We start from the raw sequence: 288,358 nt of genomic DNA, 5'->3' as shown, positions 1-288,358 counted from the left end.
TTCAAATCATTCAAATGCAGCAAGGTACTCCCTCTCTGGGCACCATGCTTGAAGAGGAGTTTTGAGAAGGAAACTGCTAACTGGAAAAGCAAAGAAGATTTTTAAACCCTGTCATGCAAGGAATGACAGAAACTAGGAACACTGAATCTAGACAACACTCAGAAGGCTGATAAAAGCTATCTTCAAGCAACTGAAAGGGATTCATAGGAAAGAGAAGGCATTTGTTCTGTACGGCTACATAGGAATTGTAATAAGGCAAATTTCAACTTGGTATGAGAAAATCAGTACTGCACAATGGTCAAGGGCTCTAAAATCAAACTGCCTAGGTTCAAAACCCAGCTTCACAACTTCCACATGATTTGGGTCAAATTTGTAATTTCTACTCTGCAGTCTACTTACATGTACAAAAGAAATATTGATGACTATATTGTAGGATTGTTGGTACCATCAAATAAACTAATGCAAACAAAGCCATCAACACTTAGTAAATATTCAACAGATAACAGTTATGGTTATATCTTTGTTTTGTACACTAACAAAAGAGCTCTACACTCATTTAACCCAGAAAATCTAATAAGTAGATTTTGGTCCTCCATATATAGTTGAAGAATTGTTGCAAAATAGAGTAAGGGAAGAGTAAGCAATGAATAATTCTGCCTAGCCATAAGGAACCCTTGCTAACAGTTACCAGCCCATTGATTCCTTTCGCTAAGGTGGTTTCTGGAGACCAGATGAATGAAATAAGTCATGTTGGTTTGAGTGACACATGGCCCAATCTGGGGAGAAACTGGCTGCACACTTTGACTGCTTTTATACAATACTGTTTTGGTCCTAGCTACTGTAATAAAACAAGGGAAGAAAATGCAGAATAACAGTAAAAATACATGTATAAAATCCAAAAAAAACTACAGATGTACTACTTCAATTAATAAGTAAATCAAGGGTGGGATAGGGAGGGTCCGAGGGAGGGAGACTCAAGAGGGAAGAGATGTGGGAACATATGTATATGTATAACTGATTCACTTTGTTATAAAGCAGAAACTGACACACCATTGTAAAGCAATTATACTCCAATAAAGATGTTAAAAAAATAAATAAGTAAATCAAGCGAGATCACTATATACAAGGTCAATCTACAAAAATCAGTTGAGTTTTTATTTATTTGTAACATAGGAACTTACGAAAATAAAATTCAAAAGAGTATATCACTTGCAATATCATCAAGAACCACCAAATTCCTAGGAATAAATTTTATAAAAGATGTATAAACCTCTACACTAAAAATTACAAAACATTATTAAGAAAAACGGAAGAAGACCTTAGTAAATGGAGGAATATGTTCATGGATTGACACATTAGCGTATTGTAAATATATCAATTCTCCCCAATTTGACCTACAAATTCAAAATTTCATCAGATTTTATAATGCCAATATGCTGCCTAATCCTAAAATTTACATGGGAATTTAAAATGCCAAGAACAGCCAAGGAAATCATGAAGAAGAAAAACAAAGCTCCAGACATATGCTACCATATTTCAAGACCTATTATAAAGCTGAACACACATACATACATACATACACACACACACACACACGTGTATGTACACATATATATAATTTTGTTTTCTTTTATCTCTTGATTTTAGTGTAGAGGGTTATGCATCTTTTGTTACATTTATGCCTAAAAATTTGATGGGTTTTGATGCTATCATAAATGATATACTCTTTTAATGTATACATAGTGATTTCCTTGTACAGTATTTATGCATGAAAATAGCAAACTAATACATGGCAATGGTGATACAGCAATTCAGTGGGTAGAGAATTTTTTAATCTAAAAGAAAGTAGATCAATTGGATATCCACATGGGGAAAATAAATCTTGATCCTTACTGATACATACCGTACACATACACACATACACACACACACACACACACACACACACACACACACACACACACACGTATAATCATTGCCAGGTAGATTTAAAATCTAAAGGTAGAAAAAAGAAACAATAAGGCTTACAGAAGAAAGTTTATAAGAACATCTTTATAATTTTGAAAATGGCAAAAATTTCTTAAACAGGATTTGTAAAGTGCTAATCATAAAGGAAAAATAATGAATTAGAATGTATTAAGTTTAGAAATCTCTGTTCAGCAAAAAAAAACTTTAAGTGAAAAGCCAATACCCAGAGGAAGAAACAAAATTCACCAGGCACATACCTGACAAAAGACTCACACCCAGAACATATAAAGAACTTCTACAAATAAATAAGACCAATAATCCAACAAAAAATAAAAGACAAAAGACAAAAAAGCACGTCACAAGAGGATACCTAAATAACCAATAAATTTATGAAATGATGCTCCACCTCTTCATCATTAATACAGATTTAAATCACAATGAGATTTTATCATATACCCACCAGAATTTCTAAAAAGGGGGGGGAAAAAACCCCAGAATCAACAAAAATCCAAATGTTGAAAAGGATACTTGGCATCAATTGGAATTCTCAAACACTCCTGATAGGACTATCTATTAATATGAATACACTGTGAAATGATTAGGTAACATGTAATCTATGAATCAACAATGACACACTTAGGCATTAACTCAACAGAAATGCATACATGTGTTAACCAAAAAACATGTAAAAGGATGTTCATAGCAGCACTATTCATAATAGCTCCAAGTGGAAACCCCAAATGCCTTTCAACAGTAGAATTAATAAATCATGGTATAATACACAAAATGGAATTCAGCAATGAGAACAAACAAACTACAACTACATGCAATGACGTGGCTGAATTTCACAAATGTAATTTGAGGGAAAGTAGCCAAAGGGAATACTTACTTTTGTAGTTACATTAAACTCAAAAAGAGCTTAAACTGACCTATAATGTTAGAAATCAGGATAGAAAAGAGCATGAGAAGGGCTTCTGGAGCACTGGTAATTAATGTTCTGTATCTTGATCTGGTGTCAGTTATAAGGGTATGTTGATATTGTAAAAATTCATCAAGCTATACACTTAGAATATTGGTACTTTGCTATATGCATGTAATATTTTCAATAAAAAGTTCAAAAACAACTAAAAAAGCATGAAGTAGGGGATGCCTTTTTGACTGGGACATGAGGTACTTGAAGGGGACTAGAGATAAATAAAACAAGAATTAATTGGGTCCAAATTGACATAGACCTCAATTGCCTGGTATAGATGTCCGGGCACCTTTCTCTAGACCAGGATGCGGGAAACTCCTTTGGTAAAGGACCAGATGGTAAATATTTTAGGTTTTGTAGGTCATAAGCTCTCTGTCAAAACCGCCCGCTCTGACACTGTAGCATGAAAGCAGCTGTCGATGCTACGTAAATAGATGTGCATAACATTTCCAATAAAATTTTAGTTACAGAAACAGAAGGAGGGTCAGGTTGCCCATGGCTGCTCTGGACAGTGAGAGCCATGAAATATTTTTGAGCATTTAGTGATGTGATGAGGGTTGTGCTTCAGGAAAAATCATTCTGAGAGCAAATATAGAGTAGAGTGATCAGGGAAAGCACAGCTTTCATCCAGAAAGACATAACTGGGGCAGAAGACCATGAACACAGGGAATATCAATAACATTTTTTTTTTCCGCTTGATCTTCTGGGTGCCTCCACAGCTGCTGTCTCATTCCCAAGGAGGAAATGGGGTGGAAGGCATGAACCCCACCTCCGCCCCTCCCCCCTCCCCCGGACATACACAAATAAGAGTCATGATTATTTGGGCAGTCAGAGTCTCGCAAACGAATTGGGCTGTGTTTCCTAAGGGTGGTGCTCTCGGAGAGAGACACACAGGATTGTTAACACTTCCTGGGGGATCTCACATCTCAGGATGTTTTCTCCTCCTCTGGCATAGCAGCCAGGCCTTAGCTTTATCACACCTGAAATAGCTCAAGGGGGACTGCCCTGGCGGTCCGGTGGTTAGGACTTTGTGCTTCCAATGCAGGGGGCACAGGTTCAATTCCTGGTCGGGGAACTAAGATCCCACATGCCACGTGGCGTGGCCAAAAAACATAATTAATTAATTAATTTTTTAAAAACTAAAAAGAAATAGCTGAAGAGGACAATGGAAGAGGATGCCATCTTTCCACCTCCTCTCTCTCTCTGCTCCTTTCTCTTTGCTATCAGCAGATGTATAATACATTTCCATACTGCCGTACTGGCAGGTATCTGAATCTGGGAGAAAGGTAGATCATTTGGACTTTACTTGCCCCTTGGACTGCCTCTAGCCTTAACAAGAGAAAGCTAACACCGGATCCAGGCCATCCTTACTGTGGGGTTTAAGATTAAAGTCCAGCTAAAAAGTCCAGACATTTTTTCATATGTCTCTTTGAGGAATCTCATGGGAAGAGGGATAGCTGGACCAAAGCAGGATTTGTGTACTTCTGGGTCCTCTGGCCATATATAGTCACAGTCACTGCCCTTCACGGCACTGCAGTATCCCCTAACAGCTATCATTCCACTCGCCAGGCAAGCAGAATTACATGACCGAAACTTCTAGACGATGGAGAAAATGGATTAAGAAAATGCATTCCTCTGTTTCTTCTTGCCTCTCCTCCTGAGTCCTTCCAGCCCCCTTTCCTCTACCTCTGTCCCTCCCCTTTTCACCACTGAGTGAATGAGACTGAGAGAGAAAGACAGAGCAGAGAGAACCAGCGGAGTCTGAGCTTACTTAAAATTCTCACAGCTCCCGAAAATGAAGAAGGAAAGGACTGTGACTTCCTGTCCTGAGCCATTTTCCCGCCGGCACTTCCTCTTCACCCCTCCTTCCTCCAGGCAGAGATATTCACCTTGTTAATCATTCTACCTGCATCGGAAAACATTACCTCCATGACTGCAAAACAGCAGGCTCATTACTGGAACCACAGCCCGCAGTCAGATGGATTTCCCCAAAGGCCCCCAAACCTTTCCCATTTTATTACCATGTCACTCCTCATTTTAACACATATTAATCACAAAGATACATTTTTCCTGGGCTATGGATTTAAGTAGCCCTTTCTAAGCACTTGGTAAAAGTTGGTTCAGGGGAGGAGGAAAAAGAACGATTAAATTTGCAAGGTCGAGTTGCTGTCCCAATCTGTAGATGCATAAAGCAGGAATGTCTGGCTTGTTGCAGACTTCAAAAAAGTGTTAGGGACTCATTATTCCTTTTTGTGGGTGGGAGGCTGTAAAGCATACTGAGTAAGGGTCTGGGGTTTAAATCATCCTGGCTTAAACCACGGCTCCACTACATACTAGCTGTGTGATCTTGGACAAATGATCTCACTTTTCTGACCCTCAATTTCCTCATCTATGTAATGGGAATACTTCCTTCCAAAGTGACTGTAGGCTAAATAACACAGACCCAGGGCCTGGAGCACAGGAAGTGCTCACTATACTTTAGCCAGTGTTTTTCTTCTTTTCTCTTGGTTAGAGGAGTCACACGGAGAACCTCATCTCACTTCGTAAGAATAAGGACCACCCTGGCTGCTGTTTTCCTCCCCCTTTCCTGCTACTCAGAGAGGGATTGCAGTATGTTTGTCCTTATACTGTTGTTTAGTTTCAGGATTCTCTGAAATCTGTAAAGGGAAAAGCAAGCTGTCTCCTCTCTTTCTTTTAGTGTTTAATGAACTTCTCTCCCAGCTTTTGCTATTTCAAAAATGGAACCCTTCCACCTTTCTAGGGTAGAGAAGATAAGTGATTGATTAGGGTCCGAATATCCATGTCAAAGAAGAAAATCAAGGTGTGTACCTCTCTCGTGCAAGGACAGTGCCTTGATGGGGTTTAGGGTCTGTTTTTTTGTGTAGTGGATCTGGGCTGCCTGGATCCAACCTCACTCTCTCATACCAGCCCCCATCCCTCCTCTGAACCAAGAGCCTGCAATGCCAGAGACCAGGTCAGCAGTACAGGTGTGACCTATATCCCAAGGGAAAGCCCATTAGCTTTTATGAGGATGAAAACTGTCATTGTGGCCTTGTAGGAGCTGAACTTAATGCATTACGTCCACAAGCATAAGTTCAGGCTGGTAAGACGCAGAATAACACTAGGCTCAGTGTCAGGGGATCAGAATTTTAAACTGAGGTCTGCCATAAAATGACTATGGGACAACGACCAAGTTACACTTCACCTCCTGGCCTCAGGTTTCTTGGGTTTTGAATGAGGACATTAGACTGGATGCCTTCTGAAGCCCTCTTTGGACCAAAGATTGTCTGTCTACACTAGTGGATCCAACAGCTGCATGAAAATTGTTATCCTTTGCTCTTCAAGGTAAGTTAATTAGTAAGTGTAGTCATATTATATTAAAAGTGGAGACCCCAATCCACATCGGGACAGTTCTGTCATATATCATATTCTTGGCCAGGGACAGACACTGCTCTAACTGTTGCATAGAAAAGGCAAGTTAAATAGATCAGCACTGGGTAGTGCTTAGAATTGAAGGACAAGTGAATATCATAAGTGGCATGGCTTTGTGAAGCCAGGAAAGAAGGAGGGTCTAGAGTCTTCCATGGAAGGAATTTGTGTTCTTTTTTCCCATGCAGGCTTAGGATGGCTCTGCCCCAGGTTCTTGCCTTTCTTACAGGTTTCCATCAAGATTCAAGCTCTAAGGAAGGAGAACGGGATTGGTCAGTCTCGGGCACCTGTCGTCTCTGTGGCAGGGAAGCAGAGGGCCCTGTGATTGGCAACCCACCGAAACCACACAGTAGGAAAGGAGGGTAGTTCTCCTGAGGTGGACAAAAGGCAGTCCCTATGTATCAGGCTGGAGAAATTCACCTTCCACCAAGAAGGCATGGCCACTGTGGGGTTTTGTCCTCCAGTTAATGGAAAAGGAAAATGATTAGTGTTCGTCCTCTCAAGTCTGAAATAGCTAAGTCATCACTATCATGGTTTGAGCAGATTTGCCTGGGTGGTTTCTCCAAGTAGGGCATCTACTTTGAGCCAGGCCCCCTGTTTGGCCCTTGACTTCTGAACTTCTGAAAGGCAGGCATTATTATGCCCTTCTGTACCGGTGGAAACCAAGGCTCAAAAAGGCTAGGTGAGCTATCCAAGGCCACAGAGCAAGTAAGAAGCAAAGCTGGGATTTGAACCCAGTTTTTTGTCTCCAAAGTCTGAACCTATTCATGGCGCTCTGTACTAACAGAGTAAGGGGCAGGGATGTTTTCTAGGCTCTGATGTGGCAAGGCCTGGAAGCCTGAAGGCTTGGATGAGAACTTTTGCCTTGGTTTTTCCCAAGCAGCAGCATCCCCTCCACAGAGGAAAGTCTGGAGACCAAGATGGAACCGCAAGGAGGTGTGGAGGTGTTGAGACCTCACCCCTTACTAAACACAATTTATACTTCTGGTTACTTTTACTAAGCTTTGCAAGTGTACAGCCCTTGATAAATAAAAAGAAGGAATCAAATACAATTTTTAAACTTCAAAGTTGGGGAGGGAGAGAAAATGCAATCATTTTTCAATCTTCTCCAATGCTTCTTTCTACTCCATAGGCTATATTTATGCTCCATAAAGGAACTGGGTTAAATAAGAAAGAAAAATCTAAAACCCATCTCAAAAAGTAGGAAGTTATATCTCTTCTTTTGAGAAGTGGTTTCTAGATCTGCTTCATTTGTATGAACTGAGGATGAATGGCCTCAAGGTTCCCTTTTCTCAAATAATAAGTCTTCCACATGGGACTTCCAATTGAAGCTGTGATTTGTCTCTCATTGATTTGAGCCCCAGAAAACACCACTGCAGTGACAGGCCTCTTGTGCTTTTGCAACTAGTAGACTAAAGAATCCAAATTTCCTATTTCAGATAAGAAAACTTAAGACCAGAGCGTGAAGGTGATTTCTCAAAGTTACCATCAGGAGGACAGGGCCATGTAATACGAAAACACATCCTTTCTCTCTCCTCCAAAACAATGCGTGCCTTTGTGTACCTGTGTATTCCTTAGAGTCAAGATGATAAATAGATACCTTCCTGCCAACCCTGACCCACTGGTGCAGGGACTACCAGAATCACCGAGTAGTGAGAGCTTGGGAGGACACATTCAGGATTTAGTCCAGTAGGAATAACTCCTGTGATTGATTGCCAATGTCTGCTCTGGTCACGGGACCGATAGCATATGTTTTGAGTACGAGTTAAGTAATATAGCACACTTCTGATTCAAAATAGATAAGATCAGAGTCTCGAATCTGTTAAGGGGATTAGGAGAGAAAATGACAGAAAAATACACTTGCTGTGTAGTTGACTGTCATCGGACAAGGTACAGAGCTGGTCCCCTTCCCTATATTAATAACTTACCCTACCACACCATCATTCCTGTCCTTTTCCTTTGAACTATTAGGACTTTGAGGTAACTTCTAAAGTCCTAAAAGAGAAGTGACTGTTTTGATTCTCTCCCTGTTAGCTTGCCATTTATTAGCTCATACCTTGACTATCAAGCAGTATCTTAAGTATCAGGAACACAGTGGTTCTCAATCTTTGTTGCACATTACAATTACTTGGGGAGCTTTTAGAACCCTCAATGCCCAGCTCACATCCCAATTAAATCAGAATAGCTGTGGGTAAGAACCAGGCATCAGTAGCTTTAAAGGATCCTCAGGTGATTCCAATGTGCGTCAAAGTTTGGGAACCAGTGAGCTAACATCTAAGCAATCAAGAATAGAGAAGGTGCCAGAAACGCAGAAGTAACGAATGGGTGGGGATACCAGAACCAATGTTCTGGCTTATAACTCTGTGGAGGATTCACCCCAGTCTGACAAAGTCATATGAAGGGCTCCCACGTGAAGACCTCAAAAAAATCTCTTAGGACAAATGAAAGGAAGTGGAACTTACAGCAGGAATTCACTGACTTATAAGAGGTAAAAGAAACTTCAAATATAAACAGATTTACACAACTTTAGATAGACCCATGAGTGACAAGTAAACGTGTTATTAGAATCACAGAATGTTCAAGCCAGGACAAGCACAAGATATTATCTAATCTAACTCATACATATTATGGATGGAGAAACTGGGACTCAGGGAGAAAAAAGAACTTACAGCCACTCAGTGAATTAAAGGCTGTTCCAGGCCTTCTACAAGGTCCTCCAACCCAGGGCCCTCTATTGGTTTCTCTGTCCCTCATCGTGTCTCTGCCACCTTCAAAATGGAACTAGTTGTTCCTCTATTCCTAACCCAGTCTTCCCCAGCTCCCAGTGGCCTTACACAAAATTATAGTGCCCATCCGTCTCTACAGCCAACCCATCAGCAAGTCCTTTAGATTCTATCTCCAAAACAGATCATCAGTCTCTCTGCATCTTGCTGTCTTCGTTGTCATCACTCCTATTCAAAGCCACTCAATTCTTCCTTGAATCATGGTTACAGGGTCTTAACTGGGCTCCTGGCTTTTCTCTCTGGTCCATTCTCCACACAGCAGCTTGATTTATATTCTTAAAATCAGATCACACAGCTTCCTTGCTTAGAAAAGATTTCAAAGAATTCCTGTTGCACTTAAAAGTCTTTACTGTGGTGTGTAGGCTCTGAATGGCCTGGACTTTATCCCTTTCCAACCTCAGCTCAGGCCACTCTTCCTTTCCTCATTAAGCTCCAGCCACACTGTTTTGTTTAGGTTCCTAGAACCCTCTGAATCCTGTCCAGCCTCAGCACTCTGCCAGAAATGCAGTCCCTCGCCACCCCTGCTCCTCTCATTGGACTGGCCCCTCTGGGTTTCCAGTTCTTACCTTCAAGGTCTGTTCTCTCTCTTCCCTCTAATCGCCCTAAATTAGGGCTTTCTCTGTTACATCCAATCTTGGCCCCTTTTTATTTCCTTTCTAACATTTGACACAACTTGTAATTATTTCATTTATGTATTGGTTTGTTTTTTTAAATTGTTTTTCTCCTCCACTAAAATATGAGTTCCACAGGGGAAGAAAAAAAAACACACACACCTAGCTTGTCATTGTTCTATTTATTCCTGACACCTAGAAGAATACCTGTTCATTAAAGACCTACTGAATGAATGAATGAATAAAAGCAAACAATATAACCATGACTTAAGCTGTCTTCTTGGAGGCTTTAATGGCCAAGCAGGACTAGAACTCAGGACTCCTGATGTCAACACTAATGATCTCTACTCAGATTATGCCACCCCACCGGTAAGGGGAATCAGGACAGTGTAGGATAGTCACAATATCTTGGTGCCCCGTGAAGACAGACTCCTTACATGACAAAACTCAGTAACTCTCTTTTATGAAAGATGTTAGGAACACATTCAGCAGCTCTGACTACAGCTGTAGCTACAGAAAGCAGCAAGCCAGACATGGACAGGTGCTTGCTCTTGTTTCAATTCTGGCTCTGCGATTTCCAGTGTGATTTGGAGCCACTGATTTGACCTGCCTGAGTCTCAGTGTCCCCATCCCTCAAATGGGGATAGTAAGTCTATTCTGAATGTTACTAGAATAAAAGTGAGGAACAACGAAGATAGAGAGTGGGAGGATCTGAAGATGTCACAGCCCTGTCAATATACATCAGAATAATTAATATTGTTGCTGTTACTGCCAGCTTTATCTTTTACAAAATATTCTGCTTTTCCAAGCCCTTTCCTTTGTCCTCTCTCTTCTGATAGCCCTAGCATTTCTTTTTTTTTTTTTTTTTTTTGCGGTATGCGGGCCTCTCCCTGTTGTGGCCTCTCCCTTACGGAGCACATCGGACGCAGGCTCAGCGGCCATGGCTCACGGGCCCAGCTGCTCTGCGGCATGTGGGATCCTCCCAGACCGGGGCACGAACCCGTGTCCCCTGCATCGGCAGGCGGACTCTCAACCACTGCGCCACCAGGGAAGCCCACAGCATTTCTTTTTTGTTTAATAATAATGAGGAGGAGGAAGAGTAGAATTAGGAGAAAAAAAAAAAGGAGAAAGAGGAAAAGGAGGAGGAGAACAAGAAGGGGAGAAGCATCATTTACTGATCACCTTCTAGATGCCAGACTCTATGGATAGTAATTCTAATCTTCACCAACTTCTAAGAGGAAAGTGCTATTGATATTATCATTTCAGTTTTACAGATTCCCAAGGCTCAGAGGCAAGTCAAGTAACTCTCAAGTGCAGTAAGTAAATAGCAAGCGGGGATTGAAACTCGGGTCTACGTGACTCCAAAGCCCAGGCGTATTCTACCACACCATGCCGTCTCCCTGGATTCAGGGAAGAAGTTTCTGGTCAGGAGTGAAGAGAAAAAGCAAGCCACACCAACACGAAGGCTGTGGACATGTTTATAGCTGCCGGCTGTTCATTTCTGTATTTCACTACCAAAATAGCTGTGAGAAATCATCTTAAACACAGAGATGGGTAGGAGGACCACACCTGTTTGCAAATGGTCCACAGATCTGGCCCATATGTTTATGGAAACATTTTTTTAAATTGTGCTAAAATGCACGACACAAAATTTATCATTTTAAAAGGCACAACTGTGGTGCATTTTGTACACTCACAAAGTTGCACAACCAACACCACCACCTAGTTCTAGAACATTTTCATCACCCCCAAAGGAGACCCCATAGTACTCATTAAGCAGTTACTCCCCACAACCTCCCCTCTCCTCAGCCTCTGGTAACCACTAATCTACTTTCTCTGTGGGTTTAGGTAAACTCTCTTAGTTTTCCTCTTAAATAATGTACTTGGACAAGACTCTTGAAAGACTGCAGTTCCAGAAAACAGCAGCTCCCTTTCTGTTCAAGGCTCTGCTCCAGCATTTCCAGCTGGCTCCCCAAGGAGCTACCTGCTCATTATCTAATTGAAGAGCACAGGACCCGGTGAACACGCAGCTCCTTCCCCGGGGAAACCATTGCACCAGCAATTGAAGATGCCTGAGAATGTCAATGATCATTAAAAGCTGCAGATCTCTGGGGGCAAGCCAGGTTTTCCAGAAGCAGGGGTGGGCAGGACTGCAGGGTGATTCAGGAACAAGCAAAGAGTTTGGAGTTGGACCAACCTGAATTTGAACCCCAGCTCCTCCACATATTAGCTATGTGACATTGATCAAGTCACTCTACCTTCTGGAGCCCCTCTTTCCAAAAATGTAAAACTGAGATGGTAAAACCTACCTTGCTGGGGTACTGGGGAGGTTAAAGGGGGATTGAAAGGGACACAATACACATTTGCTATTTATTTACTTCTAGGACCCCTAACAACTCAGGAAGAAGTTATATCTACTGTACATGATCTGAAAATTAACTGAAATGATAAGAACCTATCTTTACCATATGGAAACAGAAACAGGCATCATGTTACCTTTACTGAGATGAAAAACAAATTTTGTAAATTTTAGGTCATATCTTGGTTTCATTCCTTTCTATGGTCACTGGTCCAGGATCAGAAGCCAGAGGTCTCTGGGTCAGGGCGTTTTTTTCTAAAAACGAAGTTCTTCATTTACTTTCCTTTATACTGGTGAAAATTACATCAAACACTAGTACTGCTATTATAACTTTCAACCTATTTCAACATATTTGATACACAGGGGAAATCAATTATTAAAAACAAACCATGATTTAGTCAGTGTGCCAGGTTTAGTTCAAAAGATGACACGCTAGACACCATTCTGAGTTCCGAGGTTAAAAGACTAATAAAACAAATAGAGTGTCATCAGACAGCCTTGATTTCAAATCCTAACTACTAGCTTCATGGCTTTGAACGAATTACTTCGAGGCTTAACTTGCTTGTCTACATAGTAGAGACGATAATAGTACTAAATTCATAAGGTTATTTTGCGGATTAAATGAGATAATCCATATAAAGCATTTAGCATGGTATACCAAGTCAGCAGTTAAAAGATGTTACATATTAGAATTTTTAATAAGCAAATGCAATAACATACAAAGGTGAGTTCTATTGGACAAAAGCACTGGGAGCCCAAGAGTCCAGGATTGTTTCTGGAGGAAGTGATGTCTTAAAGGATGAATATGAATTAGCCAGATGGAGAGGGCAAGGTCATTCCAAGAGGAGGGAACAGCATATGCAAAGGCAAGAAGGCAGAGCAGTGCACTATATGATAGAAGCTGTAAGCAGCTTGGTGGGAGGAGAGGGAGAGGTCAGAGAAGCAGAACCAGATGAAGATGGACTCCCTGGGCCATCCTACAATTTGGTCTATATCCTGAGGGCAGTAGGAAAACAGTGAAAGGTTTTAAGCAGGGTAGTCACAGGCTCGGCTCTGCATTTTAGAAAGATCCCTCTAGAGGGCAGTTAGTGGTGTGCAGGATGAATTACAGGAAAAGAATTCAGGGGCTTCCCTGGTGGCGCAGTGGTTGAGCGTCCGCCTGCCGACGCAGGGGACACGGGTCCGTGCCCCGGTCCAGGAAAATCCCACATGCCGCGGAGCGGCTGGGCCCGTGAGCCATGGCCGCTGGGCCTGCGCATCCGGAGCCTGTGCTCCGCAACGGGAGAGGCCACAGCAGTGAGAGGCCCGCGTACCACAAAAAAAAAAAAAAAGAATTCAGGAAGCAGGGAGAGCAATAATTCAAATGAGAAGATGGCAAACTGAACTAAGACAACAGTAGCAAAAAACAAAGAGAAAAAAAAGGATAATCAAGTAAATCCAAAAGATTGATTGGACTGAAGCTGAAGGGGGTGTTGATTGGAGTTTTCTAGCTGGGTGTCTACATTTACGGGGGGCCCTATATTCTAACAGGACACACTAGAGGTGGAAAAGGTCTCAGGCGGAGGGTGAGGCGTTCTCTTTATTCATCAAACAAAGAGTATTACAAATAGGAATTGACTAACCTGAGATTTGCCGTTTAGATCCCCCTCCAGGAATGAAGGCCTGGGCGACCACTCCTTTTAGAGGATTGCCTCAGCCGGAGAAATGTATCTGCCTACATCCAGTGACCGACGGGCAGAAAGGCTGTCTCAGGCCAACTCAGAGCAGCTCTGAAGGGTCTCGGTGCAGAGCTACCCGCGGGGCCTCTGTCCTGCCCAACCTGCTGCGCGGCCTTTCCTCTCACAGCTGTGGCTCCTGAGAGCAGCTCTAGTGAACGTCCTGCCAGCCAGTCTCCACCTGAGTGCACTTCCCGAGAATCTCAACCCGCCACACGTGTGTTTCCTTTACTTGGCACAACAGCTCTGGAAGAGTATAAGATGAGAATAACTATCTCCGTTTAACAGGTGAGGAGACTTTGGACCAGGTTAAAAAATTGAGCTCAAGAGCTCAATGTAGCTCAATGTCAAAAAGAAAACCAATTCAGGGCTTCCCTGGTGGCGCAGTGGTTGAGCGTCCGCCTGCCGACGCAGGGGACACAGGTCCGTGCCCCGGTCCAGGAAAATGCCGCGGAGCGGCTGGGCCCGTGAGCCATGGCCGCTGGGCCTGCGCGTCCGGAGCCTGTGCTCTGCAACGGGAGAGGCCACAACAGTGAGAGGCCCGCGTACTAAAAAAAAAAAAAAAAAAACTGGGCAGAAGACCTAAATAGACATTTCTCCGAAGAACACGTACATACGGCCAAGAGGCCATCTGAGGCCATGAGAGGATGCTCAACATCACTAATTATTAGAGAAGTGCAAATCAAAACTACAATGAGGTACCACCTCACACCGGTCAGAATGGCCATCATCAAAAAATCTAGAAACAATAAATGCTGGAGAGGGTGTGGAGAAAAGGGAACCCTCCTACACTGTTCGTGGGAATGTAAATTGGTACAGCCACTATGGAGAACAGTATGGAGGTTCCTTAAGAAACTAAAAATAGAGCTACCCTATTATCCAGCAGTGTCCTCCCTGGTGGTACAGTGGTTAAGAATCTGCCTGCCAAGGCAGGGGACACGGGTTTGAGCCATGGTCCAGGAAGATCCCACATGCTGCAGAGCAACTAAGCCCGTTGCCCACAACTACTGAGCCTGCTCTCTAGAGCCTGCAAGCCACAACTACTGAGCCCGCACACCACAACTACTGAAGCCCACACACCGAGAGCCCATGCTCTGCAATGAGAGAAGCCACTGCAGTGAAAAGCCCACGCACCTCAACAAAGAGTAGCCCCTGCTCGCCACAGCTAGAGAAAGCCCGTGCACAGCAACGAAGACCCAACACAGCCAAAAATAAATAAATTTTAAAAAAAAGAGGCATCATGTGTTAAAAAAAAAAAAAGAAAGAAAGAAATGAACTAAAAATAGAACTACCATATGACCCAGCAATCCCACTACTGGGCATATACCCTTAGAAAACCATAATTCAAAAAGAGTCACGTACCACAATGTTCATTGCAGCTCTATTTACAATAGCCAGGACACGGAAGCAACCTAAGTGTCCATCGACAGATGAATGGATAAAGAAGATGTGGCACATATATACAATGGAATATTACTCAGCCATAAAAAGAAATGAAATTGAGTTATTTGTAGTGAGGCGGATGGACCTAGAATCTGTCATACAGAGTGAAGTAAGTCAGAAAGAGAAAAACAAATACCGTATGCTAACACATATATATGGAACCTAAAAAAAAAAGGTTCTGAAGAACCTAGGGGCAGGACAGGAATAAAGACGCAGACGTAGAGAATGGACTTTGGGACACGGGGAGGGGGAAGGGTAAGCTGGGACAAAGTGAGACAGTGGCATTGACATTTATACACGACCAAATGTAAAATAGCTAGCTAGTGGGAAGCAACCGCATAGCACAGGGAGATCAGCTCGGTGCTTTGTGACCACCTAGAGGTGTAGGATAGGGAGGGAGGGGATATGGGGATATATGTATACATATAGTTGGTTCACTTTGTTATACAGCAGAAACTAACACAACATTGTAAAGCAATCATACTCCAATAAAGATGTTTAAAAAATTTTTTTAAAAAAGAGTCTTGACTCCTGCTAAACCTATGGCAAATATCCCAGATTGGTCTGGAACTGCAAAAATGACCACAGAACTAGAATCCCAGCACCAGCCTCCAGTTGCAGCTTGGGGACGGGAGAGCTCGCATCTGTCTGATGGGCAATAGAGCCATCATCTCCTTTCCCCAGGCAGTGGCAGGTGGACACTGCAGCTCCCAGCCTAGTCTCTGGCCCTGGCCACAGGCCTGGTCAGACATCTCAGCCCTGAACTGTCTCCAGACTTGGCAGAGGCTGAGAATGGACTTAATGTAGACTCCAGTGGTAGAATCACAGGCTAGGAGAGCTCACATTATTCAGCCAGAAGGAAATGAGAGCAGGAGAAAGAGTGAGCTTTGTGGACCCCAGGTCGCAGGGAAGTTAGTGCCCAAGGTGGACTGGAGACCTCCATGCCCCTGTCACTGACGCTTTCTCACCTTCCTTTGTGCCTAAAAGCCCCTTCGGATGAATTAAATGGTGAGTGTTTGCACTTTCTGCAAAGAGAGAATCTAATTATGCTGCTCCATTTTCTATACTGTCTGAACAGAAGCCCTATAAAGTCAGTACAATAACAATGAAAAAAGATTTATTAAGTATTTACCACGTTAAATCCTTTACTTGCATTATCTCACTTAAACCTCACAGCAACCCTCGGATGTAGGTAATAATATTATCCCTAATTCACAGATGAGGAAAGAGGCTTGTAGAGGATTCATAAGGCCATATGCTTAGCAATCATTAGGATCTAATTGAGCAGCTCCCATTCTTTACCACAGAGCACAGAAAAGATATCTCAAAAGTAGGGGTTTCAGAGGGGGAATTTTTATATGAACCAGAAAGTAGTTGAGCGGGAATCGGTAAAAAGTACAGAGTCCAGGCTTCTGAGATGCAAGAATGTTTGTTCCAGGCCCTGGGACCATTGGGCTAAAGAAAAGGGTGGTATGAGAACAAACCTTCACAGCAGCAAGGGCCATTCCCAAGGTGGAGAGGTGGTGGGAGCTGGCACTTAAAGCCAGATGGATGGAGACGACTGGATATGCAGGGGAGCTATGCTGGGGGCTGACAGCACATGAGGTATGGTCCTGAGAAGGCAACAGCCCAATAAGCAGAAGCAGGGCACAATACCAGAGGAAGGACGCATAGCCTGGAAGACTTTGCCACCTGCGTTGGCCAACCCTGGTTTCTCTGACGAGGGGCTGGTGGGTTCCAGGAGGCTGAGAAAGGCTTAGTCTAGTGATGAGGGCTGAACAAGTGGCCCTAGCTGTGAAGAGGTGAAGTTGGGGTACCAGAGTGTTGTACCAGAAAATCAAAGATCTGAGTTCTAATCTGGGTGAAACTAGGTATGCATCCCCTTACCTAAAACCCTTCAATGCCCCTGCCCCTACCTTTACCCCCAATGACCATAGGATAAACTCAAGGTCCCTAGCTGGGCATTCAGGGCAATTCAAGATCCAACTTCCATAATTTCTTTGATTTCCCATTCTTCGTTTTTTGTTTGTTTGTTTGTTTTTATTCTCAGGCCATTTCTCCAGGCCATGCCTTTGCTTGTGCCATCTCCCCAACCCCTTCACCTGGATTACACCTCTTCAGCCTTAAATCTCAGGCAACACCTCCACCAGGAAGCCTTCCCTGATTACCACACCTCCTCAGGCTAAACTGGGTATTCCTCTTCCCTTTCCTTTAATTTCCTGGCATACATACGTCACTGTGCTAACCAAATATTGTAATTTCTTATTTATGTCCCCGTGCTGATCTTCCCCACTACTGGGTGTTCCTTGAGGCCAGGTTAATGTCTGATATAACTCTCCACGCCTAAGGTAGGCTCAGCACATAGTAGCTGCTCAATGAAGATTTGCTGAATGAATGAATGCAGAAATAGCTTTGTCCTTATATGACCTACCTAATTCCCCCCATGACTCAGTTTACCTAGCTAAGGATAAGACTCTCCCTATCCTGCCTGCCTCACAGGTCTGCTGAGACGATCAAATCAGGTGATATAAGTGAAACGCTTTGAGAGCTTTAAAGCCAGCAGGAGCGTAAGGGATTCTTATTATCTCATAGCTCCCTTGGGCTGCCTGAGTGGCTATACCATCTTCTGCTGCCTTGTCAATCTTCAGAGGAAGTTTCCTTCTCAAAGAAATCAATTCAAGTTTGCACCAGATAAATGATGATAAAGATCATACCGATACTTCTCCTCCTCCCCATCCTATTATTATGAAGACGGGCTGCCCCAGAGGAGAGGAGAAAGTGGAAACGTGACCAGCATTTTCTCCCTAATAATACCTCTGTACGCCGCAGTGGCCAGAGGACTTCCGGTGCAAAAGAGAGGGGCTGGGGGGAGGCAGGAATGCCGGTCTGAGATCCCAGGAATTCAAGTCACAAGTAGGCAATGGGATGAGTGCTGTTTCCCATTGATATCTGATATTTGTTTTTTGCCTAAAGAATAAGCGGTTGAGTGGACATACAGGGTGCAGGGATATGGGCTTTGGCCCAGACTCAGGATCTAACTAGCTGTGTGGTTCCAGGCAAGTCCCCTTTGGTCTCTGGGCCCTACATTTCTTCATCTGTGAAAGGGAACATTTATGATATGACAACCAAAGTTGAGTGAGGACCAACCGTGTTCCAGGCTGGCCTCAGCTCTATGCTTTGCACTGGTTTTTCCGTGGATGCCATCCCATTCTCCCCCACCATTCATTTCAGCTTCACAGATGAGAGGAAAGAAGCTCAGAGTGGCTCAGTAACTGGCCTGCAGTCACAGAGCTGGTGAGTTACGAGTGGGGGGCCTGACTTCAAAGCCCTCGCTCCTATTGCTTGTCCCAGCCGGAATACGCGTCCTCATAAAAACCCATATAAGAGGGGCTTCCCTGGTGGCACAGCGGTTAAGAATCCGCCTGCCAATACAGGGGACATGGGTTCGAGCCCTGGTCCGGGAAGATCCCACATGCCGTGGAGCAACTAAGCCCGCGTGCCACAGCTACTGAGCCCGCATTCCACAACTACTGAAGCCATGAGCCTAGAGCCCGTGCTCCGCAACAAGAGGAGCCACTGCAATGAGAAGCCTGTGCACCACAATGAAGAAAGAGTAGCCCCTACTCGCTGCAGCTAGAGAAAGCCCACATGCAACAACGAAGACCCAATGCAGCCAAAATAAATAAATAAATAAATAATTTTAAAAAAGAGACACCCACATAAGGGATGTTTAGAGAAAAATCAAAATTCCACGTGATCAGGAGGTATTATTATAAAAATGCAGTTTCTCCCCAGTGGTATATTAGCCTTAAGGACATAACGATGCTTTTTACAAAGCTGATAGGGAGAGTGAGAGCAAGGAAGAGAAGGAACTAGATAAGATACTTGTGTTTAATCTGGGCTTTCTCTTGCCCAAGACAGTTATTATAACTTTATGGAAATGGAGTCAGGCATACGAAGCAGGCCTCCAGTTTTTGGTCCAAGTAGTTTAGACACAAGAAGAGGTGAAAGAAGTGTTCTTTTAAGGAGCCCAGAGTCTCAAATGTGCCACTGCTTGCTTGACCTTGGACATGACACTGTATAGTAGTGATTAGATGCAGAGACTTGAAAAATGAACAGGCAGGGGCTAGACCCCCAGCTCCTTGGCTTACATGACTACCACTATTCATCTTTCTTCATTTGGAGAAAAGGTAATGGGACCTGGAGGTGACATTCCTAACCGTGACTCAGTACATGTTCCATGTGCCTGGAACTGGCCTGGTGACAATTAAGGAGACAGTCAGGCATCAGATACTTTAACTGTAGCCAGAATACTATGGCCCAGGAGGTCGTGGAAAGTGCTAAAGAGACGTTCAGGCTATATGTCGAGGCTCAAGTCCCAATTTTGTCCTGCTTCAAAGGGACTGCATGACTCACTAACCTTCCTCAAGCCACAGTTCTTTCTCATGTATAAAATATATCTCTGTAATAGAGTCATCCCTTCCCACTCTTGGAATTAACATGAAGGTCACTGATTTCCCAACCATGACGTCAGGGCCTACCTATAAATGACTGCAGTGCTCTCCACCCTCCCCTGATGGTGCCTAGTGATGTCCAACCCCCTTTCAGATCCCTGTCTACGTTGCCTCGATGGGGAGACCCTTCTGGAAGCCCTACACCAGATCAAGCCTCCATGTTAAACACACTCACTCACTGAGGCATGGAATCTGCCTTCACAGCACCTTCCATTATCCATAATAAGACATTCTGGGATTATTTGACTAATGAGCCTCTACTTCGGAGACCATAAGCTTCTCAAAGGTGGGGACGTTGTCAACTTTGCTCACTGGTATATTCCCAGCACCTGCACAGAGCGTGGAAAGTTGTAGGTGCCGAACAGATGTTAGTTGATGGAATAAATGAACGAATAGAAGGAATGAAAGAAGAAATGGAAGGAGGGAGAGAATAAGCCAATCAGCCAAGTGTAGCCAATCTGGGAGGGTCACTGAATCTCTCAACACCTTTCAGGTGTACCTTCTCAGTTCCAGCGCTGGGGACAACACAGGAGAGAGGGAAGATGGTACGGGATATAAATTTCAGATTAGCGAAACTCCAGAGATCCCCAGATATCTTCTCTGACCCCCATCGCAATCAAGTTAGAGCCACGGTTATTCTCTCTCTCAGAACTGCTCTTTTCCTTCCTGGCTCTGGTCACACTTTATTTGGTAGGTTTTCCATGTGTATCTATTATCCACTTTGGCTCGCCACTGCCCGACAGAGTACCTGGCACCTGGTGGGTTCTGAATGAATGTCAATCACCAGTCTAGGGCCATCAGGGATCAGGGCTGCAGAGAGGAGATGGACAAGACACCTGATCTTAAGAAGCCATCAATCCAGTGGGGAGCACAGGCAGGCTAATGAGTGTGAAATACCTTGTTAAATACTGTGTGAATATAAATGATTACTGAGTTCCTTCTTGTGAACATAATAAAATGCTGAAGTTTCTGATGCTAGAAACTTGTGGGGTGAAAAGCCTGAAAGTGGGGTGCTTTTCGAGACTGATTCTCTTCTAACGAATCATTTGTTCATTAAACAAATTCTTACCGGGTACCTACTATGTGCCGTGTAGTGTACTAGTGAGATGAGGTCAGTAAGCACGGCTGGTTGGACCCCAGCTCTCAGGGAGCTGGAACCTCGCAGAAATAGCAACGCTTTCCTCCTTTTTTCTCATCTTCAGTATCTTACTTGCCTGCAAACAAAGGGCCTGCTCTCATATACTGCAGGATCGCTATTCCAGGCTCATTTAAAAAGAAAAAAAGAAAAAAAAAAAAGCATTAACACTGAAGAAGCTAGTCTGCCAGGCATCTAGAAGCTGTGTATGGATTTACAAGAGTCATAACTGTCTCGACTTGAATTATCCAGCTTCCCCCCACCATTCTCCCTATGGTCCTCACCCCACACCCCTTTCATCTCTCCTACACAGGCCCCCACCCCCAGCTTCCCGGTGGTCTAACTGCATCTTCCTTTTCCATTTCCAAGAGAAACAGCCACCCCAGCCACAAGACAAGAAGGTTCCAGGGAGACCCAGGGAGAGAACAGGAGCATAAACGAACCATCTGTCCCCGAGTCATTTGGGGAGCAATTCAGACAGCAGCTTGGAGGGAGGAAAAGGATGCTTTGGCTTCTGGGGGAGCATAAAATAGTCATTCAAGTTGCAAGGACAGCGATAACCCCTTCCTGTCAAACTTGGCTTGAGGAAGACTTGTCCAGTGATGGGGACTTCAAAGAGAGCCCAACAATGTCCGCACCCAAAGGGCCACCATTCTCTGTACGCATAATGTTAGCTGTTAAGATGGCATGATTCCTCAGGGAGGCGAACGTTTTAAGCTTCTATCCAGCATTCAATCTGGCCTTCTCCGGGGAGCAAGGCAAGAGGAGGGGAGTGCTGGGGAAGAGGGCATGACGATGGTAAATGAGAGCAACTCCCCGGGAGCCAGAGACAAGCACAAGCTGAGGCAGCAAAAGGCTTGCAACCTCAAAGAAAGGGAGCAAGGGAGCCGAGTCACTAATTTGCTGTGTCAGCCATGTAGGTGATGGCTGTCTCAGAGCCTCAGTTTCTCCATCTCCTGAGTGAGGGGCATGGGCCCCATGGGGTGCCCATCTGGCTCTGGTGTTTTCTGCAGACCTGCCATTCGTTTCCTGGATCTGTTGTCGTTGCTGCCCCAGAGAGAACGCGCCAAGCCAGCCGGCAATGTGCTGTGAGGCCTGGTGCAGCATGATGTACTGCCAGGCGGCCTGCCCACCCGACAGTACCCTTGGAACAAGCTCGCCATCCACAATTTTGAGTGTCATCATTATTGGCCCCGTGGGAGGAGTTTGTTTCTTCCCTGCCCTTCGATTCTCAGCCCAAGGTGAAAGGCTCCTGCTACTTTCCCTGGGCTATGCCAGATCTACATCTTAGAACGCAGGGGCAAATCCATTTCAAGGGCTGGCTTTGGGCGGAGGAGAAATGGCCAGCCCAGACACAGGATCAGTAGGATACTGTTCATTCATTACACAAATCTGTTTTGAGTGTCTGGTATGTGATCCCTACTATGTGGCCTCTTTTTGCCTCACCCCAATCCATTCTCAGCCTGGTCTCCCTCTGCCTGGAATGCTTTTACCACCCCCCTGTTTTTTAATCGCTAAAATGTTTTTTATCATCCAGGTTCCCCTACAGATAGCATCTCCCCTGCACAGGCCTCCCTGATATGTCCACCAAACTAACTGTTCCTTCTATGCTCTGACCTAGGACTTGCTGACACCTGCACTTTTTACCCAGGTCGACCTTCTTGGTCTGTAATTAGTGACTTGTGCGTCTCTTTTTCAACTGATGATTCCAAGTTTACTGAGCAGAAGGAAGACATCATCTCTGTAATTGATCCCAACCAGCATCTTGTATCGTCATGGCCCTCCAGGTATGTTTTCTCAATTAGAGGAAGACAGAGTAAGAGAACCTGAATGGCACAAACTTGTTAAGCCAGTGGCTGCTGTCAGCTAACATTTTTGAATGGATTTTGCTACAGCACACTGACAGCACTCTCTCTAGCCCTGCGTCTTTAAATACCATCCCAGGCCGATAACTCGCTCAGTGTGTTCTTTCACCTCTGACTTGCATGCTGAGCTACAGCATCCTCTCTCCTCTGAGATGTCCAACACCCATCTCAAATGCAATCCATATGTCCATAACAGAACTCTAGATCTTCACCTCCAAATGTGTTTATCCCCAATCTTCCCCAGCTCAGTAAATGGTACCACCAGACATCCAGTTGCTCAAACCCAGCACCTAGAGGCTTCCTTGACTTCTTAATTGGCCTCACCCCCTGCAACTTCTCTCAGCTCTTTATCTTCAAAGTATCCCCTGGATCTGTCCTCTTCTCTCCATCTCCACTGCTAAGAACCCAATCCAAGCCACCACTGTCTCTAATCTGGACAACTGCAACAGTCTCATGACCTCCTGCTTCCACTCTGGCCCCTTTACAATCTATCTACCAGTGAAAGTGACCTTTAAATATGTGAACCATACAGTATCACTCCAGTTCTCAAAGCTCTCCCATGGATTCCCAACACAATTAGAACAGAATCGCCTTCGGGCCTGCTTACCTGTTCAGCCTCCTGCCCTAAAATCTCCCTCTAGTCAAGCCACTCTGCTCATCAAGATGACCAAGCTCATTCCTGCACGATGCTCCCTCTGCCCGGAACAACGCGCTCCTAGGTCTTCTCATGGCTGTCTCTCCTCTTTATTATGAAGACCTCCGCCTAACTGTCACCTCCTTCCCTGACTGTTCAATCTAAAATGTCTGCCCGCACGCCCCCCACCAACGTGCTGTCATATTGCCCGGTTTTAATTTTGTATAGCACTTATTGCTCACTGAAATGATCACCTTTCTTCACTTACTTGCTGCAGTTCCCCTGTAAGATTGTAAATTTTATGAGACCATATGACTTGTCTGTCTATCTTGTTCGTCTTCACATCCTTAGGATGAAAAGCAGTATCTGGCAGATGTTGGGTACCACAAATACCCATATGGACAATCAACCAGATGAGGTAAGAGGCGTGACTGGCTAAGAGGAGGAGTAGCTGGCAGCACAGTGCGGGCTCCTCAGCCCAGGATGACAACTGGTGACAAAGCCCAGGCTGGAAACGAAGACTGATGGGGCTTCCTGCCTCCTTCTCCAGTCAGCCAGTTTCCACGTTTTGTTCTGGAATCTTCATGCTTAGACAAGGAAGACACAAGAACTTAATTGTTCTATAATATTTATGAGAAAACAGTAAAAACAAATCCCTTACATAATTGGTAGATAAATCATTTCAGATGTGAATAATGATTCCAGGACTGGCCATTTATTTTAAATATTCGAGACTTTTAAAGCCTAGTTTAGTTGTATTTAAAATCCTTTCTAGGGCTTCCCTGGTGGCGCAGTGGTTGAGAGTCCACCTGCCGATGCAGGGGACACGGGTTCGTGCCCCGGTCCGGGAAGATCCCACATGCCGCGGAGCGGCTGGGCCCGTGAGCCATGGCCGCTGAGCCTGCGCGTCCGGAGCCTGTGCTCCGCAACGGGAGAGGCCACAGCAGTGACAGGCCCGCGTACCGTGAAAAAAAAAAATCCTTTCTAGAAATAGAATGGGCTACCCTGGGAAGAAATGAGTTCCCTGGCACTGGAGGTATTCACGCCAAGACTACCTGGCCACATGGCATGGATGCGAGAGAATACTAAGTCGTCAGACCAAGGTTGGACTGGATGCGCTCAAAGGACGGTTCAGTGGTTTGATTTCAATTCCAGTAACACTAACAAAAGGTGCTGATGAAGATGCTAATGATACTGAGGAGGAGGAGGCTGAGGCCACTGTAGCTCGTGGTAATGATGACCACACGACAGCTAACATCATTGAGCTCCATCTATGCTTGATTATAAGCGGTTTCAAGTACTTAAGTGCTTTATATTAATTATCTCAGTTAATCCTCAAAATACACCTGAGAAGGAAGGATCATTACCTTTATTTAGCAAATGAGGAAACTGAGGCAGAGAGAACTTTAAACATTCACCCAAAGTCACACAGCTCATTAAGAAGTGGCAGGGCAGGTATTTCAGTACAGCTCTTAATGACATACTCACCTCCATAACCCTGCTGCTCAATTTTATGGGTGCAACTGCAGAATATGGTATGTTCTCCTTTGGGTACTGGCATGTAGTAAAGAAAAAGATAGTTCTGGCAGATATCTTAAACATAGGATATGCTGGCTACTCATGCATAAATGCATATAGGAATGACATTCATACTGAGGTGAACTAGAGCACCCAACCATAATTCAGAAAATACTGCTTCCAGTATGAGATCTGTCACTGCCTTGCTGTGTGACCCAGGTGCATTGCTTTCCCTTTCTGTACAACCTCAGTGTAAAATGAAAAAGGAAAAAGAGATGATTCCTAAAGTCAGTTTCAGAAATGTTTAGGTACTCACAGAAACTAAGTCCTATCTATTCACCTATCAATCTACATTTAGAAGTGAATAGCAGGTAAATTACCTCCTTATGTGGATTTAAGCAAAATGCAAATTCAAAAATCCCCAAGTACTCCTCAAAACAACATGGATGTCAAGCTATAGGTCAAATGAGGAAATGCAAGGTATTTCTAAAGTAAACAGTCTAGAAACTCCAGAAAGCATCTATTTCTTCTCTAAGAGTCCCAAGAGTAAAGGGAAAAAGATGACTCCTAAAATTGCTGGTCCATTACTTAATGCAGTATATACTCTATATCCTAATCAAAATGAGCGGTCATGTACTATACGCTACGGGGAGAAGACATTCAGAGCATCACTACACATTCTGCAGATAAATAAGCACATTTTATCCTCTTCCGCAGGTCTTGTAAAAGAGGACTGCTTCCTTGAAGACTGCCAGAAGCTATGAGGAATGTCTCCTAAAGCAGAGTCATGTCCTCTTATAAAAAGAGAAAAAAAAAGCTATCTTTCAGAAAAAAAAAAGTCACTATGCTGGTTTTCTGATTAACTGTCAGCAAGCCCTGATTTCCCATGTGGATTCAAACCATGATTCTGCTAGAGTTTTCTTTCAACCTGACTCTGATCTCCTTTGGGAAGCACAGAAAAAGCATTTCCTAGTCTCTGCCACCTTCTAGCCATCTGACCTTGAGTGAGTTCCTTCATCCCTCCAAACTTAACGTGCCTCTTCAGGGGAATTTTACTGGTAATGGAAATCAGCCAGTTTAAAGCAAAGCCACTTAAAACAAGTTCTAAAACATTACACTAAACAGTAGAAGAGATACCATTGGGACCTGAGTTTAAAAATAAAACCAAAATCTTTAAAATAAGTTATTTCTAACGTATATTCAGCGAATTGTAACTCCATGCTAATTCTCAGAAGCAAGAAAGAATAAATCAAGTATGGAGGGTTTGGGGCACACTTTTCCCAAAAAAGGCACAAAGCAAGATACAACTTTTCTTTAGATTTGATACTCATAGATGGTCATTAACAGGTTCATGTTTTCAGAAATGTTTGAGTAAAAAAAAATTTTCCCAAAGGCTTTTCATAGTCCTTCGATTAAACATTTTCTTTGAAAAAGTCTATTGCGTTTAATCCTCAGTGATTCTCTCTTCCGCACTTGTTAGCTCTGAACACTCCGATCCTCATTTGCTTACAACCCAAGCACTTTTCCCACATAACTTTCAACAGCTTCATGAAATCATTATCTTTCCTATAATCGGTAATTTTACTTTACAACTACATTGAATTACTCTTGCTTGTATTATTTGATGTTTGTAATGTCTGTTAATTATCAGCAGGCTTGCCAACAAAAATATTGATATGACGGGTGGAGAAAAAAATGTTAAGCAGAGAGGAGTGTTTCGGTGGGGCTAATTTTATAAGCGGTCAATTCATCAGTGAATATTTTCATGTGAAGACGATTTTTGCTCCTCTGTGCATGATTACGTGGCCTTGGATGACCATTCCCCCATTCTCACCTGACCTCTCTCACCTCCATTAGGTCTTTCCTCAAACGCCACCCCAGTAAAGCCCTTCGTGAAATCTTACTTAAAATGGCAGTCCAATTCCAAGCTCATACAAATCCACTCCATTTACCCTTTCTTCTGTTTTGGTTTCTTTATAGCACGTACCAACACCTAACACACTGTATATTTACTTGTTAATTTGTTTATTGTCTATCCTTCCCCTGCTCCCACTAGAATGAAGGCTCCATGGGAGCAGGGAATTTTGTCTGCTTTATTCCATTGCTTATCACTATTACCAAGAACTGTGCTTGGAATGCAGTAGGAGCTTAAAAATATCTATTCAATGAATGAATATTCAAATGAGAAGAATCTCCAGGAACTCAAATGTTAGAGAATATTGCTGATAGTAGCAGTGTTGTGGGTTTTATGCCTTGTACTAAGGGAGACAAACAGCTTCCATCACAGCTTTGCAAGTGGCTCTCTGGAGCCCTGTGTAGAAATGAAGGATAAGATCGACAGTGATGTCTGCCCTTGAGCATCAGAAGTGCCCAGAGGAATAACGGCATCATGGTAGGTATTCTTCCCTCCTACCTTACATTGTTGGTTAATCATCCCCCAACTCCATGTAGACTTTTCAGTAATGTCTACAATTACAAACACACACACGACCAAGACAAAAGTGCAGCCTGGCTCATATTGTTTTGAAAGGTAACAGGTATTTTTCAGATCTCAGCTATTTTCAACTTCACACTCTATTTTAGCTGCCAGCTAATTGCTAATTGCCAACCTGTTGCAAGTAGTCATCACATAATGTGGCATCCTTGGGAATCAGACTCTTAGGTCGGAAGAAGCTTTAGACATAATCCGATGCAAACTAACCATTTTACAGATGGAGAAACCAAGGCTTTTAAAAGATTAAGCATTTGTTCTCAAATCTCACAACTAAAATCATACAAATGAGAACTTCACATCTTTAGCAGTTATAAACAAAAGATGAACCAGAGATTCCAAGGAAATTTTTTAAAAAATTAAAAGGGAAGAAGAGGAGAAAAGAAACACATTTGGGCAGATGCTGGCAAGGCACTCACATACTTTGTGTTTCCTGTTTCAATGAAGTGAACAATGATTGCCTTCCCATTTCTCTCTCTTTTTTTTTTTAACATCTTCATTGGAGTATAGTTGCTTTACAATGGTGTGTTAGTTTCTGCTTTATAACAAAGTGAATCAGCTATACGTATACATATATCCCCATATCTCCTCCCTCTTGCGTCTCCCTCCCACCCTCCCTATCCCACCCTTCTAGGTGGTCACAAAGCACCGAGCTGATCTCCCTGTGCTATGTGGCTGCTTCCAACTTGCTATTTTATATTTGGCAGTATATATAGAGGCCACAACGTCTCAGGTCTCAGCTCAGCCTCCGAGTCCAATCCTCACTGCTTTTTGTTTTATCAGAATAAGAATATATTGCTCTTGTTAATCAATCATAAGTCCTCTACATGATTTCCTCAGAGAGATCATTCAAGAGATGGCTTCATTTAGAGGTGGTACATGTATACAATGGAATATTACTCCATTTCTAATCAGCCATTAGAAAGAATGAAATACTGCCATTTGCAGCAACATGGATGGACCTAGAGATTATCATACTAAGTGAAGTAAGTCAGAAAGAGAAAGACAAATATTATATGATATCACTTAACATGTGGAATCTAAAAAACAGTAGAAATGAATCTATATACAAAACAGAAACAGAGCCACAAACACAGAAAACAAACTTATGGCTACCAAAGAAGAAAGGGACAGGGGCGGGATGGATAAATTAGGAATATGGGATTAATAGATACAAACTTCTATACATAAAATAGATAAGCAAAAACAATTTACTGTATAACACAGGGAACTATATTCACTATCTTATAATAACCAATAATGGAAAGTGATATGAAAAAAAATATATATATATATAATTGAATCACTTTGCTGTACACCTGAAATGAACACAGTATTGTAAATCAACTATACTTCAGTAAAAGATACATGCACCTCAGTGTTCATTGCAGCACTACTTACAATAGCCAGGACATGGAAGCAACGTACATGCCCATCCACAGATGAATAGATAAAGAAGATGTGGTATACTTATACAATGGAATACTACACAGCCATAAAAAAGAATGAAATCATACCATTTGTAGCAACATGGATGGACCTACAGGTTATCATACTAAGTGAAGTTAGTCATAAGTAGAAAGACAAATATATGATAATTCTTATATGTGGAATCTTAAAAAAATGACACAAATGAACTTATATACAAAACAAAAATAGGCTCACAGGCATAGAAAACAAATGTATGGTTACCAAAGGGGACGGTGGGGGGGAAGGACAAATTTGGAGTTTGGGATTAACATAGGCACACTACTATATATAAAATAGCTAACCAAGAAAAACCTACTTAGAGCACAGTGAACTATACTCAATATTTTGTAATAACCTATAAGGGAAACGAATCTGAAATATACATATATATATATATATATATATATGTATAACTGAATCACTTTGCTGTACGCCTGAAACTAACACAACATTGTAAATCAACTATACTTCAATTTTAAAAAATGAAAGAAAGAAATAAAAATGGAGCCCAGAAAAAAGAAAATTAAATTTAAAAAAACATGGGGACATCCTGAAACGAGAGAGAGAGAGAGAGAGAGAGAGAGTTGGCTTCATTTAAAACAGAATTCCATTCCTCTGGCCTGGGGTAGCCCTTCTCTCAGACACATGGTTGTATTCCTCCAGGCTCCCTCACAAAGCTGTTTCTCACCACCACCAGAGTCCCAGGGCACCCAAGACAGCATCTTCAACTGACGAGTCCCTATTCTCCTGAAAGCGTTAGCTGGAAAATTCCAGCAAAGCTTTCCTATATAAATACGACTGCTTAAAGTGCATCCAAATTATAGAAATCAGCCAGCAGTTTCTTTTTATCTTCCTCATGCCAATATTACTTTTTATCGTATCAAAACTCACGGAACTTTCACCAATTCATGGGAAAATTTAGAGGGCAGCCGGGGGTAGGGGAGAAACGGCAATGAGATCATTCCTACATTTGCCTCACTCCCCCCCTTATCTTCAAGCCTTACCCACGGAGGACTCCCATCTCTGCCAAGCTAGGAAAGAGAGATGTCTTTATTAGAAAAATCATCCTGGAGGCTGCCAAGCCCTGTGTACACAGGAAAGCTTGCTCGGCAAATGAAGGGGTCACCCAAGAGTCTGAGACGAATAGACACGTGCTGAGGTTTCAGTGACCCAGAAAGCCCTGGGAAAAAAACATGGTTTCACGTAGGAATAAGAAGAAAGATATTTTCCACCTAAAACAGCTGATGGGTATTTTTCCCCTTCCAAATGGACAAAATAATACCTTGAGGGAGAGGGCAAAATGAGACTCTTTTTAATTGCCCAAGGAGAAATTCTTCGGAGAATCAAGAGCCAGCTAGAAGGATCAGCTGGAATCACAACCCTGCCGCAGCGAGATCTGTGCCAAGCAAGGACAGAGTGTGGCCAAGTCTATTTTCAGTGTCACTCATGCTCCCTGCCGATTGATGTCTCTGACATAACAGGCTGTGTGCTTCATGAGGGCAAGGACGGTGCCCTGCTCACCACAGTAACCCTAGCTCCTTCCAGAGGCCTGGCTCAATGTAGGTGCTCAGTAACTCCTTGGAGAATGAGTCCATAAAGCTTACCCCTTTTTCATACCCTTGTCTCACCTCTACCTTGTTCTAACCTTTAGACCATGATGCCACATGGTGGAGGGCCTCTATGAGCTTATCAGTTTCCCAATATATTAATCTAACTTGTATTAAGGTTTGTATGTCAACACAGTGACAAAGGCTGTCTCTAATATTACATCATTTAATCCTTTAATTAAAGGATCATTTAATCATTTAATTAAATGATTATAATCATTTAATGTATTTGTGAGCTAGGTAGTAGTTTGAGTTTTTTTAATCTCCCATTCTACAGATGAGAAAACTGAGCCTCAGACATGCTAAAGAACTTGCCCAAGGTCATGACAAAGTTTGGACTCAAAGCCAGGCCTGACTCCAAAGGCTGTGCCTTTGTCCCTACCCTCAAGGACTTGTACGATGACTTGGATTATCTCTAAGACAGTGCCTCTCGAGTTGTCCCGTTCACACAAATCATCTTGTTAAAATGCAAATTCTGATTCAGAAGGGCTGAGCTGGGCCTGAGCCCCAGCATTTCTACTAAGTTCCAACGTGGTCTGCATATTCCTCTTTGGGTATTCAGGCTGTCTTAGGAATCTTTTCTTTCTGATGTCCTCCATTTCTGTTAAACAATAAGGTGTTTTTCTTTTTAAACCTCAAAAATGTTTGATTTCACTGGGTATTGGTAGCTAGTGAGATATTTAGCAAAGGCTTTCTGGTATAATGCAAAGTCTCAGGGGTCTGCCTCAGAGCCTGGAGGGAAACTCAAAGGTTTGGGGCAAAGATGTGACACATAATCTTATTTGCATTTTAGAAGGTGTCTCTGGCTGCAGTAGAGGGGATAGTTTGGGGAGAGACAAGATTGAAAGTGGCAGAGCAGAGAGGAAGGTATGGCAGTGATCCAGGAAAGAGACGATGATTGCTTAGAGAAGCTCACCTGCCTCCTTGCTTCTAGTTTTAATCCTACCACTAATATGCAATAATTAGAATCAAAGGAGCTCAGAGGGAATTAGAGAAAGTATTTAACCTAATTATGTAGATGCAAACTATTATATATAGGATGGATAAACAACAAGGTCCTACTATATACCACAGGGAACCATATTCAATGTCATGCAATAAACCATAATGGAAAAGAATATGAAAATGATTGTGTGTGTGTATATATATATATATATATATGTATGTATAACTGAATCACTTTGCTGTACAGTAGAAATTAATGCAACATTGTAAATCAACTATACTTCAATAAAATAAATTTAACCTAATTATCTAATTTTATAGAGAAATACTGAGGTTAAGAGAGAAATTCCTAAAGTCATACAATTTATCTGCCATCGCATCTTTCAAAGCACTTTCTATAGGATGTTGACCGGGGTTATGAATAAAAAACAAAAAATGAAAAGGAATTCAAAGGTGTTTAAGAAGCATTTGATTAAATAGTTAAGCAGTTTTCTTTCCTGCAGAACTTCTCAGAGCTTTTAATAAGCTAATGTTCCCTGTGAATCTTCTAGAGTGAGACAAATGTATTTCCCAAATGACTAGAGAATTTTTTTAGGACTTGGGTTTCATAAAAATACTCTGGGAAACTGGTGTGTGGTGATCTTTCCAGAATCACATCATACTGCTTCTCATCACTTGGGTGAATTAGCTGCATCTTTCAGGTACAGACATGCCCCACCTTCCACCTCTCTTAGAAAACTGCCTTATAGCCCATATACTTGCCCAGCTAACTCTTCTCCCCTGAATTTCTCTTCTATAACTTTCTGTTTTTTGTCAAGTATGTTCGTTTGTTCAGGAAGTATGAATTAACTTGGTTGATCTGTACCATCTGATCCCCTAATGGGAAAAGTTATTTTCGAATCAAGGAAGGCAAAGTTATAAGACTGAGTACAAACCCAGACACAGAGAACAGACCTGTGGTTGCCAATGGGGGGTGGCGGTGGAGGAGGGATGGATTGGGAGTTTGGGGTTAGCAGATGTAAGCTATTGTATATGGAATGGATAAACTGTACAGCACAGGGAACTCTATTCAATATCCTGTGATAAACCATAATGGAAAAGAATAAGAAAAAGAATGTACACATACGTATAACTGAGCCACTGCTGTACAGCAGAAATTAACACAACATTGTAAATCAACTATACTTCGATAAAAGAAAGATTGAATGCAAACCATAGCTTTGTTAATATCTTTTTATGTAATCATAAAAAATATAACCTACTGAGGCTTAATTTTTTTCTCATTCTTCAGATGACATGGCATAACCACATTATCTCTGTAAAGATAAATGCTTTCATTCTGTAAAGTCAGTGTTCCGGTTAAAGTCTCTTAGTAAGGCCATGATCTCTCTTAGTAAGGTCAGACATTATCTGACTTTATTGAACTCAAACTTCCATGTTGTATGCCCACCTACTCCCCTTGGAGCCTCCGTTCACTGCCCCTGAGAGGCATGCCACCCCCATACTTATCAAAACACACCTTCTATGCATCCTCATATCCAGACACAGAGTTAGGAATGGTCCTTCTGAGAATGCATTGCTGTCTTTTCATGGGTACCTGACCCGCATCGCTACAACATGCTAGCAGCCCAGGAAAGGTGTCCCAATTCCTTGCCCAGCTCTCTCCCAGGCACCACGACCTTTTGATTATACCAAACAACTCCTCACTCCCAGCTGCCCTGGTAATCACCAAAACTGCCACCCTTCAGAGAGAGACACAAATTCCTATCAGGTCCACACTCTGTCATCATGTGCCTCAGAGCTGGCGGCCCAGGCTGCTGCAGCCAATCCAGGCCACTTTGGTCATGATGGAACAGCCTCAGGGAAAATTGGTGGCTCATTCAGCTTCGCTCCAGCTGACAGCAAAACCTGCCAGACCTCATTCTTCTTCTCTCTTCCTTCCCTCTTCCTTCTCTCAGCCCATCATTTTTCAGACAGGCTTCCCAAAGGAGTACAGTGTCTCTTGTGATTGGACTCTCTGCATATGGAAATATGACCTGAATAATTTATCACTCCCAATGTATTCTTTTTCCCTTGACTAAAGGGGTATGGGTCTATATCTGTATCAGGGGAGACAGAGAGGTTTTTATATATCAAATGTGTTTATGTATAAATATATGCTATTTGCCAGTCACTGAACAAGCCATATGCTTTAACACTCCCATGTCATTGTTCAAGCTAATTCCTTGACTGAGAAGGACCTTCTCTCTTTTTACTTCCTATTGACATTCCACCTACCTATGGAAGACTTCTATTTGTCAGCCTTGGGTAACAAAACTCCAATTTTCCCTTTGAGAATCCAGTCTTTCTTGGGATTAAGTTCACGTGGTTTGTGTGGGAATGACCCCACTCTGGCTCTGGGATGGATACATGATCCAGCCTTGGTCAGTCAAAACCCACAGTCACCTAGCCACCAGATGGGTTCAGGGATATGCTGGTGACTCAGGGGGGCCAGTCACAGCCCAGAATTTTTGCTAGAAGTTATAAGAAAGATAGCACTTTCCACTGAGATGCTAGGAGAGCAGATGTAAGCCTAGACCTACAGCAGCTTTCTCTGCCACAACTTGGGAGTGTGAATGAAGCCAAAAGAAAGGAAAACAGAGACCAGAAAAGAAGACATATTATGGAAAATACTGTTTGAGATTCTGAATCCACCGTGCATGAAACGAGCCCTATCCACTGGCTTTTATCTGGGAGCCAATAAATAATGACAATGATGATAGTAATGATGATTGGGATGATAATCGCCTAAGTCAGTGTAAGCTGGTAGAATGGATGCTGTGGGGTGCCACCCTCATTCCCCTTTAGGCTTGAGGCACTCATTCCATCAGTGGACAAATGCTGCCTACTGATGGTCCAGCAATTGCCCTTAACTGAATGAAAGTGTCTCACCCAAGGTTATATTGCCTCCCAAGAAGCAGTTTACTTCTGATGACAGATCACTGCAAGGGTACATAAACCACTTGTCTCAATTCCAGACAATTCTGAAAGGCTATCCCAAATCCAATCTCCCACGGAGCTGAATGAAGCTTCTGTTGCAACTTAACTGCAGTGTTAACACCTCCTTCTGTCTAATCCTGCTTCCCTTTCTGCCTCACAGGCTCTACCCTCAACAAGAGTCTCCAGGAAACTCCCTACGTGCACTTTGTCATCTGATTCTGTTTCCTAGGGAACTTTATGTAAGACAGGGCGGTTGTGTGTTTGTAACCAAAGGAGTCCTAACTAATATACAATTCTGCAAGACCCAACCCAAGAGTCACCTCTTCCATAAAATCTTCAATATTAAGGGCTTCGTCCTGAGCTCCCAGAGCTTGTTAACTTGTATAGTTTCATTTAGACGTATCCATTCCTCCTCACATTACACTTGATGATATGTACGTCTGTATCCTCCTACAAAATTGTAAGCTCTCAGAGTCTTTTCTATGTCTGCCTGACCCCTGACTGCTTTGCACACAACTTGCACTCATCATAAACTGTGGGTCACCACAAGAAACAACTACTTGAAATTCCTCACTGTGATCACTGTGAAGAGGTATTGAGAATTGTATTAGTTATCTATTGCTGTGTCACAAAACATCCCAAAATTTAGCAGCCTGAAACAACAAATATGTAGTCTCTCACCAGTTTCAGAGGGTAGGGAATCTGGAAGCAGCTTAGCTGTGTGGCTCTGGCTCAGGGCCTCTCATAGGATTGTAGTTATCAGGCAGAGCTGTAGACACATGAAGGCCTAACTGAAGCTGAAGCATCTGCTTCCAAGACAGCTCACTAACATGGCAGTTGGCAGGAGGCCTCAGTCACTCATCACAAGGACCCCTCCACAGGGCTGCATGAGCATCCTCACCACATGGCAGCTGGCTTCCCCTAGAGTGAGGGATCCTGGTTGGTGGGGGGAGAGAAGGAGAAAGTCACAATGCCTTTTTTGTCCTAATGTCAGAAGGCTCACAATTAATAAGGGGAGGACTAGAACCCCCCTCTATGGAAGAGAGGAATCTCAAAAAGCTTGTGGGCATATTTTAAAATCACCACAGGATGTCGCACATTACGTTGCCCAGCTCTCTTGGAACCACGAAAGAATCTTCTCCAATCCCACAAGGAAAAATCTAACACTTTTCATAAGCAGTTTGACTGTTTTTAACTTCTGTGCACTGTAAACTGGGTAACTAACTCATCTCATTTTACTCTTTGCTTCTCAGAAACTTAAGAGCAGGTTTATAGCTCACCTCCATCAGGGGTAAAATATTTCATGGCATATATTTTATATGCTATCCTCATTTCCAAGTTTTGCTTTTCTCTTCCCTGGTTTTCCTTTTGCATTGTTTTTCTTATTTTAAATCTTACTTTACTTTGCTATATTCTATGCATGTGGATAAGCTGCCTTATGCCCTTTTGTAGGACAAGGCTAGGTGTAAATAAATAAGTACAAGCATACAAATGTACACATACCTAAAACAGGGCTCTTGATTTACTAGTTATATATCCCTAGAGTCTGCACACCAGATCATTTAAACAAATCCAGGTCATTTTATTTGACAAATCCTGTGGTAAGAATAATAACACTTACAATAACTGCTAACATTCATTGTACATTAACAATGTGCCAGGCACCATGTGCAAAAATTGCACTCATTTCTTGATGTAACCTTCGTGATGTCCTCTGAAGGTAGGTACTGTCATGATTCCCACTTTACAGGTAAGGCTTGCAGCGGTGAAGAACATTCCCCAAGGTCATATTTCTAGAAAGAGGCAGAGCCAAGTTTCTAAGATCTTTGCGTCCCAGAGCCAAAGCTTCCTCTGCTCCCTCTGCTTTCTTAAGGGTAAATGGAAAATATGTTTTAACATATCATCAATGAGAAGACTGAAGCCCATAGAGGTGAATTCAAAGTCATCAGATGTTGTGGTGCCCAACATTGTGGCAAGAGATTTGCGGTATACAAAGGAAGGGGAAAATGTACAATTGAGGATTTCATAGTCTAAGCAGGAACAGGTAAGTTACCAATGTTAGGCAATTTTAAAAGAGAAATTATATAAGACAAAATGAATGGAATATATATTAAATGCTACCAGTGGTCAAATAAGGCAGAAAACTTCATGATCTGAGGTTATAGCAGGCTTCTAGGAAAGGGTGAGATTTAGGCTGGACCTTGAAGGATGAATTGGAATTGAATAGATAAAGAAGGTACAGCTTAGAAAAAAACCACAAAGAGGAAATTCTCCAGGCATCACATGTAAATAATTCCATAACCTTTAGCCTCTTAGGAACTACCTCTGAGATCAACCAGCTCACGTGCCTCGTAACTTGTAGAGGGGAAACATGCACACACATACACATATACATATGCATATACATATATGTTCAAATGTGGAAAGGAAAAGTCAAAAGCAGCAAGAAACATATAGGTACTGAAATAGAAAATCAGAGATGACGCAACAGTGGCTCTCTCAAAAAAGAAAATCAGGGATATACAGGGAACAAAGTAGCTATAAACCACTATCCTGTCATTTCCGATTTGTAAGATGAATCAACAAGCATGGTTAAACTCTGGAGGAAGAGAACTATTTGTGGGGTCAAAAGCCATATACCATAGTTTCTCAGCTTGGCCAGGGATGACGAGACTCCTGAGGTCTGTTTGCCCATCAGTAAAATGGGGATGGTGCAGATCTTTTCTTTGTGAAGATCTCAATTTAGAGTACTAACCATTATACTAGCACAGTCCTTTGTGAAGGTCAAATCGATACTTTACATGAAAATTCTTTCTAGCCCATAAAACAGAATAGTGGTCCCTATAACAACTCACTATTAGATATAAAGTTAACACAGCTATCGGAGATAGCCTAGTACAAACATCTTCTTAATGTTTGAATGCCCCCCCATAAACTCTATGACTTCTGCTTGAACTTCTCCAGGGTCAGGGAGCTTCCTTCTACACAAGACTGGAGTTGTATGTGTAACCCATTTGGGAACAACTTAAATTGAACCTAGAACTGCCTCCTGGTATTTTCATTGGTACTGGTTTTATCCTCTGAGCCACACAGAAAAAAAAATTTATTCATGTTCATATTCAAATTTGGCATATATTAGCTCTTCAAGGGTTTACAACAAATAATTAACCACCATTGCCCACCTTCCAACCAAAATCCTAGACTATTCTCCAAAACAGTTCCACTTCCTTCAAAGGTTTTCTAGGTAACACGATGCCAAGACCTCATACCAACCTAGTTTCCCTCTGTCAGACCCTCTGTAGACTGCCAATGTGGTGTCCAGCATGGAGAAGAGTACTCTAAATGTAGCTGTAGTTAGAAATATAGGACTGACTCTAGGCTACATAATTCTACATTCCATGCTTCTGGACCATCTTGGTTGACTGCAATTAAAAAGATACTTGGGCTTCCCCGGTGGCGCAGTGGTTGAGAGTCCGCCTGCCGATGCAGGGGATATGGGTTTGTGCCCCGGTCCGGGAAGATCCCACATGCCGCGGAGCGGCTGGGCCCGTGAGCCAGGGCTACTGAGCCTGCGCGTCCGGAGCCTGTGCTCCGCAATGGGAGAGGCCACAACAGTGACAGGACCGCGTACCACCAAAAAAAAAAGATACTTGACTATGTCAACATTCAACCAATATACTTGAATAAATGAGCACACACCAAGAAGACACAAATCTAAATAAGTAAGCCAAAGTAACTAGGGTTTATTGAGTACATATTATGCTCCCCTAGAATGTGCTAGACAAGAAAGGCATTATTTATGTATTACTTGTGTCTTGTCTGTCTCCCCTATCTGAATATAAGCTCCATGAGATGAGGGACTTTGTCTTATTTTTGTATTCCCAAATCCTGCCCCCCAAAACAGTGCCTGACAAATAGAAGGTGCTTGATAAATAATTAATTAATTAACTAATTAATGAGATACTGCCCTACAAATAGGCTGAAAAAAAAGAACATGGGGGAAAAAAAAGAGACAACATGTACTAAATGAAGGCCTCTAGGGAACAGTGGACCCCTGCTGACTAATTACTCCCTTCTCACTCCACCTCAAGCCAGTAGGACTTTCATCAGATTGGTCCAACCCTGGGACCCAAGCTGGGCTGTTGCTTGCAGATGGAAAGGGTTAACATAAATTAAAAGGTCAGCCCTTAGGTGGAGCTTGCCCTTTTCTTGTGCTCCAGGGCAGTTAGGATCTAGAGCAATATGGTCCAGATGTCATTTTTCAACCATTAAAAGCTCTAGAACTCCAATAAGTGATGTGGCTTGAACCATAAATGTTAGAGTTGTTCAGGGGAACAAGATCAATAGGATTAAAATCGGCTGGTTTCAGAAAAGCTGAAAGACTTGACCCAAAGTTGGAGGATACAGGTAGACGAACTGATGGGCAAGTATGAACGGTGGGGCAGGAATCCATTACAACTAAAGGTGGGCTCAGGACATGGAAAACTTGGAATGCTTTGCTAAGTTGTTTATACCTTATTCTATAGGCAATGGGGAGCTACTGAAGGATGCTGAGCAGGAGAACAGCATGATAATGGCATCTTTTTGGAAAGAAGAATTGTTAACTGGCCTTTGTGATGCTTTTTAAAGAGAGCAAGTTCTTTAGGGGGTTTGGGTCAGGAGCACAAGACTGTAACCTAATCTCTGCCATTAATGTGCAGATTTATCTTGGATAAAATGCTTTATTTGATGGGTTTGACTTTTCCCGCAAGTCAAAAGAGAAGCAAAAGCTCAGTTAACATGTTTCATTACAAGTGCCAACTCCACACACTCAACAGTGGATCTCTAAGGCACACGTTTAGGAGGATTCTGAGGCCCTATCTGGGCTTAAAAGAAAAGTGCTGCCTTCTGCTAGTAACGTCTGCCATGGGTGCATAAAGGAGGAGTAGAGGGAGACATGCCACTTGAGCGACACTGATAGCAGATCAGAGAGGCAAATTTTAACGGCTTTGCAAATACTCTCCCACTGTCAACATCACTATCATTCTCTTCTTACCAGTTGCACCCATTCCCTACACCCTACCATTCCTGGAACCTAGGTTTGGAATTTTCACAGTTTTCTGTGTCACAGGAAAGTAGAAATGAGGCACAAGAGCCTCCCAGCCTCACTTTCTGTGTTTCTACCAGGGGCCCATTGGAAGCACCTCTCAGTGGCCTCTTGCTCACTCTCCTAACCTACTCTCTGCAGGACAGATCTGCCTGGGAAACAAGGTGAAGAGAATCATTTCTTTCCATGCAAATGTCCCCTTAATGGGTAATGAGCAAACCGCAGCAGCTGGATCTGCTGTGTAAGGCTGAATGTCTTGAAATAGAATATGGCTCCAAGTTTTCCATGGGGTACCTGCATCAGCGATTCTGTAAGTAAGTCACCAAGGAGAAGCAACTTTCTCTCGGGCATCTTTTGCCCCTAGCAAATCACAGCTGTGCAAAGAGGAAAAGTAGGGTAAAGAGATGAGGCCATCGCCTGGGAAGGGGCAGGAGGAAGAACAGAGTCAAGCTAAAGAAAGTAAGCAGGGCACCACCCTCATCTCTCCCCACTCATTCTCAAAATCTTTCTCTCTCCATACTAAGCTACCTGAGGTTGTGTGCTGTTTCTCTCTTCCAGGCTTTTTGCACGTGAAGTTTCTTCCCCCTGGAGTGCTCCATATTTGCTTAAGCTCACTATTCATGCTCTCTCTTAAGGTATTAATTGGGTGTCACCTTCTCTAGAAAGCCTTTTGAAACCTTGATACGGGTCTCCTATGCTTTCCCTGTCACAGCATTGATCACACCATATTCTAATCATCTTTTACTTATCTGTCCCTCACTAATAAAAACAATAGCTAATGTTGATTGAGCACTGAATATGTGTTAGGCACTGGAATAAGCATCTGACACAGATTATTTCACTTAATAGCACGATAATTCTACAAGGTGATATCCCCATTCACAAATGGAGAAACAGGCTCAGAGAGGTTAAGTACCTTGACAAAGATAACAAAAGTTACACGTCTAGCAAGTAGCAGAGCCATGTTTAGAACCCAGATCTGCCCACATTCTCTTAACCACCATGCTACACCACATCCCCTTCTAGGTGCTAGGCTCCATGGGGCAAGGACTGTGTCCAAGCCACATGGTACTCCAGCATTGGTGTGCCTTGCAAGTAGGTGATACTTAACATATATTGGTCGATTAAATGAAGGTCCCATAGACTGAACGTCTGTGTCCTCCCAAAATTTATACGTTGAAATCCTAACCCCGAAGGTGATGGTATTAGGAGTGTGGAGCCTTTGGGGTGGGATTAGTGGCCTTATAAAGGAGGCCAAAGAAATCTCCCTTGCCCACTTTCATCATGTGAGGTTACAGCGAGAAGACAGTAGTCTGCCACCCAAAAAAGTATCCTCACCAGAACGTGACCCTGGGGGCACTCTGATCTCAGGTGTCAAACTTCTAGAACTGTGAGAAATAAATTTCCATTGTTTATTAACCACCCAGTCTATGGTGCTTTATTATAGCAGCCCAACCAGACTAAGATGAAATGAATAAATACAGGAATGAATGAACAGTATCATTACACATTAGAAATAAAAGATTCCATAGGGTCAATTCCAATTTGAAGAAATGAGACTAACTGAAGGGAATCACTCTCGTGAGAGTGTATGTTTCTCAGGGCAGTTGGAAAGAAAACAAAACAAAACAAAACAGACAAGCAAACAAAAAAACCCAGAATTCATCCTAATTGACCAGGGAAGCCAGAAGTCAAAACCAGAGAAGCAGTGCCAAGGGCCAGGCCCAAGGAGGAGGCCATGAATGGGAGATGAGGCAAGAGGTCAGGAGCTGTGGCAGCTCGGAACAGGTAAGGAGGCAAAGTGCTAGAAATGTAAAAAGAGATAAGTCAGGAAAGATAATAAACAAAGGGGGTGATTGGAAGTCTGTTGTTACTAGTGCTAGTCATGCAGGGTAAGGGGTAGGCTGGTTGCCTTGGAGTCATGGGTAGACGCATAAAGGTATAGAATCCATAAAGATCCACGTGGCTTGAACCAGAAACTGATCCCCACACCTACGCCTTTGCCAGTACTACATGCTGCTCCCCTAAGCATTTCTCTTTTTTCAGTTATAAAAACACAGGTTCTTTGGACTAGCTACTTTTCCCCCACAATTGTTCTCATGGTAAAAGTCTCCAATGTTCCAGTCCAAGACACAAATAAGCTAAGAAATGGGGTTATGAATAATCTTTGCAAGTTCTGGGGTGTGTGCGTAGGGCCTCATTTGTAAGTTGTCTTATTTAATACACTGGGCTCATTAAACCCCATTCCTGCAAAATTTATTATCCTCAGTTGCTTAAAACTTTAAAAATTCTATAAATGTCTGTTTGGTGCCTTTCTGTGCGCCAGGCACTAACATGGAAGATACAGAGATAGGTAATACAAGGTTGATTTCTACAAGTCCAGCAAAGGACTCTCAGTTCAATGAAGGAAAGCCAGAACAGAGTTTAAAGTCAGAAGACCTAAGTTCAAGGCACGGTCCCGGTCCAGTTCTTCTGGGCTCAAATAGTGACCACTCACTCAATAACTGTGATTTGGGGCAAGTTAAAGAGCCTCTCTGTGTCCTAGTTTCCTCATCTATAAAATGTAAAATTGGCATCCTTACCTCATAGGGTTGTCATATGAATTAGCATATGGTGAAGCATTTTGCAAAACTGTAAAGCACTAGGCATATTCAACTGTCATTACTAAAAATTTTTCTACCTCTCTAAAGTACCATCTTATTTCACAGGTGGGTTTAGCCAGATGCCTGGGATAGAGATTTACATCCCACAAACACAGACTTTTAACAAACAAAAGAAACCTTAGTTGAGTCCAACTGATCTGAATTAATGCACTGGAGGACCCGTGTCACACAAAAGAGAAAAGCATAATTAAACCTCATGCCAGCTGTGTCAGCTAAGCATTGCTCCTCTATTTTAAAGAGGCTCAGAGAGGTAAAGTAACTTTCCTGAATCATACAACAAATAAGTAAAACCGGTATTTGTTCACAGGTCAGCTAGTCTTACCTCTAACTGATGTGGCCTTCTTTGGGCAAATGTTTTATTCTGTCTGCAAACGCTGCCCACCTCCAGCCCCTGAATCAGTAACCCCCACACAGTCCCTCACAATGCTGCTCCATACTCCCTAACCCAATGATAACTTTTCTCCTCTCTTCACAATTCCATTATTCTGCAAAAAACCGGCAAGGGACAAGCATATCAGCCGTGAAAGGAAAGGCATATATAAGCCAGTTTCTTTATCAGCCTCTCCCACACTAGTGATTTCAGTCTGTGAAGGAGGAACAAACGGGAGCTGTAATGCTAATAACATCATCCAAGGAGTAGCAGATAACAGCTCCCACAGTCCTGGAGAGGAACTGCCTTTGTGCCATCCTGGCTGTGAGACAAGATTCAGAGAAATCAGATGTGATGGGTTTAGAAACTCCACTAACTCATGGCTGGTCCAGAGCGTCCCAAAAGAGGTACAGGAACAAAGAAGGGGTTCACCTGTATATAGCCTGGACAGATATTTGCACTTCCTTGCAAGGTAAGGAAGATAAACCATGTCCATGGTGACGCTGGCACTATTCACCTGGTAGGAGAGGAGTGTCAAGAGGAAGACCTTGTCACTGGTGATGGGCTTCCCTAGGGCACGGAGGGCGGAGAAGGTAGAATTTGAACTTTGGGGGAGAAGTGATAGGGAGGCAGATATATCTCAATATGAAGGGGAAATTAACATTCCATAATGAACTGGGTTCTCTGCCCCAGAATGCTCAAGAAAAGTTAGGAAACCTCAGAAGGAATGTCATGGAGCATATCTATGCATTTGATGGTGGTGAAGTGATCCGATGACACCAAATTCTGTTCCAAAACTAGGATTCTGAGTGGGGGTGATACAATACAGTGGTCAAGGTCATAGAATCAGAATTCCAGCTTTTTAATTTATTACTTGTGTGACCCTAGACAAGTTACTTAACCTCTCTGGGTTTCAGTTTCTTCTATGAAATAGGGATTGTAATAGTAGGGACTTTATGGAGTTGTCGTGAGAATTAAATGTTATGCAGTGGTTCAAGGAGTGTTTGCCACAGGGTAAGTACTCAGTACTCAGTCCTAAGCACTTACCAGGTGCCAGATACTCTTCTGAACTACAGAAATGGACAATCACATACAACAGAGACCCTTACTCTCATGAATAAACAGATACATGTAATTTTCAGAGGCTGATAAGAGCTATGAAGAAAATAATGAATGCAATAAAATAGAGTATCTTTGAGGAAGGGGTACGGGGCGTTAATTAGGGCAGGTAGAGAGGGCCTCTCTGAGCTGAGTTCTGCTGAGTTCTACTAAATCAAGGGGAGAAGGCAGCCATGCTGAGTTGGGGCATTCAGGCAGAGAGGATAACAAACTCAGAGAACTTGAGACAGATCAAAGCTTGGTATGTTAAGATACAAGAAAAAAAGGCTGTGTGTCTTGGAGCAGAGTGAGTGAGGAGGGAAAAACAAAGGGAAAATGAGATCAAAGATGTAAGGCCTTGTGGGCCATAGTGAGAAGTCTGGAATTTATGCTATGGCAAGTGGGAAGACACTGAAGGTTGTAGGCAGGGTAAGATCCCGGACAACTTGTATTTTAAAGAGATCGTGCACTTGCCTCACAAAAGCTTCCCATGCACGATCCTCCCCATTCTTTCCCCCTTTGCAGAAGTCCCCGAGGCCCTAAAAGAGGTCAGAGTTACAGGACGGAAGGTGTCTGGGTCTCTAGATAATCTCAAAGGCGTCCTCGTGCTGGCCAGGAACACTAATGTTGGGTTGTTATGGAGTAAAAATAAACTTTACGTATTAAGCCAGTGAGGGAGGGAGAGACGGAGAGAGGGAGAGGGTAAGAGCATTCTGACTCCTACTTGAAGAATGCAAAGGTGGGGTCAGGGCTTGAACTACAGTGGAAGCAGGAGACCTTCCATCTGTCTCCCCACAGCACCTTGAATAGAGCAGCTCATTTTTTTAGGTAAATAAGTGGACTCAGTCAAGGACCAGCTAAACTGTGGCATGAACCAGTAACAAACCATCTTCCTTGCAGGTGTTGGCTGTAATAGAAAGTAGCAGAAAATAAAAGCAGCAGACAGGGTTAGCCTGAGACTGTGTCTTCCAGGTGTCCTACCTCCCTTTCAGAAACCAGGTTTAAAATAAGGGGTTTTTTTTCTCCATTAGACCAGCCTGCCTTTTTGAGTCCTTTGTCAGATCAGTAACATTTGCTTCCATAGTTATAAACCACTGAAATGACCAGACACAGGTAGTTGAGTTTTAGGCAATAACTAGGCAGTTGCTAACCCTACTCATCCTCTACTAGATACCACCACCCCCAAGAACTACCGGCCCATCAGATGCACATATATGTGCATGTTCACTCATTCAACAAGCATGGACCAAGCACCTGCTTGGTACTGGGCACTGGTCTAAGACTGGAGACACAGTAGTGAACCAAACAGATGAAGTTCTTTTTTGTAACCGAGCAGGATCCTATGGGGCCTTCCCAGAACAGAGACCACACCCCTACCGCCCACACAATGTACTCTGCCTGCCTCCTGCCTGTACAAAATCTTGAGCCTCCTAGGCCTTCCCCGAGTTCCAAAAGCAAACTTAATCAGAGAAGTGAGAGAATACAGAAAGAAAGGAAAACAGTCAAGCAAGACAAAATAATAATAGTTTAACCATTAAACAAAGTCAAGGACCTTCAGTTCCTCCTCAAGGGCTACAGCTAATATATGGGAAAAGAATCTAAAAAAGAGTGGATATATGTATATGGATAACTGATTCACTTTGCTGTACAGCAGAAAGTAGCACAACATTGTACTGAATAAATCAACTATACTCCAATAAAATTTTTTTTTAATTGTGTCCCTCAAAAAAAAAAGAGGAATGAAATCCAATTTAGTCTTCATGTGTCATGTCTAATAAAACCATTTACATTAGCTAAAAATAAAATAACTAAGAGCCATAGAAATGTATCATTTAATGTGCATTATCCACTTAATATACAGTATGTTTTTGATGTTAAAATGAAGGTTTTAGAGATTATCCTACTAAAGGAAGTCAGAAAGAGAAAGACAAATACCACATGATATCACTTATATGTGGAATCCAAAATATGACACAAATTAACTTATCTACGAAACAGAAATGGACTCACAGACGTAGAGAACAGATTTGCAGTTGTGGTGGGTGGGGAGGGATGGAGTGGGAGTTTGGGGTTAGTAGATGCAAACTATTACATATAGGATGGATAAACAACAAGGTCCTACTGTATAGCACAGGGAACTCTATTCAATATCCTGAGATAAACCATAATGGAAAAGAATATAAAAAAGAATGCATATATATGTATAACTGAGTGACTTTGCTGTACAGCAGAAATTAACATAACAGTGTAAATCAACTATACTTCAATGAAAAAAAAAAGTTTAACGAATATTCTGAGCCATGTCCTTCGAGCTGTTTTGCAGATACTGAAACCTCTACCAGGTGGAAGAAGTTAACTGTCTGCTGTCTGTAAGCATGTAGACCCCAGACCAGTTAGAACCAGAAGGTTGATGGTGTTAACTCCTGATTAACTCACCACCAACCAATCAGAAGAATATTCACAAGCTGATCAAGCACCCTGCAAACCTCTCCCTCACCCTGTCTTTAAAAACCTTTCCCTGGGGCTTCCCTGGTGGCGCAGTGGTTGAGAATCTGCCTGCTAATGCAGGGGACACGGGTTCGAGCCCTGGTCTGGGAGGATCCCACATGCCACGGAGCAACTAGGCCCGTGAGCCACAACTGCTGAGCCTGCGCGTCTGGAGCCTGTGCTCTGCAACAAGAGAGGCCGCGATAGTGAGAGGCCCGCGCACCGCGATGAAGAGTGGCCCCCGCTTGCCGCAACTAGAGAAAGCCCTCGCACAGAAACTCAGACCCAACACAGCCATAAACAAATAAATAAATTTAAAAACAAACAAACAAACAAAAAACAAAAAAAACCTTTCCCTGAAAGCCTTTGGGAGTCTGGGCCTTTTAAGCACTAGCTCCCTAGACTCCTTGCTTGGTGCCCTGCAATAAACATTGTACTTTCCTTCACCACAAGCCAGTGTCAGTAGACTGGCTTTGCTCCATGCAGGCAAGCAGACCCAAGTTTTGTTCTTTTGACTCAGTAACATTTTCTTGCTAAAATAGTCAACAACCAAGTACAAGATAAATGAGGTTCCTAGTCTCATAATTAAACAAATAAATATAATTTCAGATGCTGATAAGAGCTAAGAATAGGGTATAATATAATAGAGTATATTTGAGGATGGGGCAGGAGGACATAAACCAGGGCAGACATGGAAGCTGACATTCTGGTAGGGAGGCGAGAGACAATAAACAAACAAGTAAAACGTGTCAGATGGTGATAAGTGCTATAGTGAAAAAAAAGCAGGAAGGGGGAAGAGCAAGGGTGCGGAGGACATTAAGAAGTAGATTAATATAAAGGATATCTGGGAAGTGATATATTCAAGCCTGATGCTTGAATTAGAGGAATAAGGAAAAAGGAGTCAAGGATAACTCCCCTGTTTCTGGTTTGTGCAGTAGATGGTAGTGTCATTTACTAAGATAGCAGACACTATAGGAAAACCAAATTTATGGGTAGAAGATCTTGAGTTTGGCTTTGAACATTCCTCTGGGATGTTCAAATAGTGATATCAAGTAGATGACGGGCATCAACAACATACAGACGGTAACAAGTTTTGGCCTTTGCTGTGGACTGAACATCCTGCAAAAAAAATTCATTTGTTGAAATCCTAACCCTCTATGTGATGGTCTTAGGAGGTGGAGCCTTTGGGGGTGATTACGTCATGAGGGTGGAGACCTCACGAATGGGATTGTCATCCTTATAAAAGAAACCCCAAAGAGCTCCCTCACCCCTTTCCACCATGTAAGGACACAGTGAGAAGAGGGCCACCTAATGAACCAGGAAGTAAACCTTCCCCAGACACTGCCAGCACCATGATCTTGGATACTCCAGCCACCAGAACTATAATAAATATTTGCTGTATAACCCATGCAGTCTGCCATTAGTTTGCTCTGAGACATTGGGAAACTCACATCCCCTCCCTGGACCTGTTTTACCACCTGATCTGTCAAGTTTCTTGTGGCTCTAACACATTCTGACTCTGTTGGAATAGGGGTTGAGTGGCTTCTATCCAAAGCAAGGAGTCTGGAATACAGCCATGCAAACAGAGTGTTGATTTGACTGTAAAACTGACCTTTAAATATTCCATTTTCTTATTGGTGCTTTGGATAGGCGCTCTCCTGGGAACCCTGAGGGTAATTGCTTTGCCCCTGCTTTAGAAGGGGCTGACTTTGATACGATGCTGTTCTCATCGGCAGGTTGAATTTAGCTCTTTTGTCTGCATTAAACTCACAAGGAACTGTCCTTGTGTGGTGCCAAACATATCACATGGCCAGCCGTTTCTAGCTGAATTTAGACTTGCCCTTTCAGCGAAGGATTCTGGGATGCTCTGAGGGCCAGGTCAGGCAAGCTGACGTCTATCTCTGTCCCTTGGGATCCTCTCTCTGGGAGCTGCAGGCAATCTGAACCAGCCACTGGGTGTCAGCATTGCTTTGTCCAATTATAAGAAAAAATAGGTATTTATGTGGTTTGGGAGTTGTTTATGCAATAAGTTTGGGCTCTAAAGCAATCACAACCACAATTCACATTTTTACAGCAGTTAGCATTAACCCAAGAGTTCTCTTCTCTCTTTACATCTGGACTCTCCCTACTCATTTCAGCCCCTTTGTGTCCCTCACCTGGATTACTGCATGGTCCTGATTTCCGATTTTGTGTCCCAAAGTCTATCTTTTTTATCTGGTTATAATCAGGACTATAGCAGGCTCAACTGTAGGATAATGAGGACTTGGTCACTGGAGGTTTACAAAACAAAAGTGGCAAAACCACCTGGCAGGAATTTTTGTAAAAAAGAAAAAAATGTGTTTTGTGTATTATAAATCTATATTATATATGTATAATGTGATTTAATATATTTATTTATAAAATATATTATAATACATATATTATAAATATAAATACATGCATCTATATATGTCTTTTCCCTGCTTGAGAACCATCACTGACTCCCTGTTGTCCATAACAGAGTAAATTCTAAGCTGTCTAGGGTAGCAAACAGAGCTGTCTACTAGCTGGCTGCCCTCAATTCCTCAGTCTCTTCTCCTGCCCCAAACATCAGACTTCAATAAGAATGAACTTTCCCAAAGAATATTTCACATTCTTCACGCCTTTGCTCATTCATCTTACCAAGAAACCTGTATTCATTCTTCCAGAGCCTTCTCCAGGGAACTTGCTGGTCACCCTTCCCCAATGCCCACTCCCCAGCCTAAGCTTAGTGCCCTTTCTGTAGGTACCCAGGGCACGTCCACTAAATATAGAATTTACCATGGTAGATCCAAGTTATCTGCTATGCGTCTCTCACCCACTTGGTTATAAACTGCTTTAGGACAAGGCCTTCTAGTTTTTCACATCTTTGTATCTCTGGCTCCTTCCACTGTGTCAGGCAGGCTGTTGACACTTAATATATGTTCATTTAACCGAACACAACTGAACCTACATGGTTATTAAGCTTATTTTGCCGAGTCTGCAACACGTCTTCCATACATTCCTTGTTCAGAGTCCCAGTTGCGATCATCCTGGTTCAGAGTTTTCCAAACCTGTCATTTTCTTTGTCTGATCATTTTTGCCATACCTGTGTACCACATGGGCTACTTTTTAAAAATACTTTTTCTTTACACCCGCTTACATTTGTCTCAAATAAATTTGTTTTAAAAGAAAACTTTTTATTACTACCATAAGTGAAAACTTATAACACTCCCCACAAAAAGATAGTTTAAAAAAATAATAATGAGGGCTTCCCTGGTGGCGCAGTGGTTGAGAGTCTGCCTGCCGATGCAGGGGATGCGGGTTCGTGCCCCGGTCCGGGAAGATCCCACATGCCGCGGAGCGGCTGGGCCCGTGAGCCATGGCCGCTGAGCCTGTGCGTCCAGAGCCTGTGCTCCGCAACGGGAGAGGCCACAACAGTGAGAGGCCCGCGTACCACAAAAATAATAATAATAATGATATCTTTCCATTTCTTTTATTTTTTATTTTATTATTCAAATTCTTTCATCAATGTTTTATAGTTTTCAGAGCATAGGTCTTTCACCTCCTTGATTAAGTTTATTCCCAGGTATTTTATTATTTTTGATACAATTGTAAACAGGATTGTTTTCATGCTTTCTCTTTCTGATAGTTCATTATCAGTGTATAGGAAAGCAACAGATTTCTATATATTAAGAGTGTGTCCTGCAAATTTCCTGAGTTCATTTGTTCGTTCCAATAGTTTTCTGGTGGAGACTTTAGGGATTTCTATATATATAGTATTATGTCATCTGCAAATATTGACATTTTTAATTCCTCCCTTCTAATTTGGATGTCTTTTATGTATTTATCTTGTCTGACTGCTGTAGCTACGACTTTCAATACTATGTTAAGTAGAAGTGGTGAGAGTGCGCATCCTTGTCTTGTTCCTGATTTTAGAGGAAAAGCTTTCAGCTTTTCACTGTTGAGTAATGATGTTAGCTGTGGGTTTGGAATAGGAGAATTAATAATCATTAAAATGTCCATACAACCGGGCTTCCCTGGTGGCGCAGTGGTTGAGAGTCCGCCTGCCGATGCAGGGGATGTGGGTTTGTGTCCCGGTCCGGGAGGATCCCACGTGCCGCGGAACGGCTGGGCCCGTGACCCGTGGCCGCTGGGCCTGCGCGTCTGGAGCCTGTGCTCCGCAAGGGGAGAGGCCACAACAGTGAGAGGCCCGCGTACTGCAAAAAACCACAAACAAACAGACAAAATGTCCATACTACCTAAAGCAATCTACAGATTTAATGTAATCCCTATCAAAATACCCAGGACAATTTTCATAGAACTAGAACAAATAATCCTAGAATTTATATGGAACTACAAAAGACCCTGAACTGCCAAAACTATCTTGAGAAAAAGCAAGTAAAAGTGGAGATATCACACTGCCTGACTTCAGACAATACCACAAAGCCATAGTAATAGAAACAGCACGGTACTGGCACAAAAACAGGCACATAGATCAAGGGAACAGAATACAGAGCCCAGAAAAAAACCTATGCACTTATGGTCAATTAATCTACAATAAAGGAGGCAAGAATATACAGTAGAGAAAAGACAGTCCCTTCAACAAGTAGTGCTGTGAAAACTGGACAGCTACACATAAAAGAATGAAATTTGAACATTTTCTCATACCATATTCAAAAATAAATTCAAAATGGATTAAAGACTTAAATGTAAGGTCTGAAACTTAAAACTCTTAGAAAAGACATAGGCAGAACACTGACATAAGTCATAGCAGTATTTTTTGGATCTGTCTCCTAAGACAAAAGAAATAAAAGCAAAAATAAACAAATGGCTGGGATGGGGGGGGTGGGAGGGAGGTCCAAGAGGGAGGGGATATATGTATGCATATAGCTGATTCACTTCATTGTACAGCAGAAATTAACACAACATTGTAAAGTAACTATACCCCAGTAATAAACAAACAAACAAATGGGACCTAATCCAACTAAGCTTTTGCACAGTAAGGGAAACCATCAACAAAATGAAAAAACAACATACTGAATAGGAGAAAATATTTGCACATAATATGACCAATAGGGGTTAATGTCCAAAATATATAAATAGCTCATACAACTCAATACCAAAATTAAAAAAAAAACAATTAAAACATGGGCAGAAGACCTGAATAGACATTTTTCAAAAATGACATACAGATGGCCAATAGGCACATGAAAAGATGCTCAATATGGCTAGCCATCAGAGAAATGCAAATCAAAACCACAAACCTCACATATTTAAGAATGGCTATCATCAAAGAGACCATAAATAACAAATACCGGAGAGAATGTGGAGCAAAGGGAACCCTGGTGCACTGTTGGTAGTAATGTACATTGGTGCAGCCACTGTGGAAATTAGTATGGAGGTTCCTCAAAAAACTAAAAATAGAACTACCTTATGATCCAGCAATTCCACTCCTGGGTATATATCCAAAGAAAATGAAAACACAAATTCAAATATATACATGCACCCCAATGTTCATAGTAGCATTATTTATAATAGCTAAGATATAGAAGCAACCTAGGTGCCCATCAACAGATGAATGGATAAAGAATTTGTAGTATATACACAATGGAATATTACTCATCCATAAAAAAGAATGAAATTCTGACATTTGCAACAATGTGGATGAGTATTAAGCTTAGTGAAATAAGGTCAGACACAGGAAGAAGAATACTCTATGTTATCACTTATATATGGAATCTAAAAAATAAAACAAATAAATATTTATAACAAAACAGAAACAGACTCACAGATATAGAAAACAAACTAGTGGTTACCAGTGGGGAGGGGAAAGGTAGGAGTATGTGATTAAGAGATACAGACTACTATGTATAAAATAGGTAAGCAACAAGGATATATTGTACAGCGTAGGGAAATATGGCCATTATTTTGTAGTAACTTTAAATGGAGTATAATCTATAAAAATACTGAATCACTATGTTGCACACCTGAAACTAATACAATACTGTAAATCAGCTATACTTCAATTGTTTTTAAAAAGATGATTAAATTCTGAGGATCTAATGTATACCCTGGTGAATATAACCCTATATTATATAATTAAAGTTTGCTAAGAGAATAGAACTTAATGTTCTCACAAGAAATAGAAAAAAAAAGACAAATATGTAAAATGATGGATGTGATAGTTAACTAGATAAACTGAATCCTTTCACAATGTATATATATATCAAATCACTACAATGGGCCCTTTAAATATCTCAGAATTTTATTTGTCAATTATACCTCAATAAAGCTGAAAAAAATGACAATGAAAAACATGCTACAAAATTCTAGCAAGACAATCTTGCCTGTTATGCTAGATATACTGAGACCATTAATGATTCTTTCACCCCTTCCCGTATCCATGCCTCTTTACCATTTGACTTTCAGTTTTCTCACTAAATAGGCGAGTCCATTTCTCCATTCCTTGATTCTACATTCAGCCATAGAACTTGCTCTGGCCAAGAGTGTGTTAGCAGATTTGACACATACAGAGGCATGAAAGCTCTTGTGTGACTGGGATCACTCCTCTGCAGTGAGAATGTGGCCAGGCTAGCCTAATTTCAGTGAGAAATGCATGAAGTACAGCCCAGTTGCCCCAGGCGAGAGTCAGCTGAGATTCTAGATGCAAAACTTGAGAGCAAATCCAGTCCAAGACCAAAGGAACCACTGGCCTTAATGGCTGACTCTCAAGTTAAATAAAGGTTTATTGTTGAAAGACACAGAGGGATTTTTTGTTTTTTGAATGTTTGCTGCATACATATTAAATAACAATAGATAACTAATATACTTGCCAAGGCTCTGAGCCGAAGTATGTTTTCTCTTTGTTCAAAGGGTAGATTAGAAAGTTTTAGAGAGGTGTTAAAATACTAGCACCCAATTGAGAATGTCTCCTTGAAGTAATCAGATGAGTCGAAATGGAACTGAAAAGGGAAGAGCCTCACTACATAATTCAATGTAATTCATCACAGTTTATATCTAAAATCATCTGTGTACTTTGCCACACTTTGAGATACACTGCCTTAGTTCTTGCCCTTTCTGCCTTTCTTATAGGCAATGGATGTAACTTCCAAAATGGTCTTGCCTTAAAAACTAAACCCCAAACCTGACTCAAATTCCAGGTGCTCCATGATCTGGCCCCAGGCCTGACTCTTCAGGCATGCTCCTATTGCTTCCTCTCTTTGCATATGCATTACAACAACCCAGCTTCTTCAATATTTACTGTGCACTTCCTGCAGGTATTCAACCAGAGCCAGGCACCTAGCTAGGAGGTTGGGGGAAAAGATGGTGATAAAGATGCAGCCTTCACTTTGGGCCTCAGCACATAAATAAAGCATGTAAGCAACCATGTAACTCTAATCTCATATGTGAAGAGTAAGTCAGAAAGCTATAGAAACCATAGTCTTGCAAACAGATAGGAGCAGGGGAAGCTTGAATCCAAGAAGGAACCCCAGGGGAGAGGACTCCCTTGAATACAATGAAAGCTCTCCTGATTCTTCCACCACAACCTGGAGTAAGTGTTCATTTTGTGAACTCCTATAGCACTTTATAGCTCATCATATATTATTTATACTTAATTTATCTAATCTCTTAGACTATCAACTCTTTAAGAGCATTGATCATTAATCTTTGCATCAACAACAGCAGTAGCAGGTCATAAGGCAAACCCTGGGCACTAACACATGTTTGGCTGATGGATAGGTGAACAAGTGGAGGGATGGATGTATAAATGGAAGCTCATGAGAGAAACAAATCATAATATAAGACAATCTTTTGGCTTGCTGTAAGTCACTCCGTGTACGTGGCAGCCTAGTCATATGGTTACCAAATCTGGCAGTCCATAAAGTATACCTAAGGAGCTTTAAAACATACATATTCCTGGGACCTACTTCCTGAAGGATATTCTGATTCAATAAATATGGGATGGGACCCCAGTAATCCATATTTTAACATCCTCAGAAAATTCTGAATCATCTAGTCCAAGGTCTGATACTTGAGGCTTTTAAGTTTAACTCACCCAAGTGTCATATTGGCTCCATTCTCTCAGGTGTCCTATTTTTGAGCTGTTCATTCTCTCTTTTCACTGATGATTCAGCCCATTCAGATAATCTGCATGAGGAAAATACTCCTATGACTTGGAAATACTCCTATGATTTGTTCCACAAGGAGCTGTAACAATAGTAATAATAATGTACTGCCATGTATTAAGCACTTAACAAGCATCAGGCTTCTGCTAAGTGCTTTTATGAATAATTGCTCAGTTAATCCTATCAGCAAGCCTAATAAGAGTTTTCTTTTAACCACTTTATTGAGATATGATTGACATACAAAAAGCTGTACATATTTAATGTATATAACTTGACGTATTTGGAGATAAGTACAACACCTGTGAAATCATCACCACAATCTATGCCTTAAATATTTCAACTCCAAAAGTTTCCTCCTGCCCTCTTAATCATAAGTCATTATTTTTTGTGATAAAAATGCTTAACATATGATCTACCCTCTTAGCAAAATATTAAGTGTACAATACAGTATCATTAGCTATAGGAACAGTGATGACCTGAATGTGTCCCCCCAAAAATTCATATGGTGAACTCCTAACTCCCAAAAGTGATGGTATTAGTAGGTGGGACCTTTGGGAGGTAATTAGGTCATAAGGGTACAGCTCTCATGAATGGGATTAGTGCTCTTGTAAAAATAGATACCACAGAGATCCCTAGTCACTTCTGCCATGTGAGGATACAATGAGAAGTCTGCAACCTGGAAAAAGCCCCTTACTTGACCATGCTGGCACCCTGATCTCAGACTTCTCGCTCCCAGAACTATAAGCAACAAACTTCTGTTGCTTATAAGCTAACCAGTCTGTGGTATTTTGTTATAGAATCCCGAACAGACTAAGGCAGGTACTATGCTGTAGAGTAGGTCTCCAGTACTTATACATCAACTGAAACTTTGTACCCTATAACTAAGACATCCCCATTTCCATCTCCCCCAGCCCCTGGCAACCACCATTCTACTCCCTGCTTCTATGAGTTTGACTATTTTACATTCATCACGTAAGTGGCATCCTGTAGTATTAGTACTTCTGTGACTGGCTTATTTCACGTAACGTGATGTCCTCAAGGTTCATCCATATTGTCGCAAAAGGCAAGATTTCCATTTTTTTAAGGCTAAACAATATTCCATTTTATGTATATACTACATTTAAGAAATCCATTCATCTGTATATGGACATTTACATTGCTTTCACATCCTGACTATTATGACTAATGCTGTGATGGACATGCAAACACAGATAGCTCCTCAAGGGATATCATTTCCTTTGGGGATATACCCAGAAAAGGAATTGCTGGATCATATAGTACTTCTTTTTTTAATTTTTTGAGGAACCTCCATCATGTTTTCCAAATTTGTCGTAAATTGTGTCTATACTAATTTACATTTCCACCAACAGTGTACAAGTGTCCCCTTTTCTCTATATCCTTGCCAACATATCTACATATAGGTATATATGTGTGTGTATGTGTATATATATATATATATGTATATATATGTATATATGTATATATATATATGTATAATAGCCATCCTAACAGGTGTGAGGTGAGATTTCATTGTTGTTTTGATTTGCATTTCCCTTATGATTACTGATTTTGAGCATCTGTTCAGGTTCCTGTTGGCCATGTGTATGTCTTCTTTGGAGAAATGTCTATTCAGTTCCTTTGCTCATTTTAAAATTCGATTCTTTGTGCATGTGTGTGTGTGTGTGTGTGTGTGTGTGTGTGTTTGCTATTGAGTTGTAGGAGTTTCTTACATATTTTAGATAATATCCAATACATGGTTTGCAAACATCTTCTCCCCTTCTGTAGGTTGCCTTTTCATTTTATAGTTTCCTTTGTCGTGCAGAAGCTTTGGTAGGTACTGTTCTTTAACCCCAGTCTACGAATGAAAAATAAGAGGTACAGGAGGCTAACTATATGTGGTAAAGTTGGAATTCAGTCCTAGGTCTATATGACCTCAGAGTCCCATGATCTAATTTGTGAAGGTAGTATCCATAAGGACTAAAAATATATCCAGACTAAGAACAGAACAGTGGGCAGGGGTCAAACTAAAGTAAGGTGAACCTCAGCTAGATGCAAAGAAGATCATGACAGAGAAAGTTTAAGAAAATAAAAAGTGCACTAAGCAGGGAGTTAAGCAATGTGGACCCAAATCCTAGTTCTGTCAACAACAAGAATAGTAAATACTTATGTATAGTTTATTGCCAGCCAGCCTCTGTTCCAAGAGCTTGACATATAGTAACTCACTTAATCTCACAACAACCTTTTGAAGTATGTACTATTATTACCACCATTTTACAAAGAGGTTTCACAGCTAGGAGGCAGTAGAGTTGGAAGTCAAACCCAGGCCATCTGGCTCCAGAGTCCACACGCTCAGCCACCATGCTGTACAGTAGTTAAACTTGGGCAATTCCCGTTCCTTCCCTGGGTCTCCACCTCAAATACAAATTGGAGGAGGTGGTTTAAATGATCTTTACAGTTTCTTCCAACTCTGATTTTTTTTTAGTCCAAGTTTATTTAAAGTTCATAAACGGAGAGTATAGATTCCCCTTGTCAGCAAGAATTTTTTAAAATTAGATGTTTTCTTGAGGAAGGATCAGACACAGTCTTGCCTGAAGTCTGGAAGTGAGGTAGATAACTCTCAAGGTCATGTAATAATGAGTGAGAGCTCAAACCATAGGGAATCCCTAGGGACCAAATGTTGTGGTCCCCTTCCCTACAAAGATCTGTGTCTCAGTCTGTTCAAGCTGCTATAACAAAAATCCATAAACTGGGTTGCTTAAGCAACAAACATTTAACTCTCACAGTTCTGGAGGCTGGGAAGGCCAGAATCAAGGCACCACCAAATTCAGTCTCTGATGAAAATAACATCCTGGTTCAGAGATGGCTGTCTTCTCACTGTAACCTCACATAGCAGAAGGGGAAAGGGAGTGCTCTGGGGTCTCTTTCATAAGGGCACAAACTTCATTCATTAGGGCTCCACCATCATGACTTAATCATGAGGCTCTACACCTCCAAACACCATCACATTAAAGGTTAAGAATGCAACATATGAACTTGAGGGGGATACAAATATTCAGTCCACTGAAACTTGTTAGAGCCAAGGACCTTCAAAAGCTCACTATGCATCACTAAGTATTTGACAGTTCTCCCCATAAAAGAAGAGAATGATTTAGAATGTACAAGTCAAAAGATGGAAAACAGACTTTTTAAACCTCTGCAATTGCTTTGAGAGACACAGGTTATGACAAATAAGCAAACAAGAATTCCAAAAGAGCCAATGTAGCCGGTTTAAATTGTTGTTCTGTCACATAAAGGCTATGTGACATTAAGTTACTTAACCTATCTAAGCCTTGATTTCCTCATCAGTAACATACTGTAATCATAGTACCTTGTGAGACAACCTCTCACAAGGTTGTCATAAAGTTTGAACGAGATACTACAAGTAAGTACAGATGGAAATTACATTAATATAACAACAATAATATAAATAAAACTATTACAGGCTTAGTATATGGTATCAGGTATTGTTCTAAGCAATTTATAACCTCCCAATCAATAAAAACAACTTTATAACATTCTTGCGAAATGATCTTCCACCCTCTTCTTGAACCTGCAGTGATTCGTAACTTAACTTCCAGGCTGTCTCTCTGGAATATAATCTTTGCAGAGGGAGAAACCATCCCTTCTCATTTACTGTTGTAGTCTCAGCACCTGGATATCTTTTCTCAAATAGGTCTTTAAGAATTATATCAGGGCTTCCCTGGTGGCGCAGTGGTTGAGAGTCCGCCTGCCGATGCAAGGGACACGGGTTTGTGCCCCGGTCCGGGAGGATCTCACATGCCGCATAGCGGCTGAGCCCGTGAGCCATGGCTGCTGAGGTGAGCCTGCGCGTCCAGAGCTTGTGCTCCGCAACAGGAGAGGCCACAACAATGAGAGGCCCGTGTACCGCAAAAAAAAAAAAAAAAAAAATTTTATCAGTGAGACACATGAGGGATTAACCGTTCTGTACGTGTGTTATAGTTACTAATAAAAGTCGTGACCCCCTCGGCACCCAGGGCCGACCTCCTTGACCTTCCTACAGCCGCCTTCCCTACTGCCCCAAGCCTCAAGGGGGAAACGTGGCTACAGGACTTGGGAGAAAGGACTGGGCAGCTGGGGGCCACATCGTCCCAGCCTCATGCCACTTCACATCAGCATCACCGTAGGGGGCAAGGAGTACCTCCTGGGACTCTATGACACAGCCGGACAGCCGTGTGGCTGACAGGGTCTTGGTGCTCCGGCCGGGTGTGAGGCCTGTGCCGAGGTGGGAGAGCTGAGTTCAGGACACTGGTCCACCAGAGGCCTCAAGGCTACATGTAATATCAAATGGCGAAAGCTCTCCCAGAGATCTCCATCTCAACGCTAAGACCCAGCTCTACTCGATGACTGGCAAGCTACAGTGCTGGACATCCTATGCCAAACAACTAGCAAGACAGGAACAAAAACCCACCCATTAGCAGAGAGGCTGCCTAAAATCATAATAAGGTCACAGACACCCCAAAACACACCACCGGACACTGTCCTGCCCACCAGAAAGACAAGATCCAGCCTCATCCACCAGAACACAGGCACTATTCCCCTCCACCAGGAAGCCTACACAACCCACTGAACCAACCTTAGCCACTGGGGGCAGACACCCAATAATACAAACCTGCAGCCTGCGAAAAGGAGACCCCAAACACAGTAAGTTAAGCAAAATGAGAAGACAGAAAAACACACAGCAGATGAAGGAGCAAGATAAAAACCCACCAGACCTAACAAATGAAGAGGAAACAGGCAGTCTATCTGAAAAAGAATTCAGAGTAATGACAGTAAAGATGATCCAAAATCTTGAAAATAGAATGGACAAAATACAAAAAGTGTTTAACAAGGACCTAGAAGAACTAAAGAGCAAACAAACAGTGATGAACAACACAATAAATGAAATTAAAAATTCTCTAGAAGGAATCAATAGCAGAATAACTGAGGCAGAAGAACGAATAAGTGACCTGGAAGATAAAATAGGGGAAGTAACTACTGCAGAGAAAAATAAAGAAAAAAGAATGGAAAGAACTGAAGACAGTTTTAAGGAATTCTGGGACAACACTAAATGCACGAACATTCGAATTATAGGGGTCCCAGAAAAAGAAGAGAAAAATAAAGGGACTGAGAAAATACTTGAAGAGGTTATAGTTCCAAACTTCCCTAATACAGAAAAGGAAAGAGTCAATCAAGTCCAGGAAGCAAAGAGAGTTCCATAAAGGATAGATCCAAGGAGAAACATGCCAAGACATATTAATCAAACTATCAAAAACTAAATACAAAGAAAAAATATTAAAAGCAGCAAGGGAAAAACAACAACTAACATACAAGGGAATCCCCATAAGGTTAACAGCTGATCTTTCAGCAGAAATTCTGCAAGCCAGAGGGACTGGCAGGACATATTTAAAGTGATGAAAGGGAAAAAAACTACAACCAAGGTTACTCTACCCAGAAAGAATCTCATTCAGATTCGATGGAGAAATTAAAACCTTCACAAACAAGCAAAAGCTAAGAGAATTCAGCACCACCAAATGAGCTTTACAACAAGTGCTAAAGGAACCTCTCTAGGAAGGAAACACAATAGAAGGAAAAGACCTACAACACTAAGCCCAAAACAATGAAGAAAATGGTAATAGGAACATACATATGGATAATTACCTTAATGTAAATGAATTAAATGCCCCAACCAAAAGACACAGACTGGATGAATGGATACAAAAACAAGACCCATATATATGCTGTCTACAAGAGACCCACTTCAGACTGAGGGACACATACAGACTGAAAGTGAGAGGATGGAGAAAGATATTGCATGCAAATGGAAGTCAAAACAAAGCTGGAGTAGCAATTCTCATATCAGACAAAATAGGCTTTAAAATAAAGACTATTACAAGAGAAAAAGAAGGACACTACATAATGATCAAGGGATCAATCGGAGAAGAAGATATAACAATTGTAAATATTTATGCACCCAACATAGGAGCACCTCAATACATAAGGCAAATGCTAACAGCCATAAAAGAGGAAATCGACAGTAACACAATCATACTAGGGGACTTCAACACCCCACTTTCACCAATGGACAGGTCATCCAAAATGAAAATACATTAAGTAAACACAAGTTTAAATGACACATTACACAAGATGGACTTAATTGATATTTATAGGACATTCCATCCAAATACAACAGAATACACTTTCTTCTCAAGTGCTCATGGAACATTCTCCAGGATAGATCATAATTTGGGTCACAAATCAAGCCTTAGTAAATTTAAGAAAATTGAAATCATATCAAGTATCTTTTCCGATCACAACGTTGTGAGACTAGATATCAATTACAGGAAACAGTCTGTAAAAAATACAAGCACATGGAGAATAAACAATATGCTACTAAATAACCAAGAGATCACCGAAGAAATCAAAGTGGAAATCAAAACATACCTAGAAGCAAATGACAATGGAGACACGATGACCCAAAACCTATGGGATGAAGCAAAAGCAGTTCTAATAGGGAAGTTTATAGCAATACAATCCTACCTCAAGAAACAACAAACATCTCAAATAAACAACCTAAACTTACAACTAAAACAATTAGGGAAAGAAGAAAAAAAAAACCCAAAGTAAGCAGAAGGAAAGAGATCATAAAGATCAGATCAGAAATAAATGAAGAACCTAACTCAACATAATAAAGGACATATATGACAAACCCGCAGCAAATATCTCAATGGTGAAAAACTGAAATCATTTCCTCTAAGACCAGGAACAAGACAATGTTGTCCACTCTCGCCACTATTATTCAACATAGTTTTGGAAGTCCTCGCCATGGCAATTAGAGAAGAAAAAGAAATAAAAGGATTACAAATTGGAAAAGAAGAAATAAAACTGTCACTGTTTGCAGCTGACATTATACTATACACAGAGAATCCTAAAGATGCCAACAGAAAACTAGTAGAGCTAATCAATGAATTTGGTAAAGTTGCAGGATACAAAATTAATGCACAGAAATCTCTTGCATTCCTATATACTAGTGATGAAAAATCTGAAAGAGAAATTAAGGAAACACCCCCATTTACCATTGCAAAAACAGAATAAAATACCTAGGAATAAACCTACCTAGGGAGACAAAAGACCTGCATGCAGAAAACTATAAGACACTGATGAAAGAAATTAAAGATGATACAAACAGATGGAGAGATATACCATGTTCTTGGATTGGAAGAATCAGTATTGTGAAAATGACTATACTGCCCAAAGCAATCTACAGATTCAATGCAATCCCTATCAAATTACCAATGGCATTTTTTACAGAACTAGAACAAAAAATCTTAAAATCTGTATGAAGACAGAAAATACCCCGAATAACCAAAGCAGTCCTGAGGGGAAAGAAAATGGAGCTGGAGGAATCAGACTTCCCGACTTCAGAGTATACTACAAAGTTACAATATGGTACTGGCACAAAAACAGGAATATAGATCAATGGAACAGGATAGAAAGCCCAGAGATAAACCCACGCACCTATTGTCAACTAATTTATGACAAAGGAGGCAAGGATATACAATAGAGAAAAGACAGTCTCTTCAGTAAGTGGTGCTGGGAAAACTGGACAGGTACATGTAAAAGAAAGAAATTAGAACACTCCCTAACACCATACAGAAAAATAAGCTCAAAATAAATTAGAGACCTAAATGTAAGACTGGACACTATAAAACTCTTAGAGAAAAACATAGGCAGAACACTCTTTGACATAAATCACAGCAAGATCTTTTTTAATCCACCTCCTAGAGTAATGGAAATAAAAACAAAAATAAACAAATGTGACCTAATGAAACTCAGAAGCTTTGCAAAGCAAAGGAAACCATAAACAAGATGAAAGACAACCCTCAGAATGGGAGAAAATATTTGCAAATGAAGCAAATGGCAAAGGATTAATCTCCAAAATATATAAAGAGCTCATTCAGCTCAATATTAAAAAAACAAACAACCCAATCAAAAAATGGGCAGAAGACCTAAATAGTCATTTCTCCAAAGTAGATATACAGATTGTCAACAAACACATGGAAGAATGCTCAACACCACTAATAACTAGAGAAATGCAAATCAAAACTAGAATGAGGTATCACCTCACACCAGTTAGAATGGGCATCATCAGAAAATCTACAAACAACAAGTGTTGCAGATGGTGTGGAGAAAAGGGAGCCGTCTTGCACTGTTGGAAGGAATGTAAATTGTTACAGCCACTATGGAGAACAGTATGGAGGTTCTTTAAAAAACTAAAAATAGAATTACCTTATGACCCAGCAATCTCACTACTGGGTATATACCCAGAGCAGACCATAATCCAAAAAGACCCATGCACCCAATGTTCACTGCAGCACTATTTACAATAGCCAGGTCATGGAAGCAACCTAAATGCCCATCGACAGACGAATGGATAAAGAAGATGTGGTACATATATACAATGGAATATTACTCAGCCATGAAAAGGAATGAAACTGGGTCATTTGTAGAGACATGGATGGATCTAGAGACTGTCAGAGTGAAGTAAGTCAGAAAGAGAAAAACAAATATCGTGTATTAACACATATATGTGGAACCTAGAAAATTGGTACAGATGAACTGGTTTGCAGGGCACAAATGAGAAACAGATGTAGAGAACAAACGTAGGGACACCAAGGGGGGAAAGTGGCGAGGGGGAGGGTGATAACTAGGAGATTAGGATTGACATATATACACTACTATGTGTAAAATGGATAATTAATCAGAACCTGCTGTATAAAAAAATAAACAAAATAAAATTCAAAACCTCAAAAAAAAGAGAAAGAAATGGAGGAAACAATAGCAAAGATCAATAAAACTAAAAGCTGGTTCTTTGAAAAGATAAACAAAATTGATAAACCATTAGCAAGACTCTTCAAGAAAAAAAGGGAGAAGATTCAGATGAATAGAATTAGAAATGAAAAAGCAGAAGTACCAACTGACACTGCAGAAATACAATGGATCATGAGAGATTACTACAAGCAACTATATGCCAATGAAATGGACAACCTGGAAGGAATGGACAAATTCTTAGAAGAGCACAACCTTCTGAGACTGAACCAGGAAGACATAGAAAATATAAACAGACCAATCATAAACATTGAAATTGAGACTGTGATTAAAAATCTTACAACAAACAAAAGCCCAGGACCAGATGGCTTCACAGGCGAATGCTATCAAACATTTAGAGAAGATCCAACTCCTATCCTTCTCAAAACTCTTCCAAAATATAGCAGAGGGAGGAACACTCCCAAACTCATTCTATGCGGCCACCATAACCCTGACACCAAAACCAGACAAAGATGGCACAAAAAAAGAAAACTACAGACCAATATCACTGATGAACTTAGATGCAAAATTCCTCAACAAAAATACTAGTAAAGAGAATCCAACAGCACATTAAAAGGATCATACACCGTGATCAAGTAGGGTTTATCCCAGGAAGGATTCTTCAATATATGCAAATCAATCAATGTGATACACCATATTAACAAATTGAAGGAGAGAAACCATATGATCATCTCAATAGATGCAGAAAAAGCTTTTGACAAAATTCAACATCCATTTATGATAAAAACTCTCCAGAAAGTAGGCATAGAGGCAACTTACCTCAACATAATAAAGCCCAGGCCATATATGACAAACCCATAGCCAACATCATTCTTTTTTTTTTTTTTTTTAATGTGGTACACGGGCCTCTCACTGTTGTGGCCTCTCCTATTGCGGAGCACAGGCTCCAGACACTCAGGCTCAGCGGCCATGGCTCATGGGGCCAGCTGCTCCGCGGCATGTGGGATCCTCCCAGGCCGGGGCACGATTCCCATGTCCCCTGCATCGGCAGGAAGGCCCCCAACCACTGCGCCACCAGGGAAGTCCCAACATCATTCTTAATAGTGAAAAACTTAAATCATTTCCTCTAAGACCAGGAACAAGCAATGTTGTCCACTCTTATTATTCCACAAAGTTTTGGAAGTTTTAGCCACAGTAATCAGAGAAGAAAAAGAAATAAAAGGAATCCAAATCAGAAAAGAAGAAGTAAAACTGTCACTGTTTGCAGATGACATGATACTATACATAGAGAATCCTAAAGACTCTACCAGAAAACTACTAGAGCTAATCAATGAATTTGGTAAAGTAGCAGGATACAAAATTAATGCACAGAAATCTCTTGCATTCCTATACACTAATGATGAAAAATCTGAAATAGAAATTAAGGAAACACTCCCATTTACCATTGCAACAAAAATAAAATACCTAGGAATACACCTACCTAAGGAGACAAAAGACCTGTATGCAGAAATCTATAAGACACTGATGAAAGAAATTAAAGATAATACAAATGGATGGAGAGATATACCATGTTCTTGGATTGGAAGTATCAACGTTTTGAAAAAGACTATACTACCCAAAGCAATCTACAGATTCAATGCCATCCCTATCAAACTATCAATGGCATTTTTCACAGAAGTAGAACAAAACGTTTCACAATTTGTATGGAAACACAAAAGACCCCAAATAGCCAAAGCAATCTTGAGAAAGAAAAATGGAGCTGGAGGAATCAGCCTCCCTGACTTCAGATCATACTACATAGCTACAGTAATCAAGAGAGTATGGTACTGGCACAAAAACAGAAATATAGATCAATGGAACAGGATAGAAAGCCCAGAGGTAAACCCATGCACATATGGTCACCTTATTTTTGATAAAGGAGGCAAGAATATACAATGGAGAAAAGACAGCCTCTTCAATTAGTGTTGCTGGGAAAACTGGACAGCTACATGTAAAAGAATGAAATTAGAACACTCCCTAACACCATACACAAAAATAAGCTCAAAATGCATCAAAGACCCAAATGTAAGGCCAGACACTATAAAAGTCTTAGAGGAAAACATAGGCAGAACACTCTATGACATAAATCACAGCAAGATCCTTTTTGACCCACCTCCTAGAGAAATGAAAATAAAAGCAAAAACAAATGAGACCTAATGAAACTTAAAATCTTTTGCACATCAAAGGAAACCATAAGCAAGATGAAAAGACAACCCTCAGAATGGGAAAAAATAATTTGCAAATAAAGCAAATGACAAAGGATTAACCCCCCAAATTTACAAACAGCTCATGCAACTCAGTATCAAAAAAACAAACAACCCAATCCAAAAATGGGCAGAAGACCTAAACAGCCACTTCTCCAAAGAAGATATACAGATTGCCAACAAACACATGAAAGAATACCCAACATCACTAATCATTAGAGAAATGCAAATCAAACTATAATGAGGTATCTCACCTCACACCAGTCGGAATGGCCATCACCAAAATATCTACAAGCAATAAATGCTAGAGAGGGTGTGGAGAAAAGGGAACCCTCTTGCACTGTTGGTGCGAATGTAAATAGATACAGCCACTATGGAGAACAGTATGGAGGTTCCTTAAGAAACTAAAAATAGAACTACCTTACGACCCAGCAATCCCACTACTGGGCATATATCCTGAGAAAACCATAATTCAAAAAGAGTCATGTACCACAATGTTCATTGCAGCTCTATTTACAATAGCCAGGACATGGAAGCAACCTAACTGTCTATCGACAGATGAATGGGTAAAGAAGATGTGGCACATGCATACAATGGAATACTACTCAGCCATAAAAAGAAACGAAATTGAGTTATCTGTAGTCAGGCGGATGGACCTAGAGACTGTCATACAGAGTGAAGTAAGTCAGAAAGAGAAATACAAATATCATATGCTATGGAATCTTATAGAAAAAAAAAAAGGTTCTGAAGAACCTAGGGGCAGGACAGGAATAAAGACACAGATGTAGAGAATGGACTTGAAGACACGGGGAGGGGGAAGGGTAAGCTGGGACGAAGTGAGAGAGTGGCATGGGCATATATACACTACCAAATGTAAAATAGATAGCTAGTGGGAAGCAGCCACATAGCACAGGGAGATCAGCTCGGTGTTTTGTGACCGAGCTGAGGGGTGGGATAGGGGTGGGACAGGGAGGGTGATAGGAGTATGCAAGAGGGAGGAGATATGGGGATATATGTATATGTATAGGCGATTCTCTTTGTTATAAAGCAGAAACTAAGACACCATTTTAAAGCAATTACACTCCAATAAAGATGTTAAAATAAATAAATAAGTCGCTAACATCGACTGAGCATACGTAATACTAATAGTAAAATAATAATAATAGCTAACATCGATTGAGCATATGTAACATATCACTCTACAGCAATGATCTCATTTAAGCCTCATGGTAACCCAGTGAGATATGTACTATTTTATTAACACTCCTGTTTTATAGAAATATACACTGTGGCACAAAAAAGCTAAGTAACCTGCCCAAATCCCCAAACTTTGTTCGTAGTAGAACAGGAATCTCAACCAGGAAGTCTGACTCTGACATTCATGCTCTCACAATACCATATCATCTCTACAGGAGGCGACAGTGGAAGGACCCAAGCAGTTAGCATCCTTTACTATGCAGTAATCTTCTTTACATCAAAATCTTTCTACTTTATCCAGAGTGAAGTGCACAGAGCTAGAACTTTAAGGGCTTTCATGTCTTGCTGCCCATCATATATTTTCGCTGAGCTACCCCGATTCCAGCTTAAATAACGGATGGTGCCCTGCAGTTCAGATTTTGCGAGAAGTTGCAGATGACGAGTCGCTGGTTAGCATGTCAGCTGAAGGAAAACACATTTTCATGCAAATGCAATGAGCTGGAACGACAGTATTTTCTCCTAGAGCCTTAACTAGGTTAGCGTGACCTCTGAGAGGGGCCAGAATTCTAACAGCAAAATTAGAATAGAAAGGCGTATGGAGATTTATTTGCTAATCAGCCATGTTTTACTGGAACGATTATGTTCAGCACAATGGCCATTTGCCAGCTTCAGCCAGGGCACCAGTTTTGGTCACGTGGCCAACCGAAAATAATGACTCAGAAAGTGCTGGGGAGGCCACAGTAAGGCAATGGCACCCTAAAACTGGTGGCAGAAGCGGGAGAAAGTGCTAGGACTCTAAAGAAAGAAGACTTTCTTATAGGAATTCTAGCATGCACCTTGCTTGCTAAGCAATTTGGGCTGCAATAAAAATCCTCTTTGAGAGTTGATAGGAACAATGGACCTCTGGGACATGAAAACAGGGAGGAAAAAAGGAGAGAACAACAAGAAAATGGTTCTTTCCAGTTAAGGATTTCCCCTCACACCTAATCTTTGCTCTTGGCATGGAGACTGTGTTCTGAAGTAAAGGGGAGATGCCATTTTCTCTGACCTGGCCAACAAAAAAATCTCATCATTCCTTACGTTTATTTTGTTCTGGAATTTAGGGAATTGACAGAAGCTGAGCTGGTTAGACACAGACAAAACTAAAAAAACAAACCAGACGTTCTCTAGTCTACCCATACGTGAGTCTGTGAGAGTCAACAACAATCAAAGAAGGAAAAAAATAACTGAAGATGTACCACAGTGCCCCTTGGTACTTACAATGCCATCCGAACAGATTTCTAATGGTGTTTAAAAGATGCCTTGGCACCTCCCCAGAAATACTGAATCATAATCACAAGGGGAACCAGAGGAGAAATTATCTATATTTTTAAATAAGCAGCTCAGATGATTCTAATGCAGGACCAGGTTTGGGAATCTCTCCTCTGGACCACACTTCCTCACATCATCACACAAAGGAAAACCAGTGATGCTATTCTGGGTCCATCTTGCCCAGCGTTCAGGCTCTAAAAGAGCTGTGATACAAAGAACACAGTGGTTCTATTTCCTGACCTTGACCCCAAACAACATGAAAACAATTAATATTCACCTAGCACTTAATATGTGCCAGGAAATTTTACAAATATTATCTTGTTTCAGCCAAAGGTTAACGTTGCTTAATATTTAAAAATTCAATATTTAGATGGGTTACTTTCAGTCAGAAATGTTTAAAAACAATACCATTATACATAATTGAATCACACAATTTTGTTCCCACTTCAACTTGGATATCTTGCTTGTAAGTGAACTTTCATTTGTCTATAACCCTCACCTGACAGTTAGCAGAAAAATGAACTAAATGATCAATCTAGTTTAAAACCTGTCTGCTCTTATTGTCTAAATGGTCACTTTAGGTAGTATCAGTCTCCTTAGAATAAAAATGTTTTAATCTTTCAAACAGCCTCTCCCTGCTTCTCCAGCAAGAGGAATTCTGTGTATAAGGAAAACACGGAGAGAGGGAGAAGTCTACAGTTGTGGTTAACAATTGTTCATGGTGATATATAGGTAGAAGGATGGTCTCCTGCCCACTGTGGTCCAGAAATCACATCTCTTGTCCAACTGATATCCACTTGCCCCTCTGCCCCACATGGCAGAAAGGGAAGCTGGCAGGACACTGCTTCTTGTTTTCTCTTTTTCTTCAATCAGAAAACAGACTGGGGGCCCCTGGCCACCTGGGCTTCACCCCACCTACTGCTAGAAGCAGAGACTTTGAGGTTTGGCTGTAAGTCCACTCTCCCCACCTAGCGGGTCTACCCTCAGTCTTCACTGCAGGACCAGCTTGCCCCTACCACCATAACTCACACTGGCAAGATCCCCAAACACACTGTCAAGTATTCTTGGGACCAACCTACACCACACAGGACTGGCAGGTCCATCTTGTGCCCTAGGCTGGTGAAGAAGCAAATCTCAGTCAATGTCGCCCCAATTTCTCTAATGAACCTCTGGCTTCCTGTGCCAAAGCCAACACAGGGATGAGAAAATTAGGACCATGTCTCTTTGCTCTGCTCTTCCACTCCCTTCTCTCTCCTTCTGTTTCCTACTAGCTTTGAAGCCAGAAAGGGGCAGGCTCTTCTACCTGGCCTTCAGGGGCAGACATCCCTTAGATAAAGCCTGGTCTTGATATATGCCAAACAGGCAGCTACAAGAATTTAGGCAACCCCCTCTCAAGTAAACTACAGCCTGGTTTTATGGATGTTCATTTTGGTGTGTATCCCTCCTCTGGCATTCCTAATCTTGCCCTTCCTTTTTCTAGGCAAAAGACTCCTCAGTCAACTAGGGTAAAGCCCCTGTAATTGGGAAGAAAAAAGATAAAAATTTAAATTATCTAAAAATATAGATTATTTTAAAAATATTACTTCACTGCATATGTATACAGTACTTTGTTATTTTCAAAATGAGTCTGACTGTGGAAGGAAGGCGAAGTTGGAACTGCTATCTGCATTTTACGGACAAAGACACTGAAGCACAAATTGTCATACGATTAGTAAGTGGTCTGGAATATTGTCCTCTGTTGATTCCTAGAGCCGTCTTCTTTGTATGATACATTTCCTTAGTGGTATTTTTTCAGCCAATGCTTTCTCAATTAAGAGGTCCATTAGGCTGGGCCAAGTACCACATGGATGGTCTTATTGTTTTACCTACCTATTCAAATCCTACTGCCCTAAAAGGCCCAGGTCAGGTACCACTTCTCCCGTATCACTTCCGTGACCTTGCTCTACTCTGAATCTTTTAATCCTGTAGTTCAGACAGCATCATTTGGCACGTAGTTCAACACAGCGGTGCCTTGTATGGCTTTCTAATTTATTTATTACCTATGTAATTCTTGCCTCTCAACTGGTTCGTAAACTGTTCTGTAAGCTGTTTGAAGGCAGGGGCTAACTATGCTTCTCAAGTCCTGCTCTAATGGTTAAGACAATAGATTCTGAAGCTGCGCTGCTTGGGTTCAAACCCTGAATCTGCTGCTTATGCTCTGTGAGATTCTGGGCATGTCACTTAACCTCTCTGAGCCTCTGTTTCCCCTACTCCCCACCTACAAAACGGCGATAATAATATGCCTGTTCACTGGGTTATTGTGGACATTAAATAAGTGAATATATTTAAAGTACCTAGAATCATAATAGACACACAGTAGGCACTAGATGCATGTTTGGATCTTTATTTTATGCCCCGTGGCCCCTTAGCACATAAGGCTGACGACAAAGCTAATGCTTGCTTATGTTTCTGAGTTGAATCATTTGAATTAGATAAAGATTTTTCTTTTAGCATTTTATTTTGTATAATAACATTGCTGAGACGCAAAGCTAAATTTACCAACCTTTAAATTCTTCAGATAAGTGAGTCTATGAAAGTATAAAAAAATCATTTTATCACCAAAAATAGTCACTGTCCTCAACACACCTCACAGAAGATAATAGTCCTCATCATATTCCTGAATATCAATAGTGCACTAAGAAAGCACTGTCTTAGCCTTACCCCCTTTGAGTTATCGCAACACCTCTGAGAGGTTAGTTAAGTCAAGGACTAGTGTGCTCATTTTACACGTGGCGACACTGAGGTATTGCAAATCCAGAGGCTGGACCACATCATTGGGAAAGTTCTTAGGGGAGGCAGGGATGGAACTCAGAGCTCTCCCACTCCCAGATGCACATGTGTGCCTGGGGCCTGCCAGTTACCAAACACTTTAATACCCATGATCTCACTTGACCCTCATAGAGACTTCCTGAGCTTCTCAGAAAAGGCATCGCAATCCCTATTTTGCAGGTGAGGACACCACAGCTGTGAGGCTAAGACACGGCCGAACTTGGGTCAGAGCCCAAGTCTCCCGATCATGAACCCTGTGTTCCCCCATCTCCTCATGGTACCCCAACCAGAGTGCGCAGTCATGACAAGGAGGTGCGGCATGGTGCCTGCACGGTGGGTTCTGGCCTCATACACGGCTCCATCCTGATCCCCTCTCACCACATACTGGGTGTGCCACCTCAGCAAAGGTCTTGATCTTTCTGGGCCTCAGTTTCTCGGTTTCTCCATTTGTGGGATGAAGATAATACTAGCACTTTCCTCAGAAGGTTAAAAAGAGAATTAAACTGTATAGTCTATGCAGGTACCTGGCACAGTGTCTAGCAAATATTGAGGACTCAGCCAGTATGGTTGGGAAAACACTTATTTCTCACTCATCATATTTCCATGTGCAGGGACTTCAGCTACACCAACATTCCTGGACTCTCTTCCCACTTTTACTCACACTTCCCAAGAGAGAGGAGATTTATCCGAGTGTGCATTTGGAAGGGTACTTTGGGGTCTGCTCTCAGCCATGCATTAGGTTCATCAAAGGAGATTCCCACTCTCTAAGGGGATGCCTGTGATTGGACATGCTCTCCTGGTCTGAGAATGTTCTTTTCTGAGATGCAGTATTAGGACATCCATTGTTTCCTCATCCCTCAGCCAAATGCTCCAACCTAACTTTCATCAGTAACAGAGCTGACACTTTGATAACCATGTTCCTGATTCTTACATCCATTGCTGAACTGGCTTAGATTTAGGGAAAAAGATAGATATTTTCTGCTGATCCCCTAAAATCCCAACAAACATTATCTGCTGCTATGATAATCGATATTATGTAAAAATTGTTTCTAAGCAGAAGTGCCAGAGGTCTCTGGCTTCCCCATCAGGTGGCTGGTATGGCTGTAAAGGGTTTGGCTGCTACATTCAGCAGCAACCAGCAGCCTGCAGCACCAGGACATAAGAGATGAAGCACACCGTAGTCTCCAACATTTCCCAACCTTAGATCTCAAGAATGCATTGAGGACAAAGCTGACTCTAGAGGTTTTCTCAGTGCCTTCTTTTCTGAGGGGCCCACCGTGATGGGGAACCAAAGCCCAGCTAAATCTCTGTCACTGTCTCAATGTTCTGCTTGGCGAGTTTCACCTTGGCTGTCCCCAGAACTTTGTCAGAGCAGATGGGGAATTCTAGGAGAGTGACTAGACATCCTGTCTATTTTGGTTCACCATTTCTCCAGAAGCCTGACTTCTGAGCTAAATGTGACTTGTGTCAGAGTACGAGAGAGCGCCGGTGGCAAGGGCTTCCACATGTCTATTTCTGGCTGTCCCCTGATGCTGTGTCACTGGAGGAACTGTGACATCACAGCCTCTGCCTTTTTACAAGGGCCTGACACTACAAGTGACTCATAGAGAATGTCAACCGTGGCTGCCAGCCTGACTCAATACACACAGACATAGGGAGTCACACAGAGTGACTGCGCCAGGGTTGTATAGGGGCATGAAGACAATCACAGACTATTGGGACTAGAAGTGACCTTAATTATTCTCCAGTAAAACCCTATCTAAAGCCTGAGCCCCTGCTATTACATTCCTGGTAAGTGGGCCTCCAGGTTCTGCTTATATACCTCCAAGGATTGAATTCATTATCTTCTAAGGCAGCTGTATCAGGATGATTCGAGCCACAGTAACAGCATATTTAACCATACAAAGTTTTGACATCTCACTTAACAAGAAGTCCGAAGGGAAGTGGCACCAGGGTTGCTTGGTTGCTCAAAAGAGTCACCAAGTTCCAAGGCTCTTTCCATTTCATAGGAAATCAGCGATGGTTTTCTTCACTGGCTCAATTTTCTTTCTCTCATCTGATACTATTAAAACAAGAAGAAAAGTGGTACACACCAAACGCTTTCTCCTCATATATCTCTCCCTTTTAATAACTATTGTAGAAAACCTTTCCAAGTCTCCTAAGAGCTCCCTAGCATCTCATTGGTCAGAACATGATCACATGCCCATCCCTAAACCAGTCATTGGCAAAGGGGTAGAGGATTGACACAGTTGGCCTGGACCAATTGTGAATAATGCAGTTGGAGTTGGACCCACTGCCCTCTGGAACAAAGAATAGTTTTAGAAGCAAAGAAAAAGGGAAAATGTCTATTAGGTATAGGCCATCAACTCTATCTGCTACAGCAGCCCAATCCTTATTGAACTATTTCAAATTTCTTTATACACTTGAGTTAGAAACTGCTTGACAATGTATCTCCCCAGCCACTGATTCTAGATCTGCCCTGATGCTTCATACAGAATAAACACGTTTCCTTACGGTAATTTAAAGTACATCTGAAAACCGATTGTTCTAGAAAAATCTCCAATTTTCTGCACTCTTCATTGAGAGACAGCATAGTACAGAACTCTAGAGTCAGACTGCCTGAGTTCAACTTCCAGCTCTGTGACTCACAGGGTGATTCTGGGAAAATTACTCTTTGTACCAACTTTTCTTATCTGGACAATGAAAATAATAGCAATGCTTATCTCATAAAGTTGCTGTAAAGATTAGTTAATATATGTAAAGCTCTTAAAACGGTGCCTGGTATATAGTTGGTACATTAGAGCATCTGTTATCGCATTATCAGTTTTAAACTTTTGGTTGTTTTCTACTGTCAGTATTCTATTTATCTGCGTCTCCATCAAAAAGTGGAAGCAGGAACTTAAATCTAGATTTCTCAGTGTACACCCTTATATTCTATTCATGGCTGCCTCAGAGAAAGTTAAGTAACAGTCATGATCTTTCATTCACTATGCTAAATCATGTCTTCAACATGTATCTGCACGGTTGATATTTTTGAACTTGGATGAAGCCTTACAACTTAACTCTATCTCATCTCATGGAAACACAGCAAGACTGAAAGTATGCCTATAACCCCCAGGAAGGGGAAATGAAGAGTATAAAAACATTAGGTTTTTCCAGGCTAAATTATTCTCTTATCCCCAGGACCACTTACCTCATCCTCTCCACTTAGACCACTTGGATTTACCCATTACTAAGCCTGGTCTCTCAGCACCCTATCAACTCTGTGAGCCTAGGACAGTGTTATGGGCTGAATTATGTCCCCTCAAAATTCACATGTTGGAGCTCTAACCCCAGTACTTCAGAATGTAACTGTATTTGGAGATAAGGACTTTAAAGAGGCAATTAAATGAAGCCATTGGAGGGACCCTAATCCAATCTGACTGGTGTCCTTTTAACAAGAGGAAATTTAGATATACAAAGAGACACAAGGGATGTGTGCACACAGAGGAAGGACCATGGAGAACAAAGCGAGAAGGCAGCCATCTGCAAGCCAAGGAGGGAGGTCTTAGAATGAAATCAACTGTGCTGACACCTTGGACTTGGACTTCCAGACACCAGAACTATGAAAAATAAATTTCCATTGATTAAGCCCCCACTCTGTGGTATTTTATTATGGCAGCTCTAGAAAAATTATATAGGCTGCTTGAGCTGATTTCTGTTGCTTGCTATCAAAAGACCCTGTTTAAGATGTACCACTAATTCATCCTCCTCCACCTCTATCGCCACTACCATCACCTTCTCCAACCTCTTTTTGTCTATCTCTGTTTAATCATCTTGGGCCATCTCAATAGTCATTTTTCTGCCTGGCTGCACCTACTTTACCACTCAGGGTGTCCTCAGGGTCCACACCAGGGCAAGTGTAGTCCTCAGACAACAGAACATGGGAAAGGAGTTTGAAGTGTATATTCCTGGGCCCTACTACAGACCAACTGAAAGAGAACATGTTTAGCAAGCTTCCTAGGTGATTCTTATCCACCTTCTCAAATGTCTATTTGTGACTAACAATGGCTAGCTTTAAAAATCACAAACTGGAATAACTGGAGAGGAACTTGCTGTGGGGACTTGGAAAAGTCATTTTTCTCTTCTGGAACTCAGTTTGCTCTTCAATATCCCAAGGAAGGTGAAGCCTAAATTCCCTTCTTGATCGGCTACTTCTCTAACTGGAAGCACACTTAAATCAGAAATAGGACATCATGTCAGACTGATATTAACTAATTTTCAAACCTCAGTGTTTAAGACAATACCCTCTGAGGTAAGGGCTAGTGCTGTCACATGGTTCAGAGAAGCAAGAATCAAAACCAGACACAGGAATTTATTGGCCCATGATTCAGGCAAGAAGATGAAAAGATAAACTTTGGCCAACGGACAGACAATCCTTCACAAGCTATCCAAACACCTTGAAGGCCTTCTGCTCCAGGAAGCCTACCTAGACTAAATAATGCAGCAGGATGATCCTCCAGCACTCAACCTGGTGACCCAGGAGTGACCAAAACAGGAGAATAGTGTCACCAGTACACGTGGCTGCCTTTGATCACAAACGTCTGGGGGTGAGGGCGGAAGGAAGGGGAGAGACTTGAGTGTATGCCCTAAAAAGGATCCATCTGACTCGAGCATCTGGGCAAACATTAGCTCTTACACCCAGGCAACCCCCAGTGACAAAGTATAGCCAAGCTCTGGGAATCAGCTTTCCCTGTCCTTTACGTGGAAAACTGGGCAAGGGTCTGTAATGGGTGGGTGAGGAGTGAGATGAAGAGGTCAGTAAGGGATGGAAGGTGAAGACAGGATGGGGTGGGATGCAATATAGGAAACAAAATCCTTGGAACAACTAGGCTCCCTGGGTCAGTCAGCTGTGCCATCAGATCCTGTCACCAGCTTTGAACCAATCCTTGGTCCTGTTCCAGTCCTCAATATACTATATAATTTTAAATCACTTTGTATTTGTCATCCTAAAAGCAAGGGGACATTTTGCCTTTGTACACAAAATGAATGAAAAATGCATTCATGCCGTCATTAAATATAAAATATGTTACAAGATATAAAATATGGAGGAACAGTTTGCTCCACAGGACTACTACTCCGGAATCTTAAAACTCAGCCTCTATTCCTAGCTTGTTTATTAATTTATCATTAATATATTCATCTATTTGTTCACTCACTCAACAAATATTTATTAAGAACTCTCTGTGTGCTAGGCATCCTGCGAGACACTGAGGATAGGATAGCGATCAAGACAAACCCAGTTCCTCCCCCGAGGAGCTCCCATCCTAGTGGAGGAGAAAGACAGTAAACAGAATAAATAAATAATTATGTAGTTTTAATTTTTACAAGTGCTATAAAGGAGACATATGAGTTGATTTGGAAATGTTTGGTGGCTGTACTTTTTCTATGCAGAGTCAGGCAAGGCTTCCCTGAGTTCTGAGCTGGCTCTGCCACTGTATCATGTGCATGACAATTTTACTGGGCAAGATCCTTCAGACTCATTAGGCCTCAGTTTGCCCGTCTGTAAAATGGTAAGGCTGTACTCATGAATTCCAATGTCTCCTCATTACACTATGGTTCTTGCACCTGGGAGTAGATATAAATAATATGTTTATATATATCGCATTACAAAATAAATTTAGGAAAACTGATACAGGAAACAGAGTGACCTTTCTCAGTACAGAGACCACAGAGGAGACAGCCGTCTCCAAAGACCAGCTTCTCCCCCTGGAACTTGGTCACTGCATCACTCCAACCCCCCAACAGGACCTTCTCTGAGTTGGCGATTTGCAAATCTTCTTCCCCAAGCCAAAAGTATATTTCACCAGCATACAGGCAGGAGTGACAGAATGGGGTTAGGACATGGAGAAGAGTGACATGTTTTTTTTTTTTCATCTGAGGCACTGCAGAGAAGGAGGTGGCATGGAGCCAATGATGGTAGCTCCCTGGGATGAGGCAAACGGGGATGCTGTTGTGATGAGAATACTGGGGTTCATCAGGTATACAGGCGTTCAGAGTCTGGACCGAATCAGGAAACGCAGACTAGAGAGCTTCCCTTGTGGTTAAATTTCTATTTAATTTTAGTCAAGTCATGGACTTTCTCTGGGCCTTGGGTACCTGCTAAGTAATAAGCCACTTCCTCTAACTAGCTTGATGATATTAACATGAGGATACAAGTTATGTGAACAATGTTAAAGGGATAAACAATTATTTAAGACAGCCATCTCTGTTTCTCATTAGCAAGAATACAGCTAAAATTTTGCTTAAATGGACCACCTTCAGTAGAGAGCCATGTAACAGGGAAAAACAATTGCCTCTCAGGACTGCTCTGGTGTGCATAGCAAAGTGCTTTGTAAACTGTAGAGCACCATGTACAGGTAAGGTATTACAATATTATAGTAATTATTTTAAATATCATTATAATTATTATGAATGAAATAATTATGAGAAGATAAATACTCTTAACTGGAGTTGGATACATAGATGAATAGCTGGAGAGATGGATGACCAGGCATTTCAAAAGTCACATACAACCACATTCCTTACCACCTAATAGAGACTGCAAAAAGATCTCTATGACTCTTGTTATGGACAAATCTAAGAGAAACTAGCTTTCTATAAACACATACTACATGTGAGTTGTATTTTGATAATGTTATGTAAAATGACAATAATTTAAGTGTATGATGCAAAGCATCTTAATAAACATTAAGTCATCTGGTGCTCACAAGATAAAGAATTAATTTAAGAATGGTGTTATTATCCCTTTTGGCAGATATGGAAACTGAGTGAAGAGAAGTTAAGGGCTTGACTACTACCCATTAGGTTTTAAAGAAAGAGTGAAGAAAAAAATCTAAGTTTTCTTGCATTGAAATCATGGATCCCTCAAAGGCAGCCAATGGAATGGGAGAAAATATGTGCAAATCATATCCCAAAAAGGGATTAATATCTGAAATACAGGAGGAACTCCTACAACTTACTAGTGAAAAACCCAATTAAAAATAATTACCCAAAATAACCCAATTAAAAATTTGCAAAGGAAATTAATAGGTATTTCTCTAAGGAAAATATACAAATGGCCACCAGGCACATGAAAAAGTGCTCAACATCACTCATCATCAGGGAAATGCAAGTCAAAACCACAATAAGGTATCACTGCATACCTGTTAGAATGGCTATTACAAAAAGAAAATAAATAAATAACCATTGTTGGTAAGGATATGGAGAAATTGGAACCCTGGTACACTGTTGGTGGGAATGTAAAATAGTACAGCCACTATGGAAAACAGTGTGGATCTTCCTCAAAAAATGAAAAACAGAGCTACCATATGATCCAGCAATACCACTTGTGAATATTTATCCAAAAGAATTGAAATCAGGATTTTGTTTGATCTCCTGTGTTTACTGCAGCATTATTCACAATAGCCAAGATGTGAAAACAACGTAAATATCCATCAACAGATGAGTGGATAGAGAAAATGTGGTACATACATATGACGGTATACTATTCAGCCATAAGAAGGGAGGAAATCCTTCTACGTGCTACAACATGGATGGCCCCTGAGGATGTTATGCTGAGGGAAATAATCCAGTCAGAAGAACATATACTGCGTGATTTCATTTATATGAGGTGTGTAAAGCAGACATACTCATCAGAGCAGAACGTAGAATGGTGGTTCCCAGGGGCTGGGAGCAGGGGGAGATGGGGACTTGCTGTTCCGTGGGTATATAGTTTCAGTCGTGCAGGAAAAAGTTCAGACATCTGCTGTAGCATTCAGTCTAAAACTTGTTAAGAGGGTGGATCTCACGTTACGTGTTTTTACCACAATATGTCTATATATTTTTTTGGCCGTGCCACGCGGATTGTGGGATCTTAGTTCCCTGACCAGGGATTGAACCCGAGCCCCCTGGTAAGGGAAGCACGGAGTCCGAACCACTGGACCGCCAGGGAATTTCCCCACAATTTATCATTAAAAGGTTCTCTGGACTGCTGTTCTGTTGGTATCAATACCCACAGTTTGTTATGTCTTGTGTTACAGAACAATGCCTATCTTGGCAAACGATATCAACAATAACAACAACAAACTATCGTTCTAAGCTGTCTAGAGCCGTATATTGCAATTACTATACTCTCAGAAATAAAGTCGTAAAACATCGGCACCAGAAACAACTTAGAGATAAGTTAGCTAACCTCCCATTTCACAAATGAGAAACCTGGGAATTAGTGCTGGCAAAAGACTTGAATGAGTCCCTATAACAAATTAATAAGCTAAATAATAACTGAGCTTCCATTCCTAAACCAGTGTTTTGCTTAGAGAAGTCGTTTGGGAACCTGATTACATATCAAAACCACTTGGGAACTGGGACTTCCCTAGGGATGCAGTGGCTAAGAATCTGCCTGCCAATGCAGGGGACATGGGTTCAAGCCCTGGTCTGGGCAGATCTCACATGCCGTGGAGCAACTAAGCCTGTGCACCACAACTACTGAGCCTGCACTCTAGAACCCGTGAGCCACAACTACTGATCCCACGTGCCACAACTACTGAAGCCCGCGCATCTAGAGCTCATGCTCTGCAACGAGAAGCCCCCGCAATGAGAAGCCTGTGCACTGCAACGAAGAGTAGCCCCCGCTCACCACAAATAGAGAGAAAGCCCTCACTCAGTGCAGCCAAAAAAAAACCCACTTGGGAACATAAAATATAAATGCCTAGGTCCTAGTAGAACTACTGAATACAGAATCTCTGGGGGAGTGACGAAGAATCTATAGTTTAAAAAGCTTCCATGGTGATTCTACTGCAGACAGTCTTCTAGCTGATGTTCACCATTTTGGTTAAGCCAAATCCTTGGTTTATACCTAGTCTATTTTATCTAATGGAAAACAAAAGACCAGCTGACGTTCAGTGTAAATCACTCTTGATATGGCCTACTTAAAAAGTTGGGGGAGGATTAGCACATGTGAATATCATTCCTTTTTTGAAAATAACTGGATGGTGACAGAGTTCATCAATGCCTGAATATTCATTCTCTATAAAATAACTATGAATGCTTTTTCTGTGAAGATTTTTCTCAATTTATACAGCTCAAAAATTATGTTTCTCAAGTCAGGTTCCAAACGTCATGCTTTTGAGAATGGAAGATAAATCATTTTCACTTCCACGTTTGCCTCACTGAATTAGGGTCATGAGTGGCTGGCTGGCAACAAAACAAGGAGTTCTCAGAAGGACTTGTCCTTCCTACTGTATGATAAAGGTGAGGCCCAGAGGCTGTAGCACAGAGGTTGTTTCTAACACTGTGACAGACAAGCAAAGGGGATACCAAAGCCTATTAGGTTAAACTCAATCATCAAAAATCCATTAAGAAGAAAATTTTCCAGTTGTCTAACCTTTGTTCTGTACCAGATTCTATATCCATCATTCCCTTTCATCCCCTTAGTGTTGTCTTCATTTTCTTTTTGCTTACAGAGATGACCCATAGCTACGTATTGACCATTAGGAGATGGAGGTACAATTTAGACACAGGTCCCTGTGACCACAAATCTTGGGTTCTCTTAACCACTGTGCCATGGTGGGCCCAGGAGGGAAATGCCTGAATCTCAGGTACTGCCTCTCTCCTCAAAGAGCTAAGAGTTTAGTTAAGGGTCAATATGAAAAGTGTCCTGTTTGAAAGGTTGCTAATATATGAAAAACATGTATTTTACCATTTGTACAACATTGGTCAAGTCATTGTTCTTCCCTGACTTTTGGTTTTCTTATATTTTGCATGGAAGTATTAGAAAAGTTGGCATTCATCATCAAAAAGTCTACAAATAATAAATGCTGGAGAGGGTGTAGAGGAAAAGGAACCCTCCTACACTGTTGGTGGGAATGTAAACTGGTGCAGGCACTATGGAGAACAGTATGGAGGTTCCTTAAAAAACTAAAAATAGAACTACCATATGATCCAGCAATCCCACTCCTGGGCATATATCCGGAGAAAACCATAATTCGAAAAGATACATGCACCCCAATTTTAACAGCAGCACTATTTACAATAGCCAAGACATGGAAGCAACCTAAATGTTCATCAACAGACGAATGGATAAAGAATATGTGGTACATATATACATTGGAATATTACTCAGCCATAAAAAAGAATGAAATAATGCCATTTGCAGCAACATGGACGCTTACTTCACTTATCATACTGTGAAGTAAGTCAGCCAGAGAAAGATGAATATCATATGATATCACTTATATGTGGAATCTAAAAAATGATACATATAAATTTATTTACAAAACAGAAAAGGACTCACAGACATAGAAGACAAACTTATGGTTACCAAAGAGGAAAGGGGTGGGGTGGGGAGAGGGGTATATTAGGAGACTGAGATTAACATACACACACTACAATATATAAAATAGATAACCAACAAGGACCTACTGTATAGCACAGGGAACTATACCTAATATTATGTAATAACCTCTAAGGGAAAAGAATCTGAAAAGGTTATACATATATGTATATAACTGAATCACTTAGCTGTATACCTGAAACTTACACAATATTGTAAATCAACTAGAGTTCAATAAAAAAAAATTTTTTTAAAAGCTGGAATCATTATTATGGATCCAGGCTCTGGTATCTAATAGCCTGACTTAAAACATGGTTCTTTTACCACTCAGTACAGATCTAAATCCTTTCTGCAAAAGCCTTTAGGGCCACGTGTGTTTCCAAATATGGTGGCTGAGAAGACAGAGTTAGGAAAGTCAAATAAAATATTACACAACATACCGCTATACCAAGAAGGTCTGGAGTAGTACTCAATAATTAAACACATAAATATTTCTGCAGCAAAACATATGAATATTAACATTAAGTGACATAAATAACTAATGAGTAGTCCGATGTCAGATCATGTCAGGTTTTACCACAAAATCAGTTCAAATCACATCAGGTTTTGTTGACACATAAGCTTTTTAGAAAAATAACTTTCCGTTTCAAAGTTAACTGACTGAACCTGTAGATATTAAGCATGGGAAAATTAACAAATTTCTTGGCATTTCCATTTCTTCATTTATAAAATGGAAATAATATATGTACATACTTCACAAGGTTTAAATGAATTAATGCAAGTAAATCACTTAGAGTAATGCATGGTTCCTAGTAAATACTCATAAAACTGGAAACTGTTGTCATTTTTATTACCCCTTATGTAACTTTCACTTCTGGTACTCCATGATTCTAAAGAATCAAACAATATTTAAATAAAGTTTAAGTTCACAGCAGAAGAGATTTCATGATGCATGATCTAATGGAGTAACTGCTATAAGAATTCTATAGAATTAAATTGCTATAATGGCTCATAAGAGAAAATTGAACACCTCAGGATGTATTCAAAAACAGCTTTCATAGAAGAACTGGGATCTAAGGTAACCTTATAAGCAAGTAAGGTTTGATAGCAGAAAGGGAAGGAAATGCAATCAGTTAAGAAGTGGAAGGAGAATAGGTTACAGAATCAAATAAACTTGGCTTTGAATATGGCTCTAGCACTTACATGCTATGCGAGCTTAGACAAGCCATTTACTCCCCTGAGTCTTAGTTTCTCCTATTTAAAGAAGTGAGGACAGTAATATCTATCGTTCAAAATTATTGGGAGGCTCGGAAATTATGTTTATAAAGCACACAGAACAATGGCTGTCAAGTCTTGCATATTACTAGCCATTAGTGGAAAACAAACAAACTTCAAGTCAACCTAAGAAAGACCTTTCTTAACATCCAGAGTTTCTGAACCCTGGGATGGTTTATCCCGTGAGATATGGAGCTTTTCATAACAAAGGCAGTCTGACAACCAACTATCTCATTTACTTGAGAAGGGATTACTGTTTGAGGAGGTGACAAAACTGGTGCCACCCACTTTCATCCCTTCTAATACTGAGACTTTGTCATCAGAGATTATGATGGGTTATTTTGGAATGTATTTTAATTCATGTTTTCCTTGTAAGATGAGGAATTCTAAGCCCTGAGAGTCTAATTCAGGAAAGAATGAGGACAAAAGAGAGAAAGTTATATAGGCTGGGTGAACTCAACTATGGCTGTCTTTGAGTGCCAGGGTGAGGATCTGACTCCCAAAGGAAATAAGGGTGACTTTTTTTTTTTTTTTTTTTTTGCGGTACGCGGGCCTCTCACCGTTGTGGCCTCTCCCGTTGCGGAGCACAGGCTCCGGATGCGCAGGCTCAGCGGCCATGGCTCATGGGCCCAGCCGCTCCGCGGCATGTGGGATCCTCCTGGACCGGGGGATGAACCCGCGTACCCTGCATCGGCAGGCAGACTCCCAACCACTGCACCAGCAGGGAAGCCTGGGTGGCATAGTTTTGAGGGATCTCTTACTCTGCAGGTTCCCTGTAACATTTACTCAAAGATGTTTCTTGCTCCCTACAGCAATGAAATTAGAACTCTTTCATTTTGTCTTTTCTCTGCTCCTCTTCTCAGTTTTTTCCTTCCTTCCTCCTCCTCTATTCCTCTTCATCTCCATTACCACTGTCCTTTTCTCCAACATACATCTCAACATTATCATCATCCCAAAGTGGTTTGTAAGAGGCCCAGGGCTATAAGTTAGGAGGAGCAATATGGGGAAGCTTACCCGTCCCTGTGTATCTGAAAGTCCTCTCAATTCCTTGGGGGAAAGATACCAAATAAACCAAAGCAATTACTATCACCAAGTGCCATACAGTACAGAGCATATTATTGGTGCCAAATAAATAATTCCCCTTGGCAAGTCAATAGAGCCAAAGTATGACTAGCCTGCAGCCTGGCTGGGACACAGATTATACTGAGGTAGAGCTTTGAAAGAAACTATATATCAAAATAATGGCCTAAGATGTCAGGGCAGGATTCGTGTCCTTTCAAGTGGATGGTTTTAAATAATTCAATGTTGGGACCTCCTTGGTGGTGCGGTGGTTAAGAATCCACCTGCCAATGCAGGGGACACGGGTTCGAGCCCTGGCCTGGGAATATCCCACATGGCCATGGAAAAACTAAGCCCGTGTACCACAACTACTGAGCCTGCTCTCTTGAGCCTGCGAGCCACAATGACTGAGCCCGCGTGCCGCAACTACTGAAGCCCACGGACCTAGAGCCTGTGTTCTGCAACAAGAGAAGCCACCAAAATGAGAAGCCCATGCACTGCACCAAAGAGTAGCCCCTACTTGCCACAACGAGAGAAAGCCCATGCGCAGCAGTGAAGATCCAACGCAGCCAAAAAAAAAAAAAGTTTAAATAATTCAAAGTTCATGGAGGCTTTGTTAGGAATGAGTATCCAGTCCTTCCCTTAAAGAGTCAGATTTGGGTCTGCTAAGGTCAACAGGCTCACCAGTATCAATATTTACAGTGATAGTATTCTTATTTCGTTTTTATTATCTTCTGCTAATATAAAATTTGTGATAGTTTAAAAGTGGGAAGCCAATATTTGAAATGTCTAACATTCATATTAATAAATAAATACAATAGTAATACTAGTATTCGCTGAGCACTATTTCACACCTATGTTAGTGGCATTGCACTAAACACTGAACATGTTTTGCCAGACTAAAATCTTACAACAATCCTAGAAAACTGATATTATTGTGCTCATTTTACTATTGAGAAAACCAAGCCTCTAAAATATTGATAAAATTTCCTAGGGGTACATAGTGGTAAGTGTTAGAACAGAATCATTCTGACTTCAATTTAACTTAAGCTAAAATGCCTCCTTTATCAAACAAATATGTATTTTAACATATTCAGAGGAAATGTTTAGGAAACCTTAGAGAAAATAATTTTTCAAACATTGTCACACAAATTAGAACCATGCACTTATATTTTTAATTATTTGTTAATTCTATATCATTCCCATCTGTTGCTTCAATGAAATTAACTGAGGGTATGCACCTGGCAACACTTACTTAGACTTGTTTTAGTAAGTAACAGAAAACTGCAAGTCTCTGAGTTTCCTAATTTGGGCTACTCTTCTCATTTAGTTTGAAATTGCTCTAAAAGTCTTTAGAGAAGGGACAGTCGTGAAATTAGATATACGATGGTGACTGCCTTAGCAAACTCTTTCTTTACAGTTCATGGAACGCATCTCAATTTGTATTAGCCAACTCCAGATTCATGAGTCTCAACTGCTTCTTACTCAGATGTTTCTGAACCCACCAAATGTAAATAAAGGTGATTCATTTCCAATTCTCCAAGCTCCCATGCAGCCAGTGATTGGGGACTAGAAAATGGCTACTTTTTCATTAATGTAGTGTTGACAACAACTTGTTCTGTAATTACGAAGGTGGTTACATCATGATGAAGTTGTAAATTAAACAAGAGGGCATTTTTTGTTTAGTGTAAGTGTTAGGAAAGGGAGGAAGAATAAGATATCTAGTTTCTAACTCATCTCAGACCTGCCACCAAATGGGTAAGTTCAGTCAAGTCTTTTTTCTTTCTTTAGACCTAAATTTTCCCATATGAAGAGTTGAGGTGTTTGATAGATGCTTTGTGAATGAATACTGGAATGAATGGACACATAAAGAATCAACTTTTTTGTGATATATCTGTCTGGTTTTGGTATCAGGGTGATCCTGGCCTCATAGAATGAGTTCGAAAGTGTTCCTTCCTCTGCAATTTGTTGGAATAGTTTCAGAAGGACAGATGTTAATGCTTGTCTGAATGTTTGGTAGAATTCACCTGTGAAGCCATCTGGCCCTGGACTTTTGTTTGCTGGGCGTTTTAAAATTACTGATTCAATTTCATTACTGGTAATTTTCTGCTCATAGCAGCATTATTTACAATTGAAGGAAGCAACCTAAGTGTCCATCAACAGATGAATGGATAAAGAAGATGTGGTACATATATATACAATGGAATACTAAGAGTGAAATTTTGCCATTTACAACAACATGAACAGATGTGGAGGGCATTATGCGAAGTAAAATAAGTCAGACAGAGAAAGACAAATACTGTATGATAGCACTTATATGTGGAATCTAAAAAGTACAACAAACTAGTAAATATAAAAAAAAGAAGCAGACTCACAGATGTAGAGAACAAACTAGTGGTTACCAGTAGGGAGAGGGGGAGGGGAAAGATAGGGGTGGGAGGTGGGGAAGTGGGAGGCACAAACTACTGGGGGAAGATAGGCTCATGGATGTACTGTACAACATGGGGAATATAGCCAATATTTTGTAATAGCTGTAAATGGAAAGTAGCCTTTAAAAATCATATAAAAAGTTTTTTAATAAAATAAAATTCTAAAAAAAAGGAAAGAATAAGGGCTTCCCTGGTGGCACAGTGGTTGAGAGTCCGCCTGTCGATGCAGGGGACATGGGTTCGTGCCCCGGTCTGGGAAGATCCCACATGCCGCGGAGCGGCTGGACCCGTGAGCCATGGCCGCTGAGCCTGCGCATCCGGAGCCTGTGCTCCGCAACGGGAGAGGCCACAACGGTGAGAGGCCCGCGTACCACAAAAAAAAAAAAAAAAAAAAAAAGGAAAGAATAAACTTAGCTGATCTCCAATGTGCTATCAGTTCTAACATCTCAGGACGACCAGGTTTCTTCCTCTGGCTGGAGCCATTGTTTCAGGACCATGATAGTGGAAGAACCATGGCTGGGATTGAAAGAACTTGGAATGGATTTATTAGCCTGTGCCTGGCTTTAACTTGGAGAAATGTCTACAATTCCATGAACTTCTACTCAAAGATCAAGAATTGTAATATCCTAAAATACCGGCTTTGACATGGACAATAGATCATCCAGTCCAACTTTATCATAACATTAGCATCTGCAAGGGAACCTCTGGTGCTTTAAATCAAGGAAGAAATAGGCATTTCGAACTTCCCGGCAGGGCCACAGCAGTCAGTAGGGTCTCTGTAGTCCCCATGAGATGATAGAACCTACAATCCACTTTATTTCTATGTGGAAGGCCAAACTCTCATTCCTCTCCTAGAGCAAATGCCTGAGAAAGTTTTTCTTCGTCTTTGCCTTTGATCTGGCCTGGCTTAGAAGATGAATCAGCAGCTTTCCAAAGGCTATGGAAAAGCAGCTCCAATTTAAATCTTCCTCCATCCATACCAGTCCCTGTTCAATGAGCCTAGCTCCTTAGGCTGAGAAGTCCTTGCAGAAAGTCTGACAGCACTTGCAGCTCGAATTTCCAGTCTTAATTACCTAGCCCTCATTTCTCAATGAGCAGTCAATTTTAGTCTACAACTGACCTGTGCCCAGAAGCAGAGCTGCTGGGAGAAAAGAGGCTTTAACCAGGTAAAAGATGGAAGATGAAGTCCACGGAATCTCTACCTTGGTTAAGTAAGGTTGCCACTGTTTGAGGTGTTTAATCACTACTGGACAGTCATGAGATAGCTGGCTTTAATATAAATATCATCTTGCTGCTCTGGTGTTATTAAAACTCAGTTATGAAGAGGAAAAGTAAACAAAAAATACATATCAAATACAAATATAGGACTTTTAAATTTTAAATAGGAAAAGAATAACTTAAGGTAATTTTTTTCTACTTGTATTCTTGTATACATGTATGCATGCATTTACTCATTCATTCAGCATATACCCATTATACAAAACACTGTGCTACGTGCAAGGGATATTGAAAGAACCAGGTTCTGACCTCAAGGAGCTGACAGTGTATAAAAGAGATACACGAGTAGACATATTAAAATATGGTGATGACAATTCCTCTTTTTTTCCCTTACTTCCAACATGCAATTTTCCTCTACATCTGACACATACCTTGAATTCTTCCTCTTCTCTCCATCTGCACTATTAATACCCCAGTCCAAATCTCTATTGCCCCTTGTCTGGACTACTGAAATACCTCCTAGTATGTCTCCCCGAGTTTGCTATCATTTCAGTCCTAGAATCCATTGTCCACAAATAGCCAGAATAAGCTACTGATCTTTTTAAAACATATTAAACATATCACTTTACTGCTTAAAGTGAGTGGATTTCTGATGCACTAAGAATAGACAACACACAATGTCCTAGACAATTTTCACCATCAATCTCATCTTCTCCTAACCCTTCCATTTGCCCATAAGGCACCAGCTACATCGACCTTCTTTTGTTTTTTCATTGCCCTAAATCTATGCATGGCATACTCGTTCTTGTCATTTAAGCTTCAGCTTAAAGGTCATACCCTCAAAGGTGGCCTTTCTTGACCAAACCATCTACAGTCTCCCACTAGGCACTCTCTGCTTAATCACCCGGTCTCATTCTCTTTATGGAACGTAACCTAATACATTTTTATTTGTGTCTTGTCTGTCTCCATGAGAACAGGGGCCCTGTATATCTTGTTTACCGTTCCATTCATAGAGCTTAGAACAGAACCTAGCAAATAAAATGGCAGACTTAAGCTTCATGAGGACAGAGTACCTGTCTATCTTGTTCTAGCTGATCCCCAATGGCAATATTGCAGGTGCTCCAAAACCATTAGCTGAATGAGGTTTCTAAGAAAGATCCCTCAACCAAGATGATGGATGACAAACATGAAAGACTTCATAAGTGTCATGGGCCTCTCCTCCAAGATGGTGAAACCATAAACATGAGCAAAACCTCTTTCTCATCTTAGATCCAAAGAGAATAATGACAGAGCAGAATAAAATGTTATCTGTATTTCCTTCCATTAATTAATAATGACACATGTTACTAATGATAATAACATATAAGTTCTAGTAAATAAAATGTGACTCATTGAGAATCATGGTAATTCACAAGAAAAGGTAAAATGTTCTATCCTCAAATTACTCCCTCTGTCATGTATAAGTTTACATTTTATTTGTGTGTGAATAACTGTGTACTTCAATCAGAAGAGTGAATATCTACACAAAATCAGTTTCCAATAAAGATCCCTGAAAAATGCCCGTCATTCCAACCACGTATGTATGTCCCTGACCTGTCCTAATAACTGCAATATCTATATTATTCATGATTCCAAGTTATCACATTGAAACCCCTCTTCTAAGATGAAAAAAAATTATATAGGAAGACCCATAAAACTGATCCTTACTTTTGCACAAAACTTTTCAACTTACAAAGAACTGACAAATTTATTACCTCCTTTTATCCTCATAGAGACTATTCTTTCCATTTTACAGATGAGTAAACTGAGGCCTAAAAATTAAATGGCTTGTGCAAAGTATAACAGCTGATATATGACAAATCCAAAATCAAAATCTGAGTCTTTTAGCTCAAAGGAGATAACAGAGTGTAGGACCCTAAAATGGTAAGTTTTCATAATGAAATAGTAACAGGACATCGGAAACTGAGGTGCTATAAGAAGCTCTGGCAGTGAAACAGGAGGTTCTGTATATCCAAGTCGTGGCCTAGGTGGGGGAAAAACTTTGCCCAGATCTAGATAAAGAGCTTCCAGTAGTCATTTCCTTTCCAAGCCATCTGGCCTCCAAGTAATTCTTTCTCCACTGGGATTAATCCATCACCATATTCAGAGCCATCTTCCAAGTTATTAATCACCTGGGAGCAGTGCTGCTTCAGCAAGAGCCAGCAAGGTGACTGCTAAAAACCAGGAGAGGACAAAAGAAACCTGGAGATGGGCAGCAAGACAGCCAGCCAGAGGAACTCAAAACAGACACAGCAGCAAAGTCAGAGAGACACCCTAACAGAGGTGTCAGGGATTGACACTTAACTAGGACAGACAGCAAGTGAGCATGTGGGACCACTGAACAGTTTAAAATCATAATACAACAACTCCACCGCTGCCCAAACTTCACTGTAGGGCAATCCTGAATCTAGAACTTGAAATTAGACTATTCATTTCCAAACTATGAAGGGAAGCCTTCAATAAATGAAGGCAAAAGATACCCTTACTCAAAATTCGGTTGAAAACAATCTTTGAAGTCCAGCCAGTAGGGGATATAAATGTCATAGAGTCCGTCTACCGCTCTCGGTTGAAATCAGGTAGTGAGTTCTGGGAGATCTGCTTCCCACTCCCAGTGGATAGTTAACGCTGGGGTTCACACTCAGTGACAGTAAGCTTGAGATCAAAAACTGGATCCCATTTGGACCGGTTTACCTACTGTCTCCCTTGACTGGACACTGACTCCCAACCCTGACCTCCCACTCAGCCCTGAGCATGACCACAAACGGAGCCCTGCTCCCACTCAAAGAGTAAAACCTGACCTCACCTACAAACAGCCAGACTTTGTCCTGAAACTAGTCACAGGCTGCCAGCTAAACTTGGGCACAGAATTAGCCTTAACCCCAACCAATACTGGGCTCTGATCCTGACCACAGAGTGAAGCAATTCATTAATTCTTTCTTCAACAACTATTAAAGTGCCTAATACATGTCAGGCTCTCTGCTGGGCAATAGGGCTATGGTAATAACAAAATATCCATGTCGCACAGATGAAAAGTCAATTAATTCCAATTTTATAGGTATTTACTGTGATGATATAACTCCAAACATAAAATGACTCTAGACCTTAGTCACAGATCGAGTCATAACCCTCAGGCACAGACAGAGCCAGAGCTGAGACTGAGTATCTACGCCAAGAGAGAATTTGGAGGAATTATAGGAAGAGCTTCTGAAAACCACTCCAGGCAATACTGGGATTAGGTGCCCAATAAAGACCTGACAAGCTGCAAAAGCAATCATTCGGTGTGTGGTGATTTGGAGAAAAGCCAATAAAGTTTCCCAATGATATTGAAACAGATAGAAACAAATGCACGTGAAGACACTCTCTAGTTTAGTAGCATCTGCCAGGAGTTGGTGATAAAGTCTGCTGTGTACACGTTAATTATTAGTGGAGCACAGAGAACAAGATGGAGGCAGAGGATGGAGAGAACTATAGGATCTAGAGTAATGTGTGAAAAACTATCTAGGAAGGCAATGGGATTTGAAGGGTCAAGACGTAGGGATAGAGAAAAGGGATTCCTTGTAGAGAAATCAGCACATCAAGCTTGGAATGCACACACTGTGTTTAAAAGGTGAGATGGACATCTCTGGAGGAGAGGATCCTTCAGAGGCATGTAAGAGTGAGTGGAGCCACTTTATGGTCAGACCTGAATGCCAGGCAGAGGCCCCCAACAGCAAGGGAACACGTTTATATATTCAGTTCAGTGTGGAAAACATTTATTAAGGATCAATTATGAGCTTTTTATTCATTTTTGCATACCCAGAACTTAGTTTTCTTTTAGCAATACTCAATTAACATGGAAGGAACAAGAACAAGAGGAATAAAGAGAAAAAGGCAAGAGAAGAAGATGAGGTTTTCCGGACAATTCTTCATCAATGAAGTCATGATAGTACCATCAAGAACTTGGAAAACTCTCTAGAAAAGGAGCTCCATGATTAAACCACCTTGAACTAGTCTCACAAACACCAATTCTCCAGCTTCCACACTGGGATAATCTGGAGTTGTCTTTTTGGCCTCAGGCCTCCCCACATTTTCAGAAATCCTAAAGCAGCAGTTGAGCCTACGAGGTTGAAAGATAGAGAAACTTGTGATGAGAGGCTGAGAGGTAAGATTTCCTCACCTCTGAACTGAATCCCCCAGGGTATAAAAAACAGGCAAAGGTCACTTTAAAAATTCCTTCACCAGATTTCTTTAACTCCAGAAAATTAAACCTGGGCATTTTACCCACTGTCCTACCTGGCTCTGCCAGACAGCCAAGTTACAAGAAAAGGAAAGAAAAGGATAAAAAAGAGAAACTAATTCACTGCAGTTGGGGTTAATCCCACTGAAAGCCTCAATCCATGTTAGCAGCTAATCCAGTTAGTACAGGCTTTCATGGCAAGCTTTGTTAATGCTTTAGCCTCTGTTGGAACATCAGGCCCCTGAAACGCTCAGCATTCATGAGGAGATCCATCAATAATGCAGCAGATCTGGCACATGTCCGGCTCATCAACACATTAACCCAAACTGAGACCCCGCTCAAGGTCAGAGCCTTCCCAGACACCACTAGCCCTTTTGCTAAATCTCCCCTACTCTAGTACTTCACAGTTTTAAATCACCCAACCCAATCTTGCATTTCTCATCAGTTGTCTTATGTGTGATTAAGCTGCTGTTCCCAACCAGATTATAAATCCTTGAGATTAGGAATTATGCTGTAGATTTCTACAGACAACCCCCAGAAATGCCTAGAACAGAGTTTAGAATAGAGTAGGAGCTCAAAAAGTATCTCCTTTATTGGTTTATTGATAATGTCACCCTCTTAGATACCAAGGCTCAATGCATATACCAATGACATGGAGTTTGACTACTGGTCTCCCCCTCTCTGCTAGGTTACCCTGATATGCTGTGTTGCTTTCTTGGGCCTCTTATAATTTCACCTTGTAACTGGGAATCCAAAGTTTTAATATACCACTCCTAGACAAAGTTTTAATATACCACTCCTAGATAAAGTACAGATCAAATATCAACGTAACATATCCAATCCATTTAAAAATATTTTTATTGTGGTAAAATGTATATAAACTAAAAATTACCATTTTAACCACCTTTAAGCATACAATTCAGTGACATTGCACGCATTCACAATTGTTGTGCAACCATCACCACTATCCATTTACAAAACTTTTTCATCATCCAGAAACTCTGTACCCAACAAACAATAACTCCCCCTTCTTCTCTCCCCCAGCCCTGGTAATCTCTAATCTGTTTTCTGTCTTTATGAATTTGCCTATTCTAGGTGCTTCATAGGAATAGAATCTTACAATATCTATCCGATTTCACTTAGCATAATGTGTTTAATGTTTATAAGGCTGGAGGATAGAAAGCTCATGTTGTAGTATGTATCAGAATTTCATTCCTTTTATGGCCTAATATTCCACTGTATGCACATTTTGTATATCCATTTATCTGTTGATGGAGACTTGGGTTTTTTCTACCTTTTGGCTATTGTGAATCATGTTGCTACGAACATTGGTGTACCAGTATCTGTTTTTAATCCTTTTGGGTATTCACCTAGAAGTGAAATTACTGGATCACATGGTAATTCTATGTAATTTTTTCAGGAGCCACTAAACTGTTTCCTGAGCAGCTGAACCATTTTACATTCTTCACCAGCAACGCAGGAGGGTTCCAATTTCTCCACACCCTCACCAACACATGTGAGTTTCTAGTCTTTTGTTTTGTTTTGTTTCATAATAGCCATCCTAATGGGTATGATGTGCTCTCTCATCGTGGTTTTGGTTTTCATTTCCCTAATGATGTTGAGCGTCTTTTCCTGTGTTTACGGACCGTTTATATATCTTCTTCAAAGAAATATCTATTCAAATCCTTTGCCCATTTTTTAATTGGGTTATTTTTTTGTTGTTGAGCTGTAGAAGTCCTTTATATATTCTGGACGTTAACCATTTATCAGATATACGATTTGAAAATATTTTCTCCCATTTTATAGGTCTTTCTAATCTATTTTTAATGCCCCTATCCATGCTATCATTATCCCCATTTGACAGATGAGGAAACTGAAATTCAAACTGATGACAGAATGAACCGAAAGGTTTTCCTATTAGCATTTATCCATAGAAGCTCTCTTATCAGAAAAGATTATATCAACTAATTCACACTAAAATGTTAAATGACTTACGTCTAACCAGGCTTTCTACACTATTAAAGGCTGTGCATTTATCCAGTGGAATTTCTTTCATGGTAGAAGTTTCAGGTGACAAAGTCAAGGATAGTTTAGGATTGGTTGGGACAAGCCAAATTATTCTAGGTAGGTAATTGTTTATTTTGCTCATAAGGAAGCACAATTCTTACAGAAGCCTCCTGACTACCAAATAGGTAAAGAAAAAAAGAGCCCTTCTTGACAAACTCAGCCAAATGACTACCCACCAGTGGGAAAGCACAAAACAAGGTAGGATGAATGAGCAGCTCTCTCAGATCTTATTCTAACTATGTGACCTTGGTCATTTCAGATGTTACTTGGAGACCAGTGTTTAGCTGTTATGGACTGAATTGGGTCTTCCTCCAAATTTATATGTTAAAAGTCTTAATCCCTAACGTGATGGTACTTGGAGATGGGGCCTTTGAAAGTAAATTAGGATTAGATGGGGTCATGAGGATGGGACCCTGGTCCAGTGGGATTGGTGTCCTTATAAAAGAAGGAGGGACACCAGAGCTCTCCCTCGACATGCACGCATCAGGGGAAGGCCATATAAGGATGTATCAAGAAGGCAAACATCTGCAAGCCAGGAAAAGAGACCTCATCAGAAACCAAATTGGCTAAAATATTGATCTTAAACTTCTAGTCTCCAGAACTGTGAGAAAATAAATTTCTGTAGGATAAACCAACCACTCCATGGTATTTTGTTATGGTAGCCCACACTGACTACATTAGCTAAACAATCTTCAAGGTCTTTTCCTTTCTTCCAGGACTTATTTTTCTGTTAGATGACTATATAATGGCATTCCAACTACGGGTCACCTAATGCTACCTCATCTGCCTAGTAAGCAGTTCTACCTCTGATAGAAGGATCAATGACTTAACACAGCCCAATGGGTGAAGTCAGGAAGACACCTGGTCTGCAAGCTGTGCACATGTTTTGTCAACACTGACACAAGTAAAATACCTGGGTCACTGCAGTGACTTCCCTCTTTGGCTGCTGTATAGACTGAAAAAACACAGGATGGGCCTACCACCAACATGCTGAGTTTTGCCCTGAGGTCACATGATTTTTTCATTCTTTACCTTGAATTACTATGATGCCAAGGACTTTAGATTTACAAGTAAAATTACAGGTTTTAAAGTCAGACCCCGGGGCTTCCCTGGTGGCGCAGTGGCTGAGAGTCCACCTGCCGATGCAGGGGACACGGGTTCGTGCCGCTGGGCCCGTGAGCCATGGCCGCTGAGTCTGTGCGTCCGGAGCCTGTGCTCCGCAACAGGAGAGGCCACAACAGTGAGAGGGCCGCATACCGCAAAAAAAAAAAAAAACAACAAAAAAAAGTCATACCCTGTACCACTAGCAGGCTGGATAACTTCAAGAAAGTAAATTAATCTCTCTTAGCCTTATTTTGCTCATCAGGAAAACCCTGGTTACAATAACTGGAATATATTAATATAACAAAATATGTAATGTAATAATAGTAGAATATTATTCTATTATAAGAAAAAATATAATAACTCATAGAGTCAAAAGAAGTTCTAATTCCAATAATAACAGAGTAGCTTGTATTGCACTAACCCAGTTACAGTTGATGATAACTGTAAATGAAATGTTTTAAGGTACTGAGAGTGATCAAAAGCAGGCAGAAATTGGAGTGTACTCTATCCATGAAAGAAGAAAACAACATGGGACAAGTTCCATATTCATTTAGCTTTTTTCCTGAGGGCATTCTCTGGTCTACACGGTCCAGACTGGTTAATAGTCAAGCAGAACACTGCAGTCTCATTGGCTAAAGGTGTCTGAAGATTTCAGTGATACCAGAATGGCTACAAATTGATGGAGAAAATCCAGGAAAGCAAGAACTTATGTAAGAGGAAGCACCAAAACCTGAATATAAACACCTCTCAAATCTTTGGCCAGCTCCAGAATAGGACTTGTGAGGAACTCAAGCAGAAATCAACAGTGGAAGGCAATATGCCTAAAGTGATATTTCAGCTTCTGCTCACTTCAGAGGAGACAGAACTTGCAGGTTTAACCATGCCATGTTAGAAATGCTTGATAAATGACTTGGGCTTTCCATTAATGCTCCAGAAAACCTGTAACACAGGGTAAAGGTAATTTCTCAGGATTAAGGGATTCTCTCCAGGATTAGGAGCAAACCAGAAACATACATACCCTACAAATGTATAAAATCAACCCCTCACATCCGAAAAAGAATATATATGTGTGTGTGTGTGTGTGTGTGTGTGTGTGTGTGTGTGTGTGTGTATGAACAGAATCACTGTGCTGTACACCTGAAACTAACACAACATTGTAAAACAACTATACTTCAATAAAAAAAAATTTTTTAATCGCTCACAAGTTTAACATGATCATTCAGTAACTTAACTGCCTGGTAAAACAAATCCTGATAAAGGAAAATATTTTAAATATAGAATATACAATGTATCATCCACAATATCCAACTTTATTATATGTGAGAAGAAAGAGGAAAATGTGACCCATAGTCAAGGGAAAAGGCAAGCAATAGAAATAGACCCCCAGCATATCCCTGATGCAATTATCAGACCAGGACTTTAATGTAAATATTAGAAATAGGTTACAAAACTTAAAGGGAAAAAATGGTGTTAATGAACAATGAGAGGGGATTCTCAAAAGAAAAATTTAAATTACAAAAAAGAACCAAGTGATAATTCTAGCACTGACAATATTAGATATGAAATATTCATTTAATGGAATTAACAGCAGAATGGAAACCAAAGGCAAAGGGGTTAGTGAAGTTGAAAGGAGATCAATAGAAATTATCCAACTTTAAGAACAGAGAGAAAACGACTGGGAAAAATAAGAACAGAGTCTCAATGACCTGTGGGAAAACATCTAGCAGCCTAACATGTATAATTAGAGACTCATAAGGAGATAAAAGAAAAATGAAGAAAACATATTTGAAGAGATACTGGCTGAAAACTTCTCGAATACTATGAAAAAAGATCAAATCAGAGATGAAAAAAATTACTACAAGTCCCAAGCAGGATCAATATAAAGAAAACCACATGTCAGAATCAAACTGATAAAAGTGAAAGATAAAAAGAAAAATCTTAAAAGTAACCAGACACAAAAGGCACATTACATAAAGGAGATAAAAATATCATGATGGCTAATTTTTCATCAGAGGTTAGATACACCAGAAGCCAATGGAATGACATCTTTAAAGTTCTGAGGAAAGTAAAATTGTCAATCTATAAATCCATATCCAGTGAAAATATCCTTTAAAACTAAAGATAAATTTTTTTAAATTTCAGATAAATAAATGTTTGGGGAATTAATTGTTAGTAGATCTGTGCACAGAAGTGGCAAAGGAAGTTTTTCAGGGTGAAGATAGATAACACTGAATGAAACCTTAGATTTCTAGAAATACAGAATCCCCAAAATGGTAAATACATGGATAAAAAATGAATCTAGATGTTTATCTTCTAATTTATTTAAAAGATAATTGATGAATCATGGATTAAAATTTTAAACTATAATATAGAAAAAAATTCTTTGCAACTTGAGCTAGGAAAAGATTTCTTAGATACAACATGAAAAGCATGGTTTATACAAGAAAAAAAATATAAATTAGATTTCATCAAAATTCAAAACTTCTGCCCTGCAAAGGACACTGTTAAGAGAATGAAAAGACAACCCACAGGCTAGAGGAAATATTTGCAAAACACATATCTGACAGAGGACTTGTATCCAGAATACATAAAGAGCCTTCAAGCCTCAATAAAAGTGAACGAGCCATTTTTTTTTAATTGGACAAATGATTTAAATAGGTGTTTTGACAAAGACATATGGATGGCAACTAAGCACATGAAAAGAGACTCAACATCATTAGCCATTAGAAAAAATGCAAATTAAAACTACAATACAATTCTACTACACATCTATTAGCATGACATTCCTACCCCCGCCCCCATAAAAAGGAAAAAAGAAAAAGAGTACCCACAACAGAGAACAACTACAATTCTCAAAGGTTTCTGGTAGGAGTGCAAAATGGTACAACCATTATGCAGCAGAATTTGTCAGTGTTTTATAAAGCTAAGCATACACATCATACACATATACTTACTATATGACTCCAGTAATTCACTTAGACATTCACCCCAGAGAAATGAAAATTTATGTAGACACAAAACCTCTACAAGAATCTTTATAGCAGCTCTTCATTCATAATAAGAAAAACTCCTGATAGATGCAACAATATGGATGACTCTCAAAGGTATTTTGCTAAGTGAGAAAAGTGGTCTCAAAAATTAAATATGTTACTCCATTTATACGACGTTCTGGAAAAGGCAAAACTATAAGGAGAGAGAATACATCAGTGATTGCCAGGGCTGGAGTAAGAAGAAGGTTTGGCTGTAATAGGGCAGCACAAGGAAAGTTTCTCAGGTGGTGGAACTATTTGATATCCTGATAGTGGGGTAGTTACACAAATCTACACACAGTTAAAACTCACAGAGTTAGGGGCTTCCCTGGTGGCGCAGTGGTTAAGAATCCGCCTGCCAGTGCAGAGGACCCGGGTTCGTGCCCCTGTGCGGGAAGATCCCACATGCCGCGGAGCGGCTAGGCCCGTGAGCCACAACTACTGAGCTTGCGCGTCTGGAGCCTGTGCTCCGCAACGTTAGAGGCTGTGACAGTGAGAGGCCCGCGCACTGCGATGAAGAGTGGTCCCCGCTCACAGCAACTGGAGAAAGCCCACGCACAGAAACGAAGACCCAACGCAGCCAAAAATAAATAAATAAATAAATAAATAAGTTTATAAAAAAACTCAAAGTTATACACCAGTAAAAAGTCAATTTTACTATATGTAAAGTTAAAACATAATTTTTTTTAAAAAAGGAAAAACACACTTATATACCACTGCATACCTACTAGAATGGCTAAAATTAAAAATATCAACAACACCAAATATTGGCAAAGATGTGGACCAGCCGGAACTCTCATGTATTGTTGGGTGGGAATATAAAATGGTCCAACCACTTTGGAAAACTGTTTGGCAATTTCTTAGAAAGTTAAATATATCCCTACCTCATGACCCAGCAGAAAAGAAAACCCATATCAATCAAAAGACTTATACAAAAAAATGTTCAACTTTATTTGTAACACCCCCAAACTGGAAACAACTATCAACAGGTGAATAGTTTTTAAAAAATACGGTTACATTCATACAGTAGAATATACTACTTGGAAATAAGAAACAAGCTAGTAAAACCTACAATAATATGGATGAATCTCAAAAACATGCTGATTTAAGGAAGGCAGTCTCAAATTCTAACACACTGTACAATTTCACATATGTTTAGTCTTTGAATAGGCAAAACGAATATATGATATTAGAGAGCAAAGCAGAGATTTCCGCTGAGGGGAATGGAGATCGACTAGCGTGGGGCACACAGGAACTTACTGGGGTGATGCAAATGTCCTCTCTCTGTATCTTGATTGGGATCATGGTTAACTGGAGATTAGCTAGCTAGCTAGATAGATAGATAGATAGACAGACAAAAACTTATCAAATTGTACACATAAGACTTGGGGATTTCACTATATGTACCTTTTATTTACATAAAAATACAAAATAATACACGTAGAGCACCCAGCCCCAGTGCCTTGGACATTCAGTGAATGCTAACTACTTTGTTGGCGTTCTTTCTCTATTCCTGCCACATTCACAGCTGAGAACTGGGAACTCCTGAGGATGGCCACATGATCTCTTGATATTTGCATTCACATTCAGTGTCTAGCATAGCGCTGACACTCCAAATGATATTTGCTGAATGAAAGAATGGATTCAATTCAGGCAATTATAAGCGAAGGTTTTCCATCCAAACCTCCCACTCAGTGCATAAACACTCACCCCTCTTAGCCTTCTTGCATGAAGTCATGTAATCTGGGTTTTACTTTTACCATGGCAGGGCAAGCATCATTTCATAAAGCAAACTAGTATTTCATTGTTGTCCAGCTTATGTTGAGCAAAAAAAAAAAAAAAAATCCCTTTCGCTAATATTGACCTGTAGGCCTACCAGGGACCTGGCCGTGCAATTATAGCCTCTCTTCCTTACGGCAGGGGTGCCATTGGTCCCTGTGGACCAGGGAACAGGGCTAGGACTAGTGTGAGGTACGGTATGTGCCTCAGGTGCAACATTTAAGGAGGAGCCCAAAACTCAGTAATCAAGATAAATAATATTTGAACACAATATTTTAAGAAATCAAACAAGCAAACGACAGCGCACAGAACAAACCACAGCCCATCAGGGCAAACCTCGAAAAGCTTAATGAAGATTTTCTCTTAGGGCTAAACCAAAGGATTACATTTCAAGCTTCACCAAACCATAGCCTATTTTTTAAGGGATATTTTTGTTTGTTCTTTAACAACCCAGAAGCTAAGGCCTCCCACGCAGGAATAACAAACGAATCCACCTCCCAGTGTGCCCTGAAGGCTGCTTTGCCATCAAGCAAACTTGTAGTCAGTCTCTGAGCAATAAAGTAGCCTCAGGAACTATAGTTTACTGTTTTTGGAAAGTGACAAACAGACCTCCTGGAGCAAAGACGTACTTAACCGGCTGTGATCTTACCTGGCCATTTCAGGAGAAGCAAGGTGAAGAGAGGTTAATGTCAAGCTGCACTTGATGCTTCACTGCTCTCCCTGTCCTTTCATTTTTCTCTTCTCTCATTTGTAAGCATCAAAAACTCAGCTCTCCTCAGAGCTACCATTTCCTCAGTACCTGCCAAGCGCTGGGGACGGCGCTTGGTCCTTGTTATAGGTATTTCTTAATCATCACAACGGCCTCACAAAGGAAGTATTATTAGTTATTTCTATCTCTCTGAGACTCAGAGATATGGAGTATCTAGCCCAAGGTTACAGAGCTAACTTTGGTGGCAGGACTAGTTGTCGAATCTGCATTTCTCTGAGGTCTTTTCAGCATGCTCCACACAATGGCCTTGGACCTAGTTCCTGCGGCAGTGTTTCTCCAACTTCATCTAATCGTTGTCGCCTTGATTTTTGTCCTATCTGTGTCCTATTACCATCATGTGCACTATGACGTGCATAAGATTTTTTAATAAATCAACTCATGTTTATTTAAATAAATTTTGAAAAGAACTTATTTTTAAAAGTGTTAGATCATTAGGTGAATTGAAAATGAATATGATTTGTCATGTGTGCAAATACACACAATGAAAACAAAACAGTGTTAACAAATTCTGGCCAGGCACTCTTGCCTACCACAAAGCACTCTTGCCTTGTTCACATGCTGTGAGCCTGAGGCCTGCACCCTCTCCTAAATAAGGGAAATTGGCAAGTGCTAGACAGGCGGTAACGTCAGATTCGAATCCAACAGAGACTTTCCCTTGAATGCAATCAGAAGAGTTTTAAGGGAATTAAAGAGAATTACCTTCTCAGAGTTTGAATCAATGTTACTTAATTTCGTGTCTCGAAGACACCAAAGTTCACTTTGAGTACCACCCATGGCTGCTGTGCCTCACACTCTCAAAAGTACTACAGAATTACTTAGAAGGTCATCTCAGTCACCATGATGAAAGGCCTTAGGGTGACAGGAAGTTGGGAGACCTATATTCTTGCCCAGTCTCTACCATAGGCCAGAAATGGGATCTGAGGCAAATTATGTCAACTTTCTGAACCTCAGTTCCCCTACCCAAAAGGAAGAGAGCTATTCGTTCTTTTATTTTACAATCCCTTCCAGAACTAAAATTCTCTAACTTTAGTTTCATCTTCCCTGTTTATATTGTTTTCCCAAAATCCTGTTACTTAAATTTTACTTTTGTGAATTAAAGCTCTATTGTCCCTGTGTTTAACTGTGGTATAAGACAAATCTAATACATAACTTAACAATGGGAAGATTTGAAAACCTTAATGGTTATCAGTCTGTCACAATGCTTTAGATTTTTACTTAGGTAGAAGGTCCATCAGTTTAAATTCACTATTTGATTCAAGTGTGACACCAAAAAACTATCCAGAGCCAGACAGATGAATTCTAGAACTGGTTCTGTGCCTTACACGCTGTGGGTCCTTAGGCAAGTATCTTAACCTCTCTGACCCTGTGCCTGTATTCATAAACCTGGTTAAACAATTCTTATCCTCTCCCATTTTATAGAGCTGTTGTGGGAACAAAGTGATCTCACTGATGAGAAAACACCTGGAAGAAACCACCCAAGTTTCATGTGTCACAGGATCGTTCTTACTGTCAAATGAAATGAGAGATGCGAGGGCACTTTGATAGTCTTATATAAATTGTCAGTTGACCTTGTACAAGTCAGTTAGTCTCTCCTGGCCTATTTTCTCATTTAAATGATAAGCCCACTTAGGCCCCTTTTACCACTGAAATGTGATGATTCAAGGATTGATTTATTGTCATGTATGATTACTGTTCCCTCACAACCTATCTGCCAGGATCACAGAAAAATAGATGATAAAGAAGGTCCAGAGCCCAAAACAAAAGGAGCACAGGATTAGAGGCAAAAGTTCGGGGTTTATGCTTCAGCTTTGCCATGCCCCAGGTCTGTGGCCTTAGGCAAGTTCCTTCCCCTTATAGAGTCTCCACATCCTCATGAGTGAAAAGAAAAGTTGGGTTAAATTAATGTAAAGCAGTCCTTTGTTACTTATGCCTCTCTAGTGTCTATGCCTCCCTTTTTGGTAATGACTCCCCAGTATTCCTCTGGGGAGCCAGCCCTACCTAGTCCTCATCCAGGAGGTTTAGGTGGCACTGACCTTATTCTCTGGAGCTCCATGATCCCTGGAACAAATGATCAAGGCCTGGTCAAGGCTGGTTCCATTTTCCTGGCCATGGTGATTGACTCAGGGATGAGCACTGACCCGAAATGGTCCAAGGAAACCATATCCCTGGCTCTGCTGGAACTATTAGGAAGGAGAAGATTTTCTCCTAACAGGATTACTGGCTATAGAGATGATACAGTCTTCCTGGTGGGCATCTGTCTCCCACGTGGGAAGAGGCTTCCTGAGAATAAAACCAACTCAGAGAAAAGCAAAGAGTGATGGAGATCCCTGATGACAACATCTGGGCTCCTGGATCCAGCCCTGTCTGAGGTCATATACCCAGAGTTACCTAAACCCACAAATTGTCTTTTCAGCTAAAGCGAGCTCAAGCTGGGTTTCTGTCACATGCAACTGAAGCGTTCTGATGGATACAAAGAAGTTTTCAAATTTGCCATGTAGCGTCCCTAGGGGTGCCGTGATGGCCACTGAAGCAAGGCTAGGGCAGCCCAAACTAACTGGCAGGGATATTAGGCCCATGGGCCCCATTTAAACAGAGAAACTTCTCCTTTATTAGTTTTATGTACTGGGATGCATGTGGCATTTGCTTTGAGGACAGGCTCCAAGGATACTAGACCTCATGGTTTCCTTGAGATCTCTCTTCCTAGAACCCAAACTAAGAAACTTTGAGGGGCAGGGGTTCTTGATCTTAACCCCTCTGAGGGTAAGAGACAAAATTCAAAGGCCTAAAAATGGGGGGTGCAGTGTCGACAACTGAGGAGCCTTTTCCATGTTAAAAAAAAAAAAAAAAGCACAGCTCAACCCAGATGATGGCTGCCATGTGAGCCCAAGAGTGCCAAACATTTTAATTTTTTAAAAGAAGCCAGATCCCCGGATTTTTAGGCGGAAACTTCTGATTTTGTCTTTGAGAAACTAACTTAATAAAATTTTAAATTGCCTTTAAGCCAAGCAAGATACATCTGCAAATTAAATTCAAAACATAAATGACTGTATCTCTTCCTTACTACAAGCAGGGACACTTTTCAGTGGGTCTCTGAGTTCCATGACATCATGTGACAAACTTAATGTGAATGTGTATATATGTGTTTTCCTGGGAAAAGGTCCAGAGTTTTTTAATTAGATCCTTCTAAGGATTTCCATAACCCAGAAAAGCTGAAAAATATTTGACCAGGAGAAGATTATCCCAGAAATGTTACCAACTGCATGAACATGTCTATGCACGTGAGTGTAGGCCTGTACGCGTGTGTATTTTGATGGGACATTGTCTCTCCAATATTCTTTTCTTTCAGAGCTAAAAGGTCAATTCCTCCTCTCTTGTTTCCCTCACTCTCCCCCCATCGAGAAAGAACATTATATTACCATCGATGTTTACTGTGCTCAGCCAGGAGAGAAAGCAACCGTTCACGGGCCATTAATCCAGCTTTAACCCTCGGCAGAATTTACTTCTGCCCACCCTGGGACAAGGCAGGTCACGGAGAAGCATACTTGTTCTTGTCTGAGGTAGGGGCAGGGCCGTTACAGGACTGGTACACAGCATTTGGCTTGAGGGAGTTGGTCCTATTTGCTCTTTTTCACCACGAGCAACTGATACCAGAAGAGACCCATTTGTTGGCTCACTCTTTTGCTCATTCATTCATTCATTTATCAAATAAGCACACTGCGGACCTCCTATAGACAGAACTGTGTTGGGGCCCAGAGATTCTGTCCCTACCCTAGAATTCACAGGTAAGTTTAGAATGGATGGATGGATGGATAAATGGAAGGGAGGGAGGGAGGGAGGAAGGAAGGAAGGAAGGAAGGAAAGAAGGAAGGAAGGAAGTTAAGAAGGAAGGAAGGAAGGGGGGGGAGGGAGGGAGGGAAAAAGAAAGAAGACAGACCTCTAGATACATGTTTTTTTTCCTTTATCTTTACAGGGGGAATTGTCAGATTCAAATAAAATCATGCCTGAGATGTTTTTCATGCAAATAGTATAATAATAAGTTTCATACATGTGAAGAGATGCCTAATATGAGACCCTAAGTAACTAAAATCAAAGCATCCTGCAGTTCATGAAGCAGAGAGGAGAAATCTCTATTAGCACAGGTAACCCAGGGGCAAAGAAAAGACCTATACTTTACAGATGAATAAACCCAAACTCCATGTCAAGCTCTTCTTTTTGCTAAAAGGCTGAGGCTAGAGTAGGGCTGTTAACCAGTCTCCTGAAGGTCATTCTCATTAAATACTCATTGTGTCTCTTAAGGGGTCTTGGGGGTGCTATTGTTACTTTGGGTGAGACCTTTTTTGGTGTGTAGGGCAGGACTGTTCTGTTTAATATAGGAGAAATGGCATCCCTGTCTACTAGATGTCAGCAGTGGTGGCAGGGTGGCAGGGGAGGGGTAGACTGGGAGTTTGGGATTGCCATGTACACACTGTTATATTGAGAATAGATAACCAACAAGCACCTACTGTATAGCACAGGGAACTCTGCTCAGTGTTCCGTAATAACCTAAATGCAAAAAGAATTTGAAAAAGAATATATATATATACACACACACACACACACACACACACATATGTATAACCGAATCACTTTGCTGTACACCTGAAACTAACACAACATTGTTAATCAACTATATTCTAGTATAAAATAAAAATTAGAAAGAAAAGAACCCCTGTTAGAAAAAGGGTTATAAGAAGGGCCTATGGTCATTTCAAGGTTTTCATTACAAGGCCCCTACGCACAGGAACAACCTTATCCCAACACACCCTATTTCCCACCCTACCCTTACTCACTCTACAAATACTCCCTGGTGAGCCCCGCGTGCCAGACACTACTCTAAGAGCTGAAGACATAGCAGTGAACAAGACAGACAAGATCCCAGCCCTGTGGATACTATAATCAAGTCAGGAAAGGCAGCCTAAAGCAAAGTGAACTAATAAGTATATTCTTTCAGGTAGTGCCACGCATAAAGAGAAAAAATAAGAGAAGTAAAAGAGTGAGTTACCAGCTGAGGAAGGGGAGACAATTGTCATCGACGTGGGTGTCAGAGGAGGCCTCTCTAAGGAGGTGGCATCTGAGCCAGGGAAGCGGCCATGCAAAGAACTGAGGAAGAGGGTCCTAAGAGAGGGAAGCGCTAACACAAAAGACCTGAAGCAGGAGCGGCGTGGTACGTCTGGGGACTGGCAGGAAGGACAGTGTGTCTAGAACAGGGTAATAAACAAGGCAGAAGCAAAGGAGAGGAGGTCATAAATGTTGGCAGGGGCCCAATCATGGAGGGCCTCATGGTTTCCCAGGCACTAGCTCTTCCAATCTCCCTGGAATGCCCTTCCCAGTTTCTATCATTTCCTCCAGAAAGCTTCCCTTGGTCTCCCTAGGTTACAACCAACTATAGCCTTCTTTCTCGCTTCTACTATACTTTATATATATTGTGCTTGATGGCTAAGGGAATTGGCTGTCACTAGCTCTGTATCCTTGGGCAAGTTACCTAACTTCTCTAGGCTTCGGTTTCCTCCTCTCCAGAGCTGGGGAAAATACTAGTACCCTTGGGTACTACTGGGCTAGGATGAGGATTAGGTGAGTTGGTGTGAGCGCTTAGAATAGGGCCTTACACATAGTAAGTGTTCTTATTTCATCTTCATAGCAACTCAGTGAGCTGGCAGAGAAAGAGTTGCTTGTCCCACTTCATGGATAGGAAAGTTGAGTCCCAGAGATGTGAATGACCCACTCTTCACAGTGAATGACTGAGCCCAGAGGGCTCTCACCGTACATTGACTACATCTATGCCTGGATATCCTCACTGGCAACAAAATCAATAATGGGACTTCTTCTGTTTGTAAAGGGCTTTATGTTTATGAAATACTTTTAAATCAATATTTATTGGAGCTTTACCACATTCCACTGAGGTGGTCAAAGTTGGCTCTTTCCATTTTCCAGAAGAGGGGATCGGCATCCAGAAAGCTTACACCTTCCACATAGTTGGCATTAGTGCTACAACTGAAGCCCAGGCTTCCTGGCTCCCAGTCCAGGGCTCTCTCCATTCCAGCACGATCCCCCAGGCCGAGGGACAAGCGACCCAGGCATGTGTTCCTAGGGCAGGGTCTCAATTTGTTTGGACTCCTCTTCCCTAACTGTTTGGGCCTGTTTCCTCAGTACTCATAATCCATATTCATTAAAACAGAGAAAAAGTATTCATCGTCTAACAAATATCTGGGTGATGTTCAAAAACGGTCGGAACCCTGCTCCTGTGCCAATTTCTATTCTAGGCAGAGTCAGTGACTCACTGGTGACCCTGGATGAAAAATAGGTAACCTTTATTCCTCTGACGAGTTTCTGTTTCTCAGAACCCAGAGTCACAAGCAACACAGTTTCTGACAAGATTTCCCCATTGCCCAAAGTCTGAACGAGCCCTCCAGAGATCACAGATCCAGCCCTCTACCATTTGACAGATTTTGACAAACCAATTTCAGGCTGAAGCCACCAGCTGGAAGGATCACCTGAGACTGATTGAGTTAACATTTCAGTGGCTTTCCCAAGATCTCTTAGCCAATGAGGAGCTGGGGTGTGACCAGGACACACCTCGTGATTCTCAATGCAATGCTGATGGCAAACTCAGTGTCTTTGCTAGGTATGCCTAGAAGGAAGTATACAGAATCTTCTGGATCTTCCATATACCAAGGGATCACATGCCACAGAACCCTGTACTGGTCCAGTGGGAAAAAGGGTCAAATGGGCTTGACTTGTCTCTTTCTCAGTACGTGAAGAAACTACTCCAGAATGAAATACTGTAGGCAGGCAGAACATTCAACCAACATTGACTGAGTGTCTATTGAATCAAGTATGGTGTTAGGTGACAGGCAAATGGCTTTGAACAAGTGAGTGCCTGCCCTCTTGGAGCTTACAGTCTAGTGGAAGAGGCAGATATCAACCAGACAATCACACAAATGAGAACTGAAATATAATTGGGCTAGATGCTGTGAAGCACAGGAGTGAAGAGAGCCTCTAACAGGGGACCTAAGTCTGGAGGGTCAAGGATGGCTTCCTTGAGGAAGTAATGTTTAAGCTGAGCCCTGAAAGGTAAGATGGAAGGAAAGAGCTTTCTAGGCAGAGGGAGAAACACATCCAAGGACTCTGAAGCATGAAAAAGCGTGGAACACCTGAGAAACTGAAAACAGATCATCTCTATGGATGGAGAAGAGTGGAGGTGTAAGGAGGGATGATTGACAGGCAGAGCACAGAGTTTGCAAGACTCAGTAGGTAACAGTAAAAAAAAAATTGGCCCTACTCTTGACTATGTCTTCCCATCAGGTTGCCCACCCCATGTGGAAACATCTGGAGGAAACAGGGCCTGAGCCCACCTCAAATGCACTCCATGGAGAGTGATTCAGAAGGCACTAGAACTCATGTGCTTGAGGAATACAGAAGAAGAAATCTCTAAGTACCCCTTCGTTATCTTTCCTAAAGCCAGAGAAAACAAAGTATTCAGTGCAATGGCTTGACCTATTAAGAGCCTTCATTCACAACCAACTCGGTGATGCAAAGCCCAAATGCTCCACCATCCACAAAGCCAAAGAGACAAGTGGCTCTTTGTTGGTACTTTTTGCTATCATTTCCCGATCCCTAAGACACAGAGACATTTTACTTCTATTTGACTTTTAATGATAATTACAGAAGATCAGATTAGGAAACACTCTTAGAAGACTGAGGATAATTTCACAGACCAGCGTTTTATAGATACACATATAGATATACACGTATATATACACATCTATACACACACACTCACATATACATATATGCTTTCTCTTAGTGAGGGTCTGATCTAGTGTTCCCAGTAATTTCTTTTGTTAAATAAGGACATTTTCAAAACAAAACCAAACATGTTCCACCTATGTGTTACTATCATTTAATTTAAAGGGAGGTGCATTCTGACCAAAAATGTTAGGAGAGAAAGGAGATAAACTCGAATTAAGGGTAGTCTTTCCTCAGAAAGAAGAAATGATAAATTTATACCAACAGTTTCACCACGAGCAGGCAGGCAGCCCAATGCTGGAAACCACTGCCCTCGAGCTCTACTGTCCAATACTGTAGTCACTGACTACTCGCGGCCGATGAGTACTTGACATATGGTGAGTTGAAATTAAGACACGAGGTCTCAAAGATTCACTAAGAAAACTGTAAAATATCTCATTAACATTCCTACAGTGATTGCATGTTGAAGCCATATTTTGGATATACGGGTGACACAAAATTATTAAAAATTATTTTCACTTGTTGATTTTTACTTTTTTTAATGTAGCCATTAGGAAATTTACAATTATCTATGAGGCGTATGGTGTATTTCTATCAGACAGTGCTGGCCTAGAGCAACTCTTCCTTTATACAGGTGGAGAAATTCAAAGAGAGCGTCTTTGTACAAAGTAAACAGCAAAACAACAACAACAATGCGGACAGTGGGATAGGGATATGGTTGAAAGGGCATCACGTGGAAATTAGGAGACCAGGGCTCTGGTTGTGCCCTGCCCCCCACATCTACTGCGTGAGCTGAGGGAAGTGGCTCTCCCTCTCTGGGCTTCAGTCTCTTCACCTCTAAGATGAGGGAAGTGGGTGGGGTAGAATCTGAGGTCTCTGCCACTCTGACCCTCTCCCCCTTCCGCCTCTGGGCAGGCCATCATTCAGACTGCCCAGGATTGGAGGCTAATTTTCCAGCTTCACAAGAATCCCCAGAGAAGAAGCCCTGGAGAACCCTGTGGCTGACACATGTCAGAGTGTCACAATATCGATGATGTTCTCTGAGAACACAGAGGCCACCTGCCTCCAGAGCTGAATGTGTATACGTGTAATATGAGCTATCGCCGAGGCAAAGCTATCAGTCTTCTTCCTCAGCACCGAGCTCTCCTTTGACAGCAGAGGCTAAGGAGTTGAGGAAGAAGGAAGAAGGAAAATATTTAGTGAGCGTTTACTCTGTACCCAAGACTGAGCAAAGTTCTTTGTTATTGGTTGAATTATGCACCCATCAAAAAAGATATACTGAAGCCCTAACTCTCAGTACCTCAGAACGTGAGCTTATTTGGAAATAGGGTCTTTACAGAGATAATCCAGTTAAAAATGAGTAGTTAGAATGATCCATAATCCAGTATCACTGGTGTCCTTATAAAAGGGGGAATTCAGACACAGAGACAGACACACACATGGAGGGAAGATGATGTAAAGACACCCAGGGAGAAGACAGCTTTGTGACTAGAGTAATGCGTCAACAAGCCAAGGAACATCAAAGATCGCTGGCAACACTGGGAGTTAGAAGAGGCAAGAAAAGATTCTCCCCTAGAGCCATCAGAAAGAGCATGGCTCTGCCGACACTTTGATTTTGGACTTCTAGCCTCCGGAATTGTGAGACAATAAATTTCCCTTGTTTCAAGCTACTCAGTTTGTGGTCCTTTGTTAAAACAACCCTAGGCAATTGATACATACTTTAAATCCATTACCACATTAAATCCTCCCAACAACCCTATGTGGTGGGTACTACTGTTATTGTGTACTTTGCTGGTAGGTAAAAGAGGGTAAATAATTTGCCCAGATAATAGAGTTAGTGGGGGAGGGAAGCCACAATTGAACCTAGTCATCCTGACTTTTAGCTACTCTACTCTACTGTCTCCAGTAGATTGGAAAGAACATGGAATAAGAGGACCTAGACCAGCACTAGATCTTCACTGTGTGGTCCTGAGAAAGTCAAGTCACTTCTTGGGCTAAAAGAAATGATACCATGGGTTCTAACTAGGATCATCATTATAAGACCTAACATGAATTAATGAAATAAAAATCTATAGATGTTGATGGATTAAATGTGATAAGTGACAAGGAGGATGAAAAGTCAGACAGTTCTCTATTCTGACTAACCAGTAGATGATCACCGACCACCACAAAAACCACCACTGTCACCACTTCAGCCACTTAGGTCTCCTCTACCAGCACCGTGACCATGACTGCAGCTGCCACTCTTGCTACCAGTGCCTCAACCTTCTCATTACCCCCACATCATACATCACATTTACTGATGGCTTATTATGTGCCAGGTAGAGTTGTTATCCCCATGTTACAGACAAAGAAACTGAGGCTCAGGGAGGCTGAAAAAAACAGGTCACACAGCTAATAAAGGGAGGACTTTGAAAAGAAGGAATTCAAAGTTTCTTGCTATTCTTTACATCAGCTCCCTCATTACTCCTCTCTAGGGCTGAGGTCAAGGATAGGATATTACATCCACAGAAAGGAGGAACGCTGATCTGCTCAATTCCAGGACACTGTATGGTGCTCCAGTCTCAGGGAGCAAGCTTTCAAAAAGATATTATGCTTCAATTTAGACCAGCGGGCTCTTTCCCTTTCAATCTCATTCCATACAGCTAGAGTCTGGCTAAACCTCTTTTCCCAAGAGCCTGGAGAAAGACACGTCTACTGGAGACTGCTCTTCTACGAGAAAGTCCAGCCGTGTTTTTTTTTTCAGTCTCTGTCTCTAGAGCATCTAGGACCTAGCTTGTAAAAGCTTAGGGCGAGTGAGTTCAAATTTCTACACACCTGTATATAGCTTGTCGTATGAGACGAGGGATTCAGCTTGGGCACTGGGGTATAAATAGAATAGATCTTTCAACCTACCTTGTTTCAAGGCCACTCAAATTCATCAAATGGAGACATGAATCCTCCATAAGGCAAACTTGATTCACTTTCAGTTCTATATCAGGTGTGGGGTCCAAAACCATAGCTAATAATCAGATTATTCCCGTTGTTTTGCGTAAGTCTCCTCTGAGGATCTTGTGGGGACTAGTGGCTGATTGAAGACAGGTTTCTCCTTCTCCCACATAAGCAAGCATCATCATATTATTATCTTAGTCTCACTATAACCTCTAATAGTTGTATTATGCATGGACACAGGAAATGTAGTAAAACAAGCAATTCTGGTGATGGGTTATGATGGGAGTGGAGGCCAAGTTTAGTTCTGAGATGCCAGTGGACATCTATTGGGCAACTGAATAAAGAGAAGCTCAAAAAGAATTCTAGGCTGGAAATATAGATTTGGCCATGATAGATAGTGACTGATGTCATATAAGATGATGCAGTTTCTTAGGGACAACATATATCATGAGAAGGCAAAAGCTATAAGAACATAATCCTGGGGAACAGCTTCCTACCTTTCTAAGACTCACTTTTCTTGTCCATAAAATGAGGATTAAAAATAGTTCCCCTCACATAAGGTGTCTGGGAGGATTGAATAAGCTAATACATGTAGACAATCTGTAGTGTCTGATTTATAAAATGGGCTAAATAAATGACAATTGTTAATTTTGTCATTATTCTACTGAGATGGCAGGGAATGGGCTAGGGGTAGAAGTTAACAAGAAGTGCAGATAGCCAGAGAAGTCACCATTTGATGACCTCTATTTTCCCTGGGAAGGAGATGGATAAGCTACCTTTCAACAGTGAAGGCAGGGTGGTAGGACTGGAGGCTTGGAGATAGTGACGATGATTGGTAAAAACTTATCTGTGCAATGAGGCCCTAGGGACAGGGAGAAGCGTGTGGGCAGCATGAGACAGGAATCTGAAATGGGGCCTGAATTTGCAGAACAAGAAAAATCACAATTGTGCTGTGGGATTTTTCTCCTACATCCTCCACAGCCCTAATGCGATGAGCCAGGCATATGGATTAGCACAGTTGATTAGTTAAATAACAAGAAGATTTGGGAGTTGAGGGCACAGGTGGGTAAACAGATGTGGTGGGTTGCTTTGCAGTCCACATTTCTGGAATAGATTATAAATACCCAAGTACACTCTACCAATGTTTTGACTTGGAACCCTGGGGGTCACTTCTTCCATTCCCAACCTATACTTAGCACTTCCTTGTCTCCACACATCCTGATTAATTTCCTTATTTCTTCCACATCTCACTGTGAAGGCCCTGAAGGTAGAATAGCACCCACTTCACACTCTGCACATTGTCAGTGTGTGGTACTTCTAGTAACGCACACTGGGTCAGAACACGTGCTCTGGTGCCAGGCTGCCTATGTTCAAATCCCAGCTCCATCACTTACCGTCTGTGGGACCTTGGCTGAATGATTTAAGATTGCTAAGCCTCAATTTCCTCATCTATAAAATGGGGAATCCTACTTACTTAACAGAGAAGTTTTAGGGTTTAGATAAAATGCCACGCAAAATGCTTAGCCCAGCATTTGGCCATAACAAAGATTTCAACAAATGTTAGTGGTTGAAATAAATATGACGATTTTAAACCAGGGTGGAGCATGTTGTTTGAGGTGTTGGATCCAATTAGTTCTAACCCAAAAGGGAATGTAGTAATGCAAAGTGAGTGGTGGAGTTGAGAGAGGACATGAAAAAAACATGAGGGCTACTACATGAGGGCTGGAGGCAGGTCTCCCCACTGAGCACTGCCTGAGGAAAGGCTGTTGGCCAGGGCCTCTGAGCTCAGACATTTTCTCCAACATAATTGAGAAATATGTTCTTCATGCATTCCTAATTGGAGTAGAGTAGATGGCAGAGGCATTTGTTTAATGAAATATGTCCATTCGATTAAGCTGGGCCATTGGGGATTTAGGACTTCAATACAGTCTCATTGCTATCCTTCCTCTTTGGAGACCAGGGAAGTTTCAGAGATGGATTAAAGACTGGAGAGGGAACAGTGCTAGTGGAGGAGTCTAGAAACCCAGAGCTAATCTTCTGAGTTTCTGGCTTTATCTACATTTTCATCTGTGGCAAAGAATCATTGCATGGAGTGTCTTGCGTGAGACCTGGGTGTGGGTGGAGCACAGAATCAATCAACCAACCTATTTGTGAGCCAAGCAGAATCAAATGATTGGGGTTCTCCACACAGAGGCTACAAGTTTCCTCCTCTGTGCCCTGCTTATGTTAGTCCTTCTGGTTGAGATAACTTTCTTGCCTATTTCCATCTGTTCAAGACTCTGCTTGTGTGTGTGTGTGTGTGTGTGTGTGTGTGTGTGTGTGTATGTGCACATGAGCATAACCTCCACCACTGAAGGCTTCCCTACTTTCCCATCAGAAACAAAACACAAAAACCCTCAAGACATTTATCTGAAGCTCTTTAATGACACATTACTTTCTACTTTGAATTATTTCTGTTCATGTCTATACAAGACTTTCTTGAGAAATGCTGTTCTCCTTCCTCAAAGGTGAAGGTCACAGAGGGGGCTTACCCTTAACAGCTTTGGCTCAACAGGTTCACAGAGAACCTGTTAAGCTCAACAGGTTCACAGAGAATGAAAAGACAAAGGATATAAGGGGAGAAAGCCCCAAATCCCCTCTCCTTGACTTTCTGTGCAACCTGTACCTCTACTTCCAACCAGGGAGGAGCAACAGTCCATCTGATTTGAAACAATTTCTTCCCTGGGCTTCTGGGATACCACACGCTCATCCTTTTCTTCCAGATGCACTTGCTGCTCTTTCTGAGTCTCCTTTGGTCAATCTTCCTTCTCTTCCATGTTTCTAAATGTTGCAGTACTCCAAGATTCTGTTATCAGACCTCTTTTTATCTCTCCCTACTCTCACTCCTTATGTGATCTCTTCCAGTACCACGACTTTAAATACTACCTAATGTTCTGAGACACCCAAATCTATAATTCCAGTCCTGACTACTCCCTTGTAATCCAGGCTTAAATATCTAACAACCTACTCTACATTCACATGAAGAAGCTGTAGACAAATAATAAATGCTGGAGAGGGTGTGAAGAAAAGGGAACCGTCTTACACTGTTGGTGGGAATGTAAATGGGTGCAACCACTATGGAAAACAGTATGGAGCTTCAAAAAACTAAAAATAGAATTACCATATCATCCAGCAATCCCACTCCTAGGCATATGTTCAGAGAAAACGCTAATTAAAAAAGATACATGTACTGCAATGTTCATAGCAGCACTATTTACAATAGCCAAGACATAGAAACAACCTATATGTCCATCAACAGATGAATGACTAAAGAAGATGTGATATATATAGATATATATATATATAATGGAATACTACTCAGCCATAAAAAAAGAATGAAATCATGCCATTTGCAGCAACACGGATGGACCTAGAAATTATCATACTAAGCAAAGTAAGTCAGAAAGAGAAAGACAAATACCATATGGTATCACTTATATGCAGAATCTAAAATATGATGCAAATGAACATATCTATGAAACGGAAACAGACTCACAGACATAGAGAACAGATTCACAGACATAGAGAACACACTTGTGGTTGCCAAGGGGGAGGAGGGGGTTGGGAAGGGAAGTATTGGGAGTTTGGGGTTAGCAGATGCAAACTATTATATATAGGATGGATAAACAACAAAGTCCTACTGTATAGCACAGGGAACTATATTCAATATCCTGTGATAAACCAGAATGGAAAAGAAAATGGAAAACAACATATATATGTATAACTGAGTCACTTAGCTATACAGCAGAAATTAAACACAACATTGTGTATCAACTATACTTTAATAAAAGTTTTTTACAAAGAAGTTGCAGACATCTCGAATTTAACATGGCTAAAACAGAACTATAGATTTTGCTCCCCACCACATATAACTGTCCATCCATTTCTCAGGTCAATAATCTAGGAGTCATCCTTTGTTCTTCTCTTATCTTCATTCCCCTAAACCTATCCATTAGCAAGCTACATCAATTATACCTCCAAAATGCATCCTGAATCCCACCATTTCTCATCATCTCCACTGCTAACAACCTGGCACAAATCACCATCATCTCTCGCCTTGGAAAACATCTCTCCACCCTTGCCCCCCTAGACTTTATCCTTCATATAGCAGCATAAATTAGTTCACATATACCCCCCATTGGAATCTGTCTGAGCTTTCTATCACACTTAGAACAAAATTTTAAATCCCTTGAATGGCCATTTAAAGCCCTAAAAATCTTTAAAATATCCAAGAGGCCAGGAAAGTCAGCACTGTTCATTTACAGGTGATTCAAGGCATGTCTAGAAACTCGTATTTGCCCAAAATGAAGTTAGGTTTGCTCCCCAAACACTTAAGATTTCTTCCAGTAAAATGGGTTAATGGTAAAACTCCTGCTTCTTGAGTTCTGTTCTCTTTTTTTTCTGCCCTTCTAAAATCTTCAGGCTGAGAGTACAGTGATCTATGTTCTAGCCATAATTGTGTCAACAATTTACCAAGTGACTTGAGATAAATCATTTCGAATCTCTGCACATGAGTTTCCTTATAATATCCGTCTTATCTCTCCTTACTCTGGTTTAGTGAAGATGAAGTACGCTAGAAGGTAAAACAGCACTTTCAAAGGTGAAAAGCACCATGTAAATATAGTATATTTGAACTGGCTACCATTCTCTCTGATTTATATCAATCACTTCATCTATTGAAAGACACCTTTGTGATGACTGAAACTATTACTACTAACCAAAACTCATGTTCAAAAATACAAAATTTTTCATGCATAAAGCTGATATACTCTGTTAAAGGAAGAGGGTTTCTGATCTGCCTCAGAGACTGTTCTCCATTCACAAACAATTCTAATGAATGTGATTATACTGTTTCCCAAACCACAGCAGATTAGAAATAGAAATGAAAAGGGCTAGAGGAGCAGGAATACCCTGGTGGCACAGTGGTTAAGAATCCGTCTGCCAATGCAAGGGACACGGGTTCGAGCTCTGGTCCGGGAAGATCCCACATGCTGCGGAGCAACTAAGCCCGTGTGCCACAGCTACTGAGCCTGCATGCCACGACTAATGAAGCCTGCACACCTAGAGCCCGTGCTCAGAAACAAGAGAAGCCACTGCAATGAGAAGTCCGTGCACCGCAACGAAGAGTAGCTCCTGCTCACTGCAACTAGAGAAAGCCTGTGTGCAGCAAAGAAGACCCAATGAAGCCAAAAAAAAAAAAGAAAAAGAAAAAAAAAGGGCTAGAGGAGCAAACACACTGAGGATAGGAAGGATGACAGCTGACTAAAAGAGAACAAAATAGCAACATTATACAAGTAGATATAAGGACTCAAAAAAGTAAAGTCAGGGTACATTCAGAGTACAGGCATATAGTCCGTCCTACCCAATGAATCCTACAGAGCAAAAGATCAGTGTTCACGAGAGGGCAGACAGCAGAAGCAAGAAGAACTACAATCCTGCAGCCTGTGGAACAAAAACCACATTCACAGAAAGATACACAAGATGAAAAGGCAGAGAGCTATGTACCAGATGAAGGAACAAGATAAAACCCCAGAAAAACAACTAAATGAAGTGGAGATAGGCAACCTTCCAGAAAAAGAATTCAGAATAATGATAGGGAAGATGATCCAGGACCTCAGAAAAAGAATGGAGACAAAGACTGAGAAGATGCAAGAAATGTTTAACAAAGACCTAGAAGAATTAAAGAACAAACAAACAGAGATGAACAATACAATAACTGAAATGAAAACTACACTAGAAGGAATCAATAGCAGAATAACCGAGGCAGAAGAACGGATAAGTGACCTGGAAGACAAAATGGTGGAATTCACTATTGTGGAACAGAATAAAGAAAAAAGAATGAAAAGAAATGAAGACAGCCTAAGAGACCTCTGGGACAATATTAAACGCAACAACATTCGCATTATAGGGGTCCCAGAAGGAGAAGAGAGAGAGAGAAAGGACCAGAGGAAATATTTGAAGAGATTATAGTCGAAAACTTCCCTAACATGGGAAAGGAAATAGCCATCCAAGTCCAGGAAGCGCAGAGAGCTCCATACAGGATAAACCCAAGGAGAAACACACCAGACACACAGTAATCAAATTGGCAAAAATTAAAGATAAAGAAGAATTATTCAAAGCAGCAAGGGAAAAACAAAAATAACATACAAGGGAACTCCCATAAGGTTAACAGCTGATTTCTCAGCAGAAACTCTACAGGCCAGAAGGGAGTGCCATGATATATTTAAAGTGATGAAAGGGAAGAGCCTAAAACCAAGATTACTCTATCCAGCAAGGATCTCATTCAGATTCGATGGAGAAATCAGAAGCTTTACAGACAAGCAAAAGCTAAGAGAATTCAGCACCATCAAACCGGCTCTACAACAAATGCTAAAGGAACTCCTCTAAGTGGGAAACACAAGAGAAGAAAAGGACCTACAAAACCAAACCCAAAACAATTAAGAAAATGGTCATAGGAACATACAGACTGATAATTACCTTAAAGGTGAATGCATTAAATGCTCCAACCAAAAGACACAGGCTTGCTGAATGGATACAAAAACAAGACCCATATATATGCTGTCTACAAGAGACCCACTCCAGACCCAGGGACACATACAGACTGAAAGTGAGGGGATGCAAAAAGATATTCCATGCAAATGGAAAATAAAATAAAGCTGGAGTAGCAATACTCGTATCAGATAAAATAGACTTTAAAATAAAGAATGTTACAAGAGACAAGGAAGGACACTACATAATGATCAAGGGATCAATCCAAGAAGAAGATATAACAATTGTAAATATTTATGCACCCAACATAGGAGCACCTCGATACTTAAGGCAACTGCTAACAGCTATAAAAGAGGAAACCGACAGTAACACAATAATAGTGAGGGACTTTAACACCTCACTTCCACCAATGGACAGATCATCCAAAATGAAAATAAATAAGGAAACAGAAGCTTTAAATGACACACTAGACCAGATAGATTTAATTGATATTTATAGGACATTCCATCCAAAAACAGCAGATTACACTTTCTTCTCAAGTGCACATGGAACATTCTCCAGGATAGATCACATCTTGGGTCACAAATGAAGCCTCAGTAAATTTAAGAAAATTGAAATCATATCAATCATCTTTTCTGATCACAACGCTATGAGATTAGAAATAAATTACAGGGAAAAAAACGTTATGAAAAACAAACACATGGAGGCTAAACAATATGCTACTAAATAACCAAGAGATCACTGAAGAAATCAGAGGAAATCAAAAACTACCTACAGACAAATGACAATGAAAACACGACAATCCAAAACCTATGGGATGCAGCGACTACTACAAGCAACTCTACGCCAATAAAATGGACAACCTGGAAGAAATGGACAAATTCTTAGAAAGGTATAACCTTCCAACACTGAACCAGTATGAAATAGAAAATATGAACAGACAAATCTCAGCTAATGAAACTGAAACTGTGACTAAAAATCTTCCAACAAACAGAAGTCCAGGACCAGGTGGCTTCATAGGTGAATTCTATCAAACATTTAGAGAAGAGCTAACACACATCATTCTGAAACTCTTCCAAAAAAATTGCAGAGGAAGGAACACTCCCATACTCATTCTATGAGGCCACCATCACCCTGATACCAAAACCAGACAGAGATACTATAAAAAAAGAAAATTACAGGCCAATATCACTGATGAACATAGATGCAAAAATCCTCAAAAAATACTAGCAAACAGAATCCAACAACACATTAAAAGGATCATACACCATGATCAAGTGGGATTTATGCCAGGGATGCAAGTATTCTTCAATATATGCAAATCAATCAATGTGATACACCATATTAACAAACTGAAGGAGAAAAACCATATGACCATCTCAATAGATGCAGAAAAAGCTTTTGACAAAATTCAAAACCCAGTTATGATAAAAAACTCTCCAGAAAGTGGGCATAGAGGGAACCTAACTCAACATAATAAAGGCCATATATGACAAACCCACAGCAAACATCATTCTCAATGGTGAAAAACTGAAACCATTTCCTCTAAGATCAGGAACAAGAAAAGGATGTCCACTCTTGCCACTATTATTCAACATAGTTTTGGAAGTCCTAGCCACGGCAATCAGAAGGACAAAAGATAAAAGGAATACAAATTGGAAAAGAAGAAGTAAAACTGTCACTGTGTGCAGATGACATGATACTATACATAGAGAATCCTAAAGATGCTACCAGAAAACTACTAGAGCTAATCAATGAATTTGGTAAAGTTGCAGGATACAAAAGTAATGCACAGAAATCTCTTGCATTCCTATACACTAATGATGAAAAATCTGAAAGAGAAATTAAGGAAACACTCCCATTTACCACTGCAACAAAAAGAATAAAATACCTAGGAATAAACCTACATAGGGAGACAAAAGACCTGTATGCAGAAAACTATAAGACACTGATGAAAGAAATTAAAAATGATACAAATAGATGGAGAGATATACCATATTCTTGGATTGGAAGAATCAATATTGTGAAAATGACTATACTACCCAAAGCAATCTACAGATTCAATGCAATCCCTATCAAATTACCAATGGCATTTTTTATAGAACTAGAATAAAAAATCTTAAAATCTGTATGGAGACACAAAAGACCACAAATAGCCAAAGCAGTCTTGAGGGAAAAAAGCGGAGCTGGAGGAATCACACTCCCGACTTCAGACTACACTATAAAGCTACAGTAATCAAGACAATATGGTACTGGCACAAAAACAGGAACATAGATCAATGGAACAGGATAGAAAGCCCACAGATAAACCCACACACCTATGCTCAACTAATCTATAACAAAGGAGGCAGTGATATACAATAGAGAAAAGACAGTCTCTTCAATAAGTGGTGCTGGGAAAACTGGATAGGTACATGTAAAAGAATGAAATTAGAATACTCCCTAACACCATACACAAAAATGAACTCAAAATGGATTAGAGACCTAAATGTAAGACCGGAGACTATAAAACTCTTAGAGGAAAACATACGAAGAACACTCTTTGACGTAAATCACAGCAAGATCTTTTTTGATCCACCTCCTGGAGTAATGGAAATAAAAACAAAAATAAACAAATGGGATCTAATGAAACTTAAAAGCTTTTGTACAGCAAAGGAAACCATAAACGAGACGAAAAGACAACCCTCAGAAGGGGAGAAAATATTTGCAAATGAATCAACAAAGGATTAATCTCCAAAATATATAAACAGCTCATGTAGCTCAATATGAAAAAAAAAAACAACCCAATCCAAAACTGGGCAGAAGACCTAAATAGACATTTCTTCAATGAAGACATACAGATGGCCAAGAAGCACATGAAAAGCTGCTCAACATCACTAATTATTAGAGAAATGAAAATCAAAACTACAATGAGGTATCACTTCACACCAGTAAGAATGGGCATCATCAGAAGATCTACAAACAACAAATGCTGGAGGGGGTGTGGAGAAAAGGGAAGCCTCCTGTACTATTGGTGGGAATGTAAATTGATACAGCCACTATGGAGAACAGTATGGAGGTTCCTTAAAAAACTAAAAATAGAATTACCATATGACCCAGCAATCCCACTACTGGGCATATACCCAGAGAAAACCATAATTCAAAAAGACACATGCACCCCAATGTTCATTGCAGCACTATTTACAATAGCCAGGTCGTGGAAGCAACCTAAATGCCCATTGACAGATGAATGGATAAAGGTGTGGTACATATATACAACGGAATATTACTCAGCCATAACAAGGAATGAAATTGGGTCATTTTTTGAGACGTGGATGGATCTAGAGACTGTCATACAGAGTGAAGTAAGTCAGAAAGGGAAAAACAAATATCGTATATTAACATATATACGTGGAACCTAGAAAAATGGTACAGATGAACCGGTTTGCAGGGCAGAAATAGAGACAAAGATGTAGAGAACAAACGTAGGGACACCAAGGCGGGAAAGCGGCAGGGGGTGGGGGTGATGAATTGGGAGATTGGTATTGACATGTATACACTGACGTGTATAAAATGGATGACTAATAAGAACCTGCTGTATAAAAAAATAAAATAAAATTCAAAAATTAAAAAAAAAATAAAAGAAATGTAGGTAAAATTCAATTTGTATACTAAATTGTTAGGCTATGTCTTAGAATGAAAAGATAGAACAAATATAATTTTTTATTGTTTTGCCTGGAACTCTGAACACAAGAGTATAATGAAGAAAAAAAAAAAAGATTTAGATTCAATTGCCAAGTTCTTCCTGGTCTCCAGAGCTAGCCTGGAGAAGGCAAGCCCAGAGCAGTACCCACTCCTGGAGACAGTACTTGGTGAATGGTGAATTAATATGGTTTATTTTTTCCTTTAAAAGTATAATTTATAGAGGATGTTGTGTAGTGTGCTCGAGTTATACCAAGTGCTTTTATACTGAACTTTAACTCATTAAAATACTTAAATATATTTATCTGCCATGTGACTATTCCATTTCCTTCAAATATTAGAAGATGCCATATTATGCTCAACTAATTTAATTAATGTGGAGATAATTTTTCCTATAAAAAAAGAAAAGATCAGTGTTCATGATGATGATTCTGAGTCACCAGAAGACTTTAACACAAATTAACTCCTGCTCTTTCATTCTTAATATAGAAATGAAAACAAATTATGTTTGATCTCTAAAATATTAAATTAATGATTTTGGTAATAAAATGACATTGATTTTTCATGTTATACCCAAGACCATTCACTGAGGCTACTTTACTATATTTTCCGACCCTTTTGAGAATAGTTGAGAAACAAGTCTTTCCTAGGGAACACAGAATTACTTAGCGAAAGGACAACCCATAAAATTTACTGGGTATATGTCAGATGACCTAGGGACTCATTCCAGCATAGATAATTTATTATACAACTTCCTAGGACTTAATACAGTTTGTAATCATACATTTATGTCTGTGATTATCTGTTTTAGTCTCATTCTCACCACTAAGCTGCAGGCTCCACATAAGCAAGGATAATATTTGTTTTGAACTCACTACTGTAGCTCCAAAGCCTAGTAGAATGCCTGGCATATAGAAATTACTCATTGCATGTGTGGTGTTATTGCATAAATTAATACCATGGAAAGCACCCCACCCACCTTATGAGTAGCATTATACTGTAGAAAGAGTCACCTTCTTCATTTCTTCACTGTTCAGTGAAGATAACCCCAGAAAGTAGTAAATTTTTAAAAAGTACAATATTTTATTCTTGCAGATATGAGAACTGTGCTAAAGAGAAATAAAGTCATGTACCATATGTTTTGCCCACTGAGAGATGGGCCGTGGATTCATTCTCATGTGCTTCTTACTATTCCATACTTGGAAAGAAATTGATGTGACACAGGCCTGAAGATTTCAGGTAGGTTTTCTAAATTATCTGCGGGAAAGTTCTATTTATAGATGTTCAAACAGAGAGACAACATAATGCGTTACTTAGAAGGGAGAAAAAGTGAGATGGGCAAACAATTTCTTCCTAGAACTCTCTCTGACTCTGGGTATTTGGTCCACTAGCAAAATTGTTTACAAGACATTTTCTGTATTTGGTCCACTAGCAAAATTGTTTACAAGACATTTTCTAAGTCCCTGGAGATGGTTTTGCCTCAATTAAAACCTGATTATTTTGTCCCCAGGATCTGAAGTAAGCTATGAAATTAAGAGAATTGACTTTGTCAGGTTTCAAGTTTCCTCCCTTCTCAGACCCAAGAAATTAACTCCTCATCGTGCTGACAAATAACTGTGGCACCTGGCATCATTATTATAAATTTGTGCACCTCCATAACTGACCTTTCTAAGGAACCTGTGTTGTTCAACCTCATGGTCAGTAATGTTGACAATCTCTACCTAAGACAGTTACTATTACATAGTAGATACTCATTTGTTGAAGGAAGAACTATGAATGGACAGATGGATAATTATGTTAATATAAGTTATCAATATTCTTAGGATACAGATGTGCAATGTGTCAGCCACAGCAGCAGCCACTGTCTACCTGTAACTAGCATTATGAAATTAATATACATTTATATGCCAAAAGAAACCCTCCACCCCATGTTTACTCAACATGGATTACAGACCTAAATGTTAAACTTAACACTATAAAACTTCTCAAAGGACACATATGAGAAAATCTCTGTGATATTAGATAAAGCAAAGATTTCTTAAACACAACACCTAAAGCATGATCTATAAAAGAAAAATCAATGAGTTGGACATGATCAAACTCAAAACTTCTACCTTACAAAAGACACAGTTCAAAGAATGAAAAACCACAGCTGGGAGAAAATACTGGCAAAACACATATCTGACAAAAGACTTGTCTCCAAGATAGGTCAAGAATTCTCAAACTTGATGCTAAGTAAAGAAATCACCCAGTTTAAAAAAAATGAGCAAAAGATTTGAAAAAGTACTGTAGCAAAGATATACTGATGGCAAATAAACACATGAAAAGATGATCAACAACATCTGTCATGAGGGAAATTCAAATTCAAACTACAGTGAAATAACATGACACACCTATATAAATGCCTAAAAGTTAAAAGATTGGTCATACCAAGTCCTGGGGAGAAAGTGGAGAAATTGCAATCCTTATATTTTAGGATGTAAAATGTTAGTTACTTCGGAAAACAGTTTGAGTCTCCCAAAAACATACATTTATCATAGGGCCCAGCAATCACACTCCCAGTTATTTACCCAAAAGAAATGACAACTTATATTTACCTAAAACCCTGTACACAAATGTTTATAGCAACTTTATTCATAATTGCTCCATACACACTACAAGCACACAAGTGTCCTTCAGCTAGTGGATAGAATCGAAAAACAAACTGTGGTATATCTGCACAATGGAATATTATGCAGCAATAAACAGAAAAGAAACAATGATATAGAGATAGAGATGGAGATATAACACAACATGGATGAATCTCATGAATTATGCTAAGAGAAAGAAGGCAAAGACTACATAATATATGGTTCCAGTTAAATGACATTCTGAAAAAGACACAATTATAGGAACAGAAAACAGATCCATTTTTGCCAGGTCTAGGAGTGGGTGCAGGGGTTGACTAGAAAGGGAGAAATTGGCAACTTCTTGGAGCGATGGAACTGTTTTGCATCTTGATTACAGTGGTGGTTACGAGACTGTATGGCTTTGCCAAAACTCCAAGAACTATAAGCAAAATAAAAAAGGAAAAATTGTATTATATGTAGATTTCAAAAGTGAATATATATTGCATTCTGAGAAAAATCATAAAAACATGGGGCTAGAAATCTCCTAAAAACCTTCAAAAATAATAATCACTAACATTTGTTGAGTCTTTACCATGTGACAGGCACTGTGCTAAGGGTTTTTTGCGCTTTATCTCATTCAATCCCCACCACAGCCTTTTGAGGTAGGAACTATTGTGATTCCCACATGCAGATAAAGAAAAAGTTAAGCATCTTTGCTCTGATCTCAGTTCTCAGCCCAAGTAACATGCTTCGATGCTGCATTCTGATCCATCATCCTACACAGCATTCCACTGATAACGGCAGGAAACAGGACAGGGACCCAGAGCCCAGTCTCAATCCTGTTTTGCTACCAACACACTGTGTGAGCACAAACAAGTACTTAACTTTCCTGAGCTTCCTTATTTCAAAATCCAAGGCACTGCAAAAATGATTTCTCAGTTTCTACTTAATCCTAGTTTATAAATCTATGAATAGCTTTTGGTCACTTGCTGCCTGGAGGACCGACATTTCTGATTTATTTGGGCTCTTTACATGCCCTCTGGCTGCCCGGTTGGGTCCTGGTATTTGAAATTCAACCATTAGCTCTTTATTCCTTAAGATTAAGGCATAGTGGCTGCAGGACAGTACAGTGCACATGTTGGAGCCCTTGGAGTCTGGGAGCAGGTTTAGGGATCGTTCAAGTTCCTCACAGTCTGGCAGATGACAGAGAGAAATGAACAACCAACAGTGAACTAGGGTTTTGTGTTGTATGTTAAGTCTTTTGCTGTGAAGCAGTGATATTTGTAGCGGTAGGCAAGAGAGTGAGCTCTAGAGACAGGGAGAGCTGGGTTTAAAGCCTCTCTTCATCCTCAATTTCCTCACTATAAAATGGGACAATAACAAGATATATTGCTATGTAGGTCGCTATATGCCTAATATGCACATAAAGTGCAGTAGAACCCTGTGTAATACAATGATTAATCTTGCTCACAACTGTTATTATGTTATTAAGGAACTGAACAAATTGGACATTCTTCTGGAATCAAAAAGGAAGGGAGGAAACAAATGCTCAGAAAGGGTAAATAAGCTGTTCAAGGCCAAATAGCTAGTAGGATTAAGAATACTCCACAGAGCAGTGTAGCACTTGAATGGGAGAGCTGACTAAATGCTTTCTAATATCCATGAAATCCTGTATGTCTCTGACCTTGTAGAATGAGCTGTGTCCTTCATGTTTCTTTGAGACCCCCTTGCATCACCATCTATAACCAGAAGTTGGCAAGAACTATAAACCCCTACCCTCCTGTGCAATTGTGGGAGGGTTTCTCAACAAGATTAATCTCTCCATCTTTCCTTAGGGTACAGATTGTTCCCACAGGAAATATGATTGCACAGAAATGATGCTGTGTTGGGCACTATCTTCATTCGTGCGTTATCTTCTGTTCCTCACTGGAGTCATCTCTGGCACTCTCTGGAATTCCACTTATGTGACTTTTTCTTTTCATTTGCTTCCTCTCAAAGTAGTTATATAATCAACAATGCTTGAAGTCAATATATGACATACACCAGTGGTTCTCAAATCAGGGTGTATTTGTCCCCCAGGGGACATCTGGCAACATTTGGAAACATTTTTAGCTGTCTCAGTTTGAGAGAAGGGACTGCTAGTATCTAGTAAGTAGAGGCTAAGGATGCTGCTGAATATCCTACAATACACAGGACAGCCTCCAAGAAAGAACCATCTGGCCCCAAATGACAAAAGTACCAAGGCTGAGAAACCACTCTACAGTGATAAAAGCACTTACACATCCATCTGCCCATTTGATTCTTATCACACCCTTGAGATGAAAGCCAGGTCAATATCCACATTCATCCCAAAATATCTCCTTAATAATGAGGAGGATACAGACAGACAGGTACTCCCACTGTTGGGCTGAGAAAACAGACCCAGGGAAGTAAAGTGAATGGAGCAAGGCAACAAAATAAGGTAGGGGCAAAGTCAAAGCTTGGAATTTCCAGTGCTGTCTGTCAGCATGTTTTTAAGGACTGTGATAAAAAAAAAAAAAAAAACCTTTCCCTTCTCTAGCAGATAAGAGTAGCACAAAGCCAAACAACCTTAAAGTAGTAAATATATTTTCTTAAGTAATGATAGAATATTAGCTTGGGAAAGATCCTTAGAGATGATTTAATGTAATTCTATCATTTTACAGATAGGAAAAAAAATAGAGGCCAATGGCACAAAGTAGATGCATTTGTAGAGCAGAATATACCAGACATTATTTCCTTTCTGTTCACCCATAAGGGCCTATTCTTTTTCTTAATTTTTATTTTATATTGGAGTATAGCTGATTAAAAATGTTGTATTAGTTTCCAGTGTACAGCAAAGTGATTCAGTTATACATATATGTGTATCTATTATTTTTCAAATTCTTTTCCCATTAGTTTATTACAGAATATTGAGCAGAGTTCCCTGTGCTATAAAGTAGGTCCTTTTTTGGTTAACTATTTTAAATATAGCAATGTGTTAACCACTGTGCTGGAGAAAATATTGGAAACTTCAGTGGTCAGCATGGGCACATTTATATGGGGAAGATACGGAAAACAAACTCAGCATCACATGAGAACAGATGGGTTCTATACTGGGAGCTTAAGAAGGTTGGAAGGGACAAAGAAGGTCCATGAGAGAAAGTAGGTGAGGCAGAAATGAGGGCTCTAGAAGGTGAGGTGAGGACGAGAAGAAGTAGGCAAAGAGAAAGAGAAAAAAGAAAGGGAAATTATACATTTCCTATGTGTTTTGGAATTTCCATGCTTACTAAGTCTCTTGAGTAATGAGAAAAGAGAACCTGCCACACAAACCAAACTTGAACTGTACTTCAAAAAATCTTTATCAGGGCTTCCCTGGTGGTGCAGTGGTTAAGAATCCACTTGCCAATGCAGGGGACACGGGTTTGAGCCCTGGTCCCGGAAGATCCCACATGCCACGGAGCAACTAAGCCCATGTGCCACAACTACTGAGCCTGCGCTCTAGAGCCTGCAAGCCACAACCACCAAGCTTACCCACCACAACTACTGAAGCCTGCACACCTACAGCCTGTGCTCCACAGCAAGAGAAGCCACCACAATGAGAAGCCCATGCACCACAATGAAGAGTAGCCCCTGCTCACTGCAACTAGAGAAAGCCTGCACACAGCAACAAAGACCCAAAGCAGCCAAAAATAAATTTATTTTTTTAAAAAATTTTATCATTATTTTCTATCTTTATAGTTAGAAAATATAATTTAAATTTTAAAATTATTTTAGAACAGTATGGTTTTGGCACAAAAACAGAAATATAGATCAATGGAACAGGATAGAAAGTCCAGAGATAAACCCATGCACCTAAGGTCACCTAATCTATGACAAAGGAGGCAAGAATATACAATGGAGAAAAGACAATCACTTCAATAAATGGTGCTGGGAAAACTGGACAGCTGCATGTAAAAGAATGAAATTAGAACACTCCCTAACACCATACACAAAAATAAACTAAAAATGGATTAAAGACTTACATGTAAGGCCAGACACTATAAAACTCTTAGAGGACAACAGGGAGAACACTCTTTGACATAAATCTCAGCAAGATCTTTTTCAATCCACCTCCTAGAGTAATGAAAATAAAAATAAACAAATGGGATCTAATTAAACTTAAAAGCTTTGCACAACAAAGGAAACCATAAACAAAACAAAAAGACAAACCTCAGAATGGGAGAAAATATTTGCAAACAAAGCAACTGACAAGGGATTAATCTCCAAAATATACTAACAAATCATGCAGCGCAATATAAAAAAAAAATCAAAAAATGGGCAGAAGATCCAAATAGACATTTCTCCAAAGAAGACATACAAATTGCCAAAAAGCACATGAAAAGATGTTCAACATCACTAATTATGAGAGAAATGCAAATCAAAACTACAATGAGGATCACCTCACACCAGTCAGAATGGCCATCATCAAAATATCTACAAACAATAAACGCTGGGGAGGGTGTGGAGAAAAGGGAACCCTCTTGCGCTGCTGGTGGCCACTGTGGAGAACAGTATGGAGGTTCCTTAAAAAACTGCAAATAGAACTACCATATGACCCAGCAATCCCACTCCTGGGCATACACCCAGAGAAAACCATAATTTGAAAAGATACATGAACCCCAATGTTCACTGCAGCACTATCGACAATAGCCAAGACATGGAAGCAACCTAAATATCCATCAACAGAGGAATGGATAAATAAGATGTGATGGATATATACAACAGAGTATTACCCAGCCAAATAAAAGAACAAAATAATGCCATTTGCAGCAACATGGATAGACCTACAGATTGTCATATTGAGTGAAGTAAGTCAGACAAAGATATCATATGATATCACTTATATATGGAATCTAAAAAAAAGGATACAAATGAACTTATCTACAGAACAGAAGTAGAGTCACAGATGTAGAAAACAAACTTACGGTTACCAAGGGATGGGGGGGAGGGATACACTGGGATTGACATATACACACTACTATATATAAAATAGATAACTAATAAGAACCTGCTGCATAGCACAGGGAACTCTACTCAATACTCTGTAATGGCCTATATGGGAAAAGAATCTACAAAAACAAAAAAAAGAGTGGATATATGTATATGTATTGCGTGGGCCAAAATGTTTGTTTGTTTTTTCCCATAAGATGGCTCTACTAGCACTTAGTTGTCTTTAACTTCATTCGAAACAATTTTGTTAGATTGTATGTGACAGCTGTCATATCAGCATGCATTTAAAAAAATACTTATCAAAATTGGTGAATTTTTGTGTAGCCATTTTAATATTGAAGATGGAAGAAAAAAGGAACATTTTTGGCATATTATGCTTTATTATTTCAAGAAAAGTAAAAACGCAACTGAAACGCACAAAAAGATTTGTGCAGTGTACGGAGAAGGTGCTGTGACTGATCAAATGTGTCAAAAGTGGTTTGCAAAGTTTCATGCTGGAGATTTCTCGCTGGATGATGCTCCACAGTCGGGTAGACCAGTTGAAGTTGATAGCGATCAAACAGAAACAATAATTGAGAACAATCAATGTTATACTACATGGGAGATAGGCGACATGCTCAAAATATCCAAATCAAACGTTGAAAATCATTTGCACCAGCTTGGTTGTGTGAATTGCTTTGATGTTTGGGTTCCACATAAGTTAAGCAAAAAGAACCGTCTTGACCATACTTCCACATGCGATTTTCTACTGAAACATAATGAGAACATTCCGTTTTAAAAACAAATTGCGAAGGGCGATGAAAAGTAGATAGTGTACAATAATGTGGAATGGAAGAGATTGTGGGGAAGCAAAATGAACCACTAGCAACCACACCAGAGGCCAGTCTTCATCCAAAGAACATGATGTTGTGTATATGGTAGGACTGGAAGGCAGTCCTCTATTATGAGCTTCTTCTGGAAAACCAAACGATTAATTTCAACAAGTACTGCTCCCAATTACACCAACTGAAGGCAGCACTCAATGAAAAGTGCCCAGAATTAGTCAAAAGAAAACACAAAATCTTCCATCAGGATAATGCAAGACTGCATGTTTCTTTGATGGCCAGGCAAAAACTGTTACAGCTTGGCTGGGAAGTTCTGATTCATCCCGGATATTCACCAGACATTGCACCTTCAGATTTCCATTTATTTCAGTCTTTACAAAATTCTCTCCCTAATGGACATAATTTCAAATTCTGGAAGACTGTAAAATGCACCTGGAACAGTTCTTTGCTCAAAAAGATAAAACGTTTTGGGAAGGTGGAATTATGAAGTTGAGTGAAAAAAGGTAGAAGGTAGTGGAACAAAAGAGTAAATACACTATCCAATAAAGGTCTTGGTGAAAGTGAAAAATGTGTCTTTTATTTTTACTTAAAAAACCAAAGGCACTTTTTGGCCCACCCAGTATAACTGATTCACTTTGCTGTACACCTGAACCTAACACAACACTGTAAATCGACTACACTCCAATAACCTACGCAAGCCACTGAAACAACCTCACCACCGGGGCAGAGAACAGAAGTAAGAGAACTACAACCTGGCAGCCTAGGGAAAGGAGACCTCAAATACTGTAAATTAGACAAAATGGGAAGACAGAGAAATATCTTACAGGCAAAGGAGCAAGATAAAAACCCACAGGACCAAATAAATGAACAGGAAGTAGGCACACTACCTGAAAAAGAACTCAGAGTAATGATAATAAAGATGATCAAAAATCTTGGAAACAAAATAGAGAAAATAAAAGAAATATATAACAAGGACCTACAAGAACTAAAGAAAAAACAGTAATGAACAACACAATAGCTGAAATTGAAAATCTTCTAGAAAGAATTAATAGCAGAATAACTGAGGCAGAAGAACGGATAAATGAGCTAGAGGAGAGAATGGTGGAAATAACTGACACAGAGCAGAATAAAGAAAAAAGAATGGAGGACAGTCTAAGAGACCTCTGAGACAACATTAAGCACAACATAGGCTTCCCAGAAGAAGAAGAAAAAAAGAAAGTGTCTGAGAAAATATTTGAAGTGATTATACTCGAAAACTTCCCCAAAATGGGAAAGGAAATAGTAAATCAAGTCCAGGAAGCGCAGAGAGTCCCATACAGGATAAACTCAAGGAGAAACACACCGAGACACATATTAATCAAACTAACAAATATTAAACACAAATAAAAAAATATGAAAAGCAGCAAGGGAAAAGCAACAAGTAACACACAATGAAGATTACTCTACCCAGCAAGAATCTCATTCAGATTTGACAGAGAAACTAAAACCTTCACAGACAAGCAAAAGCTAAGAGAATTCAGCACCACCAAACCAGCTTACAACAAATGTTAAAACAAATTCTCTCGGCAGGAAACGCAAGAGAAGGAAAAGACTTACAAAAACCAACCCAAAACAATTAAGAAAATGAGAACAGGAACATACATATTGATAATTACCTTAAATGTAAATGGATTAAATGATTCAACCAAAAGACAAAGACTGGCTGATGGATACAAAAACAAGACCCATATATATGCTGTCTACAAGAGACCCACTTCAGACCTAGGGACACATACAAACTGAAAGTGAGGGGATGCAAAAAGATATTCCATACAAATGGGAATTAAAAGAAAACTGGAGTAGCAATACTGATGTCAGACAAAATAGACTTTAAAATAAAGACTATTACAAGAGACAAAGAAGGACACTATATAATGATCAAGGGATCAATCCAAGAAGAAGATACAACAACTGTAAATATCTATGTACCCAACATAAGAACACCTTAATACATAAGACAAATGCTAACAACCATAAAAGGGGAAATCGACAGTAACACAATCATAGTAGGTGACTTTAACACCACACTTACACTAACTGATAGATCATCCAAAATGAAAATAAATAACAAAACACAAGCTTTAAATGACACATTAGACCAGATGGACTTAATTGATATTTATAGGACATTCCATCCAAAAACAACAGAATACACTTTCAAGTGTTCATGGAACATTCTCCAGGATAGATCACATCTTGGGTCACAAATCAAGCCTTGGTAAATTTAAGAAAACTGAAATCATATCAAGCATCTTTTCCAACCACAATTATATGAGACTAGATATCAATTACAGAAGAAAACTGTAAGAAATAAAAAGACGAGGAGGTTAAACAATACTCTGTTAAATAACCAAGAGATCACTGAAGAAATCAAAGAGGAAATCAAAAAATACCTAGAAACAAATGACAATGAAAACATGACGACCCGAAACCTATGGGGTGGAGCAAAAACAGTTCTAATACAGAAGTTTATAGCAATAAAATCTTACCTCAAGAAACAAGAAAAATCTCAAAAAACCAACCTAACCTTACACCTAAAGCAATTAGAGAAAAAAGAACAACAATAACAAAAATAAAGCCAAACTTAGCAGAAAGAAAGAAATCACAAAGATCAGATTAGAAATAAATGAAAGACAAATGAAGGAAACAATAGCAAAGATTAAAAAAAAACTAAAAGCTGCTTCCTTGAGAAGATAAAAAAAAATTGATAAAACATTAGCCAGACTCATCAGGGAAAAAAGGGAGAAGACTCAAATCAACAGAGTTAGAAATGAAAAAGGAGAAGTAACAAGTGACACCGCAGAAATACAAAGGATCATGAGAGACTACTATGCCAATAAAATGGACAACCTGAAAGAAATGGACAAACTCTTAGAAAAATACAACCTTCCAAGACTAAACCAAGAAGAAGTAGAAAACATGAACAGACAAATCACAAGCACTGAAACTGAAACTGTGATTAAAAATCTTCCAAGAAACAAAAGCCCAGGACCAGATGGCTTCACAGGCGAATTCTATCAAACATTTAGAGAAGAGCTAACACCTGTCCTTCTCAAACTCCTCCAAGATATAGCAGAGGGAGGAACACTCCCAAACTCATTCTATGAGGCCAACATCACCCTGATACCAAAACCAGACAAGGATGTCACACACACACACACACAAAAATTACAGGCCAATATCACCGATGAACATAGATGCAAAAATCCTCAACAAAATACTAGCAAACAGAATCCAACAGCATATTAAAAGGATCATACACTATGACCAAGTGGGGTTTATCCCAGGAATGCAAGGATTCTTCAATATATGCAATTCAATCAATGTGATAAACCATATTAATAAATTGAAGGACAAAAACCATATGATCATCTCAATAGATGCAGAAAAAGCTTTTTACAAAATTCAACACTCACTTATGATAAAAACTCTCCAGAAGGTGGGCATAGAGGGAACCGACCTCAACATAATAAAAGCCATGTATGACAAAACCACAGCCAACACCGTTCTCAATGGAAAAAACAAACCATTTCCTCTAAGATCAGGAACAAGACAAGGGTGCCCATTCTCACCACTGTTGTTCAACATAGTTTTGGAAGTTTTAGCCACAGCAATCAGAGAAGAAAAAGAAATAAAAGGAATCCAAATCAGAAAAGAAGAAGTAAAACTGTCACTGTTTGCAGATGACATGATATTATACATGAAAAATCCTAAAGACGCCACCAGAAACTACTAGAGCCAATCACTGAATTCGGTAAAGTAGAAGGATACAAAATTCATGCACAGAAATCCCTTGTATTCCTATACACTAACATTGATAAATCAGAAAGAGAAATTAAGGAAACATTCCCATTTACCACTGCAACAAACAGAATAAAATACCTAGGAATAAACCTACCTAAGGAAGCAAAAGACCTGTATGCAGAAAACTATAAGACACTGATGAAAGAAATCAAAGAAGATACAAACAGATGGAAAGATATACCATTTTCTCGAATTGGAAGAATCAACATTGTGAAAATGACTCTACTACCCAAAGCAATCTACAGATTTAATGCAATCCCTATCAAACTACCAATGCCATTTTTCACAGAACAAAAAATTTCACAATTTGTATGGAAACACAAAAGACCCCGAATAGCCAAAGCAATCTTGAGAAAGAAAAATGGAGCTGGAGGAATCAGCCTCCCTGACTTCAGACTATACTACAAAGCTACAGTAATCAAGACAGTATGGTAATGGCACAAAAACATAAGTATAGATCATGGAACAGGATAGAAAGCCCAGAGGTAAACCCACGCACATATGGTCACCTTATCTTTGACAAAGGAGGTAAGAATATACAATGGAGAAAGGACAGCCTCTTCAATAAGTGGTGGTGAGAAAACTAGACAGCTACATGTAAAAGAATGAAATTAGAACACTTCCTAACACCATACACAAAAATAAACTCAAAATGGATGAAAGGCCTAAATGTAAGGCCTGACACTATAAAACTCTTAGAGGAAAATATAGGCAGAACACTCTACGACATAAATCACAGCAAGATCTTTTTTGCCCCACCTCCTAGAGTAAAGGATATTAAAAATAAATAAATAAATGGGACGTAATGAAACTTAAAAGCTTTTGCACAGCAAAGGAAACCATAAACAAATCAAAAAGACAACCCTCACAATGGTTGAAAATATTTGCAAACGAAGCAACTGACAAAGTATTAATGTCCAAAATATACAAGTAGTGCATGTAGCTCAATATCAAAAAAACAAAGAGCCCAATCCAAAAATGGGCAGAAGACGTAAACAGACATTTCTCCAAAGTAAACATACAGATTGAGAAAAAGCACATGAAAGGATGCTCAACATCACTAATCATTAGAGAAATGCAAATCAAAACTACAGTGAGGTATCACCTCACACCGGTCAGAATGGCCATCATCAAAAAATCTATAAACAATAAATGCTGGAGAGGGTGTTGAGAAAAGGGAACCCTCCTGCACTATTGGTGGGAATGTAAACTGATACAGCCAGTATGGAGAAGAGTACAGGGAGGTTCCTTACAAAACTAAAAATAGAAATACCATATGACCCAGCAATCCCACTACTGGGCGTATACCCTGAGAAAACCATAATCCAAAAAGATACATGTACCACAGTGTTCGCTGCAGCACTATTTACAATAGCCAGGACATGGAAGCAACCTAAATGTCCACTGACAGATGAATGGATAAAGGAGATGTGGCTTATATATACAATGGAATGCTACTAAGTCATTAGAAAGAACAAAATTGAGTTATTTGTAATGAGGTGGGGGGACCTATAGTCTGTCATACACAGTGAAGTAAGTCAGAAAGAGAAAAACAAATACCATATGCTAATGCACATATATGGAATCTAAGAAAATGGTACTGATGAACCTAGTGGCAGGGCAGGAATAAAGATGCAGACGTAGAGAATGGACTTGAGGACACGGAGAGGGGAAGGGGAAGATGGGACAAAGTGAGAGAGTAACACTGACATATATACACTACCAAATGTAAAATAGATAGCTAGTGGGAAGCTGCTGCATAGCACAGGGAGATCAGCTCAATGCTTTGTGATGACCTAGAGGGTTGGGATAGGGAGGGTGGGAGGGAGGCTCTAGAGGGAGGGCATATGGGGATATATGTGTACATACAGCTAACTCACTTTGTTGTACAGCAGAAACTGGCACAACATTGTAAAGCAGTTATGCTCCAATAAAGATATTTAAAATTTTTTTAAATATAAAATATACTCCAATAAAAATTTAAAAAAAACAAACAACAGACCAGTGGTTGCCAGGGGTTAGAGAAGAAAAGGGGATGAATAAGCAGAGTATGGAGGATTTTTAGGGCAATGAAACTATTTTGTATGATACTGTAATGGTGGGTACATGCCATGAAACATTTGTCCAAATCCATAGAATGTACACCACCAAGAATCAACCCTAGTATATATACCATGGGCTTTGAGTGATGATATGCCAATGAAGGGTCATCGATTAAAACAAATGTATATACTACTCTGGGGGGGGATATTGACAGTGCAGGGGTTGTGCTTCTATGGTCAGAGCATATATGGAGAGTATTCTCTCTACTTTCTCCTCAGTTTTGCTGTGAACCTAAAACTGCTCTAAAATATAAAGCGTGTGCTTCCCTGGTGGCGCAGCGGTTGAGAGTCCGCCTGCCTATGCAGGGGACGCGTGTTCATGCCCCGGTCCAGGAAGATCCCACATGCCGCGGAGCGGTTAGGCCCGTGAGCCGTGGCCACTGAGCCTGCGCGTCCGGAGCCTGTGCTCCGCAACGGGAGAGGCCCCAACAGTGAGAGGCCCGCGTACCGCAAAAAATAAATTAATTAATAAAATAAAATAAAATAAAATATAAAGAGTATTCAAAAACAATAAATAAAAATAAAATACATGTTATAGAAATATAATAATATAGAGCATGAGATTTTTTTCCTAGTTTCCCACTCGCCTGAAATAAATACTATTAGCCGCTTAAGCTATATTCTAAGTCTCTATTCTTGTCTATATTCTATACGATAAGCTATTAACTTTTTTTTTTTAATAAAAATGGTATCGACACAAAAGGTCCAATGTCTTCATCTGGAAAGTATAATGGATATATCTTCACATTAGTACACACAGAGGTAGTACATTCTTCTTCCTAACTACACAGTAATCTACTGTTTGGATAGATCGTAATTCATCATTGGTAAACATACATTTCACTTCTGGTGTGAGGGCTTCCTTATGGTAATTCCTACAAGGGGAGCTGCTATAGGACTTGATGGAATCATTCAGTAGGATATGTACATTTAAAATGTGATAGTCAAGGATAAAAAACAAGGTCATACTAAATAGCAAAGAGAACTAAATTCAATATTCTGTGACAAACGATAATAGAAAAGAATATGAAAAAGTATGTGTATGTGTATACATATATATATACATACACAGTTTTTTATATATATAAAACTGAGTGTTTTACATATGTATATATATATGTATAACAGAGTCACTTTGCTGTACAAAGGAAATTAACAAAACATTGTAAAATCAACTATACTTCAATAAAATTGAAAAATAAAATGTGACAGTCAAGGTGCCCCCAATAACTTCAATCAATGTTAAGTCTTCCCAAATGGGCTTTTTAAAAAATAAATTTATTTATTTATTTATTTTTGGCTGCATTGGGTCTTTGTTGCTGTGCACGGGCTTTCTCTAGTTGCAGCGAGTGGGGGCTGCTCTTCATTGCGGTACACAGGCTTCTCACTGCAGTGGCTTCTCTTGTTGCGGAGCACAAGCTCTAGGTGCGCGGCTTCAGTAGTTGTGGCACTCAGGCTCAGTAGTTGTGACGCATGGGCTTAGTTGCTCCACGGCATGTGGTATCTTCCTGGACCAGGGCTTGAACCCGTGTCCCCTGCATTGGGAGGTGGATTCTTAACCATTGTGCCACCAGGGAAGTCCCCGAAATGGGCATTTTAAATTAGTGGCCACCTTCTCCTTGAAGTAGACCCTGACACCTCTGGCTGGAAATCAGCCCTTGCCCTCAGAACATTTCTACCTTTTGTCAGCACAGTTCTCCGAGTCTTTTTTCTCTTCGGTGGCAGCTCCACGTTTGAGTTAACTTACATTATTCTTCTGGTGTCAGTACCTGGGACAGGAAGGTTGGGTGAGAGGAAAATAAATGTCAAGTGAAGATCCCAGGGTTTCATGAGCTGCTTCCAGCTCCTTCCTTTTTTCTGCTGATCTCACCTGAACAAGTTCTGCCAGACACGTATCCTGGCCAGCTGTGCCAACCAGTGAAAAATGAATTAAGAAGGACAGCCAATGAAACGATCAAACAACCCACAGAACTGAGTAACTCAGATCTTCTGGAGAAGTTTCACTTTTACAAATATTCTAAATAAATCACGGGCCTTCTAGGGATGGTCCTTTGCACTCTGTCCTGAAAATTAAAGCAAAATGTCAATATTCTCTCTTTAGATGAAATCTCCAAACTGAAATTCCAGTAAAGAATCAGGCCTGAAATAAGAGGTTATCTGTCTCCAAGTGCTTACCTTGAGCAAAGGGCCCTAGGCCGGTCTTCCTGAAAACCTTTTCCCTGGAATACCAAGCCCATAATATACTTTAGGGAATAAAAGATGGGTTCAAATAAGTCGGCAAACACCACGCACTGTATTCCCCTCTTAGGTATTCACAAAGCATATTCACAACCAAGAGTCTCTGAAGAGGCTTTCAAAACCCCCTGCTGCTAAGAAACCTGTATAACATATTAATACTGAAGTTACACACTTTGGGAAACATGTCCACGGCCAAGTTTTGCCTCCATCCCTTCTGACTCACCCTCTCGAGACTCTTTTCAAAAAGTGGGTGCTGTTTTGGAATCATATTAAGCCATTCTGTGGGTTGTAAAGCATAATACTGATATTAAGGACTGTTATTATAGCAGTCATGTCAATAACACAGATGTTAAATCAATACTCCAGAACTATTTATTTAGCAACTACTAAGGGTCCAGCAGTAGGAATATAACAGCAGGCAATGAGGTCCCTGTTCTCTGGTCTAATTCTTGGAATGGTATAATCTTCACACCTGCCATCCCCACTCCCACCCCCACCAAAACATCCTCTGTGGTATAGAGAGCCTAGAAGATGCTCTTTGCTGAGGAGAGAACAGAATTACTATTCTCCCTAACGAACAAAAAAGTCACCAGGAAGAGGGTTCTCCTGTGCTCTTTGAATTACGATTTGAGAGGAAGTCTAATGGAAAGATAAGGTTAGCTCTACTGATATTTCAATGTCAACAAGACAGAAGCTATGATCACTTTGCCAGAGTCTTCTAATCTGTGAAATGTTATGAGCACACAAACCTTGGAAGCCAAGTTATTTAAGTTGTTCTACTGTTAAAACAACCAGAACTAAATGGAATGTTTCTGAAATTTGTCCTAGAGTCCTGATAAATGTGTGGAGGTTGAATCCATCATGTCTGCCTCTGCTGGAGTACAAAACTAAGAGCTGAGACAAACTCTTAATGGCTTGCGTACAAAAAGGAACAGGCTCAAATATTATCAACGTTCATATATTAGTAGTACAAGCTCTTTATAGAGCAACTTGCAAATATTTATCAAATTTTAAATGTATATACCATTTGACCCAGCAGTTAATTCATTAACTCATTCAACAAATATTTATTGTGTATTGTTGGAGGTGCTAGAGATACGTTCTACAAACAAGTGAACATACCATATTTTAGGTGATGATAAAGGGCAAGCAGGAAAATAAATCAGGTTAAAGGGAATGGAGAGTGCCAAGGTGGGACAAAGGTATTCAGTGAAGGCCTCTCTGATCAAGTGAAAACTGAAGGGAGTGAGAGGTAAGCTATGTGGGTACCTTGGGAAAGAGTGTTCCAGGCACGGTGATACTATATGATCTGAGGTCAGAGCGCACTTGACATTTTAAGGCACAGAAATGAGGTCAGTGTGGCCAGAGCAAAGTGAGATAAGTCAGAGAGGCAGCAGGCCCCAAAGCATGAAAAAGTCACAAATTAGATTATTCGAGGCCTCCAGGCCAGAGTAAGGACCTTGATTTTTCTCTAAGAGAGATGGGAAGCCTCTTGGACATTCTTGGCAGAGCCATGCATAATGTAATGCTTTTAGACAATGACTGTGACCTCCTGTATGGAGAAGAGATTGTTGAGGAGCGATGCAGAAGGAGAGAGACAAGACAGGAGGCCACTGCAATAATCCAGGGAAGATAGGATGGTTGTCTGGACCAGGGTGGTAGCCACAGAGTGGGAAGAATTGATCATAGCTGGGACAGGATTGGCTGCTAGTTTGTATGTGAGTGAGAGAAAGGCAACAAGGATGAATACAAGGTTTTTGGCCTGAGACACTGAAAGGCTGGAATGCCATTTACTAAAATGAAGAAAGCTTCAAAACAAAAAAAAGGAGACAGGTTTTGAGGGATGGATTCAGCATATTATGAGTTCAGTTTTAGACTTGTTGACTTGGAGAAGCAATTTAGACATCCACATAGAGATGGTCAGTGGGCAAATGAATACACAGGTCTGGATTCAGGGCAGGGGTCAATCTGGTAATATATATTCGTGAGTTCTCACTATGTGGTATTTAAGGCCACAAAATTGCTCAAGATCTTCTAGAGAGTAGGTCTAGATAGGACAGAAAGGAAGGCGACATTCTAAGAATTTATTCTACCCATACATTCATGAATATGTGAAAAGTGACATACGTATAAGAACATTCATAGGAGCATTATTATGCAAAAGATTTAAAGCAATAAAAATCCACTGATAAAGAACTGGGGAAGTAATTATAGTACAGCCTTGCACTGGACTATTCTTCAGTAGTCTTTTAAAAAATGAAGTCACCTGCTGCTAACGTCATACTTAAACCTGAAAAACTGAATGCTTTCCACCTAAGATCAGGTACAAGGTATGGAGGTCTACTCTTACCACTCTTATTCAATATAGTATTGGAAGTTCTAGATACTGAAATAAGTCAAGAAAAAGAAATAAAAGCCATACAGAATAAAAAAAAAAGAAAAAGAAAAGAAATAAAATGATCCTTTGTGCAGGTGACCTGCTTATCTAATGTAGAAAATACCAGGAAATCTATTAAAAATAAGTTCTGGCGACTTCCCTGGTGATCCAGTGGTTAAGACTCTGTGCTCCCAATGTAGGGGGCCCAGGTTCAATCCCTGGTCAGGGAACTAGATTCCGCATGCCACAACTAAAAGCCTGCATGTTGCAACTAAAAGATCCTACATGCCACAACTAAAGATCCCACATGCCACAACTAAAGATCCCACTCGGGGCAGTGAAGATCCCGCATGTGGCAACTAAAACCTGGCACAGCTAAATAAACATTTAAAAAAATAAGTTCTGGAATATTTCAGCAATGAGTGAGTTGATCAAGTTTGCAGAATACAAATCAAAGCACAAAAAATAAACGCATTTCCATATACTAACAATGAACCTACGGAAACTGAAATTATAACATAGTACCACTGTTAATCATATCACAATGTATACATATATTAAATTATCACCTTTTACATCTTTTAAAAAATCGTGTTGTACAACCTAAATACATACAACGTTGATTTGTCAATCATATCTCAATAAAGCTAGAAAAAACACAGTACAATTTATGACCACTCCAAAAAAAATGAAAGGTTTAGATAACAACATATACTGATTGTCTGCTGAAAATTACACAATGCTGATGAAATAAACCAAATAAGACCTAAGTGAATGAAGAGCATAGTAAATACTCAATGTAGTAAAGATGTCACTTCTTCCTAAATTGACCTACAGGTATAATGCAATTACTAACAAAAGTCCAGCAAGTATTTTATATGCATAGCCAAGTTTACTCTGAAATTCATGTGGAATGCCACAGTCCCCAGGATAGCTAAAACAATCTTACATAGAAGAATAAAGTAGAAGAAATCAGTCTATTTGATTTCATGACTTATTATATGTTACAATAATCAAGACAGTGAGGTACTGGTGGAAGGGTAGACACAGATCCATGGAACAGAATAGAAAACACACAAATAGACTCATGCAAACATGTGCTATTGATTTTTGATAAAGAAAGATGCAAAAGCAATTCACTAGAAGAAGGATAACCTCTTCAACAAGTGGTGCTAGAGTAATTGGACACCAATAGGCAAAAATAAATAAATAAACCTCAACTTCACATCTTATACAAAAATTAACTTAAAATGGGTTTTGGACTTCAATGTAAAACTATAAAACTTTAAAAGAAAACATAGCAGAAAATCTTCAGAATCTAGGGCTAGACAGAGTTCTCAGACTTGACTCCAAAAGCATAATCTATAAAGGAAAATACTAATAAATTAGATCTCATCAAAATGAAAAACTCTTGCTCTGTAAAACTCCATGGAAAGAGAATCAAAAGACAAGCTACAAAAAGAAGAAAATATTCGCAAGCCCCATATCCAACAAAGAACTGGTAACTAAAATATATTTTTAAACTCTCCAACCTCAACATTAAAAAAATAAAACATCCCAATTAGAAAACTGGCAAAAGACATAAAAAACAGACATTTCAACAAAGAGGACATACAGATGATAAAGGCACAAGAAAAGATGTCCAATATCATCAACCACCAGGGTCATTATGATTTTAATTTGGAAAGCAAATTAAAATCATAATGAGCTATCATTACACACCAGACAGAATTGCTAAAATAAAAATTGTGACATCACCACACACTGGTATGGATGCAGAGGAACGGGAAAACTCACACGTTGCTGGTAGGAATGTAACGTGGTACAGCCACTATGGAAAAATTTGGTAGTTTCTTTTAAAACTAAACACGCAATTACCATACAAACCAGCAACCACACACTTGGGCATTTATCGAGAAAATTGAAAACTTATTGTTTACACAAAAAAACTTATATAAATACTCACAGCAGCTTTATTCATGATAATAAAAATCTAAAAACAGCCTGGATGTCCCTGAGCAGATGAATGATGAAACGAACTGTGATGCATAAATGTATACTCAATAACAAAAAGGAACAAACTATGGATACTCAGAACTTGGACAAATCTCCAGGGAATTATTTCAGTAAGAAAAAGCCAGTCTGAAAGGTAACACATTGCATGATTCATATAACATTCATATAACATTTTTTGAATGACAAAAATTTATTCACAGATTAGTGAATGACAGGAGTTAGGGACCAGGAAGACATGGGAGGAAGGTGGGTGTGACTATAAGGGTGATGGAAATGTTCAGTGTCTTGACTGGCAGTGGATACACCAAACTACATATGTGATGAAACTGCATAGAACTAAATACTCCAACATTCTCTCTTATACATAAATAAATATAAGTAAAACTGGAGAAATCTAAATAAGATCAGTAGATTGTATCAACACCAACATTTTAGGTGCGATATTGTACTAACAGTTTTGCAAAATGCTGGCGTTAAGGGAAATTGTATAAATAGTACACAAGATCTGTGTTATTTCTTAAAACTGCATGAGAATCTACAATTCTCTCAACATTTTCAATAAAAAAGTAATTGTTTAAACAAACTACAAAATACAAAAAAAGAGAGAGACTGCTTTATTTACACTGATAAGGAAGATATTAGATATTTATCTGATTTAATTTATCCATGATAGAGTAGCTAAAAACACAAGGTACATAAGAGAAACCTGCCATTGTAAGGGAAAGGAGCAGACCAGCTTTGAGTAGGACAGTGGAGGGGCTGGTAACAGCGATTGCCTCTGGGGAGGGAAACGGGGGTGGGGGGAGGAAAACCAGGGAGCCGGAATGGGAGGGGAGACCCATTTTTGCATTTTACCTTTTGAATTTTGAGCCATGGGTACATAATATCCATACCCCTCAAAAAATAATTAATTTTAAATAAAAATAAGTTGTTCCTGAATGAAAATTGGTAAGCCTGAACAATGAAATAATAACATAGAGAACCAATCAACCAACACACATTTTTTTAACTGTCCCCTAAGATAGATGCACAGATAGAGGCTATGAAAGATTTGGAGTAGTGTGTAGAAAGCATTACCAAAATGAAGTCAGAGAGAAATGTTTACAAACAGTGAGAAATAATTAACATTATATGGCAGCTATGCTAAATTCCAACTGAGTAGTCTAACCAGTAAAGTCTTAGGAGAAATTATGATGGGGGAGATTTTGCAGAGTTGGGGTAGAAGAAACGTTCCCTACAATAGGTGAGATGACTTTGACCTTGAAGTTCAGAAAGAATTTGAACAGGTAAAGAGGGGACCAGTTTAAAGATATTTAGGTGAACTAATAACAGAAGTGATATCTTATATTTTCATAATGCTCTGGAGATTACCAAGTCTGTTGAAATTATTAGAGGGCTCTGAAATAGTTGTTAACATTTTGCACATGTGCTAACTGAAGACTCGAAAAATTAAATGAAGTTCCCCATGTCCCAGATCTCATAAGCTAAAGAGAACAGAATAGAACAAGGAGTCCTGACTGCTAAAACTTCACTCATTCCACTCGATATGAAACAACAAAGCTTCAGATGGACAGTATAATAAGGATACATGGGGCTTCATGCCCATTCCAGTTAAATGTGGCTCTACCACCAGAGTTGAAAATTTATGCTCAGAAAATTGACAAATATTTTGTTTGGTTCTAGATGCACCAGATGAGTACTTTCCATAAATTTGCTTATTTTATCCTCACCGTCACCTTGTGATTTAAACATCCTTAATCCTAATTTTGTGGAAAAGGAACTCTGGGAACATGGATATAAATAACATGACTCAGATCACAAAGCTATCACATGACAGAGTTACAGTGGAAACCCAGACTGGTCTGCTTCTACATCCAATGCTCTTTCCACATCACAGAGTGTCATATTTTGCTAAGGTTACCAATACATTGCCTTGCATATCCTAAATCCACCCTAATACACTATTTTCAAAAAAATAATAGTAAGTCTGACCTGGCATTTTAACAATGATTATACAACTAGTAATTATTAATATTTCACATATCTATTTAACATTTTCTATTTCTTCTCTTGATCTTTATAGACACTGTACAGATGAAAGAAATAATGCTAATATGTTCTTCTGCTTATTAATCAGAACCTGCTTTGTCCTTGCAGATATGTGAATAGGAGAGCTGGGAGTATCCTAAGATATCAATGATCAGGTCCTTTATAAATGAGGAAACAGAGACACAGAGAAGTAGAGGAGGCTCCTCAGGGTCCCACAGCTGATTAAAGATTTGGGACTGGCACTCATGTCCCCCGGTTCTCAGCGTTAGGAGAGGCATTATTGATAGCAAGATGCAATAGTAAACGAAAGCAAACCCTGAAATATAGACTCCATAGAATAGGCTGGTCAGGATGCCAAAAAAGGAAAGGATGGAGAAAGACATGCTTAAAGAGTAACCTCAGTAACAGTTGGGCTTTACAGATCACAAAAGACAAAAGAAATCTTCATTCACCATCTAAAACTGAATCAGATATCTCAAAGGGACACGTAAAAACACCATCTATGAAAACAAATTCCAAAAAATCAATTCCACTTTATGCATTTGGATCCTGGGAAACGTATTACTCCACCGAGATGGAGACTTTGATTATGTCTTGGCTTTGAATAAGACTTTTAAAAGTGGCCATCAGCAAGACTGAGACATAAAATCATACGATCCGGGCTTCCCTGGTGGCGCAGTGGTTGAGAGTCTGCCGATGCAGGGGACGTGGGTTCGTGCCCTGGTCCGAGAGGATCCCACATGCCGCGGAGCGGCTGGGCCCATGAGCCATGGACGCTGAGCCTGCGTGTCCGGAGCCTGTGCTCCGCAACGGGAGAGGCTACAACAGTGAGAGGCCTACGCACCGCAAAAAAAGAAAAAATCATACGATCCTATAGCCAGCAGAAAACGCAAACTGCTCTTAACCTATTCCTTCATTTTGAAGAGAAAACCGTGACACAGAACAGAACATGGACTCAGAACAGAACAAGACATTCCCAAGTTGGTCATTTCTTATTGAGATCAGAAGTAGAAGTCAGATTAGCGAATGCTTGGTCAATAAGAGCACAGACATTGGAGGCAAATAAACCTATGTTCCAATCCTGGCTCCACCACTACTATTTGCCTGATTGCAGCAGACGCACTCGTTGGCTAGCATATATCTATTGCTAATCCCCATCTCTTTGCCCTGCCTCCTCTATAAAGCCAGAACTGATGGCTAGATGGTAGAGGAGTAAGATGCCTCCCCACAAATACATCAAAACTACATCGACATGTGGAAAAACCCCTACAGAACACCTACTGAATGCTGGCAGAAGACCTCAGACCTCCCAAAAGGCAAGAAAATATCAACGTACCTGCGTAGGGCAAAAGAAAAAAGGAAAAACAGAGACGAAAGAATAGGGACAGGACCTGCACCTCTGGGAGGGAGCTGTGAAGGAGGAAAAGTTTACACACACTAGGAAGCCCTTTCGCGGGCGGAGGCTGCGGGTGGTGGAGGAGGGAAGCTTCAAAGCCATGGAGGAGAGCATAGCAACAGGGCTGCAGACGGAAAAATGGAGAGATTCCCACACAGAGTATCAATGCCAACCAGCACTCACCAACCCAAGAGGCTTGCCTGCTCAGAGGTCAGATTCCAGGGAGAGGACTGGGGTTGGCTGCGTGAAGACAGCCTGAAGGGAGCTAGTGTGCCACAGCTAGCTGGCAGGGAGTCCAGGAAAAGCTCTGGAACTGCCTAAGAGGCAAAAGATCATTGTTTCGGGGTGGGCAAGGAGAGGGGATTCAGAGCACTGCCTAAACGAGCTCCAGAGACAGAAACGAGCCACAGCTATCAGTGCGGACAACAGAGACAGGCATGAAATGCTAATGCTGTTGCTGCAGGTACCAAGAAGCCTGTGTGCAAGCACAGGTCACTGTCCACACCTCCCCTCCTGGGAGACTGTGCAGCCCACCACTGCCAGGGTCCCGTGATCCAGGGACAGCTTCCCCAGGAGAACACACGGCACCTCACGCTGTTGCAACATCACGCCCGGCCTCTGCCACCACAGGCTCGCCCCGCATTCCGTACCCCTCACTCTCCCTGGCCTGAAGGAGCCAGAGCCCCTGAATCAGCTGCTACTTTGACCCCATCCTGTCTGGGAAGGGAACAGACACCCTCAGGTGACCTACATGCAGAGGCGGGGCCAAATCCAAAGCTGAACCCCTGGAGCTGTGCGAACAAAGAAGAGAAAGAGAAATTTCTCCCAGCAGCCTCAGGAGCAGCGGATTAAGTCTCCACAGTCAACTTGACGTACCCTGCATCTCTGGAATACCTGAATAGACAACGAATCATCCCAAAATTGAGGCAGTGGACTTTGGGAGCAACTGTAGACTTGGGGTTTGCTTTCTGCATCTAATTTGTTTCTGTTTTATGTTTATCTTAGTTTAGTATTAAGGGCTTATTATCATTGGTAGATTTATTTATTGATTTGGTTGCTCTCATCCTTTTATATATATATTGGTTTTCCTTTTTCTCTTTTTGTGAGTGTGTATATGTATGCTTCTTTGTGTGAGTCTGTCTGTATAGCTTTGCCTTTGCCATTTGTCCTAGGGTTCTGTCTGTCCAGTCTTTTTGGCTTTTTGGGTGTTTTTTTTTTTAGTATCGTTTTTAGCGCTTGTTATCATTGGCAGATTTGTTTTTCGGTTTCGTTGCTCTCTTCTTTCTTTTTCTTCTTTTTATTACTTTTTTATTCCTTTTATTTTTAATATTTTTTTTATTTTAATAAATTTATTTTATTTTATTTTTACTTTCTTTCTTTTTCTTCTCCCTTTGCTTCTGAGCCATGTGGCTGAGAGGGTCTTGGTGTTCCAGCCAGGTGTCAACCCTGAGACTCTGGGGTGGGAGAGCCAAGTTCAGCACATTGGTCCACCAGAGACCTCCCGGCCCCAAGTAACATCAAATGGTGAAAGCTCTCCCAGAGGTCTCCATCTCAACACGAAGACCCAGCCCACTCAATGACCAGCAAGCTACAGGGCTGGACACCCTATGGCAAACAACTAGCAAGACAGGAACACAAACCCACCCATTAGCAGAGAGGCTGCCTAAAATCATAATAAGGTCACAGACACCCCAAAACACACCACCGGATGCAGTCCTGCCCACCAGAAAAACAAGATCCAGCCTCATCCACCAGAACACAGGCACCAGTCCCCTCCACCAGGAAGGCTACACAAGACAATGAACCAACCTCACTACTGGCGGCAGACACAAAAAAACAATGAGAACTTCAAACCTACAGGCTATGAAAAGGAGACCCCAAGCACAGTAAGTTAAACAATGTGAGAAGACAGAGAAATATGCAGCAGTTGAAGAAGCAAGGTAAAAACCCACCAGACCAAACAAATGAAGAGGAAATAGGCAGTCTACCTGAAAAAGAATTCAGAGTAATGATAGTAAATGTGATCACTGAAGAACTCAGAGCAGAACTCAAAAAATACCCAGAAACAAATGACAATGAAAACATGATTACCCAAAACCTATGGGATGCAGCAAAAGCAGTTCTAAGAGGGAAGTTTATAGCAATACAATCCTATGTCAAGAAACAAAAATCTCAAAGAAACAACCTAACTTTACATCTAGAGCAATTAGAGAAAGAAGAAGAAGAACAACAACAACAACAAAAACCCCAGTGTTAGCAGAAGGAAAGAAATCATAAAGATCAGATCAGAAATAAATGAAAGAGAAATGAAGGAAACTATAGCAAAGATCAATAAAAGTAAAATATGCTTCCTTGAGAAGGTAAACAAAATTGATAAACCATTAGCCAGACTCATCAAGAAAAAAAGGGAGAAGACTCAAAAGGAACAGAATTAGAAATGAAAAAGGAGAAGTAACAACTGACACTGCAGAAATACAAAGGCTCATGAGAGATTACTAAAAGCAGCCATATGCCAATAAATTGGAGAACCTGGAATAAGTGGACAAATTACTAGAAAAGCACAACCTTCCATGACTGAACCAGGAAGAAATAGAATATACAAGCAGAAATTTCACGAGCACTGAAGTTGATACTCTGATTTAAATTCTTCCAAAAAACAAAAGCCCAGGACTAGATGGCTTCACAGGTGAATTCTATCAAACACTTAGAGAAGAGCTAACACCTATCGTTCTCAAACTCTTCCAAAATATAGCAGAGGGAGCAACACTCCCAAACTCATTCTACGAGGCCACCATCACACCGATACCAAAACCAGACAAAGATGTCACAAAAAAAGAAAATTATAGGCCAATATCACTGATGAACATAGATGTAAAAGTCCTCAACAAAATATTAGCAAACAGAATCCAACAGCACATTGAAAGGATCATACACCATGATCAAGTGGGGTTTATCCCAGGAATGCAAGGATTCTTCAATAAACCCAAACCAATCAACGTGATAAGCCATATTAACAAACTGAAGGATAAAAACCATATAATAATCTCAAGAGATGCAAAAAAAGCTTTCGACAAATTCAACACCCATTTATGATAAAAGCCCTCCAAAAAGTAGGCATGGGGGAACTGACCTCCACATAATAAAGGGCATATATGACAAACCCACAGCCAACATCATTCTCAATGGTGAAAAACTAAAACCATTTCTGCTAAGATCAGTAATAAGACAAGGTTGCCCTCTCTCACCACTGTTATTGACAAAGTTTTGGAAGTTTTTGTCACAATAATCAGAGAAGAAAAAGAAATAAAAGGAATCCAAATTGGAAAACAAGAAGTAAAACTGTCACTGTGTGCAGATGACATGATACTATACAGAGAGAATCCTAAAGATGCTCCCAGAAACCTACTAGAGCTAATCAATGAATTTGGTAAAGTAGCAGGATACAAAATGAATTCACAGAAATCTCTTGCATTCCTATACACTAATGATGATAAATCTGAAAGAGAAATTAAGGAAACATTCCCATTTACCATTGCAACAAAAAGAAGAAAATACCTAGGAATAAACCTACCTAAGGAGATAAAAGACCTTTATGAAGAAAACTATAAGACACTGATAAAAGAAATCAAAGAGGATACAAACAGATGGAGAGATATATTATGTTCTTGGGTTGGAAGGATCAACTTTTTGAAAATGACTATACTACCCAAAGCAATCTACAGATTCAGTGCAATGTCTACCAACTACCAATGGCATTTTTCACAGAACTAGAACAAAGAATTTCACAATTTGTATGGAAACACAAAAGACCCTGAATAGCCAAAGCAATCTTGAGGAATTAAAATGGAGCTGGAGAAATCAGGCTCCCTGCTTTCAGACTATACTACAAAGCTACAGTAAGCAAGACAGTATGGTACTGGCACAAAAACAGAAATATAGATCAATGGAATAGGATAGAAAGCCGAGAGATATATCCACCCACATATGGCCACCATAAATTTGGCAAAGGAGGCAAGAATATACAATGGAGAAAAGACAGCCTGTTCAATAAGTGGTGCTGGGAAAACTCGACAGCTACATGTAAAAGAATGAAATTAGAACATTCTCTAACACCATACACAAAAATAAACTCAAAATGGATTAAAGACCTAAATGTAAGGCCAGACACTATCAAACTCTTAGAGGAAAACATAGGCAGAACACTCTATGACATCAATCACAGCAAGATCCTTTTTGACCCACCTCCTAGACAAATGGAAATAAAAACAAAAATAAACAAATGGGACCTAATGAAACTTAAAAGCTTTTGCACAGCAAAGGAAACCATAAACAAGATGAAAAGACAACCCTCAGAATGGGAGAAAATTCTTGGAAATGAAGCAACTGACCAAGGATTTATCTCCAAAATATACAAGCAGACCATGCAGGTCAATATCAAAAAGCAAAGAACCCAATCCAGAAATGGGCAGAATACCTAAACAGACATTTCTCTAAAGTAGATATACAGATTGCCAACAAGCACTTGAAAGGACGCTCAACATCACTGATCATTAGAGAAATGCAAATCAAAACTACAATGAGGTATCACCTCACACCTGTCAGAATGGCCATCATCAAAAAATGTACAAACAATAAATGCTGGAGGGAGCGTCCAGAATAGGGAACCCTCTTGCACTATTGGTGGGAGTGTAAATTGATACAGCCACTATGGAGAACAGTATGGAGGTTCTTCAAAAAACTGAAAATAGAACTACCATACGACCCAGCAATCCCACTACTGGGCAAATACCCTGAGAAAACCATAATTCAACTATAGTCATGTACCACAATGTTCACTGCAGCTTTATTTACAATAGCCAAGACATGGAAGCAACCTATGGAAGCAACATGGAAGCAACAGATGAATGGATAAAGAAGATGTGGCACATATATAAAATGGAATATTACTCAGCCATAAAATGAAATGAAATTGAGTTATATGTAGTGAGGTGAATGGACCTAGAGTCTGTCATACAGAGTGAAGTAAGTCAGAAAGAGAAAAACAAATACCGTATGCTAACATATATATGAATAACCTAGGGGCAGGACAGGAATAAAGATGTAGACATAGAGAATGGGCTTGAGGACACGGGGAGGGGGAAGGGTAAGCTGGGATGAAATGAGAGAGCAGCATTGATATATATATATATACTACACAGTGTAAAACAGAAAGCTAGTGGGAAGAAGCCACATACCACAGGGAGATCAGCTCGGTGCTCTGTGACCACCTAGAGGGGTGGGATAGGGAGGGTGGGAGAGAGAAGCAAGAGGGAGGGGATATGGGGATATATGTATATGTATAGGTGATTCACTTTGTTATAAAGTAGAAACTAACACAACATTGTAAAGCAATTATACTTCAATAAATATGTGGGGAAAAAAAGCCAGAGAAAGGCAAATACTCATTTTCCCAGCATCCCTTGCATATAGGGGTAGTCATGTGGCATAACTCTGGCCAACAAGACATAAGTAGAAATCAGGCAGGGGCCTCTGGGAAGACTTTTACTTTTCATATAAACAAATACACATGGCTAGTGCTACCCATATCTTCTTGCTTCCTTGAACATAGATTTCCTGCCTGAAGCAATCACTTTGGGTTATAACCATCTTGTGGCCAGGAGCATTTAAGCATAAAGAAAAGCCAACACACTGAAGACAGCGGAGGCAGAGCAGAATGTTAGAAAGAACTTGAATCCTTAATGGCATCGCTGAGGTGGAATCAGTATTAAGAGTACCACCAGAATTCTCATCTGAGGAAAAAAAAAATACCCTCATTTGTTTAAAGCAACATTAGTTGCAGCCAAAAGATAACTGACATAGTTACCTTGGACAAATTAATCTAAGCCTCAGTTGTCATATCTGTACAATGAAGAAAAAGCTTACCTATCTCTTCAGTTTACTGTCACATCATTAATTCACTATATATTAACTGAGCACCTACTATGTATTAGAAACTGTTCTAGGAGTTCGACATATAGCAGTACTTAAAGGTTCCTTTGACTATAGAACAGACTTTCTAATCTTGAGAGGCAGGCAATAAACACAAAAGTATCATGAATTTTGAAGACTCAAGTTAAAAACACATGTGAAGGACCTGGCAGTTCTTGGCAGCTGCTACTACTATCATTCTTACTGACATTCAATAAATGCTGCTTAAATTCTTAGGACCTCCCCATACCCACATATATATGAGCTATTAGAAATATGGGGATCTCAAGCATCCCATAATGTCACAAGGAATCCTTGCACTCTGACCTGCCGTTTAACTTTTTCTTCTCAAGCTGGGAACATTCTCTTTTAGACCTGAGACTCCAAGGTTCACATGCCTTTAGCACTTTCCAGTGCTAGAACTTGTCCTGAATGATCAAACCAGAAAGGCTAACATCCCAGGAAAGGAAGAAGGAAGTTGGAAAGGAGTGGGGATTTGTTACAGGTGGCTGCCCTGTCTAACTAGAAAGCTGACAGGCTTTGCTTGGAGCAATTAACCCATGTGAATGTATGTTAATGACTATTTCTCTCAGGAGATGGCCAGGAGACACCTAACTGGGACTGGACAATATAATCCAAAATGCCTTTTTTTTTTTTTAACATCTTTATTGGAATATAATTGCTTTACAGTGGTGTTAGATTCTGCTGTATAACAAAGTGAAGCAGTTATACATATACATATGTCCCCATATCTCTTCCCTCTTGCATCTCCCTCCCTCCCACCCTCCCTATCCCACCCCTCTAGGTGGTCACAAAGCGCCGAGCTGATATCCCTGTGCTATGGGGCTACTTCCCACTAGCTATCTATTTTACATTTGGTAGTGTATATACATCCATGCCACTCTCTCACTTTGTCCCAGCTTACCCTTACCCCTCCCCGTATCCTCAAGTCCATTCTCTAGTAGGTCTGCGTCTGTATTCCCATCTTGCCCCTAGGCTCTTCTGACCGTTTTTTTTCTTTTGTTTTTTTAGATTCCATATATATATATATATATATATATATGTTAGCATACGGTATTTGTTTTTCTCTTTCTGACTTACTTCACTCTGTATGACAGTCTCTAGGTCCATCCACCTCACTACAAATAACTCAGTTTCATTCCTTTTGATGGTTGAGTAATATTCCATTGTATATATGTGTCACATCTTCTTTATCCATTCATCTGTTGATGGACACATAGGTTGTTTCCATGTCCTGGCTATTGTAAATAGAGCTGCAATGAACATTTTGGTATATGACTCTTTTTGAATTATGGTTTTCTCAGGGTATATGCCCAGGAGTGGGATTGCTGGGTCGTATGGTAGTTCTATTTTTAGTTTCTTAAGGAACCTCCACATACTGTTCTCCATAGTGGCTGTATCAATTTACATTCCCACCAACAGTTTTCAGATATCATTTCAATTAAAAACTGATTTCTTGAGTTGGAATTGCAAGCCAATGTGTAAGTTAGGCTTTGAAATACCTTGGAAATACCATTGGGTAAATACAGGTTCTAGTGCTGGATCCAACCATGAGTTCTGTGGGATCCTAAGCAATCCTTCCCAGTTTTCCCATCAGTGCAGTGATGGGACTGGACTAGATCATGTCTAAGGGACCTTTCAGCTGACATCCTGTCATTCTACCCTTCTCAAATCATCTACTCTGGTGAGACTCCCTCCTCCCAGCAGCAGTGGAACAGGGGTGCCTCTCTCAGCAGATTTTCTAATGCCCAGCCACCAGGGGGAAAAAAAACTGCTGACGGATACTCTGGCTGCCTCTGTGTTGTTAAACACCTACTTACAGCTCTAATCAGCTGGTTCGCACGCCCAGGATATGGGGATTGATAGCTGACATTGACCTGGCAAGGAGACGATCTTGCAATCACCAGCCAAAGCGACTTAGGCGTATGGGCTGGGAATTTGGCAAGTGGTACTGCGAAGGGGAGAGACAGCAGGGAACATAAGAACGGGAGGTGGTTTTGCGTAGTGGTTAAGAACGTTGGTTGCAGAGCCAGGTAGATCTAGATTTCATTTCTTTCTCTACCCTTTTCTACCTGTGTAAACGTGGACATGTTATTTCACATGTTTCTCAATAGCAGCTGACCCTACCCCACTATCCCAGGGAGTAAACCTGGATGGGCCTATATGGCACTGTATTCTTTTCTTCTTGCCAGTGATTGCGTAAATGGGTATGGGACCCAATCCTGGCCATTGAGACCTGAGAAGATTTTTTTCTGGGTAACTTCTTGGAAGTTTTCCTTGCTAAAAAATAAATAAATAAATAAGTAAACAAAAGAGACACCTGCAAGCCTCTTAGTCATTAAGGTTATAATGCTAATTTAGGCCACTCTGTGACCATGAAGAAAGACCCCGCTGACAGAATGAGTATGGCACAGCAAAAAATGGAAAGAACCCTGGTCTGTGATGATGTCACTGAGCCACCAAATTCTTCACAACCCTAGAGCTGCCCTATTCCCAGCCTGCTTGCTCTTGCTAGATGAGAAAATAAATCTCTATTACTTACACTACTTTGAGTAGATTTTCTGTTCATTGTATCCAAGAGCCTTCTGCGAGTAGCAGTCATAATAATTGTTGTTATCATTGCTAAAATTCTACTGTCCAGAGTAGTATACAAAGCAAAAATTCAGAGTTAGAAGAACTAGGCTCAAATCCGAGTAACTCCATTCAACATGCTGTATCTCCATTTCCTAATTTACAGGTATACCTCTGAAGATCATAAGGTTTTGAAAAGTCATAAGGATCTATACAAACTTAGAGGAATAATATTAACACCCACTCTGCCATTGGTAGTCTCTAATGTGTAAAGAAAAGCACAGTAGCTGAGAGTCAGCAGAACCAGTTCCTAATTGCACCTTGACACTCATTTCCTTGGTGACATTGGACAAGTCCCTTCCCTTCCCTGAACCTTAGTTTTTCTGCAGAATTAGAGTCTTGGGCTGGTTTAAATCTAAGGTCATTCTTGGAATTGATATTCTATAAATCAAAGTGATATAACCTTTTTTTTTCTTGTATAGCAGGGAAAAAAAATGTTGACGGGGTGACAACAAATTTAGTGGAAGAGCCATGCGAACCTCCTATGAGCACTGTGTGCTGTGCTTGGTGCTGCTGCACTGCAGTTATCTACTGCACAAGGACAGTACCCACCTGTGCAGGATCCCACTCCATTCTCAGAGTTAAGATGCCGACTGCACCCTACCCTCACCTCTAGCTAACTTGTTGGACAATTCCTCTGGCATCTCAACCCACAACCCCCAAAGAAAACACTGCCTGAAAGTTTCTAGTTTTTCCTCATGAAGTACAAGCTACTTAAAAAACAAGGCCACTAAAAGCAAGGATTCTCAAAATGAAATTATTTTGGCTTACTGCAGGAATCATTTAAGAAAACAGACTAAAACTCCCATCCAAATCAACCCAACAGCACTTCCAAAATACCCAGTCTAGATACAACACCAGACGGAACAGAAGTAGATTCTGTTTTGCCCATTTTCCAAGCTGATAAAGCAACTTTGCCTTCTGACACTGCATGTAGACTGACAGAGAAACTTCCCATCTGTAATGGTATGTGGTCCTTTTAAAAAGCCCTTTTATGTGACACTCCCAACAGTACATAAGAAAAGAAGGCAAAGGAGCGGGCAATATGGCATAATAGTTAAGATCTATGCTTTTGAATAAATGATATCTGAAGCCAAAATCTAGCTCTGCTCAGTTCATTCTTTTTCTCTCTCTCTCAAAATGTGTGTACTATACACTTTCTATGTGCCAGGAACTGTTCTACACTTCAATATCACTCTTCAATATACACACATATCCTCCTTTCCCAATCACTCCCAGACCTCAGATGTGTTCAGGCGGTGGTATAGGTCCCTCCCCAAGCCAAAAGAATGAAGTGCATTCATCAATTTTAGTAATTGTACTTCCTCCAATTCCTCTTTGATTGTTATAAGTCTCACAGTGAGCATGTGTCCCAGGGGGTCTCAAAGACCATGCAAACATTTAATGTTTTGCTAAAAGTACTAATGGCTAAAGCTTATTATAGCAAAAGGACACACAATAGGATCAGCAAGGGGAAATAACACGAGATAGAATTTGGAGAAATCCACGCCCAGGCTTTGTGAGGTTATCTCCATCTGGTGAGGGGACACGTGACTGTGCTTGCTTTGCCAGCAATAAAAAAATGCAGTGACAAAGATGCCCATTCTCACCCCTTTTATTCAACAGACTACTGGAAGTCCTAGGTAGAGCAATTAGGCAAGAAAAAGAAATAAAAGCCATCCAAATTGAAAAGGAAAAAGTAAAACTGTCACTATTTGCAGACATGATATTATATACAGAAAGCCCTAAAGACTCTACCAAAAAAAGTTACACCTAATACATAAATTCAGTACAGTTGCAGAATACAAAACCAATATACAGAAATCTGTTGATTTCTATATACTACTAACAAACTATCAAAAACTGAAATTAAGAAAACAATTCCATTTACAATTGCATCAAAAAGAATAAAATAACTAGGAATAATCTTACCAAGGAGGTGAAAGAATTGTACACTGAAAACTATAAGACACTGGTGAAAGAGGTAGGGACCTTCAACATGGCAGAGGAGTAAGAAGTGGAGATCACCTTCCTCCCCACAAATACATCATAAATACATCTACACGTGGAACAATTCCTACAGAACACCTACTGAACGCGGGCAGAAGACCTCAGACTTCCCAAAAGGCAAGAAAATACCAACGTACCTGGGTAGGAAAAAAGAAAACAAAGAGACAAAAGAATAGTGATGGGACCTGCACCTGTGGGAGGGAGCTGTGAAGGAGGAAAAGTTTCCACACACTAGGAAGCCCTTTCACTGGCAGACACCAGGGGTCGGGGTGGGGGGGCTTCTGAGCCACAGAGGAGAGTGCAGCAACAGGGGTGCAGAGGGCAAAGCAGAGAGATTCCCACACAGAGGACTGGTGCCGACCAGCACTCACCAGCCCGAGAGGCTTGCCTGCTCACCTGCCAGGGCGGGTGGAGGCTAGGAGCTGAGGCTAGGAGCTGAGGCTCGGGCTTCAGATGTCAGATCCCAGGGAGAGGACTGGGGTTGGCTGCATGAACACAGCCTGAAGGGGGATAATGCACCATAGATAGCCAGGAGGGAGTCCAGGAAAAAGTCTGGACCCGCCTAATAGTCAAGAGACCATTGTTTCAGGGTGCGCGAAGAGAGGGGATTCAGAGCGCCACCTAAACGTGCTTCAGAGGCGGGCGTGAGCCACGGCTATCAGCTCGGACCACAGAGACGGGCAAGAAATGCTAACGCTGCTGCTGCAGCCACCAAAAATCCTCTGTGCAAGCACAGGTCACTATCCAAACCCCCCAGCAGCCAGTGCAGTACAACACAGCCAGGGTCCCATGATCCAGGGACAACTTCCCCCTGAGAACACACGGCACGCCCCAGGCTATTGCAAAGTCACGCTGGCCTCTGCCACTGCAGGCTCACCCTGCATTCCATTATACCTACCGGAACCCTCCATCCCCCCAGCCTGAATGAGCAAGAGCCCCCTAATAAGCCGCTGCTTTAACCCCCTCCTGTCTGAGTGGGGAAAAGATGCCTAAGGGTGACCTACATGCAGAGGCGGGGCCAGAACCAAAGCTGAACGCCAGGAGCTGTGTGAACAAAGAAGAGGAAGGAAAATCTCTCCCAGCAGCCTCAGGAGCATCAGATTAAACCCCCACAATCAACTTGAAGTACACTGCATCTGTGTAATACCTGAACAGACAACAAATCATCCCAAAATTGGGGCAGTGGACTTTAGGAGCAACTGTAGACTTGGGGTTTGCTAGCTGCGACTGATTTGTTTCTGATATTTATGTTTATCTTAGTTTAGTGTTTAGCGCTTGTTATCATTGGTGGATTTGTTTATTGGGTTGGTTTTTAGTATCTTAGTATCCTTTTTTAGTATCTTATTTGATTTTTTTATTTTAATAATTTTTTTATCTATTATTTTTAAAAATTTTATTTTCTTTCTATTTTTCTCCCTTTTCTTCATTTTTTTAAATTTTTTTCAGGATTTTTTTTTTTTTTTTTTGCAGTATGCGGGCCTCTCACTGCTGTGGCCCCTCCCGCTGTGGAGCACAGGCTCCAGACACGCAGGCCCAGCGGCCATGGCCCACGGGCCCAGCCACTCCACGGCACGTGGGATCCTCCCGGACTGGGGCACGAACCCGCGTCCCCTGCCTCGGCAGGCGGACCCCCCAACCACTGCGCCACCAGGGAAGCCCCATTTTTTAATTTTTTTAAACTTTTTTTTTCATAAATTTATTTATTGATTTTATTTTTGGCTGCATTGGGTCTTCGTTGCTGCATGCAGGCTTTCTCTAGTTGCGGTGAGCAGGTGCTGCTCTTCATTGCAGTGTGCAGGCTTCTCACTGCAATGGCTTCTCTCGTTGTGGAGCATGGGCTCTAGGCACATGAGCTTCAGTACCTGTGGCACACAGGCTCAGTAGTTGTGGCACATGGGCTTAGTTGCTCTGTGGCATGTGGGATCTTCCTGGACCAGGGCACAAACCCGTGTCCCCTGCATTGGCAGGCAGATTCTTAACCACTGCACCACCAGGGAAGTCCCTCCCTTTTCTTCTGAGCCATGTGGCGACAGGGTCTGGTGCTCTGGCCTGGTGTCAGGCCTGAGCCTCTGAGGTGGGAGAGCTGAGTTCAGGACACTGGACCACCGGAGACCTCCAGGCCCCACATAATATCAATCAGCTAGAGCTCTCCCAGAGATCTCCATCTCAACGATAACACCCAGCTCCATCCAACGGCCAGCAAGATCCAGTGCCGGATGCCTTATGCCAAACACCTAGCAAAACAGGAACACAACCCCACCCATTACCAGAGAGGCTGCCTAAAATCATACTAAATTCACAGACACCCCAAAACACAGCACTGGACACATCCCTCCCCACAAGAAAGACAGGTACCAGCCCCCTCCGCCAGGAAGCCTACGCAAGCCAATGAACCAACATCACCCACTGGGGGAAGACACGAAAAACAATGGGAACCATGAACCTGCAGCCTGCAAAAAGGAGACCCCAAACACAGTAAGTTAAACAACATGAGAAGACAGAGAAATATGCAGCAGATGAAGGAGCAAGGTAAAAACCCAGCACACCAAACAAATGAAGAGGTAATAGGCAGCTTACGTGAAAACGAATTCAGAGTAATGATAGTAAAGATGATCCAAAATCTTGGAAATAGAATGGAGAAAATACAGGAAATGTTTAAACAGGACTTAGCACAACTAAAGAGCAAACAAACAATGATGAACAACACAATAAATGAAATTAAAAATTCTCTAGAAGGAATCAAAAGCAGAATAACTCAAGTACAAGCACAGACAAGTAACCTGGAAGATAAAATAGTTGGAAATATCTACCACAGAGCAGAATAAAGAAAGAAGAATGAAAAGAATTGAGGACAGTCTCAGAGACTTCTGGGACATTAACTGAACCAACATTCAAACCACAGGGGTCCCAGAAGAAAAAGAGAAAAACAAAGGTCTCAGAAAATATTTGAAGAGATTGTAGATGAAAAATTCCCTAACGTGGGAAAGGAAATAGTCAACTCGAGGAAGCGCAGAGAGGCCCATATAGGATAAATCCAAGGAGAAACACGTTAAGACACATATTAATCAAATTATCAAAAATTAAGTACAGAGAAAAAACATTAAAAGCAGCAAGGGAAAAGCAACAAATAACATACAACAGAACCCCCATATGGTTAAACAGCTGATCTTTCAGCAGAAACTCTGAAGGCCAGAAGGGAGGGGCAGTACGTATTTAAAGTGATAAAAGGGAAAAACTTACAAGCAAAATAACTACCCAACAAGGATCTCATTCAGATTCGATGGAGAAATTAAAACCTTAAAGACAAAAAAACGTAAGAGAATTGAGCACCACCAAACCAGCTTTACAACACATGATAAAGAAACTTCTCTAGGCAGGAAACACAAGAGAAGGAAAAGACTTAAACTAACAAACCCCAAACAACTAAGAAAATGGGAATAGGAACATACATACGGATAATTACCTTAAATGTAAATGGATTAAATGCTCCAACCAAAGACATAGACTGGCTGAATGGATACAAAAACAAGACCCGTATATATGCTGTCTACAAGAGACCCACTTCAGACTGAAGGACACAGACAGACTGAAAGTGAGAGGATGGAAAAAGATATTCCATGCAATTGGAAGTCAAAATAAACCTGGACTAGCAATTCTAATATCAGAAAAAATAGACTTTAAAATAAAGACTAATAAAAGAGACAAAGAAGGACACTACATAATGATCAAGGGATCAATCCAAGAAGAAGATATAATAATTGTAAATATTTATGGACCCAACACAGGAGCACCTCAATACAGAAGGCAAATGCTAACAGCCATAAAAGGGGAAATCGACAGTAACACAACCACAGTAGGCAACTTAACACCTCACTTACACCAATGGATAGACCATCAAAAATAAAAATAAATAAGGAAACACAAGTTTTAAATGACACATTAAACAAGAAGGACTTAGTTGATATTTATAGGACATTCCATCCAAACACAACAGAATACACTTTCTAATCAAGCTCTCATGGAACATTCTCCAGGATAGACCATATCTTGAGTCACAGATCAAACCTTGGTAAATTTAAGAAAATTGTAACCGTATCAAGTATCTTTTCCGACCAAAACATAAGGAGAGTAGATATCAATTACAGGAAAAAAAACCTAAAAATTACAAACACAGGGAGGCTAAACACTATGCTACTATATAAGCAAGAGATACTGAAGAAATCAAAGAGGAAATCAAAAATACCTAGAAACAAATGACAGTGAAAACATGACGACCCAAACTTATTGGATGCAGCAAAAGCAGTTCTAAGAGGGAAACTTACAGCAAGACAATCCTACCTTAAAAAACAAGAAACAACTCAAATAAACAACCTAACCTTACACCTAAAGCAATTAGAGAAAGAAAAACCAAAGTTAGCAGAAGGAAAGACATCATAAAGATCAGAACACAAATAAATGAAAAAGAAATGAAGGAAACAATAGCAAAGATCAGTAAAACTAAAAGCTGCTTCTTTGAGAAGATAAACAAAATTGATAAACCATTAGCCAGACTCATCAAGAAACAAAGGGCGAAGACTCAAATCAACAGAATTAGAAATGAAAAAGAAGCAGTAACAACTGACCCCGCAGACATACAAAGGATCATGAGAGATTACTACAAGCAACTGTATGGCAATAAAATGGACAACCTGGAAGAAATGGACAAATTCTTAGAAAAGCACAACCTTCTGAGACTAAACCAGGAAGAAACAGAAAATAAAAAGAGACCAATAACAAGCACTGAAATTGAAACTATGATTAAATATCTTCCAACAAATAAAAGCCCAGCACCAGATGGCTTCACTGGCGAACTCTATCAAACACTGAAAGAAGAGTTAAACCTGTCCTTCTCAAACTCTTCCAAAATAGAGCAGAGGGAGGAACACTCCCAAACTCATTCTATGAGGCCACCATCACCCTGATACCAAAACCCAACATATATATCACAAAAAAAGAAAACTACAGGCCAATATCACTGATGAACATAGATGCAAAAATCCTCAACAAAATAGTAGCAAACAGAACCCAACAGGACATTAAGAGAATCATACACCATGATCAAGCGGGTTTTATCCAAGGAATGCAAGGATTCTTCAATATACGCAAATCAATCAATGTGATACACCATATTAACAAACTGAAGAATAAAAACCATTTGATAATTCAATAGATGCAGAAAAAGCTTTCGACAAAATTCAACACCAATTTATGATAAAAACCCTGCAGAAAGTAGGTATAGAGGGAACCTACGTCAACATAATAAAGGCCACATAAGACAAACCCACAGCCAACTTCGTTCTCAATGGTGAAAAACTGAAACCATTTCCGCTAAGATCAGGAACAAGACAAGGGTGTGCACACTCACCACTATTATTCAACATAGTTTTGGAAGTTTGGGCCACAGCAATCAAAGATGAAAAAGAAATAAAAGGAATCCAAATTGGAAAACAAGAAGTAAAACTGTTACTGTTTTCAGATGACATGACACTATACATAGAAAATCCTAAGGATACTACCAGAAAACTACTAGAGCTAATCAATGAATTTCGTACAGCAGGAGGATACAAAATTAATGCAGAGAAATCTCTTGCATTGCTATACACTAATGATGTAAAATCTGAAAGAGAAATTAAGGAAACATTCCCATTTACCACTGCAACAAAAAGAATAAAATACCTAGGAATAAGCCTACCTAAGGAAGCAAAAGACCTGTATGCAGAAAACTATAAGACATTGATGAAAGAAATTAAAGATGATACAAATACATGGACAGATATACCTTTTTCTTGGATTGGAAGGATCAACACGGTAAAAGTGAATATACTACCCAAAGCAAACTACAGATTCAATCCAATCCCTTTCAAACTACCAATGGCATTTTTCACAGAACTAGAACAAAAAAGTTCACAATTTGTATAGAAACACAACAGACTCCAAATAGCCAAAACAATCTTGAGAAAGAAAAACGGAGCTGAAGGAATCAGGCTCCCTGTGTTCAGACTATACTACAAAGCTACACTAATCAAGACAGTATGGCAATGGCACAAAAAAAGAAATATAGATCAATGGAACAGGACAGAAAGCCCAGAGCTAAACCCACGCACATATGGTCACCTTATCTTTGATAAAAGAGGCAAGAATATACAATGGAGGAAGGACAGCCTCTTCAATAAGTGGTGCTGGGGAAACTGGACAGCTACATGTAAAAGAATGAAGTTAGAACACTACCTAACACAATACCCAGAAATAAACTCAAAATGGATTAAAGACCTAAATGTAAGGCCAGACACCATAAAACTCTTAGAGGAAAACATAGGCAGAATGCTCTATGACATAAATCACAGCAAGATCCTTTTTGACCCACCTCCTAGAGAAATGGGAATAAAAACAAAAATAAACAAAAGGGACCTAATGAAACTTAAAAGCTTTTGCACAGCAAAGGAAACCATAAACAAGACCAAAAGACAACCCTCAGAATGGGAGAAAATATTTGCAAATGAAGCAACTGACTAAGGATTAATCTCCAAAATATACAAGCACCTCATGCAGCTCAATATAAAAAAAACAAACAACCCAATCCAAAAATGGGCTGAAGACCTACATAGACATTCCTCCAAAGAAGATATACAGATTGCCAACAAACACATGAAAGGATGCTCAACATCACTAATTATTAGAGAAATGAAAATCAAATTACAATGAGGTATCACCTCACACCAGTCAGAATGGCCATCATCAAAAAATCTAGAAACAATAAATGCTGGAGAGGGTGTGGAGAAAAGGGATCCCTCTTGAACTGTTGGTGGGAATGTAAATTGATACAGCCACTATAGAGAACAGTATGAAGTTTCCTTAAAAACCTAAAAATAGAACTACCATACGACCCCGCAATCCCACTACTGGGCATATACCCTGTGAAAACCATAATTAAAAAAGAGTCGTGTACCACAATATTCATTGCAGCCCTATTTACAATAGCAGGACATGGAAGCAACCTAAGTGTTCATCGATAGAAGAATGGATAAAGAAGATGTGGCACATATATACAATGGAATATTACTCAGCCATAAAAAGAAACGAAATTGAGTTATTTGTAGTGAGGTGGATGGACCTAGAGTCTGTCATACAGAGTGAAGTAAGTCAGAAAGAGGAAAACAAATACCATATGCTAACACATATATATGGAATCTAAGAAAAAAAAAAGTCATGAAGAACCTAGGGGTAAGACGGGAATAAAGACACAGACCTACTAGAGAATGGACTTGAGGATATGGGGAGGGGAAGGGTAAGCTGGGACAAAGTGAGAGAGTGGCATGGACATATATACACTACCAAACGTAAAACAGATAGCTAGTGGGAAGCAGCCGCATAGCACAGGGAGATCAGCTCGGTGGTTTGTGACCACCTAGAGGAGTGGAATAGGGAGGGTGGGAGGGAGGGAGACGCAAGAGGGAAGAGATATGGGAACATATGTATATGTATAACTGATTCACTTTGTTATAAATCAGAAGCTAACATACCATTGTAAAACAATTATACTCCAATAAACATGTTAAAGAAAAAAAAGAAGATGTGGCACATATATACAATGGAATATTACTCAGCCATAAAAAGAAATGAAATTGAGTTATTCGTAGTGAGGTGGATGGACCTAGAGACTGTCATACAGAGTGAAGTAAGTCAGAAAGAGAAAAACAAATACCGTATGCTAACACACATATATTGAATCTAAAAAAAAATACTTGTTCCAATGAACCTAGGAACAGGACAGGAATAAAGACGCAGACGTAGAGAATGGACTTGAAGACTCAGGGAGGGGGAAGTGTAAGCTGGGACGAAGTGAGAGTAGCACTGACATATATATACTACCACCTGTAAAATAGATAGTGGGAAGCATCTGCATAGCACAGGGAGATTAGTTCAGTGCTTTGTGACCACCTAGAAGGGTGGTATAGAGAGGGTGGGAGGGAGATGCAAGAGGGAGGGTATACATGTATTCATGTATATATGTATACATGTAGTTGATTCACTTTGTTATACAGCAGAAACTAACACAGCATTGTAAAGCAATTATGCTCCAATAAAGCTGTTAAAAAAAAGTCAAAGGATGGAAGTTGTGTAAAATTTTGAATAAGCATATATTGAGCACAATATGGGTGAGTATAAACATCTATTGTACTTGAAACTTAAAAAAAAAAGACATGAGGAAAGAAATTGCATAAGACACACACACATACACACAAAGGAAAGATATTCTGTGTTCATGGATTGGAAGTATCATTAAAATATTAAAAATTGTTAAAATATTCATACTACCGAAAGCAATCTACAAATTCAATGCAATTCCTATCAAAATTCCAGTGGCATATTCTACAGAAAGAGAACAAAACCCTAAAATTTGTGTGGAACCACAAAACATTCCAAACACCCAAAGCAATTTTCAGAAAAAAGAACAAAGCTGGCAGCCTCATGCTCCCTGATTTCAAACTATATTACAAGGCTATAGTAATAAAAACAAAAATATGACATTGGAACAAAAACAGACACATAGATCAGTGGAACAGAATAGAGAACCTAGAAATCAACATTTATATCATTTTTATATATATATCATTTATATATTACATATAAATATATATAATATATAAAGTCTATATTATATAATAAAACACTATATTATGTATAAATTTATATGTGTATATAAATTTATGACAAGGAGTCAAGAATGTACAATGAGGAAAGAAAAGTCTCTTCAATAAATGCTGTTGGCAAAACTGGGCAGCCACATGCAAAGAAAGAAACTGGACTGCACTCTTACATTATACCAAACAATTAACTGAAATTGGATTAAACACTTGAATGTAAAACCTGAAACCTAAAACTCCGTGAAGAGAACATAGGTTGTAAGATCCTTAAAATAAGTCTTGGTGATGATATTTTTGGATTTGACACAAAAGCAAAGGCAACAAAACCAAAAATAAACCAGTGAGACTATATCTAACTCTAAAGCTTCTGCACAGCAAAGGAAACCATCAACAAAATGAAAAGGTAACTCACTGAATGGGTGAAAATATTTGCAGATCATATACAGGCATACCTCAGTGATACTGTATGTTCAGTTCCAGACTAGCACAATAAAGCAAATATTGCAATAAAGCAAGTCACAGGAATATTTTGGTTTTCTAGTGCATATAAAAGTAATGTTTACACTATACTCTAGTCCATTAAGTGTACAGAAGTATTATGCTTTAAAAAATAACATATGTACCTTATTTCAAAAATACTTTATTGCTAAGAAATGCTGACCATCCTCTGAGCCTTCAGCAAGTCAAAAGAGTAACATCAGAGATCATTAATCAGAGAGCACCATGACAAAATAATAATAATAATGGAAAAGTTTAAAATACTGTAAGAATTACCAAAATATGATACAGAAACACAAAGTGAGAAAAATTGCACTGATAGACCTGCTGGATACCGGGTTGCCACAAACCTTCAATTTGTGTAAAAAAAAAAAAAAAAGCCAAAACCAATATCTGTGAGTGTGATACAGCAAAGCACAATGAAACAAGGTATGCCTACAACCAATAACAGGTTAATAACCAAAATATATAAAGAACTCATACAAATCAATAGCAAAAAACAAACAAAAAATCCAATTTAAAAATGGTAAGAGGATCTAGACATTTTTCCAGAGAAGACATACAGATGGCAAATACGTACTGAAAAGATGTTCTATATCACTAAACATGAGGGAAATGCAAATCAAAACCACAATGAGATATCATCTCACACCTGTTAGAATGGCTATTTTCAAAAAGTCAAGAAATAACAACCACCTGCAAGGATGTGGAGAAAAGGGAACACCTGTACACTGTTGGTGGGAATGTAAATTGGTGCAGCCTCTATAGAAGACAGTATGGAGGTTCCTCAAAAAATAAAAAATGGAACTACCATATGATACAGCAATTCTACTCCTGGGTATTTATTCAAAGGAAATGAAAACACTTAACTCAAAAAGATATCTGCATCCCTATGTTCATTGCCGCGTGATTTAAAATGGCCAAGACGTGAAAACAACCCAAATATCTACCAATGGATGAATGGCTAAAGAAAATGTGGCATACACATACAACAGAATGCTATTCAGCCATTAAAAAAGAAAATATCTTGCTATTTGTGACAACATGGATGGACCTTGAGGGCATTATGCTAAGTGAAATTAAGTCAAGCAGAGGAAGACAAATACTGTAGGATCTCACTTACATGTGGAATTTTTTAAAAAACCAATTTCATAGGTACAGAGAATAGATTGGTGGTTGCCAGAGGTGGACAAAATGGGTGAAGGGGATCAAAAAGTAGAAACTTCCAGTTATAAAATAAATAAGCCATGGGGATGTAATGTATGGCATGATGACTATACTTAGTAATACTGTATTGCATATTTGCAAGTTACTAAGAGAGTAGATCTCACTAGACCAGGCTTATCGTATTGATCATTTTGCAGTATGTACAAATATTGAATTATTTTGTTGTATACCTGAAATTAATATAATATTGTATGTCCATTATATCAGTTAAAAAAAAATACTGCAGTAACACATGCAATGTTTTTGCCTAGGGAAGCCCATTTAAACTTGGCATTGAAGGTTTTTACTGGGGGTTGGTCATATCAACACACCCTGCTCAGCATATACCAAAATTCCAGACCCTCAAAAGAAAAGCAGGTGTTCAACATAAATTACATTGTTTGTACAAACAGTTGAAGAGCCGTAAACCACTCTTATCTGTTAGGGAATTTTTCAAATACCAAGTCCTCAGATGCCAGCCAAAGGCCAACCTTGCAAGCAGGCTCTTCTTTTTTTTTTTTTTAAACTGTACTTTTATTTTTTTTTAATTTATTTTATTTATTTAGTTTTGGCTGTGTTGGGTCTTCATTGCTGTGCACAGGCTTTCTCTAGTTGTGGCAAGCGGGGGCTACTCTTCGTTGTGGTGCACGGGCTTCTCATTAAGGTGGCTTCACTTGTTCTGGAGTATGGGTTCTAGGCACGTGGGCTTCAGCAGCTGTGGCACGTGGGCTCAGTAGTTGTGGCTCATGGGCTCTAGAGCACAGGCTCAGTAGTCGTGGCACATGGGCTTAGTTGCTCTGTGGCATGTGGGATCTTCCCAGACCAGGGCTCAAACCCGTGTCCCCTGAATTGGCAAGTGGATTCTTAACCACTGCATTACCAGGGAAGCCAAGCAGGCTCTTCTAAAACAGGGGTCCCCAACCCCAGGGCCATGGACTGGTACCAGCTGCACAGCAGGAGGTGAGTGGCAGGTGAGCAAGTGAAGCTTCATCTGCCGCTCCCCATCGCTCCCCATCGCTCACACTCACATTACTGCCTGAACCATCCTGCCCACCACCCCATCCATGGAAAAACTGTCTTCCAGGAAACTGGTCCCTGGTACCAAAAAGGTTGGGGACCACTGTTCTAAAAGTAGCAGCCTCTGTCCTGCTATGTTAACTCTTCGCTGCATAACACGTGCCTCAATTCTGATCAATGAGACATAAAAAGAAGGCTGCTGGAGACTTTCTTTCTGGGAAAATAAGAGATCTGCATGAGGAAGAAAAGCCTTTTTTTCCCTATCATTTTACTTCCTGTTTATCGGGATGCTGAATAAAGATAAAGTACCTAGAGCTGAGGCATCAGTCTTGCAACAGCAAGGGGACAAACATGAGGATGAAAATACAACATGCTGAGTATGGTCAAAAAGAGGGAGGGAAAGTGCCTGGATCCTTGAACGTACCACTGAGCAATTGAACTAATACCAATAGCCACCTACCTGCACATTTTATGTTTTGTGAGGAAAACAAGCCCCTGCAGGCTTAAGCCACAGCTATTAAAATCCTGTTACTTGCAGCCAAATTCACTTCTAAATGATACAACAATCAAGCAAGAACAGCCACGGTTTTTTGGGGTTTTTTTTTTTTAATGAAGCTTCCAGTCTGGTGGGAGAGACAGATAACAAAATAATTACACTAATAGATGTATAGTTATAAACTGAGACAAGTACTCTGAAGGAAAGGAATTTATTCACATTAGAATATATGAAAAGGAAACTGACCTAGGCTGGTTACAAAGTGAGAAGGAAGTACCTGTGGAAAATTTTGTTAAAGTTACTTATTTCCATATAATAAATTGCCCCCAAATTTAACAGCTTAAAACAAGCACTGTATTTTGGTCATTATTTTGTGAGTTAGATATCCTGGAAAGGCTTAGCTAGGAATTCTCTCCTGGGTCTCTAATGAGGTTCCAGTCAGATATCAACTGGCGCTGCAGTTATCTGAATGCTTGGCTAAGCTGGGTGTTTAAGACGGGTTACTCGCCAGGCTAGCAGGTGATGCTGGCTGTCAGTTGGCTGCCAGCTACAGCACCGATACGGGGCCTCTCCAGCACAGAGCCTAAGGGAAGTTGGAGTTCTTGTGAGATGACTCAGGGCTTCAAGCACAACTATTCCAAGCGAAGTGGAAACTGCCTGGTATATTATGACCTAGCCTCAGAAGGTACACAGCATCACTTTCACCATACTCTTGGTCAAAGCAAAACTGCCCAGATCCAAGAGCAATGATACAGACCCCTCCTCTCAATTGGATAGGATGTCAAGCAAAGTAATGGGCTATTTTTAGAGCTCCATAGACCTCCTTAGGAGATGAGAGTTGAATATCCGGAGAATGAATAGGTAGTATTAAGCAAACAGAAGGGCAAAGCGGACATGACATCTACAGCAAATAGCCTGTGGCAAAAAAGGCCCAGTGGTAGAAGGAAGTACAACATACTGGAGAATAAAGAGACTAGAGCACAGAAAGTGAGGTGTGGGGGATGGGATGGGGAGAGCAGCGTTTTGAAGGGAATTCATGCAGGACTTTGTAGGCTGCGGTAAGGATCTCAGTCTTTATCCTAAAAGTCACTACCTGTGTGACCTTGAATAAGTCACTAAAAACCAGTGTCACTCTATCTGTTAAATGGGGGTAGACGTTGGTCATACCTACCTTATAAAACTGTCAAAAGGTTTAGTGAGATAATACCTTCACAGTAGGTGAAGTGTTCAATAAATAGCAGTTGTGGCTATTATTATGGTTATTTTTATCGTATTTTTATTATATTACTAAATAGGGCATTCACTTTGCAGATAGGAAACTAAGACCCAGAGAGATTATGTGGCTCAGAACAGTCAAAAAACAAGTCTTTGAGCAGGGGATGAAACCCAAGTCTCTCGGCCCCATGTTAAGTGTTCATCCTTCCTCCTCACCCTTGGTCAGGGCAGCATAGAGGCAAAGGTGCATCCACATATTGACACCTTCTGTATATCTAGATGACATCTGCTTGAAGTGTTACCGAAATGCACGTGTGTGTGTCCAACACACAGTGAAGCCAAACAATACCAAAAAGTCAGAGTTTAAGTGTCCTCCTCCTCTTAGCCAGGACCTGGACCTCAGAGGGTGAAAGCTGTGCCTTGGGAACTTGCTCTTTCTTGTCAGAACAGAGAATAACATTTGTTTGGTGGAGATTTATAGGAACATCATTACCTAACCATGACCTGACCTCAAGAACAGAGGATCTGACACCAAGAAGTTTGCAACAACTAATCACGCCCCTCCCTCACCTCTCCTATAAAAGGGCTTTGCTGAAAGCTTTTGGAGAATTTGGGGTTTTAAGACATGAGCCACCCATCTCCTTGCACGGCCCTGCAATAAGCCTTTCTCCTTTCCAAACTCCGACGTTTTGGTATTGTTAGGCCTCACTGTGCGTCGGGCACACGGACTTGCATTTCAGTAACAGAAGCAGGCATGGATTTTAGGAATTCCATTAATAAACTGAGACCCATCTCTGCTGCTGAGGAACCAGGAAGCCTCGTCTACATGTAACTGATGCAGGAAGTAATGTAACAGAGGACAGGTGCATTGACTTTGCCACCGGAGAGAATCCCAGCTCAACATCTTCTGGCTCTGTAACCTCAAGCAAGTCACTAAACCCCACTGAGCTTCAGCTATCTCATCACTAGAGGAGGAATAATACCCACCTCACTGGGTTATTTTGAGAATAAAAGAGAAAATGAATGTGAAACATTTGAAGCCTCAATAGTACGTGACAAATGGCTCTTCCCACTCAGAAGTCTAACCCTCAAAACATTGAAATAACACTGATTCTTCCCACAAGATCTTATCATCACTGACAATAATACAAAGGAGGATCAGACATTGACTGGTCTCTGTGTGGGTCTATAAATCTACTGAGTAGGTTCCAGACTCAGAATCTGTCCTCTGCCCGGAACCTCCCCCCTCAGATTCTTACACAGATTGTTCTTCAGTTCATTCAGGTTTCTACTCAAATAAGGAAGGGCTGAGGAAAGGCTTCATTAGCTAGGATCTCATAGTAGAGGGGATCTGATAACATAGAGATCAGGGCAGAGGGCATGTCACATCAAAAGAACAGCATGAATTAAAGCATAAATGCAGGAAAAGTGGGAGTCCTATTCAGGACCATGGTAGACAGTTCAGAGACTATGGTAAGAGGAAATATGGGAAGGTACAATGGGTATGGACACTAACACTGGTGAGCCCTGGAATGTCATTCTAAACATTAAGAAGTATTAATACAGTAGGACCCAAGACCCTGACCCATTAATCCAACAATCCATCAGTTGTGTGTACTTGTGCTCTCTCTTACACACACACACACACACACACACACACACACCCTCACTCACAAAGGACCACCTGCCCAATTGTTCTCTTATAAGCCTGGGGGACCACTTGCCAGCCAGGAGTTAAGGTTTATAAGCCCATCACTGATGGAAATTAGAGCTGGCAGACAAGTTATGAGAACATAATTTAGGGGACCATGGGGTGAGATGCCCATTGGTTGACTCAGAGAAAAGGAGTAAGAGGAGAAGAAAGGGAGGGAGGGGGAAGGAGAGGAGGGAGGAAGGGAGAGAGGGAAGATGGGGGAAACGGGGAAGGGAAGAGAAGGAGAGAGGAGGAATAAACTGGAAGAAACTCTAAAACTCCCACTTTCCCTGCAGTTAGAAGAATGGCTGCCAAAATCATTCTTCCTGAGTCACCCTTGTGGGTAGATTGAGTAGAGAAAGGCTTGTGAGCTAATACTCAGGGACTCATCCCTTGCAGCCTACAAATATCTCCCCATCTGGTTCTGTCTCAGCACCTAAAATTCCTCCAGTTAGGGATGCAGGTGTCTTCAGGAGTCCAGTGTTAAAGTGCAGATAGCTCTAGGAGGAATCCAACATTAAGCTATTATCAACTATTAGCATTTCTATAGGGATTAGACTCAACAGAACCAGAGGTTTTCAGGGCAGGAAGGGATTTTTAGAGGTTAGTTTATGAGATAATTTACTAACACCCGGACCATCAGAACCATATCCTCAGGGGAGAAAAGTACAGCCCATGCTCTGGCTCTGCCTCATCTGCCTCCTTCATCTCCTCCTCCTCCCTAAGGCAAACTCATTCATTCATTCATTCATTCATTCAACAGCCATTTATTAAGTACTGCTTTAGACACTGGTGATACAGGGTAACCAACGTAGACAAGGTCTTGACATTCCAGCGGAAAAGTTAGACAGTTATAAAGAAACTCTCTAATCTTTGATTCCTCACCCTTAGTCTTTGTGTTCACATTCCTGTGGTACGTGCTAAACCCTAACCCACACTGCTATCTCCCTTTCTGGAGAGCCTACTGCATTATGCAAAGTGTCCAACAGTTTAGTTTTTAACGATGCTCTAATTTTTCGTTCTGCTTTCTCACCCAGACTGTAAGCTCCTGGAGGGCAAAGATATCATCATGTCTAATTGTATCCCTTACTAAGCCAAGCCTATGACAAAGCACACAATGGGAATTCAAAGACTTGACAATCCCTACAGATCACACGCATTTTTTCTCACCACTAAACTCCTGGCATTTAGTAGGTACTCTAAAGACAGTTTTTCAATAAATAAATACTAGTTGATTGATATGCAGAGAAGACATTCCAGGTCAGGTGTCTTGGGGAAATGAGCAGCACACACAGATGAACAGCATTTGTACACAACATATTTTAGGGTGGCATCAGGACAAGGAAGAGTAGATACTAAAAGGGAACAGGAGGGTAGAAACAAACCCTGACCTTATAATTTTTTAATGCTTATTTCCCAGGTATGAGGTGGGCTAAAAATGTCTTGTAACTTGGCACTCAGTGACTGAGGACTGATTTTTCCATTGATCTGACTTATTTCAATTGATCTGACTGATTTACTGCAAATTTTAACATATACTGCAAATCTACTTAACGCTAGGCACTCCACTAGACTCTTGAGAGGATAGAATCCTGATAAGAATTAAATTCAGATTCTGCATTTGAGCAGATTCTGTAAGACCACTGATTCAGAGTTGATTCTGAATTTCAGATTCTGAAAGTCTCTTCCCTGGGTGTCCAGAAAGCAGGCAGCAGATGAATATCTATCATTATGAATAGCAGTGACCTTCAATCTTTTTGTCACAGACTGGAAATATCCAGTGCCATGGGGTAAGACAGAAGTGCTCTTAGTGAAGTGGTCAGATGGGGCTTCCTAACTTTATTAGTGCTCTGGACCTGTCTGGCCAGTTCAATCACACCTTCATGAGCTCATTTATTCTACAACTAGATCTGAAATACCCTTTACCTGACAGGTTCTGGAAGTAGACAGCATGAATTCCATTCCTGGCTCCTCTTCTACTTACTGGTGATGTGAAGTTGGGCAACTTACTGAATAACAGTGCCTCAGTTTTCTCATATATAAGTTGGGGATAATAATAGTGCCAGCATTTCTCCTAGAGTAATGGAAACAAAAGCAAACATAAACAAATGGGACCTAATTAACCTTAAAAACTTTCACACAGCAAAGAAAACCATAAACAAAATGAAAAGACAACCTGCAGAATGGGAGAAAATATTTGCAAATGATGTGACCAACAATGGATTAATTTCCAAAATATACAAACAGCATGTACAATTCAACAACAACAAAAAAAACAACCCAATTGAAAAATGGCCAGAAGTCTTAAATAGATGCTTCTCCAAAGAAGACATACAGATGGCCAACAGGCACATGAAAAGATGCTCAACATCACCAATTATTTGAAAAATGCAAATCAAAACTACAATGAGGCATCACCTCACACCAGTCAGAAGGGTCATCATCAAAAAGTCTACAAATAATAAATGCTGGAGAGGGTGCTGGAGAAAAAGGAACCCTCCTACACTGTTGGTGGGAATGTAAATTGGTACAGCCACTGTGGAGAAAAGTATGGAGGTTCCTTAAAAAACATAAAACAGTTACCCTGTGATCCAGCAATCCTACTCCTGGACATATATCCAGAGAAAACTCTAATTCAAAAAGATACATGCAACCCAATATTCATAGTGGCACTATTTACAATAGCTAAGACATGGAAACAACCTAAGCGTCCATCAACAGATGAATGGATAAAAAAGATGTGGTACATATAAACGATGGAATATTATTCAGGCATAAAAAAGAGTGAAATAATGCCATTTGCAGCAACATGGATGGACCTAGAGATGATCATACTAAGTCAAGTAAGTCAAATAGAGAAAGACAAATACCATACAATGTCACTTATATGTGGAATCTAAAAAAAATGATACAAATGAACTTACTTACAGAACAGAAACAGACTCACAGACTTTGAAAACAAACTTATGGTTACCAAAGGGGAAAGATAAACTAGGAATTTGGGATTCACAGATACACACTACTACAGATAAAACAGGTAAACAACAAGAACCTGCTGTATAGCATAGGGAACTATATTAGATATCTTGTAATAACCTATAATGGAAAAGAATCTGAAAAAGAATATATATTTATATATGTATGCATTACTGAATCACTTTGCTGTAACCTGAAACATTGTAAATCAACTATACCTCAATAAAAAAATAATAGTGCCAACATCTGAGGATTATTCTGAAAGATAAGTTGGTATATGAAAAACACTTAATTTCTGGCACATAGTATATATCTAACAACTCTTTGATCTATAATATGTGCTGGAATAGATACCTACCTTCCCAGAATTCACTGTGTAATGAAGGAGAAAAGCAATTACAATGCAGTGAGAGAAGTGCTGGGTGGGGTAAAGTAGAGGGTGAAATGAGAAGGCAGAGGAGGGGCCCTGAACCAGGAGGTCAGGGAGAATTTCTAGGAGAATGTGAAGACTGAAGTGAGACATAAAGGAGCAACCCATCGAAGAGCTGGGGAAATAAAGTTCTAGGTGGAGTTTATTTAAAATCTCAGACATCAGAGAGTGTGACCTATGTGCGGAAACTGAAATTTCAGTGCAGCAAAGACACTGAAAGAAGAGACAATAACAATAAAAACCTAGTAAAGCAGAAAGAAAAGTGGTAACTGCATTAGTAAAACCAAGAAAGCAGAATTCTAATGTGGTTGTGCAGGGGAAAAAATAAAAGCAACACAGTTTACACTGAAGAAATTCCAAAAAGCTCCAGGGTTGGTGGTACCAGCTCCACTGGAAGGGAGGCAAAGGCAGGGCTGAGTAGAGGAGGATGGGTTATAAGTACATTTAAAGTAGTTGAAATTGAAACAATATTTGTAAGTACTGAAGCTGGGTGTTAGGAAGATGAGAGTTCATTACACTCCTCACTTTGGTTTATGTTTGAAATTTTCCATTTAAAAGGTTAAAAAAAAATTAGCTCCCAAATGTCCTCCTCCAATCTGCATAGCTGGGAAAGTGCCTTTAACTGACCCTGACATAAAACTGGAAACTTATTCTGAAGAATGAATAAAACCAAGATCTCTGAATATGCAAGCATCAGGAAGAATTGAGAAAGAGGGTATTATACTCAAAGCAAGGGTACTAAGTGAGTAGTTAAACCTGAATTCTGAGACTTCTAGTTTTTTCTCCAATTGGACTACCAAAACCATGGCAGCCATATTCTCCAGGCAAGACACTGGAAGGAGCTTATGTGAGGAATCTAACCAGCTCAAGAATAAAAGACTCGAAGACGCCAACACCAGAACTTCTCCCATGAAGTAGCCCATACTGATAGCCTAAAAATGCAAGAGTGCACACATACACAAAGATTCCAAATAGCTTCTTGGTTCCCATTCCTAAATATGAACAGATAGCCAAAGATGACAAGGTATCTGAAGAAAGCCTTTAAAATGAATGACAGACAACGAGACAGCAGACAAATAAGGGAAAAAGCAACTTGGTGAAACAGAGACTATTCAGGAAGATGAAAACCTTAAAAAACAACAACAACAACAAAAAAGCTGCAATTAATAGCCTCAGAGACAGAAGGAGGGAGACTGCATTCATAAAGTAAAAATGCAATGCTGTTAAAGGCGTAATTAGAAAACATGAAAGGACTCTTAGAAATTAAAAATATGATAGGAGAAATGAAAAGCTAAAAAAAGGACTGAAAGATAAAGCTGAAGACATCTCCCAAACGGAAAAGCAAAAAAAAAAAAGGAAATAAGAAACAAAATGCAATAAAAAAAAGAGAATCCCTCTACAAGATGCAACATCTATATGAGAAGAGTTCTGAGAAAAGAGGAAATCGTGGAGAGAAAATAATCAAAGAAATAAATTCAGATGAATTTCCCATAACCAAAATAACCTGAGTTTCTAGATTAAAAGACTCACTAAAGATCCTCAGGGATAAAAATACAGCTAAGCCAAAGCACAATAATGAAAATTTCAGAATGCTGGGAATAAAGAAAAGATCTAAAGATTTCAGAGAGGAAAAGAAAAAACAGGTTACATATTAAGAATGAATAAGCAGATAGGCTTCAGGTTTATCAACAGCACCCTAGAAGCTAGAAGAAAGTGGAATAAATGCCTTCAAATCATAAGGGAAAATAATTTCCAATCCAGAATTCTATACCCAACCGAAACGTCAATTAAATAGAGAGAGACAAATGAGAGATATTTTCAGACATGCAGATTACTTTAATTTTTATCCTGCGCACGTTTTAGAAGAAAACTACTGAATGAAGTGCTTCACCAAGATGAGGAAGTAAAGTGAGAAAGAGGCAGACCCAGGATTCAAAATGAGAAAGAGGAGAAGGAATAACTCAGGATGAAAAGAGAGACCCCAGAATGAGAGCAGACTCAGAGACCATTAAGTCCAGATTAAAGCAAGTCAGCAGTTCCTAAGAGTGATGTCTCCAAAAATACTGAATTGAGAGGAATAAATAATATGTATAATCAGTGTAATGAGAGGAGATTGTGATAAGTAAGGGGGGAGGGGGGGAGGCTACTTGGGGATACATTTTGGAAAATTACATTTTAAAAAACCAAACAGACATGTGGAACAACTCCTACAGAACACCTACTGAACTCTGGCAGAAGACCTCAGACTTCCCAAAAGGCAAGGAAATCCCCACGTACCTGAGTAGGGCAAAAGAAAAACGAAAAAACGGAGACAAAAGACTAGGGAGGGACTTGCACCTCTGGGAGGGAGCTGTGAAGGAGGAAACGTTTCCACACACTAGGAAGTCCCTTTACTGGTGGAGACAACAGGGTGGGCAGGGGCGGGGGGAATCTTCAGAGCCACGGAGGAGAGTACAGCAAAGGGGTGCAGAGGGCAAAGTGCAGACACTCCTGCACAGAGGATCGGTGCCGACCAGCACTCACCAGCCTGAGAGGCTTGTCTGCTCACCCACCGGGCGGGTGGGGACTGGGAGCTGAGGCTTGGGCTTCTGAGGTCAGATCCCAGGGAGAGGACTGGGGTTGGCCACGTGAACACAGCCTGAAGGGGGACAATGCACCACAGCTGGCCAGAAGGGAGCAAGAGACAAAGTCTAGACCTGCCTAAGAGTCAAGAGACCATTGTTTCGGAATGTGCAAGGAGAGGGGATTCAGAGCACCACCTAAATGAGCTTCAGAGATGGGCGTCAGCTACGGCTATCAGCTCTGACTCCAGAGACGGGCATGAAATGCTAATGCTGCTGCTGCAGCCACCAAGAATCCTCTGTGCAAGCACAGGTCACTATCCACACACACCCCCAAGGAACCACTGCAGCACCACACTGCCAGGGTCCCGAGATCCAGGAACAACTTCCCCTGGAGAACACACGGCACATCCCAGGATGTTTCAACGTCACTCTGGCCTCTCCTGCCGCAGGCCCGCACCTCATTCCAATTATACCTACGAGACCCCTCCCTCCACCTGGCATCAATGAGCAAAGAGCCCCCTAATCAGCCTCTGCATTAACCTCCTCCTGTCTGAGTGAGGAAAAGATGCCTGAGGGTGACCTACATGCAGAGGCGGGGCCAAAACCAAAGCTGAACCCCAGGAGCCATGTGAACAAAGAAGAGAAAGGGAAATCTCTCCCAGCAGCCTCAGGAGCAGTGGATTAAATCCCCACAATGAAGATGACGTACCCTGCATCTGTGAAATACCTGAATAACCAAAACATCATTCCAAAACTGAGGCGGTGGACTTTGGTAGCAACTGTAGACTTCAGATTTGCTCTCTGCGACTGATTCGTTTCTGATTCTTATGTTTATCTTAGTATAGTTTTTAGAGCTTGTTAACATTTTGGTGGATTTGTTTATGGTTTGGTTGCTCTGTTCTTTTTTAATTTTTATTATTACTTTTTTATTTTAATAATTTCTTATATTATTTTATATTTATTTATTTTTATTTCTTTTTTCCTCCCTTTTCTTCTGAGCCATGTGGCTGACAGGGCCTTAGTGCTCCGGCCTGGTGTCAGGCCTGAGTTTCTGAGGTGGGAGAGCCAAGTTCAGAACACTGGAACACCAGACACCTTCCAGCCAAACGTAATATCAATCGGCGAGAGCTCTCCCAGAGATCTCCATCTCAACGCTAAGACCCAGCTCCACGCAACAGCCAGCAAGCTCCAGGGCTGGACGTCCTATGCCAAACAACTAGCAAGGCAGGAACACAACCCGACCCATTAGCAGACAGGCTGCCTAAAATCACACTAACTTCACAGACACCCCAAATCAAACCATCAGACGTGGCCCTGCCCATGAGAAACACAAGATCCAGCCCCACCCACCAGAACACAGGCACCAGAAACTTCCACCAAGAAGACTACACAACCTCAGCCACCGGGGGCAGATATCAAAAACAATGGAAACTACGAACCTACCGACTATGAAAAGGAGACCCAAACACAGTAAGTTAAACAAAATGAGAAGACAGAGAAATAGGCAGCAGATGAAGGAGTAAAGTAAAAACCCAAAAGACCAAACAAATTAAGAGGAAATAGGCAGTCTCCCTGAAAAAGAATTCAAAGTAATGAGAGTAAAGATGATCCAAACTCTTGGAAATAGAAAGGAGAAAATACAAGAAACGTTTAACAAGGATATAGAAGATCTAAAGAGCGAACAAACAATGATGAACAACACAACAAATGAAATTAAAAATTCTCTAGAAGGAATCAATAGCAGAATAACTGAGAAAGAAGAACGGATAAGTGACCTGGAAGATAAAATAGTGGAAATAACTATGACAGAGCAGAATAAAGAAAAAAGAATGAAAAGAATTAAGGCAGTATCAGAAACCTCTGGGACAACATTAAATGCACCAACATTCTAATTATATGGGTCCTAGAAGAAGAAGAGAAAAAGAAAGGGTCTGAGAAAATATTTGAAGAGATTATAGTTGAAAACTTCCCTAACATGGGAAAGGAAACATTCAATCAAGTCCAGGAAGCGCAGAGTGTTCCATACAGGATAAATCCAAGGAGAAACACACCAAGACACATATTAATCAAACTATCAAAAATTAATTACAAAGAAAAAATATTAAAAGCAGCAAGGGAAAAGGAACAAATAACATACAAGGGAAACCCCATAAGGTTAACAGCAGATCTTTCAGCAGAAACTCTGCAAGACAGAAGGGAGTGGCAGGACATATTTAAAGTGATGAAAGGGAAAACCTACAACCAAGATTACCCTAGCCAGCAAGGTTCTCATTCAGATTCAATGGAGAAATTAAAACCCTTACAGACAAGCAACAGTCAGAATTCAACACCACCAAACCAGCTTTACAACAAATGCTAAGGAAACTTCTCTAGCCAGGAAACACAGGAGAATGAAAAGACTATGAAAACAAACCCCCAAAAATTAAGAAAATGGTAATAGAAGCACACATATTGATAATTACCTTAAATGAATATGGATTAAATGTCCCAACCAAAAGACAGAGACTGGCTGAATGGATACAAAAACAAGACCCATGTATATGCTGTCTACAAGAGATCCACTTCAGACCTAAGGACACATACAGAATGAAAGTGAGGGGATGGAAAAAGATATTCCATGCAAACGGAAATCAAAAGAAAGCTGGAGTAGCAATTCTCATATCAGACAAAATTGACTTTAAAATAAAGACTATTGCAAGAGACAAAGAAGGACACTACATAATGATCAAGGGATCAATCGAAGAAGAAGATATAACAACTGTAAATATTTATGCACCCAACATAGGAGCACCTTAATACAGAAGGCAAAAGCTAACAGCCATAAAAGGGAAAACTGACAGTAATACAATCATAGTAGGGGACTTTAACACCCCACTTTCACCAATGGACAGATAATCCAAACAGAAAATAAATAAGGAAAAACAAGCTTTAATGACACATTAAAAAGAGGGACTTAACTGATATCTATAGAACATTCCATCCAAAAACAACAGAATACGCTTTCTTCTCAAGTGCCCATGGAACATTCTCCAGGATAGATCACATCTTGGGTCACAAATCAAGCCTTAGTAAATTTAACAAAATTGAAATCGTATCAAGCATCTTCTCCGACCACAACGCTGTGAGACTAGATATCAATAACAGGAAAAAACTGTAAAAAATACAAACACATGGAGGCTAAACAATATGCTACTAAATTACCAAGAGTTCACTGAAGAAATTAAAGAGAAAATCAGAAAATACCTATAAACAAATGACAATGAAAACATGATGACCCAGAAGCTATGGGTTGCAGCAAACACAGTTCGAAGAGGGAAGTTTATAGCAACACAATCCTACCTCAAGAAACAAGAAAAATCTCATATAAACAACCTAACCTTACACCTAAAGCAATCAGAGAAAGAAGAACAAAAAAAACCCCAAAGGTAGCAGAAGGAAAGAAATCATAAAAATCAGATCAGAAATAAATGAAAAAGAAATGAAGGAAAGAACAGCGAAGATCAATAAAACTAAAAGCTGTTTCTTTGACAGGATAAACAAAATTGGTAAACCATTAGCCAGACTCATCAAGAAAAAAAGGGAGAAGAAATCAACAGAATTAGAAAAGAAAAAGAAGTAACAACTGATACTTCAGAAATACAAAGGATCATGAGAGATTACTACAAGCAGCTATATGCCAATAAAAGAGGCAACCTGGAAGAAATGGACAAATTCTTAGAAAAGCACAAGCTTCCAAGACTGAACCAGGAAGAAATAGAAAATATAAACAGAACAATCACACGCACCGAAATTGAAACTGTGATTTAAAATCTTCCAACACACAAAAGCCCAGGACCAAATGTCTTCACAGGCGAATTCTATCAAACATTAGAGGAGAGCTAAGTTTGTCTTTCTCAAACTCTTCCAAAATATAGTAGAGGCAGGAACACTCCCAAACTCATTCTACGAGGCCACCATCACCCTGATACCAAAATCAGACAAAAATGTCACAAAAAAAGAAAACTACAAGCCAATATCACTGATGAACATGGATGCAAAAATCTCAATAAAATACTAGCAAACAGAATCCAGCAGCACATTAAAAGGATCATACACCATGATGAAGTGGGGTTTTTCCCAGGAATGCAAGGGTTCTTCAATATACGCAAATCAATCAATGTGAGACACCATATTAACAAACTGAAGGAGAAAAAACATATGATCAACTCAATAGATGCAGAAAAAGCTTTTGACAAAATTCAACACCAATTTATGATAAAAACTCTCCTGAAAGCAGGCATAGAGGGAAACTACCTCAACATAATAATAGCCATAAATGAAAAACCCACAGCCAACATCATTCTAAATGGTGAAAAATGAAACTATTTCCTCTAAAATCAGGAACAAGAGAAGGTTGCCCACTCTCACTGCTATTATTCAACATAGTTTTGGAAGTTATAGCCACAGCAATCAGAGAGGAAAAAGAAATAAAAGGAATCCAAATCGGAAAAGAAGTAAAACTGTCACTGTTTGCACATGACATGATACTATACATAGAGAATCCTAAAGATGCTCCCAAAAAACTACTAAAGCTAATCAATGAATTTGGTAAAGTACAAGGATACAAAATTAATGCACAGAAATCTCTTGCATTCCTATACACTAATGATGATAAATCTGAAAGAGAAATTAAGCAAACACTCCCATTTACCACTGCAACAAAAAGAATAAAATACCTAGGAATAAACCTACCTAAGGAGACAAAAACCTGTATGCAGAAAACTATAAGACACTGATGAAAGAAATTAAGGATGTTACAAACATGTGGAGAGATATACCATGTTGTTGGATTGGAAGAATCAACATTGTGAAAATGACTATACTACGCAAAGCAATCTACAGATTCAATGCACTCCCTATCAAACTACCAATGGCATTTTTCACAGAACTAGATCAAAAAATTTCACAATTTGTATGGAAACACAAAAGACCCCGAATAGCCAAAGCAAGCTTGAGAAAGAAAAATGGAGTTGGAGGTATCAAGCTCCCTGACTTCAGACTATACTACAAAGATACAGTAATCAAGACAGTATGGTAATGGCACAAAAACTGAAATATACATCAATAGAACAGGGTAGAAAGCCCAGAGATAAACCCACACACATATGTTCACCTTATCTTTGATAAAGGAAGCAAGAATATATAATGGAGAAGTGACAGCCTCTTCAATTAGTGGTGCTGGGAAAACTGGACAGCTACATGTAAAAGAATGAAATTTGAACACTTCCTAACACCATACACAAAAATAAACTCAAAATGGATTAAAGACCTAAATGTAAGGCCAGACACTACAAAACTCTTAGAGGAAAACATAGGCAGAACCCTCTATGACATAAATCACAGGAAGATCCTTTTTGACCCAACTCCTAGATAAATGGCAAAAAAAACAAAATAAACAAATGGGATCTAATGAAACTTAAAATCTTTGGCACAGTAAAGGAAACCATAAACAAGACAAAAAAAAAAAACACAGTAAAGGAAACCATATTACTCAGAATGGGAGAAAATATTTGCAAATGAAGCAAATGACAAAGGACTAATCTCCAAAATATACAAGCAGCTCATGCGGCTCAATATCAAAAAACAAAAAACCCAATCCAAAAATGGGCAGAAGATCTATATAGACATTTCTCCAAAGAAGATATACAGAATGCCAACAAACACATGAAAGGATGCTCAACATCACTAATCATTAGAGAAATGCAAATCAAAATCACAATGAGGTATCACCTCACACCAGTCAGAATGGCCATAATCAAAAAAATCTACAAACAATAAATGCTGGAGAGGTTGTGGAGAAAAGGGAACCCTCTTGCACTGTTGATGGGGATGTAAATTGATACAGCCACTATGGAGAACAGTATGGAGGTTCCTCACAAAACTAAACATAGAACTACCATATGACCCAGTAATCCCACTACTGATATATACCCTGAGAAAACCATAATTCAGAAAGAGTCATGTACCATAATGTTCACTGCAGCCCTATTTACAATAGCCAGGACATGGCACAACCTAAGTGTTCACTGACAGATGAATGGATAAAGAAGATATGGCTCATATATACAATGGAATATTACTCAGCCATAAAAAGAAACGAAATTGAGTTATTTGTAGTGAGGCGGATGGACCTAGAGTCTGTCATACAGAGTGAAGTAAGTCAGAAAGAGAAAAACAAATACCATATGCTAACTCATATATATGGAATCTAAAAAAAAGAGGTCTGATGAACCTAGGGGCAGGACAGGGATAAAGACGCAGACATAGAGAATGGACTTGAGGACACGGGGAGGGAGAAGGGTAAGCTGGGACAAAGTGTAGAGTGGCATGGACATATATTCACTACCTAAATTAAAATAGATAGCTAGTGGGAAGCAGCTGCATAGCACACGGAGATCAGCTCGGTGCTTTGTGATCACCTAGATGGGTGGGAAAGGAAGGGTGGGAGGGAGATGCAAGAGGGAGGGGATATGGGGATATATATATACATACAGCTGATTCACTTTGTTATACAGCAGAAACAAACACAACTTTGTAAAGCAATTATACTCCAAAAAAGATGTTTAAAATAATAAAATAAAATGAGCCCTGTCAAGTAAAAAAAAAAAAAAACAAATTAAACAGAGACAATCATTAGCTCTACAGAAAGAGAGGAAAGAAAAAGTAATTGTCATAATGTAGCTCAGCAGTGAAGAGTGTTTATGGAATATAAACGTGGAATGTTCATGCAACTAACAATGCAGTAAGTACATGAAAGGGTAGAAAAATGGAAAATGTACTTGTGTGCATGGGGGAGGTGCTTCTTGGAGAAAGGTAACTTTTTATCTTCCATGGTGGGTTATAAAGTGATATGCCTAAACTGAAAACTCGCAAAGAGGCCCTATATGACGTTCCTTAGAGATAAACATTTTTTTAAGTTATAAGTATTTACAATTATTAGGTAGGGTAGTGTGTTTTTCATGATAACCTTGTCAGAAATATATGACTTGAAACTTTGATTAAAAAATAAAAACTATATTAAAACTAAAAGTAAGCAGAAAAATCATATTCTGGTCCATTAGCAGGTCACAAACAGCACTTCGATAATGAGAACTGATAGAGTCTGATCCCTAACTCTGCTTTACAGATAATCTATCTGAGACCCATAGGAGTGAAGAAACTTGCCCAGGATCACCCAGGGGGTTAGTGGCATAGACAGAAGGAAGTATCAGATCTTTGAACAGTTTCCAATGTTAGAAAGTTTTTGTTTATAGCACCCTGCCAATAAGCCATGTCTGCCCAAGGAGTCCTGCAACATCTGGGCCTCAGTCATTTCGGACTGAGCTCTGTAGGTACAAGCGCCATGGAAGGAGACTTGAACACTTCTTCTAGAAGCTTACAGTCAGAAGACTAGGACCCATATGTGTCAGACCCTTGTGGAATAATTAAGTGCCCCAGGAACTCACTCTTGACTGTTACCCCTGCCACACTGGCACCGCTCTCTCCCTTCTGCCCTCACATTTTGGCTACTGCAGCCTCAGCTGAGAAGTTGACACAGAGGGACTTGCCTTTTTTTCTTACATTGTTAGATAAATGAAAAAAAAAAATCTTTATTATTATACAGATGGACAATTATGTTTTCACTAGCATCATATAAAGAAAACAAACCAAACATAAATAGGCATATATAATAGCTCAGAAGGTAACAACAACAAAAATTTCAAGTGGAGGGGAAATTTAGAGGCATTAGGATTCTACCTACCTATTTTAAAATAGGTTTTATAGGGTTGGCCAAAAAAAATGACCAACAAAAGGAAAGTTGTTAGGAAATAGGCACTCACATCCCTGTTGGTTGGAATGTTAATCAAGGCAAATTTTGGAAGACAATACAGCAATAGCTATCAATAATTAACATTCACTTATCTTTTGACTGAGCAGTTTCTTTGCTAGGAATTTACCAAAATATATGCCAAGATATATGCACAATGAAATTCATTGCAGCATGCTTTATAAAGCAACAATAAAAGAACAAAAAATAAACTACTTAAGTATCTATCAGTAGCAAAGGGGTCAAATCATTAATTGTTGTATATCCCTACAATGTAATAATAAGCATCCTTTAAAAAAAACGAGTTAGATCTATCTTGCTGACATGGAAAGATTTCCAAGACATACTGTTTAGTTAAAAAGGCAAGGTTCAGCATATTTCGATTTGTTTCATACACACACACACACACACACACACACACAAACTGTTTTCCATAAAAAGTGTTATCATCTTTAAAGAGACGAATCAGAGCCCCAGAGGAGAGGTGAGGAAGAGTTTTGCTTGGTCTTATACCTTTTAGAAAGTTTAAATTCCAATCATATGCAAGTATACCATTTTTTTAACAATGAACTTTAAAGATAGATAATTCATGGAAAGCAACAAGTAAACTCTCATTCAGAGAGGGGAAATTATTTTCCTAACTTCTCTCCAATGGTAACAGGAGTCTGAGAACTAAAATTTAAGGCTTTGCCTGATGCACTGCTTTCCATAGCTTCCCCTCCCAAGTCCCCTGATCTGTAAAAGGAGAACATTTCTTCCCCCTCTTCTTTAGAAGATGTCAGAAAAAGATGCCTGGATCCTGAAAGTTGTGTCATAGCTACTTGTTCAATAAATGAATGAATGAATGGGAATTAAGATAATGCATATGAAAAATAAAGAATTACTGCTTTGAAAGGGTTAATGCCCTCTCCCCACCTGGGACTTGATTGTCTGACCCCTGAGTTCCCATCTGGAAAGAAGGTGACTGGCCCAGTGACTACTCTGCCTGGCATGATGGATGAGAGGAACACGCAGGAAGTAGCCACCAAAGGCTTGGCATTGTCTCCTGTTGGCTTTCTGATCACATCGCGGCTGGCTGTCAAGTCTATGGCCCAGCGATTTATGGCATCCCTGGGCAAGAGCAGCCTGTGCAAGGCTGCTGCTGTGGCAGCTCAGGGACAGGAGCCAAGCTCTCATTCTCCTTGAAGATGTAACTATTCCTCCTATGGGCCAGGAGCTCTCCCTACATCAGAACAGAAAGAATGCACCCTGGTGCCTCCCCTGCTCCCATGGGTTTCTTACCAGGATTGTACAGCTGCCAAAACTGTTTCCGTGGACAACCCAGGCTGGTGCAAGGCAGACATCTTTGCCACACCCTGCTTCCCAAATCACTGACAGCCATAAAAAGGCATTTACTATCTCTATCTTCATCTCAGACTTATGCCTGATGACTGCCGCATCTCAGGAAGAGTTGAGCAGAGAGCTCTCTATAATTCGTTTAACCAACTCTAAGCAGAATGCTACATTTGCAGCAACATGGATGCAACTAGAGATTATCATACTAGGTGAAGTAATTCAGAAAGAGAAAGACAAATACCATATGATATCACTTATATGTGGACTCTAAACTATGGCACAAATGAACCTATCTACACTGTAAATCAACTATACTTCAATTTTTAAAAAAACATACAAAAGAGAGGAGGAAAAAAAGAATGCTGCAGGCAGCAAGGGTGGTCAGGATGGAATCCTGGTTAAGAGGTGTGAGCTCTGGGCTCCAAAAGACCTGTGTCCAAACCCTGGCTCTGCTGCTGTCAGCAGTGTGACCTTGGGCACATTATTTAACCTCTCTGTGCTTCAATATCCTCAGCTATAAAATGATAATCCTAATAATGATGCCCAGCCCATAGGTTTGTTATGACAAAATGAGATAATTCATTTGAACAGGACTTTGTCAACTATATTTAGGCAGGCTGTTCAGCAAAGAATGGATCCTGCTTACAGTAAAGGGAGAAGAATTCACATCCAGTTGGAGGAATCATAAAAGGATTCTTGAAAGAATGAGCCGGTAGGATGTGGATGGTCAGAGATGAAGGAAGGGCATTCCAGATATAAGAAACACTCACAAAGAATGCACAGGAGAAGGAAAACAGGAAACATCCTTAGGGAAGTTGTGTGGTTCAGCAAGGCTGGAATGTAGGACAGTATAGGGAAGATGAGACTGATGAGAGATGAAACTGAAAAGGGAAATTGGCTGTGAGGACTCTGAATGCCAGGCTAAGGAAGTCAGCTGGGAGCCATGGAAGCCGTGTGAGCTGCGGCAAGGCAGAAGCAGAACTGCACCTTAAAGGAGGCATTTGGCATTTAACCACCATAAAAGTTAAATAAAAATGCCAAAAAAACCAAAACCTTATGAAAATCTAGCTAGAGCCTCTTGCTCTCTCTTTATCTGGAAAAGAGATTGGCACTTATTAATGAGGTGACATATAGCAGGAGATTGAGACATTCTCCCCCTTAGCTAATGCAATGATTAAAGGAGGATTAAGGGGCAAATTCCTTCCTCACAGCGGATTAACTTTTTCTTTTTAACATCTTTATTGGAGTATAATTGCTTTACAATGGTGTGTTAGTTTCTGCTTTATAACAAAGTGAATCAGTTATACGTATACATATGTTCCCATATCTCTTCCCTCTTGCGTCTCCCTCCCTCCCACCCTCCCTATGCCACCCCTCTAGGTGGTCACAAAGCACCGAGCTGATCTCCCTGTGCTATGCGGCTGCTTCCCACTAGCCATCTGTTTTACGTTTGGTAGTGTATATATGTCCACGCCACCCTCTTTGTCACAGCTCACCTTTCCCTCTCCCCACGTCTTCAAGTCCATTCTCTACATCTGCGTCTTTATTCCTGTCCTGCCCCTAGGTGCTTCGTGACCTTTTTTTTTTTCTTAGATTCCATATATATGTGTTAGCATATGGTATTTGTTTTTCTCTTTCTGACTTACCTCACTCTGTATGACAGACTCTAGGTCCATCCACCTCACTACAAATAACTCAATTTCGTTTCTTTTGGAGGTTCCTTAAAAAACCACAAATAGAACTACCATACGACCCAGCAATCCCACTACTGGTCATATACCCTGAGTAAACCATAATTCAAAAAGAGTCATGTACCAATATGTTCATTGCAGCTCTATTTACAATAGCCAGGACATGGAAGCAACCTAAGTGTCCATCAACAGATGAATGGATAAAGAAGATGTGGCACATATATACAATGGAATACTACTCAGCCACAAAAAGAAACGGATTCACTTTTTATTCAACAGGGTCCCACCTAAAATCTTTTTTGTAAACCAGACTTACACATTCTCACAATCTGACAAGCAGTGAACTCAATGATCTCTAATAATCCTTCCATTTCGTTTTTCTTTTTTTTTGACAATATTCTTTGAGTACTTTCAGATACATATCAGGTGCTTTCCTGAGCTTGGCAGATCAACAAAATGAGTAAGAACTGTCTGTGCATTCTCATCCCAGGTCAGCTGGGAACCTGCTTGGTGTCACTGGACAGCTTCCTCACCCAGCTACACTCAGACCTCACTTTCTCTACCTCTGAAACACTGAGGTTGAACCACACGATTGCTGTGGTTCTATATCTAGCTTTTTATAACTCGGTAAAGCCAAGGTGGGAGAACTGGGGATTAGGACAGGGGTTAATGCAGAAACTATGGCAGGGATGAATCCAGATAATGACACCGGCAAGTTGATCAAGTCTAAGGTGGGTGCTAAGGTTGGCTGGCTTAAAACTGGGGGCGCTGGGTACGACCACTTTAGAAAACTGTCAGTATTTGCTAAATCCAAGCATACATATATACAATGAACCAACAATTCCATTCCTCAGGGAAATTGAGTGCTTATGTCCATCAGAAGACTGTACAAGAATGTCCATAGCAGCTTTTTCATAACCGCCCAAAGCTGGAAACGATCTGTGGCACAAAAATGGATAAATAAAACGTGGTAGATGGACCCGACAGAATACTACACAGCAGTGGGAAAGAATGCCCTGCTGCCACACTTTACAACATGGATACTTACGTTGAGCAAAAGAGGCTAGAAATAAAAGAATACATACTATGTGATTCTGTTGTACTTATATGTTGTTAAAGAACCGACAAAATAAATTTATCATAATAGAGGTCAGAATAGTAGTTACCTAGAGCAGAGAGGTTTTTGGGTTTTTTTTTAACGTCTTTATTGGAGTATAATTGCTTTACAATGGTGTGTTAGTTTCTGCTTTATAACAAAGTGAATCAGCTATACATATACATATATCCCTATATCTCCTCCCTCTTGCATCTCCCTCCCACCCCTCTAGGTGGTCACAAAGCACAGAGCTGATCTCCCCAGAAGAGAGGTTTATATTAATTGGAAAGGGGCATGAGGGAAGCTTCTGGGCTGCTATAAATGCGCTATACCTTGATCTGGATGGTGGTCACACAGATGTATACATATGTAAAAATCCATCAAGCTCTAAACCTACAATTTACACATTTTAATATGTGTACGTTGTATCTCAACAAAAAGTAAATAAAAAATAAGCAAGGAAACCAAAGGTTGATGAAGATATTGGGCTTACCCGAAGATAGAAGCAAAAGGAAAGATTACTCCAGATGAAAAGTGTTGCTCTGATTTTACCCCACTATTGAAAGCCACTTTATGTACTGCTGCAGACACAATCTTAGAAGGACCATATCTTCAGGTAGATCAAGTGATATGATGGGGTCTTCATAGGTATCATGTGTTGGAAAGTGAAATAATAGAAAAGGGTTCCAATGGAGAGTAGGACCCTCAAAGGGGTGGGTGGTGGGGAGGAGACATGGTCAGACATCACAGACCAACGAAAAAAAATGTACTATATTTTTGGAACTAGCTATGTCCTCAAACCTCCAGCAAACATACCACTCAAGTTCAAAACATAAACCCAGGATAAAGGGGATGTGTGGTGGAGTGGGAAATGTACAGGATCAAGTGTTTGGAGATATTAATCCAAACTCTGATCCACCATTAAGTTAGAGTATGACCTTGGACATCTTATAAAATCCTCCTTAGCCTTAGTTTCCTCACCTGTAAAGAATGGTAACTCGATTACACTGCTGGACTTTAACTTGGGGGGATCATGAAGCATTTTGAGACTCTGATGAAAACCACAGATCCCCTCCCCAGAAAAATGCCCATATACACCAAGTTTTGCATATGATTTCAAGAGGCTTGTAGAATCCCTGAGGCCCACCCATGGGCTGCAAATTAAGAGTCCCTAGATTACAGGCTTTTAAAAATTCATTCTAAGGATTATTTTTCTACATTTTCTTTTTTTTTTTTCACTGCTGCTACTACTGAGTCTCTTCTTTTGTTCTCTCCCCACTTCCGACTTCAAGAGCTGCCAAGACTACTAGCTTCGAGCTGCCACTTCCAGTGGGGACCAAAGGGGTTATGATGGACACACACAGCTGGTCCCAGCCAAGCATTCTCCCTGCCCACCGGTCTCATCCAAGGCTTATGGGATATGTGCTTGCTGGAGAGGCAGAAAATCAGTTCATAGCTGGGTAGCTGGAAATCACGTCTTCCATTTGTAACTTTTCAGTAGTAATTAAAAGAAGCAGGAAGCGGGGAAGAAACAGTCTTTTTTTTTCCCCTTTCCACCTGCCTATCCTTTCCCTGCCACGTGGCTGGGAGAGGGGCGCAGAAGCCTGAGAGTCAGGACTTTTACTATTGAAACTAATTGCTTTGGGACTACGTTATGTCAAAAAGCAGACCACAGATCTGAACGCTAAGCAATATCCAACTCCATAACAGTTAGGTTTTCCTTGTCAGATTCAGGCTACTAGATATCCACAGAGGAAGTTTGGGGGTGGGGTGGAGAAGGAGAGTTACAGAGCAGGGATGGAAGAGGGGAAAGGCTGGGAGGGAGTAGTGGGTATGATTTCTCATCTCAGAGAATTAGCCAAACCGTTGAAACAGGTTTGGAAGACAGTCAGATGGAATGCCTGTCCTCATTTGTGCAAGGGTTTCCCTAAAGACCCAAACAGGTCTTTCTCACATCTACATATCTGCTCCAAGTCACTACCAATTATAACCCAATTCTGTTGACAAACTGCTGGATTTTTGGCTTCATACGCAAGGAACAGTAACTTAAAAAAAAAGACATCCCCAAATCCAAACCAGTAATTAACAGTGAGAATTTCAGGTAGTGTGGACGGCAAGAGTGGGGATGGAAGGGAGAATTAGGTTGTAGTAGTCTTTTCTTGCCATTACATCTCTACCCATCCCACCCCCGCCCATAGAAATCTACTTCGCAATTAGAGAACCATAAATCTGAGGTCAGACCTTCCCTTCACTAGCTGTGAGATCTTAGACAAGTTAGTTTTCTTTTATAAGCTTCAAGTTCCTTGTCTCTAAAATCGACATAACATCAACTGCTCCTAAGGGCCACTGGAAAGAGTAAAAGAGAGTACACACATAGAGACTTGCCCAGTGGATGCTCAGGACAGGTGAGTTTCTCCTCTGCCCTTGCCTGATCATCCCTGTTTCCTGATGGGCTGGGCTCAGACAGCCCGCTCTTTTGAGCACCCAGGGAAGAACAGAATATGGTCATGGAAAACACAGCCAGGACAGTAGTTGGTGGCGGGGGATCACCCCTGACAAGACACCAGAACAGGAGACACTAGGCTGGGCTGCAAACTCTAAGGATAGGCAGACCCTTTCATGACACTGAGATTATGTGTGTTCATGTCTCACATACCAATTAAATCATATATTTCTGGCACAGAATACATTGCTGTTTCATCCCTGAGGCTGACTGAAACATTCATTCATTCAGCATCTTACCATATTATATCTAAGCTGTGTTGCAGAGACTCTGGTGCCAGACCATTGGGTGTGAATTCTCAGTCCACCTCTTTCCAGCTGAGTGACCCATAACAAGCAATATAACTTCACTGAGCCTCAATCTTTGACCTGTAAAATGAAGTAAAAGTAGTTCCTACTTCAAAGGGTTGAGTTCTAGTTGAGGTCATAGATATGAAATGCTCAAAAACACAGCAAAGTATAAGTAATCTATAAATATCAATATTAGTTATAATTATTATTATTGCTGTTAGAGCTGGGATCTCCACTCCAAGAACCTTCAGTGTAACAAGGGAGACAGACAAGAAAAAACTGCTTACAAAAAGTGTACATGATGCAAAGGAAACACCCAAATATAGAGTACAGTGGAGTACCCATAGAAGGGATCCTTAATCCAGACCTAGGAGTAAGGAAAGGCGTTCAGGGCCAAGTAATATCTGACCTTAGAAAACCTGAAGGGTTAGTAAGAAAGAGTACAAAGGCCTGGAGTCAGGAAGAAGGACACAGACATCTTGAGGAACTGACATTCTGAATGGAACAGAGAGTATGAGCAGAGAAGTCCAGGAGCATGAGGATGGAGAGGACATCAGGAAGCAGACTGCAGCTCCTAACACTATGCCTTGATTTTGTTCATGCTACCAATGGATCTGCCCATTTTATGGATGAGGCAAAATGAAGCTAGAGAGGGTCACAGCTTGCTGAGCCAGAACAGAGCACAGGACTATGGAGTCTCAATAGAGTTCCCATCCTATTACACCACCAGCTTTTTGAAAATGAGCATTTTGGAAAGGCTACGGTCTAGGTCCCTTGAGTAGTGCTAATCATCTCACCCTCACCAGGCTGAGCAGCACAGAGCTGTGGGCTGCAATCACCTCCCTCCCACCTCTGATGTGTCACATTCTCTGAACTGAGACAGTGGGACTGAAATACTCAAGGAAATCAGTCTTCCACTTGAAATGTCAGGACAAGACATTAAGATGTGACAGATGAGGGAAAAGAGAAGCCACACCAAGGAACTATCACTGGGGTCCTTGTTCATTTTGCGTTGCAGGAGTCTCTGCTTCCGGATGGAAGACAACAGATACAAACAAAACAAAATAAAACAAAACCAAAAAAACCAACTTTGGGGAGTGATTTGATAGCAAGTGGTGACCCTCTGAAAGCATTAGAGGGAAAAAACGTGAAAGTGGCCTTTGAAATGGTGCAATTTTGCTGAGCTAAGGGAAAATAAAAGACTGGAAAGAAAAGAAATAAGACTTGCATTGGTTTCCAAGACTCTGCAAGCAATGGCCATCTTCTGGAACATTATGCTGAAGCAAAGGCAAATCAGAGAAGGAAGACCCTGAGGGTGATTTCACTTTGAAATGAGGGAGAAAGAGAAATGATAAAATTTTTAAATCTGTGGAGAAACATGCAAATAGAATCAACATCCTTTGTTCCTTGATGTGGACGCTCATGTACCTCGAGGGAAGGCAATGGATAAAGGATCTTCAATGACATTTCAGATTTCAAAACTAGAAGGTTCTTCTTTGGAAAAATATGGAGAGACTCCTTTCAAAGACCTTTATGTGGATGGAGCAGACACTCAAGAGTACCCAGGCTATTGTGGGAAACAGAGGTATGGGTAGGTCAGGGACTGGGATTTTTTCAGAGAAGAGTGTGTTATGTTGTAGATAAAAGAAGGGCATACTTCAGAGGCAGCTCAGAGACGGTCAATAAAGGACCAAATAAAGGAATGTATTTCAAGAAGAAAATCTAAAGTCTACCTTTTTTGACATGAAAGGGAAGTCATAGTCTCTGCTATGTGCTTTGCCATTTCATCTCACATTGCCTGGGGTTCTCCAATAACCTTACATAATCTTCACTAGTAAACACTGGCTGAGGATTTCCATTATGTGAAAACTAACGCTACCTGACACTAGGTGGGATTCAATGAAGTATAGGGCAGAGATCAACCCAAGAGAAGTTCCAACCTAGTTTGGAGGAAAAAACACAGGTGGGAAAGGTAAATGCCAGGACAGGAGTAAACATGAAGTGTCATTAACAATAATAATAGTTGTAAAGGCAACAAGTGCTATAGAAGTTCAGAGGTCAAACATTTCTGCTGGTATTATCACCCCAGCAAGGCCGTATGCTTTACACAGAGAAGAGTCACGTTTTCTGCTTCTCTGTATACTGCATATACGAAGACACCAGGCTGAGGGAAGAATGCAGCTCGCTACAGAGCTCTTGTCTTTAAACAAAAGGAGTAACGGCAAGTGCAGTCCAAGCCTACAGTCATGGATTTGCAGACTGCTTCTTGGAAGTGAAATGGCAATTATGGCTCATGCTGATATGCTACTTACCCTGTAGACAGGATAGTGCCGTGGTTAAAATGCGGGAGCTACCACTGAACTGCCAAATTTGAAACCTGGGTGTTTTTTTTTAACATATTAATGTGCTACCTTGGATTACTTGCAAAAGCTTTCTATGCCTCAGTTTTCTCACTGTGAAAGGGGAATAATAACAGTATCCACTAATGGAAACCATCCACCAAGGTGGCTCCCTAATAGCTGTGCTATGGACTGAATGTTTGTGTCTCCCTACAATTTGTATGTTGAGGCTTAATCCCCAATGTGACAGTATTAGGATATAAGCCTTCAACAGGTGATGAGGTCATGAGGGTGGAGCCCTCATGAATGAGATTGATGTCCTTATAAAAGAGACCCCAGAGAGCTCCCTAGCCCTTCTGCCATGTGAGGGACACAGCGAGAAGACAGCTTTTCTTTTTTTTTTTAACATCTTTACTGGAGTATAATTGCTTTAGAGTGTTGTGCTAGTTTCTGGTAAACAACAACGGCAATCAGCTACATGTATACATATATCCCCATATCCCCTCTCTCTTGCGTCTCCCCCCAACCTTCCTTATCCCACCCATCTAGGTGCTCACAAAGCACGGAGCTGATCTCCCTGAGCTATGCAGCTGCTTCCCACTAGCTATTTATTTTACATTTGGCAGTGTACATATGTCAATGCTACTCTCCCACTTTGTCCCATATTACCCTTCCCCCTCCCCTGTCCTCAAGTCCGTCCTCTACATCTGTGTCTTCATTGCTGTCCTGCCCCTAGGTTCATCAGAAACTTTTTTTTTGTAGATTCCATATATATGTGTTAGCATATGGTATTTGTTTTTCTCTTTCCTACTGCACTCTGTATGACAGACTCTAAGTCCATCCATCTCACTACAAATAACTCAATTTCATTTCTTTTTATGTCTCAGTAATATTCCATTGCATATAAGTGCAACATCTTCTTTATCCATTCACCTGTCGATGGACACTTAGGCTGCTTCCATCTCCAGGCTATTGTAAATAGAGCTGCAGTGAACATTGTGGTACATGACTCTTTTTGAATTATGGGTTTCTCAGGGTTAAGCACAGTAGTGGGGTTGCTGGGTCATATGGTAGTTCTATTTTTAGTTTTGTAAGGAACCTCTATACTGTTCTCCATAGTGGCTGTACCAATTTACATTCCCACCAACAGTGCAAGAGGGTTCCCTTTTCTCCACACCCTCTTCAGCATTTATTGTTTGTAATTTTTATGATGATGGCCATTCTGACCGGTGTGAAGTGATACCTCGTTGTACTTTTGATTTGCACTTCTCTAATGATTAGTGTGTTGAGCATCCTTTCTTTTGTTTGTTAGCAATATGTATATCTCCTTTGGAGAAATGTCTATTTAGGTCTTCTGCCCATTACTCGATTGGGTTCTTTGTTATTTTGATATTGAGCTGCATGAGCTGCGTGTATATTTTGGAGATTAATCCTTTGTCAGTTGCTTCGTTTGCAAATATTTTCTCCCATTCTGAGGGTTGTCTTTTTGTCTCGTTTCTGGTTTCCTTTGCTGTGCCGAAGATTTCAACTTTCATTAGATGCCATTTGTTTATTTTGTTTTTATTTCTATTTCTCTAGGAGGTGGGTCAAAAGGATCTTGCTGTGATTTATGTCATAGAGGGTTCTGCCTATGTTTTCCTCTAAGAGTTTGAGAGTGTCTGGGCTTACATTTAGGTCTTTAATCCATTCTGAGTTTATTTTTGTGTATGGTGTTAGGAAGTGTTCAAATTTCATTCTTTTACACGTAGTTGTCCAGTTTTCCCAGCAACACTAATTGAAGAGGCTGTCTTTGCTCCATTGTATATTCTTGCCTCCTTTATCAAAGATAAGGTGAACATATGTGCGTGGGTTGATCTCTGGGCTTTCTACCCTGCTCCACTGAAACACTGAATATGTTTTTGTGCCATTACCATACTGTTTTGATTACTGTAGCTGTGTAGTATAGTCTGGGGTCAGGGAGACTGATTCCTCCAGTTCCGTTTTTCTTTCTCAAAATTGCTTTGGCTATTCAGAGTCTTTTGTGTTTCCATACAAATTGTGAAGTTTTTTGTTCTAGTTCTGTGAAACATGCCATTGGTAGTTTGATACGGATATTATTGAATCTGTAGATTGCTTTGGGTAGTAGAGTCATTTTCACAATATTGATTCTTCCAATCCAAGAACATGGTGTATCTCTCCCTCTGTCTGTATCATCCTTAATTTCTTTCATCAGTGTCTTATAGTGTTCTGCATACAGGTCTTTTGTCTCCTTAGGTAGGTTTATCCCTAGCTATTTTATTCTTCTTGTTGCAACGGTAAATAGGAGTGTTTCCTTAATTTCTCTTTCAGATTTTTTATCATTAGTGTATAGGAATGGAAGAAATTTCTGTGCATTAATTTTGTATCCTTCCACTTTACCAAATTCATTGATTAGCTCTAGTAGTTTTCTGGTAGCATCTTTAGGATTCTCTATGTATAGTATCATGTCATCTGCAAACAGTGACCGTTTTACTTCTTGTTTTCTGATTTGGATTCCTTTTATTTCTTTTTCTTCTCTGATTACTGTGGCTAAAACTTCCAAAACTTTGTGGAATAACAGTGGTGAGAGAGGGCAACCTTGTCTTGTTCCTGATCTTAGAGGAAAAGGTTTCAGTTTTTCACCACTGAGAACAAAGTTGGCTGTGGGTTTGTCATATATGGCCTTTATTATGTTGAGGTAGGTTCCCTCTATGCCTACTTTCTAGACAGTTTTTATCATAAATTGGTGTTAAATTTTGTTGAAAGCTTTTTCTGCATCTATTGAGATTATCATATGGTTTTCAGCCTTCAGTTTGTTAATATGGTGTATCACATTAATTGATTTGCTTATATTGAAGAATCCTTAAATTCCTGGGATAAACCCCACTTGATCATGGTGTATGATCCTTTTAATATGCTGTTGGATTCTGTTTCCTAGTATTTTGTTGAGATTTTTGCATCTATGTTCATCAGTGATATTAGCCTGTAGTTTCCTTTCTTTGTGACGTCTTTGTCTGGTTTTGGTATCAGGGTGATGGTGGCCTTGTAGAATGAGTTTGGGACTGTTCCTCCTTCTGCTATATTTTGGAAGAGTTTGAGAAGGATAGGTGTTAGCTCTTCTTAATGTTTGATAGATTCCCTGTGAAGCCATCTGGTGCTGGGCTTTTGTTTGTTGCAAGATTTGTATCACAGTTTCAATTACAGTGTTTGTGATTGGTCTCTTTATATTTTCTATTTCTTCCTGGTTCAGTCTCAGAAGGTTGTGCTTTTCTAAGAATTTGTCCATTTATTCCAGGTTGTCCATTATATTGGCACATATTGCTTGGAGTAATCTCTCATGATTCTTTGTATTCCTGCAGTGTCAGTTGTTATTTCTCCTTTTTCTTTCCTAATTATGTTCATTTTGGTCTATCTACTCCCTTTGTTTCTTGATGAGTCTGGCTAATGGTTTATTTCTCTTCTCAAAGAGGTAGCTTTTAGTTTTATTGATCTTTGCTATTCTTTCCTTCATTTCTTTTTCATTTATTTCTGATCTGATTTTTTTTTTGATTTCTCTCCTTCTGCTAACTTTGGGGTTTTTTTTTTCTTCTTTTTGTTTGTTTGTATGTTTCCTTGTTTGGTTCTTCTTTCTCTAATTGCTTTAGGTATAAGGTTAGGTAGCTTATTTGAGATTTTTCTTGTTTCCTGAGGTAGGATTGTATTGCTATAAACTTCCCTATTAGAACTGCTTTTGCTGCATCCCATAGGTTTTGGGTCATCATGTTTTCATTGTCAATTGTTTCTAGGTATTTTTTTATTTCCTGTTTGATTTCTTCAGTGATCTCTTGGTTATTTAGTAGTGTACTGTTTGGCCTCCATGTGTTTGTATTTTTTACAGATTTTTTCCCTGTATTTGATATCTAGTCTCATAGCGTTTTGGTCGGAAATGATACTTATACAATTTTAATTTTCTTAAATTTACCAGGGCTTGATTTGTGACTCAGCATGCAATCTATCCTGGAGAATGTTTCATGAGCACTTGAGAAGAAACTGTATTCTGTTGTTTTTGGATGGAATGTCCTATAAATATCAATTAAGTCCATCTTCTTTAATGTATCATTTAAAGCTTGTGTTTCCTTATTTATTTTGGATGATCTGTCCATTGGTGAAAGTGGGGTGTTAAAGTCACCTATTATTGTGCTACTGTCGATTTCCCCTTTTATGGCTGTTAGCATTTGCCTTATGTATTGAGGTGCTCCTATGTTGGGTCCATAAATATTTACAATTGTTATATCTTCTTCTTGGATTGATCCCTTGATCATTATGTAGTGCCCTTCTTTGTCTCTTGTAATAGTCTTTATTTTAAAGTCAATTTTGTCTTATATGAGAATTGCTACTCCAGCTTTCTTTTGATTTCCATTTGCATGGTGTATCTTTTTCCATCCCCTCACTTTCAGTCTGTATGTGTCCCTAGGCCTGAAGTGGGTCTCTTATAGACAGCACATATATGGGTCTTGCTGATGCACATATGGTCACCTTATCTTTGATAAAGGAGGCAGGAATGTACAGTGGAGAAAGGACAGCCTCTTCAATAAGTGGTGCTGGGAAAACTGGACAGGCCCATGTAAAAGTACGAGATTAGAATACTCCCTAACACATACACAAAAATAAGCACAAAATGGATTAAAGACCTGAATGTAAGGCCAGAAACTATCAAACTCTTAGAGGAAAACATAGGCAGAACCCTCTATGACATAAATCACAGCAAGATCCTTTTTGACCCACCTCCTAGAGAAAGGGAAATAAAAGCAAAAATAAACAAATGGGACCTAATGAAACTTCAAAGCTTTTGCACAGCAAAGGAAACCATAAACAAGACCAAAAGACAACCCTCAGAATGGGAGAAAATATTTGCAAATGAAGCAACTGACAAAGGATTAATCTCCAAGATTTACAAGCAGCTCATGCAGCTCAATAACAAAAAAACAAACAACCCAATTCAAAAATGGGCAGAAGACCTAAATAGACATTTCTCCAAAGAAGATATACAGATTGCCAACAAACACATGAAAGAATGCTCAACATCATTAATCATTAGAGAAATGCAAATCAAAACTACAATGAGATATCATCTCACACCAGTCAAAATGGTCATCATCAAAAAATCTAGAAACAATAAATGCTGGAGAGGGTGTGGAGAAAAGGGAACCCTCTTGCACTGCTGGTGGGAATGTGAATTGTTACAGCCACTATGGAGAACAGTATGGAGGTTCCTGAAAAAACTACAAATAGAACTACCATATGACCCAGCAATCCCACTACTGGGAATATACCCTGAGAAAACCATAATTCAAAAAGAGTCATGTACCAAAATGTTCATTGCAGCTCTACTTACAATAGCCAGGACATGGAAGCACCCTAAGTGTCCATCAACAGATGCATGGATAAAGAAGAAGTGGCACATATATACAATGGAATATTACTCAGCCATAAAACGAAACGAAATTGAGTTATTTGGAGTGAGGTAGATGGACCTAGAGTCTGTCATACAGAGTGAAGTAAGTCAAAAAGAGAAAGACAAATACTGTATGTTAACACATATATATGGAATCTAAGAAAAAAAATGTCATGAAGAACCTTGGGGTAAGACGGTAATAAAGACACAGACCTGCTAGAGAATGGACTTGAGGATATGGGGAAGGGGAAAGGTAAGCTGTGACAAAGTGAGAGAGTGGCATGGACATATATACACTACCAAACGTAAAATAGATAGCTAGTGGGAAGCAGCCACACAGCACAGGGAGATCAGCTCCGTGCTCTGTGACCACCTAGAGGGGTGGGATAGGGAGGGTGGGAGGGACGCAAGAGGGAAGAGATATGGGAACATATGTATATGTATAACTGATTCACTTTGTTATAAAGCAGAAACTAAGACACCATTGTAAAGTAATTATACTCCAATAAAGATGTTAAAGAAAGAAAGAAAGAAAAAGGAAGAAAGAAAGAAAGGGAGGAAGGGAGGGAGGGAGGGAGGGAGGGGGGGAGGGAGGGAGGGAGGGAGGGAGGGAGGGAGGGAGGGAGGGAGGGAGGAAGGAAGGAAGAAGAAAGAAAGAAAGAAAGAAAGAAAGAAAGAAAGAAAGAAAGAAAGAAAGAAAGAAAGAAAGAAAGAAAGAAAGAAAGAAAGAAAGAATATAGGATGAAGATTTGAACCCAGATAAACCTGCCTCCAAAGATGGGCTTGACACCTGATCCCACCAAAAAGACCTAACAATTTTAAGTAAACACAGGGTGGGCTGACAGTGTGCGACAGTGTGTGCCAGTGGCTAATAGCACATGCAACCCTGGCAATTGTACTGGGCCTGATCATTTGAGAAATCAACAACAACAACAACAAAAATACACAGTGCACATGAGCAAATTTAACAGTGGGCAACAAGACAGTGTATCCGTTCAGGGTCAGAGGAGGAGACAGAATTCCCCACAAAGGAGATGTCGATGAAGGGGCTACTGCTAGAAGCACAGATAGAGTTAAGCAACAAACAAGGGATGCTGAGCCACCTGGAGACTAGCAACAGGGGACACTCATGGACTCTGTAAGGCTGAAAGGGTAAAGGTAGGGAGCAGTGTTGTCCAATTGCAGGAAGACCCAGATCCACGCAGGAGAGACCACCAGCAGGCACTACAGAGAAGGAGGGAGGCAGTCCCAACCAGAGAGCCTTGTGGAAGCAGGGAAAGTACCCAGTCCTCTCTCTCCTCATGCCTTCTAATCACTCAGTTCTACTTCTAACCCAATATGGTGCAAGTCAGCAAAAGCAGCCCAGGTGAAGTAGCCCAGAAAGTGTCAATCTCCCGAGGCAGGAGCAAGCCAGAAAACACTGGAAATGGATACAGAGAGGAGGGGCAAACAGAAAACAACCAGCACAGGTGGTAAGGAATCTGGGAACACTTCTATTCTATGTAGGACAGTTTAGGCAAATGTGGATATTTATAAACCAGGAGTGACCACCTGCTAGGAACAAATTTACCACAGTACAACTTGAAGGGTTGATGTATCCAGCAGAGAGGAGACAGTGCACCAGTGGACAAGACAATAAAGAGTGGGTCAAACGGGTATGCAGGCTTGAACCTGCTATAATAAAGGCACTTTTAACCAATGTGGAAAGGACTGCTTTATAGAGCTCTGAGTTTGCCATCACCAGACATCTTTCAGCTTAGCGTAGAAGGTGCTTGATGGGGGTTTATAACAAAGATCCTAGCAGAAAAATGGTCCAGGTGACCGCTATCGTGTCTTCCAACCTAAGATCCTATAAATGTGCCATGCTATGACAAACCAGGCCAGGTGATCTCACAGGAGATTGCTGAGTCCAACTTTGCCAGAAGCACAGCCTCAGGACTCTGGGAATGAAGCTCAGCCAGGCTGTGACTTCACCTCTCCCTGATACTGGGAGTGATGTTACTACACTGCCACAACCAGCGTGACAGCTGGAGCTTCCTTTCTCATAGCAATGATACCCCCTGAACTCTCTGGAGGGTTCTCGCTCCTCTTTGGTGAGTATATTGCTAAGAGCATCACACCTGATGATTTGTGTATTCAGAGGATCTCACGCTAAAAGCATGGGAAACGAGCATCCATTTGGGGTGAAAAATGAATCCCTCTAAAATTCACATACCACTGTTACTTAATGGGACGAGTGGTTGGCCCTGTCTTTGCAAGTGTATGTGACTCTTAAGGTTCAAAACAGGGGATTTAGTGTCAGATAGACCTGAGTTCAAATATTGGCTCCACTCTTCATAAATGTGTTGCCACAAATTACTGGCTTCTTTGAACCTCTATCTCCTCTTCTACAAATATGGGGATATTGATACCAACAGTTCAAAATAATTAAGTGACAGAAGGTAACTAAGACACACTAAACGCTCACTGAACAATAGCTATTATTATTATTAACATCATCATCATGATAAGAGTGAATAGAATGGCATGGGTCCAAGAGAAGAGATCAAACAGTGGAGAGGAAAGTAATAAATGAGGAGGTGAGACCTATTTTCAAATCCCACCAATGATCTCCATCTCCTTGCTTGTTCAAATAGCAATCTCTCTGACACTATTTCCTCTCCAGGTAAAAAGATATAGTAACCTTTGCCCTACTTAGTAATCTCATGAGGAAATAAAAAGATGCTAAGGAGGTCACCTGTTCAACGTGTCACAAACTCCCATGTTGACAAGATCCAGGCAGCAAACCTTAATGAGACAAGTGGGCGGGTGTAAACAGTCTATTGGGAGTGAAGGGCCCTGGAAAACACATTCCTCACCTAAAGGTGGGAAGTGGCTACTCAACTCCATCTGCCTAGTGCCAGCTGCTCCGATATCTAGTTTCCTATAAAATTTCTGAAGTTTTAAGTCTTGATAACTAAGTCAAAACTGTAAAACCTCTATCAGCCAAAGAAAGCCCTTCTGTGGGAACTAATTTGGGCTCTCTAACAAAATATGATTCATTCTCTCTCCCTCTCTCAACACATGAGAGAGCAGGGGCACAGAAAGGTCTAGCAATTTGCCCGAAGTCACTCCACCAGTTAATATTGCTAAGGATGACATGACATCACGGATTTCTTTCCCTTCTCAGGAGCCCTTGGTTACCCACCAGCTGGCCACTCCAAGGTGGCTTTTACTGTTGTTTTTAGTCATATGTGCATGTGTTTTTTCTCCAAGCAAGCTCTTTGAGAGCCATCTCCCACATCTTGCTCTGCCTAGCTTTGATCGTGTGTCTCTGCCTGCACTGATCACACTGAATGTGAGAACTGCAGGCTTGATTATAACATGCCCAGTGAATGATGAGCAGAGTGACAGCACATCTGTGTCCTGAGGCAGGGCTTGAAAAGGCTCAGCCAAGAGTGATGACCTTCTACTGATGCTCCTTTTCTAAAAAGCAAAATAAATACATGCCATCAGAATGCCTTACAAGTTATAAATTAGTCTTATTTGGGGGAGAAAGGCTTTTAGGTAGGTATAATAAGTTTTGTTAAGCACTGCTAGATGCTGGGTGTGGACCAAAGACTTGACGTGATTTACTCAATCCTTACAACAATCCTATGAGGTAGAAATAATTGCTATTCCCATTTTGCAGATCAGGAAACTGAGGTACGGGGAGGTTAAACTAAATTGCTCAAGGTCACATTGCTAGGGAGAGACAGAGCCAGGATGTGAATGAGTCAGTTTGACCCCAGAGCCTATGGCCTTTACCTATGCAATGTGTAGCCTCCCTTGGAGGGTCTAATTTAATCTTCACGGTGACCTTATGAGAAAGTCCTGTTGTCTCCATTTTGTAGATGGCTAAACTGAGTCTAAGGGAGGGTAAGTGTTTTACTCAGGGTAACACAGCTAGCAGGTGGTAGGTATAAGATGGCTGCCATTTCACTTGAAACCTTTGTGGGAAAGGAACCACATTTCTCTAAGTTGTCTTCTTAGTCCTTAATATTTTCTCACCTGCCCTTTCTTGGAGGCTGGCTCCAAAAGCATGCCCATGTCTCCAGGCAAGGCAATGAGTGCCTTGTCAGGGAGAAGAGGAACAGCAGTGGCCTTCTGCTCACTGCACCACTAGAACATAAGCTTTACATGGTAGGAACCCTGTCTGTTTTCCCCTTCTTCTATGCCTAAAACCTGGCACAGATCATGATAAATATTTGCTGAATGAATGAATGAATGGGTTGAATGCACAGCAGAGCCGTTTGAAATCTGCAGTTATGTTCCAAAAACATTCCAAAGATGCAAAAGAGAATGAACCTTTTAAGCTTAAAAAAAAAATTATTAGCAGAAAGCCAGAAGGTCAAAAGCAAAGTTTGGTTGAATAAGTCTTTTGAATTGTAACCACGCAATCATTAAAAAGGAAGGACAAGAAAGCAATCTGTTAGGAACTGGCAGTCTAATCACTCAGGTACCCAAATAAAGAAATGTCAGAAGGAGAAAAAAAAAGAAAGAAATATGGCAGGAGCAGCTCTGCAGGGCCTCTGGAGAGGGGAGCAGGGGGCAACAGAGACTCAGGGAAGCCTCCCTCTGAAGCTCCATCTCTACATCAGTGCCTCTGCCATCCCTCTTCCCCTCCAGCCCCCTTCCTCCAAGTCTACTCCTGTCCCACAACATTGGTTTATAAGTATACAGAACCAGGAGAGAAAGAGCCCTTGCCCCTGCTGCCCAGAGACACCATGGGACCAACCAGGATCCCTCACTTAAGTTATAATGTCTGAAGGCTCCCTTGCTTTCTTTTCAACATGTTCCCATTGATCCTTGCAAGGCACCTGTGAACAGGCTGCCTCGGCACGATGACCCCCCATCGGACAGACTCAAGCAGAGAAAGAGTAAATCAAGCCCAGTGGTCTGCACAGTCCCAACGTTCATCCAAGAAGTCTGACTCAAGTTCCAGTGCTCCTCCTTTCCTTAGGCTGCCTCCTAAGACCTGAGATCCCCTGAAGGGTGTGGTGGACACAACAGAGTGCCTTTATTTTAAGGAAGCAGATTCTCCTTATCCTCCATCCATTCTCAAAACGGGCACCATTCTTATACCATAGCAACTGGTCAAGGAGTAGCTGCCTCATCCAAGCTTGGCAACTCTAAAGCCCCATCTTACTGACCACAGGGATTGGATCAAAAGGTGGACATATGATCCAAGACAAGTCAACCCAAATCCTTCTCTGCAATTTTCTAGACCTAATTTGAGAGATAAGTATAATAGATAGGGTGGTAAATGTCCCCAATCCATTCAACCCCAGATAATTTTTCTAAGCCAGTGATGGTAATCTCATCCTTCTTATCAGTAATTGAGTTAATATGTGCCATGTGACCCAATTCTGGCCAATGAGAGGAAGTGTGTTAAGTATATGTCTAGGAAGTCACAGATTGTGGTTGGGTCTGCATGTGACACTGGGAACTCATCCAACCACCCTGCCAATGGTTTAAAGATGAAGCCAGCACTGAACCCTCATACACTGTTGGTGAGAATATAAATTGGTGCAGCCGCTGTGGAAAATAGTATGGAGGTTTCTCAGAAACCTAAAAATAGAACTACCACATGACCCAGCAATTCTACTCTTCGGTATATATCTGAAAAAACAAAAGCACTAATTCAAAAAGATACATGCATTCCAATGTTCATAGCAGCATTATTTACAACTGCCAAGATACAGAAGCAATCTAAGTGTCCATAAAACAGATGAGTGAATAAAGAAGATGTGGCATATCTATATATATATACACACACACACACACACACACACACACACACACACACAAAATGTAATATTAACCATTAAAAAAATGAAATTTTGCCATTTGCAACAACATGGATTGACTTGGAGGACATTATGCTAAGTGAACTAAGTCAGACAGAGAAAGACAAATACTATATGATATCACTTATATATGGACTCTAAAAAAATACAACGAACTAGTGACTATAACAAAGAAGAAGCAGACTCACAGATACAGAGAACAAACTAGTGGTTGCCACTGGGGAGAGGGAAGGGGAGAGGGGTAAAATAGGGGTAGGGGAGTAAGAGATACAAACGATTAGGCATAAAATAAGCTACAAGGATATAGTGTACAACACAGGGAATGTAGCCAATATTTTATAATAACTAGAAATGGAGTATAACCTTTAAAAATTGTGAACCACTATACTATACACCTGTAACTTGTATAACATTGTAGAGCAACTATATTTCAATGTTTTAAAAAAGATGAAGCCAACACAGAGAATAAAAGCGGGAAATGGAAAGACTCAGGGTCCATGAGCACTCACCATACCACTGACTGTATGCTGACTAGACTTCCAATTATGTGATATAATAAATTCCCTTTTTATTTGAATTATTTTGGGCCTGAGTTTTCTGTTACTTGCAGCCCAAAGCCCTCTTTGTGATACATGCCTCTTTCCTTTTGGCCATAGAAATGCTACAAACTGACTTTGGAGCTGCTGGCAGTCATCACGGCACAGCTGTGATCACAGTCCCTGATCATGGAAAACAGTGGCTCTAAAGCAGGAATGAGTACGCCTATAAAAAGCAGAAATAAGAGGCAGAAAGGAGAAGGGATCTGAGAGCGCTCAGGTTCCTAGTTGCTGTAACCTTGCTCTGTGGCTTGAGGGAACTTGGGTCTTTCCAACTCCATGTCCCAAACAAGTTCCACGTGAGCCCTCAGCCAGGGATAGAGCCAGCACTATGGTGGAAAGGACCCTGGTTAAGTGCTGGGAAAGTAATTTCAAGTCCATCTTCTGCCATTGACAAGCTGGGGGACTCTGGACTCTTCACTGGATTTCTTGAACTGTCTTTAAAATGAGGAGGCTGGGACGTTATCTGTCATGACTCAAAAGTACATCCCAGAGATTTCATGGCTATGAATTTATCCTCCAAATAAACTCAAAAAAAACACTGAAAGATGCAACACAAAGATATCCATTGCAGGGCTTCCCTGGTGGCGCAGTGGTTGAGAGTGCACCTGCCGATGCAGGGGTTGCAGGTTCGTGCCCCAGTCCGGGAGGATACCACATGCCGCGGAGTGGCTGGGCCCGTGAGCCATGGCCGCTGAGCCTGCGCGTCCGGAGCCTGTGCTCCGCAACGGGAGAGGCCACAACAATGAGAGGCCCGCGTACCACAAAAAAAAAAAAAAAAAAGATATCCATTGCAGCCTTGTTGATAGTAACAACCTAACTGGCCACCCAAGGGACTTTGTAAATGAGCTGCAGCCATAGACCAAATCTGGCCACAGCCTGTTTTTTGTATGGCTTGTGAGCTAAGAATGGTCTTACGTGTTTTTGTTTTTGTTTTTGTTTCTGCGGCCATGGCTCACGGGCCCAGCCGCTCCGCGGCATGTGGGATCTTCCCGGACCGGGGCACGAACCCGCGTCCCCTGCATTGGCAGGCAGACTCTCAACTACTGCGCCACCAGGGAAGCCCTGGTCTTATGTTTTTAAAGCATTGTTAAAAGAATCCGGAGGAGCAGGAGATGGTACGGAGACCCTATGACCCACAAAGCCTAAAATATTGGCTCTTTACAGAATGTTTCTTGACCCGTGAGCTATTGTATAATTGCCCTGTGAAAAAGCAGCCGTTGAAAATGAAAAAAAGAAGAGAGAGATCCATACGCACTCACATGAAAAGAGATCTACTACATATTGTTAAATAAAAACGCAGACATCAGCACAGCATGAGTCATCGGATTATATCTGTGTCAAAATATAGAAGGCAAGTTATTTATGATGTATATGCAAATAAAATTTCTGGAAGGGTACACAAGAAACTTAACAGTGCCTGCCTCTGGGGAAATGAGACTGAGATGGAGGTGATGAGAGACAGAAAGCCTTTTACACTGTACTTTACATTCTGCTTGACCCTTTCATTTTACCATGAGCACGTGTTATGGTTCTAAGCGTAAAAATGAGCCAGTTGGACAATATGATCTCTTGGGGCACCTGCAGCTCTGAATCTGTCTAGAATAATAAGTTCTAATGTTGAGTTACCATTTTTTGCCAGTGTGACCACTACAATGCAGGGCACATCCTACACTTTGTTTTCACTTTCACAACAAGCTCCTGAGGTTATGAGCTTCCTCGCCAGATGAGGAGACTCTGGCTTGGGCTACAGCTGAATATTCCAGGCCTCTGGCTCCACTACGCAGCTTCCAGAGGTGACACCATTCAGTCTACCTGAGCCTGAGAGGCACAATGAGGCTGACGGTGTAAGCAAGTAGAAGCAGCAAAAGATATGGCGTATGATGTAAAGGAGGCCAGATATGTAATATGGATGAATATTTCTTTCCTGGACCCACTGCAGGCTTTTATGGAGCAGATGGCAAGGATGGGAGGTCAATTTTTTAATAGGGGAGTTGGGAAAAAAAGTCAATCTTTTCTACCGCCCCTCAAATCATATCATGCAAAGGGAGCCTACTCTGCTCACAGGGAAGGCTGTGTGACCTTGGGTAAATCACAGTCCCTCTCTGAACCTCAGTGCTTTCACTTTTAAAACGAAGAGGTTGGCCCAAGTCGGGGCTCACAAACTCATGTTGACAGGGCCGGGCCAGTCAAGTTAATGGGTCAAGGGACCAGGTGGGGACATTGGGGAACTCAAGAATTCTTGCCCTATTTAGAGCAGGGCAGAGTCTATCCATCACTTACAGATTGCTGCCAAGGGTAAATGCAGACCAGTGTCACCAAATGGCCTGGTTTTCAAGAGAAGCCAGAATCCCTATTTTTATATCAAAAAATTCAATTTTAAAATCCTGCCATCTCATTCCAGTATTGAAAAAGTCCACTCCGGTGGAAGCCAAAACCACCACCAAGTAGCCTGCAGGACTGCCAGTTTGCCACCTCTAACCAAGAGGGTCACCAGGGACACATACCACTGAGTCCCTGATGGAGGTGACAGGGACTGCATCACCCAAAGACCAAATTCCCCGGAGCTTTCATTTGCAGCCATCCATCAGAATCCTCCCTCTTTCCTTTCTCTCAGCCACGTCTCTGCTCACCCCCAGCAAATAAGAACTGGCAAAATACGGTAAACAAAGTACCAAGCAAGCGAAGGAGAGAGGCGTGGACTCTAGTCATCTGAAATCAGCAACAGGAGGTGAAGTGAGAAGGTAGAAGCAAACTTTGCTAAAATGCCCGGCTGCCCCCTTCCTGGGGGCGAGTCCTAAAGCAGTTGCAGGAAGGGGGCTCTCCTCTCTCTGTCTGCAAGCAGCGTCTTGCCCCCTTTCCTTCCCCTCTGCCAGCATCCTCAGCATCTCTGTACCCACATCAGAGATTTCCATGCCCCTCAATCTAGAACTGACAAGCCCGTTACCGGCCGACCGTGACGTCCCAGCTCGTTCTGCATTCTGACGTGGCTGCCAGCGACACCAGCCTCCTCGGCGACAACCTCAAGGTGATTGAAATACTAAATACCCCACGGTGGCAGGTGTGCTCCTGTGCGTGTGCACGTGCACACGTGATGGGGGCAGCCATCATTCGGGCTCGTGACAGCCCTCACATCAGAGGAGCAGGAAAAACAAGTAATTCAAGAGAAATGGAAAACTGCCCTGCTCCAGAATCAGCCACATCTCCCCACCACTGCAGGAGAGAGCAAAGCTCCCGGTACTGGAGGCCACCAACATTTTAGTATCAACCTGCTTTTCCAGTCTCATCCTCAACAACACCGTTCCTTCAAGGAACCTCAGTCACACAGATATTTTCCCAAAACTCTGCCAAGAATATCCCTCCATTTGGAGGAAGGCAGGTTTTCATGGTGCTTGTAAAAAAACAAGTTAGGCAATTCCTTGGTACCTGAAATAGTAGTTCTCTTATAAAACCACTGATAATCTCTTCCAACCAATACTACCATGCAGTCTTAGCAAAAGTAATGATAAATATCATTTATTGAGTACCTGCTATGTGCCAAGCACTGTACTGAGTGCTTTGCCTGCTTTATATTATTCGACCCTTACAACCACTCTGTTAGATGAGAACACTGAGGCACAAAGAGGTCAAGTACCCCGCCCGATGTCACACAGCTAACACAAGGGAAAGCAAGGATTCGAACCCAGGACATCTGTCTCAGGAGCCTACGCCCTCACCTCTAGGATACGCTGTCCTCCTCTGAGGTTCTGTGCAAGTGGAAATCTCCAACACCCCCTACACCTTGAGGTCCAGAGTAGGAGACAGCATATCAAGGAAAAGGGGATGAGATGGGAGTCAGGCAGTCTTGTCACTGATGCACTGGGTCACTTTGGACAGGTCACCTCTCCAAGCCTCTTTTTGCCTCTTCTCTAAAATTGGTGTTTAAATCAGATGACCCAGCTTGATGCAGTTTGGGATGCCACATACAAGTCATTTCACCCAAATGTATTTCAAAGGAGCCGAAAGAGAAAAAGGACTGCATGGTGGAATGTCTTGGTGAACATAATGGAAACAGGGTAGCAATCAGAGAGAGGTGCATAAACAAAGACATAGAATGACCTAAAAATCTATTTCTTTGGGACAGCTTGGGGGGCTCTACTGTGACTGATTAGACCCTGAGAATTCTACTCCAAGGGTTCAGCTCCAGACAGCAAGGCTCCTGGCCCCTGGGTGAGCGCCCAGGTAGGCATCACTGTAGATTCTCCAGTGTCCAGCAGAGGGCATCCACGTCCACATACTTGGCTGCTTGGAGGGACTGTTAACTTGGCAATCGCTTCCGACCCTGCCAGGACCTTGTCTGTCTTGCTTTGTTTTCCCTGCTCAGTTTGTCAGTGGGAACTGGAATAACCAAGGCATGGGATAGGCAACTGAGGAACTTCCGTTTGTTCCTCTATGCCTCTGGATTTCCAACCAACTCTTTTAAAAGACAAAGAGGCCGTTCAGCAGCCCCATTCCTCTCTGCCATTTCTCCTTGTTCCTGGGTCTCTCCAAGCCGGTCAGGGAGATAAGAGAATGTGCCCAGCCCGCAATCGTGCTGCGCCTTCTCTGCCTACTCTCAGGGATCTCTGATTTAGCTGAGAAGGGTTTCACTTTATCAAATCACAGCCCTCCTTAGAAATGGCCCAAGAGACCATCACCGCCCACCGGGTGCTAAAATATGTTATCATTAGGCTCAACATGTGATTTAGTTAATTAAATGTCATGCTTTTGATGGCATTAATTAGACCTGCTGCCGACTCCTCAGAAAACAAAACTAAACAAAAATGAAAACATCACTCCTCACCCAGAGAGACTCAATGGAGCCAAAGTGAGACCTTCCTAAAGCCCTCTCTCCTCCCAGGACAAAATTAGTCCAAATGGATCTTTGAACAGTTCAGTGAGTTTCATGATGTCATATTTCCTTTGAGGGATGATATTGCTAATGTCCCTGGTATTTGAGAGCATTTAATGTTTTTATTAATAATGACATAATTGTTCCTTACATGAATATACTATTTTAGAGGTTATAACCTACTTTCACATTCATCGTCTCTTTTGTGTTTCAAAATAACCTGCAGGGGTGGGTGGGGGTGAGGAAAGAGGCTCAGTTGCTGGAGGTCACTCAGAGGGCTGGTCAGGGTGCTGGGCCTCAAACCCAGACCTTTCCATGGACCCACATCTTCCCATTCGTAACACACTTTTGCATGTGTTTTCTCATGTGTGAAACATCTAACAAAAACCCGGGCAGGAAGAAAGAGGAATAATTATCAGCATTTCTTGACAAGTGATGAAACAGAGGCCCCAAGAAGTCAAATGAGTTTGCTGAGGGACCTAAACTAGTTAGGCTTTAGTTACTAATAGTAATAAGTGACAAAATGAGGACCAGAATCACAAAGTCTCAGGGTTCTAGTCCAGATGCTTAAGAAACTGTCTAAGAGAACACCAGGACAGACCATGTTCTTCCAATAAAATCAGAAACAATAATCTGAGCATCCACCAATTATTTAACCCCACCATATGCCAAGCATCCTGACACAGCATGTCTAAGTGCTCACAAAACTTTAAAACTAGGTATGGTTATCTAATCTATTCAACTGAACAAACAAAACCTTAGAGAGTTGATCCTACAGCTAGAAGAGTAGAGAGGCTGGCATCTGGAACCAGGGCTTCCTGAATCTAAAGCCCACTGTCCATCCACTTTACCACAATTCCTTCAACAAGGCTATCATAGTATAAGGATGTATTGAATGTGCACTGTGGGTTCAGCATTATGACACATGTATGGAGAGAAGAGAGGTACTTCGGACACAATTCCAAGCACAAGGGGTTTGCTGTCCACTACAGAAAGATAAGCTAAACAGACGGGAAAAGAAAGAGTGCAGAGAGCAGTACAGTACACACAGAGCTAAGGAAGAATCCTTGAGGGTAGTGGGTATCTCCTCAGGCTTTAACCTCAAACATCAAAAGTGTTATGGGCTCCTGGATGGCTTTGATTTTTCATATTACCTATCTTGTACAGGAGATGTATGCAACATGCATAATTAATATACATTAATTCATTGGCATGTATTCAGCAGAGAAAGAAAGAGAACTGAAATACTTGAGAGGTGTCCTTGCCATTCTGCTTAGTAAGAACGTGCCCCTGCATGAGCGTGAGATGGGAGACATTAACCTGCTGGTCCCCCAAGCAGCATCTGTCCCTGCATCCCTCTCTGAGCATGGGCATTTAGCAAGATGACTGTGGTTGTTTTGCTTAAAGACACAGTATTATTTTGGTATTAACTGGTTTCTAAACACAAGGCAACCATTTTGCCTGAGGCTCAACCAAAGAAATACACATCTGTTCCAATGCTCAAGGACAAGCTGGCTGTGTCAGACACAGGAAGAGATGGAATTATTTTGAACTTTATAGACAATTTAAAGTATTTTCTAGGGCAATTTTTATTACACAGAATTTTCTACTTCCACGTTGACTTTTAAACTTAACCACGCATATGGTGTGACTCCACTGTAAATTGCATGCATGTACTTGCCACTACATTACCCACTGGAATAGCTGAATCTACTGGCATTGCTTCCCAAATAGCAGCCATGTGTTATCAGGTGGCCAGAGATCCAGAAATGCAGGAATTACAATGCTGACCAAGAGTAACAATGGACACACAGTCAGGTGGTCCTCTCCAGGCACTACCAGGAAAACAGCAAAGTGTGAGGCAGGCCCAAGATTAGACAGAAGAAGGCAGCAAGGTCCAAGGTCCAAACACAGGCAGCAGCATCGAGTAGAAAGATTACCGAATGAATGACTGAAGGCCTATCCCTTATCATCGATGACCTTGAGCAAGTTACTTCATGTCTCTGAGCCTCAGTTTCCTCAGTTATAATTGAAAAGAATGTACAAGTTCTCCCTGAAAGATCAACTTCCAAATCCTGATGCCGGGAGTCAAAAAGGATACAGAGGCAAACCTCTGGGAGTCTGGACTACTAAGAGTTTTGCAAAGCAGAGCCAGGGTCCAGATGTTCGAGTCACAGTAAATGGGCTTGTTATAGGGTTACCATTTAATGGGGGACACTTTTGAGAGTATAAGCAAGAAGAAGAATACTTAAGCAAGCACAATGTGCATAGGCCAGGACCATCTCAGCAAACCAGTTCACACAGCCTCAAGCTTGGAGAAGACAGAAGTCTCAGAACCTTGAAGAGCGCCTTGCCCCCTACAGCTCCCCCTCTGCCTGGGTCTGTCCTGTCAGCACAGCCCCACTTAGCTGACTCCTCACGTCTTGCCTTGGCTTGTGTCCACTTGGGGCCAGGCTGGAAGTTTTCAGAGGAGCCTAAGTCCTTAGCAGATACATTTAGTTTAAACGAGAGGGACAGCCAGATTCAGCAAGCTGGAGGCTAAATCACCCAGAAGTGTAGCAAAATATAGAAGAAAAAGTATATTCAACTGCAACCCAGGAAATCTGAGTCTCCAGATATGTCTTTGAATTTCTGTATAATTTTGGGAAAGTCAGTTAGCTTCTCTGAGCCTCAGTTTTATCTCCTATAAAATCAAGGAGAAACCTTGGTTCCCTTTGGCATTTTGAGCCCTAATATCATAGCATTTTATGGTTCTTATACACATGGGCATGCACCTTGGTATTTTGATGTTTCTGTGAGATTTTAGATTTTAAGCTCTTCCTTCACAGTATAAACCATCTAACATCTCTAACCATGTCCATTTCATTAGCTCTTGACATGGTGAGTGTCCAGCCAATGCCATCCATTAGGAATGATGATGACACACAGCGGGCAATCACAGAAGAGTTGCCAACGCTCTAATATCTCATATGAGTACTGCAGCGTTTTTTTATTCTGCTTAGATGATCAAGGGTGAGACCACGTTAGCATTACTCATCAGTCCTCATAATACCACTGAGCACCTGGATCTAGCCATGCCTGAGGCCAAAAGTCCCCAGATTTTCCAGTTACATGAATCCGTCACCTCCTCTCTTTAATTTACTGGGTTGAAAAGTTCCCTCTCTCCGTTAATCTTACTGCATTCCATTTCTATCACTTGCAACTGAAAAAGACCTGAGACTATGCAATCTATCTAGAAAGTGAGATTGCTACATAGAGCACATAATACAAAGCTTTAGATTTAGATGTCTCTATAGGTTTTTTTCTTTCTCCTATAGGTCAGGGGTCAGAAGGGGAAAATTGTAGAGTCAAGATCATGCCAATGTCAAGAATCTGCTAGACTAGGTTGCAGAACTATTTGTTGAAATGCCCTTTTGGCCAGTCGTGCTGAGCATTTTTAACAGTCTGCAGTTTGCTCCTGAGACATTTAGCTGCCTATAGAAAAGTTTGCACCTCTTGTGATATCATAGTATTAATGAAATAGATGAATACTCCAATGAGATATGTTGATAGGTTCTATATGATATATGCCTGAGGAGAGGTGACAGCCATTTACTGAAGACCTACTGTGTGCCAGGAATGTCCTGTGCACTGATATCCATGCTCACAATAATCCTGGGTAGTGATATAATCATCTCCATTTTAGTAACATTATCGTTAAAGGTTAGAGAGGCTAAATACCTTTTTCCAAAATGTCAGTAGTCGGTAAGTGGTAGAGCCTGTGTTCAAAGCTTAGTCTCTCGGGTTCAGGTCCAGAGTTCCTTCCCCCGTGCTAAGACAGCTTTCCCTCCATAGAATGCAGGGGGCTCACTGAAGACTAACAGCACTAAAGGAAATGGGAATAAAAACAGCCCAGACCTCAAGGTGGGCGGGCCAGGGGCTGTGGGAAAGAATCTACCTCCAAAGGGGCAGAGCTTGTGGCAAGGGCAGGCATGAAGAAGGCTGTGTTCACATCATGATAACCCAGCAAATGCTTTCCTGGAGAGCCATCATCGTCCTTCTTCATTCTTCTTCCTCCATGTAACCCTCAAGATCAGGCTGAAGGTGACACAGCTAGTAAACAGCAAGAGGCAGGGTTAGAACCCAGGCCTGACTTGCTCCAGGAGCCCAGGCTCTTTCACAAGCACCTCGGAGGTTTCCCAAATGACATCACTCCCATGTCACGTTCCGGATTTTGCTAGACCCTTATACCACCTGCATTGTTATTTACTTAGTATTTTAATTCAAAACGACAACATTTCCATTTAAAATCATTTTAAAAGGAAGCTTAACATCACTAAATGAATGGAAAAACTATATTGCTTGCCATCAATAGAAACTTCAAAATAAATACAAGAAGAACAAGAAAAAGTTATTAAATTTAAGAGACACTGGTGCTTGATGATGTTTCTGAGCCTAAGGCTTGATTTTTCTTTAATTAAAAAAAAAGGTAGGAAGGAATTATTGAGGGTCTTAAAAATATATTAGCACAAACATGAATCTTTCTCCCTGACATGATCAGATGGATTAAAGGAGAATTGAAAAGAAAGCAACTCTCACAACACATTTCTACATTACTGAAGGCCCAGTTGATGTGCCACTTAAAACCATGGTGGAAGTACCAGCAGGGACACACTGCCTTGATGTACATCTGGCTCACACAAGCCTGTCACATCCCCATCTCTGTGCCTTCGCTGACGCTGTCCAGCCCCACCCTCCTTCCCTTTCTCCTAGCAAGTCTCACTTCTCTTTCATGGAGCCTTCCAGAAATGTCTAACCCTAAAGGGCTATTTTGCTTCTGGACCACACGTCTACAAAGTGCACAATTTATTGTTCTGAGTGGTAACGTGACCACCTCCTGTATAGACTTCTTCTCGCTTTGATAAGCTTGATATCCAAAGAGGCAAGGTGACTGTCCCAATCAATCCATTGCCCTATCTGCAAAGTAACTGCAAAACAGCTAACATCCATTCCAGCTCTGGCAGGGACTGCGTATATTTTAGTACCAGAAAATATCTTAATGATCATCTGATCTGTCGCCTTATTTTGTAGGTGACAAAGCTCAGACTCGGGTTTTAAAGTGACTTGTTCAAGGTGAAACCCCCAGATGATGATGGCAGAGGCGGGGTGTGAACTCAGAGTCTCTTGGTTGGTAGAGATCTTTCTTTTTCCTATATTTTTCTATATGGTAAGAAGATAAGAGCATTTAATAAACACAACTCCAATTTTAAACACTCAAGAACAAACAGGCATGACCCTGGTTCGGTTGCTGAAAATTTCCAGTGGATACAGAATCTTCCAAAAAACAAATTCCAGGAAAAATCTTCATCTTGCAAACCAGGCTTTTCTGATTTTGTAGTCATTTGTAAATGAGGACTGATGGGGTAGAAGGGGCCAGCCAAAGCGAATAGGGAAGAGTGATTCTGCCGGTGGTGACATTGTAGAAATAACAAACGTCTCCTTAGGAAAGGTTTTTTTAAAGCTGTTATTATTAAACCTCTCAAACATAACCGTGTGAAGAGCGCCTGCCAAATCGCACCTACCTCTGCCGCTCAGATGATTGGGATAAGCTTTAGATAAATACCTCCGGATCTATGGTGCTGATCCAACAGGAGCTGGAACTTCCAACACTTCGCCCAGCTCTAAGTAATTATCCCTGGAAATATTTATTGTTTATCTACCTTCAAATTTTAATGACAGACATTCCACTGCTCCCATTGTGATTCAGGGCACAGACAAAATCTCCCCCAGACTCTCCCTAGTAAACGTAATACAGCACAGAGTACTGCTGAAATTTTTATAAGTCTGCAAAGTCAGTTCTTCATGCTTACCCTGTCACCCCTTTACAGCTTTTTGTGCAGAGAGCAAGAAATGCTCCGTAATTTGTTCTTTAAAAAATGCTCTCCTATCTGGGTTACAGGTTCTATGAATTATCTCTGTTTTAAGATCTGTGTCTTTGTCTTTTCTCTTCTGGGAATGCAGTCCATTTCTCTTAGCAAGAGGCATGCCCAGCCACAGCACACACCCTCTGGATTCCTGGAGTATTTTTGTAGTGTTTCTCTATCCAAGATGGCCCAAATCAATGTCACCTTCTCTTTTCAAGGTTACCTTGAAGACCAGAGCCTTGGGATGGGAATGGAGAAGGTACGAGAGTCAAGAGACCTCTCTGGGACTCAGTTTCCCTATTAGTAAAGACGGAGGTTGGGCTAGACAAGCCCCAAGATTTCTTGCCGTTCTAACAGTCTGTGGCTGGGCTTATGGCAAACACTCAGTGACTGTTAGCATCAGAGAACCAGCTCGCTGTTTAATCAACTGTAAAAGATGGTCAGGAACGTTACACTTCGGAAGCATTATCTGTTCACCTCTCCACTGGGGATACCCAACAGTGAAGGACTGACCACAAGTCAGGCAGTCTTCATCTCGCAGGGAAGACACAACCCAAGGAAAGACCATACGTGTCTCTTCCCGAAGAACAACATGATGAAATCAGCCTCCTTCCCCTGCTCCTAAAGGGCCGGGATGTCAGCAGATTTGCCCCAGGGCAGTATTTTTCAGCTGCCTTATCCTGCTCCCCAATAGGCAAGTAAGGCAGAGTCAAGGATGTGACTTTTCTAAGAGTCTGGCTACCAGCGATGGGCTGGGCTGAAGCAGCCACCTCTGGAGCTGGGTTGCAGGGATCTTTGGAAAGCCATTCCTCCTGTAACACTTGTCCATGCCTACTGTCCACACCATTGGTTTTCGTTTGTTAATTTACAGGTAGAACCAAAATAAATAATCAAAACTAAATGATGGTTTTGCTATGAAGCAAAATTCTTGATTAGATTTTAGTGTCTGATCTAACATCTCCCCCTCTAATACATAATTGTCAACTCCTTAAGGCACAGAATGCCAAAATCAGGCTGCCCACGAAGTGAAACATTCCTAGCACAACACCCTTGGCTTAAAATCAGAAGACTGAGATCCTGGTCCAAGCATTTTCTCCCTTACTTGCCATGTGGCCTTGAACAAACCTCCTCACCTGTCTGGACTCCATATATGGAGTCATCTATGAACTCGATGTAACTCAACGAACCTCTTTTGAGTGTCTATTTAAAAGACACTAATAAGCAAGACAAAGTTATGCAAAGAACAGGACAATGTGATCTTGCCCTCAACTCAAGATAAGACAAATACCGGTGATTGTGACACAGAATCTACTGAGAAAAGTGTCATGAGAAAATTATAGTTTTAGTCAGGGTAGAAAATGAGAGGGTATTTTGAGGAAGTTAGCATTTAAGCACGGATGAAAAAGAGAGAGAATTCTGAGGGCAGGCCTGAAGAGGAAAATGAGTATTTCAGACAAAAGAAATATGAACAAAGATATGAAGCAGAAAATGGCAGACTGGGATTGCCATGGGTGGTTGGCTTGGTTAGAGGATGGAGCACTAAAAGAGGAGGAAGGGTGAAACTTGAGGACCAGAGACAGACACTGAAGCCTAACTTTAGATAGCATTTATTTTGTCTAAGGGGTTTATAATTCATTCTGGCAATGGGGAGCCATTAGCTACTGTGGAATGAGGGAGTGGTGCGATCAAAGCTGTGCTTTAGGGACTCTTGTCTGGCAACCGTGGAGAATATGAATGAAGAGTGGAGAGAGATCAGAGGCAAGAAAGTAGTAAGGAGGTGCTGCATTCCCTCTCCCAGGTGCTGTAACAAGGCACTGACTGAAGGCAGCTCATAGCTCCTGTGGTTATAAGAAAGAAAGAAAATGGATGTGAGAGCATTTTAAATTCTTTATTTGGATAAGAAATATGTCATCGAGAACTGGGAGGAGAATGAGATCGTGTAAAATAATAGTTGAGGCTCTGCCACAACTTCATAGATGCTGGCAGAAGACAGGAGACTCTTGGGTCAGAGACAAAGGACTTTGTTACTCAAAGTGCAGTAGACAGCATGAGCTTCATGTTTGCCTCAGTTTCCCCTACCCCTCAAGTCTTATGGGGCACTACAGAGATGGACCCAGGTGAATGCAGCCAACACAATGTGTTTATGATACAGCTGAGGAACCCAAAACTTGGGAAACCTCCAAATTTCATAAGGGGGTATAAGCAAACCTGCCCAATCTTTGACCCAGAGTGAGACGTTATCTTCATTTTCCTGGTCAGGAAAGAAATCTTTTCTCTGCCCTCAATGGAGATGCTATCTCTGTTTTTCAAGGCTGTCTGTTATACAAACATCCTTGAAAAGGTAGTCCTGAACAAAGCTGTGGATGTCTCTCCCTTAAAAGACAGGCAAAAGTGCAAGAAACACATGGAGAATTATATCCTAACAGTCTTCCCCGGTGGAAATGAATGTTTCATATCTCTGCATTTGACTGGAGAGCTTCCACAGGAAAATAACCAGGTAGGTAGACTTTAGCAGGGCCACGTAAGTGCCAAATAAAAAGATGCTGTGTCTCCTGTGGCTAACTGTAAACTACCAAGAAACAAACAAAATCAGTGCTACAGGCTTGTCCATGATGTTGTCAGTCTGCAAGAACAGACACTTTACTACCTTGTAATACTGATCTTTTAAAGAACTCTTTCCTCTGTTGATGAAGATTAAAAGAGGGTTTACAAGTGACCTGCCCCAGGGAACCATCCAGTGGGCAGGCTCTCTATCTCAGTGCTTCAAACTCAGCTTGATTGCTATTACTGTGCATATTTTTATCCTCCCATAAGGGCAGAGCGCTGAAGAAGATGGTTTTGCATTGTTATGTAAACATCATATCTGCTTCCCAGGATGACCGAGAAGAGGGGAAACTCATAACAGCATTAGCATTTTCACTTACTGAGCACATTTTACCTGAAACACCCAATTAATGCTTTGCCTAGGATGTATTCATTTATACTCCATGACACCCCTGAGAAGTTAAGGTAAGTGTTACTAAATTCATCCAGCAGTTCAACCATGGGTAGTGTGAACAATGTTAGGTCAAATAAAAAGGGCTCAGAACGACACTAGCAAAAGTTGGGAGTACAAATACCAGGCTCCCCTCTCAGGTGTTACCCAGTCTCATTCTCCTAAAGAGGAAAATTCCAACAACCGAGGAGTACAAGACCATACCCTCTACTGCATCTATTTTACCCATATCTAAGCCTTAAAGATCGAATTTACTATTCCTATTTGTTTTCCATACACCTCTCTGACTACCTTCATTTAAGTCAATCTGACCTACTCTTGAAATTGCACAAGTGGAGCTGATGCAATTTGTCGGGGTTCATTCCCATTGCCCACCCTGTATTTCCACATCACGTCCATATCTTAAGGCCAATGTCATCTCCTCTCTGGAGTCTTCCCAGGATCCCTTCTGTAGCCTTTGATCTATACCTCTTTTATGATTTAGGCATAAATACTGACAATGAAAAGTAGAAAGTGATGTGTATCAGCTCCTTCCAAGACTGAAATTTTTTGAAGGTACAGTTCATGTCCATTCATTCTCCATATCCCTCATGCACCCAGATCAGTGTCTGATTCTATACAGTTTCTCGATAAAGATTAATAGAATGAATGAACATTTTCCTCCACTGTGGTTTCTGGAGAATAACAGCATGTCATATGCTATTTTTTTGCCAAGATACTTAGCCTGTCTATTCTTTAATTCTAGAACACAAAAGTCATAGAGGTGGCTTTGAACAATACCAAGGTGTAGAAAATTTGAAGAGAATATGAACGGTGTTCACAAGTCCTTTACCCTATACAGAATATTTAGATAACCTTCTAACCTTCAAATGATGAAAAATTAATGACAATTTCTTACACTTATATAGCCCTTTTCATATTATTTATTTTATATGATCTTCCTCAGAAGGTACTCTGTATTATCCCCAACTTTAGAGATGAGGAAAGTGAGATTAAATGAAGCTAAGTGAGTTACACAACCATATATCACTGCTTGGTGGCAGGCTGGAATGGGATCCTAGGTATCTGATTCTAAGTCTAAAACTCCCCTCTTTGCCATTAGTTAAAACAAATAATTCACCATTCTGCTTTTGAAAATTATATTTAAGACTTACTGCTCATTTCTTTTAAGATTTTTTTTGATGTGCACCATTTTTAAAGTCTTTATTGAATTTGTTACAATACTGCTTCTGTTTTATGTTTTGTTTTTTGGCCATGAGGCATGTGGAATACTAGCTCCCAGACCAGGGATCAAACCCACACCCCCTGCAGTGGAAGGTGATGTCTTAACCACTGAACTGCCAGGAAAGTCCTCTTACTGCTCATTAAATAAGCATTTATTTAGTGGCTTCTTTGTGGTTGAACACCAGGCATGGAAGAAGAAATTAAGTAAGCATTGTCTCTGTTTCTAATAAGTTCACAGTCCGACTGGGGAGACCAATAAGTAAGTCAGCAGCTACAGTGTACTGTGTGCTGTGATCATAGTGTGCATGTGAGTGGAGTATAAACTTAGAGGAGAAGGATCTCAACTAGTTATGGGAGCAGGAGCCTGATGTCGCAAGAAGAACAGGCAGGTAGAGAGTGACATCAACAAAATGGTGGAGTGGGAAGCCCTCCTCCCCCTATTGCCACAAACATACCAACTCAGCAACAATTCATGGATAAATCCCTTTGTGAGAAATCAGAAACTAACTGAAAGGCTTCTGCACCCTGGGAGAATGTGAAGCCAGACTCACCAAGCCCAGTAGAAACAATTCAGAACTTTCTCTTGCTGAAGACCCTGCCCCCAGCACAGTGACATACAGTCAAGAAGAGACCCCTGAGCTCCCAGCCTTACCAAGGAGAGGGAAGTGATTGGTTTATGTGTCCAGCACCCCAAATTTTGTGAGGAAGCTTCCCCAGAGGACTGGCTAGTGGCTTAGCAGCTTTAGAGCTCTAACAGGCACAGTTTGGCTGCCTGGGGGAGAACAAAGGATGTAGTTTGGGCTGGTAGATGCCATTTATTCCCTTCTCTCACCTCATCCCCACTCAGCACAGAGTGGATGAAAAATCCCAGCTCTCAGCTTCCTCCTGGGGAGGGTAAGAGTTGATCTATACATCAGCACCCCAACTCCTTCAAGACTGGCCAAGAACTAGCAAATGTCTTACCAGTCCTGGAGCTCTGATGGGTCTAACACAGTTCAGTCTTCTAAGGGAGAAAAGAGGCAGAGAATTGGGCTAGTAGATGCCACAGTCCCCCCTACCCCCAACTGAGCACATAAAAACCACAGCTATCTGCTTCTTCCTGGGGAGGGAAAGAGTTTCTAGAGATTCCGAGAACCTCTAGCTGGGCTGATTGGTGGGGCTCTTCTACTGTAACCAGACAGTGAAGAAGCATGTGAGAGGTGCCCACGTTGTTTAATGTACATACACCAACACAGAGAGTCAAAGAAAATGAATAATCAGGCAAAGATGTTTCAAACAAAGGAACAAGATAAGTCTCCAGAAAGTGATTCTGGAGAGGCCTTCAAGATGGCGGAGGAGTGAGACGTGATCACCTTCCTCCCCATAAATACATCTACATGTGGAACAACTCCTACAGAGCACCTATTGAATGCTGGCAGAAGACCTCAGACTTCCCAAACGGCAAGAAACCCCCCATGTACCTGAGTAGGGCAAAAGAAAAAAGTAAAAACAGAGACAAAAGAATAGGGATGGGAGCTGCACCTCTGGGAGGCAGCTGTGAAGGAGGAAAACTTTCCACACACTAGGAAGCCCCTTCACTGGCAGGGACGTGGGGTGGGTTGGGGGGAAGCTTCAGAGCCACAAAGGAGAGCAAAGCAACAGGGGTGCAGAGGGCAAAGCGGGGAGATTCCCACACAGAGGATCAGTGCTGACCAGCACTCACCAGCCCGAGAGGCTTGTCTGCTCACCCACCGAGGCGGGCGGGGCTGGGAGCTGAGGCTCGGACTTCGGACGTCAGACACGAGGGAGAGAACTGCGGTTGGCTGCGTAAAGAAGCCTGAGGGGGGCTAGCGCACCACAGCTAGCCAGGAGGGAGTCAGGGAAAATGTCTGGACCTGCCGAAGAGGCAAGAGACCTTTGTTTCGGGGTGCAAAAGGAGAGGGGATTCCTTCCCAGTGTGCCCACAGAAGGCAGAGCACCACCTAAGCGAGCTCCAGAGACGGCTGTGAGCTGCAGCTATCAGCTCGGACCCCAGAGACGGGCATGAACCGCTAAGGCTGCTACCGCTGCCACCAAGAATCCTGTGTGCAAGTGCAGGTCACTATCCACACCCCCCCAGGAGCCAGTGCAGCACACCACTGCCAGGGTCCCGTGATCCAGGGACAACTTCCCCAGGAGAACACATGGAACATCTCAGGCTGTTGCAACATCACACTGGCCTCTGCACCTCAGGCTCCCCCCACATTCCAATCATGACTACTGTACCCCTCCTTCTCCCTGGCCTGAGTGAGCAAGAGACCCTTTATCAGCTGTTGCTTTAACCCCCTCCTCTCTGGGCAGGGAACAGACTCCTGAGGGCAGCCTACACGCAGAGGCGGGGCCAAAACGAAAGCTGAGCCCCTGGAGCTGTGTGAACAAAGAAGAGAAAGGGAAATTTCTCCCTGCGACCTCAGGAGCAGCGGGTTAAATCCCCACCATCAGCCTGATGAACCCTGAGTCTGAAGAATACATGAATAGACAATGAATGTTCCCAAAATTGAGGCAGTAGACGTTCGGAGCAACTGTAGGCTTGGGGTTCACTTTCTGCACCTATTTTGTTTCTGGTTCTATGTTTATCAGAAAACAGAAAACATAATCAGAAACATAACTATGTTTATCACAGTTTAGTATTTAATGCTTATTATCATTGGTGGATTTGTTTCTTGTTTGGTTGCTCTCTTCCTTTTTTATATATATATTTTTTTCTCCTTTTTCTCTTTGGTGAGCATGTATGTGTATGCTTCTTCGTGTGATTTTGCCTGTATAGGTTTGCTTTTACTCTTTGTCCTAGGGTTCTGTCTGTTCGTTTTTACGGTTTTTTGTTTGTTTGTTTCTGTTGGTTTTGTTTGTTTGTATGTTTTTACTTTCTTCCTTTTCTTCTGAGCTGTGTGGCTAGCAGGGTCTTGGTGCTCCAGCCAGGTATCAGGCTTAAGCCTCTGAGGTGGGACAGCTGAGTCCAGGACATTGGACCACCAGAAACCTCCCAGCCCCACGTAATATCAATCAGCGAGAGCTCCCCCAGAGATCTTCATCCCAACACTAAGACCCAGCTCAACCCAATGGCCAGCAAGCTCCAGCGCTGGAGGTCCCATGCTAAACAACTAGCAAGACAGGAACACAACCCCACCTATTAGCGGAGAGGCTGCCTAGAGTATTACTAAGTTCACAAACACTCCAGAACACACCACTAGAGGCGGCCTAGCCCACCAGTAGGACAAAATCCAGCCTCATCCACCAGAATACAGGCATCAGTCCCCTCCACCAGTAAGCCTACAAAAGCCACTGAGCCAAACTCACCCACTGGGAGCAGACACCAAAAATAATGGGAAATATAAACCTGCAGCCTGCGAAAAGGAGACCCCAAACACAGTAAGATAAACAAAATGAGAAAACAGAGAAATATGCAGCAGATGAAAGAGCAGGGTAAAAACCCAACAGACCAAACAAATGAAGAGGAAAAACACAGTTTACCTGAAAAAGAAATCAGAGTAATGATAGTAAAGGTGATCCAAAACTGTGGAAACAGAATGGAGAAAATACAAGAAATGCTTGACAACAACCTAGAAGAACTAAAGAGCAAAAAAAAAATGATGAAGAACACAATAAATGAAATTAAAAATTCTCTAGAAGGAATCAACTGCAGAATAACTGAAGCAGAAGAACGGAGAAGTGACCTGAAAGATAAAACAGTGGAAAAAACTACCACAGAGCAGAAAAAAGAAAAAAGGATGAAAAATATAGAGGACAGTCTCAGAGACCTCTGGGACAACATTAAATGCACCAACACTCAAATTATAGGGGTCCCAGAAGAAGAAGAGAAAAAAAAAAGGTTCTGAGAAAAAATTTGAAGAGATTATAGTTCAAAACTTCCCTAACATGGGAAAGTAAATAGTCAATCAAGTCCAGGAAGTGCAAAGACTCCAATACAGGATAAATCCAAGGAGAAACACACCAAGACACATATTAATCAAACTATCAAAAATTAAATACAAAGAAAAACTACTAAAAGCAGCAAGGGAAAAGCAACAAATAATACACAAGTGAAACCCCAAAAGGTTAACAGCTGGTCTTTCAGCACAAACTATGCAAGCCAGAAGGGAGTGGCAGGACATATTTAAAGTGATGAAAGGAAAAAACCTACAAGATTACTCTACCCAGGAACGATCTCATTCAGATTCGACAGAGAAATTAAAATTTTACAGACAGGCAAAAGTTAAGAGAATTCAGCAACACCAAACCAGCTTTACAACAAGTGCGAAAGGAACTTCTCTAGACAGGAAACACAAGACAAGTAAAAGACCTACAATACCAAACCCAAAACAATTAAGAAAATGGTAATAGGAACATACATATCGATAATTACCTTAAACGTAAATGGATTAAATGCTCCAAACAAAAGACATAGACTGGCTGAATGGATACAAAAACAAGACCCGTATATACTGCCTACAAGAGACACACTTCAGACCTAGGGACACTTACAGATGAAAGCGAGGGGATGGAAAAAGATATTCCATGCAAATGGAAGTCAAAAGGAAGCTAGAGTAGCAATACTCATATCAGAAAAAATAGAGTCTCAAATAAAGACTATTCCAAGAAACAAAGAAGGACACTACATAACAATCAAGGGATCAATCCAAAAAGAAGATAAAACAATTGTAAATATTTATGCACCCCACATAGGAGCACCTCAACACATAAGGCAAATGTTATCAGACATAAAAGGGGATATCAACAGTAACACAATAACAGTTGGGGATTTTAACAACGCACTTTCACCAATGGGCAGATTAACCAAAATGAAAATAAGTAAGTAAACACAATCTTTAAAGGACACATTAAACAAGATGGACTTAATGGATATCTATAGAAAATGCCATCCCAAAACAACAGAATACATTTTTTTCTCAAGTGTTCATGGAACATTGGCCAGGAGAGACCATATCATGGGTCACAAATCAAGCCTTGGTAAATTGAAGAAAACTGAAATCTTACCAACTCTCTTTTCTGACCACAACGCTATGAGACGAGATATCAATCACAGGAAAAAAAACTGTAAAAATACAAACACATGGAGGCTAAACAATATGCTACTAAATAACCAAGAGGTCACTGAAGAAATCAAAGGGGAAATCAAAAAAATACCTAGAAACAAATTGCAATGAAAACATGAGGACCCAAAACCTATGGGATGCAGCAAAAGCAGTTCTACAAGGGAAGTTTATAGCAATACATTCCTACCTAAAGAAACAAGAAACATCTCAAATAAACAAGCTAAACTTACACCTAAAGCAATTAGAGAAAGAAGAACAAAGAAACCCCAAAGTTAGCAGAAGGAAAGAAATCATAAATATCAGATCAGAAATAAAAGAAAAAGAAATGAAGGAAGCATTAGCAAAGATCAATAAAACTAAAAGCTGTTTCTTTGAGAAGATAAACAAAATTGATAAACCATTAGCCAGATTCATCAAGAAAAAAAGGAAGAAGACTCAAATCAACAGAATTAGAAATGAAAAAAGAGAGGTAACAACTGACACTGCAGAAATACAAAGGACCATGAGAGATTGCTACAAGAAACTATATGCCAATATAATGGACAACCTGGAAGAAATGGATAAATTCTTAGAAAAGCACAACCTTCAGAGACTGAACCAGGAAGAAATAGAAAATATAAACAGACCAATCAAAAGCACTGAAATTGAGACTGTGATTAACATTCTTCCAACAAACAAAAGCCAGGACCAGATGTCTTCACAGGCAAATTCTATCAAACGTTAAGAGAAGAGCTAACACCTATCCTTCTCAAACTCTTCCAAAATATAGCAGAGGCTGGAACACTGCAAAACTCATTCTACAAGGCCACCATCACCCTGATACCAAAACCAGACAAGGATGTCACAAAGAAAGAAAACTACAGGCCAATATCATTGATGAACATACATGCAAAAATCCTCAACAAAATACTAGCAAACAGAATCCAACAACACATTAAAAGGATCATACACCATGATCAAGTGGGGTTTATCCCAGGAATGCAAGGATTCTTCAATATATGCAAATCAATCAATGTTATAAACCATATTAACAAACTGAAGGAGAAAAACCATTTGATAATCTCAATAGATGCAGAAAAAGCTTTCGACAAGATTCAACACCCATTTATGATAAAAACCCTGCAGAAAGTAGGCATAGAGGGAATTTACCTCAACATAATAAAGGCCATATATGACAAACCCACAGCCAACATCGTTCTCAATGGTGAAAAACTGAAACCATTTTCTCTAAGATCAGGAACAAAACAAGGCTGTCCATTCACCACTATTATTCAACATAGTTTTGGAAGTTTGGGCCACAGCAATCAAAGATGAAAAAGAAATAAAAGGAATTCAAATCAGAAAAGAAGAAGTAAAGCTGTCACTGTTTGTAGATGACATGATACTATACTTAGAGAATCCTAAAGAAGTTACCAGAAAACTACTAGAGCTAATCAATGAATTTGGTAAAGTAGCAGGATACAAAATTAATGCACAGAAATCTCTTGCATTCCTATACACTAATGATGAAAAATCTGAAAGAGAAATTAAGGAAACACTCTCATTTACCATTGCAACAAAAAGAATAAAATACCTAGGAATAAACCTACCTAAGGAGACAAATGACCTGTATGCAGAAAACTATAAGACACTGATGAAAGAAATTAAGGATGATACAAACAGATGGAGAGATATACCATGCTGTTGGATTGGAAGAATCAACATTGTGAAAATGACTCTACTACCCAAAGCAATCTACAGATTCAATGCAATCCCTATCAAACTACCAATGGCATTTTTCACAGAACTAGATCAAAAATTTTCACAATTTGTATGGAAACACAAAAGACCCCGAATAGCCAAAGCAATCTTGAGAAAGAAAAACGGAGCTGGAGGAATCAGGCTCCCAGACTTCAGACTATACTACAAAACTACAGTAATCAAGACAGTATGGTACTGGCACAAAAACAGAAATATAGATCAATGGAACAGGATGCAAAGCCCAGAGATAAACCCACACACATATGGTCACCTTATTTTTTATAATGGAGTCAAGAATATACAATGGAGAAAAGACAGCCTCTTCGATAAGTGGTACTGGGAAAACCGGACAGCTACATGTAAAAGAATGAAATTTGAGAACTCCCTAACACCATACACAAAAATAAACTCAAAATGGACTGAAGACCTAAATGTAAGGCCAGGTACTATAAAACTCTTAGAGGAAAACATAGGCAGAGCACTCTATGACATAAATCACAGCAAGATCCTTTTTGACCCACCTCCTAGAGAAATGGAAATAAAAACAAAAATAAACAAATGGGACCTAATGAAACTTAAAAGCTTTTGCACAGTAAAGGACACCATAAATAAGACGAAAAGACAACCCTCAGAATGAGAAAATATTTGCAAATGAAGCAACTGACAAAGGATTAGTCTCCAAAATATACAAGTAGCTCATGCAGCTCAATATCAAAAAAACAAACAACCCAATCCAGAAATAGGCAGAAGACCTAAATAGACATTTCTCCAAACAAGATATACAGATTGCCAACAAACGCATGAAAGGATGCTCAACATCACCATTCATTAGATAAATGCAAATAAAAACTACAATGAGGTATCACCTCACACCAGTCAGAATGGCCATCATCAAAAAATCTACAAAAAGAAATGCTGGAGAGGGTGTGGAGAAAAGGAAACCCTCTTGCACTTGGTGGGAATGTAAATTGATACAGCCACTATGGAGAACAGTACGGAGGTTCCTTAAAAAACTAAAAATAGAACTACCATATGACCCAACAATCCCAATACTGGGCATATACCCTGAGAAAACCATCATTCAAAAAGAGCCATGTACCAAAATGTTCATTGCAGCTCTATTTACAATAGCCAGGACATGGAAGCAACCTAAGTGTCCAACAGACGGATGAATGGATAAAGAAGATGTGGCACATGTATACAATGGAATATTACTCAGCCATAAAAAGAAACAAAATTGAGTTATTTGTAGTGAGGTGGATGGACCTAGAGTCTGTCATACAGAGTGAAGTAAGTCAGAAAGAGAAAAACAAATACCATATGCTAACACATATATATGGAATGAAAAAAAAAGTGTTTATGAAGAACCTAGGGCAGGACAGAAATCAAGACACAGACGTAGAGAATGGACTTGAGGACATGGGGAGGGGGAAGGGTAAGCTGGGACGAAGTACGAGAGTGGCATGGACATATATACACTACCAAATGCAAAACAGATAGCTAGTGGGAAGCAGCCGCATAGCACAGGGAGATCAGCTCGGTGCTTTGCAACCACCTAGGGGGGTGGAATAGGGAGGGTGGGAGGGAGACACAAGAGGGAGGAGATACCCGGATATATGTATAGCTGATTCACTTTGTTATAAAGCAGAAACTAACACACCATTGTAAAGCAATTATACTCCAATAAAGATTAAAAAAAAAAAACTTAGCCTCAAGCAGTCTTAAAATGAAGCTGATGTTCTAGGTCAAGGACTAAATGCAGTGAGAAGTATTTCTCTTATCTCTGCTATTGGTCTGAGGATATCTGTCCTTGAATTCATATATTCAGTACACTGTGACTTAAATGGAGAAATTTAGTATTCAGTCAACCAATATGTTGATTCAGTCAACTCATTATCTATCTACCACAAGCCAAGCCCCGTGCTAGGAACATGTACCCATATATCAAACAGACATGGAACTGCTACTGTGAACCTTTCAGTCTAATGTGAAGAAAGTCCATCTTACTGATGACAGGTCATCAATGAAGGGGTCATTAAGACAAAGAGAGGGTTTCCACTGGAATGCTGACATCAATAAGAAAAAGCATACATCGACTGGGACTGTGAGCTGAAACTGATGGTCTAAAATTCCCTTACCCTATTTTTGACAATATTAGATGGCTTGCTGGCCATGAGGGGTTTCTTCATTCTTCCCATCCTTGTATCAAACTTAAGGAAGAAGTCTAAGCCATGAGTTTGAATGATGTCCCCTTATATACTTATCATGAGAATAGTATGTAAGAAACTAAGAAACATAGACTTCCACATTTAGAAAAGACAGAGATCAAGTTTAACTCCCTTTTGGTGCTTGAATCTCCCGTATAACATTCTCACCAAGTAGTCATCCAGCCTCTGATTAAATACTTCCTGTAAGGGGGAACTCACTACCCCAAGGACTACTTACTTTATCTTAAAAATCACTTCTTTGGGCTTCCCTGGTGGTGCAGTGGTTGAGAGTCCGCCTGCTGGTTTATTTGTAGTGAGGTGGATGGACCTCACTACAAATCTCAACAGCCGGGTTCATGCCCCGGTCCAGGAAGATCCCACGTGCCGCAGAGCGGCTGGGCCCGTGAGCCATGGCCGCTGAGCCTGCGGGTCCAGAGCCTGTGCTCCGCAACAGGAGAAGCCACAGCAGTGAGAGGCCCGCGTACCGCGAGAAAAAAAAAAAAAATCACTTCTTTGTGTTTGAATGGAATTCTGTCTTTCTGTGGCTTCTGCCCAATTACTCTCTCACCTTAAAGGACATAGAAGCTTTAGCTGTACATGACAAGCTAACAGGATTTGCAAGCAGGTGGTGTCATTTAGTAAAATCATCAGCACAGTTCTTAATCCTGGTTTCCAGAAGAAGCCGAGAGTATGCAGTCCCACTGCAACCACTGGGGGAGAAAGGAACATGCCATGTGCATAATATGCTGAAAATCAGTCACTTACAAAGGGAAGTCTGGAATTAGAGACAGTCTAAGAGAAAAGAATGAGTGGTTCTCATCAGTGTGACAAGAGGACAGACGATCTGTCTTCAGCCCGGGTCTCTTGATCTCTGTCTCTCTCTTCTTTCCTATTTTTAGTTCCTCACTCAATCAACCGTTATGTACTGATTGTCTGCCTCTTCATGCCAAGCACTATGGTAAGTACTCAGGACGAGGTCCATCACCTCACTCTCCTGACCCATGCAGATAGAGTAATCTCGACATTCAGGTCTGGAAGAGGAGGAAGTAAAAGTTCCCTTTAGATCTCAGACTCCTGCTGGGTACTCTAGCGCAGTTTGCTAATAATGTTCTGCATCAGGGCAAAATGATACCTGCTTTCTACTTACCACAGTCCCCTGTAACCATAACACCCTTGGGAGCCTTGAGGAATGAAGGATATGGTTCAGAACACAATGTGGACATTCCTGTGTCTCCTAAGCAAATTCCATGGCAGAATATTCCAAATCTATGTTCTTTCTTTCTTTTTCTTTTTTTAATTTATTTATTTTATTTATTTATTTTTGGCTGCATTGGGTCTTCATTGCTGCACGCGGGCTTTCTCTAGTTGTGGCGAGCGGGGGTCTACCCCTTGTTGCGGTGCGCAGGCTTCTCATTGCTGTGGCTTGTCTTGTTGTGGAGCACAGGCTCTAGGCGTGCAGGCTTCAGTAGTTGTGGCACGTGGGTTCAGTAGCTGTGGCTCGTGGGATCTAGAGCGCAGGCTCAGTAGTTGTGACACAAGGGCTTAGCTGCTCCTTGGCATGTGGGATCTTTCCAGACCAGGGCTTGAACCCATGTCCCCTGCACTGGCAGGTGGATTCTTAACCACTGTGCCACCAGGGAGCCCCCTATGTTCTTTCTTAACCAAAAGCCTTATTACTAGAAGGTAAAGTAATTCTGAGCCTTTATTATTGGAAGGTAGAATAATTCTGAGTCCACTGCAATATCTCACACTCCAGTTTTTCCTCAGCCCAGCCTCTCACAAGTTTCTATCTAGAGGGCAAACAAACACAGAAAGAATTCTCACTAAAAGCTCCATGAGCCATTGAGAGGCAAAGCAATACACATACTAACAGAAACCTAAAGAAAAAGAGATGCATTCTTCCCCACTTTGCCCCTGAGTCCCATACAAGGAAAGCCCTCTGTACCCTAGTACATTCACTACGCTGGCAGACAAATCTACTAACAAAGCAGAATCTACTAACAGAAGTGAGAACTGATTCCTACAGTGGTGCCGGGGTCTGATGGGGCATGGTGAGAGCAGTGACACCACAGAGCTCCCATGGAGGCCATGGGGATCTGAGGAAGTATCAGGGCTTGACAGGGGTGCCTGCCTCTGGGCACTGGGGGAAGCAACTACCCCCGACCAGTGAATACAGCAGAGCATCAGCTATGAACATCACAGAGGGCATCTGAAAGCGGGAGATGGCAGATGCCAGGTAGTAGCTGACCAGATTTGTTAGCACATATGGGACTCTCCCTGGGGACCCTCTGAAATAGCTTGAAGGACCTTGCTGGGAGCTGAAGGCACTGCATTAGCAGGTGCAGATGAAAGGCACTGCAATATGGGCTGCTACCAATAGCGCTTCATTCTGAAGAGGGAGTGAAGGAGTTTGGGGAAACCAAGATGACAAATTCAGCAGAATCACAGAATATGAGGGAGGGACAGGAACACAGAGACAACGGAGTATGAAATCTTTATTGTTTAGATGGGCAAACTAAAACCCAGAAACGGGCAAGGATAGAAGTATGGTCACACAGCTGAGGATATAGCAGAAGGAGGACCAGGCTCTTGCCTAGCACATGGCCCTCCCCTGTCCCTGTGCAGGTCCCACATCTCTGATTAGATTAACCTGTACTGCTCTTGGTGATGAGAATGCTGGGCCTGGTATTTGTAGATGCAGACTATATACGTGTGGATTGATGACTTAGCGAAGCTGACTTCATTTCTGTGTCCGCATTTTTAGCAGCTCTTTGGAGGAAAGGGAGAGGGGGAGACCAATGGTCAGGGAGAGGCTGAGTTGTGCCAGGCATGCTGAAACTGAGCCTTCTTCATGTCCCATCAGGGTCCACTCCCCTGTCCTCCACGCAAGGGGGTTCTAGAAGTACAGGAGGACGTGGGTCACAGGGTTACACGTGCACATGTGTGTAATGCGTGTCACGTTTTTGCTGGTTTCTACACTTCAACTGATGTCTGTATGTTTCTGATAAACCGGGGTAGAAGGGAGGGAGAATTTGTGCAGAGGGACAAGGTCTGTAGACAGAATGTCTGGGACGCTGGTCATAAAAAGCAAGCGGTAATGCTTTCCACAAACAGCCACGAGCAAGCCTGAGCCAACACAATCATAAAGCACCAGCGCCTGCCACAACCAGCTTGACACGACTCACCCACACGGCCTGCCTCCTTCATCTCTCTTCACGGGCTCCCCACAGTCTGATGCCTGGTTCCAAGCCAGAACCTGACTATCTTCCTCCTTCTTACCACCACCAAGGGTAGAAAGCACCTCCTGAGACGGGAGGGAAAGAGTTAAACTGCACTGGCCTGTCACCTCTACCAGGTTTCCAGGACAATACCCTGGAGATGGTGACATCTGAATTCCCTACCATCAATCTCCCAGAGCTGCGTCCTTCCCCCCACTCCCAGGGCCTCCTCCATTATATGCCCTCACCCAGGTCAGGGCCTCTGCTTCTCCAGGTCTGCTCCCCAGCAGGCCTGCACTCCTTCACTCTCCTCCAAAGGGAGCCACGGCAGCTGAAAACGACTCACAATACCAGGTTTTATTTAACATCTATCATAGGCCAGGCACGCCTTGCTAAGGGCTTGAACTGTACTGCCTTCTTCAACTCTCACCAAAAAAAATCCATGACATAGATGCTGTTAAGGCGCTTGCTTTGCAAATCAGAAAAACAAGGCTTATTGTCACACACAAAGAGTGTGATCCAAAAGTAAAGCCATTGGCCAGAACCCATGCACCTTGTTATAGGCTTGCAGTTTAACCAGGACCACCGAATTTTGAATTAGCGGCAATATACTTCCCAAAAGTGCTTTTCTAGCCCCTCGAAATTATCTGCTTGAAGTATCTCAGTCCCTTGAATTAAGTAAGGTGCTCAGCCAGGGTCCATTTCCTTCCACAGAAACAATTCTCCCGCCTTCATGGGAGTCTTCTGGCAACACCTGGGGTTTTTCTTGTATGTTCTCCCACTCAGTCCTCAAGTCGGTCCTGTGATGGACATGAGTCGGGGATTAGTCTACTCTTATAGATGAGGAAAGGGGGGCTCAGCAGGGTGAAGGTGAACAGGGTCAGAGAGCTTATGAGCAACTCAGACAGGGCTAGAAGATTCTTTACCAGCATCTGTCTCCAACACATCCAGGTTACATCCGAGTACCTCACCTAGGAGCAAGAAAAGATTTCCCACAAGCCAGTCACTCCTTAAATGGATTTCAACCAGGAATTGCTTGACAACAGCTAACAAAAGCCTTTCTTTTTTCCCCAAGTCCTGGCAAATCAATCAGGACACCAATGGAGTGAAGTGTTTCTGTTCTATGTGCCCCAGCCTCCACCCAGGGAGGTAGAGCAGGCACAGAAGCAAGGGCAGCTCTTCTCACAGGAGGGAGGCACAAGAGGGAAGAGATATGGGAACATATGTATATGTATAACTGATTCACTTTGTTATAAAGCAGAAACTAACACACCATTGTAAAGCAATTATACCCCAATAAAGATGTTTAAAAAAAAAAAAGAGCAATTTACAAGATGCCCTTAGAGGGAGGGAAGAACCACAATGCCTTGATTAAAAAGGAGATGTAAACAGCTGTCTAGCCTTTTGAAAACACTCCCCGTTGGGAACAGAGATGGCAAAGAGAAAATGCAGCAAAAGGAAAGAACATTTAAATGAACAGGAGGCAGCTGTTCTAGGACAGGATGCTAGGATGTCAGTTAAGAGTTTCAGATCCCTTAGTGGCTTCCTTATGCCTAAAAGATAAAGTCCAGGTGCTACCACTGGTTTCAAGACTCTCCCTTTCTCAATCATAAGCTGCCTTTCCCGTTTTCTTTCCCACTACTCTCCTGCATGTCCTCTAGCCTCCAATCAAAATGAGCACCTATTCCCTGTACATACTCTAAGCCAAGGGGTTCATATTCAGATGCCTAAAAGATCCAGCCAGAAAAGTGATAGATTAGAACCAGCTGGGAGTAAGTAAAGCAATATGCCCGGCATATTTTTAATGACCACTGACCTTTAGAAAAACAGTAGAGTGATGAGGCCTGAGGCAAACTGGAACATTTCTGCCTTAATGGGGGCATAAATTTCCCAGCTCCAGCCAATCAAGGCCCAGCTTATACCTAACTTTACACCTCAAGGAATAAAAACAAAGAACAAACTAAGCCAAGAGTTAGCAGAAGGAAGGAAATTACAAAGATAAAGAGAGGAAATAAATGAAAGACAGACAAACAAAACACTAGAAAAGATCAATGAAACTAAGAGCTGGGTTTTTTTGAAAAATAAACTAGATAAACCTTTATAGCTACCAAGAAAGATGACTCAAATAAATAAAATTAGAAATATTTGATACAATACAAAGGATCATAAGAGAATACTAAGAACAATTATATGCCAACAAATTGGACAACCAAGAAGATATAGATAAATTCCTATAAACATACAACTTACCAAGACTGAATCATGAAGAAATACAAAATCTGAATAGATGAATTACCAGTAAGGAGATTGGATCAGTAATCAAAAATCTCCCAACAAAAGCCTAGAACCAGATGGCTTCACTGGTAAAGTCAATCAAATATTTAAAGAATAATTACCAATCCTTCTCAAACTCTTCCAAAAAATACAAAAAATGGGAATATTTCCAAACACATTTTTTGAGTCCAGCATTACCATGATACCAAAACCAAGCAAGAAAAGGAAATTACAGGCCAATATCCCTAATGAACATGTATGCAAAAATCCTCATGAAAATACTAGGAAACTGAATTCAATAGTACATTAAAAGGATCATGCAACATGATCAGGTGAGATTTATTCCAGGGATGCAAGGATGGTTCAACATTCACAAATCAATAAATGTGATACACCACTTCAACAAAATAAAAGATAAAATTATTTGATGATCTTAATAGATGCAGAAAAAGCACTTGACAAAACTCAACATCCTTTCATAATAAAAATTCTACACCCTTTCATAATAAAAACTCTGAACAAATTGGGTATAGAGTGAATGTGCCTCAACATAATAAAGGCCATATATGACAAGTGCACAGCTAACATCATACTTACAGAGAAAAGCCGAAAGCTGTTCTTCTAAGATCAGGAACCAGGATGCCCACTCTTACCACTTTTACTCAACAGAGTACTAGAAGTTGTAGCCAGAGCAACTAGGCAAGAAAAAGAAATAAAAGGCATCCAAATTGGAGAGGAAGAAATAAAAATTGTCTCTATTTGTAGATAACATGATATTATATATAAAAGACCCTAAAGATTCCACCAAAACAATTGTTATAACTAACTAATAAACAATTTCAGTAAAGTTTTCAGGATACAAAATCAATATATAAAATTCAGTTGTATTTCTACATACTAACAACAAACCATCAAAAAGAGAAATTTAGAAAAAAAAAATCCCACTTACAATAGCATCAAAAAGAATAAAATTTTTTTAAAAAAAGAATAAAATTTTTAGGAATAAATTTGAACAAGGAGGTAAAAGGTCTGACATTGATGAAAGAAAGTGAAGACATAAATAAATGAAAAGATATTTCATACTCATTGATTAGAATTGATACTGTTTAAATGTGCACACTACTCAAAGCAATCAATAGATTCAATGTAATCCCTATCAAAATTCCAATGGCATTTTTCACAGAAAGAGAAAAAACAATCCTAAAATATGTATGTAACTACAAGAGACCCTGTATAGTCAAAGAAATCTTGAGAAAGGACGAAGTTAGAGGCATCACAATTCCTGATTTCAAACTGTATTAAATAAAGCTGTAGTAATCAAAACAGTATGGTGTTGGCATAAAAATAGACATATAGATCAATGGAACAAAATAGCCACCCCAGAAATAAACCCATACATATATGGTCAATTAATTTTGACAAAGGAGCCAAGAACATACAATGGGGAAAGGATAGTCTCTTCAATAAATGGTTTTGGGAAAACTGGATAACCTCATGTAAAAAGAAAAAAAGAAGAAAGAAAGAAAGAAATTGGACCCTTAACTTATACCATACACAAAAATCACCTCAGAATGGTTTAAAGACTTGAATGTAAGACCTGAAACCATGAAACTCCTAGAAGAAAACAGAGGGGGTAAGCACCTTGGCAGTGGTATTGGCGACAATTTTTTGGATGTGACCCCCCAAACTCAAAGTCAACAAAAACAAATATAAACTAATGAAACTACAACAAACTAAAAAGCTTCTGCACAGCAAAAGACAATCAACAAAATGAAAAGGCAGCCTACAGATTAGGAGGAAATATTTGTAAATCATATATGTGATAATGGATTAATATCCAAAATATAAAAGAACTCATACAACTCAATAGCAAATAAACAATCTGATTTTAAAATGGGCAGGGGAAATGAATAGACATTTTTACAAAGAAGACACACAGACGGCCAACAGGTACATGGAAAGGTGCTCAATGTCACTAATCATCAGGAAAGTGTAAATCAAAACCACAATGATGTATCACCTCACACCTGTTAGAATGGCTGTCATAAAAGTCAAAAGATAAGTAAGTGTTGGGGAGGATGTAGAGAATAGGGGACCCTGTGCACTGTTGGTGAATGTAAATTGGTGCAGCCAGTATGGAAAACAGTATGGAAGTTCCTCAAAAAGTTAAAAATAGAATTACCATGTGATCCAGCAATCCTACTTCTGGATATATATCCAAAGGAAATGAAAACAGGATCTTGAAGAGATATCTGCATTCCCACGTTCAGCGCAGCATTATTCGCAATAGCCAAGATATAGAAACAACCTAAGTATCCATCAAGAGATGAATGAGTAAAGAATATATGGTGTATATATACAGCCTTGAGAAAAGAGGACATTCTGCCATTTTCAACAATACAGATGGACCTTGAGGATATTATACTAAATGAAATAAGTCAGAGAAAAACAAATACTGTATGATTTCACTTATATGTGGAATCTTAAAAAAGCCAAACTTATAGGAACAGAGACTAGAATGGTGGTTACCAAGGCTGGGAGTGGGTGAAAAGGGAGATGTTGGTCAAAGAGTACAAACTATCAGTTATAACATAAATAAGTTCTGGGGACCAAATATACAACATTGTGATCAGTATAGTTAATAACACTCTATTATATACTTGAAAGTTGCTAAGAAAGTTGACCTTAAATATTCTCACCACAAAAAAGAAGTGGCAATCATATGAGGTGATACAGGTGTTAACTAATGCTATTGTGGTAATCATTTGCAATGTATAAATATATCAAATCAACACATTGCACACCTTAAACTTACATCGTTATATGTCAATTATATTTCAATAAATCTGGAAAAACCAATCACAGCCCAGCTTGAAGGCAGGCTCAGGATTACCAGAGCTTCTGAATAAAGAGAATTGAGGACTGAGGATATGAAATATCGTCATAATCAAATATAAGTAATAATTTTTTTAAACATGCTACAGACTAAACAACATATTTCTTTGGGCCAAATTTAGCCTGACAGAGACTAGTTCTAAACCTTTGATCTAATGTCTTTATTCCTTTACTGCTTTACTCTTAGTGAATAAAATAGTCTCCCCTTCTCCACTGCCTATTAAAAGCCTATCCATTCATAACCTGAGAACGCAGTACAATGCCAAGAAAAATGTCTCATGGTTGCATTTTTTAAAAATAATATGAGTAGGGTTTCCCTGGTGGCGCAGTGGTTGAGAGTCCGCCTGCCGGTGCAGGGGACGCAGGTTCGTGCCCCGTTCCGGGAAGATCCCACATGTCACGGAGCGGCTGGGCCCGTGAGCCATGGCCGCTGAGCCTGCGCGTCCGGAGCCTGTGCTCTGCAACGGGAGAGGCCACAGCAATGAGAGGCCCGCATACCGCAAAAATAATAATAATAATAATATGAGTAAAGTGGTATAAAACTTCGAAAAACAAGTCTAGTGAGCATGATAGGTCTAATAATCTCTCTCAGGCTATTATCATGAGAGATAAAATAGTCATTGGGGAGGAAGTGAGGCCAGCAGCCTTGTATAATGCAAACGGGCATCAGGGTTCCATGTCAGAAGGCTCTGTCATTTACTAGTTACTAGGGTAACTAGTCTGTTACCCTAAATAGATTACTTCATTCTCTGAGACCTGTTTTCCTCATCTGAAAAATGAGGACTAATAGTGTCTACCTGCCTACCTCCAAAGTTGCTGCTAGAATCAAATCAAATTGAAAGTATATTAACACGCTCTCAAAATTAGAAGATGATACAAAAATGTAAGGAATTATTACTAATATTCTGAGGTTAATAAAAATGTAAATAACAAAAATAAAGTGCCTTTTTAAAGTGCATGCCTACTCACCATTTCCAGAACTTAGAGAAAAAAATAATTTTTTTAAAAGGGCATTCCCTTTGGGCCCAGGAATATTACTGCTAAAAAATTAGCCTGAAGAAATAAATCATGTGTGATTGCATTGTTTAGCTACAACTGTGCTTGTTGTAGTGTTTGTACACATGACAAATAAACAAACCAAAAAACCAACCAGGAAACAGCTTAGATGTTCATCTATAGAAGCTTGGCTAAATATACCATAGGATCTCCAAGGGTCAAATATCATATAACCATTAAAAAGTCTAAGACCATGCGTTACAAATTTTAAAATATATTTTCCTGCTGCCTCAACACCCCCACAAACAGGCTGGGAGTACAGTGGCCAGGCCACCAAGTGCGCCAGTATGAGAAAGCTGACCCCTGCCACTGGTCACTTTCTGTCCTCTCCTGACTGTGACCTAGTAGCGTTCAAACACACCCATGAAATCCCCTCATGCCTTTTGCTTGGATTCTGCATCCTGATCCCCAATAAAGATGCTTGCTCATGGCTCCTTGCTCTTTCTTGGGTCCTCACCTGTTTGGTGGAGCCCCAACCCCTGGCGTTTCCCCCATGCATTACCCTCACCCTCATGGCGTGCAGTGACTCTCCAGGACTTGTGAATATGATAAACTTTGTTTTTCTGCACCTCTCTGTGTCCCCTCTTGTGGCCACACCTGACTGACCACCTTGTAAAAGAATACAAAACAGAACATTCAGTGGAATGAAAAATTATTTTTAAATGTGTTTTAAAGTAAAAAGAAAAAACTGGCTCTAGACTAGCACAATCCCATTTGTATAACTGTGTGCATATATATTGCACAATAAAATGTTTTAAAATTATACAACCCAATGGTAACTCAGCTGGTGAAATCACAGGAGAATTTTGATTTTTTTTCCTTTTGTTTACTGACTTATTTCTAAATTTTCTAAAGAGATCAAGTATAACTTTTGCAGTACAAAGGAAAATATCCAAAATGGTAACTACCCCATATTCAAAAGAATAAAATTCTGCTCATCCTCCAAACAACATTTCAGGAAACATCTTCTCCCAAAGACTTTCAGAATTCCACCAGTTGGAGGGCACACCTCTGTCACTGAACCTTCATTTTACTTAGGATTTCTCCTAGGAAACATTATTAGAATTATTTGTAGACTTGTCTCATCCCTCCATTTAATCACCTTGGGGATGTGAACCATGCCTAAGACAGACCCTTGTATATAACAGACCATAAGTTTTATAGAACTGATTAATTAAAAGTGAAGTTAAATAACTCTTTTCTAAAACTACTCTAGAAAGGACACACTCTGTCTTTGACTAAGTAGATCAACATTATCACCCTCACCATGCTAATAACCAGCATTTATCATGCACTTACTATATGCCAGACACATATTTGCTTTCAATAAAACAACATGATATGAAACTACCATTATTACACCCAATTTTAGTTGAAGAAACTCAGTCTCAGAGTGGTAACGTAACTCGCTAAGGGGGCAGAGCTTAATAAATGGTGGATCTGGGGTTTGAACCCATGTCTGTCTGGCTTTGAGATCCTAAATATTATCCTGCCTTGAACGTGATGAGGAACCTAAAGTGGTTCCTCATCACGTTATGAGTTATGAGTTATGAGTTAATAAAAAGTTAAGTGCTGAATTTTCCTTTATCACTCTCCATGAAATACCTGTAATAAGACGAGAAAATGTCTTAAGCCGCCATTGAAGGACAGACATCCATTATTGTTATCCCTACAAAAAGGAAATCATTTACTTAAATGTAGTGTGGTGCAGTGTCAAGCATATTGGCCTAGAAGTCACTAAACCAGGGTTCAAGTCCTGCCTCATCTGCCAACTCACTAGGGGAGTTTGGCCACCACTTCAACTCCATCCGTGAAGGGAAAGGTTGGATGCAGCGGCTCCTAGGGTCTTTCTCTGTGGGGATAGCCTCCTAATCGTCTCAGCTTCACTGTGCCCTCTCCAACCTATGCTTCTTCCGGCAGCCAAACGAGGTCATGTCACTTTCCTGCCTCAAATCCCTCTGCAGATGCCTTCATAGTTTGAATAAAGACAAAGATGCTTAAAATGGCCTCTGCCCCTGTCTCCAAACTTTTGTCCCCTCACTCACTCCAAGGAAGCCACATCACCTCCTTCCAGTCCCTCAGATGCAGGTCAGCTTTTGTCCCCATTGTTCATTCTTCCTGGAAGCACACACCCCCTCACACACACCACCAAACCCAAATTGTATACCAGATGAACTCCTACTCATCTGTAAAACCTCTAGATAAAAATCCCTTCCTCGGGGAGGCCTTCCCAGTTCTTCCAATCTGAAAAATTCTCTTTTAGGACCCTATATTTCTCTCCATAGTACATCATAGTTTACAATTATTGAGTTCCCTGTATGATCGTTTGCTTAAAGACTGTCCCCTGCTCACATACTCCCTGGAGGTCTGCTTTGTCGACCATATGACCAGCATGTCTCTGCCTGACTTATAGTAGGCGCTTAATGCCCAGTAAGCAGTTAATTAACTAATTAACACCTAAACACTGGCATGATCATTGTGAGTTCCCAGAGCATATAGCTGGGAACAGGCCAGAGAGAAGAAATGGAATATAGGACTGGTCTAGGGGACAAAGAAGAGGCGCTGCAAGTAGAGTGTCTTGGGTTAAGTACTGAGGAAAAAACAAGAGCAAGACACAATCCCAGAAAGGTCCATGAGGTGCATTTGCAAAGCTGGACCAGTGCCCTTTACAGAGCACCTTGGGTTGGGCGCGCGCGCGCGCGCGTGTGTGTGTGTGTGTGTGTGTGTGTGTGTTGGGAGTGGAGGGTGGACACAGCTCTGCTCTGGCAAAGCAGAGTCCTTCCACCTGCTTCTGGCACTGTACCCGCCTCAGATTGGCGTCTGCACCGCTGGAATGCAGCCAGCGTGGGCAAGCTGTGCCTCACCACTGCATTTCAGCCCCACGGTGCTGCACCGTGGTCTGCTGTGCTGAGTCCCCGCAGGGCAAAGGCATCTCAATCCAACTGTCTCTCTCCCATGTCAGTTTTCACCCTGAGATGGGACCCACCCAACAACAGCCACTTGTTCTCACTGTCACTCGAAGCCTCCTGGTAGTAACAACACTATTTCAATGTAGCCAGTGGTGCTTGGGAGGCACTGATCCATCCTCTGACCGCCTATCCCATAACCCCAGGGACAGGGCAGCCGAAAGGGAGAGACCGTGATCTCTGTCCTTTACCCTGACAACAGGAGGCCAACATAAAGTGAGGTCAACGGGGAATATCCGCTTGAAATACTATTTTTACTTGAGAAGTTATTTCATTTATTTTTTCATGCAATTTTCATTGTCACTGATCAAAGTTCTGTATGAATATGCCAACTATGAATGGTAATCTACATATTACTTACCAATTATTTGTCTACATTGAACCATAGTTTGAATTTAACCATTTCTAAAGCACTATTGGATTCTTTCACCTTTGAGCTTCACGGGCAATCCTGTAAGGCCAGTGGTATATCATATTAATTTCCTGGGGCTGCTGCAACAAATGACCACAAACGTGGTGCCTTAGAAACAAAAGAAGTGCATTTTCTCACAGTTCTGGAGGCCATCAGTCTGAAACCCCTCAGGGCCATGCTCCCTCTGGGGGCTCTAGGAACACGTTTTCTCCTTGACTCTTTCAGCTTCGGGTGGCTGCTGGCATTCCTGAGCTGCTAGGTGCAGGGCTCCAATCTCTACCTCTATCTTCAGCTCACTGCCTTCTCTGTGTGTTCAATCTCCCTCTGCCTTTCTTTTATAAGGACACTTGTGATTGCATTTAGCATCCCTTGGATAATGCAGCATAATCTCCTCTTCTAAAGATCCTTAATTACATCCGCAAAGACCCTTTTTCCAAATAAGGTAACATTCATAGATTCCAAGGACTGGATGAGAATGTCTTCTAGTGGGGACATTTTTCAGCCTACCACAGACATGGACGATAACTGTCATTTTACAGATAAGCAAACTGAGGTGAGAAGACTAATCCATAGTCACATAGCTAGTAACAGAGAATACATGGAAATCAAACCTTAACACTAAACTCAGGACACTTCAAGTCTATCATGTGGCCTCCCAAATGTCTCTCTGAAAGAGAGGAGAAAACCTTTGCTCAGCTCTCAAAGACAACTCAGTCTATGTGGGGAGTTCTGGAATGTTCCAGATAAACTCAAAGTCAAGTATTTGCCCAAGACTACTTAACCAGTTGGTGACTGAGCCACTAAGGGAGCCAGGCGCTGGAAGCAGACTAGATGGAGAGGCTTCCTGTTATGTGGCCTCCTGGTTCGATCACTCCACAAGGGTGATCCCTGCCACTGCCCTGCCCTCCAGCTGGCTTTCCTGATCCATTCAAAGAGAGTAGGACCAATCAATGAAGACTTTCTGGAAGCAACAAAACTGCAGGCCATATAAAACAAATGTATGATTACCAAAGCACAGGGTAGGGGGGAGGGAGAGGAATAAATTAGGAGTTTGAGATTAAAATATACACACTACTATATATAAAATAGATAACCAACAAGGACCTACGGTGTAGCACAGGGAACTACACTCAGTATCTTTTAATAACCTATAATGGAAAGGATGCTCAGCATCACTAATCATTAGAGAAATGCAAATCAGAACTACAATGAGGCATCAGCTCGCACCGGTCAGAAAGGCCATCATCAAAAAATCTACAAACAATAAATGCTGGAGAGAGTGTGGAGAAAAGGGAACCCTCTTGCACTGTCGGTGGGAATGTAAATTGATACAGCCACTAAGGAGAACAGTATGGAGGTTCCTTAAAAAACTAAAAATAGAACTACCATACGACCCAGCAATCCCGCTACTGGGCATATACCCTGAGAAAACCATAATTCAAAAAGGGTCATGCACCAAAATGTTCACTGCAGCACTATTCACAATAGCCAGGACATGGAAGCAACCTAAGTGTCCATCGACAGATGAATGGATAAAGAAGATGTGGCACATATATACAATGGAATATTACTCAGCCATAAAAAGAAATGAAATTGAGTTATTTGTAGTGAGGTGGATGGACCTAGAGTCTGTCCTACAGACTGAAGTAAGTCAGAAAGAGAAAAACAAATACCATATGCTAACACATATGGAATATAAAAAAAAAAAAGGTTCTGACGAACCTAGGCACAGGACAGGAATAAAGACTCAGATGTAGAGAATGGACTTGAGGACATGGGGAGGGGGAAGGGTAAGCTGGGACGAAGTGAGAGAGTGGCATGGACATATATACACTACCAAATATAAAATAGACAGCTAGTGGGAAGCAGCCGCATAGCACAGGGAGATCAGCTTGGTGCTTTGTGACCACCTAGAGGGGTGGGAGAGGGAGGGTGGGAGAGGGAGGGTGGGAGGGAGGCGCAAGAGGGAGGAGATATGGGGATATACGTATTCATATAGCTGATTCACTTTGTTATACAGCAGAAACTAACACACCAATGTAAAGCAATTATACTCCAATAAAGATGTTTAAAAATAAATAAATAAATAACCTATAATGGAAGAGAATGTTTAAAAAAGTATATATTTATACATATATATGTATAACTGAGTCACTTTACTGTACACCTGCAACTAACACAACATTGTAGACACAGATATCTATGAAGCAGCAGGGAGACGAGGATGGTACATGTTTGAGGGAGGCAGAAACAGAATCAGAAACTAGTCAGTCTAGTCTGACTGGACTAGAAGGCTTCTACTGAAGGTTCTGCAGGGGAAAATGTGCGTTTCAACAGAAAATGAAGCATTGTCCATAGCACCCCCTTCCGCCTTATCTGATCTGACTCTGGGAATTTTTTTTTCATTGTAGATAACTGATAACAATGCCAAATAATTCTTGCCTATAGACATGCAAATGAAGTCTCTCTAGTCGGGGAACAAGCCTCCCCGCCCTGTGGGGAAAAAAACCTAGTTTTGTCTCCATTTGCAAATTCATTTCAAATATTTCTGATTTCTAAATGCTCCTGTTCTTTGGATTCTCCTCTGAACTGGTTGTAATGTCACAGCTATTTCCTCATTAAAGGAGTTAAATAAAATCTTTAACACGAGTTTATCTTTATACCTGTACAAGAATCATGATTTTATCTTTTATTTTTAATTTTCTTTTAATAGTTCATAGGAGAGAGTCCCAGAAACTACCTCTAAGCTCATCTAGCTCAATGTGTTTTACTGAAAAGGAAACTAAGGCTCAGAGAGGGCATAGGACTTGTCTGAGGACCCAGGGATGGGGATAGCAGAGCCTGGGCTAGTGCATGGCACCAGATTCATAGTCCCACAGACCTGGATTCCTCTCCCAGCTAGCCTCTAATAAGTGTGTGACTCAGGCGAGTCATTTATCTCATAGAACCTCAGTTTCCCCATCAAAGTACCTACTCCCCATCACCTGCCCACACTGGGTTGCCTTGAAGGCAAATGAGATCATGCATGTAAAGCAAGAAGAAAGAATCTCAATGAGAAGTGCTCAAGGTGATCCAGTGAAGTGACTGAATTTTACATTTGTCTTATAGTAAATCATCGCGTCATTATTTCATCATCTCTGTCTCTCTCCCCAGTAGAAGGACAAATTTATTGACGATAGGGATGATTACCTTCTCTTGGATAAACCCGGTCTATATGCCTGGGCACTGAGCTAAGTGCTTTACATGTATCATCTCATTTAATCTTCACAAAACCTAACAGGATAGGTAATATTATCTGGCTTCCATAGCAAAGACTGCTAGTTACCTGTTCAATATCCATTACCCCTTTCTTCCTTACTAAGTCAACTCCAGTTTTATTCAGAGCTGCAAAGGACTCAGACAAAATTTCTATCTCTCAACATCTCTTGCACATAGGGATGGTCACATAGCCAAGTTCTGGCCATGAGACATAAGAAGTTGGTGAGCAGGGTTTCTGAGAAATGTTCTTTAAAAGAGAACTGACCTCTTTCCCTTCCATGTTTCCTCTATATTCCCACAAAAAACTTGGATGTGATAGTTGGAGCTGAAGCAGCCATGTTGTGACCATGCATTAAGAATGAAGAAAGTAACCATGCACTAAGGAAGGCAAAGAAGAAAGGGAGAAGGATCCTGAGTCACCGTTAGATTGTGTAACTGCCATTACAGGTCTTGGTCTGCCTATTCGCTGACCTCTTTAAGTGAGAAAAATAACACCCTAATTTGTTGCTGTCATCGTTGGCGGGATTTTCTTCTTTCTACCAGCTGAATGTAATTTCTAACTACACACCCCATTTTCCAGTTGAGAAAATTTCACCCCAGAGAACTAAAAAGACTGCCCAAGGTCACACATTTAGTAAATATAAGACCTGAGAGTGTTACCAGGCATTCTTAACCATGTGGCTTCACTGCCTCCTTAGTGGCACACAAGGCTATGTTGGATACTTTGAGCCCAACACACTTCCACTCACTGAGTGATTAATTTGGCTATTGTAAAGCTGCCCAAAGTTCATCATCCTTCCCTTTTCTCATACCCTTCCATCTAAACAATTTAGTGACGGTGAGCATTAAAGAGAATATTATCAGGAACTGGACTGGGAGATAGTACCTCAATTTCTCCATATGTGCAAGGAACAGCTCAGACTACATGATCTCTAGAGCCTGAATGTCATTGTAGAATATCAGCTCTGACACTCTGCAATGTTAATGTCATACGAGAGTACAGTTTTGTAAGTCACCAGGCAGGGGAGTTGCTCCAAAGTCCCTGAGTCCTACCCTGGCTTACCCAATGCATGAGTCTCCTCTACAGCATCCCATGACTGATTGCCCACTCTTTACTTATATTCTTCCAATTCTTTTAATCAATTTTTAATCCCAGCATGTAGTACCTGTTAAGTCACTCAATATGTTTATCAAATGAACAAACAAACAAACAACTAAACGATCCAATATAATACATCCGAGTTTATTCAGGGATAGCTCTGAGCAAAAGGAAGTTCTATATCATACAACTTTTAAACTCACATTTAAAATAATTATATCAGTAACAGCAATTACCACTTGTCAAGTGATCATTAGATGCCAAGCACTGTACTAATGTCTTAACGTGCATTCTCTCATGGAGCTGAAATCTGCCTGCCTATGGTTTTAACCCGCTAGTCCTAATTCTACCCTAACAGCTGCCATCTGAGACCTTGCTATGTGCCTGGCACTAAGCTACACACTTTACATATCTTCTCTCATTTAATATCGTCAACAAACCTATGAGGTAGATGTCATCTTCTCTACTGACTAATGAAGAAAGAACAGGGAGGTTAAATAACTAGCACAAGAAGACCATAAATCGAAGTGTATGGATTAAAAGCCAGGATGGTTAATACAAAAGTTCACGTGCTTAATCACAGTGCAGTGCCTCATCCCAATGACTAAGAGACCTTAGCGCTCCTCTCTTGTGGAGGACTCCAACTAAGGATTTCAACTAAGGTATACAAGAAGCCTCTGCTTTAAGACAGCCCAGATAGCAAAGTGAGAAAGGCAGTGAGAGCGGTTCACTCTGCAACCCTCCCCAGGCCTGGAGGTACGGTCTAAAGGTTCCACTGGCTCTTGCCTAGAGCGGCCCCACCTTCAGGACTCACCACCGTGGAGGAGACAATGGCAGAGAAGCCTGTCTGGAGCTAAACAAGCGAATCCCGCCACACTATGACGCATGTAAACCTAACAAGTCCTACAGTCTCACCAAGGGCCAGAGGCATGAGCCTGGCTCTCCCCACGCCTGGAAGCACTGAAGCCAACACACGCCAGTGCCTACTGTTACATCAGACCAGCAGATTGAAATCACTCTCTGAAATCATTGAAGATCCGAAAGAGTTTTGGTTTATGTAGGTTATATCTATCAATATTTACTGAGTTAGGGATTCAAATTGAGAACTAAAAAAAAATGTTTACTGTAATACAACCTAACAATAAACCTATTGACAAAAATAACGTATTTTTACGAAAAGTAACTGTGTTTCCCAAAGCGCGCACACACAAAAATACTGGGAAGCACAGGACTGTTTTACTTTTTTGCAAATCTCTTTAATGTTTGGCTTGGTAGAAGACAGCTGGATTCTTATTTCTGCTTCTGTATTCAGTCTGTTGCAACATCGTAAGTCATACTGCCTCTGGAAAACTCAACTGTACTCCCATGAGGGAATGAGACTGAAAAAGGTAAATAATGAAAATAGTTTTGCTTCCCACATCAAAGCGTCCCCAGACTATACTTTGAGAATTTCTGCCCTAAACCAATCACATAACACATAGCTGTGTACTTTCCTGCTGTGCCCTGGCCTTCTCTCTGAGCTCCTAGTCAGGCCCATCTTTTTTTTTTTTTATTGAAGTACAGTTGATTTATAATGTTGTGTTAATTTGTACTGTACAGCAAAGTGATTCATATTTATTTATAGATATTTATAGATATATATACATTCTTTTTCATATTATTTTCCATTATGGTTTATCACAGAATACTGAATACTGTTCCTCGTGTTATACAGTAGGATCTTATTGTTTATCCATTCTATATACCAATATAATAGTTTGCATCCAAATTCCCAATTCATCCCTCCACCACCCACCTCCCCCTTGGCAACCACAAGTCTGTTCTCTATGAGTCACTTTTTGTTTTGTAGATAAATTCATTTGTGCCATATTTTAGATTCCACATATAAGTGATATCATATGGTATTTGTCTTTCTCTTTCTGACTTATTTCACTTACTGTGATAATATCTAGGTCCATCCGTGTTGCTGCAAATGGCACTATTTCACTCCTTTTTATGGCTGAGTAGTATTCCATTGTGTGTGTGTACGTATATGTATGTATGTATATATGTATATATATATATATATATATGCCACATCTTCTTTATCCATTCTTTTCTCCATGGACATGTGGGCTGTTTCCATGTCTTGACTATTGTGAATAGTGCAGCTATGAACATAGGGGTGCACGTATCTTTTTGAACTAGAGTTTTCTCTGGATATATGTGGCCTGGCCCATCCTAACTGGTGCCTTCTTACGACACAGTCTCTGATTCTGCATCTCCCTACCAACATGCTGGGAAAATTCTCTTCCTTCTTTGAATCCTAAAAGTCCTCTGTTTCTTCCTCTTGTGTGTTACACATCACTTTTTAATTTGGGGGGAGGTGGGGAGTCATCTGCGGCCGCACTTCATCCCTCTGCTCTAGCAACAAGTCTAAAACAGGAACCGTATATCACTCAAGTCCCTTCTCTCACTTAGACACAACACATGGCAGGGTATCCACAGGAAACACTTATTTGATTAATTTTATGACAAGTACAGCATGTAAAACTGAGAGGAGAGTAATAAAAGCATGAACTTATAGTTGGATACACCTGGGTTCAACTCTGCACTCGGCCACCTCCTACCTGTATGACTTGGAACAAGTTTCTTAACCACTGAGCCTGTTTCTACAACTGAAAAATGGGACTCAATAACAGACATTTTAACGTGAGAACTTAGGAATTTAGCAGAATGTTGGGCACAGTAAATTCACAGTTATTACTGTTAATATTACTGGCTATTATAGCCATTACTGGCTATTATCTCTCTATAGCCAAGCCATCCCTGAGTCCACAGTGACACGTGACACAGGTGAAACTTGAGGGTGAGAGATGGTGTGAAACTCACTGCCAGGGGATTCTACCCTGGACCATTTAGGGCTCAGACTCAAGAACCCTTCTTGGGCTTCCCTGGTGGCGCAGTGGTTGAGAGTCCGCCTGCCAATGCAGGGGACGTGGGTTCGTGCCCCAGTCCGGGAAGATCCCACATGCCGCGGAGCGGCTGGGCCCATGAGCCACGGCCGCTGAGCCTGCGCGTCCGGAGCCTGTGCTCCGCAACGGGAGAGGCCGCAACAGTGAGAGGCCCGCGTATCGCAAAAAAAAAAAAAAAAAACAAGAACCCTGCTTAAGTACAGACACTTCCTCATATCTCCTTTCAGATCTTCCCTAATAGTCCCCTCCCCAAGACTCTCTGTCAGTACTTCTCACCTCCTGCTTAACTCCTTACAGGGCACCTGTCATTCTACCTGCATAGCCTCTCATATCCATCGATGTGTCCCCTCCTTCACTGTCCCACCCATTCTGAACCACCATACCTTCTCACAGCACTACTACAACAACTCTTGATTTGTTTCTCTCCTTCCTTTAGACCCTTTTAATCCATTCTTCACTTGGCAGCCAGAATAACTCTTATCAATGGTCTTTATCAATTCACTGCTCAAAACTCTTTAATAATTTCTCATTGCTGGCCATCATCAAAAAGTCTATAAACAATCAATGCTGGAAAGGGTGTGGAGAAAAAGGAACCTTCCTACACTGTTGGTGGGAATGTAAATTGGTGCAGCCACTATGGGAAACAGTATGGAGGTTCCTTAAAGAACTAAAAATAGAACTACCATACGTTCCAGCAATATCACTCCTGGGCATATGCTGGAGAAAACTCTAATTCAAAAAAGATACATACACCCCTATGTTCATAGCAGCACTATTTACAATAGCCAAGACATGGAAGCAACTTAAATGTCCATCGACAGATGAATAGATAAAGAAGATGTGGTACATATATACAACGGAATACTACTCAGCCATAAAAAAGAATGAAATAATGCCATTTGCAGCAACAAGGATGGACCTAGAGATTACCATTCTAACTGAAGTAAGACAGACAGAGAAAGACAAATATCATATGATACCACTTATATGTGGAATCTTAAAAAATGATACAAATGAACTTACTTACAAAACAGGAGTAGACCTACAGACATAGAAAACAAACTTATGGTTACCAAAGGGAAAGGTGAGGGAGGGATCAATGAAGAGTTTGGGATTAACATATATACACTATTATATATAAAATAGATAACCAACAAGGACCTACAGTATAGCACAGGGAACTATACTCAATATTTTGTAATAACCTATAAGGGAAAAGAATCTGAAAAAGAATACATATGTGTGTGTGTGTGTGTGTGTGTGTGTATATATATATATATATATATATATATATACCTGAATCACTTTGCTGTACACCAGAGACTAACACAACATTGTAAATCAACTATACTTCAATTAAAAAAAAAAAATCCCACTGCCCATAGATTAAACTACTAACTCCTTACCATGCCCTACAAAGTCCTTCATGACCTGGACCCTCCTCAACTCTCCACCCTTTTTCACAGCATTCTCCCCACCCTGCCTTTGTTCACCATGCTTCAGACATACTGGCCTTCTTTCTACTCCTAGAATCTGCCAAGCTCTCCCCCACCTCCAGGCCTTTGTGTTGGTTGTTTCCCTGTCGGGAATGCTCTCCTGATAACTCCTTATATGGCTGGCTCATTCTCATCCTTCAACTTTCAGTGCAAATGTGTATCTTCAAAAGGGGCTCATTGACCACCCTGTTCAACATGGCCTCACTGGTAACCCTCTCACTCATTGGTCTATTTCTTTCATGTGACTTCTGTTGAGTTATAATTATTTATTTGTGGAGTTTTTGTGTGCCTTCCTTATTAGAATATAACCTCCATGAGGCATAAATTTTGTAGGTTTTTTTCATCGTTGTGTAACAACACTACATATGGCACTCAGCACCTGTAGGTACTCAATAAACATGAAATATATACTAAATAAATGAATTATTGGTCCAAGCTTTGGTAAATGGTATAAGACAAGTTTCCAAACCTTATCTACTATAGTATCATGAAAGGAAAGTGACACTGACTCCACCGAAGCCTGAGGGTAAAATGTGTAATCTCATTGTCAGGGGATTCCACTGGGAATTTCTACAGCTCATACTCAAGAATCTTTTTCAAGTGCAGACTAGTTCCTGATACCCTCCTCCAGTCTTTCCCAGCTGATTCTCTGCCAGTAGCTACCACTAACTCCTCCATCCACCCTCTCTTTAATTCCCTGCTGGTCCCCCAGCTTTTCCTACTAGAAAAAACAAAAACAAAAACCCAAAAGCCTTTCTCCATAAGGATGACTTCTAATTGCTATGTGGACACAGGAATTAACAAAACTTGTAAGAATTCCAGAATCATAAAACATTTATGATCATGGTCCTTGGTTCATAACTTCTGACTCCCTCTTGAGAGAGGTAGCTTCATGGGGTTTCTGTCTGCTGTAAGAATTGGACTCACCAAACTTCTTTCCAAAACAACCTCACATCTTCCTGACAAGATCATCCTTGTCTCAAACTGACACCTTGTATTTCAAAGGCTTTTTGTACAGTGGAGTCCCCAGCTCTCTGGTTTCTGCCATTCTCTCTTCCCCTGCCTGCCACTCGTGGCTGGTAGGCAAGGATGGCCCTTACAACCAGTAGGGAGGCGACCACTGACGTGTCAGCAACCAGCTAACATATCAAAACAATCATCCGCTGTGCCCCTTTTGGCCTGAATGTCAGTGTGTGCCCTCTCCCAGGCACCACACAAACCCTTGCCAGTGAACTGACTGAATTGTGGAGAGCTATGCTCAGGTGGCCTTTATGGTTATAATACTTCCAAAGCTAGTAAATATGCTTGAGATTACAGTACAGTGGGTAATGTCATATGCACGCACACTGGGAGAAACAGCTTCTAGCCGTTTAAAATGTTTAGCACATCCTAAAGAAATCCCATTCTGCCTCCTCTTGCCATGCAAGTGCCAGGGCACTGGAAGGTGGGAGAGAATTATCTACCCATGTCCACTATCACTACCCCATCTTGAACTTCTTTATTGTCATTGTTTGGCTGTGAGCTATTTGGCAAGCTGTTTTGAAAGGCCCCAGTTTGTTAAATTCAAGAAACTCATGTAAGAAGCAGCGAGAAAAACAATCGAAGCAGCAATAAAACACAGGCTTACCCTGGCACATTACAGAAATGTTCCCTCTCCTTTTCCACCTCTCTCCCCAAGACATTACCCCCTGCCTCGAGCAAGTGGGAGATCTGGACTTCCCTGATGGAACCTGGTAGGCTGTGCCTACAGGGCCCCTGTTAGAATTGCTCAGGGACTGTCTGGGCCAGGCCAAGAGAGCTGAACCAGATGCTTACGGAGCAGAAAGACGGTGATCTGCCCACACATGGGAACTGGCAGCACATGAAGCCTTAGGGTTTTTCAGGGTCCTTCTATATTCATTATATTAACTAATTCTTATAGGAGCCCTGCAAGGATATCTCTCCTTAAAAGAGCAGGAAGCCAACTCAGAAAGGTTCAGTGATTTGCCCAAGATCACAGAGCAAACAGATATAAAGCACCAGTTCTCAAGCCTAAGGATGCTGACTTCCTATGCAAGCCTTTCACATTAATAATAATCATCCCTGTTTGCAACATATATGACAGCCAAAGGTTAATATACCTTGTTAGACACTTAGACACCTGTCCAATATCCATACCTAAATTTCATGTTACAAACGGAATCTCAGTTCTGTTCAGGGCAACAACAAGTCCAATCATGGATGATAAGTAATTGATCTGAGCCAGTGGTTCTCAAAACTGAGCATATCAGAATTACCCAGAGTTTGTTAAAATACAAATCGCTTATTGGACATACCCTTTGCAAATATTTTCTCCCATTCAGCGGGTTTTCTTTTCATCTTGTTAATGGTTTCCTTTGCTGTGCAAAAGCTTTTAAGTTTAATTAGGTCCAATTCATTTATTTTTTAGTTTGTTTCCTTTATCTGAGGAGACAAATCCCAAAAAACTATTGCTATGACTTAAGTCAAAAACTGTTCTGCCTACGTTCTCTCCTAGGAGTTTTATGGTTTCCAGTTTTACATTTAGGTCTTTAATCCATTTTGAGTTTATTTTTGTATATGGTGTGAGAAAATGTTCTAACAAGGGATTAATATACAAAATATATAATCGGCTCATAAAACTCAATATCAAAAAAACAAAGCGCCCAATTTAAAAATGGGCAGAAGACCTAACAGACATTTTTCCAAAGAAGATATACTGTTGGCTAACATGAACATGAAAAAATGTTCAATATTGCTAACCATCAAAACCACAATAAGATATCATCTCATACCTTTAAGAAGATGTGGCACATACATACAGTGGAATATTACTCAACCATAAAAAGAAACGAAACAGAGTTATTTGTAGTGAGGTGGATGGACCTAGAGTCTGTCATACAGAGTGAAGTCAGAAAGAGAAAAACAAATACCGCACGCTAACGCATATATATGGAATCCAAAGAAAAACAAAAGAAATGGTACTGATGAACTTAGTTGCAGGGCAGGAATAAAGAGGTAGACATAGAAAATGGACTTGAGGACATGGGGTGGGAGGGCAAAGCTGGGGCAAAGTGAGAATAACATCGACATATATACACTAGCGAATGTAAAATAGTTAGCTGGTTGGAAGCAACAGCGTAGCAACAGGGAGATCAGCTCGGTGCTTTGCGATGACCTAGAGGGGGATGGGGGGAGGGGAGGGAGGTTCAAGAGGGAGAGGATATGGGGACATACGTATACATATAGCTGATTCACTTTGGTGTACAACAGAAACTAACACAGTATTGTGAAGCAATTATATGCCAATAAAGATTTATTTAAAAATTAATAATAATAAAAGAATGGCTATAGAGACCACAAATAACAAATGCTGGAGAGGGTGTGGAGAAAGGGAAACCCTCCTACATTGTTGGTGGGAATGTAAATTGGTGCAACCACTATGGAAAACAGTATGGAGGTTCCTCAAAAACCTAAAAATAGGACTACCATATGATCCAGCAATCCTACTCCAGGGTATATACCTGAAGAAAATGAAAACGCTAATTCAAAGATATGTGTACCCTAATGTTCTTTACGGCACTATTTAAAATAGCCAAGACGTGGAAGCAATCTAAATGTCCATCAATAGATGAATGGATAAAGAAGATGTGGTAGAAATACACGCACAATGGAATATTACTCAGTCACAAAAGAGAGTGAAATTTTGCCATTTGCAACAATATAAGTAGACCTAGAGGGTCTACTAACCTATGCTTAGTGCAATAAGTCAGACACAGAAAGACAAATACTCTTATGTTATCACTTATATGTGGAATCCAAAAACTCAAACAAATGACTGAATATAACAAAACAGAAACAGTCTCACAGATACAGAGAACAAAGTACTGATTATTAGTGGGGAGGGGGATGGAGGAGGGGCAATACAGGGGTATGGGATTAAGAGATCCAAACCACTATATAAAATAAATAAGCAACAAGGATATATTGTATATCACAGGGAAATATAGCCAATATTTTATAATAACTTTATTTTATTTTATTTTATTTGCGGTACGCGGGCCTCTCACTGTTTTGGCCTCTCCCACATTGCGGGGCACAGGCTCCGGGCGCGCAGGCTCAGCGGCCATGGTTCACGGACATGGGATCTTCCCGGACCGGGGCACGAACCCGTGTCCCCTGCATTGGCAGGCGGACTCTCAACCACTGCACCACCAGGGAAGCCCTATAATAACTTTAAATGGAGTATAATCTATAAAAATATTGAATCACTATGCAGTACACCTGAAACTAATATAGTACTGTAAATCAACTGTACTTCAATAACACACACAAATGTCAGTGTCCCTACTCCAAGCGGTTTGGATTCAGTAGGTCTGGGGTGAGGCCTAAGAATTAGCATGTGTAGCAAGTTCCCGGGTGATGGTGATGCTATTGGTCCAAAGACCTCTCCTGGAGAATCACTTGGCCAAAAGTAATCATGACAGTCCTGGTCTACAGCTCCCTTGCAGCCAGGTATGGTCATGGATATCAGCAGTTGTGCCAGTAAGATATTAGGAGACAGCTGCTGGGGACTTCCAGGAACATTTTGCTTTCTTAATAAAAAGGAAAAGTATGGTTAGTGCCACCCTAGCCCTTTTTCTGCTTTGGACAGAGAGGTGATGCCTGGGACTGCAGCACACATTCTATGTCCATGAGGCATCAAGACAGCACTGTGGGGTTGCAGGGGGTAGGGGATGCAAAGAAGAAAAGTCTAGGTCACTCGTGACATGTCTGAACCCTGGACCAGCTACCTCTGAACTTCTTCCTCTTTTAGGAATCTAATCAACCAAATACCTTTATTGTTTAAACATCATTAGATTAAGCATCAGGTAGATGCTATTGTTATTTATAACTAAAAGCAATTGTAACCTATACAAAAAGTTTCTGCAAAACAGTTTTCTTTTAATCAAACAATGGAAATTGGTGCTTCCCACTCCACAAAGGGGACCTTTACATTCATCAGTACCTTCAGGCAGGCCCAGAGTAAGCATGATGTTGACTTAAAACAAGTTTCTGTTTTCTGGTGGGGATGCCTTATTTTAAAAGTTTGGAGTCCATTGCCATAAATAACCAATGCTTTGAAAAACACTATGCTAGGTATTTAAAACATGTTTCTTAAATTAATATTGAGTGAAAGATGTGGACCAGATGTGAGGAAAACTGCCTAGAGATGTCAGCTTAGTTTCAAACCTGTCATTATAGACCCACCATGCCTGATATACAGTAATTGCCGCCAAAGACTAGATTCATTAAGCAAAACAAAACTTGAACTTCTGTACACATTTGTTGCTAGATTAGAGACATGACCCACCACTAAGTACTCCAAAATGTGTCCCAAAGGACAGAGGTTCCATAAAATGCTCCACCACCAAGAATAAGTTTGGGAAATGATGCATATTCTATCTCCCTCCCGTAGAAGTACAAAACACATGTTGATATTAAAGTCCTTGAAATAGTCCTACAGTAGAAAAATCTATTTAATGCAGCCTTTCCCAAACACACTTGGCCCACATGTTCCACCATTATATCCACTACTCTTTCAAAACGTTTTGAGGAATGCTGACTTAGTAAAACAGCAGTCAAAAATTATTACTCTACCCAGGCTTCCCTGGCGGTTCAGTGGTTTAGACTCCACGCTTCACTAAGATGCTGCATGCCTCACCGCACAGACCAAAAGAAAAGACTCTGCCTGCGGCATGAGTAACATGGTAGAAGAGCTATTAAATACTGCAGTTGATCTGCTGGGCTTCAAACCCCAGCTCTGTCACACAAAGCCATTGATTCTAAGATGTATTTTTTCACATTTATCATTTCCTAAAGTCATTTCTTAGTTTAACTGGCAGGATTTTTTTTCTTAGTGTAAATAAAATAATGGTGAATCTTACAATTAATGCCACCATTAATTACCAAATTGGTAAAGCATTGTACATGACTTTGTACTAGTCACTTAACCAGGGTGTGCCTCAGTTTCCTCAAAACTGGGATATTAAATGCTTCATAGAGTAGATGTGAAGATAAAATACTTCCTGGCACAATGTAAGTGCTCAGTAAACGCTAATTATCCTGATAACTATTTCAGGAACACTGAAAAGGCTTCCTGTTCCCCAAATCCCTTCCTCATCTATTAATTCTTTAACAACGAATATTTTCCCCAAAAGATGTGAGTCTGAAAATGCAAATCCCTCAGGGAGAAAGAACCACAGGCTGGTAGTCATGCTCAAGAATAAAGACTAAGAAAAGATGCTCTTCTGCAGGCAGATTTTGACAGAGAGAAGAGGAAGAGGTCCCAAGGCACAAAAGGCAGGGAAAGAAATTGGGCCACATCTAGTGGGGGAAGCAGAGCAGTGAGGTTTGGAGGCATGTTCTGTATGGTTTTTCTCAAGGTTAAATCAAGGCTTGTTTCCCCGGAGAGCCTCATATTACTCTTTGTTTAGAAACTGAGCATCCCCAGGAGGCTTCAGCCCATAAGAGAGCATCAGGTGCTCATCAACAGCCTCTTGAATATAAGAAACTAGACACAGGGGAGGCATCAGGAGGGAGATGGACTCAGAGACAGAAGACGGAGCAGGCCAGAGGCCAGCTTTTGTCTCTTCATTCTGCTGAGTATTTAGGCTAAGACGACCAGAGGCAGGGAATCACCAGAACAGTGCAGGGCCACTGAAAATTCTTAAAACTTAAAAACTACTCTTGAAAACCCAAAACCAAACTTTGAGGAAACCTCTTCTCTCTCTCCTTTGACAAAATGTTTAATTATACGCCAATATCTTCTTCAGCAGCAGCATCCTTCTCTTTAAATAAATGGGGGGCTTCCCTGGTGGCGCAGTGGTTGGGAGTCCGCCTGCCGATGCAGGGGACACGGGTTCGTGCCCCGGTCCGGGAGGATCCCACAGGCCGCGGAGCGGCTGGGCCCGTGAGCCATGGCCGCTGAGCCTGCGCGTCCGGAGCCTGTGCTCCGCAACGGGAGAGGCCACAACGGTGAGAGGCCCGCGTACCGCCAAAAAAAAAAAAAAAAAGTGGGGCCATCCTTCTGATGGAGCCTCCTTTCCTTTTCCTAGGGAATCTTCAAAAATATAACCAAGGAGTGGTAGAGAAGAAATATTTAACGGATCAAGCACAAGTCTCAGAGACAGAAGAGCTCTAAGACAGTCTCAGCCATTTGCTGGCTATGTGACCTTGGACAAGTCACTTAATCTCACTGAGGCTCACCTGCAAGGTAAAAGCAATGCCCTTCACCTTGCCTACTGCATGAAGGTGCCATAAACAGCAAGTTAAATAATACAGGTGAAAGCACTCAACAAAAAATAAGTAACTAAAAGAGGCAAGACAAGTTATTGAAGATTAAAGTTTAATGTTTCCTTTGTCCTAATAATCCCATATTTTGGGACTCTATCCTATAAAAATATAAGCATCTGTATGAAAGGAGTTATGTATGAGGATGTTTATTACAGATAAGCTGGTACAGGAAGGGAGAGAGGAAAGGAAAAGGAGAACGAATTTGAAAATTATTTGAATGCTCTTCAATAGGGGACTGGCCAAATAATTTTATGGTGTATCCATATGATGAAATACTATGAAGCTATTATTTATTTTTATGATTCTATTCATAAAGTGTTTACACTTTTTTTCCTTTGAGTAGCCTCATGTGGCTTACTCATTTTGATAGTCATCAATGGTGCTTAAATGAAGCTATTATTATTTGAGTGAGATTTATATCCTGACCTAGAGCATTTTCTCTGATATGCCTTTTAAGTCAAAAAAGCAAATAATATATAGAGTTTGGGTTCTATTATTTTATTTTAAAAAAGAAAAAGGGGAAGAAATTTGTATAGTTGTAGCAGGATTTTTAAAATGTGTGGAAAAATACAGAATGAACTATTAGCATTGGTTATCTGGAAAGGATGGGATTAAAGAGGAAGGTTATTAATGTTACCCTCATGCACCTCTGAATTGTTTAATATGATAAAAATAAATATGCATTACTTTTATAATGTGAAAAATCCAGTAATGCTAAGGGAAGGGAGGGAGGGAGGAAGGGAGTAGACAGAGGGAGGGAGAAAAGGGGAGAAGAAAGGGGAAAAGAAAAAAAAGATAAAGAAAGATCTGTGATCTTTGACCAAAGTAGATGGAAGCCTTATATGATCCTTACACAGCTTCCAGGATCATGCCTGGTTCTGTATGGATATTAGGAATTTTAGGCATGGCATTGACCTAATAGATCATGACTCTGAATTACCTGTTCCCTCCTCCTTCAGAGTCTGCCAGGTTCCCAGGGGTCCAGAGAGAAGACTCTCTTTGTTGTTACAATTCAGGATGAACTTTTACTTTCCAAATTGAATGTGTATGGCATCTCCCTTGAATAACAAATGTAAAACTCATTTGCCTACCATATTTACCTTTCTCTCTCTGATATGTAAGCTTCTCATGCCCCTAGAGCTCTTTGGAGTTTTCCCCTAGAGGAATAGACACAGGGAGGATCCTGTATTCTGCATCCTTGGCCAGCATGACACCAGAGATGTGCATACACACATTGCTTCCTGGATCCCACCCTGTCCTCAGCTCAGCTCTCAGATTCCATGCCAGCAAAGTATACAAATATCTTAGTAGCTGCCACAAGCAGCTCTTGAGCTTTTATCAGCTGGAGATCTACGATGCATCAGCACAAAGCTTCAAAGGTCCTTCGAGGTAGAATGATGCAGTAGAAAACACTCAAGACTCAAACACTTTTTAAAATGATAAAACACTGTGCTGGTGAAAGTGCAGAGGGAAGGGCACACTCACATCCTATTGGTTTGAGGATAAACAGCTACCCTATCTCTGAAAAGCAGCTTGGTAATACAGCTGAAGGATCTTAAAAATGTTTCTATATTTTAAAGAAATTTGCTTTCCTAAGGAAATAATCAAGAAATAGCAAAAATGTTTATGTATGTATCTCAAATGGTTGTTGTGGCAATTAGTAAGTTAATTTATGTAAAGTGCTTAGAATAGTTCCAGGTACCTAGAAAGCCCTGTATGACTATTAGCTAATAATAATAACTGTTATCCTTTCCCTATTTAAATTTCCCTTGCTTTTTAACCTTCTAAGATACCTTTGTATTATATTTATAACCAAGAAAAAATATTTTAAAATATAGATGTCAATCTTAAGGAAATAACCTAAAATTTTTAAATGCTTTATGCCCAACGATGTTCATATTATCATTTATAATCATGACAAGCTGGAAATAACTTCCATGTTCAAAAATAAGGGATTGATTAAGTAAATGACAATGCCTCCTTATGAGGGAGCACTTGGCAGAAATTAAAAATGATAATCCTGAGGAATTTTAATAACTTTTGGAAATGCTAATGTTCTTAAATTAGGAAGGGAAAAAGGACACAAGATCATATACATATACTTTCAAATGTGGTCCAAAAAAAATGAGGGATGGGGGAGTGAGGAGGGGCCTAGAAGAAATTCTCACAAAATGTTAGCTAATACCTTCTTCCTACACCTAAATCCCAACTCCTTAATGGGGTTCAATAAATTCCAAGGTATATAAACTTTCAGGGAATAAACAGATGACAGTTTCTTAAAACAGGGGGCCCAGAATAGCCCTCTTCCCACAGAACTCATGGAACATTAAAGCAGGAAGAGGCCTTGGAGGGGATGGTGGTACATGGCATGGGGGAAGGTGCAAGAGTTGTGGAGTAAGACCAACCAGCCTTCAAATCCTACCTGCACTCTACACCCTCTGGTGGCCGGGCAGGTGATGTAACCTCTCTCAACCTCTATTTCTTCCTCAGTAAATTGGCAGTCAGCAGAGTACCTACACTATACATAAATAAAGCCATGGGCTAGCTATACCTAACATATTCTCAGCACCTATGAACTGGAGAGGCAGTGGTAATGATGGTGGCCTTTCCAAGAGCCTCTGTCTCACCATGAGTAAATTGTGGCCTTATGAGGTAAAGGGACTTGTCCAAGTCACTCACCAAAACTCAATCAAAACAGACCCCAAGGGGCTTCTCTGGTGGCGCAGTGGTTGAGAGTCCGCCTGCCGATGCAAGGGACACGGGTTCGTGCCCCGGTCCGGGAAGATCCCACATGCCACGGAGTGGCTGGGCCCGTGAGCCATGGCCGCTGGGCCTGCGCGTCCGGAGCCTGTGCTCCGCAACGGGAGAGGCCACAACAGTGAGACACCCGCATACCGCAAAAAAAAAAAAAAAAACAGACCCCAAGCCTCCCATTTCCCGTTCTCTGGGCAAGAACTTCCTCCCTTGAGACCCTTTTTTCTTGCTTTGCCCCCTCCGGCTCCATTTTCCCTTTTGGAAACAGCTGAAATTATCACTTTGATATTTAAAAACGCAAGTTACTAATATGTGCCCAAAGTAATAAATATTTTAGAGTTTCAATTAAATTAAATGCAGGAAAGCTGGATCCCTTTTCTATATCTAATGAGTCACACAGACCCATTACCCCACTACCCATTAATTCTAACAAGGTCAGCTCATTACCGGAGTCTCCTCATTATTGCGTAATGAACCTGGGCAGGGTGTGCCGTGAGCAGACCCACAGACATACCAGAAGCCTGAGCCTCTGGAGTTTCTGTGCCATCCTCTCGCCCATTGAAACTCAGGCCTCAGAGCTGAGGGCAGTTCATACACACAAAGGCCAGAGGTGCCGGGGAAATGTATCTGAGACTTACACGTCTAGCCTAGACATCGGGTAGCCCCAGCTCCCATTTCTCCTGATGCTACAGCACAGCAATCTTCCACAGTGTGTTTCCCATCTGTTGTTTCTTTCTCCCAAGCTAGAATCTCTACTTCTTCTTTTTTTTTCTTTTTTTAAGCCACACCACGCGGCACATGGGATCTTAGTTCCCCGACCAGGGATCAAACCCGTGCCCCCAGCAGTGGAGGCACAGAGCCCTAACAACTGGTCCGCCAGGGAAGTCCCTAGAATCTCTACATCTTAAGGGATTACTCCTTAATACTTATTGACCATCCACCCTGTGTCCAGCACAGGGCTAGACACCATTATTATCACCATCTTGCAGATGAGGAAAATGAATCCCAACCTCAGAGTGGTTAAGTAGTTTGCCCAAGGACACACAGCTAATAAGTAGCAGGGATGGAATTTGAGCCCTGATTCCAAACCCCATAGTCTTAACTGCCAAGTTTTTCCTCTCTCTTCTGAGAGGCATTCCAAATGGATTGGAGACAGGGACCACCCATCTTATTCCCTGTTGCATCTCCAGTGTACCCCCATACGGCTGATGTGAGGATTCAATGAGATAATGGAAGAAAAGCGCCTTGACAAAGTGTAGAGATTATTGGTGCTAACACATAAGCAAATATGATTATAGTGCTGGGCACTCAGTAGATGATCATTAACTATTTAGAATGAGAGAACTTTATATCTTAACTTCAGAAAACACCTGTCACAACTGTCTCATTTTTAAGGAGAGGAAAAATAATTTGTTTAAGATGATGAAAGTAATTAAAAACAGAAGAGGGGTTGAGTTCAAGTCTGTTCTCCCTTCTCCTCCCCAGTGGCTTTAAAAGCCAGTTCCCTGTGGTGCTGGAGCTTTGCAGAGTTTGGGGGGGAACCCCTACAGAATGAGGAAGATGATAAGGACTGACTATAGTCCCCCACAATGTCACTCCTCCAACCCGGGTGCCTCTGCTTTTATGCCTCTTTAAACTGGGCTTCTGTACAGGAGTTCATGCGACAAAGGGCTCTAGTGGTTTAAAGAAAAATGTTCAAAAAGTGGACTTTATATTTCACTGTTGGATCATGCAGAACTATATAGAGAAATATGAGAGATTTTACACACCCCTCACAAAACTGACAGATCAAGTAAACGGAAAATAAACAAATATATAGAAGATATTCTTGATGCAGTGAATAACCTAGACCTAGTAAAATATATGAAACTTGGCACCCATCAAATGAGGAACATGAACGCTTTCTAGCACTTACTGTAACTTTTATAAAAATAAGGGACACAAAGGAAGGTTCCAAATATCCCAAAGAATCAACATCATGTGGAATCTGTTCTCTGACCACAGCAGAATAAAATTAACAATTTTAATGACAGCTTAAAAATTCAATATATCTACAAACTAAAACAAAAATATTGCTGCTGAATAATCCGTGGGTTAAAGAGAAGTCCAAGAATGAAATTATAAAACACTTCTACTCAAAAAACAAGGAAATCGGGCTTCCCTGGTGGCGCAGAGGTTGAGAGTCCGTCTGCCGATGCAGGGGACACGGGTTCATGCCCCGGTCCAGGAAGATCCCACATGACGTGGAGTGGCTAGGCCAGTGAGCCATGGCCGCTGAGCCTGCGCGTCCGGTGCCTGTGCTCCGCAACGGGAGAGGCCACAACAGTGAGAGGCCCGCGTACCGCAAAAAAAAAAAAAAAAACAACCAAAAAAAACAAAAAGAAAACCAAGGAAATCAATGCATATCGAAACTTGTAGAAAATGGCAAAGCAGTACTAAAAGAAAAATTCTAGTTTTAAATATAATTAACAGAAACAATAAAAAAATTGAAGGAGCAAGCTAAGTGTTCAACTCAACAAAATAAAAGAGTATAAGATACACCAAAAGATACAGTGAATTAAAGAAAAATGGAGAAGAGTGTGGAGATTCCTTAAAAAACTAAAAACAGAACTACCATATGACCCAGCAATCCTGCTGCTGGGCATATACCCTGAGAAAACCATAATTCAAAAAGACACATGCACCCCAGTGTTCATTGTAGCACTATTTACAATAGCCTGGACATAGAACAACCTAAATGTTCATTGACAGATGAATGGATAAAGAAGATGTAGTACATATATACCATGGAATATTACTCAGCCATAAAAAGGAATGAAATTGGGTCACTTGTAGAGATGTGGATGGACCTAGAATCTGTCAGAGTGAAGTAAGTCAGAAAGAGAAAAACAAGTATCATATATTAACGCATATATGTGGAATCTAGAAAAATGGTACAGATGAACCTATTTGCAGGGCAGGAATAGAGATGCAGATGTAGAGAATGGACGTGCAGACACGGGGGAGGGCAGAGGGGGTGTGATGAATTGAGAGATTGGGATTGACATATATACACTACCCTGTGTAAAACAGATAGCCAGTGGGAACCTGCTGTATAGCGCAGGGAGCTCTGGGGTGACCTAGATGGGTGGGATGGGGGGGATGGGAGGGAGGTGATATATGTATACATACAGCTGATTCACTTCGTAGTACAGCAGAAACTAACACAAAATTGTGAAGCAACTATACCCCAATTAAAAACAATTTTAATGTAAAAAAAGAAAAATATAGAAACAAATGAATTAAAAAATAACAAAAGTGAAAAAAATCAAAAATGGGGCTTGAAAAATAGTAATAATGTGGGCAAACTCTGGAATGACTGATTTAAAAGTTTAAAAGATACCATGCAAAGTTTTAAAACCACAGATTGATATTAAATATAATTATTTTCTTTTTAAATTATAAACCATATGTGAATAAAACAAGAAAATCTAAATGAAATATGTAAATTTCTTAAGCTATATATAATTAATAAAATTGGTGCAAAAATAAGTATAAAACTTAAGTGATCTAATTAGTCATTAAAGAAATTAAGAAGATAATAAAAGTCCTTCCTTCTCTCCAAAAAAAAGCACCAGGATTAGATGATTTGATAAAAGACTTCTAACAAACTTTCGAGGAAGAGATAACAATCCCTCTTTTATACAAGTTGTTTTTTAAAAAGAAAGAGAGAGAGAGAGAAAGAGATTTTCAATCTATTTTTATGAGGCTTAGAAAACTTTACCAAAAGCTAGGAAAGAAAATTATAAGAAAAATTATATGACTATTCATTTAATCATATATATGAAAATTGTGAGTAAAATGTTAGCTTTTAATTTTTTGGAAAAAGTCTCTCATGACCAACTAGGATTTATTCAAGAAAAGCAAGTATGGTTAAACATGAGAAAAAAATCATCCATATCATTTTCTACAATCATGCACAAAAGGAGAAAAAGTCACATTCTTATCTCAATAGTTATAGAAAAGGCATTTTACAAATTTCAATACTTATTTAATTACGAAAAACTCTCAGAAAACTAGGAGTTGAAAGAACTTTCCTTAAGCTGATAAAAGCTATATTCCATAGACCTACATCAAATATTCAATTTAATGAAAACCCTTTAGATATATTCTTCTAAAATCTTCAAATCTTCTTTAAATCAAGAATAAGCTAAGGTTTCAACTATCACCAGTACCATTCAAAATAATACTGGAAACCTTGCCCAATTCAATAAGACAAGAAAGATAGGGGTCTCCCTGGTGGCACAGTGGTTAACAATCTGCCTGCCAACGCAAGGGACAAAGGTTCGAGCCCTGGTCTGGGAAGACCCCACATGCTGCTGGGCAACTAAGCCCGTGTGCCACAACTACCGAGCCTGCACTCTAGAGCCCGTGAGCCACAACTACTGAGTCGACGTGCCACAACTATTGAAGCCCGCGTGCCTAGAGCCCGGGCTCCGCAACAAGAGAAGCCACCGCAATGAGAAGCCCACACACCGCAATGAAGAGTAGCCCCCGCTCGCTGCAGCTAGAGAAAGCCACACACAGCAACGAAGAACCAAAAGCAGCCAAAAATAAAATAAATAAATAAATGTATATTAAAAAAGAGAGATAAAAGCATAATATGAGAAGGAAAGAGACAAAACTGTCATTATTAGCAGATGATATAATCATCTGTATTTTAAAAACTGACATAATCAAGAAACAAACTAAAAGAACTAATAATAGAATTTGGTAAAATTGCCAGATTTAAGATAAATTTATAAAATGCAATAGCATGTGTCTACACCAGCAATAACCAATAGAAAACAGAAATTTATTTACAACAGGAACAAAAATGATAAAATAGTTAAGAGCAATAAAGGAAGAATGTATACCACTATTATTTCAAAATATATTTAATGGCATAAAAGAAGAATTGAAGAAAGAGAGGGTTATGTTCATGGATGCAATTACTTCACATTTGTAATGATGTTAATTTTCCCCTTATTTATCTATTAACTCTGTGTAATTCTAATTTAAATTTCAGGAGAATTTTCTAAGAAATTTGACAAATCATATCCTTCAAATGAATCCTCCCCCCTTTATAAAAACAAGCAAGTTGGTTTCTGTTTCCTATAGCTAAGGGTAAAATAACTCTAACATGAATTACATTACTAGGATTTAAGAAAGGAGACCTAGAGACCAGGACAATGACTATGATACTCTTGTAAGACTTCTGGCAATTTTCATCGTGTCCATATCTGTCATTGTTGTGACACCCCCATTCTCTATAGCCTCAGGTTCTCAATCTGCAAAGCAATCTCTGGCAATGTTTTACAATGTCTGTTTCAAAACACCAACTGGCGTTAGTGTTAGGAAATCAGAATCCTGCCCTGCCCAGATCTTCTGTGGCGGATACCTGCTGCATTCGGTCTTCTTGACTTCTGTATTTCTTCTTCATGGACGCCTTCCTTCCCCACCCCCCAAGTGATTCTGGTGATGCTAATCACTCAAGTGATCTTGCTTTCTCTACTACTCAGATGTCCAACTTGTGTACCCCTTCTCTTTGGACACCTCTTGTGAGCATGTGACCCAAGCAAGGCTAATCAGAGTCCATTTAGGAGTTGACATGAAACTGAAAGAGAAGCTCTGGGACTCTTTCCTCTGGGGTCAATGTTTATGATCGATATCTTGTATCAATGATACAAACCTAGAGTTCCTAGGCCTATTTTTACCACCATGTGGAGAAAGCCTCCCTAAGGATGAAGCCAATATATACATAAGAAGAACTTTAAAAAAGAGAGAGGGAGCTTTACTGACATAGTTTAACTGCTAGATCCAGCCATGCCTGAAGCCAACACACCCCTTTGATTTCCCAAGTAGGAAAGCCATTAACAGTTGTTTAGTTTCTACTTAAGTTGGTTTGAGTTAGCTTTCTATTACTTGTAACAGAATGAGCCCTAATTAGTCTGCATATTATAACAGAAGCTCTAAGCAAGTGTTTCAGTTTTATAAGCTCCCTGGGAGAGTCTGTTACACACTCAAGTTTAAGAATTAATCTATGGCTTCTTCAGGATCTAAATGACAGGAGGTAGAGCAGAATACTGGGTTTAAGCAAAATGAACATACAACCCATGATCTAGCCCCTGCCTACCCCTCTAACTTAGATTCATGCCATTTTCTACCTCTCCCACAGGGGGCTCCTTTTAGTTCCTCCAACAGGACATTGCTTACCTCAGGACACTTGCATGTGCTTATCCCCTCATTCTTCAACACAGCTTGCTGGTTCTCCATTTTTAGGTTCCAGATTAACTAACTCTCAGAGAGTCCTTTCCTAACCACCTCATGGAAAGGAGGTCAGCTCTCTCACTATCCATTATCTTTTTCACCTTGGTTTTCATTCACAGCTTTTACCAAGTTTATAACTACTTATTAGTCAACCTGTTTTTGTCTGCTTCCCCTATTAGAATGTAAGCACCAAGAGAGTGAGCACTGAGTCTGTCTTGATCACCATTATCTTCCCCATGCCTGGCACACAGCCTGATGCCTAGCAGGATTTCCAGTAAATATATTTGAGTAAATGAATGAATCACCACTTACCCATCAGCCCTCCTCGGGAAAAGCAAGGAAGGGAAGCCAGCATTCACTCATCACCTCCCTCAGCTGAGTCAAGCAACAAAGAGAAAAGAAAAGGGGGTAGGAGAAGAAATGGGCAACATGCTTCCACGGGAATTTGCAGATCTGTATGATGTGCCAACCCTGTACATGCTTCTGGGAGGAGCAAAGAATCATCAGCTAACCCACAGCAAGATGTGGTCCCTGTCTTCAAAAAGCTTCTCATCCGGCTAGAGAAACCTTTAAAATAAGGAGCTACTAGGGCAGAGGGAGAAACGCACAAGAACAGCAACTCCAAAATTACACTTCATCTTTGCAGACACCATTAACATCTTATGGCAAAATAATTTGTGAACCTAACAGAGAACACAGAGAGGGAAAGAACAGATGCATCTCGACCATACCAAGGGGGAAAAGCTGCAATTAAACACACATCCCTTATTCAACAGCCCGCAGGCTCTACGGCTAGGCTCGGGGCTGGTGCCGTGTCTCTTTCTTCCTCAGTAACTTAGTCTCATTTTCCCCTTCTGGCGCCTTATTTCAGTAATGGGTTTGTTATTATAGCTCCGAAGTCAGAGCGACACATGAGAACAGGGGAAATGAGAGGAAGAAAAAGAGCTGAACGTGAACAGAAGGCTCTTGCCTGAGAGCTCTTGCTACATTAAGATACAGAGGGAGGACGGTGTCCTCTCACTCATATTTGCCTTTCTCCTTCTGTGGCGCTCTCTGAAATGAGCTGCCGGGTAACAGAAGAGGCTGTCTTTGGGAGTGTGTCTGTTCGGATCCCTGAAAGAATTAAATTACATTCAAGAGGCACATACTTAGGTCCCTATTAGGTGAAGGAAAGGAGGAGGGACCTTATAGGTAGTAAATGTCGCTTCCCTGCCAGGCTCTACTCTGGGTGCTGAGAAAACACTGGTAAAGAAGAAAGCCAATGCCCCTCACCCCATGGTACTTATACACTAGTGAGGAGAGAGACAGATAAATAAGATAGATAAGACAGAAAAAAAAAACAAAAATATAAGATCGCAGGAATAGATGCAGGCAAATCTGAAATTCCATCCTGCCTAGAAGATGTTTCACCTGGGAAAGTGAGCTTGCAGGAAACACTGAGTCCGCAGATCAGTAAACAGGAGTCTGGAGAGTGACAGGAACCTAAGAACGGATGAGTCGGAGCTCCCTGAGGACAGAGGGGATCCTCACCTCAACCAGCTGACACACCAGCCACAGGGACTTGAAGGGCTGTGACTTCTAACAAAAAACCACTGCTCCCTCCCCAGCTTTGTGTAGCTGTCTTCACGCACTGAAACTCTTACGTCTTTTAATTATATTAAAGAAACGTGTGTTCTTTGCCCAGGTGTGTTAGTATCTCTTATCAGTCACAGTCACCCTTGAGACACCCATACAAAGGTAATTTCAGAGAGTGACAGAAGTCTAAGGAGGAAATGAAACCGAGGAATGTGACACTGAGGGCCTGGGAAGGGGAAAACAACATTCACTTGGGTGTTGCAGCAAGGCCTCTCTGAGGAGGGCATGAAAGGAGGCCGCCAGGGCCAAGACCAGACGGAGGGCACAGCAAAGGCAAGCGCCTGGGGGTGGAAGCAAGACTGAGCATTCGAGGGGCAGAGTGAAGGTCATGTGGCTTCAGGTGTGACGCCCCCAGACCAGCAACATCAGCATCCCGTGGGAACTTCTGAGAAGGGAACATTCTTGGGTCTCACGCAAGAGTCAGAAGCTCCGGGAGTGCAGCCCAGCCATGTGTGGTTTAACAAGCCCTCCAGGTGATTCTGAGGCACATGCAGTGTGAGAGCCACGAGGCTGGAGGATGGTGAGAGAAGAGTGGACTTGGAGGAAGCGCCGAGCCAAAGCCTCCTTTAGAAGTGAATTCCCAAATCAGGACAGTAAGCCAGCCAGTTCATCTGAGATTTTCATCATCGGATCCTCAGCACCTACCATGTTGCCTACTACAGAGTAAATGCTTCACACCTGTTTATTGAACAAATAAATTGATATAAATATTGAGCCTCTACTTTGGTCGGATACTAGTTACTGGGCAAAGTTAGGTAAGATCAACAGTAGCTTATGATCTACAAGTGGAAAGAAGAGACAAATGCAAAGGAAAAAATGAGACCACTAGAATCAGATGCACTGATATTGACAAGAAATGAGAGGCGAAGATATCTTGAAGCAAGGAGGGTCAGAAAAACGAAAAAGCAGACAGAAGAGCTCGGTCAGCACAAAGGCGGCCGCATTTAGCTTTGGGGCAAACAGTGTAGTTCATTAACCCCCTAGGGAATGACTATATTAATGGCATGGAACAACTATCATTCACTTGTTGTCTCCAAGTAAACCAGAAATGGTATATTGACTCAATCGATTAAAGAAAAAAACACACACACACAAATAAGAGTCTCTACTTATATAGAAAAATCCTCAGCTTTAAGGAAAATTCCACTACCCAAAATGCTTCATTTCCTGAGTCATTTTAGATAGCCAAGATTTTTACGTATTGCTATTATTTCTATTACCAAAGCGCTCTCACAGCCCATAGTAGGGGATATTGGTGCTAACCAGGTCCACCTGGAAGCTGTCCAGAGGCCCCCTCTGAGAGCCTCCTGAGCCAATGCGAGCAGGGAAGCCCAAGCCAGCTAAGCCCCTCTAGCTGTCAGGACGTCCGGTAGGGCATGAGTCATTCTGAGACCAGAGGCCAGCCTCTCTATTGAACCTCTCCATAACAGAGTGGATTTTAATAGACTCTTCCTCACCTCCTTCCTTCCTCCCCTTCTGGCAGTTGGCAAATTCCTGGGATGAAAGCACCTCCCAGGTTTCTTTCATTCACCTCTGTCTCCAGATCAGAGAGAGCCTGGCCCACATAAGAGAACACGGGAGCCATCAAGAGAAGCCTCACCTTCTTCTGACCACTTCCCAGGGAAAAAGTCCTTGACTGTCTAATCCAAATCCTTCCTGCTGCATGAAGCTCTTTTTCTCCGACTGAATTTGGAAGATCCCTCAGCTAAGGAGAGAAAAAAAAAAAAAAGTACTTCATTATGGATGTAGCTGTTCACAATTGATTTTCCTTCTTCATCTACATTTCCATATCTTGAATATTTGTCTTACTATTTCTTTTTCTATCACTATTCTCCTGTCAACAGTCTATGTTTCATTAAGGACTCACTTCCTATATTAGTGAAAATACCAATGAAATAGCCCTGGAAGTTATTTTCGGTGCGTCTAGCGTGTGCGCGTGCATGCACGCACGCACGCGCGCGCACACACACACACACACACACACACACACACACAAAGAAGATATTAATAAATAGACCTAGACTCCAAATCATCAAAGGTAGCTACACATGAACTGGGCTGTCTAGAGAGTCTGGGCTGTCTACAGCATTCCCTGCAATCAGGAGGTAAGGTTACTTCTGGTCAGTAGTTCAAGGAACAGTTGAAATATTGGATTAGATGTCCCCAGAAGTCCTTCCTTGCTGAACTGCTGTGACATTCCGTGATGCAGTGAGCCTCCAAGCTCGAACATGAATTTGAGCAGGAGCTAAGAGGAGAACAGGGAGGGAGTAGCACAGGTTTGCTGGGCTTATCTGGTGCCAAAAGATATGCTAGGCGTATTCGGAGAGCCCGGCATTGGCAGTGCAGTGGCATCTGTGATGGCATCATCATCACCATTGCAAACATTCCACCAGCACCTACACTGTGAATTATTTCAGTCCACCTTACAACAGACCTATCAGACGTGACAGTTATTAGGCCCATGTCACTACGAAGAAGAATGAGGAATGGAGAAGTTGGACTCTCCATCATCACAAAGCTGGTAATAGATCCAAGACTCAAACCCAGGCTGTCTGGCTACATCACGCTGCCTCCCAAAAGGGTTGTAATGACCCTTTGCAATTTAAGCATTTTTAGCATTTTATATGCTAAAAAAAAATGAACAAGACCTGTTTTTATCCTTACAGAAGTCTCCTGAGGCCAGGAAGTTATCCCTAAATGACACATTGGAGACAGAAGGTAAAGGAGGAGGATGACTTGTCCACGGTCACCTAGCAATCAGAGGCAGAGCCTCATGGTACTCTGCCCACATGTCCTCTTCCTGTCCCCACACTGCCTGGCTCTCCTGCAGCTCCTAGCCTAGTTACCTAGGCAGCAAAGTAGCACTTGGTTAATCCCCTGCCTGCAAATTGGCTACTCAGCCATGCACCCTGAGGTCTCAGATACATTCTACTCACAGCCACCAACTCCCTAGGGAAATAAAGGGCCAGAGAGAGAAGGGAATTAAGAAAGAAAGATGATGCTCAGGGTGCAAAACTAGCAGACATCTCTGATGCACCCTTTCCTTCAATTTCCTATGCCTACCAGTCCTCAAACCCTAGAGACAATAATAATAGATTCCCCTTTTGCTGATGAGGTTGAATGGTCTCCTCGCTGTCCTGCCTCCCCTATCACACCTATCCTTTTCTCTCCTGACTATTAGGATAACCTCCTTACCGGCATCTTTTCTTCCCCTCCTCTTGCTGCTCCAATTCTGTCCGCATGGGATGCAGGGCTATGCCTCCTGGATCACTTCTGATCATGGCCCCCTCCTCCTCAAAGACTTCCAATAGCTCCTAGCTACTTACAAAGACAAATCCCAACCTGCTCTTCAGTCCCTCCATGATTTGGCCACAAACCACGTTTTCAGCCTTATCTTTACTACTTATATATGAGCTCCAGTCACAGTAGTACTCCAGAAAAAGAACCCAAGAAAGTTCCATGTACACACTTCTCATGATGACTTCTCTGCTGGAACCCTTTGCCTATTTAAGGCTGTACTCAGATGCCACCCATCATGGAAATTTCTCCCCCTCCCCTCTTGGTCTCAATCTCTATGCTACCCCCATCACCCACTAGTATTGTATTCTGTATCCTAAATATGTTTGACAATGTCTGCCCCATGGTCTCCGGCAAAAGTCAACCTGCTCTTACCATACGATCAAGCAATTCCACTCCTTGGTATTGACCCAAAGGAGTTGAAAAGTGATGTCCACACAAAAATCTTCACACCCATGTTTATAGCAGCTTTATTTATAATTGCCAAAAGTTGGAAGCAACCAAGATGTCCCTCAGTAGGTGATGAATAAATAAACTGTGGAACGGCCAGACAGTGGAATATTATTCAATGCTAAAAAGAAATGAGCTACCAAGACGTGAAAATACATGGAGGAACCTAAGTAAAAGAAGCCAATATCAAAAGGCTACGTACCGTATGAGTTCGACTACGTGACACTGTGGAAAAGGTAAAACTATGGAGACAGTAAAAAGATCAGTGGTTGGCAGGGGTTAGTGGGGAGGGATGAACAGGCAGAGCACAGAGGATTTTTAGGGCCGTGAAGCTACTCTTCGTGATATTTATAATGGTGGATATATGGCATTACACATTTGTCCCAAACTGCAGACTGTACAACACCAAGCGTGAACCCCATTGTAAACTATGGACTTTGGGTGATGCTGACGTGTCCGTGCAGGTTCATCAGTTGTAACAAACGTACCCCTCTGGTGGATGATGGCGATAGTGAGGGAGGCCGTGCACGTGTGGGGAAGGAGGGATATGGGAACTCTCTGTACCTCCCCTCAATTTTGCTGTGAACCTAACTCCTCTAAAAAATAAATTCTATTTTTTTTTAATGTCTGCTCGTGCATGATAAGCCCCTTAAGAGAATGAGGCATGCCTTCTGCTCCTGTATACCCTTCGTGGCCTAGCCCTCCCACCATCACAGCAGGTGCTGATAAATGTTTGTTGAACTGAATTAAATTGAGAGGTCATCTGGGGGGAAAGAGCTAGAACTTTACCATGATTTGGACTCTGAGACGACAGGGAAGTTGAAGGACCAGTGACCTCTCTCTTCAGAACTCAATTATCTGCATAAGAACAACATCTCTGATATCTAGCTATTAATTTGCTCACAATCATCTCGGCCTCCAAAGTTCACAAATGTCCCTTTCAATTTCTCAGCCACATTGTTCATAGGAAATGAGATTCTCCCCTCATTCACCGCATCACAGTAACCCTTGTACCATCTCCCTTCCCCACCCTACCCCCCAAATCTCCTCCCACATTCTTACTCTTTTCTGTTTGCCACAATGAACCCCCTGGGCATCAAAATGCCCGTCATCACAGCTTCCTTGGGGCCTGTTAGGGGACCCATCATTTCCTGCTCAGCTTCCTAAATCAATAGCTGAGGAACACAGGTCTTACTGGCAGCCTGAGTCAAAGGAATCTATTCTAATTAATCCTCCACACGAAAATGATGGCCTTCAGCCATCTTGCAGGCAGAAGCCAACAAACCTGGAGTGAAAGGAAAATAAAATGCAAGCCTGGCTTCCTATGAAATCAATACACCCTGACTCTGAGCTCTGTTCTGGGTCACACAGAAGGGGCAGCAAGTGTGGCCAAGATCACTGGAGAGGTCCCTGACCATGAATCTGACAGCTGGGGTGCAGGAGCTAAGGACCCCCATTGTACCACAGACCCCAGAGGATGAAGGCCCTTTGATACACATTCATTCATGATTAACAGTGATTTACAAAATTCAAATGCTTCCATGTGCTTGACATGACAGTATCTTGAATATGCAGGAAATGGGCAAATCTGAGAGTGAATGAGACAAGAGAAGAGAAAAGTCACATCGTTATTGAGGTTATTCTGCAACAAGGCAGTTGGACAGTCCAATGTTCAGTGACCAGCACATCACACAATTTCAGGGATGGCTCAGCCAGTCCCTGATGGGGAGTGATGTGGGCCACCTAGCAGGTCATGGCCAAGGAAGGCTCGGGAGGGTGGCAGTGCCCACAGTCAGGGAGAAGCGATGCTCCTCTTCCAGATGACCCACTGCAAAGTAGAAAGACTGTGACATGAGTTGGAGCCCACGCCTGGCTTTAAGTCCACTTCTTTCTACCTGCATGACTTTAAGCAAGTTACTTAGCTTCTCTGAGTTTATTTCCTCATCTGGAAAATGGGATAAACAGTAACAGTACTTAGCTAACCAGCTTGTTGTGAAACTGTCTTCATGGTGGGATGGTGTGTGAAATACTAAATGATGTGATTTTTCCCCTTCAACCTTCTAAGTCCAAGATCCTCCCTTACCCACTGAGTGGGTCGGAACAATTAGGTCAAGACTATCCCAAGAATGAGAAGTTTCACAAAAGAACTCAAGGACAAAGAGAGCAAAATTTCTCACTTTGGACTTTGTTGCAAGTATAATACAGGAAAGGCTAGGAAGAAAGTCAACACACACACACACACACGCACACACGCACGCACGCACACCCATTCTTCCACTCTACCACTATGCTTATAGAATTTTCCACCCTTAGGGGGAAGAGAACAGTTGAAGGAAAAATGAGAAATCTCAGACACTAATAATAGGCCCTGTGCCCCATCATGGCCATCCTCATCCCACTTTCCAATTTCTTCCGGGGTTCTGGGAGTATGGCAACCCATCCTATCAAACCCTATGCCATTCTGCGAGTAGAGAAACAAGAGGGCCCCATAGGGTCAAGGACAGAGAGGACCAAGTGATGGCCCAGTGCAGTGCCACCAGCCAAGCAACACTGGTGCTGGGGACCAAAGCCCAGGTCAGGACAAGTGTCCCTCTCTGAGCCACCTCTCAGCCTCAACTCCAAGGGAAAGGAAGGAGAGGGGGAGAATCCTGAGGTTTCCTGAGTTTACCCCCATGAGATCCAAATAACTAAAATGACTGAGTTCTGCTGGAAGTAAAAAGAATATATAATCTGCCTTCCGATGGAATGGAGCTCAAGAAGGAAAGTAGATCCAGTTTTGGGAAAATAAAGTTATGTTTTGATAACCTGAGTCCATAACATATATACCTATGTATTTATAGATATACATATATATTAAAAGTAATAATAACTGACATAATGTAACAACTACATTTATTGAGTGCTTCCGTGTGCCAGGACTGTTCTCACGGCTTTATAGAGATTACATCTTTTATCTCTCACAATAATAGGCATATGGGTTCAATATTATCGTGCTCTTTGGATGGGTAAACTAAGCACAGAGAGGTTAGAAAACTTGATACCTAGCCCAAGGTTACAACACAAGAGTGGAGGATCCAGAACTTAAACTCAGGCCATCTGATGGCAGAGCCCATGTTCCTGATCACTTTTGCTCTCTTGCTTCTACCTTGAGCATTCAACACCTTACAGCACGTTTACTTATAACTTATTGAGTGCTGACTATGACTTGGGCACTATGCTAAAAACTTTACTCTGATATTTATACTCTTTATAATAATCCCAGGAGAGACATGTTGTTATTTTCACCTTTCTAAAGTTGAGGAAACTGGGACTCTGAACCTGACTCTATCTGGCTCCAAATGTGTTCTCTCAACGCTTTCCTATACAACCTCCGTGGAAACACAAATACAGGGCTTGGTTCACTGCCAGCTTTAGAGCAAGGGCTTCACATGTGTAGCTGCCAATATTTGGGTCATGATGGTGAGGATGAGATATGGGTTCCTAACAGCCCCAAGTCCAAAGGTGGGGACCAGAGGAAAGGGCTCTGTAAGAATTGGGGCCCAATCTCACCAAGGAAAGGCCTGGAAAATACTAGATGGGTATCCAATCATGCATAGATTCCCAAGGAAAGACTCAGGTTCCGGCAGATGGGGTGAGTCCTGGGTGAAGAGGGGATATTGGATTCAGAGGCCACACAAGGGTCTATTGCCAACGAGATCTGACTCAAGGAATCGTGGGCCCAAAGTTTCTGGCTACAGTGCAACCCCGACAATTCAGGATGGTGGTTATTCTGAGTCTGAAAGCAGAGGACATCACTGAGCTTCATTCTACAGACAGGGAATTTGAGGTTCAGAGAATATGAGTCATGAACACAGTCACACAGCTGATAAGTGGCAGAACGAAGGACGCAAACTTGGTGTGCTCTGTCTCCAAATTCTATGCTTTTCCTCACCACTGCATTTATCCCAAGCAAGGTAAATGCCACTTGGGGTTTGACTCCCAGGAAAGAAGGGGGAGCAAAGATACACTTTGCCAATCTCCTGTTGTTCAAAAGGCCCAGTCCTATAATCAGCAAATATTTTCAATTGTCTAGGCTTGCCCGCCCCTCTCCCAGTCCAGAGCAAACTGACATCAGACCCCAGACTTCTCCCCGGCAAGGGATTAGTTAAAGAAGTAAAGTCCCATTTCACAAGCTGCTAAATCCTATTTGAACAGCCTTGCCAGGGATTTCCTGGGCTTAATCACCTGCTAGCGCTGGACAGTGGGGAAGTTGCTGGGCTATGACTTTGTTTTTCCCTGTCCTTCTCCCTTAGTGTGATTCCACTCCTAGGTACACCCCCCAGGGTTTACACAAGAATGCTCACTGCAGTAGGGCTCATAGTGGCAAAAAAAACAAAGCAAAAAGTAAAATCTGTCAATAGGAGATAGAGAAATAAAACAGTATATACCACAGTTAAAACGAATGTACTAGAACTACATGTACCAATGTGAATAAATCTCAAAAATACATTCAGTGACAAAAGCAAACTGCAAAAGAATATGCACGCTACGAATATTTCTATACAGTTCCAAAACATACAAGGTAATGCCAGACACTTTACAGGGACTCGAACATGTAGAAAATTCATAAAGTCGTGCTTGAAAATGATAGTCACTCTAAGATGGTGGTAAACTTCAGAGAAGAGAAAGGGGAAAGAAGATTAAGAAGAGGTTCCTTCTCTATATGGGGAGGGGGAAAGGTAAGCTGTGACAAAGTGAGAGAGTGATATGGACATATATACACTACCAAATGTAAAATAGATAGCTAGTGGGAAGCAGCCGCATAGCACAGGGAGATCAGCTCGGTGCTTTGTGACCACCTAGAGGGGTGTGTTAGGGAGGGTGGGAGAGAGACACAAGAGGGAGGGGATATGGGGATATATGTATATGTATAACTGATTCACTCTGTTATAAAGCAGAAACTAACACACCATTGTAAAGCAATTATACTCCAATAAAGATGTAAAAAAAAATCATAATGGAAAAGAATATGAAAAAGAAAATATATATATATAGTTGTTACTTTGCTGTACAGCAGAAATTAAACACAACACTGTAAATCAACTATACTTCAATAAAAAGAATTTAAAAAAAAAAACAGGTTCCTGGAGTAGTTTAAATCTGTTTGTAACTTTTTACTCCTTTTTTTAAAAAATCTGAAGAAGGCAAAATATTAAAATCTGTTCAAGTTGGATTATGGGTACGTAAGTGTTCATAATACATGATCATATTTACATTTGAAATCTACCTTTACAAAAAAGTTTTTTAAAAGAATAATTGAACCTTTAAGTATTATAGTATGAAGTTGGACTCTAGTCTGAAAGCAATGAAAGTTTCTATGCCGGGAAAGATGTGATCAGACAGCCTGGTGGAGAAAAAGAGATAATCGTAGCATGGAGTTATGAAGGCCTGGTCTAGTGCAATAGCACAGTGAGGAAAGAAAGAGCCAAGGAGTCAGAACCCAAATCTCCCAGTAGTGCTGGAAGGTGAAAGCATTACCTAGACTAGTCCTTCTCATCCCCTGTCCCTGCCTCTGAGAAATCCACCCTCCTCCTCACACCATTCCAACCATTCACTCTCACTGAGAGCTGCCAATCAGGGTTTTCTTCCCAAGGGTGGGCATGGGAGTCAAGCTGGCCAAGTAATGGTACCCCACCACCAAGGCCTATCATGAGTGGTCCAAGAATGGACAATGATCCAAAGCTCAGCCAATCCTTTTCCTGGAATGCCTTCTTCATTGGGAACCAAAAGAAGATGGTAGAGCTTGAAAGAGATGGGTGGGTGTAGAGCTCTTTGTGGTCACGATCCCTGACCAAGAGAAAAGCTAGTCAGGGGCTTGGAGAGAATGAAACCATGCTGCAGGGAGCAGCAGTGATAAGAGATTTCGAAGCCATAGTGAGCTCCTGGCTCCAGGTGCCGCGTTCTATAGCCCTGCCCTATGTGTGTGTGAGCAGCGGTGGCTTCCACAGCATCCTTCTGGATCAGTTCTGCTGGGTGACTTTGGACATTGATCCTGGCTGCACAGCCTCCTGGTCTTCTGGTGCTCTGAACACTCTGAGCTACCCCCAAACCATTTAATAACTCCCTTTACTGTCTAAACGAGCAAGTGTTGGTTTTTATTGTTTGCAACCAAGAACCCTGATGCCAACATGTAGTGTAACCACTGTTCTCCCAGGAGACGCCAGGAAGAGAACATCTCAAAATGGTGCCACATGTAAGGACTAAACCAACTGGGGCTTGGAATAATCAGGATCTCACTGTTTCCATGCTGGACTCTTATTCCCGGAGAGCAAGCCGCCCCTTCCAAGAAATGATCTTAACACAGTAGACCTTTCACAGAACATCTAGCATCCTGTCGCCATTCGAGCAGGCAAAATGTTAACATTCACAAAAGCCATTCATGCCCATTATGTCATTTCATCCTCAGAGTAATCCCAGGCAGAGACTATGAGTCTCATTTAATTGAGGAGGAAGCTGAATTTTGGAGAAATGACACACCCGACTCACACAGCAACTTAGCGACTGTGCCTGGAACAGAATTACGCTCCTCAACGCCAGCCTGACACACCAAAAAGGAAATAAAACTAAAGAGCTAGGAAACAACATTAACTAACACTTCCACGGTGCTAGCTATATGCCAGACCATATCCTCGGTGCTTTTCACACACTTAATCCTTCTTGCAATCCTGTGAGGTTACTACTAGTGTGGCCCCCATTTTACAGATGAGGGAACAGAGGCACAGAGAGGTTAAGGTACTTGTCTGAGGTCACACAGCAGGTAAGTAGCAGAGCTAGGGTTCAAACCAGGAGTCTGGTTCCAGAGTCCAGGCTCTTAATCACTACATGAAATAGGATAGGAGGAGTGGTCTTTCTGGAGTCCAGGTACCTTAGCCGCTACTCCTTAAAGCGAAGGGAAGGTCTAGAAGGCCTGGCTGTGAAGGCACCCACACCACCCCACAGCTTAGGCTGATCTAAATGCAGGTACCTCACCCTAAAAACCTGGAAGGGAGGTGCACTAACAGAGCAGGTGCTGAATTGCAGAAAAGTTAAATATGGAACGGGAGCATGGGAGGCTGCAATAAGAGCGAGGAGGGTAAAAACCAACTTCAAAACAGAGCCCCAGACAATGATTTGGAGAGAAAAACCAATATATGTGCTATCACATAATAATTATAGCAACGCCTTCCATCTACCTCACCCTTTCCTTTCAAGGAGGCCAAAGAAGTTCACAATTGTTATTACAATTCTTCCTTCTTGAGGCCTGGGACCAGCTGAGGATGGCTGAGGGCTTTCTCGTTATACGCAGGGCAAAGGGAAGCACTGAGAGATCAATGCAGAAATCACAGAGCAGCGAAGTAGCTATCAAAGCCAACCGTCTGGGCTCGAGAGCAGATAGGCAAAAGCCAATACACTGAAAATCAATTCAGCACAGGACTGATTCACACAAAGCTGTCAGACAAAGACTGAAGCTCACTCTAAGAGAATTAGCCACTGCCATTTTACCTCCAGGGTGTGGGCACAAGGAGCAGATAGATATAGGGGGACAAGCAGGAACCAAGACATGCACAGAGGACAGGGCGCAGGCCTGGGGAATAAGTGACAAGTGAAAGAGTCAGTGAAGTGCTCACCAGAGCAAGGCTACCCATTCACAGAAAAAGCCCCAAGCAAGCCAAGATACAATATCCTCAGCTCGACAATGAATTCTCCATCTGGTAAATCGATCATTCAACAAAATGGTTTTCATCCAACTGGTCTGGGGGTCTTGCGGGGGTCCCTCCTGCAGTACAGTGAGCAGCCAAGAATTGTGTCTCTAACCAACCCTTCTCTCTCCCCTCTACCTTCACCTTAGGCAATAGGCACCCAGTCCCCTCCCCCCACCAAACTAGCTGTCTGGAAGTGATCTGATCGTTGCCATCACCTCTTTCTAATGTTTTTTTCCTCTTTTTATTCATTTTACACCCAGCCAGATGGGGTTATCCATTCCTCCCCAAACTATCTCTACAACCTCCCTCTACACCTTTGCTTAAGTTGTTCCTTGGACTGGAATGACCCCTCCTATCCTCTTGGATAACTGATCCATTTCAGTGTGCAAACTACAAGTCACTAGGGAATTAGACTGTGGTGATGGCTGTACAACTTTGTAAATATCCTAATAATTGTTGAATTGTTCATTAGAAATGGGGGAGTTTTACAATATGTAAATTATAGCTCAATAAAGCTTTTTTTAAGTCACCCAAGGGACATGTATTAGAAATGCATTTTTCCATTTCCTACCCCTAGAAATTCTGATTCAGTAAAAGTATAAGAAAAAATATGCTTTTTTAAAAATAATCAGGCCATGGGATTCCAACATCTGGGGAACTCACTCTCGGAAACACTGATCTGCATGGAGATTCAGATCAAATGGCCCCTCCTCCCTGAAGCCCTGCCAGCCATAAGTAAGCACTCCCTTCTCTGAACCTCATGGTAACTCTCTAAATAAACTTAGTCTGCCTTGTAGTACAGGTTTCTGTAGACAGATATCTATCTTCTACTAACATCTGGAAAGTCAGGAACGTGTCTTCCTTGACATCCTTTGTTTATGTGTATCTTGGTTCATTCCACAGATTACAGGTCAGACTGTGCATGTTGTTATCAACTATGAGAACAGTGGGTAAGGATGCTTAGAGGGATCAACAGTTGGTTTGATGGAGGATGAGTGAAAGGATGATAGATAGATGGACAGATGAACTGGATGGATGACTGAGTAATGGGAGATGAAGTACCATGAATGATGGTTAGAGAAATGAATGGGTGGCTAAACAAATGCATAAAAGAAAAAAAGGATGGAGTCATTTACTCCAAAATGTGAATGTGAGTCCCACTGTTTCCTTTGCAAGACTAACGGGGTCAGGGGAGTACAATTCCACTGCACACACCTAAGCACAGGGGGCATCACTGATCACACGAGAGAGCACTGGACTGGCGATCCGATGACCTGGTCAAGTGCCCACTTTCTCCACTATCTCCAAGTGTGCCCTCATCCAAGTCATTTTCATTCTCTGAGTTTCAATTGTCTCACCAATAAATGGGCACTCTTCCCCCTAGTCTGCTGCCCCACCACGTAATTTTGACGATCACACTAGCTAATGAAGGTGAAAGCTGTATGATAGCACTGTCTTATGAGAATTTCTAAGGGACACAGGGAAATAAAAAAATTTTTAAACATATTCAGATGATACTTGATATTTCTACAGGCGGCCAAAAGAAACAGCTTCATACAAACCAAATTTTGTTGCACAGTTAGAGCTCCTCATACCTTGCTTCTGAAATGGAAGTAAGACCCACATTCCACTTGGGTATAAATTTTTAAAATAAAATAGGTTTGAGTCAGAAAGAATTGGTTTCAATCCAGGCCCCAAAATTTATTAGCTATGTAACTTTGAACAAATTAATTTTTTTTTTTTGGCCATGCCACGTGGCTTGTGGGATCTTAGTTCCCCAACCAGGGATTGAACCTGGGCCCTCAGGAGTGGGAGTGCACAGTCCTAACCACTGGATTGCCAGGGAATTTCCTAATTATTTTTTCCTAGCCTATAAAGTGGGCATGATAACATCTACCTCACTGAATTGAGAAAATTAGGTAAGCGATATTTATAAAGCGTCAAACACTGCGCCTTACACAAAGCCCAAAAGCACCACAGAAAGTGTTCTGCGTTTGCTCTCGTCTCCTTCAATGGAAACGGGAGTCTTAATGAGCATGTCGCTAAGGAATAGGTAGAAGCAGCCCCCAGTTCTGCCACTTCACATTTCTCCCTGATGTGCATCTTCAACCCTGTTTAGAGAGACTTTCAGCTCTCTCCACCTTTCTTGAACCAGCTTTCTCATTCCAAGATTCTACTTGTATCCAAAACAGACAAAAGCAACAAATGCATGGATTGCTCATTTATCAAACATTTGTTACACATCACATTCACCAAATACCTATGATTGAGCATCTATTCTCGTGTGTGCAGAGTGGTGCTGGGATCCAGGCTAGGGTCATTTTAGCACATGGGACTTCGACGCATAGCAATTCCTTTAAGACTAGATCTCATGGAAGGCATCTTAACTAGAAAGCAAAGAATCACCAACTCTACACACACAGCTGGCTTACCCTTTGGCTAAGGATTCACAGAAACAAGCCATGAAACTAGATTATGTAAGCCTTTCCCACGGAAGAGGAAAAATATTGATTTTAATGCTTCATTCAAATATATAACAGAAAGCACTGCACTGGCAGTCTGGAATCCTGGGTTCTCATCTTGGACCAATTGTTAATAGCCATGTGACTTGCAGCAAGTCCCTTCTCCTCCCTGGACCTCAGGTTTCTCATCTACAAAATAGGAAGATAAGACTCCTTAACGCTCTGGATAGCATTAAGTCTTGAAGTGGGTAGATTAATGCCTCTCCACAAAAAATTCATGTTCACTTGGAACCTTATTTGGAAATGGGATTTTTGTAGATATAATCAAGTTAAGATCATCTTGATAGTCAATCGAGATGAGAGTGGGCCCTAACCCAGTGGCTGGTATCCTTATAAAAAGAGGCAGACACACAGGGAAGAAGCCATGTGAAGAGAGAGACACAGATCAGATGATTCAGCTGCAAGCCAAAGAACACCAGGGATGGCCAGAAACCAAAGGAAACAGGAAGAGGCAAGGAAGGATTCTTCGCTATAGGGCTGTCAGAGAGAACATAGCTCTACTGACACCTTGGTGCTGAACTTCCAGTCTCCAGAACTGTGAAAAGAAAAACTTTTATTGTTTTAAGCCAGCTGGTTTGTGGTGCTTTGTAATGGCAGCCTTAGGAAGCCAATACGCATCTCCTCAAACTGCATGCTAACTCCAACTTACTGGCAGTATCTTCTTGGAGGGGGGTGTTGAGGGGGCTTCTGAGGCTGCATAGGATACAGGGATTAACTCCTGATGTCTTTCCTACAGAGAGAAGGGTGTAGTGACCTTGGTTTTGCCATCTTTCAGGTAAATAATCATTATGATACCTTTATGCTCAGATAACACACGATTCTATAACCCTAAATCCGTATACCCTACCAGGTGTAAAAGCACTGTGAAAGGGGGAAATGTGGGGAGAGAACCATGTCTTCCCCCAAACCATGGCCTCCAAATCCCCCTGGATAGCACCAGCCCCCCTCTACTCCAGAGACAGCCTGGAGTCTGTCACCCTCTTAGCTTTGCCTTCACCGGGTCTGATCTAAGATCAAACTGTCAAAGACCTGAATGGGTTTCCCAACTGGCACTACCTGAGCATTATGACTGGAAGTGACCTTGATTTACAGCAGTGCAATGGTTGAGAAAGAAAAAACCCTGAGTGGAGTGGAAGCCACAGAAGTGCTGAGGCTTCCCTGAGAAGGGTTCAGAGAAGCCAGTCTCCTGGAGCCGTTTTGTTTCTTGAAACTGTGACAACATTGGTTTATTTTTGTTTTTTTATTTTATTTATTTATTTATTTTTGGCTGCATTGGGTCTTCGTTGCTGTGCGTGGGCTTTCTCTAGTTGTGGCGAGCGGGGGCTACTCTTCATTGCAGTGCGCGGGCGTCTCATTGCAGTGGCTTCTCTTGTTGTGGAGCACAGGCTCTAGGCACGCGGGCTTCAGTATTTGTGGCATGTGGGCTCCGTAGTTGTGGCTCGTGGGCTCTAGAGCACAGGCTCAGTAGTTGTGGCGCACAGACTTAGTTGCTCCGCGGCATGCGGGATCTTCCCGGACCAGGGCTTGAACCCGTGTCCCCTGCATTGGCAGGCGGATTCTTAACCACTGCGCCACCAGGGAAGTCCCTCCTGGAACCTTTTATGGGCATGCAGATCAGACCAGCGAAGCTCACTCAGGTACACAAACCATTCATGCCTCTCCTCTGCCCTACTGCTCCTGACACCATGGTTAGAACACGCTAGACAGCACCCGGGACACAAAGATAAGGGTCTCAGTGATGGTGCTTTGCAGTCAAGGTTTGAGTCGAGTGCCTCCTTCACCCAAAGCAACTCAGTCTTTGGAACCTGGTCTTCCTCGAGCACAGCCCAGTCTGCTGAGTGTTCCACTCACCCACATGCCCTAGGAAACTGGAAGTTCGTTAATACCCAGAAATAAACTCAAAATGGATTAAAGACCTAAGTGTAAGGCCAGACACCATAAAACTCTTAGAAGAAAACATAGGCAGAATGCTCTACGACATAAATCACAGCAAGATCCTTTTTGACCCACCTCCTAGAGAAATGGAAATAAAAACAAAAATAAACAAATGGGACCTAATGAAACTTCAAAGCTTTTGCATAGCAAAGGAAACCAAAAACAAGACCAAAAGACAACCCTCAGACTGGGAGAAAATATTTGCAAATGAAGCAACTGACAAAGGATTAATCTCCAAAATTTATAAGCAGCTCATGCAGCTCAATAACAAAAAAACAAACAACCCAATCCAAAAATGGGCAGAAGACCTAAAGAGACATTTCTCCAAAGAAGATATACAGATTGCCAGCAAACACATGAAAGAATGCTCAACATCATTAATCATTAGAGAAATGCAAATCAAAACTACAATGAGATATCATCTCACACCAGTCAGAATGGCCATCATCAAAAAATCTACAAACAATAAATGCTGGAGAGGGTGTGGAGAAAAGGGAACCCTCTTGCACTGTTGGTGGGAATGTAAATTGATACAGCCACTGTGGAGAACAGTATGGAGGTTCCTTAAAAAACTAAAAATAGAACTACCATATGACCCAGCAATCCCACTACTGCGCATATACCCTGAGAAAACCATAATTCAAAAAGAGTCATGCACCAAAATGTTCATTGCAGCTCTATTTACAATAGCCCGGAGATGGAAACAACCTAAGTATCCATCATCGGATGAATGGATAAAGAAGATGTGGCACATATATACAATGGAATATTACTCAGCCATAAAAAGAAACGAAATTGAGCTATTTGTAATGAGGTGGATAGACCTAGAGTCTGTCATACAGAGTGAAGTAAGTCAGAAAGAGAAAGACAAATACCGTATGCTAACACATATATATGGAATTTAAGAAAAAAAAATGTCATGAAGAACCTAGGGGTAAGACAGAAGTAAAGACACAGACCTACTAGAGAACGGACTTGAGGATATAGGGAGGGGGAAGGATGAGCTGTGACAAAGTGAGAGAGAGGCATGGACATATATACACTACCAAATGTAAGGTAGATAGCTAGTGGGAAGCAGCCACATAGCACAGGGAGATCAGCTCGGTGCTTTGTGACCGCATGGAGGGGTGGGATAGGAAGGGTGGGAGGGAGGGAGACGCAAGAGGGAAGAGATATGGGAACATATGTATATGTATAACTGATTCACTTTGTTATAAAGCAGAAACTAACACACTATTGTAAAGCAATTATACTCCAATAAAGATTAAAAAAAAAAAAAAGAAAAGGAAAGTAGCTGCAGGGTTGTGGAGAGCTCGTGAGCACTGTCAAGGGTCACCCCCTCCCTGGTGCCTGTCTCTGGCCCAGCACACAGCCAGATGGGCCCAAGGGAGGCAGCCCACGCACAGTTGGCGGCCCCCTGCCCACGCAAGTTCTCTCAGCCCCGGGGGTCAGGTCGGGAACTAGGGCCTTTCTTCCTGGGGAACTTAGGTCCCTCTGCACTCCCAGCAATGATACTTCCTGCCACCGAAGCACCAAACTCTCTCCAAACAAAGCCCTCTTCCCTGTTCTCTTTTGTCTACCTTGACAAAAAGCCCTGCCAACAAATTTGCCTTAGCTTCAAGTCCTGCTCAGTCCCACAACCATCCTCACAGCCAGTCTCCTGAGCCCCTGGGGCAGCACCCTCACTGCCTCCCAGCCTCCTCCTGTGCCGCTCTCCACTCCAAGCTCCCGTGGCAGCCAGAGCTATCTTTGCAAAACTTAGCTCTGATTTTGTCACACGCCTAGTCAAAATCGTTCAGTGGCTTTCGGATAAAGACCACAATGCCACCGTGAACAAGGATGGCTCCCCCATACCATCCCATTGAAAAACCTGAATAATATAAAAATGAATTGCTTGAAAAGTGAATAAACAGACATTAAAAATACAAGATTTAACAGACATAAAATCACTAGCAGATTGCAAGGAAAGCTCACTCTCCATTCTGTGCCTGTCTTGTCACAGATCTGTAAATAAGAGTTTGGCTGCAGTCCTGGTGCATAGACCACGCTGAGTAGCACTGGGCACCTAGACTCAGCCACATCTACCCTCCCTCCTCCCCTGACCCCTGACACCTCCAGCCTCGTCCCACAGGAGTCAGCTCCTCTCTCCCTTTACAGCTGTCGTACTCACCGACCTCTGGTACCTGCTACCCGCTTTCTGATGCCTCGTGGCTTGTTAACACACTATTCCCTCCAGCTGGAACGCTCCCTTTTCCTCATGCCCCATCCATTTAGTTTCAACTCATCCTTCAGGTTTGAGCTCACACTTATGTCTTCAGGAAAGCCTGCTCTGACCACCACCCCCTATGCGCGCGTGCACACACACACACACACACACACACACACACACACACACCACTCCATCTCCCCCAACCCAGTCTGGGTAAGTCCCTATCACTTGCTCTCACAGATCCCATTCCTTCACACGGTTACCTCGGTTTCTATTTATTCATCCAGTAGAACGATCATTTGCTTAAGATCTGCCTTGCTCTCTACTCCACAAGCACCAAGAGGAGGGGTCGTCCCTCTTGGCTCTCCCCACACTCCAGGCACTTAGCACAGGGCTTGGGCCCCTCAGAAGAGTCAACAACAGTTTGGAGAATGTAAACATGACATGACTGCATGGCCTCTGAATCGTCAGCACCCTTCTTTTCCTCCAAACGGTGCAGCTCCTTCAACTTGAAGCGGCCCACGTTCATGCCAAGGTTTCATTTCTACGAACACCTTCCTTTGGTTCTTCGTGTGTGTCTGGCGCCCCCCTGAGTTCACGTACCCTGAGCCTCCTCCCTGCCCATCAGTTATCACTTCTGTACGCCGCTCTATTTACAGTGTTCGCATTCTTGAAACAAACATTCACATTACTATTAATTCTGCATTCCAAGCAGCAAATCACTTAGATACATGTTTTGCCAGATGAGGTTCTGGCCACATCTCCCAATCACACATGCCTTCTCAGACAGGCACTTGTAGAGGGCACAACTGCACGC

General features: G+C 41.1%; 1 long non-coding RNA gene across 1 annotated transcript; it reads right to left on the bottom strand.

The window, feature by feature from the left end:
- Positions 1-163,501: 163,501 nt before the first annotated feature.
- LOC149749700 (uncharacterized) lies at positions 163,502-275,669 on the bottom strand. Its single transcript, XR_016392827.1, has 2 exons — positions 271,008-275,669; positions 163,502-172,908 (listed from the first exon to the last, which is right to left on the bottom strand). It is a non-coding gene; the product is annotated as an uncharacterized LOC149749700 (long non-coding RNA).
- Positions 275,670-288,358: the final 12,689 nt, after the last annotated feature.

This window comes from Delphinapterus leucas, chromosome 3, assembly GCF_059928025.1.
Source record: "Delphinapterus leucas isolate spDelLeu-1000000601 "Yukka" chromosome 3, BTC_Dleu_Yukka2, whole genome shotgun sequence".
NCBI lineage: Eukaryota > Metazoa > Chordata > Mammalia > Artiodactyla > Monodontidae > Delphinapterus > Delphinapterus leucas.
This window is presented reverse-complemented; position numbering and strand designations above follow the sequence as displayed.